The 215,203-nt window shown below is 48.5% G+C and overlaps 2 protein-coding genes across 4 annotated transcripts; both read left to right on the plus strand.

The window, feature by feature from the left end:
• Window positions 1-739: 739 nt before the first annotated feature.
• On the plus strand, window positions 740-42,325 carry Arhgap19 (Rho GTPase activating protein 19). Of its 2 annotated transcripts, XM_057778060.1 has the most exons (12): window positions 740-818; window positions 16,203-16,468; window positions 20,301-20,381; window positions 22,048-22,257; window positions 25,211-25,437; window positions 27,101-27,187; window positions 28,125-28,190; window positions 30,923-31,114; window positions 32,282-32,380; window positions 36,182-36,292; window positions 37,099-37,177; window positions 39,208-42,325. In XM_057778060.1, the coding sequence occupies exons 1-12, from the start codon at window positions 763-765 to the stop codon at window positions 39,216-39,218; spliced, it is 1,485 nt and encodes a 494-aa protein (XP_057634043.1). In that variant the 5' UTR covers window positions 740-762; the 3' UTR covers window positions 39,219-42,325. The 2 variants fall into 2 exon arrangements, with proteins under 2 accessions (XP_057634043.1, XP_057634044.1); XM_057778061.1 differs by lacking the exon at window positions 37,099-37,177 and having other exon boundaries at window positions 41,128-42,325.
• Window positions 42,326-66,711: 24,386 nt separating this feature from the next.
• Window positions 66,712-213,755, plus strand: Slit1 (slit guidance ligand 1). Of its 2 annotated transcripts, XM_057777103.1 has the most exons (37): window positions 66,712-67,165; window positions 83,930-84,001; window positions 85,765-85,836; window positions 91,141-91,212; window positions 159,103-159,174; window positions 160,159-160,230; window positions 160,640-160,711; window positions 161,071-161,234; window positions 162,553-162,700; window positions 163,175-163,246; window positions 163,671-163,742; window positions 165,250-165,321; window positions 166,170-166,313; window positions 173,148-173,311; window positions 173,860-173,883; window positions 174,011-174,155; window positions 175,061-175,135; window positions 175,326-175,469; window positions 178,248-178,391; window positions 178,688-178,854; window positions 181,963-182,095; window positions 182,587-182,655; window positions 184,893-184,964; window positions 185,716-185,787; window positions 186,584-186,655; window positions 195,278-195,441; window positions 197,091-197,215; window positions 197,489-197,586; window positions 201,023-201,162; window positions 201,272-201,365; window positions 202,940-203,077; window positions 205,769-205,997; window positions 207,386-207,516; window positions 207,919-208,073; window positions 209,019-209,307; window positions 209,649-209,860; window positions 210,673-213,755. In XM_057777103.1, the coding sequence occupies exons 1-37, from the start codon at window positions 66,969-66,971 to the stop codon at window positions 210,909-210,911; spliced, it is 4,596 nt and encodes a 1,531-aa protein (XP_057633086.1). In that variant the 5' UTR covers window positions 66,712-66,968; the 3' UTR covers window positions 210,912-213,755. The 2 variants fall into 2 exon arrangements, with proteins under 2 accessions (XP_057633086.1, XP_057633087.1); XM_057777104.1 differs by lacking the exon at window positions 202,940-203,077.
• Window positions 213,756-215,203: the final 1,448 nt, after the last annotated feature.

Consider the following 215,203-nt stretch of genomic DNA (forward strand, 5'->3'; position numbering starts at 1 on the left):
AATGAGCTTTAAAATGCATTGCTAAAGAAATAACAAGAAGAAAAAGGTGTGTATACGTTTGGTATAGACCCTTCTTAACTTCTCCCCTGGAAGCTTTAGACCTGCTCTGGGGGGCTCTGGATACAAAGTTGAAGATATGGGACCCACTGTTCTTGCCTGACATTCTTGACCTCAATCTTTCATTTAATAGAGTAACATTTGTGTGTGTGTGTCCCAATGAGTTTACTTAAGGTTGCTTGGAGAAACATGTGCAGTTTACCAGTGACTAAATACCATTGAAGAAAATGTCTTTCTCTCCCTCTTACAATCTATGGGGTCATGAGCCTTTCCCCCTACCAACCGTTAACTGCCTACAGAACTCAGGGATGGGCGGGGCCTCACAAGCCCATTCAAACGACTCCTAAAGTCACTTTCAAAATGGACAGTTTTGTATGTCTTAGATTTACTTATTCGGGTGTGTGTGAAAAGTGTAGACTGGGATTCCTGACTATATCCTAAAGTCATTGGTATTACACGGGTTAATCGAAACGAAAAACTACAGCTCCCGGCACGTCTCGGGACAGTGTTCCCACCCTTTCTTTTGCTACGCACCACCAATGACAGTTAGATATTTAAATAGACCAATAATAGAATGAAACTGCTCATTTGTAGGCGGGGCCATAGGTTCATCCAATCGTAGGGGGCTCACAGAAACATTTTAGCCAATCTAAGGTTTCGGGGGCGGAGCCTGAGGCGGGGCCGCGGACCGAAGTGCCGCGGAAGATGGCGGCTGAGGCGCTGAGTGGAGGGGAGGCACCGGCCTGCAGCTCCGGCCGGAGGTGAGCCAAGTTCTCAGTCCCGCTGCCTAGGAGACGGGGCTGTGGGCTGGCGATGTCGCCGCCCTGCCCTTGAGTCACCGTGGCCCACAGGGCCGGGCTTTGTTCCTCTCTCCCGTGGTGTCAGCCGTCGCGCCTGCGGGGGCTGAGGCGCGTCGCTGCGGTCTGTGCTCCCGGCCGCGCGTGGAGCCCGCCCGCCGCTCTGGCTGCAGACGCCCGGTCAGGACCGGTACCTGCCCTGGCGCCGAGCGCTTAAGTGGAAGCTGAAGCCCAGAGTGGGTCAGCGGACACCCCCGCCCCCCCCCCCCCCCAACGTCACTGGAGCTTTAAACGCCCTCCGGGGACATTTAAAGTCCCAGCGGGGACTTGAGTGACCGTGTCCCCAGGCTGGCTGACCTCTCTGGGCTTCAGTCTTCGTCTGTAAATGGACATAGCAGTGCCTATTTCAGAACCTGGACGGAACGAAACAGTTCCCAGCCTGGCAAATACTATTTGAAATGTGACAGATCTTGCGTTTCCTTGGAGAACAGCTAAGAACAACACATCGTGGGTTCTGCTGTCCATGAAATTGTGACTTCATTTCTTCTTTCAGGAAAGCCGAGTCTGTCCTCATTGATTACAGATATCGGGGACCGATTCGCTCCAACAGAATGAGGTTATTTATATTGTGTCAGCAATGATCAGTGCCATGCTTTGGTACCGATGGTAAGGAACGTAAGAGTCCAGGAATTTTGAGAATCTGGGTTTGTGAGCCTGGTTCTTCCTGAGCCCGCATGGGGCTTGGTTGGGTATCTGGAGGAGTTTCCTACTCTTTGACCTACCCATAAATGGTGGACACCCTCACCCTACCCCAAACTGTGCTGTGGGTTGATAAATGTCATTAGATCACTGTCACCCAACTCTGAAAGTCCTGAATTGTAATGGAAACGAGGACAAATGAAATACTGTTCTCCAGCCACAGGACTCTGAATTCCTCCGCAAGGCTACTGCCAACTGAATCAAAAATTTTAAACTGTTTACTACATGGTCAACGCAACACAGTTTTATCTGACTCTGAAACCTTCTATTGCTGTTGTTGAGACAGGTTCTTGCTAAGTAGCTAGGCTGGATTGGAACTCCTAATCCTGCTTCAGCTTCCCCTGTACCAGTTATTGCACATTGCATATTTGGGGTTCTTGTGAACTTATTTATTACTTTGTTTTGTGTGTGTGTGTGTGTGTGTGTGTGTGTGTGTTTGGTTGGTTTGTTTTTTGTTTTCCAAGACAGGGTTTCTCTGTGTAGCCCTGGCTGTTCGGGAACTTGCTTTGTAGACCAGTCTGGCCTTGAACTGAGAGATCCGCCTGCCTCTGCCTCTCTGCCTCTTGAGTGCTGGGATTAAAGGAATGTGCCACCACTGTCCTGCTTATTTATTTCTTTGAGAGAGAGTCTCATGTAACCCAGCTTGACCCCAATCTTAAACTAATGACTCTCTACCTCCCAAGTGCTGGGATTACAGGCATATGCCACCAAGCCCAGTTATATGTGGTGCTAGGAGTCAAACCCAGGACTTCATTCTGACTGAGCTATATTTCCAGCCCCATTTAATTAAGGGGGGCTTAATATTTTTTTAATCTATTATCTATCACGTGTGTGTTTGCGTGCGCGCACAGGTGCCACATTGCATGCCGAGGAAGTCAGAAGACAGCTCGCAGGAATTCTCTTCTTCCAGCAGGTGGACCTGAGGAGCAAACTTGGATTGTCAGACTTGGCAATGAGTGCCTTCTTGAGCCACCTCAATGGCTGACCGCCTGGGTTAGCACTCACAGCTATGGTGCATACCTCTTTCTTTCTGGTGTCTTAGCTAGATCCTGAGGAGGCATTTGCTGTATGAGAACAGCTCCGTGAGATCAACGTGTTGTAGCAGTGGGTACAGGAGCAGCTGTAGATTCAGTACTGGACAGTAATGTGTATAGTTAATGTCTGTGGGAACTAAAGGTGCTTGTTCTAGGAAGGAAAGCCTAGGAAAAGGAGAGAAAAGGGAGGGATGACAGCTGTTTGTTAGACACGGACATGTTCAGGATCGGTTAGCAGGATTTTCTCACATTGAGCCTCAGTAGTACTGGCTTGAGTTGGGCGTCCCCTGCATTTGGGTTGTCGTCACTGCTATAATCTGGAGAAGTTGAGCTTCGTGACATTTTACTGAGCAAACTCATTAAGAACATATGTCATGAATCTAAATTCTCCTTCAATCTGCATTTCTCTGTTTCAAATATCAATGACTTAACAGTCTGCTTAGTAAATACTAGCATAAAATTTTGAATTTGTAAAGTGCTCTTATTTAAAAACCTTTAAAATAGCTAGGTGTAAAATTATAGCTGTATTCTGGGATTAGGAGATTTAGAAAAGAGACAAGTTGATCTGGTGGGGGGGAGGTTGAATGTTCCTTTATTAACTGAAGTCCCCAAATGGGGTTTTGATGATTCCATTCAATTTAGAAGAGACTAGAGTTAAAAATCTCATCTTTGGAGTTTAGTTTGTTATTTGGTAGGGGCCATTTAAAGAAAATTGTTATTACATATTGTTTTTCTTTTTATAGAACCTAATACTGTATTTACATTTGTGACGTAGTCGATACTGTATATTACAGGTTCAGGTACTATGTGAGCTTGTTTCTGGGCTCTCTATTTTCCTTGTCCATTTTATTTTCTGTTTTTAGTCTATTTGGTAGATAAAAACATGCACAAAAACTCCTAGATATGAGCCCAGAAGTGTAAAGAGCACTGTGAGCCTTCCTCCCTCTGAAGGTCTGTGTCACCAGTAACTTGAGCCCCATTGTGTGCTTCTATCCTGTGCTCCTCCCATGCTTATTACCCCTACTTCTCCCTTTTGTGGTGCTGGGGAGGTATCTATTGCTGAACTATGTCCCTATCCCTCTCATTTTTTTTCTTTTTTTTATTTTCTTTTATATATATATATATATATATTTTTTTTTTTTTTTTTTTGGTTTTTCGAGACAGGGTTTCTCTGTGGTTTTGGAGCCTATCCTGGAACTAGCTCTGTAGACCAGGCTGGTCTCGAACTCACAGAGATCCGCCTGCCTCTGCCTCCCGAGTGCTGGGATTAAAGGCGTGCGCCACCATCGCCTGGCCTCATTTTTTGCTTTAAAATCAAAATAGTTTAGGTAGGAGTGGTGGTGAACACTTGTAACCCTAGCACTAGTGAGGTAGAGGTAGGAGAAGCAGGAGTTCAAGGTCAGCCTCAACTTAGGTAGAGAGTTTGAAGCCAGCCTGGGCTACATAAGACCCTGCCTCAAAAACAAAACAAAGAAACCAAAACCAAAGTCCATCATCTTGGACAATGAATATATGCTATATAATAATTTCTGTGTAATGACTATCTAACAATAATAAAATTAAAATTTTAAAGAATTGAAGACCAGGTATACACATACCTGTAAATCTCAGCACTAGGGCAGCTGAGGCAGGAGGATGGTGAGTTCAGGATCAACTTGGGCTAAAGTTAGTGAGACCTGTCTCAAAAAACAAGACAAAACATCAAAAAAAACCAACCAACCAAACAAACAAAAACCCAGAATAAAGCAAATAAAAAAATCTCTCCAAACTATAAATTTTCATTGAAATCCTCCAGAGCAAAAGCACTGACTGATCCTTGGACAATATTCATCACTCTGGGTTTTGGAACACACAGATGTAGCCATAGAATTGTTTCTAGCATTAATTGCCTGGAGCTCTTGCCATTTAAAGTCTATAGAAAATAAACTTGCACTGGGTAGTAGTCCCAGCTCTCAGGAGGCAGAGACAGGAGGGTCTCTGTGAGTTCAAGGCCAGTCTGGTCAACAGTATGAGTTCAAGGATAATCAGGGCTACACAGGAAGACCCTGTCTTGAAGAAACCACTCCCCCCCCCCCCCAAAAAAAAAGAAAACAATCTTGCAAAGCTTTGACTCTCCTTGTTTGAGGAGTGAGAGATTTAGATAGAATTGGATAGTGAGGGGAGCCTGTTAAAGAACTGTCCCATAGAACATTCCTCAAATAGAGAATTTTGATGTTACTTTAAAAAGATGAGTTTTATTTATGTGTACATGTGTATGCCTGTGTGAGTATATGCCACATGTATGCAGGTGCCCATAACAGGACAGAAGAGGGTATTGGGTCTTCAAGCTGTAGTTATAGGTAGTTTTAAGCTGTTTGATGTATGTGCTAAGAATTGCATTCCTGGTCCTCTGGAAGATCAGCAAGCACACTTAATCACTGAGCTGTCTTGCCAGTCCCTGATGTTACTTTAAAAGAACAACAACATCCACACCTCGTTATTATGTGTCTGTGCTGTGGCACACCGGTGGAGGCTGGAAGACAGCTTTCAGGAGTTGGTTCATTCTTGTCATCAGATGTGTCCAGAGGATCACAGGTTGTCGTGCTTGACAGCAAGCACCTTTACCCACTGGGCCATTCCACTGGCGTGTCAGTGTTATTTTTGTGATGCAATTAGCTTCCTTCTCATTTTACATTGTTTTGGGGAAGGAAATTATGAGAGATGTCAACCACAAGAGTAATGCCAATTCTTCTGACACTCAAAAATAATTACCGACAAGCCAATAAAGTGGTGGGATGCTCTGAGAAGTATAACTCAGTGTCTGAATTGAAAACATTACATTGTATTTGAAGAGAACACACTCTTCCATTAGATTCCAGTGGAGGGGTAAGAAGGTAAGCTTAGCCCTGAATTCTTTCACCTCTGGTTTGTCAATTTTTGTTAAGTTGTTCTTGTAGCTTCAAATTAGTTTATGCTGGGATCAAATATAGGGGCTAAATACATTTTGCAAATGATTGTAGCCTAGGAGATAGGTGTGAGTGTTGTGAATCAGATGGAAAGGTATCCTGGCAGTTGAGAGCCAAGGAACACCACAAAGTCACCACAAGCCTAACAGCTTACAGCACTGCTCTAGGGAAAGGTTTCCGCAATGTAACAACTCTGCTCTGACAGGAGAGGGTTTCCCCAGCGATGCAGAGAAGTGTGACAACTCTGCTCCACCAGGGCTAAGTTTCCCCAGAGAAAGTGTTACAGTTCTGCTCTGTCAAAGATGTCACACCTCACGACAGACTTCACTCCAGATTTATTGGGAAGAAAGAATCCAGGAGGTGGCTGCCTCTAGGATGAGGGAGTAGCAAGCAGAACAGTGTACAGAGTTTATAATATACAGGATTTCTTGAGGGGGAATCTTCCAGGGTGGTTTGGGATTAATGAATTTTTGTGGCCTGATTCTGGAGCAAAATCAGGGATTGTTGGGATTCTGCAGCCTGACTCTGGCAAGCTCAGGTGCGATTTCAAGCTCGGTCCTGGGGTCGTCAGGATCAGGGTGTTTTTCCTTGGCCTTTTCTTTCACCATACAATAAGAAGTTCACCTTGACAGGGCAGTGTCTCTTAAGGGCAGACTTTAGGGTTTACATGTTCTAATAGATTACTACTGTGCTGTGAAGCTGTGTGGTGCTGCTTATTGCTCTGGACTATTTCTTGTAGCTATAGTGTTATGATATGACAAGAAATTGGATCTTGGCAGGTGGGTCCAAACCATGGCGGGTAGAGACAGATGGTGCTTGAGGGACAAACACGCCATGCAGGCAGAGCTTAGTGGGGAATTTTATTGGGGGAAGTGAATGGAGAGGGGAGAGAGAGAAAGGGAGTACAGAGAGGCCTCGTGGGAAGAGAGAGAGGGAGGGGGGGAGGGAAGGAGAGACATGCAGAGAGAGGAAGAGGTAGGCAAAGTTTTGCCTATTAAAGGGACAGGGTGCTACCTGCCATGCATGCAGGGGTGTTGTGTGATATTTTACTCTTTTGACTGTTTGGAGGGTCCACCACCCAGCTCTCAAATAAATCATACATGGAGGCTTATTCTTAGTTAGAAATGCCCAGCCTTAGCTTAGCTTCTTTCTTGCCAGCTTTTCTTAAATTATCTTGACTACCACTTGCCTCTGGGCTTTTATCTTTCTCTATATATATCTTACTATCTATATATCTTACTTTACTTCTTTCTCTGTGGCTTGCTGGGTGGCTGACCCCTGATGTCTTTCTCCCCTTGTTCTCTCTTCCTTGGCTCTCCGTTTATTTATACTCTCTGCCTGCCAGCCCCACCTGTTCTTGCTCCTGCCTCATTATTGGCTGTTTAGCTCTTTCAACCATCAGGGGTTTTAGACAGGCACGGTAACACAGCTTCATAGAGTTAAACAAATGCAGCATAAACAAAAGCAACATATCTTTACATTATTAAACAAATGTTCCACAGCATAAACAAAAGTAGTACACCTTAAAATAATATTTCCTAACACAGGGGTAACACAGGGATGATGCACTCTGCCAGGCCCCCAAGGGCGGGGCCAGTGGGCCTGGATGCAAACATTCCCTTTTTACTTTATTAGAAAAGAATAAGAACTGGGTGGTGGTGGCGCTCGCCTTTAATCCCAGGACTCAGAAGGCAGAGGCAGGCAGATCTCTGTGAGTTCGAGGTCAGCCTGGTCTACAAGAGCTAGTTCCAGGACAGACACCAAAGCTACACAGAGAAACCCTATCTCAAAGAAAGAAAGAAAAAATAAAAAAGAGAGGACTTTGGTACTTTATTTCTTTTCTGATAGGTCCCAAATAAAGTGATATACTTAACACTACATTTCAGAGCCTCTTAAGGTTGAAAATGCATCAAGAGAGTATATACTTCTCACAGGTGGTAAGTTAGGCTTGGACAACTTTAAATACAGCTTGTATTTTGAGAAATGCTGCCAAGGTTGAACAAATCAAGTTAAGCAATTCGCCAGGGAGGAAACATTTAGTTTTGTGGGTTTACAGTTTCGACAGGAGTCAGCCAGAAGATCCAGCTACAGGATGCTGCAGTTTGTTCCCTGGAGCTGTGTGGGTTCATGGCTTCAGTGCCCTCACAAGTACTTGCATTTCATTTTTCTTTAATTGATTTTTCAAAGGTGGATCCTCTTTCCAGCCCATTCCAAGCGTATCGTTTTGCAGGCAGAGTACCATCTAGTGGTAAAAGAAATCACTATAGACTGCAACCAGGATGTAAAATGACTTTGGGCATTGCCATTCTTGGAGATAGCTGCTTATCTGTTTGTGTACACACCCAATTATTAATTTTCCTGCTTCTAACCATATTTGTGCTTTTTAATTCAGGTCCTCATGCTTGTGAGGCAAGCCACTGAGTTATCTTCTCGCCCTCTCCTTGCACAACTTGTTATAATGTTTTTATTTTTTGTTCTTTGTTTAGGCAAGACAAGGTTTCTCTGTGTAGCCTTGCCTGTCCTGGAACTCACAGAGATCCGCCTGCCTCTGCCTCTGCCTCCTGAGTGCTGGGATTAAAGGTGTGCACGCCACTGCCTGGATAATTTCCTTATTTTTACATTTTGTGGGGTGTTGGTGGTACACACTTCAGGCTTGGAGTTTATTCTAGCACTGAAGAAGGGATTTTTGAATTCTGATGTTCTACAGAGCCTGAAAACTAAGGCATGTTTTCAGAATACCAGAAAAGATTTGCAAGAGTGGTGGAAGGTCCGCCGTTTTTTTTTTTTTTTTTAAATATTTATTTATTATTTATTATGTATACAATAGTCTATCTGTGTGTATGCTGAAGGCCAGAAGAGGGCACCAGACTTTATTACAGATGGTTGTGAGCCACCATGTGGTTGCTGGGAATTGAACTCAGGACCTTTGGAAGAGCAGCCAGTGCTCTTAACCTCTGAGCCATCTCTCCAGCCCCAGGTCCGCCGTTTTTGTCATCTAAATCATTCAGGTTTAGGAAAACAATGGAGCCAGGCATAGTGGTGAATGCCTTTAATCCCAGCACTTGGGAAGCAGAGATAGACGGATCTCTGTGAGTTTGAAGCCAGCCTGGTCTACAGAGTAAGTTCTGGGACAGTCAGGGCTACACAGAGAAACCCTGTCTCCAAAACAAACAAAAACAAATAAAACAAAAACTTAACCTTGTGTCATGACCTGTAAACAAAGACTGTACCTTCGTTTCCTGGCCACCCAGACATGAATAATCACACAAAAACTATATTAATAATATATAAAACATAATTATATATTATTATATGATTTATAGTATATAATGATATACTACACTGTTTGGTCTATTAGCTCAGGCTTCTTATTGACTAACTCTTACATCTTAAATTAACCCATTTCTTTTTTTGTTTTCTCTTAATGTATTTTTTAAAATATTTATTGAGCTCTATATTTTTCTCTGCTTCCCTCCCTGCCTCTCCCCTCCCCCATTCAGCCCTCTCCCAAGGTCCCCATGCTCCCAATTTACTCAGGAGATCTTGTCTTTTTCTACTTTCTACTTCCCATATAGATTAGATCTATCTAAGTCTCTCTTAGTGTCCTCTTTGTTGTCTAAGTTCTCTGGGATTGTGGTCTGTTGGCTGGCTTTCTTTGCTTTATGTTTAAAAACCACCTATGAGTGAGTACATGCGATAATTGTCTGTGTCTGGGTTACCTCACTCAAAATAATGTTTTCTAGCTCCATCCATTTTCCTGCAAAATTCAAGCTGTCATTATTTTTTTCTGCTGTGTAGTACTCCATTGTATAAATGTACCACATTTTTCTTATCCATTATTCGGTTGAGGGGCATTTAGGTTGTTTCCAGGTTCTGGCTATGACAAGCAAAGCTGCTATGAACATTGTTGAGCACATGTCCTTGTGGCATGGTTGAGCATCCTTTGGATATATACCCAAAAGTGGTATTACTGGGTCTTGAGGAAGGTTGTTTCCCAATTTTCTGAGAAATCGCCATACTGATGTCCAAAGGGGTTGTACCAGCTTGCATTCCCACCAGCAATGCAGAAGTGTTCCCTTTTCCCCACAACCTCTTTAGCATAAGTTGTCATCAGTGTTTTTGATCTTGGCCATTCTTATTTATTTATTTATTTATTTATTTATTTATTTATTTATTTATTTATTATGCATACAATATTTTGTCTGTGTGTATGCCTGCAGGCCAGAAGAGGGCACCAGACCCCATTACAGATGGTTGTAAGCCACCACGTGGTTGCTGGGAATTGAATTCAGGACCTTTGGAAGAGCAGGCAATGCTCTTAACCTCTGAGCCATCTCTCCAGCCGTCAAGCTGGCCATTCTTACAGGTGTAAGATGGAATCTCAGAGTTGTTTTGATTTGCATTTCTCTGATGACTAAGGATGTTGAACATTTCCTTAAGTGTCTTTCAGCCATTTTAGATTCCTCTGTTGAGAGTTCTCTATTTAGGTCTGTACTCCATTTTTTTTAAAAATTGGATTATGTGTTCTTTTGGTGTCCAATTTCTTGAGTTCTTGTATATTTTGGAGGTCAGACCTCTGTCTGACATGGGGTTTTTCCCATTCTGTAGGCTGTCGTTTTGTCTTGTTGACCATGTCCTTTGCTTTAAAGAAGCTTTTCATTTTCAGGAGTTCCAAAATTAATCCGTTTCTATTAATCTATGTATCACCATGAAGCTGTAGCCTACTGGTAAGGTTCTGGCAGTATCTTTCTCCTTTGGCAGCTACATGGCATCTCCTTGACCTCGCCTTCTATTTCTCTACATCTTTTCCAGCCTGGCTATATTTCTGCTCTGCTATAGGCTAAAGCATCTTTATTTATTTACCAATAAGAGCAACACATATACAGAAGGACCTCTCACATCAATGACCCCTGAAGATGAACCGGGAAGGGGTATGTCACAGTACAGTACCCGTTTTTCTCTTTATTTTGGCCACATTCAATCAGTCTCTGTTCTTCACTATTTGTGTGTTTAGTTAGCCTGTTTGAAGACAGGGCTGCCAGGGCCCAGACTATGACCCTAACAACTAAGGTAACACCAACACTTCAATACAACAAGCAAATATATCACAGAACCTCACAAGTGGAAAGTGTTCCCATTCCTTCAGAGGCTTTGTGATTTTATTATGGAGAATACATATAATGTGTGTGTATATACGGCCACATGTGCCGTAGAGCCTATGAAGAGATCAAGAGGAGAACTTTTTGGAGTCAGTTCTCTCTTTCCACTCTTACATGGTTTCTAGGGATTACAACTTGAGTTGCCAGGCTTGCATAGCAATTTCCATTATCTGCTGAGCCATATCACTGACTGAAAATTTTTAATGTAGGTAAATATGCAACATTTTCTTTGTGGATTATCTTTTATATCTTACCACTTAGGCTAGATTGGCTAGTGAACCCCCAGGGACTCTCCTTTCTTCTTTACTTCTTCAGTACTGGGATTACAAGTGTGTGCAACCACACTGGTCACTTTTATAGTTTCCAAGGATCAAATTTATGTTATCTGGCTTGACAGCAGGTGCCTTTACCCAATGAGCTCTCATCTGCGTAAGAAATTAAACAACATCCACTTTTGATTTCTTCTTGTCCACCTCCATTAGTCACTGCTAGGCCTCATAGTAACTGGCTCTTAATGTGCTTGCAAGATTGAGTTTTCTTTACTTTGGTTAATTTCTTCTTAAATACTGTTTTCAGGGCTGGGGATATAGCTTGGTGGTAGAGTGCTCTCTTAGCATCCATGAAGCTCTGGATTCTATCTTCAGCACAGTGTAACACAAACCAAAAAAAACAATGAACACTTGCCCCACAGAAAATCCTATCCCCAAACAAAACACCTGGTTCCTAAAGTTTCTTTTTTTCTTTCTTTCTTTCTTTCTTTCTTTCTTTCTTTCTTTCTTTCTTTCTTTCTTTCTTTCTTTCTTTCTTTCTGCATTTTTTGCTTCATGTTTAGATCCATATTGTCTCGAATTAAAAATATTGTTTGTTAACTGCTTCATATATTTATATAATTTTGATCATATCTATCCTCATTACCCTCAATTTATCCCATTCCTCCTGAACCTCTTATTTCCCACCAAAATCCCCTCACTTTTCTACCCCTTTCTCTCTGTGACCTCCTGAGTTTAATTAGGGCTGTTAGTGTGAGCATGGGTGAGGATTTATTTACCAGAGCATGGGCCACTTGCATTGACTACAGCACTGAAGAACTGTCCACTGCAAAAAAGCTTCTCTGACCAAGGCTAGGAGCAGCACAATCTATGGGAATGGACATAAATAGTTAGAAGGCAACATGACAGCATGTTCATTTAGCAAAACAACAGCAGTAGGTTCTTCCTAGGGCCTGTGTCCTTCCTATGTGGAAAAGGGTTCAAATCAGAAGACAGTTGTCTACTTCCTTAAAGTCATGTTGCTGTGTTCCCAGGGTCATATCTTGCCTGGCATGTCAGCATTGGAGCATGCAGGGTCATAGGTTAAGATGCTGGTGATTTTTCTTCCCCATCAGCCTATATACACCTTCTGAGCAGTATGAAATCTAGCTGCAGGGAAGAAGCTTCCAGCCCAGTTCCAACCTAATGTCTCTTAAGTCTTACAACCAAAGTGTGTGGTGTTTAACAAAACAATCTATTAGCAATAGCTTTTATTGTTCTGTGGCCTCTGGTGTCTCTCTGACCAGTGGGAAGTATCCCACATTTGGCTCTGGGGTTTTCATTTAATAACCTGTGCTGAACTAGAGAGATAGTTAAGAAAGTTTGGTTCCCAGTACCCATGTCAGGTGACACACAACCACCTATAACTCCAGTTCCAGAGGATTCTATTGACTGTGGCCTCTGGGCAACTGCATGCATATAGAGTACAGACTCACACAAGCACACACACATACACACATGAAAAACAGTCTTTAAAAAATGTGGCTTCTGGAAGCTAGATTTTATTTTTTATGTATGTTGTAGAGATTACCCCTCCTCTGTATTATAAACACAGCATTCTATGCGCTTATATTATGTGCTATTTCATTCGCTGTGACCTGCAGTGTAGAAGGGAAGGGAAAGTGCTGTTGACTTCACCCATAGACTGGCAAGTACAATTAGCTAGTCTAGTTTTCAATTCTGGTTTGTTCCTCCTTACAGAACAGTGCTCAGAGTCTCAGTAAGTACTGCCTTTCAGGCCCCATAATATGTCCTTGTACCTCCTACATGCCTGGAATTTGTGTAGGCTGCACAGGGGTCAGAAAGGAGAGTTCTTTGTCACAGCAGGAGAAAGCTTTGTCCTCTCTCCTGCACTTAGCAATGCCTCATCAGAAGCTTTCGGCGTTTATGTAAGAAGTTTAATTTTTCTTGAACTTGGGTTTACTTAGTTTTACACTTTTGTCGACTAGGATGTTGTCTTTCTTAGTACTAGAAATATCTTATGATAAACACATTCTTTGATACTGTCAGCTTTGTGTTGTGGAAGAAGTGATTAGTGGGCTTTGTAATGTGGGGAACCTCTTACAACTATCTTCCATGTCTTCAACTTTCTTCCTTCTTAAATTATTTTTGTTTCCAAAGACCTTGTACCAGGTGCTCCATTCGGAAAAGGTGAGGAAGAAACTAAAAAATAATTTGCTTAAAGAAAAGTGTGGCATAGTGAGAGTGAATGAACATGGGAGGAGAGTGAGGTGGGCACAGAGGGTAAAGTGAGTGAGATGATTTATGCCTCACTTACACATTAGGACTTCCAGTGGATCTTTTTTCTAAGCCATTTTTTAAAAAATGTATACAATGTTCTCCTGCATACATGCCTGCCAGCAGAGGGTACCAGACCTCATTACAGATGGGTGTGAGCCATCATATGGTTGCTGGGAATTGAACTCAGGACCTCTGAATTAACCTCTGAACCTTCTCTCCAGCCAGTTTGTTTTTTCTTTAGGCAGCCTTGAACCTGCTCAAGGGTGTTTAGGGGGAAGCATTTTTTTCAGAGTGTTAAAAAGGAGGAGGGCCTTGCATTTCTAATCTTTTTTCAAGTGTGTATGTTTGATCCAATTTAGTGCTGGAAGGGTTAGCAGTGGAAGAAATCTCAGTCTTAACCAGTCCTGCTCTTGAATCTGTAAGCTTTTACATGTGTACATGTTTCTACTTAAGGACTATGATGTTATATGTTTTATATATATATTAATGCTAGAGATAATTTGGTCTGAAACCAGTTATTCCCTTTTAAAGGGATGTGAGTTACATTGATTAGACTATCATAAGGTTATTTTTCTTGTGCTTCTGCATTTCTTGATTTGTTGTTGCTGTGGTTACTTCTTATTGGCAGGGATTATAAACATTACTTCCATAGTGACTCTTGTTTCTTTCCTGTAATAATTGACACTGAAAAAAAGGAGCTGTTGACCAACAATTAAAATGAAGTTGCTTCTCCTGCCTTTACTGCTAAGCACGAGGGAGGCAGAGGCAAACAGGTCTCTGAGTTCAAGGTCAGCCTGGGCTATGTGTAGAGAGTGAGTTCCAGGACAGCCAGGGCTACCCAGAAAAAAACTCTTAAAACCAAAACCAAAAGAAACCGAACAAAAAAAAAAAAAAAAAAAAAAAAAAAAAGAAGTTGCTTCTGATTATAGTTGTACAGTTTTTGAGTGTCTGAATGTACACAGGAAAACAGTCAAAGCTAGTGTAAAGGCTGACGAGATGAGCTTCTAAGTGTTGTAGTCAGTCACTTGAGAACACAGAGATTTAAATTCTGATTTGATTTCCTTAAAAAATTTTTATTTTGTGTATGTGTATATGTGTATGTGTGTAGGTCAGAAGACAATTTGTGGGAGTTGATTCTTTCCTTTCTTGTAGTTCCTAGGGATCAAACTCAGGTTGTTAGGCATGGTGACAAATGCTTTTACTGGTTGAACCATCTTGCTGGCCCTAAATTCCTATGTGATATAGTAAAAGACATTTAGTAACTACCCACTGAAGATTGGGGCTGTTAAAATTACGCAATATTGTTTTTCAAGGAAGTACAGATGAACTTTGAAGTTTACTTATCTGCATCTTGTTTTCATTGTGCTGTTGTTAAAAATTATCAGCCAGGTTGCGGAGATGGCTCAGTAGTAGAGCATGTCTAGCATGACTCGGTTCTGGCTTTAATGCCCAGTACCACAAACAAAATTTATTACATGGGTATGATAGTTTACACCTGTAATCTCAGTATTTGGGAGGTTGAGGCAGTAGGGCTACAAAATGGGTTTCAGAGCAGCTTGGTCTAGAGAATGAGACTGTCTCAAAAATCAATACACCAAACCAAACCAAACCAAACCAACCAACCAACCAACCAACCAACCAACCAACCAACCAACCAACCAACCAACAAAAATTGGGGATGTTGCTGGAAAGAGTACTTATCTAGAATGCAAAATCCCAACACCAGAAAGGAAGATCATGTCAGTCATGTTAGAAAGATACGTTGTTGATCAGATCTGCTTAATATTTAGAGGCATTACTTTTCCTGGATCAGTACTTGATAACCTGGGTGTAGTGGACATTTTATTGTGGAAGTATTTGTATGAGTCAGGCGAACTTGACTTTACTGAAATATGATATATTGACCTATATATATCTGCTATATAATTGATGACTATGTATGTATATGATAAGAATTGAACGAGCTATTAGAAATAATAGATGGTAAGTACAATCAATGATATGTGTGCTATAGGAAGTGGATTAGTATAGTTCTTATTTTTATTACTTTACTAATAATAATTATAATTTTTTAGACGTCTTGTAAAAATTTGTTTCAGATCCCCCTGGAACTGCAGTTACAGGCATTTATGAGTTACCTGACATGGGTGCTGGTAACCAAACTCAGGTCTCTGGAAGAGTAGCAAATGCTTTTAAACTGCTGAGCCTCATGCATAGGCTGATCTTTAGCTCCCAGTCTTCCCACCTCAGCCTCATGGAGAATGCTGCGATTACAGTCATGTGCCACCATGCCCAGAAATAGTTATTTTTTTAATTTAACATTTAAAAACATTTTTGACACTTGTTTGTTTTGTGTGTGTTTGTTAGTGTGTGTACCAGAGCATGGATGTGGTGATCAGAGGACAACTGGTAGGAGTCAGGGGTTAAACTCAGGTTATCAGGCTTGGCTGTCTCACTGTCTCAACAATTGAGTTCTTAAATATGAGGAACAGGGCCTTGTAGAGAAAAACCTTCTGAGCAAGAGTTAGATAACTCATGAGTTAGAGGCCTCCCTGAACAGAAAGATTTAAAAGTAAAAGTGGGTTTGAGATATAGTAGTGCAGTGTGAGAGAGCACTTGACTAGCATGCACATAGAACCACTAGCTAAATGAATAAACAACTAAAACCTGTCCGTGGGCCTCGGTGACGGGGGACTAATGCATAGCTTTATGTAGCCATAAACCTCTTCCATTCTATGAATACTTTGGCTTTGAAGATCAGATTCCAAGGTCAGCTGCTTCTTTTGGAGGAAGCAGCCTGTTAGGAACCCTCTGCTGTGTTTAGACTCAGGAACTGTAGAACCCTTGGGGTAGGAAGTAAAAAACACAAAAAGCCTTCTGTTTGATTTTTTTTTTCTTCCAGTGATGCCATCTGCAATTTTGTCATTTGCAATGATTCTCCCCTTCGAGGTCAGCCTGTTATCTTCAATCCTGACTTTTTTGTGGAGAAACTCCGACATGAGAAACCAGAGATGTTCACCGAGTTGGTGGTCAGCAACATCACAAGACTTATTGATTTGCCTGGAACTGAGCTGGCTCAGCTGATGGGGGAAGTGGACCTTAAGTTGCCTGGTGGGGCTGGCTCAGCCGCAGGGTTCTTCAGATCTCTAATGTCGCTCAAACGGAAGGGTAGGTCTTATGTCTGTGAAGGGCACAGTTTTAGCTGCTGAGTGGGCTTTACTCTCATTTTAAATTTATGTTATCTATTTGTGCCTGTTTATTTGTATGTATGCCAGGTATATGCTGATGACCATGAAAGCCAGAGGATGGTGTCAGATACCCTGGAACTGGAGTTATAGGCAGTTGTGAGCTGCCATGCCAGGTCCTCTGCAAGAGTAACAGTGCTCTTAACTGCTGAAGAGAGCTTCTGCACTGCGCTTTATCCCTTTACATTTGCCCCCTTACTGGGAAGTTGTAATTATCCTAAAGCATTTGTTGGTCTTTTTCTCTCATTTCCATTGGAACTTTAAACAGTAATAATAAAAATTATAAAACTGTCTAGATGAAGAAATACTTAAACCTGGCATGGTGATGCAAATCTTGTAATTGCAACATTTGGGTGGTTGAGGCAAGAGGATCTGAAATTTGAGGGCAACTTGGCACATTGTGAAATGCTGTCAGAGAGAGAGGAAGAAGAGAGGAGAGAAGAGAAAGGGAGGGGAAGAAAAGGAGAGAGGGAGAGGAGGAGAGAAGATAGTAAATATATATATATATATATATATATATATATATATATTCAGTGTCTGAGAGAGAATATGATTAGTTTAGGTAGTTATCAAGGGCATCTTAGTTTTCTTGCCCTATGAATGTTGTACAAAAATTTTGTTTTTCAGTGATCTTCTGTTCTTCCATTCTCCCCCCCCCCCCTGTGTCCCTCTCTCTGAGTTGTTCTCTCATTCTGTTGCCTATGCAGAGCCCACGAGGCTCAAATGATCGTCTTGCCTTAGCCTTTAGAGTAGCTGGAACTACAGGAATGTACTGCTCTAGTAAGTTAAAATGATAGTAGAGAAAATAAAGTGACATAGCAGGATAGTACAGTCAAGGAAGCCTGAACATTTTTTTTTTTTTTTTTTTGTTCTACTGAAGATGAACTCAGGGCTACATCCATACGAGGCAATCTTTTTACCACTGAGTTACATAGTTAACCCCTACCGAAAAACAAAACAAAAAACAAAACAAAAAAATAAAACCAAAAACTATAGCTGGATATTGTGGCATATTGTGGCATGCATCTTTAGTCCCAGCACTCACGAGACAGAGCAGAATGATCTCTGTGAATTTGAGACCAGCCTGATCTACACAGCAAGCTCCAGGATAGCCAAAACCTCATAAAGAAACCCAGTCTCAAAAATCAAAATAAATAAATAAAATGAAAAAAAAAAACTACAGTAGTTCGCAAATGTTTTCATTTTATGAACTGCTTTGATAAAGTAGGGTCCTATAATCACCTTCCAAAAAAGCTTGTCTAGCAGTAAGTGGTAGCCCTGCTCTGTGTGTATGCATATGTATGTTTCTGAGAATTCCATACATGTATACAATTGTATTTTGATCCTGTCTGCCTCCATCCCTCCAACTTCCCCTGGCCTCCCTCATGTATATCCCCATCTGAGCTTCATGTTCTCTTTCCTTCTTTTCTTTTAGTTTGTTTATTTTTAGATGATCTCATGTGTAGCCCTGACTGGCCTGGAACATGCTACAATGACAAGGGTAGCTTTGAACTCACCAGAGATCTACCTGCCTCTGTTTCCCAGCATTGAGATTAAAGGTATGTGCCCAACTCACCCCCCAACCCCCCCAGAGTTTTTCTAGCTGTTTTGGAACTCATTCTGTAGATCTGGGTAGCCTGAACTCAAGAGCTCTGCCTTCCTCTACTTCATGAGTGCTGGGGTTAAAGGCATGCACCACCACTGCCTTGTTCTTTTTCCTTTTTTAATAACCCACAGAGACTAATTTGTGCTCCCTGCATGCGCACTGGTTTGGGAACATGAGGGATTTCCCAGTGGCTACGCAACAGCCATCAACTACAGTAGCTCCTCAGCTAGGGTGGAGCCTGTAAAGCTTGATTGGCTTGATCTCGTGCAGGTCTTCTGCAGGTAACCATACTTGCAGGGACTTCATAGGTACGATGGCTGTTTCATGTCTAGAATAGAGCATGTCACAACCTTCCTCTCCACCCCCTGATTCCTACTTTTTTTTTTTTTTAAATCCCCTTCTATTTCATGTTCTTTGAACTTTTGGGGGAAGAATTTTGATATTGACATCCCATTTAGGGTTGAGTACTCACAACCAACTCTTCAAAGCTTTGTGACCATTACGGGTCTTTACATTAACTGAGGCCTACTTGGAAAGGAAGGTGTTCTGACTGAAGTTGAGAGCAGCTCACATCTGTAGCATAAACATTTAAAGACAGTTTCGCAATTTAGCAAAACAATAGTAGGTTGCTCCTGAAGGCCTGTGGGCCTCCCCAGCCATGGGCTTTTGACCAGGCTTACAGTACCAGGTATAAATTCACTCCTGGAGAGCAGGCCTCAAAACCAACAAGAAGTGTAAAGTTCTGCTTTTTTACTCTTTTTAATGATTCATTTATTTTAATGTACATTGGTGTTTTGCCTGCATGTATGTCTGTGTGAGGGTGTTGGATCCCCTGGAATTGGAGTCACAGATAATAGTGAGCTGCCATTTGGGTGCTGGGAATTGAACCTGGATCCTCTGGAAGAACAGCCATCTTTCCAGCCCTGGAGCACTACTTTTGATAAGATATTAAAGAGGTCCTGTTTTATTTTATTAAGTATTAAGAAAATCATTAAGGCAGGATGAAACATTTAAATATTAAAAGATCATATCCTGTACCAACGCTATGAGCAATTGTCATGACTTCACAATCATGGTTCAGGTTCTTATTTTGTTAGTTTTTAAATATAATCTCAATGTGCTAGGTATTATTTTTTAAATAATGAAAAGTCTTGTTCTCCAGGAATTTATGATCTAATACTGAATTTAGAGAGAATTGACTTGACAGTTGCTCTGACAGCATTTTTGGGTATGTTTCTAGTTTTTATTTGTAAACGAGGACTGCACTTTGGTTTCTTGGCTGCCTACACCCAAAAAATTGCACAAAAACTATATTAATTACAACACTGTTTGGCCAATGGCTCAAATATTGCTAACTAGCTCTTATATCTTAAGTTAACCTATATCTATTAATGTTTTACCACGAGGCTCGCAGTTTGCTACCTCACATCTTGCTTCTTGGGCGGCTACATGCGTCTCCTGACTTCACCTTCTTCCTGTATTCAGTTTAGTTTTCTGGCCTAGCTCTATTCTGCACTGCCATAGGCCAAAGTAGCTTCTTTATTTCTTTCCTTTTTTTTTTTTTTTTTTTTTTTTGGTTTTTCGAGACAGGGTTTCTCTGTGGCTTTGGAGCCTGTCCTGGAACTAGCTCTGTAGACCAGGCTGGTCTCAAACTCACAGAGATCCGCCTGCCTCTGCCTCCCGAGTGCTGGGATTAAAGGTGTGCGCCACCATCGCCCGGCTAGTAGCTTCTTTATTAAACAATGGTAATAAAACATATTCACAGCATGAAGAGGGGAATCCTACATCATTTAGTCTTATTTTTTTTTAATTTTTGTTTACCAATCTTGTGAAAACATTGAATGAAAGTAGAATGCTTGAATGCTTTTAAAATCATGGTATTTGGGCTGGTGAGAAGGCTCAGCAGGTAAAGCCATCCACTGCCAGCCTGACGACCTTGAGTTTGAGCTCCAGGACCCACAGAGTGGAAGGGGAGAACCATCTTCCATAAGTTGTCCTCTGAACACCATGTTTGTCATGCTCCTGCCCCTGAATAAATACATATGCTTAAATATATTATACAATAAATAAATAAATAAATAAATACATTACATTGATGGCCTTGTACTCTTTATGTAATACAGCCCTGTCCTATGATATCTTTTTTTAGAAAAAGGAGTGGTATTTGGATCTCCACTGACAGAGGAAGGCATTGCCCAGATATACCAACTGATTGAATATCTGCACAAAAGTAAGACTACTCAAAGCTTCAATAGTCTGTGTTTAAGGAAGAATCGCCAGTTTTCCTTTGAGAGTTGACTGATGGGTTAGTAGATGCCAACTACTACTCAGCAACAAGAATTGAACCACTGATTTTCAGGTGGTAGATTTTAAAAATATACTTCCTTTTGAATTTCATGTCAATTATTGATTTGTTTTGCTTTCAAAGATGTAGATAAATTAGATAATGTCTATGAAACCATAAGTACCTCTTAGACAATTTTGAAGAATTCCTTGCGCCTAAAGAATTATGAGATTTATTCAAGAAGCATCATAGTTCCATCATCAGAATTCTGTGATTAACATATACTCGTCAGTTAATTCTCATTTATTTTATTTTATTTATTTATTTTTTTGAGACAGAGTTCATTGAGTTTTTAGTAGTTCTGCAAGTCATGTCATTGTTCTAAGAGCTCAGCATAGCCAAGAACATGTAAAATGTGGGGTTTTTTTTAAATTTATTTATTTATTTATTTATTTATTTATTTATTATGTATACAATATTCTGTCTGTGTGTATGCCTGCAGGCCAGAAGAGGGCACCAGACTTCATTCCAGATGGTTGTGAGCCACCATGTGGTTGCTGGGAATTGAACTCAGGACCTTTGGAAGAGCAGGCAATGCTCTTAACCACTGAGCCATCTCTCCAGCCCCAAAAATGTGGGGTTTTTGTATGACTTGATATGCCAGTTGTTTACCAATCAGGCATACCTTTTGACTTACTGGGTGTGAGACGCTGTGCAGGGGGAGCACAAAAGAGATTGTGAACTTACGTCTTGAAAGGTTTGGAGGCGTCTGGATTTGTGTGTATGTGTGTGTGTTTTAAGTTTTTAAGTGTTTTATTTTGGCAAGAGATGTGATTAAAAGCATAACCACCCATCAGGGTTTTAGAATGGGGAGATTGTAGGTTTTCAGCTTATTTGTATGATGAGAATTCCTGGCTTCCTTCAGCCCAGCTGTCGTGTGGATATGCCCTACTGGAGCACAGGGATGTGTTGTGCAGCTTGTTGTGGGTCCCATTTATTCCTTTGCCTGGCTCTGAAATGGGGATGCACAAAGATGGAGAAACATGGACAGGCTTCTTCCCGATCAAACAATGTGTCTGTCTACCTCTCTTTTGAAATCTCCTTATACAAGCTTAGAGCCTAGTTGGATGGGAACAGCTTATTTGGAATGACCTAAGCTTTCAGGAATCTCTTAGCTGCAGGGTGATCTGTTAGAATTCTGAGTCACACAATAATGCAGAGATTCTAGGTTTATTCTTGGCTGATAGGAGCCACAAACGCCCATAGATGAGCTCAACTCCTTGAGAGTCTGTGAGGAACAAGGATAAAGGGATCTTGAGATTTGCTTTTCTTTCATTTTACTTTTCAAGCTTTTTTTTTTTTTTTTTTGACTATTGATTGTGTTAAATTCAGTATCCAGTGGTACCTCAGGAGGATGAATGACCTTTGCAGGACCTCTTTTCAGTTTGAGTCATCTCCAGGTGCTCGGGGAATTTCAAGCTTCTCTAGAAATATTGACAAAATCTTGTTTAGCAGAGATGCTGTGGAAGGTCTTTAAAGGGAAGTCATGTTTATACTGTGCACACTAACCATGATTCTCCTCTGTTTCCTTTTGGACATCCATGCTAAGCAGACTTGCGAGTAGAAGGCTTGTTCAGAGTACCAGGCAACAGTGTCCGACAGCAGCTTTTGAGGGATGCTCTCAATAATGGAACCGATATTGACTTGGATTCAGGAGAGTTTCACTCAAATGATGTTGCCACGCTGCTGAAGATGTTTCTAGGAGAGTTACCAGAGCCTCTGCTGACCCATAAACATTTCCATGTACACCTCAAAATTGCTGGTGGGTATAAGAAGTAAAAAAGGTGAAAATAGTTTTTCAATTTAGTGAAGTCCTTTGTGATCTCCTATTGTTTGTTACTCACTGTGGTGCTGATGCTGCCTCAGACTTCTTGATCCTGATGTACTTATAAATCTTGGCTAGTTAAGTTTGATTTGATCAATTATCTTCTTCCTCTTCATTCTTCTCCTTTTAAAACATTGTTTTTTTAATTACAAGTATTCAGTGTGTTCATGTGTACATGGCATGACATGCATGTGGAGGTCAGAGGACAATTTTTGGGAATTAGTTCTCCCCTACCATGTGGTCTTGAAGATTCATCTCAGGTCACCAGACTTGGCAGCAAGTATCTTTACCTTCTGAGACATTTCACTGACTTTAAATATTTTCCTTTTAAAAAATATTTTTTAAAGTTTTATTTATTTTTATTTTAGATGTGTGGGTGTTTTGTCTGCAAGAGCAACAAAGTGCTCTTAACCTCTGAGCCATCTAAATTCCCTTAAATGTTTTTGATAAATTTCCTATTGATTTTCGTATCTCAGATGTAGTCCACCATAGTACTTAGAACATTTTAATTGCTCAGTAAAAGTGTGCCTTCCCATGGGGTTGGGTGTGTCACTGGGTTTATACCTTTCAGATGGTTGCTGGTTCTGTACTTTTGCCTTGGTTTGGAGGTTTTTCAGGTATTTCCATGCTTAAATTGAGGTCACCTCTGCCTTTGCAAGCTCTTCTTTTAAAAGCATTATTATTAGCCGGGCGGTGGTGGCGCACGCCTTTAATCCCAGCACTCGGGAGGCAGAGGCAGGTGAATCTCTGTGAGTTCGAGACCAGCCTGGTCTACAAGAGCTAGTTCCAGGACAGGCTCCAAAACCACAGAGAAACCCTGTCTCGAAAAACCAAAAAAAAAGAAAAAAAAAAAAAAAAAAAAAGCATTATTATTTGCTTATGGAGTAGGCGGTCTACCCTCATGATCAATATGGAAAAGCTTCTTTCTCACCCTGTTTCCTAGCACCAGTTCCTTCCAGAGGCAACCAGTGCTGTGATGTCTAATGTAGTCTTCCAGAAGTGTTTTGTGCACTATGTATATATGTTCTTTTCTTCCTCTGTTTATGTAAAGGCAGAATGTTATACACGTTATTCTGTGCTTTTTCACTTACTGTATCTTGGAGACTGTTCTATTCTTAGCTCATAGTTTTTTCTTTCTTTGTGTCTATGTGGTAGAGAATTCATTCTTAAATTGCACAGCTATTATGCCACAGTAGGCTCTAAGTGCACACAGTATCAAAATCCATGTGTAGTTTTCCACCCATGGCATTTCTTCTCTCACTTCCCACCCCTTTCCTCCACCCTTCACCTTCTCTGCCTCCGTCTCTCTTTCCTTTTCTTTCTCTCTTTCTCACTACCCCCCTCTGTGAGATAAGTGCTCTTAACCTCTGAACTCTCTCCAGCCCTTCAGCTGAGACTTTAAAAGTCACGTTCACTGGTGATTTTGATAATACAAATGAGGATACATTACTAATATGCATGGAATTTTGCAGTTACATTTCAGAGGAATAAAGTTTTAGATCCTTAAAAAAGATTGGAAAGTATAAATGTTATGTTATGTGTTTGTTTTATTTGCCTTTCTTTTGCGCTCTTCATTTGGTCCATTATCTGGCATCCTCCACTGTGCTGCCCAGTGACTCACTGCTCTTAAGAACATATGAAGGTGTGGCACAGTTGGAGAGTCATCCTGTGCATGATTCCCTCTGGCTTATCCTTTAGCCACAACCTATCTGACTAGGGAAGAGAAGGGCTGACATTGTCAGAGGTGTGTGTGGGTGGACCTCTTGATTTTAATTCTGTTGGGTATTGCTGAGACATAGCTATAACTAACTTTTTGAGGCACTGCCCAAATGTTTCCCAAAGTGGTTACACTGGGGTTGGAGAGATAGCTCAGTGGTCAGTGGTTGAGTACTGGCTGTTCTTCCAGAGGACCCTGGTTCGATTCCCAGCATCTACTTGGTGGCTTACACCTATCTGTAACTCCAGTTCCAGGGGATTTGATGTGCTCTTCTGACCTCAGTGGGCAGTACACACACAAGGTGCATAGACATACATGCAGGCAAAAGACCCATACAGATTAAAAAAAGACCCAAAGTTATTACATTCTTTAATTCTCCTGCCTGCAGTAGAAGGTTTATTGCTCGTGTCCCAGTATTTGTTTTGTCAGTACTTTTGTTCAGAGCATCCTAGTAGATGTGAAGTGGTATCTTGTGGTTTTACTGATAGACGATTCAAACACGCTCAGGCTTACTGACCTCTTGTATGACATCTCCCTTCTTTCCTTTCTCTTCTTCCCCCTCCTTTCTTTATTTTTAAATTGACACAGCCTGCTACATTGCCTCAAACAATCCTTCTACCTCAGCCTCCCAAGTAGCTAGAACTATAGGTGTGTGTCACTGTGCCTGTCTTGTGTATGCTATTTTCTTGGAAGGGATGTCTATTCAGTTTGTTTTTTTTCTTTTGAGATAAGGTGTCATTATATGATTTAGGCTGTCTCTCAGCCTCTTGAGTGCTAGGCACATGAGTATACATCATCACATCTAACCTTCTACTTAAATCTTTCCCACATTTTAAAATTGGATTGTCTTTAGTTATTGAATTAGAGTGACTTTATTTTTTGTGTTTTGTGTTTTCTTTCTTGTGGTGCCAGGGCTCATGCTCTGCCTGCTAATATGTTCATAGTCACACAGGAAACACTTTGCAAAGCCCATTGCCTATTTTCTTTTCTTTTTATAGTATTGGTATTTGAATCTAGGACCTTCCTAAGGTATTAGCAGTTTTTAATTTCCTTTATGATTGATTCTTTTATTCCTTCTCTTTCTTTAGTGGAACTTAGTGGGAAATAATAATCAATAATATCATTGATTTTTCTTGCTGGTCATTCCTTCCTTTTCAATAATTTTTTTTCAAGATTTGATGCAGTTTGATGATAAAGGAAATAAGACCAACATACCCGACAAGGAGCGGCAGATTGAGGCCCTGCAGCTGCTTTTCCTCATCCTTCCTCCAGCCAATCGTAACTTGCTCAAGTTACTGCTTGATCTCCTGTATCAAACAGCGAAGAAGCAAGACAAGAATAAGATGTCTGCCTATAACCTTGCCCTTATGTTTGCACCTCATGTCCTGTGGCCCAAAAATGTTAGTATTGAGGGAAAGATCTTCAGGGCTTGGTTTTCTCAGACTGGGCCCCTCCTGTGGTTGTACGTTGGTGAGATTATCAAGGATCCAAGGTCCAGCCTTCATATTTATGATGTTAGAAGCTTAGGAGTCATCAAAGCTGAGGGGCCTGGTTCCTGTAACCTCACTGATAAGTCAGTCTCTAGTAATCCTGCATGACCACTTCTTTCTGGAATATTCTAGCTGCTAAAGAAGCTAGAATTATTTTTGACTAGACAGTGTGAATCCCATCTTAATAGGGATGCTCCTTGGCAAATCATTGATTTCTAACGATTGAAGGATTAATACAAATTAATTTCTAAAGGTATAGAATAAAGTAGTGTGATTGTGTGAGATAATATTCTGAGCTGACAGAGCAGTCTAACCTGTCCCAGCAGTTTTACTCCCATATATTCAGTTTTCTTTTATAAAGCTAAATGTGCTTCTTACTGGGGCCATGGCTTCATTGGTGGCTTACATTTTAAAGAAGGTTGTTAAACAAAGGTTTGCCCTGGACACATGAAGCTCAGGTTCCCTTACCTTCACAAAATAGGCTTTGATGGGAGATGAGATTATGAGTAGGTTACCTGGGTTGGAAACCACAACCCAGATAGATTTGTTACCTGTATCTTTGTCCTTTCTGTGTAAAGTGGGCATGGAGTAGCTGTTACCAGTTACCTCATAAGTTGTTAGAAAAACAATAGCAATAGATTGTTATAGTGACTGTTGGGAGGGTTTGAGAGTAAAAGAAATAAGGAGTCCAGGTGGTGGGGTGGTGGTGGTGGAGTGATGTGGCATATGTCTGTGATCCCAGCATGTGGGTGTCAGAGGTTAGCAGGTCTCCATGAGTTTGAGGCCAGTCTGGTCTACAAAGCAAGTTCCAGGACAGCCAGAGCTATTACACAGAGAAACCCTGTCTTGAAAAATCAAAGCCAACCAACAACCAAACAAACAAAAATAAGGAAAGGAAAGTTAAGAGAGAGATTATGTGTAACATTTTATCTTAGTAAGTAACAAGTAAAAATGAATGAACTGCTCTGAGCTAGGAAAAGCCGGGAGTGGGTTAATGAGGAGCAGATGCACCGACATTTATCCACATTAGGGATCTTGAGTCTCATTGTGAAGGCTTTTGAATTAGCTAACCAAGTTCTAGAGGCCAGGGCCTGAGGCTTATCATCAGAGCAAGTGCTACAACCTGGGTCTGACCCCTCCCAAACAACCAACCAACCGAGACAAAACCTCCAATGCTATGGAAAAGAAACAAGCTGTGGTTAGAAAAAGAAGCATGTGAGGTGCCTTGGGAAGAGCAAACAGATAAAATAACAAGGGTGAAGGCATGGCATATACAGATGTTGTAGAAAGATGTCAGCTCTAGAAGTGTTAGTAGTAGTTCTCTGGATCTCTGCTGAGCCAGTGTCCTTGACGGCTGGAACAGACTCGCCTTTCTTCTGGGTGTGGTTTGAATCCTAGATTAGATTTTCTGCCTAGGTTATCTGTGAGCAGAGTAGGAAATGGAGAAAACTTAAAGATTTTCTGATCACTTTAGGGACACATGTCTATGCTATTATGTCATTTCAAGTGACATGTCCTGGTGAACACTTCCCAGTTCTTAATGCCCTTTGTTTGGTCTCTTCCCACTGACTAGGTCACTGCAAATGACCTTCAGGAGAATATCACCAAGTTAAATACTGGGATGGCTTTTATGATCAAACACTCCCAGAAGCTTTTTAAGGTAGGTAAGGGATGGCATTTGGCTGGTAACAGGACAAGGAAGGCGGCAGAGTGGGATCCTGGATGAGATCGTAAAGCAGAATGGATAGTGGGGAGGGCTAGAAATAGGAGCCAAGTCTTCTCTGTCCTCTGGCTAGCTGGCTTTCTTCACTGAAGGAAGCACAAGCTGGTGGTTGCCTAGTCTTACCTTGCCTGCCTACCCAAGTTCTGTGGGTTTGACAGCGCCTTTCTTGTCACACTGTCTCTTTCAGCACAAGCAGGCGGTGTTTCTGAGGGATAAGTTTCTCAAGAACTTATGTCTTTTGTAGATTTCATGGGTTTAGTTCATTACACAAAAGCCACATGTACTAAACTTTGAAAGTAAAGTCCTCTACTTTGGTCTCCTGCTGAGCATCTGAGCTGCAATGTCTGAGTTTCCTAAAGGCTCCCTACTTCAGGGAGAGGATCCCAACTGTCCTCAAGATAAGATCTTTGCTCACGCTGACCCACTGCTGTTGCTAAGCATTCAGGAATGTTCGTTAGAGTGTACCTCTTTTTTTCCTTTTTTTTTTTTTAATTGATTTTTATTGAGCTCTACATTTTTCTCTGCTCCCCTCCCTGCCTCTCCCCTCCCCATTCAGCCCTTTCCTAAGGTCCCTATGCTCCCAATTTACTCAGAAGATCTTGTCTTTTTTTACTTCCCACGTAGATTAGATCTATGTAAGTCTCTCTTAGTGTCCTCATTGTTGTCTAAGTTCTCTGGGATTGTGATTTGTAGGCTGGTTTTCTTTACTTTATGTTTAAAAACCACCTATGAGTGAGTACAAGTGTTTGACTTTGCACAGTACTCTACCCATTAGATAATGTTATGATTCTTTTTCTGTTGCCTAAAGAATTGTAGTCATATTAATCACTGAGCCCTGTTTTTTTTTTTTTTTTTTTTTAAATGTTCTTCTCAGGCTCCTGCTTATATTCGGGAATGTGCCAGACTGTACTATCTGGGCTCCAGAACTCAAGTGTCAAAGGTAAGAACAGGAAACTGGTCTTCAAACAAGGGAAGGATTTTTTTTTTTTTTTTTTTTTTGGTTTTTTGAGACAGGGTTTCTCTGTGGCTTTGGAGCCTGTCCTGGAACTAGCTCTGTAGACCAGGCTGGTCTCGAACTCAAAAACAAAGCATAACATCATCATTAAATCAGTGCTTTTATGTTACAGTTCAAACTTACCTAATCATTTGTTTTAGCAGGGGCCAAGACTAAGAAGACAGTTGTGGAATTAAAATGCCCCTATGTATAATATACTTGCTTGCTTGCTTGCTTTCAGAGGTCATCACTAGTGGATGATATTCTCACATAAATGTCACAGCATAGATCATAGGTTAAAGTTTTCTGTAAAATCCATTGTATTTTTATAACCTATGATCTAAGCAACCTGTAAATATCAAGTACCTTATAGTAACAAAGGTCCAGTATTATGTAATTCATTCTTTTTTAAAATTTTAATTTAATTAAAATATTTTTTTTTATGTGTGTGTAAGTTTACCACTTGTGTGCAGTAGCTTATGAAATTCAGAAGGTGATGTTGGATCCTCTGGAACTTGAGTTACAAGTGGTTGTAAGCTGCCATATGTGTTGTTCTGGGAATCAAATCTGGGTGCTCGGGAAGAGTAGACAGTGTTTTAAACTGCTAAACCATCTCAGCAACTCTGATTTAAATTTATTTATTTGTTTGTTTGTTTATTTCTTTGTGTGTGTGTGTATGTGTGTGTGGTGGTGGTGGTGGTGGTAGGTCTTGGTTTAAGCCCAGGGTTTCTCAGTGTGGCCTTGGCTGTCTTAGGACTGGCTATGTAGAACAAACTGGCCTTGAACTCAAAGAGATCTCCTTGCCTCTAACTCCTAAGTGCTGAGATTAAAGGCATGTGTCATCATGCCCAGCTTTTAATTTTTACTTATGCGTATGGGTATGTGCATGGGTGCCAACAGAGGCCAGATATCCAGCCCATATCTAGTTCTATATAATTCATTGTTATTCAAGTTCATTGGTATGGTTAAACTGTCAAGTAGTTAAAAGATCTGAGTAGTTAAAAGATTTGTCACTGGAGAGGTGACACATGTGCGCGCACACACATGCACACACACACGCATACACACACACAATTTTTCTCACTCTCAATAAAAGGGAGAAAAAATGTATTCTAGATTGCTTTATGTTGCTGTGATAAACACTATGATCAAGGCATCTTAGGGGAGAAAAGGGTTTATTTCATCTTATATTTCCAGGTCACAATCCATCATTGACAGAAGTCAGGCCAGTAGCTTAAACAGAAACCTGAAGTGGAACCCATGGATGAATGCTGCTTCCTGCCTAGCTAGCTTTCTTGGATAGTCTAGGCTCACCTGCCTAGAGATGCTGCCCCCTATAGTGGAGCTGGGCCTTCCCATATCAGTTATCAATTAGGATATGGCCACAGGCCAGTCTGATTAAGGAAATTGCTCAGTGGAGGTTTCCTCTTCCTAGGTGACTGTTGGTTGTGTCAAGTTGACAATGAAAGTTAGCCAGCAACATTTGAGAACAAATGAGCTTAGAGAAATATATTATGCTTATGACAGAAAGTTATGTAAGAGTATTGAGCTGTAGCAGTGAGAAGCTGAGAAAGGCCTGCCAGTACCTGATTGACTTGTATTTAGCCTGTGTTAGAGACTTGGAGACTGTGTTTTATGCTGTGTTTTCTACTCCTGATTCTCTCATCCAGCAAATATTTGGTGTGACTAAGAAACAGCATTTTTTGCCTTAAGAAAAAGATTTATTTATTTTATGGGCATTGATATTTTGCCAGTATGCATGTCTGTGTCAAGGTGTCAGATCCCCTGGAACTGGAGTTGCACACAGTTGTGAGTTGCCATGTGGGTGCTGGGAATTGAACCGGGGTCCTCTGAAAGAGCAGTCAGTACTCTTTTTTTTTTTTTTAAATATTTATTTATTTATTTATTTATTTATTATGTATACAATATTCTGTCTGTGTGTATGCCCGAAGGCCAGAAGAGGGCGCCAGACCTCTTTACAGATGGTTGTGAGCCACCATGTGGTTGCTGGGAATTGAACTCAGGACCTTTGGAAGAGCAGGCAATGCTCTTAACCACTGAGCCATCTCTCCAGCCCGAGCAGTCCGTATTCTTAACCTCTGAGCCATCTCTCCAGCCTCAGGAACATTTTAAAAACTAGTTTAACTAGAGTGTTGTTTTCCTTGGAGAACTGTAGCTTTTATTCTTTTACTACTTCCATGTAGTTTGTATGGAAAAGAGTTTGAGCAAAGGCACAGTAGCCATGGGCTCTAGGGTAGGTTTATCACTTAAATGTCTAGATGAAGTTAACTTTCACCTTAGGTTTTTGTTTGTTTGTTTGTATATTGTTACTGTTCTGTCTGCTGGGACTAATACTTTAGAGTTTACCTATTGGATAGCAACAAGGATTACTTGAGATTAAAAGGTGTTTTGAAAACTGAAATCAAACAGCTATAATTCTCTATGGCAATATTCTAAATGCACGTTGATTTTCTGGGCAGATAATGGAAGTAGATTATTCAGAGGCCTTTATTAATCGTTTTTCCTTTATCTGGTAATTGTTTTAGGATTTTCCTTGTTCCTGGATATAGTAGCATGTCATGTTTCCATTTCCACTTCTTTTGATCAAGGTTATTGTAAGAACCCAAAACAAAGCCAGTAGGATGTATTAATTTGTTTTTTTATAAATTTTTCTGTAGGATGATCTTGATTTGACAACCTCATGTCATGCCATGTCCTTCCAGCTGTCAAGATCTCAGAAACGGAATAGGGTAGATTCTTGTTCTCAGCAGGAGGAGACCCAGCAACATACAGAAGAGGCTCTGAAAGAACTCTTTCAACATGTTCATAACATGCCAGATTCAACAAAGAAGAAACAACTTATTCGACAGGTGCCTGGATGCAGGGAAATTGGGTGGGCTCTAGGAGTCACCAGAGAGCACAGCTAAGAATCTCACTGAGGTTTCACTCTCATGTGGAGCAAGCTGTGGTTCAGCTAAAATAGCTGAAATAGCAGGCTTGTCCATGGAATCACAGTGTACTCCTGTCCTGGAGGGAGGTGTGGAAGTACTTGACTTTCTGCAGCTAGCTGTGCTTAGAATATCTGTAATTTTGGTATGTACCAAATTTGCTTGGAGAGAACCAGCAGTTCCAATGGTCCAGAATTTAAATGTTTTGTGTTTTCTAAGTAAATAATTTCTGAATTTCAATTTTCAGGTTTGTAAAAACAGCAGTAGTAGCTAACATGCGTGTGTTACACTTGTAAAAGTGGAGAAGATGTGCATAATGGCATGTGCGTGCGCGCGCGCGCACACACACACACACACAAACACACACCCCAAATACTGAATGAGAGCTTTGGCTAAAGACTATACACTAACTTGACTCTTCCCCTTTTCTTCTGGAGATGCCTCTACACCAAGAGCTGACAGCATTGGAAGTCTGCATTCAGTCTTTTTCCCTTCACAGCAGCGCTAGCAGACAAGTGTGAACTCAAGTTAGAGAGCTTTAATACCTTTGGAACATTCTTAGGAATGTAGCTCATTGGTAGAGTGCTTGCTCTGCATTCACGAGGTCCTGGGATGGGTCCCTGACACCTCATAAACTGGGTATAGCCTTCTAGTTTTATAATGTTGTGACTTGGAAGATGGAGGTAGGAAGATTAGGAGTTGAAGGTTATTCTTGGCCATATAGAAAGTTGAGGCCACCTTTGCTACATGAGATTCTATCCTAAAGCTAAATCCTGACATACAGTTTGTTAAACTGAGAACTGTCATGGATTGTGCTAATAACTTTCTATTTCCAAGGTAATTGATGCAGAATAATTCTGATTTACTGTCAGATCTTAGACCAGTTTATAAATCTTCTGGATCTTGGTTTCCTATCTGTAAACAGAGATAGTGAATGTCACTTCTTCTTTTGTGATTGCTTATCAAACTGCTTTCTCCATCTACACAGACTCTTTGGCTCTGGGTTTCTACATTCAGCTGTTACTTGCCCTAGACTGTCATTTCTTGAAGGGACAATATTAATAAAATGTACTGTGTATTTTCTTGTAGTTCCATAAGCAGTCTTTGACTCAAACACCAGGGCGAGAGCCTTCTACTCCCAGAGTCCAGAAGAGAGCCCGTTCACGCTCCTTTAGTGGACTTATTAAGGTGAGCCTGCTGTGCTACTGCTATCCACATTGATTCTCAGGAAATTTATGTCTTATTTTCTTGTGCACAAAGTGCTTAATTCTATTCCTTGGAGTTCTATAAATGGTTAATTGGTGAGGGGACAGAGTTTGGGAAGGTTTTTTCCAAAGCATTTTACTGTGTCACCAATGAAAGGAATTCTGCAGGAACTCTGTAGAGAAAGCAGCAACAGCCTGCTCTTCCTCCCTGTGTCGAAGGATGGGAATCTGGCTTCCTGCTTCACACTTCACACCCCGCCCACCCCCCATAGGGGTTCTCTGTGTCACAGCCCTGGCCATCCTGGAATCCCTCTGTAGACCAGGCTGTCCTTGCTCCTGCCTCTACCTCGGGAGTGCTGGGATTAAAGGTGTGTGCCACCACCACTGCTCAGCCACACTATACACTTCTTCATGCAGTTTGCTGCATGTGTAGGGAAGTGAGCAAGCTGAGGACTAAGGAAATTGTTGGACAAATGGATTTTCTAATACCTCAGTGGATTTTGATATCTTTAATTTTGGTGAAATTAATGATTTCATTGCTGTTTTAGTCTCTTTCCATGTGTCAGAATTATTAGAAATCTTGTTTTTAGAACAAATAGAAAATATATTTCTGTGTTGTTTGCTGCTGTCCCCCTGTGCAGACGACTGAACATGAGTGCAGTTAGTGAATGTTGCCATCAGGTGGCAGTAGGTGATTTGGTCACAGAGCTCTATTTCCATGCCTAACTAAAGCTGCTAATCCAGAGGGACTAGCTCTATTCTTACTTCTACTTTTCTTGAAAAAATTGTTTTAACATTGTTAAAGTATATAATTCTACAAATATCAAGGAGCCTTTTGACTAAAACTTAACATTTTTTTCTCTAACAAATGTGTGCTTTTTAATTTTCTCCCCTTTTTGCTGGTCCTTAGCAGTTGCAATTTCATTTAGCCCTCCTTTTGATCCTTTTTATATTTTGCAGAGGTCTAGAATCCATTCTCCATCCTCAGGAATGGGCCAGTGGCCTGTGGGACGTGACACTTGCTGCTGGCCAGTTTCCTTTGCTTTCCGCAATGGAGTGAGAGGCAGCTTGTGGGACAGGAGACAGCGTTTGCATGTCACCTCTCTGCTCAGGAGATAATATCCAGAAAATAGAAGGAACTTGTATAGCTCAGGATTGCTGAAAATCTAAGCTCATTATAAAACAGGCAAATAACCTGAATAGACATTTCTCTCAAGACACAGACATGACCAAGGAAGACAGGAGAAGCTGCTCATCTTCATAATCATTAAGGGCATGTAAAGCAAACCCACAGTGCTGTTCACTTCACACCCTGGATGACTGCTGCCCTAAACAGAAAGTCAAAAATGTTGATGAGGATGTAGGGAAATAAAAACCCTGTACACTACTGCTAGGAATATAAAGCGGCAAAGCTGTTGGGGGAAACAGTACGACGGTCTCGGGAAATCAACAGCAGAATTACTTCTTGATCCAGCAATTTCAAATCTGTGTATATACCAATGAATTGAAAGCAGGGTCTGGGGAGTTATCTGTATGCCAGTGTTTGCGGAAGCATCATTTACAGTGGCCACAAGTGGAAGCAGGCTCACTGTCCATTGAAGGACTGAAGATGCAAAGTGTAGAGAGAGTGGAAGGTTGTTTATCCGTAGACTGGAAGGAGAGTCTGACGCACTCCTCACAGTGGTGGGCCCCGAATTACATAAGCCAGTCACTAAAGGCCGAATGCTGTACAGTTCTGCTTATTTGAGGTACTAAAGTGGTCAAAGTCATGGAGACAGGAAATGATTTGTGACTACCTGTGGCCAGAGGTAAAGAGGGAATGAGGCGTTATCTTTTGTCTAGGAGGAATAGTGTGCGAGTGGGTGAGCTGGCTGTGTTTTATGGCACTGTGACTGTAGTAATGCCACTGAAATGGGTAAGGTCGTAAACTTGATTGTAGTTCTTTTTGAGACAGAGTGTTGGTAGTTATTGCTTGAAATGTAGGTGTTGTTATTGGCTATTGCTTACCTCTTTACTAAGGGAGTACTTGAACTTCATAAGTTATTAAGATAAAACACTTTAGAACATTATTTTTTCTTTTTCTTTTTTTGGTGGCGTTATCAGCTGGATTCAGGGCCTCATACATGTGAGGAAGCTCTCTGTCATTGAACTACATTCCAAGCCCAGAACAACAGCTTTAAACACAGATGTTATACTAGCAAATTTTATAAAACAGAGGGGCAAGGTGTTTTCATTATAAATGAAGAGACTCAGTAGTTGCTCAGTAGCTCTGCAGTGAAGTTTATCTTCTAACCAGAGAGGTGACGTGCAAACGCTGTCTCCTGTCCCACAAGCTGCCTCTCACTCCATTGCGGAAAGCAAAGGAAACTGGCCAGCAGCAAGTGTCACGTCCCACAGGCCACTGGCCCATTCCTGAGGATGGAGAATGGATTCTAGAACTCTATACATTTTTATTTGTGAGTGATATTGGGGTGTTGCACATGGTAGATCCAACTCAGAGTGCCCTTTTGAAAATTCCCTGGAAGCTTTATAGCTAGTCTGTGGATCCTGGCATTCCCAGTTCAGCATCCTCAGGTGATTCCTTCCCTCTGAAGGCCTTATTTTTCTAGTGTGTGTGTGTGTGTATGTGTGCACGTGCGTGCACATACACACATGCACTTTAGCTATTTAGTTTCTTTTAAAAAGTAGATATTTAATATTTAATAATATTTTAAAAATTAAAACTTCGGAGGCTAGAGAGATGGCTCAGCAGATAAGAGAACTGCTGCACTTCCAGAGGACCAGAGCTCAGTTCCCAGCACCCACCTTGGGCAGTTTTCCACCGCCCACAATGCCAGCTTCAGGGCATCTGATGTTGCTGCCCTCTGCAGGCTGAGAGCTCACGTGTGTGTGCATGCATACACACCAATAAAAATAAAACAAAGTCTAAAAAAATTAAGACTTGTAGAAATTTGCTTTTCTTCTAGTTTTACAGAGGTGTGTCTGGTAGTGGGTTCTGCATTAGCCTTATTTTGGAAGAAGGTTTTCCTCTGGGGTATGTCATGTAAATAACCGATCACATCAGACTATTCTGAACCCCGCTGTTGATAGTTATAATGCTTTAGTGTTTTAGTTCTGTTTAGTATTTTTTTTCCTTTGGTGCTTTAGTTTTGATGATATTCTTGTTTTGAAATTTAGATTTCTTCTTCAGGCAAGAAGGGGGAATTCTCTAAGATAGAGTTGTTACCATGAGCTGCTGCAGCAGGTCACATCAGCTTCCAGGCTGCTCATAACACCTTATATTCTTACTGTGGGTCAGTGGTCATGTGACCTTCCCCCTCCCCCTGAGAAGGCCTGGGGCTTTTTATGGCTGTATTAGAAACTCTTAGATAATTTCTGGACATTTACTAGTCATGTGTGAGGAAGGACAGAGAAGCAGAATCCTAGAGGACCCAGTCTGTGGTTCCCTTAGTGGGGAGAGGAAGGGACCCTTAACAGCTGCCAGAGAGAACACATTTTCCACAAGCCCCACACCTCCAAAAAAGCTCAACCCTCAAGAGTGACTGGTAGTTCTTTCAAGCTCACAGGTATATTGCTCTTAGCTAATATTAGGTAGGTTAAATCACCCAGAGAAACAGTTCTTATTGTTTGCTATATGTCTTCCATTCCTTTGTATGACATGTCCTGGGTCTGTACTGAAGTTATCAGGATTTTTTTTAAATTGAGGAAGTTGTAGTTTTGAAGATCATTACAGCTACAAAAGAGTAAATGCTCATGAACAAAATATTTTCTGTTTCCAAATCAGCGCAAAGTCCTGGGCAATCAGATGATGTCGGAAAAGAAAAACAAGTCTCCTACTCCGGAGGCTGTGGCCATGGGTGAACTGAAGAGAGTCAGCAAAGAAAATATGAGCTTGGTAAGAACACATTCTTTCCCTGTCCTTTTGTGGAAAGGAGGAGGCTAGCAGGCTGGCGCTTGTTCTATTATGAGTCTCTGGCTCAGTCAGTGGTGTTTAGGGCCTTTTCTGTTGGTTTTCACCAAATTATTCGATATGTTTTTTTTGTGTGTGTGTGTTTTTCTTTTTTTTCTTTTTTCTCCTTCCTTTCTTCCTTCCTTCCTTCCTTTTTTTTTTTTTGAGACAAGGTTTCTCTGTAGCTTTGTGCCTGTCCTGGAACTAGCTCTTGTAGACCAGGTTGACCTCGAACTCACAGATATCCGCCTGCTGGGATTAAAGGTGTGTGCCACCACTGCCCAGCCATTTGATATGTTTTGAGTTCAAGAAAGATATAGCATGTGTATTATTAATGTGTGTTTTGATGCTATGATAAACACTGACCAAAACTCAGGAAACAAAGGGTTTATTTATGTAGCTTACAGCATACAGTCCATGATGGAGGGACGTCATTGCAGGAATGCAAGAGGCCATGGAGGAACACTGCACACTGGCTTGTTCCCATGGCTCTCTAAGCTTCTCTCTCTCTCTCTCTCTCTCTCTCTCTCTCTCTCTCTTCTTTTTTTTTGTAGAACCTAGGACTATCTGCTCAGGGAGACATCCCCACAGTGCCTGTAACCTTCTACATCAATCATTAATCAAGAAAATGCGCCTAGGCTATTTCATTAAGCTAAGAATAGCCAGTTAAGATTAGCGAGGTATACTTACGTCTCTGTAAAGAGGCACTGATATTTGATCATTTAAGCCACTGTACAGTTTTCTCATTACAGTTCTTTTCTGGCTCTCCAACTGTCACAATGACACCAACGAGATTGAAATGGTCTGAGGGGAAGAAAGAGGGGAGAAAAGGTAATTGTCGTGGTTGTCCTCTGCTCTTACTGAAAGCATTCTTGTCTGTTTTCTGTCAGCAGCGTTTCTTGTTTGAAATGGCCAAGGTGCTGTAACTGTAGTCAGAGGGAATTTGGATGGTTATTCTACTTAGCACTGCTCTTAGGTACTGAGGGACTGTTTCAAATACAGACCTACTGGACAGACAGGACCCACACATCAATATGTGTTAAACCGGGTGGGATTTACAATACAGTACAAATGCTGTGTGAGGCTGAGAACGGCCATGCTGAGAGTCCGCTCAAGTCACCTTGCTCTTACGTGCAGACTTTAGACCTGGTCACCAAAGTTTTTCTTTTCTTTCTTTCTTCAAGACAGGGTTTCCTTGTATTTCCTTGGCTGTCCTGGAACTCACTCTGTAGACCAGGCTGGCCTTGAACTCAGAGATCCATCTGCCTCTGCCTCCCAAGTGCTGGGATTAAAGGTGTGCGCCACCACCGCCCAGCTTTTCTTCCTTTTCTGAGACATGATTTCTTTCTTTCTTTTTTTAAAAATTTTATTGATTTTTATTGTGCTCTACATTTTTCTCTGCTCCCCTCCCTGGTTTTCCTCTCCCCTTCAACCCTCTCCCAAGGTCCCTATGCTCCCAATTTACTCAGGAGACCTGAGACATGATTTCTTTTAGGTTTTTCAGGTTGGTCTTAAGCTTATGATCTTCTTCTGCCCTCTGAGTAGCTGGGATTTTAGGCATTATATAGGATTGTATAGCACCACATCTGGCTTGTTTTTGGCTATTGAATTAAGTTCTTCACTCTTCTCTCTTGCATTTTGCATCTTTAGCTCCTTGATCTGCTTTCACAGCTCATTCCCAAAAAGCATCTTTAGGTCTGAACTCTCTAGTCTCCTCACTTGTAATTCAGGGCCTGTCTGCCATGTATCTCTCTTATAGGACAATGGATACAATCCTAGCTGTTCTTGATACTGATGCTGAAATCACCTCCAGAAGAAGATAGTGCAGTATCTTCTGTTTAGCAAAGGACTTCTTATTCTGGCCACTGTTGACACTTTGGGTCATAATTCCTTGTGTGGAGCTGCCTTGTGCATTGGTGCTATCTAGCAGCTTTGATTCAGCAGATGATCTGGCATCTGCCCTCAGTTATAACTGGAAATTCCTCCAGTCATTACCAGTGTCCCTTCGGGATATGGGGGCAAAATTATCCCAGATGAAAACACAGGATAGAGCCCCACTCTTCAAGGGGCATTATTTTTTGTAGTCAAATCTTTCTAATTCTTTAAAGACCAGCTGAACCTTCCCTCCCTGTCCTCTTTGAGGCCTTGTCTAGCTAACTGAGCCATTGAACACTTATCAGCACTTCTAAAGTATGGACACTGACTATGATTTATGGTATTTACTTCATCTGTATTGTCATCTCTGCATCTGGCCTGAGGAGGCAAGGGTCAGACTTAAGTACCTGCCTAGAATATCTGTGCCCTGGGTTCAGCCCTAGTCCTGCGAACACATGTGCAAGCACACCCGACTGCCCTCAGTCCTTTTGCTCTTCTCTTTGTCTCAGTAGTGTCAGTGGCTTGCTGCTCTTGGTTTTAGTAAACGTTCTCTGGTGAGCAGGGCCGTGCTGGTAATAACACAAGCTCCATGTTCACTTCGACTTGGGTCAGCTCTCCATGTTAGTGCTTGATAGCTTTCTATCCTGGGACAGGTTAGCTTCTGTGGGTTGCAGGTTCTGCATCTGTGAACAGGCAGCTGTTAGGACAGACGAGATAATGTACACAGGAACTGGGGGCAACAGCCGTCATCATACGTGCCCCTACTGAGTGATGACTGCTGCTGTCACTAAGAAGACGTAACAAACTGGGATTAGACCAAGCAGACTCGATGATGTTTACTTGGTGGAAGGTCACATTCTCACATATTTAATCCTAAATGTAGAGAAAATTCTAAGTGTAGATTCTGTAGCTTTTAAATGGGGTATTTTTTTTTTAAATGAACGTTTTAATTAATGTCTAATCCTCTTATTTCTGTTTTAACCTAGGATTCCTCTGAAGGGTCAGCTAGAGTTCCCCTGTTGTCCACAGTGAAGTTCTCTTCAGTGGGACAGGTGTTACTTTTGTTCCCAGTGAAGCTTGCAGCTTGCTCCCTGCATTTCAAATTGTGAAAGCCAATCAAACCATGACCGACTGATACCTCTAACCCACTCACTGGATGTCTTTGAAGCTGTGCCTCTGAGAGAATGCTCTGTTCTCTGTGTTTGTTTTTAATATGAGGAAGCCACTCGACACCTGCCAGCTTACACAGTGCAGTAGGTGGGCAGCTATGTTTAATCAGTGTGCTCGGGTCGGTTCTGTTTCTTCTTCTTAAGAAAAGGAAATTTTATGTTTAATAGCTAGTAATATGTTTTAAAAGCACTGTCAGTCTTAGTGGACTGTTATATATTAACTGTATTTGGGACTTTTTTCTGTGTTGTTAGTAGTGAGGAAGTGACTGTTTATATACTTGTTTTAAAAGCCATTGTTTAGATTCACAACCTACATGGATTTTAAGTTAAATGCCTTTGACCCCTTTTCATTTTGAGCTTGAGAAATCTCTGTATCTTATTATGTTCAAAGAATTTACAGCTTTCCTAGACATTCTATTATTTCTTATGTCTAATTTAGGGGATTTGACCTGGCAATGAAAAAGAATTCAGTACAGTATATTTTAACAGATTTCAGCTACTGTCTTCACCTCAGTGATCTGAGAATGGTTGTGTGGTTGTTAACTTGCTTTCTGCATTAGTATCCTCTCACCTGAACATCTCTGGTTCCACTGACACCTCTGTGGCAGACTCCTGGGCTTGAGAAGAGCCACGAACTGATCCATAGAGCTTGCTGCAATCTGCATGTGGTAGAGACTCTGAAGTCATGCCATGAGGGACTGGTTGGCCTTGGTAGGATCCTGTCACACATTCCTAGGTATCAAATATGCCACTCAACTATCTCCTGAGAGCAGCTTGGAACCAGGAAAGACATACATAGCAGTCTCTGCAGGGCCCATATGGAATAGAAGAGTCCCCACAGGAGCAGTTGTGGTGTTCCCCCAGTCATCTAGAACAGTTGCTCTCTGCCCCTCTGTCAGGATGGGCACAGGAGCCACTGCCCAGTGAGCATCAGGTGGCAGGTGAGGATGTTGAGGTACAGGCTGACTGCAGAACTGTGCAACCATCCTCACCCCACTGTGGGGATCCAGGTACACAGCAAAATACGGTTTGCCAACTTAGTGATAGACAATTGAAAATGCTGTGTTACTGTTGAAATGAGAGCCACCTTCAGGGTAGCAGAGGCCGACTTTGTGTCTGTCTGTCAGCCTCTTCCATCCTATTCTGTTTATTCTGTTGCTGTAGTAGCAATGGTAAAGGGAAATGTGGTAATTGGCTTTCCTGCTGGATAGTTTGGGGACAGTGGAGGTGTTTAAGTTTCTTTCTCGAAAAGAGTTTAGGTCATCCTTAAAGATTTCATTAACAAGTTCATTTGTCTAGGTTTCTGTTTGACTCTTTTTATTGTTACTAAGAAAAGGTTTATTTCTTTTTAAATAAATTTCTTGTGTTAGGTATATAGTGAGGTCAAACAGAAATCCTTTTGTATTACCGAATCAAAGAAGCTCTTCCCAGCATGAAGCTTCCTTTAAGTGTGTTCCACCGTGCTGTACTGTGGCACTGCGTGGAGAGCCGAGCAGTGCCTTGGTGCCTGCAGGAGTTTGGCTCTGTTAGAGAGCGAGCAGGACCAAGGAGTCGAGTGTGAGTGATTGGGGTGGTCTGGGTGAGGTGGTGAGAGAGTTTACCCCATGCACATGCTTTTCAATTGCTGGCCTCTTGGGCAGCTACCATGTGTATTTGGGAATGTGTATTTTATTTATTTATTGGCTTAGTTATTCTCTTGCTTTAAGGGTATTATAGGTCATTTTTTTTCTTTTGAAGCTGTGATCCAGTGCAGAATAAACTTGAGGAACAGCATAGCCTCCTGTGTGTCTTGTACTATGTGGCTGTTCTAATCCTGTGGTGTCTTCTGGGAACCTCAGACAAAAGCTCCATCATTGCTCCATAAGATTGCTGTTGCCCTTCTGACGGGGCATACACTTGCTGTTTTTGAGCCAGAATTTAACTAAGGTTTTTAACATATGTCTTTTTTTGTTGTTGTTGTTGTTTGTTTGTTTTTTTTTGTTTTGTTTTGTTTTGTTTTTAGGCAGGGTTTCTCTGTGTAGCCTTGACTGTCCTGGAACTCCTCTCTAGACCAGGCTGGCCTTGACCTCAGAGTTCTCCTGCCTCTGCTGGGATTAAAGAAAGGCACATGCCACTACTGCCCAGCTAACCTGTGTCTTAAAAGATGTTTGTTGTGTTTATTTTTTATTGTTGGAGCAATCTCTTTGGAAGTACTTTTCCTTTCTTTCTGGGGTTAATTTTACCACAGGCTTTGTTGTTGTGTCAACATAGGCTAGTATATTTGACAGAGGGCCGCAAGAATGAAGAGATAGATCATGTTGGATTTGGATCTGCACTGGGTGAATGAGTGGAGGCTGGGTCTTTTACCTAATCTTTCACAGAAGTGTATTTTCTCACTGAGATCAGTAATCAGGTTTGAACCTCCCCTTCCCCAACTCATACCCACTGTGAAGGAAACGAGAATTGGGAGACATTGGTTGTACCAAGCTCCAGAACATTTTAGAGGCATGACTGATGAGTTCTGAGGGAAGCCACAGTTGACTCTCCACACAGAACTTGCTTCACTTGGAAGGTCCTCCTAGAGCAGTCAGGATTGCTAAAGAAGCACCCATGGCAGACTCATTGTCAAAAGCAGGCTTTACTAACAGCTAATGCTGAGAGCAGTGTGCAGTTGATGGAGGTGAGCTAATAAGGAGATGGAGGATAAATAGCCTGAGTGCTTGTGTCACCATGGAAACTGGAGTACATGAGGCCATAGCCCAAGCTAAAGAGCCTCTGACATGCGTGGACCAGTGGGCTGTAGAGAAGGAATTCTCTCACCCAGGGCCTTTCAGCAAGGCTTGCCTGTGCTTGCCATGCGCTCGCTCACTCGACCCCCAAAAGGTTTCTTAAGAGAAGGTTGCACCTGTTTGTTACTTTTTGTTATTTTGCATATATATATGTAATTATAAAGAAACAGCCAGATATATTGTTTTTATATTCATGTAATATTCTGAAATTAAATTTCTGTTTCCTATCTGTGCGTTCTGACTGGTCTCTTGACTGACATTACTTTGAAGAGAGGTGGCTTCTTATTCTAAGGGACATGAAACCTCTGCAAAGTGCTCTTCTTTGGTGTGTTTCCCGGGGTGGGGGAGGGTTCAGGAGGAGTGGGTCCTTAGTGATGGAGATTTGACTAGATGAGGTGGCACACACCTCTAATCCTGGTATTTGGGAGGCAGAGGCAAGAGATTGTGCGTTGAGGCCAGTCTGGATTACATAAGCAAGGTCATTTAAACACAAAATAAAGCTGAGGCCAGGCATGGTGGCACCCACCTTTAATCCCAGCACTTGGGAAGCAGAGGCAGGTGGATCTATGTGAATCTGAGGCCAACCTGGTCCTGGAGGACAGCCAGGGCTACATAATAGAGAGACCTTGTCTCAAAAACCAAACCAAAACAAAAACAACAAAGCTTTGAGCCCTGGGGTAGGTGGCCTGTTCCTTGAGGAGAGCAAGGTTTCTAAATTACTGTCACAATATTCCATATTGTGGGAAACAATAGCTTTGAACTGTATATCCCAACAGATTCCGCTTTACAAAGTACACCCATCTTCCTTTTAAAATGTCTAGAAATAGATTGTTTTTACTCTTTGTGCTTGTTTTTAAGGAGTGGTTAATTCAGGCAAACCAAATCTGTGAGTAAAAGAGGGAAAGGAAACCATCATGGCCAGCGTGCTGAAAAGAGCTAGTTCAGACCAACTCGGAAGACATCGGTGCACACACTGACCCAGCTGGGGCTCTCTGGACATGATGGCTATGGCAGTTACAGACTTAAGTTTGTACTCTAGACAGTCGCAGTCATCGTGCTTATGACTAATATCTATGGCAGTGCCTCGGGGTAGAAATAGCCTGAAATAAAGTGTGATATGAAACGGGCACGCATTGTTTGTTGACAAGAATACATTCTGAAAAATGCATTATTACACAATTTTGCTGTTGTGTGACATCTTAGAGTGTACTTACATATGTGGCCCCAGGAGATACAGTAAACAGGATGTGAGGATGCCTTACAGAAAGTTTTTTTTTCTATAAATAGAGGAGTCCTCCCTAAAATAATGATAAAAAGTATAGCATAGTAAGTGGTAAAGCAGTAATGTGGCTGTTTACTGCCAGGGCCCAGTGTGTATTGTTCATAATTGTATGGGTTGCACTTGTAGAGGTGGCAGGGTCGGTCACTTTCCATAAGCACCATTGCAGATACGTAGCACACCGCTCTGTGGATGATGGGGGTTCAGCTCTGTGATACTCTTGTGGACCCCGCTTACATACAGTTTCTTGTTCATGTCACCCACGGCATGTGACTGCATATATTACAAGCATTACGTCTAGTGTTTAGAAGGGGGTCATAAATATAGATGCTTGGATGTAAGCGTCAGAAGAGCAGAAGCTGGGGAGAGGGCTCAGTGGGTGAGAGCGCTGGCTGTGCGAGCATGAGGAACTGAGTTCAGATCCCTGCACCTACATAAATTCAGTGTCGACTGGGCGGCTGCAGTCACAGTGCTGAGGCAGGGTGGACAAATGGTGAGGTCCAGGCTCAGTGAGAGCCTCTCCTCAAAAGCACAGAGTGAAGCGTTTTAGAGCAGGATGCCCGACGTCATCCTCTAACTCTGCATGTACACAGATGTGGGCACCTTCTGACTCGTGCACACACATGCACACACATGCAGCATACACAGGGAAGATGAGTCCAGACAGGAAGCTTCAGCCCTGCCAGATGGCATCACTGAGGACAGTAAGCAAGAGAAAAGCAGGGGCCATTCCTTCATTCCTGATGGGCTTTTGGAGTGCTTCACACCTATGGGTGCTGTGTGTGTGTGTGCGCGCTCGCGTGTATGTGTGTATGTGTGATGTGACCCGACCCATGGGTGACTGGGAAACTCCACTGACTCCACTGTGCAAATATCATGGCCTTCCCCTCCCCCCACAAAATGGGTTCTCTGTATAGCTTTGGAACTCACTCTGTAGACCAGTCTGGCCTTGAACTCACAGAGGTCCACCTGCCTTTGCCTCCTGAGCTCCTGAGTGCTGGGATTGAAGGCGCATGTGCTACCATTGCCTGGCTTTTTTTTTTTTTTTTTAGATCTATTCAGTTTCACCCCCACATTGTGCAGTACCCGTGAGCAGTGGCTGCTGTGGGGGAATGTCAACTTGGAGGTAAACGCCACTGTTCTATAAAGGGGTCCAGCACGAATGGAAAGGGGACTGCTTCATAGAATGTATAGTGGAAACTGGCCTTATGTATTATGTTTGAATTTATAGGTTGTTTAGGACCAGAATAAACTATTTTATATTAATGTCAAAATAATTGAGAGGCTGGAGAGATGGCTCATTAGTTTAGAGTATTGACTGCTCTTCTAGAGGACACTGATTTGAGCCCCAGCAGTTCACAACTGTCTGTAATTCCAGTCCCAGGTGCTCTGATGTCCTTCCTCTCTGGCCTCCACAGGCACCAGGCAGGCCCATGATGCACAAACGTGCATACAAGAGAAACACCCTACACTTAAAATGCATTGAAAAATGACTGGAGGGGCTGGTGAGATGGCTCAGAGGTTAAGAGCACTGGCTGATCTTCTAGATCAGTCCTGAGTTCAATTCCCAGCAACCACGTGGTGGCTCACAGCCATCTACAATGAAATCTGGTGCCAACACTGTATACACAATAAATAAGTTAAAAAAAAAAAGAAATGGATGGATAAACATGAGAAACAGTCAGTCTGCATTTGTGACGGAAACATGGGAAGTTAGCTCCTGACTAAGTTGGTGAGGGTTGCCATGGATGCGGAGGTGCAGGGGAATCAGGACAGTACAGTCTGCACAGTGGGTGGAGATGGGTGGAAGGGAATGGGAGCAGGCCCTCAGCACAGGAAGTGGTAGGGGTGGAGCTAGCATGCAGGGGTGCAGAGCAGCAGCTCTCAAGCTTGAAAGCAGCAGAAGCCAGCTGAAGCACTTCCTGAAACACGGTTGGGTGAAGCTCCAAAGGGCCATTTTTAACCAGTTCCCAGATGAACAGATTGTTCCAGGGACCACACTGAGAGGTGTGGATGTAGGGGTAGCAGTACCTGGGTCCAGTGGTGGGGTCTACTAAAGGAGACCGAGGGAGAGGAGGATCATGGGGAAGAGGGCAAGTGTGGGTAGGGTGACATGGGGACAGCAAAGGAAGAGCAGCTATGAGCCGGTGTCCTGTGCAGTAAGCAAAGTGGGCACAGGGCGGGGGTGGGCAGGGCCCGGATCGAGCTGCTCTCCAACTATGAGGGATGCTAATCAGTTGGAGACCCTGCTAGTCGTCAGTTCTGAGGGGAGGAATAGCACTTTTTTTTTTTTTTTAAATCTGAGTACCTGCTGCACCTCAGGCATTTGATATCCCGTGTCACGGGGGAGGTCCTACCCTGGGAGCTAGAGAACGCCCCCCCTCCCGGGAGCTAGAGACACCCCCCCCCAGGCAGACCTCTAGTGCAGTCAACTCTGGGCTAACAGGTCGTATTATGGCCCCGCCTCCTTCGTCCCCCTCAAAATGTCTAGAGTCAGTAAAAACAATTGTTAGATGTTTTAACTTTTCCCCTATACTTAGTCTTCAAGATCTAGCGTACATTTGCACAGGCATTATATCTCAATTCAGAAAGCCCACATTTAATTTCCAGCGTTCACTGAATAAGCTACATGGGTGCCTCCGGGATAAAGTTGTCTTGTGTGTCTGTAATCACCGTTTTAGCCACAAGATGGCAGAAGTGACCTTTCACTCAATGCATTAGGCAGTAAGCGGTGGAAAGGGGGGAGACGCCCCTTACATCTTCTTGTCTTTGGCTTATTTTAGACAGAAGTGACGTGGGTTAAAAAGATCCCAGAGCATTAAAAAATTAGTCTAGAGCAGATGAGCTGTCATTCCAGGATCCACATGGCAGAGGGAGTGAGCCAACTCCCACAAGCTGTCCTCTGGTCACATCAGTGTTGTGAGTGTGCACATGCACACACACACACACACACACACACACACACAGAGAGAGAGAAACCTTTAGTCTAGGAATAAAACACCTGTTTCTTCCTGTCTTACAGGCTAATATTCTCGCAGAAGACATTTTACTAAAAGGCAAAAAATTAAATGTGCAAATTTAAAGCTTACATATTAAGATGTAATAGTAGAAAACAGAAGAGGAATTGTTTTAGGGGAGCAAAGGAACCAGCTGAGGTCACCAATGGGGAGGGTGAACCCAAAAAAAGAACAGCAATGAAGCCTCGCTGGCCTCGGCTCCCCTTGCGTTTCTGTTCTGTATCAATAATGAGGAAACAGCCTGGAGAGGCAAAGTTCTCTCCTGTCCGAGGAGTCCAGTCCAGCAGTGGGGGCTGGAAGCCCGGTCTCGGTGTCTCTTGAGAGGTGGCAGCAGTTATAGCCAGCTCAGCATAGACTCAAACTTCTGAGCCTGGGCACTTGACTCTCGCTAAGCTGGTTCGAGACTGAAGACTTACCTATTGCTGCTGGACCCAGAGGAGGCCCTCAGAAAAGGAACTGCCTGCGTGGGAGAAGGCAGGAAAGTGTCTCGCAGGTGGTTTAGGAGTTCTGGTGGAGAGGGGCCAGGCAGCCAGCCCTCTGCTGGCAGGCTGGTCACACTGGCCCCTTCCGTCATGGAGGGAACATGATTTGTCCTAGTGAGAGAGGTGTTTATTTGCTATCCTGTCTGAAATACTTCTGCCAGCCCATCTGGGTACTCGCGGAGTGCCTCACCAGCATGCTGTTCCATACAACATGTTTCTGACCAGGGATCTCATTTCAGAGCCGCCCCCGTTCAGCAACAGATTGGTGCTTTTGCAGATTTACTGGCTTGACCACATGCCCCTATCCCAGAAGCAGCCCGAGGGTGCCGTGGAACCACTGACGGAAGAGTCGCTGCTGGTACCAGTTGGCCGGGAAAAGCCGGGTTGTGTTTCATAGGATGCAGTATGTGCTTGGAGACTCACTGTTCCCACCATGGGAAATCAAAGGGTGGGTTCAGAACGGCTCCCCTTGCTGTTAAGTTACTATCTCATTCTCTGGGTGGATTGCTTCTGCCTGAGAGCTTGTAGCTCTGCTGCCTTGCGGGTCTTGTTCTGATGGGGGAAGGTGTCTATCGGGGACACACACATTTCTGTGGAGGCTGTGCTTAGCCACGCAGACTCGTGCTGCCTCTGAGTCAAAGGCAGACTGCCCTGAACAGTCGGAAGAGAGAGCCCAGCAATGATGGGGTATTGCTCAGAGTTTCCACAACAGTGCCAGAAGGTAATGGAAGATTACCGCTGGCCAGGGTAGAGCTAGGGATCGAGGCCCGTCGGTGGTGTGCTGGAGGAGCAGGGGAGCCTGGAGCTGGGAAGGAAGACGGAAACTGGGGATTTGGGGCCAGGTTTGCAGACCTTTGCCCTCTGTTCTCTCTGTATGTTAACCTTACAGATGCCTTCAAGGCGGTCTGTGACAACTGAAGTCTCAGAGTTGGAGACGGCGACCATTGCCGGAGCGCGACACAGTGACTCTGGGGACTCTGCACATCGTCTGGTCCCTTCTGAGAAAGAGGAAGAAGATCATGCACAAGTGATAGCTGCACCGTGGGGTATATTGAGTGGAAGCCGGAGGATGGATGTGAAAGCCTGTGTATGTTGTATCATACACAGCCATGTTTGCGTGTCTACTTCTGAAGTCAGTACCAAAGAAACAGTTTTTTTTTTTTTTTTTTTTTTTTTTGGTTTTTCGAGACAGGGTTTCTCTGTAGCTTTGGTGCCCATCCCGGAACTAGCTCTTTGTAGACCAGGCTGGTCTCGAACTCCCAGAGATCCACCTGCCTCTGCCTCCCGAGTGCTGGGATTAAAGGCGTGCGCCACCACCGCCCGGCCCAAAGAAACAGTTTTAACTTTGACTACATGTTGCATGTTGAAAGAATAAAGTTTCAGATATATTAGGTCAAATGAAATACCTTCCTTAAAACAAATTTCACCTGTTCCTGTTTCTTTCTATGTGCGTGCACATGTGTTCATGTACGTGCAGCTGGTCCATGTTCACTGTCTTGTTGTGGCTATCGGCAAAATTTAAACATCAATACGTATACCAGATTGAAAAGATATAAAAGGATATGCAGACCCACAAAACAGACCAAGTGTTTGCAAGTCATATATCAAAGGAGAGCATCCTGAGTGGGCAAAGAACTCTTATAAATTTAATAATCACAGAAAATAATCTCCGTGAGTTCGAGACCAGCCTGGTCTACAAGAGCTAGTTCCAGGACAGGCTCCAAAGCTACAGAGAAACCCTGTCTCAAAAAAACAAACAAAAAAACAAAAAACAAAACAACAGAAAAAAAAACCCACAAAAAACCCAAATAAAATAAAATAAAATAAAAAATTAAATAAATATACAAAAATGGGCAAAGGATCTAAGCAGATGTTCCTTCAGGGAAGAGATACAAGTGGAAACAGCCAGGCTGGAGACTGAGGCAGGAGAGTCATGGGTTTGTAAACAGCCTGAGTCACATAGCAAGACCCTGTGATTCTTACTCTGTCAAAGAAAAGGCTAGAAGTGACCAAGGAGCATGTGGGAAGAGGCAGTACTGCTTGAGTCTGAAGAACGTGTCAGGTCCAGTTTCATCAAGACCTAGCTCAAAAGATCCCCCCAAGCAGGCCTCCCTCTTCCAGGCAGGGGTCTTGGCTCCACCAGGGGGATTCTACTGCAGCTTGGGCAAACCTGTCTTGGAGCCATGATCACCTTGCTCTGGCTTCTATGTATGTGTTTGCAGATGTGGGCTCCTTCCTGGCAGGATTAGAGTCTTCTTGCCTTGCCATCTCACAGGCCTGGCGCATGGAGGGCTCATGAAGGCCTTAGAAGGATGCTATCCCTGTTAAGCTGGGGTAGAAGGCTCTACTAGAAAGTCATACCTGAACAGATGAAGACTGGTTCAAGACCAGGCAGAAAGTTCTAGAACTGTGGATGCTTTCGGCTTACTAAGAGGAAGCTGCAGTCTGAACTCAGGAACCCATCTATTCAGTTTTTATATTTTTAACACTCTGGGGTCCTGACTGGGTGAGAGGGCAGCAAGTCATTGTAAGGACCATAACAGGTCTGAGGAAAGGCAAGTTAGTGAGGCTCACTGCCCAGGCTTCAGCTCAGTAGGAAACCCTGTAATCCCCAGAATGGCTTTCAAGATCTTCATTCTTTGCAAAGGGCTCCTGCCACGTTTGATTCCCTGCTCGCATGCTCTGGTCCCTTCCACACTTCTAAGCATGCCTGCTGGCTGACCCTACCAACTCACCTCCTTTCTCTATGACACCTTGCAGCCAGGCCTTCAGACCCTGGGTTCAGAGGCCCCTGTGGCCTCAGCATCTCTGTGTTCCCAAGCTCCACCCACTCATTCACCGAGGTCAGGCTTAGGCGGCCATCTGCCCTCTGCATCCCGTAGGTTTCCCTCACTGCGGTTGCTAATAGCAACTCCAGCGAATGGTTCCGTTTATTTACAGTTGCCTCCTAAGCCAGGACTTTCCTGAAGGCTGGAACCGCGTCTGCAGCTCGCTATTGCACCACAGAGCCCAGCGTAGGGAAATAAATGCACAGGAAGGGACATGCCTGCCAAAAGTGTATCACATTCTGGCAACCTTGCATCATAAACTTGGCTTGCTGAGAACACACGGTGGCAAATGGTAGGTGGGGGCGTGGTGGCAGCACCAGGGAACCGGTTTTGATTTTCCAGACGCAGGGAGTTTTTGATGTTCCTCACAAGAGGACATGAATGCATGTCGCCCCTCTGTGGGAAGGTAGGCATGGGGCTGTGGCAACCAGATGGGCGCCACTGGGTTCTGAGGGCTTGAGTGGAGATCCGCGTGGGGCCACAGGGTAAGATCAGAGTTGGTGGCAGTGGTCCAACACTGTGGCTCCTAGGCTCCTGTGCGGGGGTGCGGGGGATCCCCAGAGGGCTGGTGGGGATGGAGTATTCCACATCCTGGCATCTCAGTTTTGCCCGTGGTCCCTCCAGAGGCAGTCACTAGGAAGTGATGATACAGTCTGGTCACCTGGGGCCAATCTGGTACCAGGCCTGGTCTCTATGTTTGGGGACCTTTGCCAAGGAGAAGGGAGCTTGGCAAAGGCAGACAAAAGTACAGAAAGCTGTTTGGCACTGGATTTTTCCCAACGTGGGTGCTCTCTCTCCCCTCCCTCTCTTTTCCCCTCTCTCCCTCCCTCCCTCCTTTCCTCCTCTCTTTTCTCTTTAGTTTTTTGAGACAAGGTTTCTCTGTGTAGCTCTGGCTGCTCTGGAACTTGCTCAGTCCACCAGACTGGCCGCAAACTCGGAGATCTGCCTTCCTCTGCCTCCTGAATGCTGGGATTTAAAGCATACGCCACCACATCCAACATGGAGCCCTCTCCTTTTCTTTGATGGCTTGACTGTTGAGTCAGGGAAGGTTCTAGGGTCCATGCGGGCTAGATGCCTGCGTTCCTCACACATTTTCACCATCCCTAGGATGGAGGAGAGTCAACCTGTTCTCCTTTCTGAAAATCGCTCTCGGGGGTGGGGTAGATAATGGGGGAGACTGGGTAGTGGGGGGAGCAGATGGTGGGATTAGGGGCAGACGGTGGTGGGCAGGAGGTCGAGCATCAGTCTCTAGGACTGAATGCTGAATGCTGTTCGGGCGCAGAGCCCACTTAGGCTTTTAAATGTTTCCCATTGTAATCTGAACTGGTCTCCTTTTTTCATCTCCACTCAATACACCTTTCCTTCACAGCACTTATTGTGGCTTGACATATCTTTTTTGTTTTACACAAAGTCTCACATGTAGCCCAGGCTGGCCCTGAACTCTTGGACCCTCCTCAAGTATTGGGACTAATAGGCATAACCCACCATTACTAGCTGTTCTCTCTCTCTCTCTCTCTCTCTCTCTCTCTCTCTCTCTCTCTCTCTCTCTCTCCATATATGTTTTTGTGATGTCTGTCTGACTGTCTTGTTAGAGCCAGGGTGAACCTGCGTCAAGGTCAGGAACCGGGCCGCTTTGTTCTGTTCTGTAACTGATGCTCAGCATATTGCCCTGTACGTAGTAAGTCTGTACCCAGCGCCCTCTGGATAAAGGAATGAGCTCAAGGGACCGTGAAGTAGAAACATGGTCCCTATGGCTCATGTGGTTAGGCACGAGGGATCACAGGAAGCGGCACCCAGTTCAGACTCATAGCGGTTAGCTGGAGGAGGCAGAATAGAATCCAGGATTGGCCAGTGAACCACAAACTGGGGAAAGGGGCGGGGGGGGAGGGAATCCCTGTTCTTTTTGAGTCCTAGCTATTGGGTATGAAACCAGAGCTTCTGGTGGCCATGATTCTACCTTCGTGGGGTAGCTAGCCTGAAAACATAGTCACATTAGCGAGAAGAAAAGGGGCAAGAACAGGTGGACGTGGCGGATTGACTGAGCCTGAGTTCCTGGATATAGTCATTCCTTGACTTCTCGAGCTTTGAAGTGAGATCCCTGTCTGAGAAGCCATGAGCAGTTGGCACATTCACACACGGTGAAGGAGAAGGTGGGCCTGGAGCCACAGACCTGGGTTTTATCCCCTGCAGCACTGGCTTCTTGGTATGTGCGGGCAAGTCTTTTTTTCACCTGCAATCCTCACATCCTAGGCTGTACCTTGAGGGACTTCTCTCCAGGTTCCTGGGGTGGGGGATGGGGAGTAATGGGTGGGCACCAAAGGCTGTGACTGACAGGTGTCCGGCATCCCACAATGCTCAGTAAGTGTGAACTACCTCTCTTGGTTTTGTAGGTGGCTTTTGGTCACTCAGATCAGCTTAAAAAATGAAGCTTTTAACCACTGATTGTTCCAAGAAGGCCAGAGGTGGCACAAGTCCAGGACAGTGAATTCATTAAGCTCTGCAATGTCACTGGAGTCTTAGGTTTGTTTTTGTTTGTTTGTTTGGATTATTAGTCTGTGTGGGAGCCAGTGTGTGTCCATGCCACAACACGTGTGGAGGTTAGAGGACTACTTTGTCGAGCTGTTATTTGAGTTCCAGGCACAGAACTCAGGTTTTTGAATTTGGCAGCAAGTGTTTTTATTTCCTGAGCCACTCGCCAGCCCCTAGGTTCCTCCTGTCTTCAGCTCTGTGGCTCTCAGGATGTCATTCATTTTTTCAGGGTCATAAGAGGGCTGCCCCAGATCCAGGCATCATGTGACATGGCGTGAGCCCGAGGAGGGGTGTTTACTCCTGTGTCCCCCCCAAGAGTCTCCAGCAGTCACGGAGACCTGGTTCATTGTCCAGAACTGCACACACACACACCCCTTCCTATTTAGAGAATTGAGGGAGAATGAAGCAGCATCTTAAGATGGCTTAGAGCAATCAAAAAAGATGTTACAGGGTCGAGGGTAGAGCGATGGCTCAGCGGCTATGAGTGTTTGTTCTTACAGGGGACCCAGGTTCAATTCCCAGCACCCACGTGGTGGCTCACAACTGTCCATAACCCAGTTTGAGGGAAGCCAGCACTTGCTTCTGACCTCCAAGAGTACCAGACATGCACATGGTGCTCCGACATACACTGAATAAAACACTCATATGCATCAAAAATAATAATAAGATAAATCATTAAAAAATCGTGCCAGGGAGGGGAATTGAACAAAATTGGTTTGTTAGCAAGGGAAAAGGAGGACGGGGAAAGTGGCAGTTGGGCTGTGCTGGCCACATTTATTCACCAATGTCCCCAACCACTTCGCAGGGCTTGCCTTGTGAACCTTCGGCACCGTGTGGCCGGGGCAGTGAGCAAAGGAGGGAGGTGCTTCAGTTGATGGAAACTTGTGTCTTTAAGGATAATTTTAGGTCTTGGTCAAGTGTCCAGCCACTGACTTGACAGGGATGGGGGTGAGAGGGGGAGCTAAAGAGGGGCCCTGAGCCCTCAGTGGAGGACCAGGGAGCTAGCCTTAAATGATTGTCTTGAACATTCTGGTCTAGGTCCAACCCAGCTGGTTAGAGGTTTGGAGCAGTTCAAGATGTTCAGGATGAAGAGAGAGGGGGCAGGTAGAGTGGCGGGGCTCCAGAGACCCCCAAAGTAGTACATAGTAGGGTTAGGGTGGAGGGGTAAGGGGTGCAACGGAGGGATAATTGACTGCTTTTTACTGCGGTGTTTAGTCACTGGGTGACTCTCACCAGAGGGCCACCCACAGTATGAGACTGAAGTGTCTTTGAGCAATTCTGACCCTACATTCTTGGAGCTTGTCATCTGCTCCCCTGTCCTGTCTTGACTGAAGATAGAAGCCACTAGCCTGTGCCAGACAGGTTCTCTGCACCCTGAGCTCCCTGCTAGTGTCTGGTCAATGCCATAACAATTACTGGTGACTTACCCCGAACTAGGAGCTTTTCAAGACCCATGACATCTTCGAGAGAGTCCCACTTTACACTTGGGGAAACTGAGGCTCGGTATCTCACAGAGCATCTTCCCGAGGTCAGGGTGCAGCCCAGATTTGCATCTAGCGTCAACATTCACTGCTGGGCGCTTCTTTGTGTGGACGCCAGGGACTCTGTGCCTGTTGGGACATTCTTCCTCCCAGAAGGCTCTCCTAACCCTGACCTCGTGACAGTGTATTAGGGTAGCAGAAGGATGGTGGATGAGTTTCCATTAGAGAGTTTGGGGTTCAGAAAATGGGATTTGACAGCCTGCAGCAGGGCTTCCCAGTCATTCTTTGCTGTGTTCCTGTGGTGAGCCCCTAGATTGCCATGCTCTGGTGTGACCCCAGGCAGAGCTCAGTGGTGCTGGCTCTATGAGAATGTCCCTAGAGATGGAGGTGGGCTGTACAGGTACTCATGGCACCTGGGGTCCAGGCCCAAGGTGGAAAAGGATAGCAGCAGCTTTGTAAGAACCCAGAGGGAGAGGATGGGGCAGCTGACTCAGCCTCGGGTCCCCCACTCCTAATCCTTCTGTTAGTCCATATAAATGGCTTGTTTCCTCAGAATGTGGTTGTTGAGGGGATCACAGTAGCTCCCTCTATGCCCTCTTTAAGTCAAGATGGGAATCATCTAGCCCAGATTGGCACAAACTTCCTAAGTAGCCGAAGAGGACCTTGAACTCCTGATTCTCCTGCCTCTTCCTCCTGACTGCTGGGATTGCAGGCACAGGCCACTGTACCTGCCTATTGTGTTTTCTTTTCAGTTTTATTTTTTCTTACTTTTTAATTGCATTTGGGATGATACGAAAAATTGCTGAAGATTCATGCACAGCTACTGAGTACTGAAAGTGGCCGCTGTGACCAGGGAGCACCTTTGATCAGGAAATCATGGTAGTCAGTGAGCACCCTGATCAGGAAATCATGGTGGCCAGGGAGCACCCTGATTAGGAAATCACGGTGGTCAGGGAGCACCCTGATCAGGAAACGACAGCTAAGAAGCCTCCCTGGCCCTCTCCTTTTCCTCCACACCAACTAACTCCCCTCTGGGCTTTTATGGGAATCACTTCCCTGCATTTATTTATGATTTTATCACACACAAGTGCCTTCTCAAACTCATAGAGAGCCACCTCCCGAGTGCTGGGATTGCGGGTGGGAGCCAATATACACAGCTCTGTTTTTTTGTGTGGCTGACTTATTTCATGCGGTACCTTGTCCTTTAAGAGTCCATCCACAGTGTACCACGTGTCAGAATTCCCCGCTTTTGTGATGCTGGGATGACGTTAAGCTGTCTGTGCTTCCCAGACTTCGTTCTTCATCCCCCTGCTCCGGGACACGAGGCTTCTCTGGGCTCTTGTGAAGAATGTGTCTATGAACTCGGCTTGCATCCACATACGCTTTAGCTTGATGTATCTTTTGAGCCTCGCATTATGCAAAGCTCTGCTTTCCCACTTATAGCGTCTCTTGGAGAACGCGGGCCTTTCGGTTGGTAGCTGTCTCCAATCCTGGGTTTTATTAATGGCGAGCTCAGCATGTCCTCTGCCTGTATTTTTGGAGGCGTCATCAGAATCTGGTTTTGATTATTTTTTGCAACTTGAGGTGGTGGTGTTCTCTTTAATCAAAAGGGACATACTGTCTTGTTACTGTGCATGTGGAGGGTGGGGGAGGGAGGCTCACAGTTGCTGATGCTCAGGGCCTACAGCCATTAATTAACTAGTGTGTTCTAAACGGTGTTGTTCTAATTTGATCATTCCGCCTTTGTTAATTAGCTGTAAAAAGCTCTTTAACAGTTTGGCCACTGGAGAGAAGCCATGTTACAACCAATGCCCCCAGCTAATGTGTGGTAGGTGTACGCCAGTGTATACGTTTGTGTGTGTGTAAGTATATACCTGTGTATACGTGTGTGTGCATGGAGGTGTACGCCTGTGTATATGTTTCTGTGTGTGTAGGTATAGCCTGTGTATACATATGTGTGCATGTAGGTTTATGCCAGTATAAATGTATGTGTGCGTGTAAGTGTATGCCTGTGTATATGTGTGTGCACATGTAAGTATACGCCTGTGTATACATGTGTGCTTGTAGGTATATGCCTGTGTATACATGTGTGTGCGTGTAGGTGTACGCCAGTGTATATGTGTGTGCACGCGTGTACATATACAACTGTGTATATGTGTGTGTGCGCGCGCAGGTATACGCCTGTGTATATGTTTGCAAGCATGTAGGTATTAGCCTGTGTATACATATGTGTGCATGAGGTTTATGCCTATGTATATGTGTGCATGCGTGCAGGTGTACGCTTGTGTATACGCATGTGTGCATGCCGGTATATGCCTAAGAATATGTGTGTGTGCATGCAGGTATATGCCTGTGTATACATATGTGTGCATGAGGTTTATGCCTATGTATATGTGTGCATGCGTGCAGGTGTACGCTTGTGTATACGCATGTGTGCATGCCGGTATATGCCTAAGAATATGTGTGTGTGCATGCAGGTATATGCCTGTGTATACGTTTGTGAGTATGCTTGCCCATTCGTGTGCATGTGGAAGCAGGGGGGTGTTGGGCCATCTTCTTTAATCATGTTACCCATTTTTGCCAAAGTTTCTCACTGCACCTGGAGCTCATCACTTCATTTAGATTGGCAGACAGAGAGCTCCCAGGATACGCTTGTTTTTGTCCCCCAGGGCTGGGATTACAAATGTAGTCTCCATACCTGGGTCTTTATGTGGAGGCTAAAGATTTGAACTCATATCTTTATCTCATATCTGTACAGCAAACACTTTTATCCACTGAGCCATCTCCCTGCCTTGTATCTCAGAATATTTGATGTGTGTGTGTGTGTGTGTGTGTGTGTGTCTGTATGTGTTTTAAGTGAGGTCTCATTATGTAATCCACTCTAGCCTGGAACAACACTTGTCATCCTCCTGCCTCTGCCTCCCAAGTTCTGGGATTAAAGGTGTGCATCCCATACCTGGCCAACAAAAATAATTTTATGAAGGCAAAGGACTTGCAAAGACTGGCAAACAGCAGAGGGCTCGCGGGGACAATTTCCAGTATGTCTCAAAGGACTTGGGCACCCTCTAAGACAGTGGTTTTCAATCTTCCCAATGCTGAGACCCTTTAATATAGTTCCTCATGTTATGGTGACACCCAACCATAAGTCCTTACTACTTCATAACTATAACTTTGCTGTTTTGAATTGTAAATATCTGTGCTTTCTGATGGTCTTGGGTGACCCCTGAGAAAGAGTGGTTGGACCCCAAAGGGTCACAGGTTGAGAACTGCTGCTCTAACTACTTCTTGAGAAAGCAGAAGTCTGTTCATCAGGGGTCTTTTCCCAGACCCCTTGTTCTCGTGAATGGGAAGAGCTTGTGAACCTTGAAGCTTTAGCAGAAGGTGTGACCAGCACTGAGAAAAACACCAGAAGCTGGGAGCTGCAGCTCCCAGCTGTGACATCACCAGACCTTGGGCAAACCAAAGTGTCACACCCTGCCTGCAGGGGAGTGTTTCACCTCTTCCTTCTCCACTGTCGGGAGAGAAAACCTGGTTTGTTCCAGGGTAGCCTAGTCTAGCTTTACTCTGCTCTGGGCTCCCTGTGGGCTGAGGCACTCCCTGCTGAGGGTTCTTCTCAGTCAAGTGTCCCTTAGGCTGTTACTCTGCCTCTTCTCAATCTGCACTTGAGGGGCCATTCCCTCCTGGGGCCTGAGCCTGGGCTTCAGGGAAGCCGCCTGGAGCCAGGGAGTGGATTCTCTGCTTCCTCAAAGCACAGCTGCCTGAACAAGGCCAACCGCGCACCTCTGTTAAACCTCTTACTGAAGGAAGGCGCAGGCACTTGTTGCTTAATGACGAGCGTTGACAAGTGATCCTGCTGTGTGAAATCAGTTTGTACAAACTGGCGTGGCTATGCTATCGTCACCTGGTGTAATCTGATGCCGCCACTGCAGGTGCTGTCTGTGCACTGGAGCATTGCTATGCAGTGCACACGCTCGGTAGGCGGTAGGCATGAGGGACAGCCGACCGGCTCTGTAACAAAGCTCAACCGTTTGGAGCACTGATTGAATTGGTTCTGAAGCTGAGCGCCACAGTGGAAGTACGGTGATTAATTGGCGGCCCGTGGACTGGAGCTGTGGTACTTTGTTCTCTCTGTGTTTGTCATCACAGAAAAAAATTTCTTCTTACAACCCCATAAAGCCCACTAATTTAACTGTATAAGTTGATATATACTTCCACATGCATGTGTATTTGTACATATGTGAACATACATCTATATATTCATCATCCTGACTATTTGAGACCAAAGATGCTTTCTGTACCCGCTTTTAATCACACAATCTGAAACTTAATCTTTATTTCTGTTCTTATTTTATTTTATATTTTTGAGACAAGGACTTACTCTATATAGTTCAGGCTAACGTGGGACTCACTGTGTAGCCCAGGCTGTCACCCTCCCGCCCAAGTCTCTCCAGTCCTAGAGTTACTCGTATGACATTCATTTCTCTTGATCTTTATATCATAAATTTCTTTTGATCCTGTTTTACTTCATATAAATTGAACAAAGCAACATTTGCACATATTTCTGGCTTCTCATTCCCTGCTAATACCCGTGTAATTAACTCGCGTTTCTGGGTGGCTTGTTTTTGCTCGTTGCTCCACTGAGTGGTTAAAACACAGCTTACTTACATGGCATCCCGTGGGACATGTGGCTTGCTCCCAAGTTTGCACTAAATGAGTGAAACTTTTGTAAATAGTCTTTTACATAACTTTCGGTGGACTCACTCACACCTACCCATGCATCCTGGAGAGGAAGCTGCTGAGACCAAGAGTGGGTGAACTGGCTGGTGTGATAAGTACCCATAGGCATTGTACCCAGCACTGTCTAGATTTCTGGAGTACGTAATTCCTCAAAGGTTGGGGACTTACTTCTCGGTTTCCATCCCAGTTTATTTCAGCTTTACCCATGCCTTGAGCTCTTATTAGCTGGTCAGGAATAGCAAGTGGCAGGCAGACACAGAAAGATGAGGTTCCACAGGCAGGTACGGGAGCAGGTACTCCTCTGCCCTGTCACCTCTGTGCCTTTGGGGAAGTCACTACTCTAGGACTTATCTCTTTTCCTTAGCTGTAAAGTGATGCTTGGGATGACATGCCGTGAAGCATTCAGCTGTGCTGGACTGAAGTGTGTTCATCTGTCCCCAGCAAGGGAAACTGAGGACAGGGTGACTGGAAGCTGAATATGGGATACGGAGCTGGTCCATGCTTACCCCTTTGCAGATGGTGCCGGAACCCTCCCCAAGGGCCTTTCCTGCCCCGTGTCCTGTGTCCACAGGCAGTGTTCTGATGAACCCTTTGTGCTGAGCCCCCCTTAGCAAACACCCCCATCCACAGGCAGAGCCAAATGGCATCCTCAGCCCAGCTGAAATCACCTGCTCTCATCCTTCTCTCTCTGCAGGGAAAGCCCCTAGTGGTGTCGCCTCTGGTGTCCTATCCTATAGTCCTAGAGAGGAAGTGCTTGCTCTGGGTTCCCTGCCTGTCACCCCAGACCTTGGCTGCCTGGGGAAAGCATCTTCATCAGAAAGGATGGGCCTCCAAATGTTCCACAGTTCAGTGTGCTGCCTGTCAAAAACAAAAAAACAAAAAACTCTCAAAAATTTCCATTTCTTTTCAAGACGGGACAATGGGCCAGATTTGCCCTCTGCCTTAAATGACGAGAAAGCAGGGAATGTGGACTAGATAACTATTTTCAGACATGAACCATTTATAGGTGATGTGGGATGATAATTCCTTGTAGAAGGAAAACAAGTGTGGCGAGCCATGCCATGGCCAGGTCTGTAGCCTGGAGAGTTCCCAGGGAAAGGACAAGTCCAGGAAGCCAGCATCAGCCTGAGCAGAAGGGTGGAGCTGAGTGCAGGAGGTTCAACTGGTTGCAATCCTCAGGAAACTGAGGTGGAGGTTGCAAAGCAGGGAGAGACAGGAAAGGGTTTGCTGAGGACAACTGGAGCAGTGAGAGCTGCCCAAAGCCATAGGAAGTTCTGTCTTAACTGATCAGGCTGTAAGACCCTTGGAGCTCCAACATCCAACGGTGTCTTACCAGCCGGAAAAAGCAGGCTCTACCTTCACAGGACACTGGGAAAACCTGTGGAAGGTATCCTTCAGGGGCAAGTCATTTCTAGGTGAAGGCCGTTCTGGTCTTATGAAGGCTCCAAAGCATGCTTCAAAAGGATTAGTCTGTTTCCAAGTAACTTGACTTTATTCCAGAACAAAGCTCCAGAATATTCTTCAGTAATATCAGAATAAGTTGGGCACGGTGCACGCTTCTAGCCCTGTTATGGTTTGAATCTAAGGTGTCTCCTACAGGCTCGTGTGTTTGAACACCTGGCCCCCGGGATGGTGGTGACCACTTGGGAAGCTGTGGGGCCTGGCAGGGAGAGGCCCATCATATGGGCCTTTCAGTGGTGTAGCCTGGCTCAGTTCTGGCCTGTGTCCTGCTACCTGGTCTCCTAAGATATAAACAAGTTGTGCCACAAACTTCAGTCAGGACAGACTACAGCCTCTAAAAGTGAGCACCAATAAACCTCTCCCTGAAGAAGTTTCTTCTGTGGAGGTTTCATCACAGAGACAAGAAACGCAGCTAATCTGAGCCCCAGCCTCTCTGGAGGGTGAGAGAGCAGGATGCTTTCCTGCAGAAGTTTATAACCTGCTTTGGCATCAAAGGCAAAACAAGCAACAAAATTAAACAGTAGCAACAACACGACAACAAATCACACACACACAGACCCCCCCCACGTGCGCATGCAAGCACGCATGCACGCATGCACAGACACAAACTGTCTTATATCAATTAACAACTATTAGGATTGAAAATAATAGGAAAATCTGCCCATAATGAAGAGAAAAATCAATCAGTCAAAGCTGGCCTGGAAATAGCACAGATGACAAAAATCAATAGATTCGAACTATATTCCATGTGTACAAGAAGTAGAGGGAAGCAAGCCTATTAAGGCGTATGGGGGCAGGCCTGGAGAGATGACTCAGCGGCAAGAGTGCCTCCTGTGCTTGCAGAGGAATCCCCAGAACCCATGCGGTGCTTCACAGCCATCTGTAAGTCCAGTTTCAGGGGACCTGATATCCTCTTCAGGTCTTCCCAGGCCAGACATACATGTAGTGTACACACAAGCATACATGCAGACAAAATATCCATACACGTAAAATAAAAATAGAAATAAAGAAGCTATGTGAAATGGGAGCTGGTGGTGCAAGCATGTACCTTCAGGTGCTCAGGAGGGTGAGGCAGAAGATTCCAAGTTCAACGTCTACTCAAGCTACAGAACGAGTTCTAGGTCAGCATGGGTAACTTAGGGACACTAAGTCTCAAAAGCAAACAAAGGGGACCAAAGATGCGGTTCAGCAGTAGGGTGCTTGCCTGGGTATGGGGAAAGACCTAGGTTCAGTCCTAAGCATTGCAACTAGAGACCAAACCTGCAGTGTTTGGGATGTTGTGCAAGACACGCTTAACAGTAGGCGAGACACCGAAAGAGAAAAGACAATGAGCGGGAGGGTAGGAATAGAAACTCATCCAAGCCAAGCACGGAAACAGACTGAAGAGATCCTAACAGAACAGCAGTGGGCTGCGAGACATCAAGAGGCCTGGTGTTTATAGATGCGGGGTTCTGGATGGAGAGGGACTAGCGGATGGGACAAAAAAATGTAAGGGATTCATAGTGGAAACCTTTTCAAATTTGTTGAGCTCTATGATTGAGGTGAACAGCGCCTGAAGAGAGCCGAGCAGAAGCCTCAAGACTCTTGGCACTTGGCTCCGAGTTGGCGCACACTCATCACCTGGGTGGTGACAGAGCACACTGTGGCCCGCGGGGCTTGGTGCCCGGCTGTTACCTTTCTCCTCCCTCTCCCTTTTCTGGTTGCTTGGCTCTTGCTTCATCGGCCAGGGTTGTCCTGATACACAGGGTGACTCTGAGCTAGAAGATGCTTCATCTTAGGGCTAGGAAGCCTGTCATCACCCTAGATTTCGTCACTGCATGGCTCAGACACTTTAGCCTCTGTGATGCTGAGTTTATCTAGGGATTTAGGGACTTGAGTTGAAACACCCTAAGTTTAGCTGGTCCTGGCCTCCCAGGACTCCCGGCTGTGCCCTCCCCAGGTATGTGGCCTAGCAGAGGCAGATCCAGCATCACTCACAGCTCAGTCCTGCAATTCCTTTGACTCAAGAGGTCAGCTGGTTTCTTTGCTCCACTGGGCCACTAACTGTAAAATGAGAACTGGATTCAATACTTAACTTTTTTTACATGTATGTATTAGTTTTGTGTGAGCACCGGGATGAGAGCAAGGCCTGACAACGGTGTCTTGCCAGCCTAGGACGTAGTACATTTTAAATCCTCTTCCAGCTTCGACAGCCAGTTCCTGAACTTATTGTGGACTTTGTCTTCTGATACACCTCATGCTTGCTAATGGAGAGCAGAAGGTAGGTGGGCCTCGGACCCTTGGTCACAGCCGAGCTACTTCCTTCGGTGGCTCCCTAGAGTTCTCAGGTACAAGTTCAGACTCCTTACCTCAGCACACTAGACTCAATTCTTAGACCATGGTCTCTGGAAACCCACAGAGTAGAACTGTGTTGCTGTTCTCTGCTCCAAGCCAAAATTCTAAGTAGGAAGGCCTGGGGTGGGTCCCAGGAATCAGCATGGATAATAAGCACCCCAGGAAATTTTACAAAAAGCATCTGTGTGGTGGGAGTTAGATCAGACTACACAGAGAAAAATCTCCAAGGAATGGAATGTACGTGTGTGTGTGTGTGTGTGTGTGTGTGTGTGGACATTGTCCTTAGGCTGCCGCCTGGGACCCTTCCCTAAAAGGAACCAAGTTCCAGAGACAGTCTCAGAGTATGTCTAAGTAAGCACAAGCTTATCCAGATGTGTTTTGGGCAGAACACCAGTCCAGGTGACACAGAGAACTCCACAGAACTGGAGTCGGCTGCACCCTGGCCTCTGGGATGTCCTTCATGTCTTCAGGATCCCTGTGATGTCTGTCACACCAACCTGATAGGTTTAGACTTACCTTGAAGACAAACCTCGGCATGTCTGTGAAGGGGTTTCCAGAGAGTTCTGACTGAGGAGGGAAGAGTCACTCTGAGTATGAGCTGCACACCTGTGGTCCCAGACTGAAGAAAACGCAGAAAGAGAGCAGAGAACCAGCGTTCACCTCTCCTGCAGACAAAACAGAATGGGCTTGGTTCCTCACGCTCCTGCCACCATTCCTGACCTGTGACAGTCTGTTCCCTCAAACCGGGAGCCAACAGATCGCTGCTTTTCCTTTCCTTTCCTTCCCTTCCTTTTCGTCTCTTCTGATGGGGTCTTACTATGTAATGGGGCTGACTTGGAACTTGCAATGGAGACCAGGCCCTGAACTCAAAGGTTTGCCGGCCTTTGATTCTGGACAACCTAATGAAAACCATAAACCACCGTGTCTTGCCTACTTCCTTGTGTAAGCTGCCTTTGTCGGGTGTTCCCTCACAGCAAGAAGGAAAGTAACCACTGGATACTGCCGTGAAGGAGCTAGCCCCTGCTTACCGAGAGACTGGTCATCCTGTGTTGCTGTCCATCCAATGTCTCCTTGTTCTCTGAGACCTGAAGAACCTTGCCCTGCAGGGAGTCTCCAGGCTGGCCTCTCTGTGTACCCCCCTCCCAGCCTACGTTCCCCACCCCCAAGTTTACCACACTCAGACTTTACTGTCCCTTTGCTCCCTTCTGACTGTGGTTCATGCTATCCTCTGATGAACGATCCGGTTCCAGGGCTGTCTGGAGTCATCAATGTTCAGCAAACAGTGGCCGAGGAAGCCCGGACAGTGGACACGCTGTCACTCTCTGTTTTGTGGTTTGGGTTCTCCCCTCCCGGTGGCTGTGGGAGGAGAGAGCTGGAGGGACAACGCTGTCTCTAAAGCTCTCTGGAAGGCAATGAGCCTCAGCAGGCAAACACATGGCTGAGAGTGTCTCAGTACAGGCCTGACTCATCCCACTAGGATGGAGAGATGCTGCCCTATCTATGTCTTCCTATGGCAGTTGAGGACAGCAGACAGAGCTGGCTTGGTGGAGCATGCCTGCCAGAAGCAATGGGCCAGGCAGGCTCCTCCCCACCCGTGCAGAGGGAGCAGGTGGCCTGGGCTGCAGGGAGGGGGTAGGGAGACCCCCAGAGGGAGGGGCCTAGGAGAGGAAATTGAAAAAGCAAAGTGTGTGTGTGGGGGGAGCTTGGAGTGTGTGGCTGGCCAAGCGGTTGTTTAATGAGGAAATGTGCCGGGAGCACTAACGCGCTGTGTTCATTCATGGTAAACTGCCTCTGGGATGGGGAGGATGCGGTGGAGGAGGCAGGGATGGGAGCCAACTTGGGGAGCTGCCTGGCTGCTGGGGCAGGGCCTCCCATGATGGGCTGGTGGGGGAGTCTTTGTCCTGGGCCTGAGCTGCCCTCCTTCTTTCCCTCTCTTCAAAGGAGAGGCCAGGCCTTGCCAGGCGTTGATAACTTGGCTTAGGGCCTGCTTGGAACTTAGGGCCGGGTTAGCCTGGAAGCTTCTAGTGAAGAGACTAGCTCTCAAGAGCCATATACAAAGTTGTTCTTGCACCCCCTCCTACCTACTGAGGACCCCAGGGCGTGTCGCCCAGTTAATCAACACTCTCCCCTTCCCCACATGGGTCCTGGTTTCCAGGAGCTCCTGGGATGGTGGAATCGGGCAAGGGAACCATCACTGGAACAGAAGGTCAGAGGCTCCTTCAGCAGTTTGAGTGCTGCCTGTGATGGGCCTACTAAGTGCCAGATGCTGGGGCAGGTGCCAGAGGAGGAAGAGAGGAAGCCAGGGGGTAGCACTTTGCTCCTGGGGTGTCAGGGAAGGAACACAAGTGGGAACGATTCAGGCTCTTGTGTTGGAGGCTGGGGATCAGCTGGTTTTCAGGGAAGAAAGGACCATGGGTGGCCCTCTGTCCTCAGGCCTGGATGGTAGAAGTTTTTGATATCACACCACATAAGGACCCCCTGAGAAAGTTCCCTCCCCGAAATTACTGAACTCGTGGTCAGGAGCCCATAGCTGGGATGGAGACCATGTACTGTGATCAGAAGCATGATCCAGAGCCTGAAAAATCAGCCATTCAAGTGTGTCATTCTGGCCACAGTGCCCTATGCACTATGATAGAGGAGATACTGAAAATTTTTATTCAGATTGGAAAAAAAATAACCCAAGGTTCCAGGCAGGTCACACGTCTCTAATCTTGCGGGGACTTGGGTATCTTACCCTGTGATGGGGACAAACTGCTGCCATGCTGGTTTTAGTCTCTGATCTCAGGACCTGTCCCTTTCTGCTTTTCCCCCAAGGGGGTGGGGGTGGGAGGTGAGAGGTGGGGGTGGGAGGTGACCCTGTAGCAGCTCCACTAGGGGAGCATTTGAGTCCTGAGCGCTCCTGTGCCCAGTTGTGCTATCCTCACATGGGATGGGGCCCTGACTCCCGGGGCGGGGCGCAGCCCGCTAGGAGTTTCCAGAGCTTGTGTGCAGGTTCCGACAGAGGAGCGCTGGACAGAACCATTCACTATTGGGAAAAGTCATCCTCTTTGATGGAGGCAAAGTTTTGAAAGGGACACACATGAGCCGTGCAGGAGAACGGGAACACCCACATTGCCAATCAGATCACCCAATCAACCCTGATGATCAATGGGTGACAGATGTCGCAGCCAGATCTCCCTCGCGACTGGAGCTCAGCTCTTTAGAGCCCCCAGCAAGCCACAGCTGTCCTTAGTTTGGGGGAGGGGCTTTGCTTTTTCTAGGGTTAGAGGGAGTTCTGTCCCTTACTGGATTTCCTATTCACATCCACACCCCCAACTGTGTCAGAATAAGAAAAAACCCTTGCCCACGGACTGTGAAGCTCAGGGTCCTATACAGGTGGTGGATGACTGGGTGGCGTTTTTCTCCTCAACAGGCTGTGTGCTCTCTCTGCTCAGACTGTGGCCTTTTGATGATAGGAGCAAATATTCCTTTGCATCTGTTTCCACCTGTCAGATGTGGAGAAGGATGTTTGATGGATCTCCAAGACTCCCTGACAGGCCTGCTCCCCCATTGGTACACCAGTAAAGAGGCTTGGGTAGAACTCCCCGCCACCCCCACACAAAGCCCAGCCAGGACTCTTGTTACTCCAGCTGGCTGGTTTGCTTCTGTTCTCCAGAGAAAAAGAGCACTGCCATTTGGGGAGAGCTGGCGTTGAGGGAGGAAGACTAACCTGGCTTGGGGCTTTTGTGTTCTCTCAAGGTTCTGTCCTCAAGGTCCAAGGCTGAACAACTTGGAGAGGCAACCTGGGACCAAAAGCTCACAAACAATTGACAAAGAAAGTTATTGGGGTCTAGTGACCTCTTTAGCCACAGGGAAGGTTTGTGGTCCCAGGGAAGGTGTGGCGGTGTGTATGTGTGTGTGGGGGGGAAATAATCTCTTTGATCCTCTGGGCCAGCAGCTGCGGGTGCTAAAGTGACTGGTCTGAATGTTCATATCCTTGCACACAGAAACACACACAGAGAAACACACACACACACACACACACACAGAAAGAGAGGAGAGAGAGAGAGCATCTACAGATCTACAGAGCAGGTCCAGCCTGCAACCCCCCTTCCCCCAAGCCCCTGGCGCCTGGGAGGTTGCACCTTTGAAACTGTATGCCAGCGGCTGGGCCTCTGCTGCAGCAGAGGAGGCAGAGGAGTGGTGGGGAGGAAGCGGGCGGTGGTCCGTGCTGCTGGGGGGAGGGCGGGAAGGGGTCTGGCTCTGGATGTGTGCTTTTCGATTGATGGATGACTGCCGGGTGTGAGTGAGCGAGCGAGCGAACGAGCGTGCGGGTGTGTGTGTGTGTGTGTGCGCGCGCGCGGGCGCGGGCGGGCGCGCGCGGCCTGCCCATTTTCCTCCTCGCAGCAGTCAGTTGGGAGCTGGAGTGAGGGAGAGGGAGACGCTGGCAGCGAGCTCCGGGAGAGGAGTCGTGCGTCCTCCGCTTAAGGCGCCTTTTCTGGATCCGAGCACTGACCGGGTCTCTGGGAGCATCTAGGTGCCACCCGTACCGCTAGGGCGCATCGCACGATCCCTCCCGGTTCTTCGGTGGCTCGGCGGGGATAGCACCTGGGGACGGCCCCAGACGGGAATGGTCAGCGGCTGCAGCCGTCTGGCACGCGAGCGGGATACTGTGAGGGCACCATGGCGCTGACGCCCCAGCGCGGGTCCTCTTCGGGGTTGAGCAGACCGGAGCTGTGGTTGCTGCTGTGGGCAGTCGCGTGGCGCCTGGGGGCCAAGGCGTGCCCCGCCCTCTGCACCTGCACCGGCACCACCGTGGACTGCCATGGCACGGGGTTACAGGCCATACCCAAGAACATCCCACGGAACACCGAGCGCTTGTGAGTACGGCTCCACCCGTCCACTGGGACTCCTCCCCGCCCCAGGTTGCTCTTCCACCCTGACGCATCCGAGGGCCGGGGTTGAGGTGGGGGCGCAAGACTGTTGGGCTCCGTTGCCAGTAGAGGAGTCAGTGCCTTGGTAAGGTCTTTCGGGAGCCAGTAGCCAAGAGCGCTGCTGTCTCCAGCTGCCTGATTCAAAGGGCCCTGGACGTGTTGCCAGCCCATCTTCACACCTGCCCGTTGCGCTCTGCACGGTGGCAGTCCCTTTCCACAGCACAGCATTCTATTCTGCCAGGATACCTGCGAATCGGTGCCAGAGAGTCTTCCTGGCACTCAGGAGAAAACCTTCCCACACACGCCTAGCACAGTGTCTCCCTTTGGACATTTGGGGCTTGACTGGGTTCTGAGCGAGCAGGTGGGTTTGGGCTCCGAGGGCTGGCTGCTTGGTGCCACGGAGCAGAAGTTTCTGGGCTCTTATTCTACCCATTGTTTGTCCTCAAAGCCTTGCTAATTCTTCCCTTAAAGGTGTCAACAACCTACCCTCCCTCCTTCGGTCCCCATTCCCAGCCGGCAGACAGACAATGGAACCCGAGGGCCTTGGGTTTGGGGTTTGGGGCATGTGACATTCAGAACCCTGTAAGGGTTAGATGTGTCCTGGACTAGGAGCCCAGGAATGATAGTAGAGGCGAGAGGGGAGACACTTGGGCTCGAGGTTGAAGATATTGACGGTGACAAGTCACAAAAGCCACCATTTCTCTTCCCTTGTTCTCTTCTACTTCTGGATTCTTGAGGGAACTCCACCCTTTCTAGACCTGCTGAGCACGGTAGAGCCTGTGTTCACAGACCTGTGTGATATGTTTTCTTTTCCTGCAGAATACGGTCTGTGTGAAGTCCCAGCATCTAAAGACACCACAGTAGTGTGAGGACACGGGTCTGTGGGTCTTGCCAGTGGATTTCTAGTCATTTACAGGGCTTTTGTACAGCTCTCAGAGGTGACCACACTGGGAGATTTTCATTGCTACTTTGGAAAAGGCTGCTGCTGGTTTCTTTGAAGAGGGTTTCCCCTTTTCTTCCCAAACTTCTGGGTGACTGCAGTGAGCTTCAGAAATGGTATACATATTTTGCTAACTTTTGAGCATATTTTCATGAGTTCCAGCTGGTCAGAGGCACACCCTGGAGAGAACTGTTTGATACATCAAACTCTGAAGTACCAAGGCCAGCAATTAGTGAGAACGCTTGCCCCAGACTCTCTTTGGCTGGGTTTGAGACATTCCTGTGACAGTTTTAGAGACTTTGCAATCTGCATGCAATCTAGTTGGGAATTGGTATGTGTGTGTGTGTGTAGAAATTGGGGGTGGCACCATACTGAGTTTCCTCGAGGCAGCCTCATGGACTTGGAGAGGAGCTAATGACCAAAAAGTCTGGAGGATCGCTGAGGTCATCAGTCACCTGATTGGACTGTTCTTTCTGGACACAATTGCTGTCCCCTGCTTTACATAGTGGTGTGTTTCTCCTGCAGCTGCTATCCTGGTAGCAGCCCGCACATAAAACACATGAGCCCCTCTCCTTTGCTTTGAAGCTGACTCTTCGGCATTCTTGTTTCCTGCTACCTTGAATGTTTAGGATAGGGTCTGTTTGACTTTCACGAATCCTTTAGCCTTTCTTTAGGGGAGTTTTTTTTAGGGGAGTTTTTTTTTGTTTTTTTTTTTTTTGACAGGGTTTCTCTGTGTAGCCTTGGCTGTCCTAGAACTTGTTCTATAGACCAGGCTGGCCTTGAACTCAAAGAGATCCACCTGCCTCTGCCTCCCGAGTGCTGGGATTAAAGGGGTGCGCCACCACTGCCCGGCTCTTTAGTCTTTTATAATCAGTGAGATGAAGTGAATCTTGGGATAGAGCAGGGTTGGAGACAGCCCTGGTTTGAAACAGTAGTGTGAAGTATTGGCTGTGAGACTTTGGACAAATTACCAGACCCCTCTGAACCTTAGTTGTTTTCTATCCGGATAAAGGGTTTGGGTTAAAATGGGTTTCTGCCTCTTGGGAGGATGGAAGGCACTGTTTGGAAGAAGCTAGAGTTCTGATACTTGCTAAGTAAAAGACTGTCGGTAGCACAGGAAGAGACGGCTCATGCTCATCAAAACAGTGCCTACCCTGGGTGCAGAGATCCCAACAGAGAGTGAATCTGTCTCCGCCTTCAAAGGGCAGATGGTGTGAAGGACTGGACAGGGGATCATTAGCTAGAAGATGGAAGGAGAGGCCAGGCTAGCCCTGTGAGAACACTGGGTCAAGAAGCCCTTTTTGGGGAGTGAAGGGCCTTCTTAGAAGATTGGGGAGTATTGTTAGGGTTAGTGGGTTTTGTCAGCGGAACGCAGGCAGCACAGGTTGGAGTGGCTGCCTGAGCACAAAGCCTGCAGCCAGGAGTGGCTGGCCTGGCAGCGAGCAGTTCAGATTTTCTCTGAGGCTGAATCACAGTGTCCAGAGGAGGCAGAGGTTGTAAAGAAAGATTAGGAAGGGCCGGGAGAGCCTTTCCTCCAGCCTCACACTGTCTTGGGGATGTCTGGGTCTGAGCCCAGAGTGAGCATCTTAGGGGAGCTGGACATGTGTGCTGAGCAGGCACTAGCCAGCAGCTCCCCAGGCTGGGAAATTTCTGAAAGGCTGTGTGTTTGTCTGTAGTCCGCTGCACATCCTCGGCTGTAGCCCAGGTGCTCCAGCAACTTTATGACCATATATTCTATTACTCTGGGTTCAGACCTGTTCTCCCAAGTGGGAAAAAAGTGCCCTGGTTTTCTGTGGAGACTTCTGGGGAGAGCTTGTGGAAGGCCCAGTGCTGTTGAGGAAACTGGTCCAGTCACAGAGGCTGAAGGCTGGATGGATGGGAAGGAATGCTAAATAATTCACTGTAACAGAACAATTACAGCGAGGAGTAAAGGATTGGAGACCCTGCTGCCAAGACGCTGCAAGAGTCTCGTCTTTGCAGGACCCAGGCTAAGAGGGACTCAGCCACGCTGGCCAAATGTTAACTTTCCCGCTTCCTTCCACTCAAGGCTCTTGACTTTCAGGGGGATTTCTTTATTTTTTTTTCTAGTGGTTTGCACTAGAGTACCCAGGAGTATGACAAGCAGGTTTAGCTTGTATGGACACTGCTCTGCCTCACTGCCGTGGCCCCTGTAGTTTGGGCTTGCCACTGAGTCTCCTGTGGGAGCAGAGAGGGAAAGATGTCTGCTGAACATTCATGCAGTCATCCAAGGATGGACGCAGGGCCCCTGGAAGGCCAGGATACTGATTGCCAACCCCCCTCACACCTCCTCCTCCGGTCTACCATATTTGTCACTTGTCAGGCTGTGAGCCTTGCTCTCTTGCTGTGGTCTGTGTCCCGTGTCCTTTCTCTGGTTGGTCTATCTGGCTGTAGCTGCATACATGCTGCCAAAGTCTGTGACTAGCCTGGGCTCCTCTCCTTAAGCTGCTGGATAGTCAATGGACACATTCATGGTTTGGGGAGCCTATGTAGAATCTATATAATGCCGGGCAGTGGTGGCACACATCTTTAATTCCAGCACTTGGGAGGCAGAGGAAGGCAGATCTCAGTGAGTTCAAGGCCAGTCTGGTCTACAGAGTTGAGTTCCAGGACAGCCAGGACTGTTACACAGAGAAAACCTGTCTTGAAAAACAAAACAAAACAAAAAACAATCAAACAAACAAAAGAATCCATAAAATGTTGGAATTGAGGCCAGGGACTGAAACCACGTTTGCCATCAAGGCCTGATTGGGTGAGCCACTCTGGGGTCCTACAGTAGAGACTGCTCTAAGGAGGGAGGTGACCCTGGTGGGGGTGAGTCTTCTGCTCTCACAGGTACTGGTATGGTAGCCAGGGTGCTAAATTTAGTGCTAGACTCCGAGCAGCTGGCACAGAGACCCAGCGGTGGTCCTTAACCTGCATGCACCCCTTCTGCCCACATATGAAGGGGATAACGACACCTTTGCAGGAAACATGCTGCAGTCCGGTGGCCTGTGGGAATAATACTTCCTATCCCATAAGACCTTCCCAAGGATTTTCTCATAATGAGTTTATGAAACGCTTCATAATTCAAACGTTGGGTGCTAATACAGCGAGAAGCCAGTGCTGAAGGCTAGAAGGTTCGGGTGTGCTCGGGAGGTATTTGCTGAGGCTCCGCCATGCTTTTGGCTTCTCTCCTGGGCTCCCGCTTCTAAGAGCATGTGGTCGTCTTACTTGAGCAAATTTTCTTCTGCCCCTTGCAATTCGGATACAGGGAGAAGGGACTCTGCAGGGTGGAGGGTTGTGATGTAGCCCGCCTGGTATTTTGTTAGTCTTGCTCAGCCTCTTGGCAGCTGGGGCGTCCTGTGGGGTTGCATTCCCTCATTCAACAGATCGCTGCTGTCTACTGAGCCCCCTGCATTTTGCTGAGTGGAAGAAGAAACAGCCTCTCCCCAAGCTCCTGTCCAGCAGGGGACCGGGAAGAATAGTTGATAGGAGAATAAAGACATAACTGCAAATTGAGATAAGTGCTTAGGAGAGGCGCACCGCTCCGAGTCTCCGGTTTCTTGCCTATAAAGTGGAGGTAATGACAGGACCTGCTTCAAAGGCTGGGCCAGAGGACTGAACTCAATAATAGGCAGAGAGGTGCTGCGTGCCTCACAGAGCCTGGCAGAAAGCAAGTGCCCAATAAAAGGCATGATTATCATTGTTATTAATGTGACAGAGAGCTTCAGGGACATAAAAGGATTCTGAGACCACTCAGGGCAGGATCCCTGCAACAACTACCCTCTTCTCTCACCAGGCAGTGGCTGAGAGCCCTGGACCACACCAGAATGAGGATGCTGTCCTTCCTCAGTACCACTTCTCAGTGTGCGAGGAGCTGGCCCGTGCTGCTGGAGGCCGCGAGGCAGAGGCGTCCATGCTCTCTCGGGGCCTGTATGGGGCGGTGGGGACAGGCGGCCCCCGCGTTATCGGGAGCAGACGGCCAGGCGTTTGGCGGAGTTGCCGCCTCCAGTTCTGTGCCGGCATTAGCAGCTCGGCGGGGCTCTCGCTTAATGGGATTTTCTTCCCAAATGCTGTAATTATCGCCGTACAAATACTTATTACCCGGAGCAGATGACGGCCGGGCCTTGGGCAGTAGCCAGGGAGCTGGGCTGCGCTGGGGGTGGAGAATTGGCTCCTGTTTTTGATGGGGCTTGCCGCCCCCTCCTCTCCTTTCTGGAACCCAGCCCGTGGCCAACAAACAGCTGTTGGGCACCTGCCGTGTGTGCATCACATCAAGAGAGGTCTGGGTATGGGCTGGTTCCTCTGGGAGCTTGCAGGGGGTGGGAGAGAAAGAATAAGCATGCAGGGACATCTGTAGGGACCGGGAGCACAGCGGCTTCCAACACAGGCAGGCATCGCTGTGACAATGGCCTACTTTGCATCCTGGCTCCATCAGCTGCCACCTGGGAGACTTTGGGCAGCTCAGCGGTGCCGGTGCCTCGATTTCCTGGGACCAGTGGTGACATTTTGCTGGTAGGGCTGTAAAGTTGACGTGAAATATCTAGCTATGGGCTTAGACTACTGCGCAGCCTGTAGCCACGGTTCTGTCAGTGCAGAGATGAGGGAGATGGATGGGAGGCACTTGGCCATGACAGGGAGAGAGAGGTTGGGGCAGGGCTGGAGCCAACTGAGGGTTTGACTCTGGAAGGCAGGTGGAGTGGGGGAAGGGCGAGCACATTTGGGGAAACAGAGGTGAGTGACATAGATTTGGGGTCGGGGTGGGGGGGGAGGAGGAGGAGATCCACCCGAGGAGTGAAGAAGTTTGTGGGTGAATTCTAGGAAAGCATCGGGTCAGGGGGCTGAGAAAAAGGAGAAGCTGCCATGGTGTGTGCGTGTGTGCGCATGAGTGCGTGTACTTGTGTATAAAAGCATGTATTAAGTTTTTGAAAAGTCAGTGGTTTTAAAACAAATCAGCAGAGCTGAGCAAACACCTCCCGAGTCCAACTGTAGATGATTTTCTTCACTCACAAAGAGCCCTTGTGCTCGCTACAATTTTTTTGTTTTGTTAGAAAAGTTCCAACAGAAGGGTTAGGAACTCCTGCGTCTCTTTTAACCAGACTCGGTTGTTCATTTCGTTCTATGTCCTTTCTTAGATAACTCACCCTCACATTTAAGACACACAAGTTCAGATACAGTCTTTGAGGGAGGCTCTCACTTTGCAGCCCAGCCTGGCTTTGAACTTAGGATCCCAAGGACCGGACGGCAGGCATGTACCACCACATCTGGCCGCAAGATTTTTTCCCCATTTAAGAATAGGCTGAAGCCCAGCACTTGGGAGGCAGAGGCAGGCGGATCTCTGTGAGTTCGAGACCAGCCTGGTCTACAAGAGCTAGTTCCAGGACAGGCTCCAAAACCACAGAGAAACCCTGTCTCGAAAAACCAAAAAAAAAAAAAAGAATAGGCTGAAGGCCTGTAAAATTTTAAGTATTTGTATATTTTCTAAGAACAACAAATCTACCAAACTGAGAACATCAGACAACGCAATCCGGTAACTCACAGTCGGTTTTCACCAGCTGTTTGACCAACCCTTTTCCAAGGTTCAGACTCTGACCAGATAGCATTAGAAGTCATGGCTCTTCATCTTTAGTTGGGGTGTCTTCTCTGCCTTTGTTCTTTTTGACTTTGACATACTGAGGCCTATAGTCCAGCTATCAGGCAGTTTACCCTTCAGTTTGGCTTTATCCAACCGTTCCTTAGGGTTACATCCCATTTTAACTAAGAATTCTAAGTAAATCACCTTGTTCCCTTCTTTGCATCCTGTGAAGAGACACACAGTGTTAGTCTGTCCTGGCATTGTTGACTTTCGCTCTGATCCGTAGGCACATAGATGTCAACGTTGATCTGTTTTCTTCTGTGTTAAGTAGTCTCTGGGAGACATTTTGAGTGTGTATAACCTGCTCTTCAGAACTTTGTCTGGGGCTTCAGACCCAATGACTGACTCCTGGCTGCATCTTTTCCTCACTATTAGCTGGTAAGAAAGGATCTCCCCTTCTCCTCCATCTGTTTGTCTAGTTATAACAGACCTGTGTTATTATTTTATTTGTTGGAATCTAGTTTGTTAACGTTTCTATTCGATGTTGAGAGTAGCTCAGATTTGGCTGGTGGGAGTGGGGGCAAGCCCATCTGCCATCCTGTTCACAGCCCCTTTGAGCATCTGCCCCAGGGGTTTTGAGCTGGGAGGGGCACGTACGAGTGGTGTTTTCAGGAATTCTACTGCTTCACTTTGGTGTGCAGAATAACTGGAATGGTGTTGGAGGGCAGCAGCCGACTGTGCGGAGAAAGTCGATTATGTAATTTCTGTCACTGGAATTTGTCATTATTGCTACAGTTTTATTCTTCTTCTTTTTTTTTTTTTTTAAAAAAAAAGTCTTTTCTTTTTCTAAAGTGGTTTTAGGTGACTTAATTCATGAAGTAGTTGAATGAATTAGAAATTCAGATAGTTCCCACATATGCTTCAGCCAGCTTCCCCAGTGCTAGCTTTATAACCACAGAGCAGTTAGCCAATTGAGAACTTAACATAGTTATAATATTATTAACCAAGTAATGGGCTTTTCTTCTTCTTTTCACCCACAAATGGCCCCCTGAATCCCAGGGGTCTGCACTGTCTTTACTCACATCTCTCCTCAATCTCCTTCAGTCTAGGGCAGGCCTTTGTCCCTTCTGGCTCTTTATAACATTGACTCTTTGGAAAGATCATTAGCTAGTTATGTTGTGCAAAGTTCATTGGTTTGATTGTCTAGTTATCTGTCTGTCTGTCTGTCTAGTTTTTAAGACAGAGTTTTACCATGTTTTCCTGGCTGGCCTGGAACTCACTGTGTAGACCAGGCTGGCCTCAAACCCACAAAGATCACTTCCCTCTGTCTCCTGAGTGCTGGGATTAAATGTGTGCATCACCACGCCTGGCTTGTTCAGTATTTTTCGTAACTTGGTTGAGCCTGCACATTTTTAGCGAGAATGTCACAGGGGTGATGCATCCACGAGACTTGCTGGCTGACCTGCATCTTCTGGTAAAGATGATGTCTTGCTAGAGTCCTCGGCCGTAAAGTGACTTTCCATATTCAGGTGCAAAGTAGCTAGGGGACTATGCAGAGTCGTGTGCTTCTTCAAAATGTCAGCTATTAATTCAACACTGATTAATGAATCCTATCTTCAACAATTGGTGCCTAATTGTTATTTTCTTTTTCCCCAGTCCTTTATATATTTATTTTTAATTAACTTATTTTGAAAGACAGAGAAGTATAATAGGCTCCCCTATTTGGAGACAGGATCTCACCATGTAGTTTGTATCCTGAAACTTGCTATGTGGTCTAGGTTGCCTTCAGATTCGTCATGTTCCTACCTCAGGCTCCTGACGCTGGGATTACAGGCAAGCAGTGCCGTGACTGGCCACATCTCCTTAACAGGGTAACTTGCCTGGGGGTGAATTAGATTTGTACTTTCCTGAGGGCACAAGCTGTGTGCCATGTATCATTCTACCATTGTATCTGGAACATAGCACTCAAGAAACATGTGTTTAATGAGTTCTTTTTCTTTTGAAAATTCCACTCCTGATGGGACATTTCATGCATTCTGCTCTTTGCCTTAGACATAGTGGTCACAGTGGTCAACCGAGTAACAGCCCACAGAGACGCCCATATCCATTCCCCGGGGACTTGCAACCCCACTACCTTACAACTAAACTTTGTAGATGGGGTCAAACCAAAGATCATGAGGCAATGGGGGTGATCCTGGATCACCTGAGTGGGTTCAGCGTTATCCAAGGGGCCCTTTAAAGAGGAACGAAGGCCGGGACGAGACAGAAAATGTGGTGATGGAAGTAAGAAATTGGAGGTTGTTGAGGAGGAGTCCCCAAGCCAAGGTCCACAGCCAGTGAAATGTAAGGAAAGGGATAATGGCCTGGGGTGGCCAGAGGAAGCAGCTGAGTGCTTCCGCTTTCACCCAGTGAGACACACTGGACCCCAGAACTGTGAGGTGGTGGATTTGGGGTGGTTTGGGCTGCTAGGAATGTGGTCATTTTTACAGCCGTGACAGAGATCCTCAATCATCATAGAATTTCCACAGGGCTGAGGCCGCACACAGAGAAGCCCACAGGTCCAGCCTGGGATAGACCCGTGACTAAATACAGTCTAGCACAAATTGTACACTCCCAGGCTCATCCCAGACATATTGATTCTTCAGCAGAGGTGATTTCAGGAGATTCAGATTTGGGGTGCACAGAATAAGATCTGGAAGCGCTGCTTGCTTTTGGGGTCTCCTAAAGAAGAAAGTGTACCCTTCGAGGCCACAGAACTTCCTCTAATTCTAACCCACACAGAGAGGATTCAGAGGAAGAGCTGGCAGCGAGGAAAGGAAGGCTCGTGTGGGAGGAGCTATGCTCTCAGTGGGGAGCACTAGGTGGATCTGGAGAGGAAGATGAACAGGGTAGGACCAGCAACCCTCTGGGGATGAGGGCAAAGCCAGCTGCTGGCACATGAGGCCAGGATCACTGCAGCCTGGGACTAACAGCTTCCGGGAAGACAGGCAGGAGCAGATGGTGGGGGTGAGTGGGTGGGAAGTTTGGGGAGGAGAGGGCAGCACAGAGGAAACTCGGCCAAGCAGTCCCAGAGAGTTGCCTGCTTATGTTATAGCAATGGTGGGAGGTGGGCCCTTGAGGGATGGGGCGGGGGAGGGCAAGCAATAGGTCAGAGAAGGGTGGGTACAGAGATGTATCTTGATGGTGCTTGTGGTCACCCTTTACACCCCTCAGGGCAGACTCGGCAAAAATGCTTTCCAGTTTAATCTAGGCTCTCCTCTTACTCAGCAGTCCTGGGAGAAGATGCTACTCTAACCAGCTTCTCAGAGAGGTGGAACCATCTGCAGCGGGGACAGGACAGCTGGCTGCGCAGTGGTGGGCCGAGACTCCCTGAGTCAGGCTGTGAGATGTGTTTGTGGGTAGCTTTTAAATCTGACCGGAGCCTGCTGTTCTTCAGATGTTAATAAGGCCTGGCTCTCTTCACTCACTCAGCGGTACAAAGCACCTGTCAGTGCTCAGCACTGGGGCCTTGAGGCCACCTGGTTCCCCTGCTCCACCATTGATTCCTGCCTGTGCACATTTAGGGGAGACTCAAGTCTCTAAGCTGGCACAGGGAGGGGGCATCCCATCCAGAGGTGGAGGATGGAGAGAAGATGCTGGGGTGCAGAGAAGTAGGTTGCAGGTGGAGATCAGCCTCAGGGAGTCAGTGGCCGCTGGTGGGGGGAACTGGAAGGCCTGGCGGCTATTTGGGAGGGTCCTTGCTGCAGTGTGTGTGTGTGTGTTGTGTGTGTGTGTATGTACGTGTTGTGTGTGTGTATGTGTGTAAGGGGGGCAGCTCCCAGCTCAGAGGAGGGGATTGCCAAGCGTAAGGTACTGTCTCAGTAAAGAACCAGTTGAAGTGTGACTCTCAGGACAGAAAAGTATCCATGGGATTAGATTTGCATTGGAGCCAATTCCTTCACTCCTAATGGGATTGCTACCATTAAAAAAAAATTCCCAGACAGAAACTAACACCTGTTGGTGAGGACATCAAAGGAAGCAGCTGCTCTGCAAAACAGAATAGCAATGTCTCAAAAAATTAAAAATAGAATTATTGGCCGGGTGGTGGTGGCACATGCTTTTAATCCCAGCATTCAGGAGGCAGAGGCCAGCGGATCTCTGTGAGTTCAAGGCCAGCTTGGTCTATAGAACAAGTTCTAGGATAGCCAGAGCTACATAGTGAGACCCTGTCTTAGGGGAAAAAAAAGAACTATTGTATGCTGTGGTTTGAGTGAGGATGTTTCCTATGCAGCTCACATACCTCGACACTTGGTCCCCAACTGGTGGCACTGATTGAGGGAGAATCTTAAGAGGTGAAGCCATCTGGGAGGAATTATGTCCCTGGAGGTAGCCTTGGCGAGCTCAAAATCTCTTTCTGTGCACCTAGTTCCTGCTGCTATGCCCGTTGCTCATATGATGGAACTGTAAGACACGTAAGCCCTTCTATAAGTGGCCTTGATCACAGTGTTTCATCATTTCACAGAAAGCAAGCTAATGTACCGCGTGACCCAGCAGGATTGAGAGCAGAGCCTTGAAGAGAGCTACTTTGTACCCTTGCATCCATGTTCATAGCAGCACTATTCCCGACTGCCAAAGGCCAATGGGTGCGCGAGTGATGAATACGCCCAACAGACTGCCATCCAGCCTCCGACGGGATGCTCTTGGAGGACCTCTGTGCCTGGCTGCTTTCACCAGCAGTGTTCCCTGGTTCACCCTGGGCTCATCTGGGAGAAGGCCCTGGGAGAGAATAGGTTGCTGTCAAGACGCACACTCTGTACGTGAAATGCTCAGGATATGTCCATCTGAGAAACGCATATATCAAGTGGGGTGCGGGCAGGTTGGGGGGTTGGGGTGGGGAGGGAAACAGAGAACCTACTGAAGCCAGCACTGCCAGTACCAAGTCAAGGTCCACTACGCGCTTCCAGAAAGCCTATAGAAACAGGTGTCACGTGCCATGCTCGACCCTGGAAGAGGAGAGGAAAACAAACAAAAAAATTATCACCCCTTTGATCCCAGCACCCAGGAGACAGAGGCAGGTGCATCTCCGTGAGTTCAAGGCCAGCCTGGTCTAGTTACAGGATGGGCTCCAAAGCCTCAGAGAAACCCTGTCTCGGAATAAAAAATATTATCATACGAATAAAACAAACGTGTAGTCTTGTGTGGGGGCTGTGACATCAGTTCAGGACTCCTTCAAATTCCTGTAAAGCCACCCCTGATTTGAACTGTGGCGTAGGGGGTGACTCTGTGGCTCTGGGAGGGGAAGGTTTGCCACCGGGAAGGGAAGGACGAAACGAGGTAGGCCAAGGGGAGGGCAGGACTACCCCGGCCAAGGGGAGGGCAGGTTTAAAGACTTTGCTCAGGGGCTGGGAGGGGGTATTGTTCATCATTCTCATTTTACAGACAGGGAAACTGAGGCACAGAGGATTTGAGCTCCAGGCCCAAGACCACACAGCTAGTGTGGTGGTAGAACAGGGACTGTTCCCTGGCCCGAGTTTTTTCCTACTAAGACCATGTTTAGCTGGGTGGGCTGGGAGCCTGCGGATGCTGCTGATTGGGCTGCTGCTTGGGCAAAGCTCTGGGTCTTACTACAGGACCCTAGAGCTCTCAAGGGACCTTAGCTCTGTCTAAAGTCTTACTGTGCCTGAGGGCACAGGGTGATGAGGCAGGAGGAAGCCAAAAATGTCAGGCTTCGTGGTGTAGGGGAAGAAATCTGGCCCGGTTCCCTCATTTCCTCATCACCTATGGGCTGTGAACCACTGGGCAAGTGGCTTCTCTATTTTGTGCCCATTCTGCTCTGCTGCTGTGAACACCAGCAGGTTGGGAAGAGTGGACCTGCTGTGAGTGCGATGGGACCAAGTGCTGGCAGCAGGTACAGAATACGAACCTCACAGGACCCGGTAAGGAGCAGTGGCAGCTGTGGGCCTCAGCGGCAAAGCCTTGGGGAGCCCAGGTCAGCCTATATCTGGAACCCCTCCGAGCCCTGAGGCTGAAAACTGCCCTTGTGGGCACACTACCTGCTGCTCTGACTGCAGTGGTCACGGAGGGGTCCCAGCAGCATGTCTTCTGGGAGAGAGTTTCCATGGCAACACGCTGGGACTACCTGTTGGAGGACAGAGGCCCGGATGCTGTATTCTAGCAAGAGGCCATGGTTGCAGGGACGACCTTGGGAAGGTCACGTCTCTGCTAAGGCCTATACGATGTTTCTAGGTTGCAGCTGCCCTCAGACATGGGAAAGAAAGGGCTTCTCTATAGAGAGGGGGCACTTAGATCTGGTCAGTGAGAGTGAGGGTCCCTGGGGCAGACGGGCTGGGACAGTAGTCCGGGAAAGTACCATCAGGGAAAGAGGCTGTACTTGTGTTGTGTGAGCTGTAGTTCCAATCCTTGCCCCTCTGTCCCTTTCACATGGTGATGGAGTATTGGATAGGAAGTGAGGAGGAGGGGCTGGCTTGAGGTGTGTGTCCCAGTGTGCTCACTGGCTGGGTGAAAAGGGAGCCATGCATGAGTGTTGCCATGGAGACCCTCTCCCAGACATAGTCAGGAATTCCTGCCTGCCAGTCCACCTCCACACGACCTAGTGGGTATTCTGTGCTCTGGGCTTCCTGAGCTCCATGTTGGTCCTGTCTCAGGCAGACAAGTCCTAGCATTTGTCTTTTCTCGGTTTGGTCAGTGGCATGCTGGGAGTATGCGATAGCCAGCTGCCTTAAAAAACAAGGAACCCCAGTGTGAGCCCATTACCCATGGTGCAGCAGAAACCAGAGGCCTCGAACCCGACCAGTGACTCCAAACAGTGAAGTTACAAGCATAGATGTCTGGACTAAAGGGTAAACTGTGACTCCCTGTGCTGCCCTACAGCTTCACGACCAGATTCTTCTTCTTTCTTATTTTTTAATCTTTATTTTTGTTTTCTTTTTTCTTTCTTTCTTTTTTTTTTTTTTTTTAAATTTGGTTTTCTTTTGGGGAGGTTGCAAGGGCAGAGGGCAGATGCGAGGGGACAGGGAGACAAGTGGGATTGGGATGCGTGATGTGAAATCCACAAAGGATTGAAAAAAGTTTTAAAAAAATTGGTCTTAGCAAGTTTATCCGAAGCGCCTGTAAGGTTACCTCAGTTAGATAAGTGTTGTATCCAAAGAAAACAGACTCAAGAGAAAAATATTCTAGAATATCCGCGGAGATTATCCCTGTGATTATTCCCAGAGATACGTGGTTTTCATTTTTTTCTTTCTTTTCCAGAAACTTGAAAAAAATATTTACACATCACCAATTTTTAATTAAACATTTTTCCATTTAAAATTTTTATTTTATTATTTAAAAAATTTTAAATGAAATCAGTTGGATACTATGTTGGATTATGAAATCTAAAGTGCAGAAAAGCAAGCTGAAAAGATACTAAAGTCATCCTATTTCTAACCACTCAGCAGTTATAGCTATTACCGTGTGGCCCCAGGCTCAGTGCCCCTGTGCACAGATCTGTGTGTGTGTGAGTCTGCAGGGAGGACATATGTGGCTTTCATGGAACACAGGCTGCCTTGTGACCCGGCTAGGTTCCATGTGCCACTGTTCTAACGTTTTTGTTCCTATAATCCATCAAAGATGTACCTTTATTTTATTTTTTTAAGATTTATTATGTATACAACATTCCTTCCATGTATGCTTGCATGCCAAAATAGGCATCACAGATGGTTGTGAGCCACCATGTGGTTGCTGGAAATTGAACTCAGGACCTCTGGAAGAGCAGTCAGTGCTTTTAACCACTGAGCCATCTCTCCAGCCCAAAGACGTACCTTTATAATGAGAAAGACGAAACTACCAAAACGACCTGTGCTATGGCCCAGAGTTTCATCATGCTGGCTCCGAGGAAGGCTGCCATGCTGTCGTCAGTTAGCCGCCATCAGAGCCAGCTAGCAAGGGTTCCCGGAGACGGTTCCAGGGTTTGAAGAAAAGTTGTGTTGCAGAAGGCACAGATTGGTGGCCATTCCAGGAAAGAATGTTTAGATCAATAAGACAAAACCTTAGCATTGACGAGAACCCCTGTCACATGGAGACGATGCTTCTCACAACACTTAGAATGAGGAAGGGGCTTGGTCTGGGGCACATGTCGATGGTCTGGCAACTTGGAGCATCACCGAAGCCCCCTCTGATCCTACTATAAAAGGGACAGAAACAGAGAGTCCCAGGTACAGAGAATGGTGGGTCAAATGAATTACTGGCTTGTCACCTTTGATTGACAGCCGGGGCCCTAGGGTCAGAAGGTCATGGCTAAGGGTTCTGTCATCTCTCAGTTGTTGTCCTAGGGAGCACACCCAACACAGGGAACTGTCCTGCCCTCATCTTTCAGATGGTCATGATGGCAACTCAGGTGAGCACTGAAGTTCCTGGGACATTGTCTAGACCACATAGCTCTCAACACAATCCAGGACAAAGTGCCCTGGGCTTGGTTTGAGCTCACAGCCATACCTGGAACTTTTGGTCACTGTTTGGTTAAGTGAGAGTGATTTACAGGTGAACATGGAATGTGTGCGTGTGTGTGTGTGTGTGTGTGTGTGATGTGGGAGGTCCTTCTGTATATGTGTTGCTTTTATTGGTTAATGAATAAAGCGCTTTGGCCTATGGCAGGGCAGAATATAGCCAGGCTGGAAGAGATATATATAGAGAGAGTAGGTGGAGTCAAAGAGATGCCTAGTAGCTGCTGAAGGAATCAGATGCCAGAATTTTCCCCAGTAAGCTGCAGCCATGTGGCAATACACAGACTAATAGAAATGGGTTAATTTAAGACATAAGAGGTAGCAAGAAAGATGCCTAATTCGTTGGCCAAGCAGTGTTGTAGCTTATATAGTTTCTGTGTGGTTATTTGAGTCTGGGCGGCTGGGAAATGAATGGGCAGTCTCTATTTGCATGTGTGTGTGAGTGTGTGTGCGCGCGCGTATACATGTATGTATTGGTTGCGGCATTTAGGTTGATGAAAAGCATGCCGGTGATGATGGCAGTGGTGGGGAAGAAGAGTCGGTGTGGCTCCTGCCTCAGAGATGGATTAGATACTGGAGGGGACAGCTGGGGTCTGAGTGTGTGTTGTGGTGGCTCAGACAGTGCACGAACTTTCTGGTACTGAAGTTTTCAGAGAACTTTCCCATTGGCATGGCCTGGCTTCCTGAGGCTGAGCAGATGCTTTGGGAAGAGGAATTGCAGGATGGAATCTGAAAGAACACTAGGAGGCAGGGTGGAAAAGGGCCATACGGCATCTGACGTGGGGTCTGTGTCTAGCATGTCCATGAGGATGCAGGTCAGAATCTGTTCTCGTTTCTGTAGGAGGGCCAAGGACCTTCGAAGGGAGGACAAGGCAGACACCCAGGGTGATGGGCAAGGAGGAACCACAGCATCAGTAGGTCTGGCCTCTGGGATAGGATTTCAGGCTCCTTGGCCAGGTCCTACAGGTTCCTAACTGCCTCAGGAATGGCCTTATGGGCTCCTGTATAAACCCTTCATTTGCTCCTTGCTTTTTCTCTGCTTGCTTTCTCAGGCACTGTGTTTGCTTGGACCCACAGTCCCGAACTCTTTGTCTGTCTCCCACTCCCACTCAAACTCGGACTGACTGACTCAGTGGTTTTTCCTTGAGTTTACTCCACGCTTCCTCAGGCAGGCCTTTCTTGTCTTGTAGTACTCAGCTCAAGTCTCACTTCTTCAGTGTTCCTGAACTGCACGACCCTCCCGTGTTTCTCCTGCCAGCATAAGGCACTGCCACCCATGATGATACTGCAGTGTCCCCAAGGGCAGTCGTGGTCTTTACCTGTTTATGCTGCTGTGAACCCTATGAGGTTGTTACAATTGGTACCCTTCATTTTATGGGTGTGGAGTCTGAGGTTTGGTTAGGATGACCCAGAATGTCCCCCACACCCCACCAGATTCTCTCCTCTGGGACCTATCTCTCCATCTAGGTGAGTTCCCAGAGGTAGAGTCACGTTTGTGGGGTTTCTGCAACCCCCAGCCGTGTGCCATGTTCATGGTTCCTGCTGCAGGAATGTGAACTGCATAGAGGCTCAGGCCTGCTGGGCTTCTTGGCTTGGAGGGTGAGGGGGTGCTGAGGTAAACGGCTTGATCCGAGTCAGGTGGAGGGGAGTCTGAGCTGAGCCCTAGGGACCCAGACCACTCTGTTCACCCCTTCCTTTCCCCCTTTCTCTGCCAGGGAGCTCAATGGCAACAACATCACGCGGATCCATAAGAATGACTTCGCTGGGCTGAAGCAGCTTCGAGTGCTGTGAGTACGGGTTGCTGCCCCCCTCAGGGTCTGCCTCTCTCCTCACTCCCTGCCTTGGGTCTCTAGACAGAGTTCTGGAGGGGAGGTAGGGAGTCACAAGTTAGCCCAGGCCTTCTGTTGTGGAGTCAGGAGCCTCCTGAGTGGATGAGGGGGTGATGCTGAGCATCCTGACCCAGAGAGGCTACTGCCTTTCACATGGCTGAAAAGAATGGCGGAGGACTTGAATCTCTGGAACTGAAGGAAGAGCAGGCGGCATGGAAAATCCATAGGTCTCTGCTTAGCTCAGCTTGCTCTGGTGGAGCACCAATGGCTGGAACCTGAACTACAGACAGGCTTTGCTCAGGCTCTGGATGCTGAGGTGCTGGGACATCATGTGGTCTGGCTCCCTGAGCACACGGAGAGGACTCACTAATCCTTGGGTATCAGGGCTCACCCCGATTACCACATCACTTTCTCACTGTCCCTAAGAGCCTTGCCTCCAAAACATCATACAAGGCTGTAGATTCAATGCATTAGATGGTGGGGTGGGAAATGCAGCATAGCCATCATCTCCAGTGATCTCAGAAGGACTCCTCGGTGAGGCCGCAGGCCCTGTCCAAGAGGGTGCTGAGGGGGACAGAAGACAGGCATGACTTCACTCAGTTGTCTGAGTGGAGACCCTGGAAGTGGCTAGTACTGCCCGGCTAAGCAGTGGCCCATCCGTAGTGCCTGCCAGGCAGGGCAGAGGTGAGAGGCTCGTTTTGGGTCTCCACCCCTCTGTGCTCTGCTGATATTGGGGAGCAGAGGCAGCCTTGGAACACAGGGATCCAACCTCACCCCCTCAGTTAGCTTTGGAGGCCCTGCCCTACCTGCTCACCATCACACAACTCCTTAGCTCCCACTCAGGATAGTACAAGGGTTCAGAACTGCACACTTCACAGTTCTGGGGTCCTTGGGGTGAGTGGGGGGACCTTGTGGATGATCCACCTTGAGGTTGGGGGCGATGAGGTTCCTGGAGTCTTTGCTGCTCCAGAACTGACCCACATCGACCAAAACTTTCTTCTTCCCATCCTGGGAAGTCCTTCTCTCTTCCCGGAACCCCTCCCATCGGCCTCCAGCAGAGAGAAAAGTATACATTCAAACCCTGCAGGAGCATGCAACCCATCTGCTTGGGAGAGGAGAGGGGAGAGAACACAGGAGTAAAAGTACTTCAGCATCTCCAAAATGATCACGCAGCATCCCATGTCTTGGTGAAAAATGCTGCCCACCAGTCAGATGCTCCGAATCAGAGCATGCTGGTGGGGAAAGTTGCAGAATCCCATGGAGCCAGGTGGTTGCTTGGCCTGGGCACCCGCTCCTTTCGTCAGCAGATGGGCCTAGGCGGACTATGGTGCAGACAGTGGGGGTGTTGTCTGGCAACTAGCATTTTTGCTTATGTGTGTGGGCTCTGCCCAGTTGGGATAGCTTTCCTCCGCCGTGCTGGCCATGTCTCTTGGGTGCATGCTGTGGGCCAGAGCACAGCATGTGCCCCTGAAGCCTAGCACCTTCGTCGAGCATAGCATGAGCATTGGCACTGTGCCGCTCTGCCAGCCAGAGTTTGCTGTGGGACCTGAGCCGGGGAATGTGTGAAGCTGTGACCACTTCAATTGGAACTAGGATCTACCTGGGGCCTGGGAAAGGCTCGCGTCCCACTTCTGAGCCCACATTGCTCTAGTGAAGCTTGTTGGGGTTCCTAGGAACCCTTGCTTAGCATCCTATAGCTCTTTTGTCTCTTTTTCTCCCAGGCAGCTGATGGAGAACCAGATTGGAGCTGTGGAGCGCGGAGCTTTTGATGACATGAAGGAATTGGAGCGACTGTGAGTATAGGATGCAGGCTGGGCAGTGTGCTGGGGTTGCCTGAGAGGGTGTCAGCAGGCCTGAAGTGGGGGGGGTGTGTCCCAGCCTCACCCTGTGTCAGCAGGCCTATAGCCTATAGTAAGGACTGAGGTGGGGGGTCCCAGCCTCACCCTGCCTGATAGTGCCTTGTGAGATACTAATAGACAAAAAATAGAAACCAGCCCCATTCCCATCCATGGTGTAGCCCTGCTGTTAATCTCAGAACATGTGATGGCAAAAATTCATCCAACTGGAGTTCCTTCCACCCATCTTTCCTGAGGGGTGGCTGCCGTTCATTGATTTTGGATTCATAAAGGAAGTCACTGGTGTGCTGAGCAGAACTACCAGGGAAGCCCCCTGTAACTGGAGGTTTCTCTTCCGCCCACCAGTTCCCAAATAACCACTCTGAGACTTAATATTAATTACAAACTGTTTGGCCTAGTAGCTCAGGCTTGTTATTAACTAGCTCTTACAACTGAAAATAACCCATTTTTATTATTCTTTATTTTACCACGAGGCTCATGGCTTGTTACCTCTCACATCTTGCTTCCCTGGCAGCTGCTGGCATCTTCCGGATTCCACCCCCTTTTCCCCTTTATCTTTGCTTGGATTTCCTGCCTGGCTCTATTCTTCTTGGCTATTGGCCAAATCAGCTTCTTTATTAACCAACGTTAATAAGACATATTTAGGGCATATACAGAAGGGCATCCCACATCAGTCCCTGAACCTGAGGCATGCTGTCTTAGCTACAGGGCCACAGCACAGCAAGAGGAAGTAGAGACATTCTCAGGGTTTCATGGCTTGCTTCTGAGTGGGGCTTTCAATTTTGAAACTGGGTCTTGGTGAATTTTCTTCATTTTACATTGGTGATAAAGAAAAAGAAAAGAACCTGGTGGGTGAAGATGGGGGCAGACACTCGCCCCTATATTGTGGTCAACCATTTGGTCCTGCAAAATGGTTTGGATGCAGATGCTGGGTGGGAGAGCCCCAAAGGTCATGTTCTTGGACCAGAAAGTTCATTTTATATTAGGGAACTGACCAGAAAACTGGCTAGAAATGCATAATTCTGGGTATTCTTTGCAAATTACCAAAAATTAAAAAGAACCATTTGGGTGGAGGTCGGATACATCAAGACTGAAACACCATCAACATCCCTGGGATGTGCTCAGAACGTGAATTAGTCAGAAAGGCAGAAACTGATGTTTGTATAACTAAAATCAGAGAGCGCATGAGTGTGAGAGAGACAGAGACAGAGAGTGTCAAGAGTGTCGTAGAGGAGGGAAACAGTTGAGACCATTAGCTCTTAATACTGCCAAGAGAGGAGGCAATGGAATACTTCTCTTTTGTTCTTTGTGCTTCTTTTCTTTCTCTTTTCCCTGATTTTCTCACAACGACTTTCTATGGCAATTACAGCTAATTCTGAGTGCCTTCCGCTGCCAGGTGCAAGGTGAAGACCTTGACCCTGTAGCACGCCATCTAACCCCGAGATAATGCTCCTGCAAGTGGCATTCCACAGATGAGAGACCAAGGTGCCCAGAGGCTAAGCCGCATGTGTAGAAGAGGGGATTAAAACCAGATTGTTTTGCCTTCAAAGCTTAGACTCTTAATGAGTAAGACCTAATTAATCTCTCCCCTTTCATTTTTATGCCAAAGAAAACAAAACATTAAACAAAGAGAAAAGGCATGTTTGCTTCATTGTCTTCTTGCCGCCCAGAAGATCCCCCTCCCATACCTCCCTGCACCCTCTCTATTCCCCCCCCCCCCCCCCGCCTTAAACTGAGCAGTCAGCCATCCAGCGCTAGGCCAGATGTTCACTCTGTGTTTGCTTTCTTTAAAACCCTTACAGTAAAATACCTGGCTCTAAGAGCCTGGCTTGGCTCTTATCCGAGGGGACAAGAAGGTGGTAGGGGTCTAGACTTGACGAGGCCTGGCCCTGCTGCTGCCACCTGAGGTCATGATTGTCACTGCAGACCTTGTCCCTTCTGTCCGTTTCAGCTCTGTTTCTCCGGCTGGGTCACCAGTCACTCCACAGCGGGCAGTTACTCTGTCCCTAGGAGTGTCAGGTACGCACTGTGCACCCCTTCAGTGAGCAGCCAGTGCAATAGCCATCTGCTCTGATTTGTGGGAGACCATGGGGATTGGTTTGTGAAAGCTTGTGGAAGTGGGGGGCCAAAATAAAAACGCCCAGGCTGTGAACATAGCGTTTTCAATTAAAATGGAAATGTGAGTTTATTGGCCCCTTTCCCAGCCTCACCCCCTCCACCCCCATCCCGAGAATTTCTCTATTCCTTTCAGTATGAGACAGTATCTCGGGTACAGTATGGCTTTATTCACCCAAACCACACACCCAAACCGAGTATTATTTTTTTGTTTGGGTTTCTTGAAGGTAGAATGAGTTTTCTTTTCAGCACCTTGGAAGCAATTTAGGTTGAGAATTAATCTTTTTACTGAATTCAACAGTCCTTCAATTGGCAGCTTTTCTTTTTTTCTTCTAAGATCCTTCCAAAGCAGCCAATGTAATTTTCATATAGATGACTCTCCTCCCAGTGGCATTTCATTTATTTGTGAATGAATTTGATTGAATCGCATAATCCTACTTCTAAGTACCTGTAGTAGCATAAACAAATTTGAGAGCGGACATGGCTGGTTCTCCCAAGCAGCTGGGGAAAGTGTGTGCGGAAGTCGGAGTGTGAGGTCCTGGAAGTCATGAGGCCTGAGTCATGGCCAGAGCTGTCCTGTTGCATAGTAGCCACAGTCATGGAGCATGCCCAGTTGCCATGGATGGGAGCTGCAAAAAATGTCAGCTTCAGAGGCCTACATCATCCCAGAGATGCTTGCATGAATCGCTTTCCTCTTGACTCTCAAGAAGGCAACTCAACAAAGTCAGCACGTATCTATAAGAACCAAGCCATGTGGCAAGATGGCGGCATTAAACGTTTACTCCTGGTTCTGCAAGGAGGAGGGTATGTCCTTGAGTGAGAGCATTGTTATCATACCTGAGAGGAGAACCCACCTTTCCCTCTGTTTCTGTCCTACAAGGGGAAGGCGAGGAGCATCTGTCTTGGTGTCAGGAGTTCAGAAAGGCTGGCTAAGTGGCGGGAGCCCTCAGCTACTGTTATCCTGAGGTACCCATGTGCCTCCGACTGCGGTGACCACTCCTTCAGTGTCCTTTGATTTTCAGTATAAATTAGTCATTGAATTCCCTCCTCTTCCCTCCCCATTCTGAATGTTCTTAAAGACTGGAGCCAGAAAAATGAGAAAATTTGGAGGAAAACAAAACAAAACTAAACCTAGCAATTACCAGGCAGGGTAAATACAGGATTAATTTATTGGACTGGGGCTGAGGGACTGGGAGAGATCCCATGTCTGCTCTTGTTGTTTTAAGGCTTACACTGGTAGTCCCTTTTCTTCTGAGCCAATGATGTGTTTCCCTCGGAGCCTGCTCTTTAAAGTCAGTTTCTTCCAATCGGTCTCCTAAAGCTGTAAATCTGATGTCTGTCCTGTGCGGGAACATGGTGGTCCCCAATGTGGTGACAAGGGCTTTTCTCACGTATCAGATGAAAGACGACCTCAGAGGTGGTAACCGTAGATGAGTTCCTGCAGGCTGCGTGGAGCTCAGTCTCTTCCTGTGAGTCCTTTTGCTGAGCTGGCTCATGGTTAGTCAGTGAGAGAATCACTTGGGGACCTCTGGACGCCTTGCTGGAGATTGTGTTGCAAGAGTCATCTTTTTTTTTTTTTTTAATATTTATACTATCATCTGCTATAGTTTCTCAAAAGTTAGACATCATCCTTTGCTGCATTCTAGACCCCGGTGTTAAGGAATTAGCGGCTTTAGTTTGAAACAGCTACTCCTCAATGGCAGGTCTGGAGCCTTATAATGCTCTGTCTTTCCATAAGGCAGATTCCAGACCCAGACTTCTGGCTCCTGCCTGTGTGTATAGCACTGACCCTAGAACAGCAGTTCTTGACCTATGGGTCATGACCCCTTTGGGGGTCGAGTTACCCTTTCACAGGGGTGACATATCAGACATCCTACTTATCAGATAATTACATTACGATTCATAGCAGTAGCAAAATTGCAGTTAAGAAGTAGCAAGGAAATAATTTTATGTTTGGGGGTCGCCACAGCATGAGGAACTGTATTGAAGGCTTGCAGCATTAGGAAGGTTGCGAGCCACTACCTATAATATTGAAAACTACGAAAGCACTACCTGGGCATTAAAAATCAAAGCATGGCTGGGCACAGCTCAGTTCTAGCACTTTCCTGGCATCCATGAAGCTTGGGTTTACCCCTCAGCACTGAAATAAAACCTCTGCTGTCTGACAAGAAATAAACTGCCGAGTAAGGGGCACACCGGTATTTGAATATCTTTTTTACTGTAATTTGAGTTTTTTATTTTTATTTTTAAAATACATTTATTTGCTGTTTTGAGACAGGGTCTCTCTGTGTAGCCCTGGCTGGGTTCAAACTCACAGAGCTCCACCTGCTTCTGCCTCTGAAGTGCTGGGATTAGAGGTGTGTGCCACCATGCCTGGCACCTGAGTTTTTGTTGTTTTTGTTTGCTTTAAGCAAAAATTTCTCTGTCTCTGTTTGTCATTCTGTCTGTATCTATCTATCTATCATCTATCTAACTTTCCCCCCTTTTTAAAATATGGTCTCAGTCTGTCCCAGGTTGTTTTAGAACTCATTATATAGACCTGGCCATCCTCAAACTCACGGTGATCCTCCTGCTTCAGCATCCCAAGTGCTGGGATTAGAGGCATGCACTTCCATGCTCACTGATAGCATTCATTTTCAATAATTAATAATAATAATAATGTTATTTTCATTAAAAAAGAACCAGAGCAAACAATAAAATAAAAACAAAAGAAAAGCCCCACCAGCTAGACAAGCAGAAACCAGCACTGCCTAGCCAACCACGGACAAAGCACTCAAGCTCTGCAATGTCCTACCTCATTAGGATCTAGCGCACATTTCATAAGGTCAGGGATACAACACATAGCTGGGATTATCTGGGAATCAGGTCTTGGTGGATTGTGTGGGGGGGGCGGTGGAGTGGGGAGGGTGATAAAGAAGGAAGGCCACCACGCTTGCTGTTTAGTTGAAGGCTCATTCCCCTCTGGTGCTGTAGCTGAGTGGTCACTCACAGATGAGCTGTGTCTTAGGGAAGAAGTCTTGGGGGCTCTGCTCTGGTCCTAAAGACTTGGAATGCAGGGCTTTCTGGCCTGCGCGGCCATCTCCGAAACACTCACGTGACTCCTACCTCTCCTGTTACCTTTTCCAGACGACTGAACCGCAACCAGCTGCACGTGCTGCCTGAACTACTGTTCCAGAACAATCAAGCTCTATCCCGACTGTGAGTTATGAGTTATGTGCGTGGGTTGCTCCCCACCCTGTGGGGAGTGCAGGGTGGAACCAGTGGCCTTGATCTTGGGCTAATGTTTCGCGCTGGTAGGAAAGGCTCCAGATCGAAGGCCAGACCTTTCTATAGGAAGTCTGTGTGGAGCACTTTTCCAGGCAAGAGTTTGAAAGGATCCTAGTCCAGCTGCATATGCTGGTGGCAGGGTGTCACAGGGACGGGCATGTCTGCAACTGTGCCCACTGTCTGCCGTGGGCATTTTTGTTGTCATTGTTTTGTTTTGTTTTTTCGAGACAGGGTTTCTCTGTAGCTTTGGAAGTCTGTCCTGGAACTCGCTCTGTAGACCAGGAACTCACTCTGTAGACCAGGTTGGCTTCTAACTCACAGAGATCCACCTGCCTCTGCCTCCCGAGTGCTGGGATTAAACCACCGCCCGCTTGCTGTGGACATTCTTACGCCCTTGTCACTGCCTTGTGTGCCTGTCTTGGGTTGACCCTGTTTCTGTTTTCAGCTCTGTCTACCTTTAGGCTTATGCGCTCCGTGAGTGTGTTTATTTCCGATGCTGTAAAGCCGTAGCTTTGCTGGATGTCAGTGCACTTCTTCCAAGTATAAAGGATACTGCCTGATTGTTGCTCCACGAGTCTCCAGGATTTTGAGTCGTTCTACTGGCTATTCTGTTTTGTGGGATCCGGAGTTGGATGGGCCTTTGTGATTTACTAAGGGATCTCCGATGCAGGCCCCCACCCCACCAGCCTAGGCTCTATGTTTGGCTACTTCTATGATAGGGAGTTCATTATTGGACTGCTATCTTGCATATCAGAAAGTTCTTAACTTTGAACCTCTCATTTGTTCTCTAATAACATGTTTTTCTTAATTTTTATTTCTGTAACTGCTGAGAGCAACTATGTCCCGTTTTTTGTTTTCTAGAGGTTTTTTTTTTTTTCAAATTTTAAACTGGAAGATTTTTGAATCCTCTTCATGGTGGTTATTAGCAATCTTGATAACACTGGGGTGAGACCTCCACATGGGACAGGAGGCAGTCTGGGAAACGGTACAACAAGGGTCAGATGGTCCCGGGTTTTTCAGCGTGATTTTGCTGGGAGCCAGCATTTCTTCCTGAACATTGTAAGCTACCAGCTGAGCTGGGGTGGGCACCCATGCTGGAGGGTGACCTGCCATGAATGTCTGTTGTGTCTGTGATAATGCAGGTTCCCTTACAAGGAACTCCTGCACCTGGCACATGCGACCGCAAGGAAAGGCAGTATCCCCAGCTTTACCTCTGTAAGGACAAGGTTGGAGAGGCAAACTGATATCCTTGGAGTCGATGCGAAGCCCCTGTGACTCCTAGGCCAGCACTATTCATGTTTCATATTTCAATAGAAATTTTGGAGCAAAGGTCTTCCACACTTAGACAAATATTAAGTAACCAGACTTCATAACCAAACTGGCATATGGAAATCCACTCAAGGAGTGAGAAGCCGAAGAAGAGGACACCTGCCCTTGGCACTGCCCTGAACTGGCAGCCAGGAGAAGCAGAGGCCTCAAGGTCCTGTGTGTGCGTGTGGTGGGGCGTAAGGGTATTTTCAAGCTCTAAAGCCAGGACATCTGAATCTTTCCTGCCTTCCAGGCATCGGCTCCCTTGTACTTGCCAGGAAGACGTTTTTTATGTAGATCCATAGCTGGCCCCGGATGGAGGAGACTTTTCTCCAGCTCCTACCTTGTCCTCTTCCTCTGTTTTGGTTTTATATTGGAGATGGAACCCTGGGTTCCATCTGGAGTGTGCCGAGTACACGGTCTACCATGAAGCTATACCTTGGCTTCTCCATATTTCTGAATCTCCTTTGTAAGCAAGGCAGACAAGCCAGTAGGACTCAGCAGAGAATGCCTGTGTAGCTCGTTCCACCGACATCAGCCAGTGACTTGAAATCATGACAAGGCCTGTGCACCCTGTGTCCTTCCAGCGTGGGTCGTCTTGACAAAGGCACCTTCTGTAGGAGGCTGCTGAGCAAAGCTTTGTGGACTGAGTCTTTGCGCTTGGAGTCTGGGCTCACCCAGCGGCTGTGAGCCACTGTGGGACAGATAAGGAGGGTTGAAAGGTTTAGTTGCTGCTACTCTTTGCTTCATTATTCAGCTGACCTGAATATCTGCCTTCCAAAACCTCCCTGCTGAGTTCTCCAGTTGTTCTGGCCAGAGAGCTCTCAGGCATGCTACCCTGAGGACTGGCCAGGTGAAGGTGTCCTGGGTATAGTAAGCCATGACCACTAAATTCCTAGGCTTCCCCAGGGTAGGGACTAAGGTACAGCTGTCCCTCACAGCAACCGAGATGTGAGGATGTTTCTAGTTCCTTCCGGACATCCACCTTGTTGTCTTGCTGCTCCCTGTGCCGCCATCCTGGGCTCCTTGGCAACAACGGTATCACGACATCAACCATTTGCACTGGCCACAGTGTTGGCTCTCCTCCTACTTCTCGTAACTACATTTATCTAATCTCCGTAGGGTCTTGAGTCCTAACTCTAGAGTCTTGGAACTAGAAATCTGACGAGCCCATTTTAGGCCAGGTGGTGGCTGGAGGCTCGTGGGATCAGTTGGAGCGGTGGTAACTCTGGAGCTGCCTCCTCGGCTACAGGACTGCGGCATTCCTTAAGAAGGCGTGCCCAGACCAGAGCCTTGTTTCTGGTCCCTCCGCTGACTTTCCCTTTGCTTTGGAGGGATCTGTTACTAAGCCCTTCCATCTGGAGAAAATGAAAGACTTTCTTGTGGATGGTTTGCTGAGCGGCGTGACAGCGTGACGGTGGTTTCCAGGGACCTCATGTGCTGGGGAAGGTGTGGCCCGGGTGGCAGGTGGCACAGGCCACGTTCCAGTCTATCTGGTCTGCAGCTTCCAGAAGTTAAATCCATCCTGTTTGTTCTATACTGGCAGTTCCATTCCTCCCAAATGCACGATGGATGTCCTAGAGCGGCTTTGTCTTGGATCACAGAGCAGTTAGTTGGATGTAAGGCTGGAATTGGGCACTGGGACTCTGGGGGTTCCATTAATGAGCCCCTAAATGGGTTTAAATCAGGACTTGAAATCTCACTATTGGGGCTCTTCCCCAGGGAGATAAAACCCCACCATAAGTATGCACACTGCAGTGATATTTAAAATATTGAAGAGAACATGGAAATAACCTTAATGTCCCACAGCAGGGAAGTGGTTAGGCAAATTCCAGCTTATCTGCTTGATGGAATACTTAAGCAGTCATCAGAAATAGCCTTCATGGGAGATGTCAAATAATGCAGATGTTTGTGATATCAAAAGCCAGAGTTGTATTGATCCCTGAATTACTCTAAATAATGCATGGAAAAATGACTGCAGAATTCTAGCAGAGATTGACTGCGGGTAATTTTTTCTTTTGTGTTTCCCTGATGTTCTTTAAGAAGGACGCATTGTGTTTCTGGTAGGAAACCTGCCAGTTTTGAACAGTAATGGAAAGCCCCCGCGTCTGAGTTCAGACTAATGCTGGTGGCTGGGGAGGCAGCACAGCGGTAGAATGCTTGCCCAGCACTCGAGAAGGCCCTAGGCTCCAGGCCCAGTGCCATAAATCCCCACACAAACAACTAGTGTCAGAGACACGGTGTGGCTTTCTTTGGCCCCGTGGAGCCAGATGCTCTTTTGTGGGACCAAACTAATGTCTACCCCTGAGGGCTGCTGTGAGCTAAAGAGAGAGGAAAAGCTTTGTGCCTTGGCACCAGCCCTGTGGCGTGGGGCAGGTGTTGGGAAGCATGGGGCATCCGTGCTGGGATTGCTCTGGAGGGGCAAACCTGCCTCCTTCCTGCCTCCCAGCCTCAGAGTGCCTGACACCACACAAGCATTGCCTGCGGCAGTACCGGCTTCCTCTTCTCTGTGGAGACTCAGCCTGGTGTAGCCTTCTTAGTCTTAGCTCAGAGCCATCCCTTGCCATGCAGGGACCTGTCCTCAGCTTTTGTTTCACTAAGTTAAAAAAATTTTGAAAAATAGGTTCCTCTGCAGAATTACCCAGAAAGTCTGTGGAGGGAGGCTGGTCTGCTGGCCAGCGGAAGAGCTGGAGTTTGGCTTGGGACAATCCTGTTGGTCACATTCTTGAGCAGTGGAGGGGACGCCAGCCGAGGATGGTAGGCGATACTGCTCAGCTCTCAGCTCTTAGAGCCCTCAAATTATAGGTAAAGCCTTTGTTCTCCAGCTGAGGGGCCTGGACTTCTTACTGGGTGCTCCTCTCTTCATTTTGTTATTTTTTGGCGTATTTGCGTGTGTGTGCATATGAATGTGTGCTCACGTGTTGGGGTGCACATTTGTGTGTGAGTACATGTGCACACGTATGCACATGGGTGTGGGGCCCAGAAATCAATACTGAGCAATCTCCCTCACATAGTTTTTTATTTTTGTATTGAGACGGGGTCCCTTGCTGAACCCAGAGCTCATCAGCTGCCTTTGGTAAGTCTAGCTAGCCAGCTTGCTCTAGAGATCTCCTGTTTCTGCTGCCCAAGGGTTCATACGTGGGCACTACACATGAGCAGTATTTAAATGGGTGCTGAAGATCTGCACTGCGGTCCTCACGGTCGGATGGTAAGTCCGCTCCTTGTTGAGTCACCCCCATTGCTCCCGAGATCCCCTACAGAAAAAGCCCTCGCCCTGCCATGTGACTTAGGCTCTGCAGAAGTGAACCTGCAGCCTTTTACCCTCTCCATCTCCTGGGGGGGGGGACAAGAAACGTTCCAGGAACTCTAGCCATAGTAGCAACGATCAAAGAGAATGAATGGAAGGTTGCTCAATGCTGGGTTATGCTGGCATAGTTTAGCTGCACGCTCTGATTTCAGTAGTGGACTGTTTGTGGGAGGTCAGCAAGCTCCCCTTTTATAGATGAAAGGATGCAAGGTCAGAGGGTTTGTGGCATGTTCCAGGGCTGAACCTGCTGTCTGTAGCTAAAGCTCGTCTTATCTCATCTGTCCATTCGCGCTCGCCATTTATCCATACCACCTACATGAACCCGCCTAGATGCCCTCTGTCCCCCAGATCCTCACTATCTTCGACTCCACCTCTTTCACCCTATGTTCTCACCCACTCATTCATCCTGAAGTTCTTTGTGGGCCTCCTGCAGGCCTGCAGGGTCGGTCAAACTTGGGTAGATAGCTCTGTGGCTCCAATTTGCGTATCTACCTGTCCAGGAGATGACAGTCCACCATATATGTCTCTAAAGAGAGCTACCTGGCTCTCTTCTGCAGGTAGGAGGAGTGGAGGGCAGGCACCAGCTGCTGGATCCGAGTCTCCTATGGGGACAACTGCACTCTGATGGCAGCTTACATGGGTTTGGGACCAACTTTTCACTTGCTGCTCAATCCTCAGAGGATACAGAAATGTCATTTTCCGAGCTTTCACAGGTTTGGGACTAGAGGGACATGTTCGAGTTCCGATAACTTCTCCAGAGTGGCCAATCCCAGGCTTCACTTGGCTAGGTGGGGCCAAGTGCTTGTGTGCTTGTTCATCCTAGTCTCTGTCCCCTGAGGTCTGAGGACAAGATGTTCCTCTCTGGCTGGCTGCGTCCTTAACTCATCCACAAATTGCTTTGGACACTCAGGTCTTCTGGGCTTTCATTCAGCCTTGAAGTCCATATGCATCCGGACCAGACTAACTTCTTGATCTCTGTAGGTTTCGGTAGGCTTGGGAGGGGGCAGGCAGTTATTGGGGCAGCCCAGGGCATCTACTTCCCATGTGTGTATATATCCCTGTCATAAGGACCACGATAACTCATTAACAAGGCTCTAGTGGTAGGAGCCAGCCTGTGAGCCTGCGCAGCCCTGTGGAAGAATGCCTGACCCTTGTGACCCCATCTCAAGCTGGGTTTAATTAAACTGTCAGCACTGGTCAGAAGAACAAAGCATCCCTTCCCGCCAGGGCCCAGCCCCCATCAGAGACAGGAGGCTACGCCACTGAAACGAATAGCTGTACAGAATGGATCTGTCTCGCCTCTGAGGGAAATTACCCGAAGCAGAAGGTGACCTCGCTATTGCCACACGTCCAGGCCAGGAGGCAGAACTGCTAAGCTTGGTCAGCTTCTGGAAAGATGCGGATGGCCGTGTGGGAAGCAGGACTCCCGGGTGGCACCCAGCTCGGATGGAGCCTCCCCTCCCGTCTGCGCTGCCCACAAGGGTCCTTGCTCAGCGTCCACCACTCCTTAGTATCCCTCAGAAATTTCTTGAGTTTGTCCAGGGAGAAGAAGCCTCTGAGGAGCTCAGAATGTTAATGATAGCAGTAGCCTTGCTTAGATGCTTAGAGGAAAAGCTGGCCCAAGCAGGGTCATCTCTAGAGGACGTTTCTGCTTCTAGCACATTCTCACGTGTCATGAAGCTCTGGGGAGTGCTGGAGAGATAGCTCAGCAGGCCAAAGTGCTTGTCTGTACACACTGAACAATGAGCCTGACCTGCAAACCAGGGCAGGAGAGAACTGACTCCTGAAAGTGGTCCTCCGGCCTCCGCACACGTCATGAGCGTGTGCTCATCCATCCCACATACAGGCACAGTGATGAAACAGAATTAAAAAACTAAACAAAAAAGGCAGGAGCAGTGGCGCACGCCTTTAGTCCCCGTACTCGGGAGGCGGGTGGATCTCTGTGAGTTCAAGGCCAGCCTGATCTATAGAGCAAGTCCCAGGAAAGTCAGAGCTACATTGTATGATCCTGTCTCTAACAACAAAGAAATAAAAAAAAAAAAAAACCAAAAACCCCACCACCAACAAAAAACCTAAACCAGCTCCAGGGAGATATGGGTGGTCCCATCTCCCTAACTTGTTCGCCTGTTTGCAGATTTATTTTTTCTGGGGAATCCCCTTTAATACCTTCTGGGCTTAGTGTTAAGTGACTGACCCAGGTCTCAAACAAGAAGCATGAGAATCTAGGTTTGAACACCTGACTTCCAATCCATGCGCTTCACCGCTAGAGTGAGGTGTGTGTGTGTGTGTGTGTGTGTGTGTGTGTGTGTGTGTGTGTGTGTGTGTGTAAAAATGTAGGCTTTCAGGATCATCACAGGTCCTGAGATTGCTAATTAGGGGCCCTTCTGCCCTAACGGACTCTACCTAGATACAGTCTCCTCAAACCTCTGTTGCTCCATCTCCCTGACTGAACCTCTGTTCTGCTTTCTGTTTTTAAGGCTTTGTCTGTCCTATGTCACTTCAATGGACACAACAGTATTTGCGTCTGAATGGCTTATTTCCCTTAGCACAGATTCTTTCTGCCATCTCTCCGTATTGCTCTTTTTACCGACTAGGTAATATGCCACTGCTTGCATATTCCACCTTCTCTTTATCTGTCCAGCTGCAGATGGTCCTGGGTCACATTGCCGATCTGTGCTCTGTCAGCCGTCGCTGGAATCTCAGTTAGAGCCCGCATAATGTTCTTTATTATCCAGGACCCTCCTTCCCTCGCCTGTTGAGCAGAATCTCACACAGAATTTGCCTTGCTTTCTCTGACACAAATGGGTTCATCGGGCTGACTAGCCTCTCACCATGTTCCTGCTGGTCAACTATTGGGAGTCTGTGGGAGGAGAGGATCGGCTTTCCTGCCCTTCCTCACCGATCCGGGATGCACACTGTGAGTCTGGGTCGGGCCCTGGCTCCTATTTAGTGGGCTTGGTTTCATTTGGTTCCACTTGGTTTCAGCCTTAGCCTGTAGCCCACGGACATGGTGCTGGTTGTTCAGGCTAAGACCATCTATTGGTGGCACATGAAGCGGTAAGTGGTGTGTTGAAAGAGTTGTCTGGGCACCCTACAATAAGGGCAGTCACAGACACAGACAAGACCCCTTGCTTCCAGGAGCTGGGAAGTAGATCTGGAAGTGCCTGAGGAGTGGCTGAGGAGTGTGTGCCTTGTAGCTGGAGCAGGTGGGCAGGGGTTCTGATGAAGATGGGTTTGGGAGCCATGGTGAGCCCTGTCTCTCTCTGTGTGAGTGTGTGTGTGTGTGTGTGTGTGTGTGAGAGAGAGAGAGAGAGAGAGAGAGAGAGAGAGAGAGAGAGAGAGAGAGAGAGAGAGAGAGGCTGTCTGTGACAGAGTTAGGCTTTGTAGCCTGAACCATCCTGATGCCAATTTTGATGGTGACGGCCTGGAACCTGGTATCTCCATCAGTCCTTCTTTTAACCAAACACTGTAGCCTGGGTGATTCTATTTCTGCTTGGGCTTCCGGGGTCACATCAAGGCATCCCAAAGGTCTCAAAGCACAGCTGGTGGGGTTCCTAGGACACTCTGAGCCTGTGCTGCGATTCAGTGTGCTGCTGTAATGTGCTGCCTTTGGCTTGCTGGGTCTTGCAGCGTGGGCAGGCTCTGTAGTCTGTGAGTAAGAAGCCCTGCTGGGCAGCTGATTAATATGGGAATATACATTATTGATGCAGCTATTTTAACAGTCCTTTTTTTAAAACTGTTGGGTTTGGGTGTGGGGTGAGGAAAGTTAAAAAAAGTAGATACCTTTCTGGCCAGGAACCGACGTTTGTTGTGTTGGTTGTTCCTGCCCCAACCTTTGCATCCAATGTACTGTGTTGTGGTGGGGCCCCCCGGATACCCATCCACCAAGCCTGTGGGGCTCCATCCTCAGCATTAATGAGGACTGCAGAGTCCAGATATTGTCCCAGGGAGCTCAGAGCGTCCTCCTTCTTACACGTGGGCTTGTGAAGAGGCCATGAAAACCAGTCCAGTCACTCTCTCAAGTCTCTGCCAAGGTCCTGGTTCGTTTCCATCATCTTTGCAAGACCATGACGGACTGGGTTAGCTGGTGCCAGCCCTCATGTAGACCCAGCACACAAGAGTGGGCTTCGCTGCTCTGATTGGGTGTAGCGCCAGGGCTTGCGAAAGACATTGCTAGGCTAGAGCCACCTGAGCCTGTGAGGGGACAGCAACCTGCAGAGATGGCATGGCAACAGAACTCTTGGACTTTGATATGAGCTGTGAGTTTCCTTTATTTAAAAAAAAAATATCGATATGTGTGTGTGAGAGATGTGTGTGCGTGTGTGCATGTACATGCGTGTGCGTGCGTGATGTGGGTGCCCATGCTGCCATATGCATGTGGTGTTCAGGGACACCTAACGGATCAGTTTTCTCCTTCTGAATCATTCTGGGAATTAAACTTAGGTTCTGAGATTTACACAGTGCAGCTAGTGCTTTTAGCACTTTTACCGTGCAGCGTCTCGCTCACCCTAGATGTCCTTTTGAAACAGGGTCTTGCTGAGTAGCTGAGGCTAGCCTCAGACTCTTGATCCTTCTGAGCTGGCTTTTCTAGCACTGGGATCGTAGGTGGGTGACGCTATGTCTAGAGTTTTTCCTTCACATTCTAATGAGACAATTTGTAACTTGTTAGTATTCATGGCTCTTCTGAGCTGATGATGGCCGTGAGCCAGTTTTCCCATGATGCCTTGTCACAGTTTAATGGACCTGGAGCCATGGTTTTCTTCAAGGACGTCAGCTCAGTGTGTTTTCCTTCCCTGGTTAAGATCTGCCGGTGCTTTTAAAATGTTTTTATTAGCATACATCAATTATACATAATGATGGGTTTCATTATGACTTTTCATACATATACATAATGTATTTTGGTCATCTTCACCCCTCATTACCATTATCCTCTTTGCCCACTCCTACTCCTGCTGGTCCCGTACTCTGCTCAGCCAGGCCCCTCTTCTCTTTCTTTGTTTTTATAAAAATATGTTCTTGAATTTAGTTTTCAAATATTTGAATGCAAATTTCCACATATATGTTCATTAGATTGAGGACTGTATTGTTTTATTTTATTTTTGTTATGTCTATCTAGTTTATCAAGGTAATAGCCAGAGTCGTAAACTGAGTTTGGAATTATTTCTGCTGTGTCTAGTTTATGGAATAATTGGAAAAGGATTGGTGCTAGTTTTTTTTTTTTTTTTTTTAAATTTTAAGGCTTGATAAAATTCTGCATGAAGCTTTCTGTGCCTAAATTTAAGTTTTTTTAAATTTATTTTGCTTACAAAATTGTGCTGTGTGTGATATGTGTGTTCATACTTGTGAGTGCAGGCGTGCACACACAAATAATAAAAATGTTTTTATTAGTCTGTGGAGGTGAGGCCGACAACTGTGGGCATCAGTCCTTGCCTTCCACCTTGTTTGAGGATTCAGGCATCTGTGAGGCTTCATTTCCCATCACCCTGTAGGGGACCCTGGGGTTGCAGGCATGTGCTACTGTGGCTGGTCCTGGCATGTATTCTGGGGTCTGAACTCGGGAACCCATGCTTGTAGAACAGTGATTTATTTACAGAACCATCTCCTCAGCCCCATGGACTTTTTCAACTGGAAGATTTTTTAATTACGGTTTCAGTTTCAACGTCGTTGTCTGTTATGGATTTGTTTATATTTTTAAAACCCTCATCTTGGTTTGACTTCTATAGACTGGGAAAGTCTCCTTTTGTATTTTCCAAGTTACTGGTATATAATCTTAAGGCATGCCCTTATGATTTTCTGAATTGTTTTGGTATCTATTGTAATATCTCTATTTTCGTCTCTAATTTTATTCATGTTAGTGTTCTGTTCTCTCTTTTGGTCAATTTACCTAGCTTGATTCTTTGTGTTATTATTTTTTGGTTTTGTTTCAACAATTTCTGTTCTGCTTTTAATTATTTATGTCTGATGTTGCTGCCTTTAGCTTGTTCTTATTTTTCCAAAGCCATAAAGTCATTATTAAGTTGTTTTCAATTTTTCTGATTTAATACATTTAAAAAGTTTATTTTCGTTTTGTGTGTGCTTACATGCATGTGTATGTTAGTGCATGAATGCCATTGCACGTGTGTGGAGGTCAAAGGACCAACTTTGGGCAGATGTTTCAGGCAGCAAGCACCTTTGCCCACTGAACCATCTTTCTGACTCTAATCTTTTAATGTTGGCACTGATAGGTATGAACTTCCCTCAAGGGGCCGCTTTCACTGTATCCTACAGGTTTTGTTATGTTGTGTCTTTATTTTCTTTTAATTCTGGAATTTCTTCATTCAGTGGTGTATTGTTTGATCTTCATGAGTTTGTGGGTCTTTTTTTTCTCTAGTTTCACTTGCTGTAGATTTTGTGGTTAGTGGAATGCAAGAAGTGATTTTAACTTTCCTGTGCTTTGGAGACTTGTTTTGTGTCCCAAGGCATGATTTATTTTAGAGAAATGTGTATTTTAGAGAATGTGTATTCTGCAGTGTTGGGCTGGGATGCTCTGTGGGTGTCTGTTAAGTTCATTTGACCTAGGGTGTGTTAGTGCACTGTTTCTCTGGTTTTGTTGCTGTTGTTGAGGTATCTTGTCTGTTAGCACGTGAGTGTTGAAGTCTCCCACAATTATCACATTAGGACTGATCTGTTGCTTTCATCTTGTAGTGTTTGTTTTATGAAATAGGGTTCCCCCGTGTTTGGTGCCTCTGTTTGGAACTGTAATGTCCTCTTGATGGATCATTCCCTTCATCAGCATGAAATGGCTTCCTTTATCTCTCCCGAGTCCTTCCTTGAAGTCTGTTTTGTCAGACATTAAAGGAGCTGATGCAAATCCACCCACAGGACAGTGTCAGGCACCTGGATCTGGGTTCTGTTGTGAGAGTTTGAGTTCTTTCTGCAGGAGGGTGGCAAACACCGGGAGCCATCTGGAAAGCATTTTATGTGGGGTATAGTCACAGGCCTAGAGCTGTTTGGTGTGATGAAAAGAAAATACAGATGAACCTGAGAGCGATTTTTCAAAGCCAAATGAAGAGTTGTTTCCAGGATGAGGGAGCCGATTTGTTCCGGAAGCTGAGCACAGTGGGCAGGGGGCGGTTTGGGGGAGCGGTTTGTGTTCTGTTCCTAAAGCCTGAGGGTGACGTGGGGTGTTGAGCTGTCCCTCGTCCCTGGAGGAAATCAAGCAGCAGCTTCGTCCCGTGTGCAGAAGAGCTGGCCCGGGTATGATAGCTGTGGGGTGTTCACGGTCACAGTCATTTAGCAAGGGGAGCATCTGAAAGCAGAGTGTGGCTTCTCTCTGATCATGCTGTGAAACTGGCAGGAGTTTGGAGCATGAAATTCCCCTGAGCCAAGCCTCCGAGTTAGAAGCCCCCCTCCAGCAAAGTGGCTCTGGCTAACTGTTGAACCAAATGTTTGCCAGGCCCTGAATTGTGTCTCATGTTTGAGAGTCAAATTTGAGACAACAAAATAAACAAATCAATTTGGGAATAAACTCGGACAGAAGGTGTGGCTTTGCCACAGTGCTCCTCAGGGGGTGTGTCTGGCCCAGATGTGCTGGCTGAAGGCTCGGATGCCTGGTCCCTCCCACTAGTCCCCCTGCCCATTGACTCATTCCCCTTTTGAAGTTGATGCCCTTGTTTTAGGAGCCTGGTTTTTGCACCCCAGGTTCTTCCAACAAAGGCACTTCTGTGGGCAGACCTCAGCCGCCAAGCAGGAAAGGGTTAGAAAAGAAAGCTATTGACAGAATACCAATAAGGAAGGAAGTGTGTTCCTACTGAACCAGGGGCTCCAGGCAAATCTGGGTCCCACTTGTGCCGTCCAAACAGAGCAGGGAGTCCCTTCATGGGGTTGCTTCACCAAAGGCTCCCTGGCCTGCAGCAGGAGGGAGGATGGGAGAGAAGGAGGAAATACCTCACAATGAGAAGTTTAAGTTGCATCTCTTGTTGGGGAGGGGCTGGCCAGGCACTGCAGGGCCAACAAAGAGACAGTGTGGGCTGGCGACAGTCAGGGGGGACACATGGCAACTAATGGGGTAGTAATGGGCAGGGAGGTAACCTGGGAAAAGCGGGTACAAGGAAAACGGGTGCATAAATTTTGGTGGTGTGACATCCTCCTTGGCAAGGAGACAGGCACCACTGTTGCCCTCCCCAAGGCCGAAGCCGGAGATGTCACGGCTCCCGGAGATGTGACCAGGATGAGTGATGGCTGGAAGGGGAGAAGTCAGGCTGCTCTGCAGCGCCCAGGGAAGGAGCGAGCGTGAGCAGAAACTCAGGATAAGTGCCAGGCCTGGAGGTAAAGGCGCAGGGTAGAGCCTCACCTCTGAGAGGCTGTGCTAGTCTGGGGAGTCCTTGCGTACCCACTGGACTGGCACTATGCCTCCAGAATAGGAGCTCGAAGATGGGGAGACCCAGCAGCTTTGCACGCTGTTTCCACAAAGACCCTTTGAACATGTCACCTCCCAAAGGGGACAGTATTTATTGCCTGGGGGCTTTTGGAGGAAGCCATTTCACAGTTTGTATTTGGACTTTTATGGCTTCTGTGGGGTTCCCCAGACAACCCGGGGCGTCCTGGAGTCCAGAACAGGGGGCGTGCTTGTCAGTGAAGGTTTTGGTTCTGTCTGTAACACACCAACTGTTTTTGATCGAGTTAATAATACTCTTTAAAAAAAAAAAAAAAGCAACTTTTTATTTATTTGTCTTTGTGTGTGTGGTTGGCTCTGTTCTTCAGAACTCTTAGAAATGTTTAAGAAAAATATACAGATCCACCCCCACAACTGGTGGAGACACTGTGGGCCCCTCCCCCAAGGCTCTGGGCCATGGTGTGAATCCTTAATGCGACCCCCAGTTGATGTTTGCAAAGTAGCAGCTGGCCTTAGACCCCTGAGGACTTCCAGTTTCCCAGGGCGAGCGTCCCGCAGGAAGGCCATGGGAATTCTCTGCTTAATCTTCGCTGGAAGGCCGTGGCGATAGGAATTCTGGAGATGACCTCCAGTTTGCTGCTGCCTGAGAGACGGTCTACCCCAGTTGGAGGACCTAGGCCGGGCCTCTGCCTCTGGATGAATGGTGGATTCACTCACCCAGCTGATTAATTCGCAGCCTTCCGTGTGCAGTCTTTTGTTGGGCATGGGTATGAGGATGGATTAGGTATGGCCTGGGTTTGGCAGAGTTAGTGGTAGAGTCGCACCTAGTACTCATTTCTCTGGGGGTGGTGTAACCTGTGAGGATTTGATGACTGGTTTATAATACCCATGAAGCTGTGGAATATGGAAGAAAATGAGCAGACGTGAATAACCCCATTTCACAGGGACAGACAGCTGTGCCAGCGTACACCACTGCCATTCATCTCCTCTTGTCTCAGATATATTGAATTTTGGTTTCAGCACCTGGGGACTTTGGATGTCTTACTCCTTGAGAGGCGACTAGAAAACACAAGCCAATTTCCTACAAGTCACACCTTCGTTTACAGGAAGCCAAGGGCCAGGGATCATTTCGGGGCCGGTTCTTACGGTAAACGGTGTCAGCAGGAGCTTGGGCCCATTTATTGATGGGTTTTAATAGCGTCTTTCACAGTCAGCAGCCTCAGCGTGAAGCCAGCCTCCGTTGTTCCCTTAGGGAAGGCTGTGGAAGACTGGTCATTTGAACACTGACCGCAGACCTTAGTGACTGTCCCCTGGGCTCCCACCAATGTGTCCTTTGCAGGTCAGCACCATCTATTGGCAGGGGAGGCTCTCCAGCGCATATCTAAAGTGACCCTTTTACATGGTAAAGCCACAGTGTGGCTTCCTCCTGCTGAGGGCTCCTCCCGTGCTGAAATCACCTCAATCAGGGAACAAACCCAATATGGCATCTGAGACTCTGAGCCCCAGAATCAAGCTGCTCCTCTACTTACTGGCCTTACCTGGGAGCAAAATCCCAAACTCAGTCTTCTTTGTTTTTAAAAATCTTCATGTGTGTGGAAGTGGTGGTGGTGGTAGGGCTATGATGCGTGTGAGTACGTGTATGATATGTGTGTGTACGTGCAGGGATGTGAGCCATGGCTCAAGAATGGAGGCCAGAGGACCATTTCCAACCTTGGTCCTTGCCTTCTTCCTTTGTTTTTTCCTGTTTTTAAAATTTTTGCAAGGATGAAGGAGTTTTCATTACATTTCCATGTATATGTCTGTGTTTGTGTGTATGTGTGTGCATATATGTGTGCATATACTTGCACACACACGTACCCCTTTTTTCTTCTTTTATCCCTTTCTATATCCTTAATATTAGTTCCCTCTTTCCTTTCACACTTTTAATTTTTCACAGTGTTTGACATGGAGTCTCTTCTTCCCCTCTCAGCACATCAGGCTAGCTGGTCCTTGTGCCTCCAGGATCCTCCCACGTGTCTCCCATCCCACTGTAGAGTGCTGGGATTACAGGGTGCTCTAGCACAACCAGCTTTTACATGGGTTATGGGAACCCAAACTTAGGTCCTGATGCTTGCAAACCAATCACTTTATTCACTGAGCCATCTCCCCAGCCAGAGACCCAATTTTCCCATCTGGATAAAGGGTGTGATAAGCCTAGAGTTTGAGTATAGGTTACCTAAGGTGATGATGGCAGCAGGACCATTTGAGAAATACTAGGCTTATATTTTTCTTGATGTTTAGTTCAAGTTCTTTCACACACACACAAGGACACACACACACACACAAGGACACACACACACATATGGAAGGACATATATACACATACATGTACACATGCATGGAAGGACACACACACATATAAATATGTAAGCACATATATACACATGCATGCATACACACATACACCACACACATATGGGGAGAGAAAAAAAGTTAAATTTTCGTTATCCAATTACTAATGCTTTCATTTTCATCATATTCTTGACTATATTAGAACAAAACTTTCCAGAAGTATTTTTAAGATTTGCAAGGGTTTTTTGTTTGTTTGTTTGCCTTTTTTTCAAAAAAGCAGAATCAAGGCCCTTAAGCATGGCTGAGTCTGTGGGAATGCAATCTGGCTGTCAAGTGTGATGATTCTTTTCAACAAGAGAAAATTGAGCCACAAAATGTCCCTCTCCAAAGTGCTCCAGGTTGGATCTTCTGTTTCTGACTGGAGATCCCAGAAAGACCTGAATTTTCTTCAGTGTCAGGAAGGGGAAAGCATTATGTTATCATCATCATCATCACCACCACCATCACCATCATCATCATCATCACCATCATCACCACCATCACCATCATCATCATCACCATCATCATCATCACCATCATCACCATCATCATCATCACCATCATCATCACCATCACCATCATATCACCATCATCATCATTATCATCACCATCACCATCATCATCATCACCATCATCACCATCATCATCATTATCACCATCACCATCATCATCATCATCACCATCCGTTGGAGACAGTGTCCTGCAGCCCAGGCTAGCTTCGAACGGGATCACCTGGAACTTCGGGTCTTCCTGCTGTCTCCTCCACGGTGCTGGTGTGTGTGCTACCACAGTTGGTTTTACCCGGTGCTGAGGATGGAATCCAAAGCTTTGTGCATGTGAGTCAGGCATTCCACCAACCGAGCTACACCCCCGGTCCTGGAGAGCATTATTTTTAGGGAAATTAAAATTAAAAAGCAAGTCCTTTTTGTGCTGGCAAGAGGGCTGGACCTAAATCAGCAAAAACAGTTCTTTCCTCCATTTGACCACACTGCAGAGTTGAAGTTGGGTTGAAGTCCAAGTGGGAGGATGCCGGCCTGTCTGACTCGTTTACTCCACAGCGTCTGTCTTTGTTGAGGGGGAGGACTTGGCAGTTGTCGGCTTTGACACTAACACGGAAGATGTGTCCCAGCTCAATCTGTTCCTGCGGTTCCCTTTGTTACCATCATCTTCCACCCAGAAGGGACAGAGATTGAGGAGTGTCCCCTGTGCCCTAGCCCATGCCACACAGTCTTTCTTATTGTGTGTTGGGGGTATGGTGTTATAGTTTATACACCAAAATATGTCTTTAAATTTAGTGAACTTTGAAGTTAGGGACTCATCAGATGGAAAGATTTCTCTGATTTTGCAGCCTTGAAGTGGGGGTTAAATCACACTGTGCTCTTTCAAAAGCCCAGCGGGGGTTGTTTGTTTTTATTTTTATTTAAAGTGTTTTACACACACACACACACACACACACACACACACACACACACACACCAAGAGAGTCTAAAGCTGTTTTTTCAGTTTTACCTTGTTTTGGATGAAAACATTGTTTCCTTGTAGGCATCAGCCACCTCTTGTTCGTATACTCGTTCTGTCCCCTCTTCTGTGATTCCTGCTCCTTGTGGGGAGGTGGTTTGATACAGATGTTCCATTTAGGGCCGAGCATTTCCAAGTCTCTTCTCTGCACTTTTACCAGTTGCGGGTCTCTGTGTTTATCATCATCTACTGCAGACAGAAGCTTCTCTGATGAGCATGAGAGACACATTTATCTGTAGTTTTAATGGCAAGTTGTCAGGAGTTGGTTTACTACCACGTTTATTATGCAGAATCATAGCAGAAGGTTCTGCCCTGGCCCTCATGACCTGTCTAAACATAGTTCTTTGCCTGACAATGGTGCCAGGTATGGATTTCATCTAGTGGAGCAAGACTTCAATACAATCAGAGAGATCTTTAAGGTAAGGATAAAGCATTATTCTATTGAGCTTTATAGGGGGGCTCACACTTGTAATTTCAGTACTCATGCGACCAAGAGAAGGATTATAAGAAGTTCAAGACCAGCCTGGGCTATATAGTGAGTCCCAGGCTGGTCCACCCCAGGATCAGCTCACCATTACTTCAAGACTTTCTGGAATTCAGGAGTTGTGCCGTGGTACTCCTGGAGCCTGCCCAACTGCTCTGTCTTCTAGGTATAGGAAAGCTTCTAGAATGTTCTGCTTCTGCCTGGGGCAAATGCTCCACCCACCCCAGGACTGGGCTCAGTGATTGCTTTGGGAGGCAGGAGGTGGATGGTTTAGTGCCCTTCTGTGGGGACATAGGCTGCCAGCTGCAGCCCCCTTGCTCTCTCTGTTTAGGGTACAGGTTTGGGGCCTTTAGTGCTCACTCTACCTCAGTTTCTGAGGCTGCAGATCACATCCCTCCACCTCGATAGGTCCCACGGTATTCGACTTCCTCAGGATGCTCTGGCCTGTGAGAGGTGGCTGTTGTGTTCAAGCCTCGCGGCTGCTTTGTTTAGTCATACGACTTTGGATCAGGTCATACGCCTCCAGAACTATTTCCTTGAGTGTAAAATGAGGGGAGTGCAAACCGGAAGGAGAGGACTAGCAGAACCGCACGTGGACGGCTGACCTTCTCTGAAGCAGATGAAGACAGGCCGAGGGCAGGGTCGGGGCAAGTGAGCCAGGCCGCAGTGGTACTGGCTCTTCCTGAAGTCCAAGCCTTCCACCCCAGGGCAGAGTGCCTCAGCCTTGACTCTCTCTCTCTCTCTCTCTCTCTCTCTCTCTCTCTCTCTCTCTCTCTCTCTCTCTCTGCCCCTCCTTCCTCTTTCCCTCTCTCCCTCCCCACTCCCAGGTCTGACTTGTCCTCCTCTTCTCTACCTTCTCCTCTCCCCTATGTATCTCAGTGCTGGGGATCAAACTCAATGTCTTGTGCGTGCTAAACAAGGGCTCCATCCGTCCCTACATCCCCAGCCCTTGCCCTTCATTCGTTTTGGTGCTGTGTCTGCATGTCCAACACTGGAAAGTCAGATTGCTGACAGTTGAGTTTTGTTCTCTGATTTGCAACACCCAGGGTTTGTCAGCAATACCCTTCATGGGCAGCACCTTGGTCAGCCTGACTTTGCCACACCCTTGGCATTCTGGCGTCTTCTGACTGGGATCTATGTGTATGATTTTGAGTTTGTCTTGTTCCTCTGGTCTAGGTACGATCATCTCTCTCAGCCTCTGCTCACGGTACCCTTCTCAGCAGGGAGACGTTATCGTTCTATGACCTTGACCTTGGGAGACTTAGGTGACCCAGCATCTCATCTTTAAAATACCAGCAACAACCCCTCTTTCCTTTCTCCCTGGTTGGTGATGGAGAGGAACACAGAGTTCCAGCCTAAAGTAAACAAACAAACACTGCTCAAAAACTCACTGAACCAGTGTTATAGAAATTACCTTATGAATTTCAATCAGAATGGATTTTTTAGAGATGAATAGGACTTGGGTAAATTTATAAAAGCAGAAGGCAGGAGGTATGAGTGAGGCTCACTGGTAGAGTAAGTGCTGAGTGTGTTTGGGGTGCCTGGAGTCAGACCCCAGCACCAAACAGCCACACAGAATTCTGCATGCAGCTGGAGTCAATCCACCAATGACTCTACATTCCACGCCTTTGTGGTGTGTTCGTGTTTCACCACCTCTGCTGAGCCCTATCCAGGGGTCCTTTTTGGGGACCTGGGAGATGGGACTCACCCCCATGAAGTTCAGCCTTCATGGCCTCCATAGGGTGAAGACATATGATGAGGGGCACAGCCAGTCTGGGAGCCGCCTGCTTTGCCAAAGGATGAGGGTTGCTCCAGTGTAGAGTCGTGCTCTGTGCATTGAGGTCTGGTGTGCACACGGCTTCTGTCAATCTTCTCCCTAGCAGGTTCGGAGAGGGCTGTTATCTCCATTTCTAGGTGGGGAAGTGGAGACTTTCAGAATGGTGGCTCGTCTCGAGCACACAGCGAGAGGACTGGAGGTAAGAGAGTGGCCGAAACCTGAGTCCTCTCCTTTACTCCAGGACCTATCAACAAACTGAGAAGCCTGCCCCGAAAATCAAAGACAATGATGCCATTACTGTGGTCAAAGGTACCCCTGGAAGAGTGGATACCTTGAATCAGCTCTAGGGGAGCACGCACTGACTTGAGCCATGGTGGAGGGATGCCTGCTAGGGGCAGAAGGAGTTGTGAGTCAGCCCAAGGGTGAGGGCTTCCTTCAAAAAGAGGTACCTGGTGTATCCTCAGGTGCAGAGTCCTGCAGCTCAGGGCTAGGACGAAGCAATGGTGAGGAAGTGGCTGGGCTCCTGTGCCTGGCTGGCTTGCATGCTACCCTAAACCCTGTCTGCATGGTGGAAAGCCCCTCATCCTACCCAGGGCACAGAGAAAAGGCTGCCCTTTCCCAAACTCTGTGTGCTTTTCCCAGGGGCCATTGTTCCTGGTTGCCAGGAAACCAGGGCCTTCAGGTGTCACCCTGGAGACAGGGGCCTGGGTATTTGGGTTTGGGTCAGGCACAATAATGCCTGTAGAATGAGATGGCATCCCCAGGACCTCCTCAGCCATTTGTCACACAATTGTGGTTCCAATGACTGTGTGGACCCAGGGAATGGAGGGGGGCTGGTGGGCCGAGGGACACGAGATAGGGCTGGCTAATGGTCCTCCCCCTGGAGTAGAGCAAACATACCTCTTAGGAAACAGGAAGTGAGGCCGCCCCAGTGTCTGGGCATCAGATGCCTGGATCTGACCAAGATTTCAGAATGGTCAACTGGAGATTAGGGCCGCAGGTTTTCTGTCCAAGGCAATGAGGTTCCAGGAAGAATCCAGCCACTCCCTGAGATTCTTCACAGCTGGCCAGGCAGTCCAAGGGCATAGTCAGAGTCAAAAACCATTAATTTGACTATAACAAGGATGATGGCAAGTCAGAGTCACCAGAGGACTGAGCAATGAGGAAGGGGTTCAGGAAACCTGGGCTGGTGCTGTGGCCCAGAACACACCCGGAGCCTTCCTTCTCGGCTTCCAGAGCAGTGCCGTACATGTAAGACTCTGAGCTTGTAGACCCATGTCATCCGTTTGTAAGATAGCTCCCCCTCTCACTTTGTTTTAGAATTTTTAGATCATGATAACATATGCATAACATAAAGTAAAATCCACCAGCTTAGCCCCCGATCTCCAGGATTTTTTCACTTCATAAAACTGGAACTTCACACCCATCAAGCGGCAACTCCCCACCCTCCCTCCCTCCATCCGCGACAACAGCTGCCTGTAAGCTGACTACTTTGGGATCACAGATGAATGGAATCAAGTAGTGTCCCTCCCTCCATCCATCTCCCTCCCATCCCTCCCTCCCTTTCTCCTTCTATCCATCCCTCCTTCCCTCCTTTTCTCCCTCCCTCCACCCATCCCTTCTCCCCTCCCTCCTTCCATTCCTCCTTCCCTCCTTCTCTCCTTCTTCCCCTCTCTCCCTCCCTAACTTCTTCCCTCCCTCCGACCCTCCATCCATCCCTCCTTCCCTTCTCTCCTTCCTTTCCTCTGTTCCTTCTTCTTTCCCTCCCTCCGACCCTCCATCCATCCCTCCTTACCTCTCCCCTCCTTTTCCTCCCTACCGACTCTCTGCCCAGAAGATACGTGGAGTGCTATGGATGGAACCCAGAACCTTGCACTTTAAACTGTCCCACTAAGTTATATCCTCACCCTCTAAGCCTGTGTTTTGTTTTTTTTTTTTTTTTGGTGACTATCTTATTTTGTTTTGCATAACTCACTCCCTTCTGATCCATTGTAACATGTATCAAAGCTTTGTTCCTTTTCAAGTGCTGAGCAATGTCCCTTAATTGGCTCTGTGTATCAGTTGATGTGTGTTGGGTGTGAGGGTGGCTTCTGCCCTTTGGCTCTGGGGGTAGTGGTGCTTCTCGGCCCATTTCCAGAATTACTGTGACTTACTTTTTGACACCAGACATGAGTTGTGTGGCTATCTTTGCTCCTCATCTGAACCCTCGAGGGGCTTGGGCTGGAGGTGGACAGCGAGGGGCTCGCTTTGTGCCTACCAAAGATGTTCTTTTCTGCCGTTTCTTCTGCAAGGCAGCTGGCTGTTCTCTGGAGATCTTAATTTAGGCCGGGAAGGGGGTGGGTGAGGAACTGAGTGTGCTGGTCCAGCTGGCGCTGAAGGTTTGGGCAGTGTGAAGGCTCAGCATCTTAGAGGTCCGGGCATCCCAGTGTGCTCAGGCAGATGGTGCTGGCAGGCTTAGTGGCAAGCTGCACCTGGGAGGTGCGATGCACCAAATGGGGGTTGGTAGCTTTGGAAGTGCAATGGGGGGCGTTGGCATTTTAGAGTCTGTCCGGTCATAGTTTAGGCTTTAGGGATGAAGCAAGGAGCAGGAAGGAATGTTGGGAATGGCTGCCTGCCAGGTTTGTAAGCTACAGAGTCTACATGGAGCTTGACTAGACAGGAGACACAGGCCTTAGCTGGGAGATGACGGCAGGTGTACCTGTCATGTGAGGACAGCTCTGGAGGTAGCCTGAAGCTCAGGAAACCTTCAGGACTCACAGCGGCGGGAGTGGGCTGGTGTCTGGGGAAGCAGTGTCTCCTGCAAGTGAAACGCTTTTACCACAGGGGTAAGGGAAGGATGGCAGGAACTAAGCTGCTAGGGACCCTCAAGCCAGTTATGCACAGAAACTGGGGTCACCTGCATTTGTAGGGTTCAGGGTCTGGGTGTGGAGGCCAACAGAGAAACACCACAGTGGCTAGTGCTAGGAACCTGACCTTTGAGGGAAAGTTGAGGTTGAGAGTGTAAGGCCAGAGAAAACAACCTGCAGCCAAGGAACTTGCCGAAGCCAAGCTCTGGGGCATCACTGAGACATGGTTCAGAACAGCTCCATATACTCTGTGTATGGGGCAGTTAAAGGTGTGTGCAGGAGGCCATTCTGGTTCCTGGTCCCAGTTCTGCCTCTTGCACTCTTGAGCACATTTCCTACCCTCTCTTTGCCTCAGTGTCCTGACCCAGAATACAAAGGTACGAGTGGTTCTCTGTTTAGACACTGCTCTTACGGCTGTTGGTAAGACACGGCCTAGGGTGTGATGGCAAATTGGCCAGGATGTTTTAGATGAAACAGAAGAGACCTACATGAAGCTCTGTGCTTAGGGAGGCTGCTCCTTTCTGGCCCCTACCCCTTGGAGGATTTTTGGGACTTGGGAAAAATCACATCACTCAGAGGGCAGACTCTCAATAGCACCAGGTTTCTTGGTAGGGTGGTAACAGTGCTGGTCCCTACAGCATTGACTGCCCACCGTGGTTGGCGGAAACATGGCTGGTATGTCCTAGAACTGCTGGTCTGTGTTAAGGTGGTAGAGCCTTCTACAAGGCCTCGGTTGCATCCCCACAGGCCCCCGAGGCTGCCGGTGCCCTGTGGAATTGGTTTGAATTAGCTTCTCTAGACAGCCTATTTGGGATGAAAGCTGTTAGTGGGGTTGGTACAGGGCATGGGGTGGCTACATAACAGTAAAAGTCTGTCTCTAGCTGGAGGGCCCGCAGGTACAGATGGAAACACTGACTAGGAAGGAAAGAATTTCAGTGGTCCTTGCCCTGGTTCTTGCTCAGCAACCCACTTGAGTGTCTTGGCCACCCACAGTGTCTTATCCAAGAATGAGTCTATCTAAAGAGCTGAGCCTCCACATACTCAGGGGACCTAGGGCAGCTTGGGTGTCCAGCTGGTGGGACATGCTTCCTGAGCAAGTGCAGGTCATATGATGGGGAGGCACCTTAGAACATTAGCTTCAGGGCTGCAGAATTGGCTCAGTGGTTAAGAGCACTCACTGTTCTTCCAGGAGACTTGGGTTCAATTCCCAGCACCCGCACAGCAGCTCATACTGTCTGTAACTCCAGTTCCAGGGGCTGACACTGTCACGCAGACATACAGGCAGACAAAATACCAATGCACATGAAATAAAAATAGATAAATACATAAAAAAAAGCATTAGCTTCTGGGAGGGGTGCACAGCGATACTGCAAGACCGTACTAGCCATTCTGCATCCTGAGCATTCCACATAACCTGGTGTGTGTTAGTTAACTCAGACCTGCCAATATGCTTGTAAAGTGAGCTCAGCTGTCCTCACTTTATAACTGGGGAAACCGAGTCACAGAGATCTCACAGCTTGTCACTATCACAAAACTGGAAAGGAAGAGCCAGCACTTGGGCTCAGGCAGCCAAGCTCAAATTCTGGGCTCTTTTTCTTGTCATAAGCATCTCAGTACTTCTGTTGGGATGGATGGGGTCATGTTCTAATGGGTACCCTCAGCCCAGGGGTTGATCTCTGAGGCTGCCTGGCCAGTGGCGGGTGGAATCCAGCATGGTTTCCCATCTCTCTTCTGAGATAAGGTTTTAGACAGCCCAGTTCCCAGGTACCACATTCCTAAGAGACGAAATCTTCAGAAGACATCTGAGAGACGCTCCCCGAGCATCCAGTCACACCAGTCTTATTCCTGAGTGCCCGGGGGCCAAAAAACCAGTGCAGGAGGAGGCAGGATGAGACGGCAGATGGCTCTTCAGTGAGTGGCCTGGGTAGTGCATAGGGATAAATGCAGATGTTTTCTGGAAGTTTCTATCTCTTAGGTCCTATCCGCATTCACCCTTCAGGATGTCTTGTGCTGGTCCCAATAGCCATTAATTTAGCTTTTTCAAGATGCAAGTATATGTATATGGTGTATATGTTCATGCCATGCAAATGCTGTGCCCCTGAGCTGTCCCCAGCGCCACCATCTGAAGCCTTTCTATGCAGCTAGTGGCTCAGGCAGCTTCCCACTGCTGCGCAACCACACCCTGCCTGTCCGGAGAACGCGCATCTCCCCAGCACCGTGTCTCCCTTCACTGGCCCCTGCTAACCACACCATCTCCATGAATTTGACAGCTTTAGGTACTGTGAGTGAGTGCAGTCCTACACTGTGTGTCTCTTGGTTATTGGCTAATTGGCTCCGATGTCTTCTAGGTTCGTTCTTGTTGCTGCAACCATCAGAATGTTTTCCTTTTAAAGGCTGAGTAATATTCCATCCAGGCATGGGTGAACTCTGACTTTTGTCCATCTGGGACTGGTGTGAGCCATTGCTCTGAACATGGGTGTGTGCATGGCTCCTGGAGTCTGTTTCCTTTCTTCTGAATGTATCCCCAGAAGAGTAATTGCTGGATCATATGGCAATTCTATGTTTAAGTTCTGAAGAACTAACTGCCAGACTGTGCCAGACGTTTTTTTCTTTGTGTGCCAGACTTTTTATACAAATAAATCCGTGCCTATTTTAGGGTTTAGAAATTTCCCTTCTCTGCCCACTCAGATCCCTATCCCCAGGGTTTCCTTTCTCTGACCCTGGCTCCTGTCTGTCAGCTGACGCATGGCCCCGTGAAGAAAGTCCCTTACCTATCTCTGTCTACATCGCCTTTGCCTGGAGAGTAGGGTGAAGAAGAGTTCTGTGATTCTGGGGACAAAGGTACCTTGTTCCTGATAAGGGACTTGTCAGGGTACAGGCAGAGCTGGTCTTTGTCTGCCATGAGGATTTTATCTGTTGTAAGCTCAGAGTGGGAAGCAGGACTGTGGCCTCGTACCTGACAAGGCGTGGGTAGATAATGTCACTTAGGCCATGAGGGCTTGCAAGAAGGTGAAGGCAGACGAGCATGCTGTGATAACGGAGATCTTGGGACAAGGGAGACGGAGGTGTGGTGGGTGGTCTCCCTGGGACCCTCTTCTCCCTCGCCAAGTGTCAGCCACTCACAGAACAATGGACATGACCACGGTGCTGACCTTTCTACTCATTTTGTTTCAGGACAAACCACACGGTCACCTGGTCTCACTGCCGCTGTCCACAGCCAGGGAACATGGACATTTGCGGGTACTGACTGAGAACGAGGTGCTATGCTTAGTACATTAGGGGATTACTAACCTCAGTCCTAACCTCAGTCCTCACGGTACCCTGTAAGGGACCTGAATCAGTTTCACTGTCTCCCCCAGGGCATCAGCGGTCAGCAGAGAAGACAGGATTGAGTGGGGATGGCTGCAGCCCAGGCCTCAGACTACCCTGCCCACAGTAGTGTATCTTACCAAATAAGAGGTTCATCCTCTCCTGGGATTTTTTTCTTCTTTTTAGTTTCGGGGCGTATATTTAAGGGGTAGGGAAGAAATGTGTCTTATAGCTCTTCCTGCTGGTAGAAGGCTGGAGAGACTAGCCACCCCTGGGTATAATCGCAAGCAAGTGCCTTTCTCCCTCAGGCAGGAGCTGGTGGGGCTGAAATTTATCACTAAATGTGTCCTCGCCTTTCCTCGCCATCCTGTTCCCATACAAAGAGAAGCCTCCCTCCAGATTCCAGCTGGGCATCTCTGTCTCTTAGCAACTGCCGCCAGCCAGGGCTTGCTCTGGGCTCTGGGCTCTGGGTGTGCCTTTCTGTGGATTCTATACATACGATGTATGTTGTGAACATGAGAGAGGAGGGCGTATTAGCCTTGGACCTGGGGGAAGGAGGAGCAGGCAGAAGAGAATTAGCGGGGTGTCCTCTGGTGGGCATATGCCCAACTCTTGGCTGAAGAAAGAAGACTGAGGGAGGGTGGCGGGGACCAGGGCCACATGCCAGGTGAGCGATGAACACTTCTGCTTTTCCCGCTGGGCCCATCTTCATGATTACACACATTTGCTCAAAAGGTTTGTTTCTCCAATATGATGAAGAGCCCCCTGGGTCTCTCTGGCAAGGCTTTACTTTGGCGGGGGGAGAACCTGGTAGAGGGGTAATATGGGCCAGGGATGAAGGGGAGGGCCAGGCTCAGCTGTTGTACCTGAGAGAGCTGGAGGGAAGAGAGCCCGAGCACATGAAAGTGGGGAAGGAGACGCCAACAGGGAGACCAAAGGAAGTTAGTTCACTGTGTGTGGCTCTGAGGGTCTCCTTGGTTTGCCTGCTGTCTCGGGCTACTGCTTTTGCATGACTTTGTGCCTCTCATTCTCAGGGATCACTCTTTCTACCCAAAGCGAACTAGAAAGTTCCTGAGGTCCAAGTCCTGAATTTGCTGATGGAGACACCGAGGCCAACCCAAGTGACAGGAACTTGAAACCACAGCAGGGAGGGAGCAGAGCTGAGAGGACCTAGACACCTAGACACCCAGTTCCCACGACCATGCTCCCTCACTTAGCTGGGGTCCTTCCTGCTCACTGCTGACATCAGTAATGAGACACACACGCATGATCCACAGAGTTCTAGGGTGTGGTCACACACTCCACAGAGCAGGGCTTCCACAGGGAGGATAAGCTAAGAGAACCCGCTGGGCTCAGCTCTGTACCCAAGGATGGGGCTTCTGAGGGGACCCTGGCTGGCCAGGTGGCTTCTCTGCAGATCACAGGAAGATCCAAGTCTGCCTCATACAGAGACTGTGTGCTGAATCTCCAGGCATCTTGCCTTGTTGGGGTATCCTCACTCACAGTGTATGTCAGGTAGCCCTTTCCCCATCTCTCTTCTAAACTACAACTTTATATCGATGTCAAATTGGTGATCAATTTAAGAAATCTTTAAAGCCTCGAGAAGGCACTAATGAGCCGGTGCTAGGCAGGAAGTTGGATACGCAACAGTGTGAATGTCCCTTTGCTGAGCTTTGGAGAATACGTGTTTCCTTGTTTGCTCCTCTGTCCAGTTGGGCACTCATCTTTTCTTATTTTGGTTTTTTGAGACAGGGTTTCTCTGTATAACAATCCAGGCTGTCCTGGAACTTGTTTTATAGACCAGACTGGCCTCGAACTACAGAGATCAGCCTGCCTCTGCTTCCCAAGTGCTGGGATTAAATGTGTGTCCCGTTAGTACCTGGCTAATGGATACTCACTTTTCTATGCATCTCTTTCTGAAGCTCAGAGAGGGTGAGCCATTGACTTTAGACCACACAGCAGGTAAGCGGCAGAGTTGAGACTAGAACCCATCTCTGCCACTCCTCTAGTGATCTTCCAGTATGCTTACTCCCCAGGATAGAAGGCGCAGACCTAGTGCTCCTGAGAGGTGAAGGGCCTTGTGCTGGGAATAGCAGCGCCCCTGAGTAGAAGGAGGGAGAGGCCTTTTAAAATGTCTCCAGAGCTCAGTCCTCTTGGGCTGTAGTTTGATAGTGAAAGTACTTCCTGGTCACAGGACTGGAGACTTAGCTCAGTTCGTTAGCGAGGTTAGCCATATTGGTAAACTTGAAGATGCCTAGCATCAACCCCAGCCCTCAACATGTGTCCCCTCGTGTGTGCCCAAACACATGCAAACATGGGCACACACAAGGAAGGGATATGAAACTAAAAAGTGCTTCCAGGTCTTCTTGTTTCCTTCTGGGAGGTTGTGTGGTGTAAACATAGGTTTTCCATGGTCATGATTTGATTTGTCCCCTTCCAAGCCCTGCCCACCCAAGAATATCCAGTTGACATAGTCTTTGCCTGGGCACTAACTACTAAGAAGACTCAGAAAGTCCCTGACCTGGGAACAGCAAGGCTCAAGGAAGTCAGCTGTCATGTAGGGCCCAGACAGACAAACCATTCTCAAAGCCCAATTTTCTAAAACTGTGAACCCCCAGGATGTCCACAGATGTCCGAGACTTTGCCTCCCTGCCGTTCCTGCTCATAACTGGGCACTGAGCCTGTAACATTTAAGATCTACAGGGACAAAAGCTTCCATGAATGTCATGCCTTTTTGTTTAGATTATTTAAAAATTGATAAAGGTTATGTGTACTCATTAGGGAGCCAACTGTGCCAGAGGGCAGTAGTGGGAAGGCAGGCCCCGTGGCTGCCTGCCGAGGTCTGCTGAGATAGAACTTTGCTGGGAGTCAGCTTGTGTGAGAGGCTCTCTGTTGACTTAGGCGGCAACAGCAGCCAAAGCCGGCAGAGGCCCTGAGACCCTTTGGGTTGGGTCCGGCCCTGGCACAACCTGACTGGGAGCTGTTCTGGCTTAGGAGGTCGGTCCTAGAGCAGCCTCAACTCTGCTTCCTCGGACCATCTCTGAATCTATGCTGGCTGCTCCCTGGCTCTCCTGGAGTCTAAGTCACCCATCTCTGCCTCAAGGAATTGCCCTCCGTCATCTCCTGGAACTTCTCCTCTGTCCTTGAGGTACACGCAACAGCCATTAGTTCAGGAAGGAGATAGAGCTTTTGCTTAGACCAGTCCTGCACCACTGCCTTGCCTGCCCTTTGAAGAATTTAGCAGCTCTGTGATGTAAATGCTCTGTCCTCAGTTCACAAATGAAGAAATGGAGGTGCAGGGAACTGCAGACTCCCACATGGCAGAGCTGTTGTGTTCTTCCCAGCATCCTTTGCTTCTTCCTTCCCAAAGAACCAAGCCCAGAAGCCAAGGCCCACTGATGCTGAAAGGGACAGGGGGCAGCTTCTCCCACCACCTGCCACAACTAGCCACAACAGGTCTCTCCAAAGTGCCGTGGGGTGAAGAGTTCAGAGTCCCATCCACAGAGGGGAAGGGCAGTCACCACTATCATTTGTCACTTGGCAGTATGGTCCAGGACACCATGAGGTCACTGTTGACCCTTAGCAAATGGTGGAAGTGATGAATAGGTGGCCCTGAGACTTTCCAGAGACATTGATGTCTCTGAGTTTCTCATAAGTGTCTTTGTGCCCAGTTCTGGGTTTGTATAAGCTCTTCTCTCCTAGTCAGATGCACATATACATGTACATGCAAAACACACACACACACAGGCATACACACACACAGAGGCATACATACAGGCACTCACACACATACAGGTACACACACATACACACAGGTGCATGTATGTTTGCATGCACACACACACAGGCATACACACAGAGAGGCATACATACAGGCACTCACACGCATACAGGTGCATACACATACATACAGGTGCATGTATGTTTGTGCATACACACACACAGACATACACACCTGCATGCTATCCTTGTGATGGTCCTCTGGGCCACTTCCTCCTGTAGTCTCAGCCTAAGCACAAAGCCTTTTTCCATCCTCGTGTGGGTTATACGGGTTCCTCTACTACACTCCTCTTGATGCCCCTGACCTGGATTTCAAGGGCCAGATAGGAATGGGATAACAAGTGGAACTTGCGTAAGACCCACACTTGGAGTGGTCCACCATGGAGGGTGAAGGATATTGATCACCACAGACTGGCGTGAATATGGCCTTGCTAGAGCACACTGTACTCAGCCCGAGAATTTACTGATGTGTACTCAGGACTTGGGTACAAATCTTCCCGTCTTCCTTAAAGTTGTTTCCTGATGTTAGATAAGTTGCTTGCCTGTGAGAGCCGCAGTTTCTGCCTCTGCAAGCTGGGTTGACAATAGTGACCTCACAGAGTAGCTGGAGGTTTCAATAAGCGGTGGGTGTGAGCAGCATCCACCTGAGATTCAGCTCTCAGGAGCTGTGTAAGCCCCAGGGAAGGGAAAGCCAGTGGAATTTGCATGTGATTGAAGCATGACAGCCCAGAGACCCCTGGGACAAACCCACACATGCTGCTGGGGGGACTTCAGGTCTAAAGGGAGGAGGGATGAGCCGAGTGTCTTTGGCATGGCTTTGCAGGGCCACGGCGCTTACCGTATAATTACAAAACAGCACACATGGAGACGAAAACGCACGTCCAGATGGCAGGCCTTCCGTGCCATTGGGAGGCAGAACTAATGAACTTAACAAATCACTGATAATTAATTTTCAGAAGCCAAAGGAAACCAGGAGTGATGAATAGGTCCACAGAAGGTGGGAGGAAAGCCAGGCCAACTGCCAGCCAGAGCGAGGTGTGTGCGGGTACCATTTCCAGGCCGGAGCCAAGCTGATGTGGCCAGCGAGGCTGCGAGGAAGAGCACACAGTGCTGACCGTGCTGCTCAAACCATCTGAGCCCTCCTGGAGAAGGAATCGGAGGTGGTATTGCTCAAGTCAGACAGCATCCCCGAACGGTTGACAGGCATGGGATGAGGGCCTGAGCCCAATGGTTGATGAAACCTTTGTCTCAGTCTGATGGAGATCTGAACCAGTTGATGCTTCCGTTAGCACTGGTTCAGCACCTCCTGCCCAGAGTTGTGTAGAATGCCTCTCTAGTGGTACTCGCTCACCGTGGCAAACACCGAGGCTGAGGCACAGAAGCCGAGGGATGCTGGCTCTGTGATAAAGCAGCGTGCTCAGAGCTGCCTGCTGGACCTCTGGTGAGCACAGGACCTGGATGTCAGCCCCAGTGCTCTGGGGTGTGTCCTTGCATCTGACTGGAGCCAGGTGAATTTCCAGGCTTCCTGCAAACACATTGCCTGGCAACAGATGTTGAAGGGGCAGTGACCCTTCTGTGCTCCACACCAGCCCCTCCCCCAAAGCCTGCCTCCTTTTTCACTGGACCCCAGAACCCTGTGTGACACACTGGGTAGCAGGGAACCCAAGCCTTTGTGATTGGAGATTCTACAACCCATATCCTCCCCTCAAGGTCACATTGAAGTGATGGTTGGGAGGGATAGGGAGTTTATGGAGGGCTATGGATGCTTGGTGGGGGATGGGCTGGCATACCATTCTCTTGTTCAGTTCTGTGTAGAGTCTGGTCCTATGCTTACTATTTAGCTGTGCAATTTTAGGCAATTAGCTTAACCCCTCTGAACCTGTATTCTCAACTGTAAATGGAGCAAGCATGTCATTGGTTGGTATAAGGATTAACTATGTCCATGTGGTTCTGGATGTGAGGGCCCTGTAGGGCAGTTCTCAACCTGTGGGTCACAATCCCTTTGGGGTGTTGACTCTTTCACAGGGATCATCTAAGACCATTGGAAAACACAGATATTTACATTACAATTCATAACAGTAGTAAAATCACAGTTATGAAGTAGCAATGAAAATAACTTTATGGTTAGGGGTCCTCACAACATGAGGAACTGTATTAAAGGGTCACAGCACTAGGAAGGCTGAGAGCCACTGCTGTAACTGAGTTAAGAGCTGGCTGCCTAATAGATGCTGATTGGAAGACTCAGTACTTTAAAATACACACATGTCACTTTGAAGCTATGTATGTTGTCATTTAAAAGCTTCCACAGCTTGCCAGGCGGTGGTGGCACACCTTTAATCCCAACACTTGAGAGGCAGAGGCAGGTGGATCTCTGTGAGTATGAGGCCAGCCTGGTCTACAGAGTGAGTTCCAGGACAGGCTCCAAACAACCCCCTCCCCCCCAAAAAAAAACCCCAAAAACCTTTCACAGTTTTGAGGAGGACTCCTAAGACCCAGAAGTCGAGGGCTACACATAGGGCCTCAGGTCAGAAGGGGCTGACTGGATAAAGCTGAAGTGTGTGGGCCTTTTGTTTCCTTACTGCCTGTGGACACAGAGCTGGTGTCAGCTGGGCCCTCCCAGCTGCTGCTGGGCCACCCCCTGCTGGCCTCTGGGGCTCCGATGACAAAGCCAGGAGGATGGAGAGGCCTAGCCATCTCCGCAGTCTTGTCCTGCTCTCCTGGACTCTCTCGGTCATTCCTGTGACCTTGGCATCCCTTCCTGCCCTGCCACGCACCACCTTCTGTTCTAGGCTGCCAGCCACTTTCTCCCTGACTGCGCCGGGATCGGAGCCATTGTCAACTCGTGCTTCCAGATTAATTAGCAAGCCCCATGTCAGCTGCTAACTGAGACCCAGATGTCGGCTTGGTTCCCGCATCAAACCATTTTGTCACTGTAATTGAAGAACACAGGAGTAGCAGCGAGGCTGGCGGGACAGCTCAGAGCCCTTCCCTTGCCGGAAAGAGAGGAGAGGCCAAATTGCCTGGGAAGATACACAAAGGGGGTCTTGCCTGCTGTGTGTGGCTATGCAGCTTGGGGAGCCTCCCTTAGCCACACTGGAGGATGACCAGGGTCATTGGACTTAAGACAGAGAGCCCCCGCCCCTGCCCAGTCTAGACGGCTGCCCCTCAGGACAGCTGAAGTAAGCTAAGCACAGAGTCGGCCCAAACCGGTCCAGTGAGCATTGTAGGGCCTGTGGGACCTCCTAGCTTTCAGCCATGCTCTGCAGGCTTGGATGAAGCAGCCAGAGCAGTCTGGGAGCCTCGTTTCCGCTCTCCTCAAGCCAGGCGTCGTAAACACGTTCCCGTAGTTTTAATGGAAATATCAGGGGCAGGAGGCCGATGTCTACCTTCATCACAGGTCTCCTCCGGGGCAGAAGGCGCGAGGGTCGGTTTGGGTCATAACTACACCTGTCTCATTCCAATATCAGAACCCATGTTGAGCATTTGGAGCCAGAGGAGCAGGCTGAGAGGTGGCTATGTTAGCCGGGCTTTCAGTGACCACAACAAGCACGTGAGGGGAAGAATGAGCAGGAAGAAGGACTCCCCTCTGTTTCATGGCTTCACAGGTCCCCTGGCTCCATGAATGGGGGGCAGAAGCTGCCCACATCACAGCAGCCTGGATGCAGGATGGCCGGTGGTGGTGGGATCTGGGCAAGAGGCCAAGACAAGGCTGCCTCCCTTGAAATAAAGGCCCCAGAGAACGCCACCAGCTGGGGCTCAAGTGTTCAAAGTGGGAGGCTATGGAGGGAATTTTAGTATCAAAATGTAGCCGCGGCATAGGAGACACAAAGTGGTGTTGACCTGCCGGGAGCAGCTTGGGGTCTGAGACTTAGAGCCCAGCCCCCTGCACCGGAGGTGGGAAGGCTCTACTTCCTCCAGGAAGTGGGGGGGCACTCCAAAGTCAAGGGCTCAACCTCACTCCTGGTGGTCTTGGGTTTCTCCAGTTACCTTGCTCAGCTTTCCTATTAGATAAAATAGGTAACTCTTCCTAAACCTGGGGTTCTGGAGGCACTGACTTTAACCTTCTGGAAGGGTGGAGTATATGACAGAGCCAGATTCCTTGAAACTTCTATATTCATCACCGAGGAAAAGCATCTCACTATGCTGGCCTAAACTGGTCCAAGCTGGCTCCAGAATTTTCCATCCTCCTGCCTCCACCTCCCAGAGCTTTGAAATTACAGTTGTGTTATCAGCACATCTTGAACTGTAAACACATGGACTTGAGGACACAGGCTTCATAGCATCCCTTGACATTCTGACTTAGACTCTGAGGAAGGAGCCAGAAGCCTGGGCTTTGGGAGATTCCTAGAGATTCCCATACATTCACTTAGCTCTCATGGTGAGATGCCTTCCTACAGCTTTGGAAAGTCTCAGAGCTCTTTAGGTCCCTCCCTGACTGTAGACAAAGAGCGAGGCTCAGATTACAACTCAGGGATGTGTTGTCCCAGTTCCCCCTTCTCCCATAGTTCACTGGTGTTTCAAAAAAGTATGCATTTTTGGATCGAAGTGGAAGCACGACCTTCATGTGGTCATGTGAAGGTCAAAGCTGGAACAGACCAACCGCCTTTCCAGAGGTCTGCCCCTCAGTGCTTGGGCCTCTAGGCAGCACATTGCCACCAGGGGGCAGTGTTTCAGGCTGGGCATCTACACTGTGCATTTATAACTTGAATACTCATACCCTTTCAAAAAGGGAAGATAAATTCCTTTATCAAACCAGCCAGCTGCAAGCATGTGTTGTATACTGAGGATATACTGGAAGTGTGGTGTGAATGAGTTACCGGTGACAAGATGCTCCCTTTCCGCGCTAGTTTTAATCCTGTGACTCCTCGCCTGTTCGCCCGCCTCACTTTTGTGGCCCTGCTTCCTGTGCTCTCTGCTCGCCCAGGGGAGGCTTCTCCACATCGCGGTCTTCTCCTCCCCACCAAGTGCCCTTTATGTTCCCATCTCTCAGAAGCACAGACGTGAACTCTCTGCTTTCGTCTTCTCGCTCCAACAGAGGAAGGTCCAGCCACTTGTGTAGGGGTGGGAGGCAGAGAGAGAAAACCAGGAAATTACTGGCTATACCCTACTGGGACCAAGTCCCAGGCCACGCACTCTCCTGCAGCCTAGCAACCGTGTAAAGTAGAGTCCACCAGCAACTTGCAGATGGGTACTAAGCTGGGACCAGGCACTAATCAGGCTTTTCCAGTCTATATGGTGTGCGGGCATGGAAGGGTAGGCTGCCCCTCTACCCTCCAGGAAGCTCAGATGTCCCAGGATGAGGGCCAGGCCTTGGCAGGTCCTCGTCGTTTCTGCCCCCAGCCTGCCAGAAGAGGAGGCAAGAACACCTGGGCCCCTCTCCCTAGGGAGCCTGGCTTCCGAGGCAGCTGCTTACTGGCAACCTCTAGGGTGTTAATTGGGCAGGGTGCCCAGACCCTGACACCCCCTGTTACAGAAAGAGCTAGATCAGGGAGGAGCCTTGTGGCCGTGAGGTTTAGAAGGCGGGCCAGGTTATCAGCCGGGAGTGCTGGGGTGTGAGGCAGATGGACCATGATGGACAGTGGGTACTTCTTGTCTGGGAACGCTGAGGAAGGCTGTACCGATCACATGACCCCAGGACAGATGAGGAGGAGGAGGCCTGGGATCCCTCCAGGAAGTGGGGAAGGCATTCTCTCTAGCCAGGCTGATGGGACTGGGAAAGCAGTGGCAGGGATGTGATGATTTAATGCTACTCTTCCTTCTCCTCCTCTTCTGCAGCTTTGCTCCCCTTCATGACTGAATTCTGCTCTTCAGTACTGGTCGTAACCCAGACCAGTTAAGGACTCCTATGCCTTACTTCACTGTAATCTCCCAGCGGCCCATTGAAGGCTTGATTCTTCTTTCACAGTAAACCTCAGAGGCAGGTCAACCCACCCGAGGGCACACAGCAGGGCAACTGGAACACACATGGCTTTAATGCAAGTTTGACTCCAGGATCTGTGCCCTGTCCATTAGTCCCACACATCCTGCCCCCCACCTGACAAGGTGTTATGGGAAGGCCGCCTTTATGCCATTTGTCCCTGGTCCTCACAGGGAGAGTGTTTTTTCATTTATGGAAACCTTGGCATGTGACCAGGCTTCTGATTGGGCTTCAACACCTCAGAAAGGGGGAGCACGGATGATTTTCCCATAAGGCGATGGGGAGGTCAGGAGGTTCACGGGTGGAGGCTGAACTTTAGGTAAGGACCCAGTAGACCCAGGTGCCTGACGACAGGCTTATTTATAGGCCCTTCAGCAATGACCTGAGTGACAGTGGACCTCACACATGCAGAGACGTGATTCCCAGGGAAAAGAATGCCCGAGCATTTTCCAAACCTGAGATGGGGTCCCTCAGGGGCAGCGGGAGCCAGGTCGGCCACATTACCTACTTCTGAAGTATGTCTGCCAAGCCCAGGAGCCCCAGAATCTACCTACAACTGTAAGGGCTTCTGGAGAAACAGGGAAGGGTAGGTTTCAGCAGAGGAAGGACATGAACCTTAGAGGGTGGATGTGGACATGGGAGCACAGGACTCAAACCGTATACTTCACAGGAAGCAGAGAGAGATTTTCATCAGGGGACCCTGAGGGCCACTCTCAGACGGAGTTGCTAAGTGTGACCCAGCCCCTAGCAGCAGTAAGAGATGTAGGTAGAGCCAGGGATGGAGATGAAAGCTACACCCTAGCCGGCCAGCCAGCCAAGGAGGCTGGGCCCAGGGCCCTTGGTTCCTCATTCCTCTGCGGCTTACTGATCCCCTTCTCCGTGACTAGGCTCTGTGATAAGCAGATGCCATCTCTGTCCTTGGGCAGCCAAGAATCTCGAAAGCATTTAGCCAGAGCTAAAGGGACAGCACAAGGTGCTATCTGTCAGATAGTTCTTCCTGTTGCTGAGGAGTCGCACTATTGATTAATTGATTGATTGATTGATTCATTTATTCATTCATTTGAGGCGAAGTCTTGCTATGAATCTCAGGTTGGCAAAGAAGTCACCATTCTCCTGCCTTAGCCTCGAGTGCTTAGGTTATATTTTGCCACCATACTGAACCACTACCTCTAATTGGTAGAATAGAAAACTTAGGTTCAGACTGGCCAAGGATTTGCCTGAGATCACACAGCTGAAAAGGGCTCAGATGTTTTTAAATGTGCTTTGGTTCAAGGAGCCTGGGACACTAATTCTTTCTGGGACTCAGGACCCTTCCTGAACTGAGCAAGCCTCCAGGAACACAGAAATACAGGGACATAGGGACACAGAGACACAGACAGGAACACAGAGGTGCAGGGACACAGGGACACGGAGGCACAGGGACAGAGAGACAAGGGGACACAGGGACATGGAGGCACAGGTGATATGGCACAGAAACTAGTATAGTGGCATTTCATCTATATACAGGAATTGGGGCCTTCACTCTAGTTCTGCTTGTGCTGATCTCAGCAGAAGATCTAAGTGTGTGTAAGAGTGATTTCTCCAGCTGCCTAGTGTCCCATGGCCCTGCTGGCATCCCTTGGCAATTCTGAGGGCCTCTTGAGTGCCCCATGTTGACTATGAGGGTTGGGGGAGCTCTTGTTACCGGTGTCTTTGGTTGCTGGCATGTAACATGGTCATCATGGGTGGTCATATTGTGAAGCAGCCACAAACCTAAGAGTCCCTCATCCCTACTACCTGACTGGTTCCTAGGTACCTGTGCCTGGGAGAGGCAGGCGTGGCTTTAGGCTGTGCTGGGTGGGTTGGGGCTGTTCCTCTCCCCCTCAGCCCTGCCTGGGGTCTAGTGAAACCCTTCTCAGGTTGTGGGATTTCCCTTTGTAGGAGAAGGGAGTCATAGGCCACCTTTGGGGCACCATAGCATAAAACCTAAGTCCTAAAGGGAAAAGTTCAGAAGAGTTCATTGGGATAGAAAACTTTGACCTTTTCTGGGGCTCTAGACAATCCAAGGTATTGTCATTAATATGTATTTGTAGATAATCAAAAAACAATTATGGCCAGAAGTGACTGAAAGTATTCCTTCCTAAGATGCTCTTTGGGTCTGTTGTCACTTCTGATGTTGCTCATGTGTTGACTCCAAAGTTAGTAGGAGGTGGAGCTGGAGATGAACTCAGCTTATACAGTGCTCACCCTAGCATCCGTGAAGTCCTGTGCTTGACCCTGATACTGCAAAAACCAGAAACATGCTAAGACTGCCTGCAATTCCAGAAACATGCTAAGACTGCCTGCAATTCCAGAAACATGCTAAGACTGCCTGCAATTCCAGAAACATGCTAAGACTGCCTGCAATTCCAGAAACATGCTAAGACTGCCTGCAATTCCAGAAACATGCTAAGACTGCCTGCAATTCCAGAAACATGCTAAGACTGCCCGCAATTCCAGAAACATGCTAAGACTGCCTGCAATTCCAGCACCTGGAAGGGGGAGGCAGGAGGCTCAGGAGTGCAAGGTCATTTTCTGTTACATAATGAGTTTGAGGCCAGCTGGGCTACATGATGTCCTGTCTCAAAACAAAACAATTAGTAGCCAATCATAAGCCTTGAAATCGAGTATAGGGCCCTGGCTATGTGAACCAGACCCTTCTAAGACCCATCGTCTTCACCTGTGAGATGGGAACAGCAATGGCACCTGGTGTGCTCAGGAAGTACCGTGAGATAGCATCGGCCCTGGGCCTGCGTTATCCGTAGCTCTTCTTTTCAGTCCATCACTGTTTGATGTGGCCCTGGGTCACGAGGCTCTGGGGTGTGTACCTTTGTATACTGCAAGCTCTGAATCCCGTCTCTCAGCTTGCTGCCTGTGAATGCAGAAAGAGGGCTTGTAGGAGGATGGAGGAGGCTGGGCTCTAGGGTGAGCATTGAGGGCTGAGGGATGGTTTCTGGTGATGAGGTTTTCTATGGGAAGAGGCATCTCCGCTGGATTCTTGAAAGTCCAGCGGCACTGCCTAGGGCAAAAGAAAAGTGGAGGGGGAAGGAAGAACTAGCCGATGCATAGGTTGGGTGATGGGCAGGACCATGGTGTCCCAGAGAACATGCACAGGGTAGGTTGTGAGCAATGGAGAAGAGTAACATTGGGAGTCACTCTACTCAAAGCCCTGGGTTCCTTTTTAAGCGCACTGGGGCCTCTGCAGATCAGAGCCTGTGGAGAAGCTGATCCCCTCACAAGCAGCATCCTGTGGTTCCCAAGCAGCCCAGTCTCATTTTCACAGTGTGTTAAAGTGCTATTGGTGGGTACGGGGTGGTGGGCCACGTGGGTCCAGATGTATTTGCAGACAGAAGTGTGTGTAAAGGAAAATTCCCAGGTGAGCCACAGCCTGTTCTGGCAGAAATGGCCCAGTTTGTCTGATGCCAGGCACTTCAGAGAATAGGCTTTATCAAAGCCAAACATTTGGTTATAAATATTTATAAATATGTGTTGGATTGAATTGCGCTTTGGTTCATTCACCATCTATGTCTATAAATATTTGAGAGACCGCTTAGCTGCTTTGCATTCGTGGACAGACGGGATGTGATTGATTTCTCGTCCTCAGTGGGATCAGCTTGGTGACCCGGGCTTTATCATGTCCCGCAACCCCAGTGATGTCGCTTCCATGGCCATAATGACACTCATCTTGCACGGTAGAGTTTAGAGTTGCCTGTGTAGAGAGCTGGCGTGTGCCAAAGGCATGATGGGCACTCAGCGATGCCTCTATTATTGTTGCTCATTTGTCTCTGGTTTTCAATAACCCAGACTCTCAGCTGCAGAACCATTTGGCTTCAGCCGTCCCCAGAGTGCCAGCCCCTTTCTGCCTTCAAATGTCCTCACCGATATTAGGATCAACTTTCTTGAAAATAATTTTTTCTTTTTTTTCTTTTTTGGTGATGTGAGTGATTGATCCCTGGGTCTTGCATGTGCTAGGCAACCTCTTGACTAGTGAGTTTTCTTCCTAGCCCCAAGATAAGATATTTGATAATGTATATTGAGGCTTATGTTAATGGAAAAGGATAATAATAAAGCGAACAGCTGTGAGTCGACCACCGAATGTGTTATGATTCTGTGGGAAGGTCCGGTCCTCTTCTGCCTATGCCCTAGCTTCAGCAGCGAGAGGCTATGAGGGCTGGAACTGCAAAGTCCTTCATCTCTGCAATATTATTACATATGTGCACAGTAAGCTTTAGTTGAAGTTGTCTTTTTCTCTTTAGTTTTTTTCCTTACATTTTAGCGTATTTGTTCTGTGAGTATTTGTGTGAAGGGTCTTTCCTTCACTATGCAGGTTCTGAGATTAAATTCAAATAGATTTGGTTCAGGCAGGCTTATTCTCAAACGTTGTAATAAAAGAAACCAAATGAGGCACATTTCTTTGTAGCTCTATTTCTTTTTTCTTTTTGGAATTCAACATCATTTTGTTGTTGTTGTTGTTGTTTTCTTATAACATATTTGTCGTAGGGTTTCTGTTACTGTGAAGAGACATGATGATTACGGCAACTCTTACAAAGGAAAACATTTAGTTGGGGTTGACTTACCTTGTAGAGGTTTAGCCCGTTATTGTAACGGAGAGGAGAGCATGGCAGCACGCAGGCAGATGTGGTGCTGGAAAGGTAACCCAGGATTTTACATGTGGATCGGCAGGCCGTGAGGAGAGAGAATGACACTGAGCAAATCCTTTCCCAGAGTGTTGGGGCTGAGCAGAGCATTTGTCACGGTCCCTGTTTGCACTGGGCATCTTGTACCAAGGCTGGCCTCTCTAGGTGGCCCCTGGCTCTGGAATTCTCTGTGCACACCCACTCAGGAGTGAATCCTGACAGGCAGAAAGGGAGCCAACAAATGCAAATATTTTAAAAGTGAAACCTAACTCTGTGGCATCTGGCAGAGGGACTAGGTGAGAATATGGGCAGGTTATGGGCACAGAGAGGCAATGAACACTTCATACGCACTTTCCGTCTTCTATTGAGATGTCTAGGAGGCTACAGTCTGTCCTTCGTCCTGCTTGGGTGGGGAAGGTGAGCAGACATCCTGCTTTATTCTCTTTATTCAGATCGGAGGGAGCTGAAGCTTTCCTTGATGCCTGTTAGGCAAGAAGCACAAAACAGTGCTTGCTTCTGGCTTGGCTAATACCACGAAGCCAGACTGGGGAAGCAGAGGGGCTTGTCAGCGATGTTTCTCTTTAACGTGTGGCAGAAGGGAACTCAGAGTTGATTGATCAGGCACAAAAGCCTCAGGGTGGCACAAGCTGCTCCACCCTCCTCCCTCCTCTGCGCTCTGCACGGGCTCCACACACGCCAGCCTGGAAGCACAGGGCTGCGGGCATCCAATATTCACTTTGAAATGTTAATTCCCCGGCTCTAGCCTTTCATCACTCCCTCTCTGCTCGACAGGGTGAGCAGGACAGAGTTAGAGAGGGAGTCGCAGAAGAGCGGAGAACATGCCCTCCCTGGAAGGTTTCCTGCAAGGATGTTTCTAGAACTTCCTTTTGTAGAGCCAAGTGGGAGGGAGGCCCTTCTGCCCTCTGTCCCGCTTTCTCCTTTCTACCCCCAGGAAAGAGCTGAGGCTACAAGTGGCTTCGAAGTACACTGCCTGTGACTGACAGCTAAACCAATTTCTGTGCCCCAAAACGGGGTAGCAGACTTCTGTAGATGTATAGTGTGTTGGCTCCTTAAAGATCCCCCCAAGACCTACTGTGTTTTGGCTTTTTAAAGACACTCCCCGCTTCACCTGTTCCTTGAAGTATGCCTATGAAGTTACTTTTTTTTTTTTTTTTTTTGAGACAGGGTTTCTCTGTAGACCAGGTTGGCCTCGAACTCACAGAGATCCGCCTGCCTCTGCTCCTGAGTGCTGGGATTAAAGGCATGTGCCATCACTGCCTGGTGAAGTCAACGTTTTTAACTCCAGTTTTTAGATGGTGAGGCTCAGGCAGATAGAGGAACTTGGTCCTGGTCCTGTACTTGATTCTGGACCACACTGTAATTGAATCCAGGACCTGAGCTCAGTATGCACATCCCTGGAACACCCAAGGCTGCCCCATACCTTTTAAGATAACCTAGTAGGGTAACTGTCCCTTGTGGCTACTGAGAGGATGGTTTTGAGTCTCAGGCTGGGACATAATCAGGGCTGAGACTGAGCCTGGATTTGTCGGTGCTTTTGATTCAGTGGCAGAAAATGGATTAAAAACATGAGAACTGTGCTGGGCAGTGGCGGCACATGCCTTTAATCCCAGCACTCAGGAGGTGGATCTCTGTGAGTTCAAGGTCAGCTTGGTCTACAGAGAAAGTTCTAGGACAGCCAGAGCTGTCACTCAGAGAAACCCTGTCTTGAAAAATCAAACAAAACAAAGCAAAAATAAAAACAACAAAAAACCCAACAATGAAAACAAAAACAAATAAACAAAAAACAACACCCCCCCCCAAAAAATACCAAAATGGAAGCTGTCTGGGTGTGGTGGCACACATCTAATCTCAGCACACACCTGGTGTGTGGCCAGTTCTAAGCTTAGCCAGGGTTATGGCACGAAACCTTGTCTGAAAAACACAAACCGTAACCATGAAAACTCAGGTTTGTTACTGTAGCTAGGAGCTGTCCGGAAAAGGTATTTCATTAGTCCTTAGTTCTGCTGCTTCCCCATTTTACAGATGAGAAAACTGAGATGTGAAGGCGTAGAAAGGCTGGTTTGGCAGAGTGAGGAAGAAAACCCCGGCGGGCTGGGCGGGCAGGTCTGCGCTCTTACCCTCACTGCCCTTGCTTTAGTTTATTTTAATCAATTTTTTTTTGAGACAGGGTTTCACTGTGTAACAGTTCTGGCTATCCTGGAACTCTCTTTGTAGACCAGGCTGGCCTTGAACTCACAGAGATCCACTTGCCTCTGCCGCCTGAGTGTTGGGACCAAAGCTGTGCACCGTCTCATCAGGCTGCCCCTACCTGTTCTCTTTTGGGAGTATAATTCCAGTCAGGAATTTGCAGTCATAGCCCTGGGAGGGAAGGGAGGTTCATAAGGGGCAGCAAGGGGCGGAGCAGGGGCAGGGATGAAGGCCCGAAGCAGAAAAAGACCCTGCACAGCTTCCTCCATTAGCTTCCTGCTTCCTTCCCCTCCATCTCTCTCCCTGCGGTGCTCCTGGCCCTGCCAGCATGTTGCAAGCCTTCAGGCTCTTTCTCTTCCTCTTCCTTGGGGCAAGTGAGCATCTAGTGAGGGTGGCCTCTGTGTGATGGCACTCCCTATCCCAGGCCAGTTCCTGCCTCACTTTGCTGCCTCCCGTTCACCAGGATGGCAGCAGGAGCGTGGGTACTCACTCTCACCTAAGTCCTTGAGGGAGTACCTAGCTTTTTCTTACTGCTTTCTGTGTTGCCTTCTCAGGGTCTCCCAGGACTGGAGAGTAAGGTCTCTGAGAGCAGGAAGTGGCCCCACCCAAGTGAGCCCTAATGCCAAGGGAAAACCAGCAGACAGGTTGGGGACTTTGTGTGGTGCAATTGGACCACAGGTGACAGAGAGCTGAGACCAAGTCATAGAAGTGGCATCCCTGAGACAGGGCTGCTCCGCCTGGGGAGAGGCAGCCCTTTCTTCACTCTGGTTCATTGACCTCAACAACAGAGTGAGCTGGATAGCTAAGAGACCAGACCCAGATGACCTGGCTATAGTGAGCACCTGCCTGCCTGCCTGCTTTTATTGCCCACACCTTCCTTACAGGGTCCCTATTTGACGCCCTTCTAGGCTTTGATTCTGTGTCTTTGGACTTCCAGGGCACCTTCCCATTGGAACCGGTACCTTAGCATTGAAAACCATGTGAAAAGTTTAGGTTTACCATCCACTGCATAGATTACCCAGGATCACCCTGTACTCTGTCATTTCTCGATGTTCTTCCCAGCTCTGAGTTCTGAAACACATCCCTGAAGATGTGGCATTTCTATCCCAAAGAGCCTCATGTCCCATCAGCCCATGGGCAGAATTCTTCCTGCAGCTCTGCTCTCGGGCAGTTATCAGGGGGTGGAGCAAACACCCTAGGGTTCTTCTAGGAGTCTAGAGGGTAGAGTGTGGGTCCATCACAGACTGGGGCATGCTGCCATTTGTGCTTCTTGAGGACTGAGCAGGTTGAAAGATGAAAAATGAGAAGAGAAACCCAGGCCACTGGGCTGCGGCTAAGAACAAATGCAGGGACATTTGCCTTGTAACTAGCAATAAACACACAGAGCTGCAGAGGAGGCCTGAACAGGGCCCAGGTAATGATGTTGGGGTCTGGATTCATTCAGTTGTTTCTTCATAATTTATTCACCTATCTGTTGTGTCTCTCCTCCACCCTCCCAGTCTCCTTTGCACTGGTCAATTTTCTGTGCTTTGTCCCTTCATGTTCCAGATGGTCACAGCAACTGGAGCTGACATGGCCTCAGCTGGAGTCCCCAGGAATGAACACAGCTTCTGTCTTAAAGGCTTTGTGCCTTCATATCAGGTTGGGGGTGGGTGGGAAATCCTGCACCCTCCTGAGACTAGCTGATTAAGAAGATGGTCTTAGAAGGAGAGGCACCCTTCCACTTAGCCAAGACAACAGTAAGGAGGAATCCCCAAACAAAAAAACAAATCCAGGGGTATCCTTGGGCCATGACATCAGTGACACCTGTCTCCCTGTGGGTCTGCTTTGTGTGCTGGCTTTCTTCTCTCCACCCTGGTCACCCAGATGGCCCTGCTCTTGGCAAAAGCCTCTAGATCAGCACCCCTCTGGCCAGATTGTTAGATGCTGGAGTCCTGGTACTGGGCACAGACTGTCCTGGGGGTAACCTGATGAAATGGAGAGAGAGAGAGAGAGAGAGAGAGAGAGAGAGAGAGAGGGAGGGAGGGAGGGAGGGAGGGAGGGAGGGAGGGAGAGAGAGAGAGAGAGAGAGAGAGAGAGGACAGAACCTCCAAAGGGGAACTTCGGTTCCTGTGTCTTTGTCTGGTTCACCCAGAGCTTAATCAAGACCGTCTGCAGACGCTCCCTGTCCTGTGATTTATCTGCCTCTGATTGGGCAGTCAACTGAAAGATTCTGACCCCTATTCAGTCTTGTCTCTTCTGCCTCCTCCAGGAAATTGGTTGGGAGTGAGTGAGCACTCAGCCGTGTTTTCTCTGCAGACGGGCAATGTACACGCCTGCGCTCACCATGCCACAGCCTGTGGACAGCTGAGTTTACTCCAGCACTGGTTATGCAGAGAGGACCTCGGAGTCTATATCATCTCAGCCCTGAGTCCCCTCTGTGTGTAACAGGCACCCTTTCCCCACAGGCAAAAGCTTGAACATGACCAGAAGATGAGATGCCACATGTGGCTCCAGATGCCTGGCTAACAGCTGGGGCAGCACGCACATCTGGAGAGTGGAGAGACATCTCTAGATGGGCTGTGACATTGGATAGGACCTTAGAAGGCACCCGAGGGACTGCATAGGTGAACGCAGAGGATGAAGTGTGTGTTTGGGAAGAGCTGAGTTGAAGTGGGCCCTGTGCTGGTGGTAACTGGAAGGTGGCTGGGGCTTTGCTCTTTATAGAGGAGTTTGAACCCAAGACCGAAGGGTTATCTCAGCAGGTAGACGCATTTCACTGAGGACTTTGAGTAAGAATGCATATTCATGCTTGAACATGCACATTTGCATATGCACGTAAGAGCATGAATCTCTTTACATGTGTATATGAGCATCGATATTTGACTGAGTGTAAGTTAGTATGTATATTCCCGCAAAAGTATGAATTAACCTGTACATTCACATGGGTGTGTGGATGAGCCTATATATTCACATGTATGTGAGTGAGCATGTACACTCCTGTGCACATATGGGTGTGTGAATGAACACAATCATGTTTATGTGAACACATTTGAATGTGTGTATGAGTATGTACGCTCATGCATGTGTGTCAGTGAGCATGCACACTCACTTGTCTGGGTTGACTTGCCTCCAAGGTCACCCTTTGGCTGGTGCCCTAGAACTGCCCTGGGCATTTTGTCCCTGGGATTCTTGGACTGCAGGCTCAGGGCTCAGGTTCTGCTGTCCAGCAAACTCTGAGGTCCTGGCCTTTTGGTATAGTCCCCTGAGCGACAGCAGTTGAGCAGGGGGGCTGGGAGGTGCTTGAGCACAGGATCTTGTCGCAGTCCCTTGCAGAGTGTGTGTTCCCAGCCCTGACATCGTCTTAACTAGATGCTGGTTGGGCTACTTTGCACTGTGATCAGCTAGGAGGGGAGACACTTTGTGTGACTCAACACCCCAGAAATGCAAACTCATACCCATCCCAAAGCAAGGCTGGTGCTTTCTGGAACATCATTCCTCGCTGTTAACTTAGCCATCAGTTCTGTTGGAATCTGAGGACAGAGTGTACTACAGGGTATAGTGGTTCCTGAGGGAGGGGCAGGAGCTGAACCCCTAACTTTCCAGCTGTGCTGCCCCCAGGCACCCTACTGTTTCTGGAGAAATGTTTGCTGGGGCATAGAAAGAACTCTGGAGGAGACCAGGAAAGTCACTTGACGACTCCAAGTTCTGCGCATTTTCCAAGAGAGAAAGGTGAACGAAGCCATATTTAAACTCCCTTCTGGGCCTTATATCCTTGGAGTACGCTTTTCATTTCTGAGGTGCCAGTAACTCCTCTGGGTAGCAAGAGAGGAGCTCAGCATTTAGAGAGGGAGGTGAAGCAGCCTTTCTGTCCATGAGGAGACTTGGGCTCCAGGGAGAAACGCCCTGTGCTGCCCCAGAAGACAAGCCTGAAGGACTCTAGGGCCTGAGAAATGGATTCTTACGGACATTTCCCAGCCTGACCCTCCCTGGAGCCCTGCTTCACTGTTGGGGATACTGTAGCCAGTGGGAGCTGGTATAGCCCCATCTGGGGCACACAGAGACCCTGTCTCTTACTGTGTTCTGCTCCCACTGATAGATACATTGTGTACCTGGCACCAATAGATGACACCTACCCATTTCTTAAACACACACAAGCCCCCTCCACCCCTGCTGAGCTAATCTTTCCTCTCTAGCATGTCATAGACCCTCTTCCAGGCCATGTTCTCTGGGGTTTACCTGAGCTTAGGAGGCAATGCACAGAGGTGGTGCGCTGGCAAGGCCCTCCTTAGTGGGAACAATACTTTAATGGCTGGAGTTCTCTAAACTTGCCAGTACACAGTAGTAGTGAGAAGCAGGTTAATTTTTTATTATTGCTTGTATCACCTTATTGCTATTAGTTTAATGGCTGAATGAACATATCATTTATTACTCTACAGACAACACACTTATCAGTTGTACCCAGGAGAACTGTCCCCTGCACCCCACTTCCCCGCTGGGGCTCCACTGGCTCCCGGGTTACTTGATCCCAGCCAGTGACTTGTAAAGGGGGCACATTGTGTCAAGCATGTCTGTGAGTTGGGGGGGGGTGTCTCTGTTCTGCCTCAATCTAAGAGCTAAGAAGGGTCCCCTGATGCTGGAACACTTCCCAGTTCAAATCGCACGACACAGTGTCATTTACTGTCAGTGTAGGGAGATGCCTAGATTCAAATATTGTGTCTTTTAAGGTGATGGAAGTGAGAAAATTGGTTCTCCGGCCACACTCTAAATATACATTGTCAGAGGATTTTAAATACAGATAAGACATTTAATTATTAAATGGCTTTCAATGTGAGGCTCAAGCAGAGCTTTCTAATTAGCTGTCAGTCTGTCAGAGCTGTGGCTGGGGTGCCCGGGGCTGGCTTCTCCTGATTTTCATGTATAAATTCTACTTCTCAGCCAGCAGGCTCTGCAGAGCCCTGCTGGGCCTCCTGCTTCCCCAAGGCGAGAGGTTGCATGGGTCTTAGTCTTCTTAGGGAACTATTCTTGCATAACTACGAAGGGTTCCTCCCCTCCCTGTGCCCCTCATACGTGTGTGTGCACGAGGAGGAAGTGGGCCAGCTGTGGACCACAGACAGGGATGGGAATAGAGGTCCAGCAGCTGCCAAAGATAGACAGACACCATGCTAGACATAAGACATCTCTAGTAACTTCTCCCCAAAGGGCAATGCTCTGCTTTGCAGTTTTGGCTTTTGTAAATTCCCAGGATGCAGCAGCCAGTTGAGTTCAGCTGTTCTTGGCCATGCTGTTCCAAGGGACCCAGTAGGGTGGTAGCCTTGCAGGGACACAGCTGCAAGCTCCACCAATCCACAGCCTCGGGATCCTCCCTGAGGTCTCAGCCCCTCCCTCGCCCTGCCCCTCCTCTTCACCGCAGTCTCTCCTTCTGGAAATGGTTTGTGACCACAGTACTGGCTCCTCCCCTGGCCTCTGACTCCCAGTCAGTCCCAAGGCCTGATGGAAGGGAGGTCACAGTGACTCCTATCCTCAACACTTGCCAGGACAAGGTGGCCACACCGGACTCCCTGTTTGAGATCACAATTATGGCATTTAGTGGTGGCCAGGGGCTACAGAGAGCCAGGCGGGGGCTGAACACTTTGCACAGGTCAGCTTGGCCTTTGGAGACCCTGTGCTGAGGACCTGGCATTGTCCAGCTTCACTGCTCGGCAAACAAGGGGCTATCTTATTAAGGTCACCCCAGATAGGCTCCAGAGCCTGGTTGCCCCTTGGATATGCCACCCTACCTCCCCCAACACTGCTTACTTCTGGGGGCATTGGGAACCCTGCCACTCTCTAAGCTGGAAGCCCCACCCTGGGTTCTCCGAGTTTACTGTGGTTTCCTAGGTGGCCACATCCTTTCCTCCCCTCTACCCTTTCAGCCTTGGTGACATGGCACCAAGTGTCATCTCCCTAAGATGGCACTTCCATTTGGTGGACCACAACTGTTGCTCAACATTACTGGCTCTAACGGGCCCTGAAAGCACCTCCCACCCCTGCTGGGTGCCTAGTGTGTTTCTGCGTGTTCTCTGTATAGACCGTGTGGGTGGCAGGCTGCCATCACTGCCCCAGCCTCACCGCAGCCTTCCCTTCTTCGCCAGCTAGGCCTCCCTGACACCAGCTCTGGCTTCTGGAGGCTCCAGCTCTCTCTAGCCTGGATGCAACTATTTCTCTCATAGCCAGCAGGGTCAGGGGGTGGGGACCTGTCCTGTTCACACAGTCTGCAGTGCTGGGGACCTAAGGGCCTACGTTTTTCCTCTGTTCTCTGCAGGGCTTCTATGAAGAGAGGGCATGATGATGTAGTACATAGAGAGAGTACATTCCAGAACACACAGCCTTTGGGATCTGCTCTGTGTCCCCAGGATTGGACTGGGACCTCCACTGTATACAAACCTGCGCCTCTGTGTGTTTGTACCCCACGCCCATACACCCTGACTGCTCCTCGTTTTGTGGAAGGTTCCAAGGCTGGCTGCTCCAGCTGTGGTGGTCCAGCTGCTCCAGCTGTTGGCTTCTGGCTGAGGGATGCGTGAGATGGGAGTGGAGAAGCAACCTCTGTGACTCCGGGGAGGGTCTGATGGAGCAGATTGGCAGGCTCTCGGGCGGTACTCTGAGTGAAGTAGATTCGCTTCTCCCTATAGGGAGTGGATGGGAAGGAAAAGACCCCATGGCTGCCCTGCAGTGTGTCCTGGCAACCCTGGAGTGCAGTGGACTTAGAGCAGGCAGGGTGCCAACAAGCCAGTGGTGAAGGTTGGGTGGATCCGCAGACTTCCCGGATAGGTCTCTTTGAGATGGATAAGATGTGTTGTTTTGTTTTGGGGTCCTTTGTTTCTGTGTTCATGGCTGTTTAAGGAATGCAAGTCATTTTGACAAGCTAGGAGAAAAGAAATCCAAATAATGGGTGACCTTTCTGAGCTTCTAAAAGCAAATGTCCCCTTCCACGAAGAATTTTTCTCACCTTTAACCGCCCCTGCTTCATGAACAGACCCTGCCATTTGTCGGGTTGGCGGGGCTTTCTCTGGGCTAATCATTGCCCGCGTGACCGAGAAGTGAATTATTTAGTGCCGTCCGAGACCTTTGCAACTGGGGTTTCAGAATGTGCCAGATGTATTCCCATGACCTCTGGCCTTGTTGGACAGACATGAAACACCACTAGGAATTTCTATGGAAACAGCACAGTGTCCAGGCTGCTCTTCTTCAGGCCCAGGGATGCAGGGGTGTGAAGGAGGGGCCATGGTCATGACGGTCATGGCCTTTGATGCCTGGGTGGGTGTAGGACATACTGGTCCTGTGGGAAGAGGCTAGCCTGGGCCTGGCAGCCTCTATGGGGATTCCTCTGCAGCTCCATGGCAGGGGAGGGGGGTATGTGGCTGCATCTTGTTGGCGCTCCCCCGTATCCCTGGGAACAAATGCGCAGGTGCTTTGGGTGGGGCTGGTCCCAATGAGGAGCAATGAAGGCTGCGAGGTCGGTTGATGAGTGGTTGTGTGGTTCGAATTTATCCAAGTGAAGATAAAAGGATTGATGGGCGGCTCGTGTTCAGTACAAAAGCAAATGGGATCAAATTCTTCTGCTTCTCTGGCTCCGTTCACATCTGTGCTTTTCTGAACCAACACCACATTTCTGGTTCTTGGGACAGAAGCTGTGGTCTTGAGAGGCAGTTAACAGCTGAGGCCCGGGGCTTCTGGGTGGGTCAAGCTGGGGCCATGCTCAGTGCAGACATCCCTGGAGGTAAGAGTCAGCAATGACTTTCCTGGCCCCTCCTGCTCTGCTCCCTCAGCCTTTTCAGCTTGGCTGCTGGAAGCTCCGGACTGATGATGAGGGAGTGTAGGTGTCAGCGGGATCCCAGTTCAATCAGAGCTGTGGAAAATAAGTGGCAAGGCGGGCTGCACAAGGTGAGCTTAGATAGCAGCAGGGGCAGGGAGAGCTAGAGGATGTTAGGGACCAGGCTGTGGTGGGGTAGAGGCACCACAGGGAACATGAGCCTGGCAGGTCACAAGTGTGGGGGTAGGCAGAGGGCAATGGGAAGGGAATACTTGTTTATTTTTCTCAGGTTTTCTGTGACTTAAAAAAAAATGTATCTCAGTTTTTGTTTGGAAAGGAAAGAGCAGGAGGAGGCAGCTGGCTGGGGTCTTGATCCACAAGGCAGGTTGCTTTTCTCCTGGGCTGAAAGTTTAACGGAGCCTGACGTTAGGGAGGTTCAGCGAGGCTGAGGAGAACAGTGTTGGTCTAGCAACTCAGGGTGGTGTGCATGTGTGTGTGCGTGTGTGTGCACGTGTATGTGTGTGTGCATGCGTTTGGTATATTTGTGTGCTGTGTGTGTATCCTACTGACCGCTGCAGCGGGAGTCAAGCAGCAGAGTCCTCACGACTCTGGTTGACTAAGTCCCTCTCTGCTTCCCTCAGGACACCATCTCAGAGTTGGTGCCTGAAGATGTGAGATGAAGCGAGGCGTGGACCACACAAGCAGGTGGCAGTGTTGGGGAGGACCCATGGCTGCAAAGTAAGGGTGCCCTGAGCTAGCCTTCTCTCTCCTTTGTCTCTGTCTGTCTCAGACAGGTTCTGTAGTGCAGACTGCCTTTAAACTCACACTAGTTAGCTAAGGATATCCTTGAATGTCTGGTGTCTTGCCCCCACCACCCGAGTGCTGGGAATCTAGGTGTGTGCCGCCATGTCTGGTTGATGAAGTGTTGAGAATTAAGCCCAGCCCCTCACACACGCTAGGCAAACACTCTATAAAGTGAACTTGATCCCCTCAACCATTTCTCTTCTAGGCTTAGCACAGGGGTAGGAGATTCTAACTGGAGCAGTTTATTTAATAAGATACGTTCATTTGCATTTATGTATTTAAAATAATTCCATCAATTTAAAAGTTTTTCCTTCTGCCTAAGGGAAAAAAATAAACAATAAAACGACACAAAGTAGTTTAATTATTATAATAAAATTCAAAGATATTCATGCCTCACGCATTTTGCCACATGGGTCTTTCCTGGGTGCCGCGCTTGGCTTGTCACATCAGCTCATCTCTGGCGCAGGTGCTGCTGTCCCAGGCCCACAGCTGTGCGTCTCTGTAAATGACATGTGAGCCAGGAGACCAAACTGTACATTGCAGGCTCTGGTACGGTGGAAATGCCCCTGCCGTAGCCGTGGCACACAGCCTCAAATCGTGATTTCATGATGCCCTCAGGAGCATGGCATGAAGCTAGCCTGGGAGCCATCTGTTCAGGGCAAGTGTTCTGTGGGGGCAGGTAGCAATGCAGGGTCCCATGTATAGTTTCACAGACTATAAACTGACCGGAAGGGTCCCCTCTTGTGGACATCACTCTTGCCAGAGATGTGGGTTTTGCATACTGAGGAAGGCTACCTTTCTCTGACTCTCACAAGTCCCATGTATCCTGGGAGTGGCCCTGGAGATGCTGACCCCAGCAGTTCTCCCAGAACTTGACACTTGAATCCACTCACAGGGCAGCATGCTTCTGGGGTCCTGGCCTTTCTCTGGATAGATGACACAGGACCTCTGGGCACCGCAGCTGTCCTGTGAGAGAAGGACACTCAGTGTAAACTGGCCTTGCCCAGGTAGCTTTGGTCACATCTGTAAATCCCTGCTATATAACCACCATCTTCTCAGTGTGTGGCCAATCTTAGCGTACTCTGATCTCCCCTCTCCTGCCGCCCAGCCTGAGAGAGAGTGTGGATCTACATCTCTGTCACAGTCTCGGGAGGTCAAAGCTGTATCCTGGCTGGCAGGATAACTCTGTAGATGTCCTGCATGCTGTGTCCCCTATTGTGGTCCTTAAGGCTCATTTCTAGGCCAACTTGTTTGTGTTTGACTCTGTATAAACAACAGCAACAAAACGTTTTTAAAAGCTACTTTCAGTTTAGATATGGGAGTTTGCTTCTCATACTGAAGTTTGGTAGCTCCAGTCAGTTGAGAGTCAAGGGCCAGCATCCTTGGTCTTTTTTTGCTCGAGTGCTATTTTGTTTTACCCTGCATCCTTTGGCTTCAGGAGCTCCATCCATCTCTTATGAATGGCAAGAAGAGAAGGGAGAGAGAGAGGGCGGTTCCTCTCCCAATGGAATCGTCTCTTTATAGAGATTTTTCTGAACTTACATTCAGCATTGTCTGCTAGACACAAGGGAAGTGGGAAATGCTACCGTCTCTGGCATGTTGCTGGCCAAATAACAGCTCAGTTCTCAGAGGAAGGAAAAGGAAGAGGATGGACTTTGAGGGGAGACACCTGATGTCCTTTGTCACATGGTGCTGTTTCTCCCCTCCCCCTTCCATTGCCTTCCCGGGGTCATCTGATCACTGGCCCAGCTCAGTGTGCCCGCCGCAGTGCCTGCTCAGCTACTCCCAAGGTTCTCTTTGGTTCCTCCCTCTGCCACCTCTCCCAGAAATCCCAGGAGGGCAGGATTTGGTACGCTGGTTAAGATGGGAATGGAACAGACCCGGTTCATATGGTAAACTCGACTCTTCATCTGTGTGGTACTAAGCCAATCACTCAATCTCTCTGAGACCTGATTACTTCCTATGTGAGATGGAGCTCCCAGTGGTGCCACTGTGGGGAGTGGAGGCATGGAGCATGCTCATCTCAGAGCCTGGCACACAGCGAGGACATTCGTGTGTTAGGTACTGCTGTTATTATTTTGTAAGGGGTCTTATTGGCATTGTTTACACAGGGACCATCAGCCAGTGACCTGTTTCTTTCTAAACAACTCTTAATCTGTCAACAAATATTTGTTGAGCATCTGCTATCTACCAGACTCTCCCCTGTCTCCTAATGGTCCACTCTGGGAGTGACCTTCTAAGGGGAGAGTATCCTTGTCTGAGTTGGACTCCTGGCTTTTCTACAGAAATACATCCATAGAGTGAGAAGTCTGTAGCCCAAGCCCCTCACACACACTTGGGGCACCCAAGCCTTTCAGGTGCTTGGAATCGTGCCCCGGGGCAGACTTAGGAGCTACATCGCTCTGGCATCCAGTCCTTAGGCCTGAGCTGCATCTGTTGCAGGGCTTGGAGAGAGAAGTGTGCTCTCCCAGGTAGGACCTCTCCTCTACAGGGTGTGTAGAGCCGAGAGCACAAAGTCGGGGGCATCTGCTTTGTGGAACCACAGGTTCTTTCCAGAGTCAGGGCTGCCATGTATGTGAACAGAGCATGCACACAGCTTTAGGGGTGCACAGACCCCAGTAAACAGACCTTAGGCCTCTGGGAGCTGTTTGGCATTGTCCAGAGTGGCCCAAGCAGAGATGCCTATGTTTTCCAACAAGCAGGGAGAAAGCCTTGCGTCCCTGGTACCACTGTATGGCAGCCGGGCTTTCTTCTTCTTTCTGGGTGGCCTGGGTGATGCACAGACCTGACATAAATATAAAAAATCAAAGCAATAGTTCCCAGCATCCTCCAGGACAGGGTCTGACACTATCCTCTTGGAGTGAGTGGTCATGAGTGACACTGTCCATCAGCCTTCGTTTAGACACCTGCTCTCCTGTGACATGTGATGGCTTCTGAGATGGACCAAAGGCTTCTTTCAGCCTGGTGAACACAAGGAGTGTTAGGCTGTGGCCTTGGGATGGAGCGGAGTCTGCTGAGATGCAGTCGGCTCTGTGCCCAGGCTCCGCCGTGGCTCCTTCTGCCCTACTTTCTCCCACCTGTAAAGGGAGGGCAAGGCACCGTCAGTGTGCCTTTGCCAAAAAGTCAAACACCAAAGGCTGGCCTAACCCATTCTGAGGGAGCCAGGGGAGAGGAAAAAGGTTCAAGCAGAATGTGGGGAGCTGGAGCTCTCACCTGGGACCAGTCAAGAGCCCAGAAAAAAAATGTCACAAAAGTGAATATGAAGCCGGTTCAACGGAGAAAAACTCACCCGGAAGTTGTTTCCAGCTGACACCACCTGCATGTAGGTCTGATATACAAACCCTGTGTAACTTCCATGGCGCTCTGGCCCTGCTGGCAGTAGAGAAAGGGGCCCCATGAGGGTTGCTGTCTTTGTGGAGGGACATCTCTTCTATCCAGAGGGGGAGGTAGCAGAAAGGACACACAGGGCGTGTCTGAGCAGGCCCTCACAGGGTGGTTTCTGAGGCAATTTCAAGGTCAGAGAAGTAGGAAAGGAATAATAAATCCTTGTTCTGAAGCCCTAGTTCATCTCTCTGCAAGGAATGTGTCAGCAGTGTGGGGGAGGGGATGCTGCCTCAAGACACAACCAGCTCTGGGGAGACACACGGGTGTCCTCGGGATGTGTGGAGGGAAGGATCCCGAAGGCCAACAGGTTGCTTTCCCCAGTACCTCTTTGGACTCGAAGGGATCCCCTCCTTTCCAAGGTGTTTTTATCTGAGAAACCCATCCCTGTGGTTGGGCCTGGAGTAGAGCATCTCTGCAGTCATGGTCGGTCAGTGCCAGGGGTGCCCAGGTACCTGCTGGTGCCCTGGTGGACAGGAAGTGGGGTTGGGGGTTAGCTTCATCCCAACACTCCCTAGATGGCCTGGGTTTGCCCTTTAGCCTCTGTAGAAAGATCCCAGAGCAAGCACAGAGGCTGGGCTTGAGGTGTTAGCCTCCATGGGTGCCGTTGGCATGGCTCCCTTGCGGTCAGCCATCCTATAACAGCTCTGTGCCTCAGTCTCCCCACCTGAAACACATATTTCCTGGTTAAGAGGGTGTGATTCGCCATACCACAGGGCAACCGCCTGCCAGTACCCAGTTCTGAGTCAGATAGTCCCTGCCACATGGATGCCAGACACTCCAACTCATCTAGTATTTTCCCCGGGTTCCGAGACCCTGAACCAGGCTCCTGCCCCCTCTTTTGTTGCTCAGTTCTACTTTCTCCCCTACCCGCCCATGCACACACACACGTACCCACCCACCTATGCATGCACGCACGCACCCACCCACGCATGTACTCACCCACGCATACACGCATGTATGCACCCACCCACGCATGCACCCACCCACACATACATGCATGTATGCACCCACCATTGCATGCACCAATGCACCCACCCACGCATACACGCATGTATGCACCCACCCACGCATGCATCCATGCACCCACCCACCCAGGCATACACGTACGCATGCATGCACCCACCCACGCACGCACACATTCCCCCAGCAGTTTGCTCTGCTGGGTTGGGCTCTCCTGGCACTCTGTGAGGCTCTTCCCCACTGACATTTGGTCCCTCCTCACACGGGTCTCTCACCCTTTCTCAAGTGGCCCTGGTGACAGTAACCTGTTCTTCCCTGTCTCTCTGTACCTATACCTGGCTCTATACCTTACCTAATTGGTGTACATTCATTTCTGACATCTTGATGACTTTTGGTTTCCCACCAGACCAGTTCACCATTACCCTTGCCTTGGTTACCGCTTGCCCTGGCCTGACCATGCCCAGCAGTTGGGCTAGATCAGCAACAATGGCAAGGACTGCCCTGGTGAGCTGGCAGGCTGTGTGAAGATGCCTTCACATGCTCACTCACCACATCTGCTTAGAGGTCCTGGGTTGTTTGTTATTCCCATTTTACAGGAGAAAGGGAGGCACGGAAAGCTTAGGTAACACGTGCAGTTAGGATCTACCCAAGACCAGGCTCTTAGACGTAAACTTTCTGGGTTAAGGGCATGCCAGGAGATCAGGAGCCTGGTCCCCAGAGACTCCCTTGCCACGAGGATGGGCTGTCCCTATCTGTCTCAATCCCCCACACTGCCTACAGTCCCTCAGGCCACCACTCCTTGTTCTAGAGGTCTCCCTTACCAGTGAGTGAGTACAAGATGACCCTACCCTTGTGGAGAGCTGATTCTGAGAGGTGCCAGCACTCATTCCCACCTCTGCCTGGTGCTTGTCAAGAAAGAAGCCGATCACCCGCAGGCTTCACACTCTGACACCTTTGGCCCTGGGCAAATTATCCCTCCTGCCCAGCAGGCCCAGGAGAGGCTGGGACACAGCCCTCCCGCCTGCTGGGGAAGAGACAGAGGGCTCAAGGGCTGGCTGCATGCTGTGTTTTTCATTTGCACATCTGTGGCTCTTCATCTCCAGTGCCATGGGTGGGTGGGTGGGGGCTTTTGGGGCTCTCTCTGAGACGTCTCATCTAGCTTTCTTTTCTTCCCCGTTTCTTTTTCTTTTGTCCAGTTTTCTGTGTCAGTCAGCTTTCCATCACTGCGGCAAGCTATCTTAAGACATTAAAAAGGATTTTTAATTTGGGGTCTTGGGTATAGTAGATGGTCACCTGATCCTATGACTCTGGGCCTGTGACAGGCATAGCATGGCTGAGCAGCCATAAGGAGCAGCATCCATTCCCAGCAAGTTCCAGCGGTAACTTGGGGTTCTGGCCTAGGACTCTGGATTCTGTCTGGGGTTTACTTACTGATCACGTGATAAACTTTTCTTTGGCCTCTGGCTACTCCCAGGGATCAGTCATAAGGCTAAGTGAATAATTTTACCTGGCCTTGGCTGCTTCTTTGTCTAATTGAACTGTCAATCAAAACTAACCGTCTCTAGAAGGTCAGGGCCCTCTGTGTTTAGCTTTCCCAGAAGTAACCATCATCTGAATGACTCACAGGGACTGCGCACAGGAGCCCTGGTGCCACTCATTTTGCTGGGCCTCTGAGGTAGTGGCCTTGGGGTGAGGCAGGGTCTCAGAGACTGAGGAACTCTTGACTAGCAGCCATGAACCACCCTGCACACTTCCCCAGCACAACTTGTTCGTGCTCAGAGGCTGCGTGAAGCAAGCTTAAGTGTGGCTGTGTGTCTGAAGCCGGCTTTCAGCTGAAGCCCTTTGCCATGGAAACCCACAGCTTACCTTTTGTCTTTCAGATCCACAGGGCTTTAGGAGTGACAGAAGTCCCTAGACGATGCTCGGTCCAGAGAGGGACTAGCATTCTGCTCTTCCTTGACGTAGCTGCGCAGTGATTCTCACGCCAGTTTTGATAAGTCTGTGTCTAAAGTGTATTATCTAATTGCTCGGGTTATAAAGCAGAGGGTCTTGAGCACAACATGACCTTGTGCTGATGGCTCAGTTGTGACGGCTTATCAACACAGTGCTGCTTGGGCCTCCACCTCCTGCCTCCAAGTTCGTCTGTCACCACTGACGGGTGTGTGCTTCTGAGGCTTCCCCACCCACCTGTCCATCACTTCGATGGTTCTGGTGTGCCGAGTCAGTGTTGCAGAGTGGGTTAGCGTGTGGACTCCACAGTCAGACGGCCCGGGAAGGTAACTGTGCCTCTATTACGGCATCTGGAAAATAAACACAGTGCCAACACTCTTTAAAAAAAAAAATCAACTTTAAAGCCTGCAGTGGTGGTACCTGGGAGGCAGAGGCAGGAGGATCTCTGTGAGTTTGAGGTCATCCTGATCTACTTAGTCATCTTCAGGACAGCCATGGATACATAAAGAGACACTATCTCAGACAGACAGACACCTTCCCAAAATAAAGTATCGGACTTTAAGGCGCTGGGGTGGAGCCCCCCTGTAGACTGCTCGCCTAGCGTTCACAGTGCCCTGAGTTGATTCACAGCACCACATAAACCAAGCTGAGAGTACATGCCTGTGATGTTGGCTCTCAGGGGGATCAGAAGCTCAAGACCAAACTGAACGTCTGTATTTCTAGCCCTCGGGAAGTCCAAGCTGAGGGTCATTTAGGGACAGCTTAAGACACTCTGAGAAAGACTCTGTCTTAGAACACAAACAAATCAAACCAAAAAATCCCAAAATAAATGAATTTTTAAAAACCATCCCTGTAAAGATTGTGTGTTTATCTCAATATCAAAATACTGGCTTTGTACGCTTATGATTTGATTTCCAAACCACAAAAGCAAAGTAAAATGCAGCCTGCCTGAGCCCCTAGGTCCAATCCCCAGTGGGGGGGAATTAAGCAAGTCTTTAGTTTTTATGAGTTTCAGATTCCCAGCAAAATTGGGAGGGAAGGAGAGGAGAGGCTCCCCACAGCCTGTCGCCCCACTCACCCCTACTCACATCCCACAGAGCCCTGAGAGGGACGCTCTTGTAAGATGTGTCAAGGGTGAAATAGGGTGTGCCCATAGAACATACAGAACACTCGGCACAGTGCCAGACAATAGATGTCACAGGTAGCAGTAGCATGCTTGTCACCGGCGACACTGGCAATGGTAATGACAACTGTGACCATGAACAAGGTCCTCAGCGTTAGGGGAGTGCTGGGTACCATCTCAGCACCACATTGGCTATATCTGGACAAGGGGGAAGCTCTAACCTCAATGGAGGAGGTCCGGGTCCTAGCTGTACCCCACTTAGAAGCTCCGTGCTCAGCCCATGCCTGCGCTGAGACTCAGGGCCTCATTGTGCTCCCCTAATCTCTTGTGTATCTTATGAGCCGGAATCTCTGTGGGTCTGGGGAAAGTAAAAGGGAGCTGATTAAACTGGGACCGGGCTAGATGGGGAAGTCTGGGCTGACTGAAATCCAAGGTGTGGCTTTAACCCTGAGCAGAGGCAGCAGGGCCCGGGGAGGTTCAGGACTAGGGACAGCTCCCCGCCCTGCCAATTCGGGGAGGGAGGGTTCCTCTGGGCTTTGGAGGAAGGCAGATATTCATTTGCCTCAGTGGCAGGAAGATTGTGTGCCACCTGGAGATGGCTAGGTGTCTTCTTTTTTTCTAAGGGTCCCCTTGTGTGTTGTGGTGAGGGGACCAAAGTTGCACCTGCAGACCCCATTTTCTGCCCAAGATGCTTCTGAGGTCAAAGCTCTCATGGGGATTTGGCTCTTCTACAGGAAGACATGACTTTTAGTAACAACACAATAGTAATAAGGGTAGGCAGGATGAGAGGAAACACGGCAGGGCTCAGTGATGCTCGCTGGCCTCTCTAGTAGGGTGCTCCTTCCATGACATCTGTCTTGACATTGGCTGCCTTGCCACACTGGCCAGAGTCCCAACTTCTTCCAGAAGAAGCCCAGACTGGCAGCTGCTGTGGCTTGGCCACTTGCCTTGAGCAGAGACTCCTCCCTTAGCACAGTGTAGCTTCCATAAGCCAAGCCCTGTTGCTCCTTCCCTTGGCTTCATTTCTTCACCAAGTGCATTAACCCTTGCTTCCCTGCCTCAATGCCATCCACAGAATCTTCCCTCTATGTGCAGATGGGCTGGGCAGAGGAAGAGGCAGCAGGAAGGGTTCCCCATGCTGGGCACTGTGTGCATTTCCCAGTTCTCTGACCCCACACCCAAGCACGGTGCAGTATGTGAGCTGGGTGGGTCGGACCATCTGCAGAATTGTTGCTGTGCCCCGGTGCCAGGCTGGGAGTGTGTGCATAATTGCCCTGTAAAAGCATCTCTGTGTCAGAAACAGAACAATCTACCAAATGCCATTTTGCTAAAAGGCAATTTGCTGAAGGCAATTCGTGGATTTGTCCAAAGATCGATTCATCAAACTGACTGGCTTCTTTAACTCTCTAGTGGGAGAATCCTGGATTTTTTTTCTCTTTCTTTTTTCTTTCTTTCTTTCTTTCTTTCTTTCTTTTCTTTTCTTTTCTTTTCTTTTCTTTTCTTTTCTTTTCTTTTTAAATCACAACATTGAAGACTTGTTCCCATTTGCTTCTGCCCAGCTCCTGATATTTGGTCTGAGGTGAACCTGACCCCAGCTTTCCACTGTAGCTTCAGGGAGCCAGAGTAGGCAACCAGGAGTCCTTAGGTCACATGACAAGGGAAACAGCTCCACTGAGGCCAAAGTCTTTTTTTTTTTTTGCATTATTTCTTTTTTTTTATTTATTTTTATTTTTTTTATTCTTTTTTAATTAAAATTTCCAACTGCTCCCCGTTTCCCATTTCCCTCCCCCTCCTCCCACATATTGTCCCCTCCCCCACTCCCCTCCCCCATCCCCACTCCTCTTCTCCTCCCCCCCAGTCCATTCCCCCTCCCTCTCGATACTGAAGAGCAGTCCAAATTCCCTGCCCTACAGGAAGACCAAGGTCCTCCCACTTCCATCCAGGCCCAGGAAGGTGAGCATCCAAACAGGCTAAGCTCCCACAAAGCCAGTTCATGTATTAGGATCGAAACCTAGTGCCATTGTCCTTGGCTTCTCATCAGCCTTCATTGTCCGCCATGTTCAGAGAGTCCAGTTTCAACCCATGCTTATTCAGTCCCAGTCCAGCTGGCCTTGGAGAGCTCCCAATAGATCAGTTCCACTGTCACAGTGGGTGGATGCACGCCTCGTGGTCCTGATTTCCTTGCTCATGTTTTCCCTCCTTCTGCTCCTCATTTGGACCTTAAGAGCTCAGACTGTTGCTCCAAATTGGGTCTCTGTCTCTCTCTTGATCTATCGCCAGATGAAAGTTCCTGTGCCATTCTCCTTGGCCTCTCGTCAGCTCTCATTGTCTGCCACATTCAGAGAGTCCGGTTTTATCCCATGTTTTTTCAGTAGCAGTCCAGCTGAGGCCAAAGTCTTAAAGACAACAAAGAAAGGTGTTGATTCCTTGGCTAGCTGACCTATAACTTGGCCTGTATCCTCTAACCTCCTTTGGGGATACTGGTGAGGGCCTTGTGCTTAGACTGCCGGGGTGAGGTGGGGCACCAAGCTCAGTCTCAGAACCAGCGATGGTTGGCCTCACTCGGGATACTCACTATGAGAAGCCCAGGGCTCATTCAGAGCAGGCGGTCCCCTGCCACCTTTTTGTGAGATGTGAGACAGGGTCTTACTATGTAGCCTTGGCTGTCCTGTATCTCACTATATAGACCAGGCTAGCCTCTAGCTCATAGAGATCCAACTCCCAAGTGTTGGGGTCAAAGGTGTGAGCTACCATGCGGGCCTGTGTCCCCTTATTTGATAGCTTTACCCTTTCTTCATTTTTAAAACTTTCCCTCTTGTTGCTGTTATCTTCCTGTATGACAGAACCCAGGAGCCACCTTCATTCCTTCCTGAAACATGGCGAGAAAGTCTCTCAGGCGTCTGCCAGCTGCTCCCATCCCCACTCCCACCCTCCCTTCCCTTGTCCTTGTTTTCCTGAGGTCTGTGTCCTCCAGTGCCATGTTCCCATCCTGTGTGACCTGGAGGTCACATCCCTGGAGCCCAGTGCAGTGCCTGTTCTTAGGGAAGTTGCGGAACCCGGCTGTGGAGTTTCATAGTAGAGACCGTGGGAAGCGCAGCGTCTTCACCCTGAGTCCAGTGCTGCTGTCCATGGTGCCCACCTCCTAATTCAGCCTCTGTGTGGACCACTGTCCAAGTCCCTTGTGTCTCTTGGTCATGGACTGTTCCTGCTGTGGATAGCTTTCCTCCAGCCGGAGACCATGCCCAATCCTTATGATTGTGAATACAGAGTCCCCCAATGTGTCACCTTAAAAGGCTTGCCTGTGACTTCTCTCTAGGAGATGGAGGAGGGTGACAGCCAGTGCCTGTTCGTGGCCTGCAAGCAGTGGACACCAAATCAGCATTTCCATTGCTGCTTTGAAAACTCTGTATTGAAGTGTCACATGCGCAGAGAGAGAGGTCCCTGCCATGGACATCTTGGTGAACAAACCTTCCAAACAAACACTCCGGTCAGTAGACCCAGAGCATCCAGCAGCCCCTTGTACCTCCCTCTAGTAACTCATTTATATTAGCCAATGCTAGCCTAGCCACAGTCCTGGTTCCTAACAGCAAGGACCAGCTTTGCCTCCCTTTGTCGTTATATAAGAAGCACATGAGACCTCCTAGGCCTCCTCTGTGAAGAGGGCTCTTGATAAACAAACAGCCTTTCCCCATCCTGGTGCACAGGCAGGCTTGCCCTGTTCCGACAGAGATGTCTCACCTTTCCCCACCATCTCATCATCCCCTCATCACCCAGCTCTGCATTCTCGTTGGATGGTTGGGACTCAAGCCTGCCACTTTTTGACTGTCAACAGAATAAAAGGACGGGACAGTTCAGTGTCGTCCCTAGGTGTCCTTCACTTGAGTGGGGCTCTAACATCAGAGCCTCCTTGTCTTGGAGGTAAGTCAGCTCATGAGAGAAGGCTGCTTTGTTGTGGGGACCTCTTCTGGGATGTTAGTTTTGTGGGTCAATGTTCGCAGCTGCCTAGCAACCAATTCAGTGTCAAGCCAGCATCACAGAGTGATTTATAGTGTAGCTAGCCAGACCACTTAGTGCCTTTGTCTGGTGAGGTTTTTGTACAGTTTTAATGGTGGTAGTGGTCATGGTGGTGGTGGTGGTGGTAGTGATTGTGGTGGTCGTGGTTGTGGTGGTAGTGGTCGTGGTAGTGGTCATGGTTGTGATCATGGTTGTGGTGGTGGTGGGTATGGTGGTGGTCATGGTGGTGGTGGTGGTTGTGGTTGTGGTGGTGGTGGTCGTTGTCGTGGCAGTGGTGGTGGTGGTAGTGGTTGTGGTAGTGGTGGTGGTGGTGGTATGGGAAGGTTACACATGAAGCTGGTAACCTCATGGTGGCAGGAAGGGAGGTTTCTGCTGATGCCAATGCCTGTGCCCATTGGGCACCCCGAAAACAGGGAAAACAGAAGACTCAAACCTGATATTCTATGATGGTGATGTCCAAACTACCCCCAGGAGCTTGGCATCAGGAATTGCCTGTGACAACATACTCTGTTCCATAAGCTGGGGCTCTTTCCCCCTGTGAGAACACGACTCAGTTCCTTGGTGAACAGTGAGCGGGCGGCCTGCTCCTCCGGACCCACTCTAGTGCTAAGCAAAGGTAGACAGTGTCTCCCCTGCCCCCTGCCCCCAGCCATAATGCAGAAAGGGCCTGATGAGTAAACAAAGTGATTACTCCCACTTCCTGAACCCCTCCCGTTCCCTCATGCAGCCTATGCCCCCAGGAGAGAGACCAGCTCCTTTCCTTTCTCCCCCACTAAAGCAGAGGTGTCAGACCCCTGATGCTTTGAAGCGATGTCTGGATACAGAGGCCGTAGTGGCTTCAGCACTGGCTAGGGACATCAAAGCGTTCAATCCTTCTCTCGCCAGATGTAGCCCTCCAGCTTGAATATGTTCCAGTTTGCTGTAGCCCTTGCTAAATGCAAAAAAACCCATACCAGTCCACTGAAACGAAGGTGCTGGCCCAGATAGCAGGGCTGGCCTGTTAAGCACATTGCTCTGGGTGCCTGGTAGTCGGTCTCCTCCTTGTATGAGATGTTGTGTGCAGGACACTAGCCACCTGTGGCGGGATGAGTGAATGGCACACACCACAGACACTGGGAACTTCCTGTTTGGAGTCCAGCCCCACCTGGAGCCCCTGGTGATTGCCAAACCCCAGACTCCATATTCCTTTCACAGAGCCCCAAAGACAGTGACCTCACGGTAGCTTTGACTGAGCTCTCCCATGCCTCACCATGACAACCGCTTGTGCTTTCAGCAGAGGAGGCCAAGCCACGCCCCTTACACACTCCTGGAGTCAAAGACTTGGACAAGGTGCTCAGTGCACACGTGGCTGGCTTTGCTATGCTCCAAGCTCAGGTCTTGCAGTCTGCTGATAAGGAAGCTATGGATAAGGCGCCCGGCACACCAGGTTGTGCTGAACCTCTCTGTGGCTTGCAGAGACACAAAATAAGAAGCTTTGCTGGGGGCAGCAGATCCACGGCAGAGCCTAGAGCCCGATGCGTCCTTGGCTGGTGCCCAATGCCCTGCCCCAACTGGGCCCCACTAATCCCCTCAGAGGCCGTGTGACTGCTGAGACCGGTTAGAGGTTAGAGCCTATAGGAGATTAGTAGTGGGGACATGGGGTCCTGACCTTGATTCCCTGCTTGTCAGAGTGTGGAAGGGGGCTGGAACGGGCACTTGGAGAGAATGCCTAAGTCAGGGAGAGGAAGGAAGGAGTTGGGCGCCCATACCCAATGAGGGTGACTGGAGGTAGACACTTGCCTTCGGAGTCCTTGGCCCTTGGGAATGGGATACAGGCTAGACTGGGGGAAGATCTGCCTACAGGACCCTTGCTATATTCCATAGAACAGAATTAGTTCTCTGGAGGTTCCCAGGAGAGACCCTTACCTTCCTCCATGACTGCCCAGATCCCTTGCTGGAAGCACAATGTTCCATCTGGATGTGAGAAGGGAAGCTGAGTCACGATGACATCATCTATAATACCAGCTTCTTGGCTGGCACTGCTTTGCCTTTTAGAGGCCATCTGTATAACAGAGCGGGTACAAGAAACCCCAAAGCACAGAGTGGGCACTGGGGGCTCCAGGAGTGCAGAGACTCCTGGCCCCAGTCTTTGCCTTCCTGGGGTGGCATCCTGTCCCAGTCCCTTGCTCTGGCCAGGACATCAGAGTGTCAGAACGGGAGGGTCATTGAGTATCTTCATTAGCTCAGGTCAGCTAAGGTTATGGAGCCTTTGCAAGGCACCAGATCCAGGATACGCTGGAAGCAAGAGCCAATGGGTGGTAATTAAACATCCATATGTCAATCCAATACACTGTATTTGCTGAAAAAGGAAACTGGTGTGTGTGTGTGTGTGTGTGTGTGTGTGTGTGTGTGTGTGTAGGAGAGGGAACAGTTGGGAGCTAGGGAAAGGGAACGCTAAAGGGCTTTCTAGGTGCAGGGCTGCCTGATACCTCATAGTGCAGGTGGCCTAGTCAGGGCTTGCTGAACCCTTTCACCTTGGCATTCAGCTGAGGGTGTTCTCCACTATACCTGGCTTCCTAGCATTTTCCACCCCCCCCCCCCCCGCCCACCTCCTTATCAGTAGCTTCTTCCTGATCTCCAAACAGGCTCCGCTCTCCACTTCCCAGCCTGCTCACGTGTTTGTGAAGCCCGAGTTCTCGGCTCTCAGAGCACACATGTGGTCTCTGCTGGTTGGGATTTTCACATCACCAGGACGGGGCCACGCATGCTCTCCCCAGGGTCCCTTTATTCTCAGACACACATCTGGCCATTCTCCTAATATTGAGGGTCTTGCAACCACCAGGGTTGGGTAACTGAGTTTGAGAGTGACAGGAGGCTGGGGGCTGGGGCAAAGTCCAGGCTGTGCTGTGGGGATTTCCACACTGGCCACGTGCAAGCAGAAGAGCAGCTTTAGCGTGTGTGTGTGTGTGTGTGTGAGAGAGAGAGAGAGAGAGAGAGAGAGAGAGAGAGAGAGAGAGAGAGAGAGAGAGAGAGAGAGAGAGAGAGAGAGAGAAGAAATGTGTCCTCCGGCAAGTTGAGTGCAGCAAAAAGTGAGACATGTCATGTCTTGCTAGACCGTTGTACCTGTATGACAAATCCAGGGAAGGCTTCTGGCGCACCCTAGTGGCCATTCTGGAAACAACTGTGAATCAGCCTTGGGGAAAGGAGGGACAAAAGCCCCATTTTCTGAGTACCAATAAATGGAAATGAGGTTTAAGTGTTGAACTGTGCATGCACAGGATCTTCATCAGTTTCTGCATGGCAGAAAATGTCCATCTACAAAACTCTGGGTTCTACGGCCCATGGCTGGTGCCGGCAGGAGCAGCTGAACCCCTAAATCTTCCTACTATCTCCTTTGCTGTCATCTCCCTTCATATTCTTGAGACTGCCAAGGCTTGCCTGATCCTGCTGGCCTTCATGTTGCCTCTCTGGGTTTACAAACTGTTCTGTTTGGTCTCTTATATAGGACAGAGGCTTCCCGCTGTGCACTGACTGGCCACGACTGGCCTGGGCTTCTCCAGTGGGTAATTCCCCATCCACCCCAAAGCTCTCAGAATCCCATTCTATCTGCTCTGTGCTCTGGGAGCTTTAGTCCCAGGCAATGTCCACAAAGCTCGGACCATCATCCTCTCTGGCCCACCTTAGCAGGCTCTGTCTTGACCCAATTGTTCCAGGCTGTGCTAGGCCTTCCGGCTGCTCCTTGCCCTCATTCCTTGATTAGTTCCTGGTCTGCATGCTTGCAGAATTGATTTCCCGAGACACATCTTGACGCAAGGCTGTGATAAGAAACACTCAAAACCCGTTTATTGTAAGGACCCACTCTCACTGCCGAAGCTAGGCCACCATTTTTTCATAGAGACCTCTGGGAGAATTCAGTCTCAGCTGAGTGCCCAGCCAGCTGCACCCCTGACATCCAGATCCACTTAGGCTCCACGTAGATCATATGTCCTGCTGATCCCCTTCCCTGGCTCTTGGAAAGCACGGAGCCCTACTCTGCCTTAGTTCGTAGGCCTGAGAATCACGTGGCATATTTGGAGCACCGGCCATTGATTTTCCTTCTCTTTGCTGCATCCTCCTGCCTGCTCTCTTGCTGGTTTCTAAATCCCTGCAAGCAACTGGAAAGCCTGTGTGGAACAAGCTTGGACTCAATTGATCAGTTAATCAATACGGTAACAAAGCTCCTGGCAGGGCAGAGGGGAGGATTAAGAGGATAATGAACAGGAGGAACAGTCCAGGTTCTCTCTCAGGCTCTGCCTGGGGGTGAGCTGCCGGCTGCTGCGCTGTGCTGAGGGCCTTCCTGGAGTTGCTGCCTCCCTGTGTACCCCCAGATTCTCTAGGACACCACCTCCCTGCCTTTACCCTTTCTAAACAACAGGCCTTCTTAGCTCCCTGCTTCCCTGGGGGTCCGAGATAGCTGGCAGTTCTACTTTTTCTTCTCCCCACCTCCTAAATACCTCTGTTAGCCGTGGCCGCTCACTTCAGGGATGCCCCACCAGCCCTTCACTGATCATGTGTCTGAGTCTATTCACACCACTGTAAAGAAATACCACAGGATGGGTGGCTTGTAAAAACAGCCCAAGTTGATTTCTCATGGTTCTGGGTGGCAAGGCTCAAAGTTTGGTGTGTGAGGAGGGCCCGCTCTCTGATTCACAGAAATCAGGTATCATTGCGCCCTCTTTCAGTGGTGGGACAGACAGCTGTTTGAGGCGCCTTTTGTTCTTGCCATTTCTACATTGCATTAATTTATTTGCTGTGTGTGAGGGGGTTGGGGGTGAGGTACACGTGCCACAGAACGCAATATGGAGGTCAGAAGACAACTTGCAGGAATCAGTTCCCTCCATCCGCCATGGGAGTCCCGATGATCAGGTTTCAGCGGCCAGCGTCCTTAGGTGCTTAGGCATCACACTGGCCCTCTGAGGCCTCTTTCTGTTAGGTACCAGTTCCTAAGAGGCTGACTCTGTGTAGTCCCCCTCTGCAGGCTCCACCTCCTGGCGTCACCATTTCTGTCATAGGCTCCAACCCAGGGATGGATGGGGGCTTGCAGCACTCAGACCACAACCCATGTCTCTGAGCCCTCACATGTGGGGGACCCATTTCTGGGGTGCTTAGAGAGCATTTGCTCCAGTCCATGCATTTTACACATGAGAAGAAGAGAAGTCGTGTTACGGAGTGTCTAACACTATGTGATACAGGAACATCTAGTGCTGGCCCAGCCTGTCCTTCCTTTCCCTAAAGCTCTCAGTGCCCCTCACGGCCTGCAGGCATCCTCTTGAGCATCTTTCAGCTGCCCACTGATGGCTGTATCACCAGTTGCCTCAAAAACAAACAAACAAGACAGAAAAGAGAGCTAGTGGTCTGGGTTCTGCAGTAGCTGGGGGTCTAGCTTAAGGTTCTCCTACAGTTGCTGGGTTGACGGATGAGGGCAGGAAGCCACATAGAGCTGCACGGTGCCCTGGGCTGTGACCTGTTCCCCAAGGGATCCAGGCTCTCCTGTGCTCTGCTGTCTGTAATCCCCCAGGGTAGACTCAGGGTCAGACCCAGCCTAGTTCCTGACTGGGTGGGCCACTTGCGGCCCTCTCCTCCAGCAATCACAGCTTCCTCGACAGCAGAGCAGAGAGGAGGCTAAGAGCAGTTGAGAGCCATACAGAGCTCCCTCCCATGCAGCTGGGGTTCAACCAATCATGGGGGGGGGAGGCTGATCCAGCTACTGGGAGCTTCTCTGTAACCATCCTCTGCCCAGAGGGTAGTTGACTGGGGACAGAGTGTCTGTGTTATCTGTTAGGACAGAAGCTCATCTCTCACTCCACAGTTTGTTCATTCTGCCACAGTTTCCGGAGCAACAGGAGCCCATCCAGATGTTGGAATGTCATCACCAGGAGGCCGTAGCCTCACTTCTCACCATGGCTTCCCTGACTGATACCTTCTATCCCCGTTTGTCCCCCAGGGACCTGAGTGAGAACGCCCTCCAGGCTGTGCCCAGGAAGGCTTTCCGGGGAGCTACAGACCTCAAAAATCTGTGAGTAGGGGCCTGGGATGGCTTCCCTGGCATTATCCTCATCTCTACCATATGTTCTAAGCCACCTTAAAGGGAATGGGCGCTGCCAACACTTGCCTGTGATTCTGTTTGACAGCCAAGCATGAGCTTAGGAGGTATGCTCTGGGGACTGGGTTGAGGAAAGTAGGAGCCATGGATGCCAGACCATGTTCCCAGCCTCTGGTTTGCCATGCACCCTGGCTCTTTGGGTTAAGAGCTGGGTTTAGTCTCTTCCTATTTTACTGCCTAAGTTTGCTGAAAATCAGTTACTGTCACTGAGCCTCCTACATTGTTCAGGAAAACAATGTGCTCTCCACACGCTGGTTCTGGGGATGAAATGAGATGTGGAAATTGCATACACTCCGTGGAGCACTATTTAAAGGCAATGCTTTATTAGTATTCAAATTTATTCTGGTCCAGGCTTCCCACCTCCTGAGGTCTGGCTACAGACAGGAATGGCAAATGCCTGGCATGCTTGTCACACACTCCCTCCCATGCCTGGAGCAGACATTGGTAATCGATCACCACATTCTTTCCCACTGAACTCAGATCGCAGCTTCCGTTCGCTCTGAAAGCAGCACTCCAGGTAGCCTGTGTTAGCCTATCTCTCTTGGCATTCAGCAGAACTCTGGCTGCCAGCCCCTGCTGCCACTTCTCCCCGGTGACTTCCATTTGTCAGCTGCCAACGCACTCTAGGTGGTCTCCTAAATGTTAGGGAAGGATGCCCACTTCCCAAGGGGCATACAGGGCTGGGTAGAGGAATGTAATAGGACTTTTATTTCCATTTATTGTTTTAACTGAAATAAGAAGAAATCAGCTTTTATTAATAGTTCTACTTTGGTCTGACACACACATAACACATGACTGAACTCTCTTCTTTTAAAAGAATGGAGTGTTCTGTCAAAAAATGTTCAGCCCCTGCTCTGGGCGATGCTTCTCGTCCTTACTGCTCTCTCTGCTTTATAGACAACTGGACAAGAACCAGATCACCTGCATCGAGGAAGGGGCCTTCCGTGCCCTGCGGGGCCTAGAGGTTCTGTAAGTAAAGCCCAGGGCAGGCTGTGACTGGGGAGTGGGTGCAGGGGGTCACACCTTAGCTGCAGCATAGGTCCACTGCCCAAAGTCCTCCCAGACAGGGGTGTTTGGCCATTTCCCACCAAGGACACTGAGAAGTGCTCTTCTCTGCTTTGAGAGCAAGCTGCCCTTTCTTCTGTGGCCCTTCCAGATCTGTCTCCCTGTCCTTCCAGACTTAGAGTCTACGGGATGGTAAGATCTCAGGCACCTGCCTAGATCTCTGTTGTCCCCTCCACCTTCACACCCGGAGCAGAGCTGGTTCCCCGCTAGGTAAAATGCACACCTGGCATGAGAGCCTCTATATGAGCAGAGGGTCCTGTCTCTGGTAAATCCTTGCTGGGAAGGTGCTAAATGGTCTGTCTGTCCCTTTCAGGACCCTGAACAACAACAACATCACCACCATCCCCGTGTCCAGTTTCAACCACATGCCCAAGCTTCGGACCTTGTGAGTCACCTGGGCAGTAGGAAGAGGGTATGGGTGGGACGGCTGTCCACAGCCCCGGAGCCAGCCAGGGTAGCTGGGGTCTGAAATTGAATGGCACCCAATGCCTCCTGTGCTCGGTTTTGCCTTAGACAACAAATGGCTTGGTTTTGTCCTTGAAGTTGAGGTGGGTGATCTGGGCAAGGGACACTGTGAACTCTGAGAGATAAAGTCAGGCCACAGAGCAGGCTGGGAGAGATGGGAGCAAGGAATAGTTTCCCGCAGCAGGGGACAGCCCTGGGTTGAGACTGAGTGAAGGAGCCAAAGCCCCCTGCCTGGGGAAGGGGGAGGCGGCTGCTGATGGAGCTGCTGTCCTCCTGTAGCCGCCTGCACTCCAACCATCTGTTCTGTGACTGTCACCTGGCCTGGCTCTCGCAGTGGCTGCGGCAGAGGCCCACCATCGGGCTCTTCACCCAGTGCTCCGGGCCCGCCAGCCTCCGGGGCCTCAACGTGGCAGAGGTGCAAAAGAGCGAGTTCAGCTGCTCAGGTGGGTGCCACGCCCATGGCCTTCACCTGCCATCACCGCCTGTCCTGACCGCCGCTTCCTTCTGCCCATCCCTCGTTTGTGATGAGCATCCGCATCGGCTCACTGAAATCTACTCACCTCCTGCCTCACCCCCTCTCTGCCCATCACCTCTGGTCGGTGACGTCATCCCCTCCCGCCTGTCTTTTCCTTCCTGCTCTCACCGTCTCTTTGGTCTGTGTGTTTTCTTTCTTGCCTCCTCTCCTCCCGCCAGCCCACCCTCACGCCCTCTGTTCTTCCTCTCTGTCCTCTGCTCTCCCACGCTCTACTCCCCTAGCTTCCACTGCATGCCTTCCCTGTTCTTTATGCCACCCACTCCCTCCTCTCCTCCCTCTTCCCCCTTCCCAGTGCCACTGCTCTCACCCATAGCTTCACTGCAGCCACATTAGCAGACGCTGCCCTTGGCTTCCAGTGAGGGAACACCGGAACCCTGCTCCCTTTCTGGGCTCTATGCATTTGCTCCACAGAAAATCGTGCCCGATGTTAGATTTACTAATGATGGTTTTGTCATAAAGTGGAATACTACTCAGCAATTAAAAGGGCTTAATAAGTACTTAAGAGCTCAACAAGGTGACTCTTGGAGGTTTTATAAATGGAAGAGATCCTCCCTTGTGATTGCAATTATGTGATTTTTAAAAACAAGAGCCACAGGTCTTTGGTGCTGCATCTCAGAATGGCGATATCCTTAAGGAAGGGGCCAAAGGGACCTTCTTGGGGACAGAAGTGCACCCTGTCTGGGTAGCGTTTTAACCAGCTGTGCATTTCAAATGGCGAGCTTCATGTAAGTTATGCCACAGTACTTAACAGGGTGCACTCTGACCTCACCCAGTGGGTGTGGCACCGGCTGTGGCACTTGTCATTGAGCCATGGGAATTTCCACCATTTCAGGAGTGTTACAAGCACAGGACTTGATGGAATGCTTCTCAAAGGGTGGTGCAGGAGGGTTGAGGTGCCTCTGCACAACTGTGCTAACCATGGTGTAGGCACAGAGCCAGTGCTCGGTGACCCCAGCTCCTGTGGATATGGGGGTTCTGGCTCAGGAGGCTGAGTGGTTCAGAGTTTCAGAATTTTAGGATGGAATTTTCTAACCTAGGAATCACCTTTGGGAGCAGTCAATTCTGTTCAGCTTGAGTTCAGAGACTGCCAGTGTGTACTCTTATTCTTGGGGAGCTCTTGTGTGGACACCCCCTCCACAGACTGTGTCCCAGTCCTTGCCCAGCTGCAGATCTGAGAAGCAGTGGTCCTGTGAGATTCTCTGATGTCACACCCACTGTCTCTGCAGGCCAGGGAGAGGCCGCGCGAGTACCCACCTGCACCCTCTCTTCCGGGTCCTGCCCGGCCATGTGTGCCTGTAGCAGTGGCATCGTGGATTGCCGTGGCAAAGGCCTCACTGCCATTCCTGCTAACCTGCCTGAGACCATGACGGAGATGTGAGTGCGGGGCTGAGCAGGCTTCAGGGCAAGGCTTTTGCTGTTCAACCAAACTCTGTCCACCAATGGAGGGCTGGTGCGGGTGCCACCCTGGCTTCCCCCGGTTTCTCAATGACAAACGGTGAAAGTGGTGGCTTGACTCAGCTGAGTTCTCTGAACAAGGCTGGGAAGTTCCCCAATGCTGGGGAGAGGGTATCCCTTTGAGGTCCAATCTGGCCCAGTTGGGTGGAGCTGCCAGTGTGGGTTTCTCAGTATAGCATCACCCTGGGGTGATCACCCATTCAGTCACAGAAGGCGAGGATTCTGGGGCTCAGATCACAATATATATATATATATATATATATATATATATATATATATATATATATTCATATGCCTGCCAGACTTCAGCCCCACAGGTGAAGGGGCTGCAGGGCCCAAGAGCTTGTTACTAAGAGCGACCCTCAGCTTTCTCACACTTCCCTCTCCCTGCAGCCGCCTGGAACTGAATGGGATCAAATCCATCCCCCCAGGAGCCTTCTCTCCCTACAGAAAGCTGCGCAGGATGTGAGTGAAGTCTTTCTGGCAATTTCCAGCAGGCAAAAGGAAGAGTCTGGGCCAGTCCCGTCTCACAGCCTTGGGACAAACCTTGCCCCACCCGCAGCTGACCTTCCGGTGTTAGGGCTATGTTTGGGTGTGGGGTGACATGGTGACCATGAGGCCTGGGTGGGGGCACCGAGTCCAAGCCTGGCCAATGCCTGCAGCTGCTTCCAGTCAGGAAGCCATTAGGGTAGTGAGAAGGCCATTGGGCCCAGGCAGAATGTTTCTTCCTGAGCGGGAGGGACAGAAAAAGAGTAACCTGTGGGTGTCACGGGTGGGCAACTGGCCTTTCTGTTTTCAAAGAATCCCTGTGCCCTGTGTGGTTGGGAGGTAGAAGAAACCAAGCCTGCAGCCTCAGGATGCAGCCACCTTCTTCTTTCTCCCTTTGCAGAGACCTGAGCAACAACCAGATTGCTGAGATTGCACCTGATGCCTTCCAAGGCCTCCGTTCCTTGAATTCCCTGTAAGTAGGGCTCTGAGGTCTGCTGTACTTTGTAGCTGACCAAGTTCCTCGTGGCTCAGAGTCCTATCTTGGGCACAGGGCAGCACTGACACATGACTGCATGGCCTAGCGGCCCAACCAGTGACATGGATGGACATCTCACTGCCAGGGAAGAAAGGAGACTGTCAGCTTGCTGCTTCCATGCATGCCTTCTTTTGAAGTAGAGCCCAAGATGATAAGGTCAACTGTGATCAGTGCCCATGAAGCTGGCACTACACAACCCACACAACTGTGCACCGCACAACCCACACAGCTGTGCCCTACACAACCCACACGGCTGTGCATGACAGTGTGAGTGTGAGTCACTGTCACTGGCTGAAATGATCAGACTTTGTGTGGCCTGTTCTGAGGGGCTTTTTGGTTTTTGGCTTTTTGTTTTTTAGTGGTTTTTTTTTTTCCTTTAAACATGAGTATAGTTACCTTACATTGGGCCCATACAGTTTAGAGGTGATAATAACCCATTTCAATGAATTCCTGTCACTCCTGGGGTCAAGGCCACTTTTCTGCTCTCTGTATGCTGGGATCAAATACATGAGCCTGTTGTCTGTGCCCCGGCCTTGTCTCTCTGCCCAGTTTCTCCCTCTGGTCCCTCTTTGCCCTGCAGTTCCTGGCATAGTTCAGCTCAGCTCAGGTCAGCATAGGTCAGGCCAGGTCAGACATCTGACCAAGTCTTGAGTCTGGTGGCCATCCTCCCCCATTCAAGTCACCTTCACTGTGCTCCACATGGACCCTCATGGTCGTCACCGTGGGGCCTGTACCCTTGCCATGGCCTCCTCTGGGAAGGATCTCCAAGACATATTTGAGGAGCAACATGCAGGCTTTTCACTCTGACTGCCACACTGAGGACAAAATGCACGCTCCTCGCTCCTCCACACACCCCCCATACACACACAGTGCTTCACTGTCTGCCTGAGTACACTCCTGTCTGCATGGTTTTTTTCTACCGTGTTCCCCCTCCCTCTCATTATACATAGGATTCATTCATGCTCAGTGTGGGAAACTTTGCAAATATCAAAGTATAAAAATACACCACTTGCAATCCCACCACCTACCACATGTGCTGTCTGCCGGTCTATTTTTCCCCCATGTCTCTCTCAAAATGTGTTCATCCTTTCTGCCGGAGACTGTCTCTCCTTTAAATCTGAGGCTGAATGACTTCATGTGAGGCCGCCTGGAAGGGCACCTCTGCAGACTTCCATGGAGTTCACTGGGGTGGAAGTGGGCAGAGGGATAGGCATAGTAACATTACAGCTGCCGAATCTAGCCCTCTGGAGAGGGTATCTTCCTGTCCCCTGGAGACAGGCCTCTTAAAGATTCATTACTGCTACCTGCTGGCAAGCTGCTATAGTAACCATATTGGTGGAGAGCCTTCCTGTGAAAGGCCTGTGCCCCCCCCCGCCCCACAGAGCCCTGCTGAGGCTTGGCTAAGCTGCCCTCTGACCTTCCCTCTCTGTTGCCTTTTCTTCAGGGTCCTCTATGGCAACAAGATCACGGACCTGCCGCGCGGTGTGTTTGGAGGCCTATACACCCTCCAGCTGCTGTAAGAACAGTTCTGGGAGGCCCTCCAGCTTCCCAGAGACACAAACCCCAGCTCTCTGTTCTCTGAGATAGGTTGCAGATGCTGTCTGATGATATTCTTAGCTTTGGCGTTGGTTGAAGTTAGGGTCTGTTAATACAGCCCCAATGTTTGTCCTGGTAGTATCCAGGGGCATCAGGTCAGGTACCAAGGTGGGAAGCGGATGGCTCTTCAGGAAACAGTCCAAGAGAATTTGTCCCTGGGTCTTCACTATTGTGGCTCTCCTCAGTCATCAAGTTCTAGTCAGCAAATAGCCCTGCAGCATCTTTAACCCTGTGGCTTTTTCTGGAAGCTTCAGTTCATACCACACTTGGGGACAAGACTCATCTGAGCTGGGACATGAAGACAGTCTGCCCCAGTGAGGCTATGGGGTCAGATGTCGAAACAGAGGTGGGCTCAGTGCTGCTTGTTAAGTCTCAGGCTCCAGAGGCTTGTGAGATGTGACTGTGCTCCTGGGCTCTTGGGGACAGGGCTGCTTCTCGTAGGGGTCCCCAGGTCAGCTCTGCCTCCTGGAATCAAGAGAATTCAGGTCAGGAATCTAGACCTAGTTGATACTATATCAAAACACCCCTGTGTACGCATGGGGACCCCACAGGATCATGGGAAGGAGGAATCCATCTGCCCCTGTGTTCTCCTGCATCAATTCAGATACATAGCGTGCAGACAGAGAAGTAGCATGCAGACAGAGAACCTGAAAGCAGTATGGGGTGGCCTGAGGCCACCAGTGTCCAGGGCCAGGATGGTGATGGTGCAGGCTGTGTGAGGGTCAGACCTTGCCACTCTCTTACCTCCCAGCTTGTCTCTGTCCCCAGGCTTTTGAACGCCAACAAGATCAACTGCATCCGGCCCGACGCCTTCCAAGACCTGCAGAACCTCTCTCTGCTCTCCCTGTATGACAACAAGATCCAGAGTCTCGCCAAGGGCACCTTCACCTCGCTGCGGGCCATCCAGACGCTGTGAGCACCCCTTTCCCTCTTTCTCGCTCCCCCAGTAGGGGAGCCTATGGTGGTTACAACCCTGGAGTCCACATAGCTGCCTCCCCTGGGCTACTGTGCACCCTGAGGTGGCTTCCCACTGAGGACAGACATCTGCAGACTAGATGGACAGATGATCTGGGTCACATGACCCTGGGTCACATCCCAGTGAGGGATCTTATTGACCGGGTGACTCTGGGACAAATTCATTACCTCTCCGGTCCTTCCTTTTATCTCTCCATAAAATGAGGGCATCTTCATAGAGTTAAGAGATTCACGGATCTTTACATATTGATAAGCTCACGGAAAGGCTGGCTAAATGCCAGCTGGAGTTTACTAATAGCAACGATGATAGTGTCTGTGGATTCTAAACCATGTTTCCATGTTGACAGCTCTATGTTCTCAGGGATGGCATGCCGTTTAATCGGCAATATCTTCTTTTCTTGGTCGTTCATTCAGTAATAGCGCATCTGGAGAGTCAGCAGGAAAACAGGGAAGCAGAGAGCACTGAATCTAGTCAATGGTTGTACTCCCTTGCTGTGGAGAGCTGTGCTCCCTCCCTGTGGAGAACTGTGTTCCCTTCTCTGTGGAGAGCTGTGCTCCTGCACTCCCTTCTTTATGGAGAGCTGTGTTCCCTCACTGTGGAGAGCTGTGCTCCTTCCCTGTGGAGAGCTGTGCTCTCTCCCTGTGGAGAGCTGTGCTCCCTCCCTGTGGAAAACTGTGTTCCCTTCTCAGTGGAGAGCTGTACTCCCTTCTCTGTGAAGAGCTCTGCTTCCTCACTGTAGAGAGCTGTGTTCCCTCCCTGTGGAGAGTTGCACTCCCTTCTCTGTGGAGAACTGTGCTCCCTCTCTGTGGAGATCTGTGCTCCCTCCCTGTGGAGATCTGTGCTCCCTCCCTGTGGAGAGTTACAAGCATAGCAGAAGCAGACAGTGAAGCCCCAAGTGGCTCATCACCAGCTTTAACTCCTCCCCAGTCTTGCTTGTCTCCACATCCCCTTTTCCATGCCACCCAAACTGTTTGGAAGCAAATGCCAGTCATCATCTGTCCTCTATTCCTGGCCTCTGAATCTCTGAAAGACAGAGATCCTTAAACAATGTGTCTACAAGGGTTGGGGGTTATAGTTCAGGGCCAAAGCGCATGCCTCACATGCATGGAGCCCAGGTTCTACCTTCAGCGCCACAAAATGAACAAAACCTGCAAGACTGTTAGTGTGTCTAAAAAGTTAATAACTAATTCTTTTATATCATCAAGTATTTAAATCAGTGTTTGAATTCTGCCTGACTCATATATGTTAGACAATTTTTCATTCTCTGTTGGAATCAGGATTTGATGTGACCTGTACAATGGACTGGTGTGTTTAAGGCATCTTTGTCTCTACCTGTGCATTGGTCTCTCCTGATGTGACAGATGCCTCTAATGAGGGAAGACTTACTTTGGCTCATACAGAGGCTCTAAAAAGCTTATTTTGTTTGAGAGTTCACTGTTCAGTCCATGGCCACTTGGTCCTTGTGTGTAACTTCATTGGAGATGGGAAGGTACAGCAGAGGAACTTCTTCAGGATGGAGAAAGAGGGAGGAAGAGGAGGAGCAGGAAGAGGAGAAGGACGAGAAGAGGGAGAGACAGACACACACACACACACACACACACACACAGAGAGAGAGAGAGAGAGAGAGAGAGAGAGAGAGAGAGGTGTTTAACTTGTCCTATTACCAATAAAGATGTGGGAGTCAAATATTGGGGTAAAACCTGATAGATCAGAGAAGCGGCAGAGAGGCAACCAGTTGACCTCTCCACGCCTTCCAGAAAGACGAGAATGGTGAAATCTCTAAGTCCCTCCCTACTCCTTCCTGTGCATCTTTTCTACCCATATTCCTGTCTTCTCTATAGCCAATGCCGGCTCTGCCCCAGCTCAAGGTTGACTTTATGAATACAGTCTCTGGGTGTTATATTGTGATCCGCTATCCCTCAGCAAGAGAGAGAATGCCGTAGGAAGCAAGTGAAATGGTTCGGCAGGTAAAAGCACTGTCACCAAAACCGGTCTAGAGTTCAGTCCCTGGGACCCACCTGGTAAGAGAGAACTGAGTCCTACAAGTTGTCCTTTGACCTCCACAAACATGTTATGACATATGTGCCCCTCCAAATAAATAAGTTTAGTTTTAAAATAAGCAGATACCCTCAGGAGACACTCCCCAGTGACTCTTCCAGCTGGCATTGTCTCTTGCAGTTTTCAGCTCTCCCCCAAAAAAGTGGGGACCAACACTTCAGCACACAAGCCTGGGAACATTTCCCATGGAAGTAAGGTGTCCTCCATTGCCTTTATTCCCTGTCATTCCTTCACTGGTGACACTCCAGCATTTGCTCTGTCACGTCGGAAAACAGCATCTCTGTAGGACCAAGTCACAAATCCCCTGGTCTCTCTATGTCCTTCTAGACCAGTGGTTCTCAACCTTCCTAATGCTGCGACCCTTTAATACAGTTCCCTATGCTGTGGTGACCCCCGGCCATAACCGTTTTCACTGCTACTTCATAACTGTAATTTTGCTACTGCTATGAATCGTAATGTAAATATCTGATATGCAATCTCTGTGCAAGGGTCGGTTTGACCTCCTAAAGGAGTTGTGACCACAGGTTGGGAATAAATGTTCTAGACTGAACATTGGCTCTAGGAGCTTGTCCAGGTTCAGGTTTGATTAGCTGACTGACAGGTGGTTTCTTGGCAAGAGGATTTGGGAAGCATTAGGAATCTGTGTAGTTGCCTCTTTTTTTTTTTTTTTTTTTTTTTTTATGAAGCAACCATTGACCTCCTCCATGGTGATTAACTTCATCGTCTACCTGACCCATGGAAACACACCGCTAGATTTGTCTTTGAAGGTGTTTCCAGAAAGGTTTAACTGAGATGGGAAGCCCCACCCTGACTGTGGCTGATGCTCATCTTTGCTTCTTTACTTCCAGTGACTCCGACTCTCTTTTGATCTTTCCACTGCCATACTGCCCCACCAGTATGGACGCTGTCCTTTCTTAGACCCGTGGGTAGCAAGATGCCGGCTACTTTGTCACAGCAGGGAGAAGAGCCACTAAATACAGCCTCTGTGCCCGTTAGAGAATCCGGGTCCTGAAGGGGTGGTGCTGGGACTCAGTCTTCCACATTCCCTGCTGCTGCTGCTGCTGCTGCTGTTGCTGCTGCTGCTGCTGTGTTCTACCATTAATCAAGAGAACTCCCCACACAGAGGGGTCTACCTACTACCTGCTTAAATTCAGCTTCTCTGCCCCCTCCTCCCTATTCACTGGGGTCTGGCTTCTGCGGTCAGGGCAGTCCCTGCTGGGGCTGCCTCTGTGTTAGGCAACATCTGCGTGAGTCTGAGCAGGTGGAGTTACAGATATGACACCCACTCTCTGGGGACTCCGCTCAGCAAGTTGATGTTGGCTACAAGGACAAACTCGTTAGGCTCACACATACACCTGCAGCCTGGCGCCTGTTAGTTTACTTACCGGCAGTGAGAGGAATAACCCATGGGGGAACTTCACTGAGCATGTGCAATTAGAGGTTACGGGGAGAGGTGGGTAAGATGGTTGTTTCCGGTGACTGGCAGCGTCTCTGGCAGAAGCCTGCTAAGGAGATGGGGATGGAATGGAGGGACTCAAGTTCTTTGTATGCCGTATCTTACTCCCTGTGGAAGCATGGCCTATCGACTGTATTTTTATTCATAAGGAACTTGAGATGGAGGCGGTCCTGAAACCCCCACAAGGTTGAACAATAACAAGCCCTATCATTTAAAAACCAGGTAATTTCCTCAATTGTACTTCAGCAGAACTGGCTCCAGGAATAGCTGCAAAGCAAAGCCAGACTGCCTTAAACACCTGCTCATATGAACAGAATCATGATTTGGAACAAGAGCAAAAGGCGTGAGAACCTAAGTTACGGTCATCTCCTCTTCCTAGAGCCAGGGACCAGTCCACTACCCTGGCTGAGTGCAGAAGTAAATCCACTGTCCTGTGGGTTGCTTGATTGATCCACAGTACCCACGTGTGAGCTGCAGAGCTGCACTTCTGGGTTTGCTGCAGTTTTGCTCCCCCTTCAATACCCCCCCCTCCATACAACAGCAAACAAAACACTGCAGGCCAAGTGTCCAGACTGCTCACGAGGCTGGAGACCAAGAGTCAGACTCAGCCTGAGCAACAAATAGAGATGCTGACTCAAAATTCAAACTAAATAAACCAATGTAGCTTCACGGAGGTGTGACTTTACATGCCTAAAGCCTCTAAGTGAGCAGTTCAGTGACTGAGTAAATGCACAAAGCTGCTCACAGTCCAGGGCTGGAAGGTCTTCACCAGGCTCCCTGGTCCCTTGTACCCATTCCCAGCCCCGCCCCAGGCAATCCCTGGGCTGTTTTCCAATCTGAGGACTGCCTGTTTCTGACCATGGCATACAGTGGGCCGCCATTCCTAACTGACCTCTTTCACGTAGCGTAATATTTTGGGTTTTTTGCATCTTGTTGGGTATTTCATCCTTGACCTGACTGACAAGAAAACAGAGGCAGAGGAGTAGCTTTTGTTATTGACAGTAATGCTCCAGGGTATCAGAGTCGCTGTGTCTTGTTCACCCCACCTGGCTGAAGTAAGTACATTTGGGTCCTTTCCCGGAAGTTGACTTACAGCTCCCCATCAGTGCTTTCATTTCTCTCGTCACTGGGGCACAGAGTGAGTTCACTGTTAGTCAAGAAGCTGAGCTGCCAGGAGGCCTCACAGTGGCCGTAGCATCAAACCCTCCCTCCGCCACAGTGTCATGTGACAAGGCTCCTATCCAGAGCCCTTACAACCTCGCCAACACTCTGCCTTGTCTTTTGCTTGAAATTATCTGATTATGATTATGCTGTGGGTATGCAGTGAGGCCTCACTGTGGCTTTAAACCCAGAATTTCCTTAATGGTAAATGTGGTAGACCAGCATCTGTCCCCAGAGACTCTCCCAGCCACTTCTTACATGTGAAGACCTGTCTGCCTTTCCACGGTCAGAGTGTTTGCTGCAGTTAGGTGTAGCCACAGGGACACGTGTGTCTGGGTACGCCTTTAATACTGGAGAATGTCCTGTCTGCTCCAACTGCCTGCCCCTTGAAATCGTTAGAGACATCCATCTGAGGCTGGGGCATTGCTCAGCGGTGGAGTACTCAGCTAGCTTTGTTCAAAGCCCCGGACGAGTTCTCCAGCACAGCACGCACACATACTCTCAAATCCAACTGATGTCAAAACTTAAGTTTGTATCAAAACCACTTCTCCCGTGTTCTAGGTTGTTTTATACTCAAAAACCTTGCATGCTGCCGCACCACCTAACCGGTCTCACTGATTGGAAAGGGGAGTCTGCCCAGGTCATGTACAGGGGAACATCAATCCAGCAGAGGCACAGCGCTAGGGTGCAGGTGGGGGTGAAGGGAAGCCGGGAGGCCCCTGAGCAGCCCCTAAATCCTGCCTTGTTTCAAGTGGTCCAGGCTACCTGGCAAGCCAAGATCACATCCTCTTGCTCACTGAGTGGGACGCAGAGGCAGGGAAGGGACCTGGAGATAAGAAGAGCCAGGACTCAAAAAAAAGGCAAGGGAGAGAAAGCTGGACCTGGTCAGCATCCCAAACCAGGGCTAAAGACTGGACATAGGAGGTAATGGACAGGAGAAAGGTTGTCCAAAGTATGGATTGAGCTGGGCACAGACCCTGGACCAGGGTCTAACTTAGGTTTTGAGAGCTATGCAGTTCTTAGAATGGGCTAGGCTGCGCTAATAAGCAACATAGCTTGGATGATGGCACTCAGATGGAGATGTGGCCCTGCCCTGACCCCATGGCCCTCCACCCCTAATTCTACATCGTGTATACAAGTCCTAGCTCAAGGGTGACAGCTAGGACAGGGACAGGGAATGCTCTTCTCTGGCTGTTTTCATCCTGACAGCCCTCTGTAGACACGCCCAGTGGGGTGGTACCCAGACGGGTAAGCAGGCCTGCTGATGGCGCGGTTCAGGAGTGGTGGAGCTGGACAGGAGGGTGACCAGTAGCTGCTCATACTGCTCTCGCAGAGGACTGGAGTTCAGTTTCCATCACCCCACCCCAGGCAACACACACCACCTCTGACCCCCTCTGGTACCAGCACTCATGCGCATATACCCGCAGACACACACATGCATATCATTAAAAGACCAGATCTTTAAAACAAGAGCTGGCAGCCGGCTTGCTGGGGTAATATGAATGGCAGCAGCCATCACTGTGAGCTGCCCCCCACACTTTCACGTCACCTGCTGGTGACACAGGCAGCTGGCAGGGAGCTGAATGAATCTCTAGAGTAGCTAGCAGGCTATTTGCTGTTCTTTCTTGGGGTGAGAGACTGCTAGAACCCTGACAAGGAAAGGCAATACTGTTGCTTGGGTTGGCGTGGTGACTCCAGGTCCAGCTGCCATGCAGACAGACCCAGCCTCACCACCCTGGCCCTATTGCTCTTGAGGATGGTGGCTGTAGGCATTGGGCCGCCTGAGGCTGCAGGAGAGAAAGAGACCCAGACGGTGGCCATGGGGAGGCTCAGAGGCCAAGTTTGGCTTGGCCTTTTGTTGCCTCAGCTTCTTCATCAGGAAGGAGCAGGTTGGCCTGTCAGTCTCTCCATCCCTTCTCTGATGGGCTGGCAGAGGGACGCGCACTGACAATTCTCTATGCCACATTTCTCTCATGGCCGGCTCTGTCCTACTTGAGGCCACCAGCACTGATTCAGCCCCAGGTGGTTACAAAGCCTTGCCTACATATAGGTCAGCGGCCCTGGTCTCTGACAGCCCATGTGTCCCTTTGGACAGGCATCTGGCTCAGAACCCTTTCATCTGTGACTGTAACCTCAAGTGGCTGGCAGACTTCTTACGGATCAACCCCATTGAGACAAGCGGGGCCCGCTGTGCCAGCCCCCGGCGCCTGGCCAACAAGCGCATTGGGCAGATCAAAAGCAAGAAGTTCCGCTGCTCAGGTAAGGGCCACCTGCATGTCTCCAGTAGGCTTGGGGACCAGCAATGTGTCCTGGTGGCCTTAATGAAGAAGTCCTCAGGCACTTTTGAGCTGGCTGGTTGGAGCTTGGATGGGATGGTTCCTCTGCCTTGCCCCTCACTTAGCTACAGCCTGGGGGAAGTAGGCTTGCTGAAGCCGTGGAGGGAGACCACTGCTCCCAGGTCAGCTCTAATGTGACACTGTGTCCAAGGCCTAGGAAGCATCTCAGTGAGGCAGGCGACTCCTCCAGACCTGAGATGCGGCCCACTTGGCATCTGTCAGTGGGCTTTGGTTCAGGAGCCTAGAGCCACCCAGGCTCAATCCTATCCACCAGTTCAGCACAGTGACCACCTGCGTTGTGCAAGCAGAAGGTTTAGGGGTGCTGCTCAGCACTGGCCTGGGGATATGTGTGCTCTGGAGTAAGGCCTTCTACACATGGAGGTGGGCTAGGCAAAGGCAGTTGTATTCCTGGGGTGCCTTCCATGGGAAATGACTGATTCTATATTGTGGTGCATTTGCTTCTTTCCCCAGCCAAAGAGCAGTACTTCATTCCAGGTAGGAGAGTGGGAGACGACCAGCCGGCGGTAGGGGCGGGGATGGTGGCTGTGGAGGTGGGGGCTTGGGGACCCTCAAATGCTTGGAGCCCACTCAGACCCTCAGCCCTGCCACCCTCTCACTCTAGGGACGGAGGATTACCACCTGAACAGCGAGTGTACCAGCGATGTGGCCTGTCCCCACAAGTGCCGCTGTGAGGCCAGCGTGGTGGAGTGTTCCAGCCTGAAGCTCTCCAAGATACCCGAGCGCATCCCCCAGTCCACGGCTGAGCTGTGAGCGCCTAAGCTGCCCACCCTCCCCTCAACCCGGCACCCACTGACCCACCTGGGTCTACTTAGGGCTCCTCTCCAAACCAGCTCTGTGTGGGGGATCATGGGAGACACCGGCTGGAGCATGCCGGCTGACAGCTTTGGCAAGATGTGACCCTCATCCATGACCTCTACTCCTGCTTCCCCGCCTCCTTGACGGGTCTTTGACATCCAGGGTCGGTCACCAGCCTGAGCCATGAGTGACTTTCCTTAGGGATGATTCTTTAGGGAGACGTGAATCACTGTCTCAACCTGAGGTTGAAGTCATTCCTCAACCACTGTTTTCCTTTAGCTAAACGTATGAATGTGTGTGTCTGTTTCTACACGCATTTGTCTTTTATGTAAGCAAATCTTCATTACTTTTGTTCCGTTTGTCCGGTAGCGTGCGTGTGTGTTCATGCCACCGAGTCTGTGTGATCAGAAGCCAGCTTTTGGGGGACAGTTCTCTCCTATCATGTAGAAGAGGACAGGACTCAAACATTCCGTGCTGGTGGCAGGTACCTCTGCCACTAAAACACTGTGCTGTGCTTTCATTGCATTTTGTTTAAGACAGGGTTTCTCTGTGTAGCTCTGGCTGTCCTGGAACTCACTCTGTAAACCAGGTTGGCCTCAAACTCAGAGATTTGCCTGCCTTTGCCTCCTAAGTACTGGGATTACAGGAGTGCACCACCACCACCTGGTTCCTTCATGACATTTTTAATGTTAAAAATATACCTTATTTGCCGCCCCTCTTTTGCCCAGTGCCAGGTCCAGCTTTCTTTTTGAAACGATTTCAATCAGCCTACTTTGCACCCCATAATCTCAAAGTGAAAGGCATAGTTAGGTCGACCCTATATGTGTGTGTTTGTTCCATTGCTTGTCTTCTACAGACGACTGAACAACAATGAGATCTCTATCCTAGAGGCCACGGGGCTGTTTAAGAAACTCTCACACCTGAAGAAAATGTGAGTTTCCCGTTGGTGGGACTGTGCCCATCAAGATGCTGGCATGGGATAGGAAGGAAAAGGCTAGGGTGCAGAGCGCCCCCTGGGGGAAGGGGTAGGGTTCCTATGTCTGGAGTTGATGGTTACAGTAAGAGAGGGAGGGGCGCCTGGGTGCAGGGGACCCACCGTTCTCCCCTCTTTCCTCTCTCAGTAACCTGAGCAACAACAAGGTGTCAGAAATCGAAGATGGGACGTTCGAGGGTGCTTCCTCTGTCAGTGAGCTGCACTTGACCGCCAACCAGCTGGAGTCCATCAGGAGTGGCATGTTCCGTGGTCTAGATGGCTTAAGAACCCTGTGAGTGGGTGGAGCTAGAGGCACCAAGACAAGGCACAGCACGGGCCTCTGCACTAAAGAGAAATAGCCTACTCCTAGTCCCATTGGCAGGAGAGTGGGACCCCTGATGAACCTGTCTGATAGGACAGATGCTCTCATGGCTGTAACTGTCATGAGGCCCATCCTCTTGTTCTTGGGATGAGGAAGTAAAGGGATTGGAACCCCCACCATCAGTGCCCTGTGGTCAAGGCTTCTGGGATACAGGTGGCACATGCTTAGACGTGACCAGAACAACCACAAGAGGGGTGGCTAGCTGTGAGGGGACCCTGCCGAGGTGACTTGGTATGTAGATGTCAGAGCAGAGATGTCCACCATCCCTCGAAATTCTGGACTGTGACTTGGAGCCGGACAGAGCACTCCGGGCCTTGGGAACCCACTAGGATCTCATGGTCATCACCCTCCATGACCACTGCAGGGAGCTCCCTCCAGGTAGCGCTGGCTCATCAGTGTCCAGGAGAGAGGCCACATTCCTGTTGGTCTCCACAGATGTCCCTGTGTATGCTGTCCATCTCAGAGCCACCTGAGGCTGTGGGACACACTCCATTCCAACTCATCTTAGCTGCCGATGGGTAGTGGCTGCCGCTCTGGAGATGCAGCTCTCAGAGCCACCTGCCTGGGTTGAAGTCCCTGTCATGCATGCAGCATAGTTAGCTCTGTCTTCTGGTGCTGGAGACTTGTCAATGCACGTGGGACACCTGGGCAGTTTTGGGAACGCGGGGCCAGTCGAGCGCTCTTTCTCAGCTCAGTCTTTCCCTGTGAGCCGAGCGTGGCTGTATTTCCAGTCTGCTCCTGTTTGGCTAGTCCCCTCCCTCTTACATCTGCCCCCTCTCGGGTCCTGGGAGAGACTGAACCAGTCACTTGTGTTCTTTCTGAGGGAGGATCAGTGTGGGGACGGGGCAACAAAAACCCAGGAGGGTCTGTGAAGTGCCTAGACCCTCAGTACCACCCACAAATGACAAGCATCACAGGTGTGGGTAGCTGCCCTTCTCATGCTTTATCTACATATATTTTTATACTTACAAACATATATGTGCACATACACAGAGGTCACTACAGATAGACCATCATGATGGTCTATGCCACACACATAGCCAGTTTCTCCAAAAATCATCCATCACCATTATCTCTATTATTAATATTATTAGCATAATAAGGACATCTAATCAGCAGAGGGGAGTGGCATACACCTTTATCCCAGCACTCTTGAAGCAGAGACAGGTGGGTCTCTCTGAGTTCAAGGCCAGCCTGGTCTACAGAATGAGTTCCAGTATAACCAGGGCTAGGCGAACAAACTCTGTCTCAAAGCAAAGCAAAACAAAACAAAAACATCTATCTAATCACGGGACGAGAGAGAGAGAGAGAGAGAGAGAGAGAGAGAGAGAGAGAGAGAGAGCGCTCAGTGGTGAAAAGCATGCATTGCTCTTGCAGAGGACCAGAGTTTGATTCCCAGTATCCATAACAATACTCACAACCACCTGTAACTCCAGTTCTGGGGGATCCAGTGACCTCTTTTGGCCTCTGTGAGCAGTTAATACACGTGGTGCAAATAAATTCATACAGGCAAATACACATAAACACATTTCTTAAAAAAGATTATCTAACATAAGATACAACTCCTTAGCAAAATTTTAAGTACATATATGGTATTGTTTGCTAATGGCACTGCTCTGCACTGAAATTTTATAACTGAAATTATATACATCACAATTTATAATATATAAACACATATGTATGTTTATACACTGGGATTTTTAGGCACTATTTATTCTGTATAACTGAAATTATACATATATATCACAATGAATAATATATAAACACATATGTATGTTTATATGTAAGATATATATATATATTTTTTTTTCTCTCTCCTCTTCCTCAGCAGGGTCTTCCCTGTATAACAAGTTAATCTTGAATTTGTAATCCTCTTGCCTAGGTCCCCCAAGTTCTGTGATTATAAGCTTATGCCACCATACCCAGCTCCCAGATATGCTTTAATAGAAACCTGCAATAAATTTTGTTTAGTAACCTGCCTTTCCCTCCAATATGGACCCTTTCATATATCACAGAATTTCTCTAAAATATAATTCTCTGTAATTACTGCTCAGGCTGCTTTGCATTCTGTATTCTGAGAAAAGCTGTGATTACCCGCTTTGTCCCGAATCTGGTCACCTCCCTGAGTATTCAGGCGATGAAGTCCTGGAAGTGGACCAGCCGACGGCAGCAGAAAGGCCTTGTAGACAGCCTGGGACAGCTCAGCAGACACACTTCCTGAGAGGCCCACTGTGGTCTTACCAGCGTGTGTGGAAGTGCCCATTTTCCTGCTCTCGCCTATGCTGGCCATATTACGATCACATTATGACCATGATGTTTTGATTTCTTCTCCAATCCGATAGGCAGAAACTTGGTGTTATTTAGGTGTCCTTGATTCCTGGTTAATCAGTCGGACCTGCTCCAAGGGTGTTTACAGTCCCTTGAAATGTCCCTTGCAATCACCTGTCCTGTGCTGGCTTGCTTTCTGCTTTCATTTTTGGTTGGGAATTAAAGGGGTCTTAGACAGTGAGTAATGGGGACGGGGCATTGTTGCAGAGAGCAATGAGGAAGACAGATGCCCTAGAATGACATCCTAGCAGGGCCAGGTATGGCTGTCCATAGGCCACAGGGGTCCCTGAGGAGATGGCCTGGGGTTAGGGGACACCCTCTGAGGGGTTCTCCATCTTCTCCCGTCACCCCTCCTTCCAGGATGCTCAGGAACAACCGCATCAGCTGCATCCACAATGACAGCTTCACAGGACTGCGCAACGTGCGGCTCCTGTCACTGTACGACAATCACATCACCACCATCTCCCCTGGAGCCTTCGACACCCTTCAGGCCCTGTCCACACTGTAAGTCTCAGCCTTGGAGGACAGGCAGGTTGGTGGCTCTGGCCGGGGGAGCCTACCTACCGTCCTAGGTGGGGATCTTCTTGGGTCTTACACTTGAAGACTCCTTTAGAGGGGGCATGGGTCCTTCTTGTTCCTTCCACTGCTCGTTCTGTCTCTGGTCCTAGAAGTTGGTCACCTAGCAGGTTATTAGCTGTCTGTGCAGGAGCATAGATCGCTGTGTGGCCAGGAGAGAACCCCACCAGGTTCACTGAGATTGGCATAAGTGCCCTCATGACCACATTCCCCACCTCTTCCAGAAACCTCCTGGCCAACCCATTCAACTGTAACTGCCAGTTAGCCTGGCTGGGTGACTGGCTTCGGAAGAGAAAGATTGTGACGGGAAACCCACGCTGCCAGAACCCCGACTTCCTGCGGCAAATTCCCCTGCAGGATGTGGCCTTCCCTGACTTCAGGTGTGAAGAAGGTAATGTGTGGGTCATCCAGCAGGGAGAGAATGGGGCTGACCAAAGAAGCTGGGCAGGCAGCACCCTACTGGCCCCTGGGGTGGGAATAGGAGACGCTGACCCTGGAGCTGCTTCTATGTAGTCAACAAAGGGGAGGGGTGATAGAAGAAGGAAATAAGCATGACTTATCCCATCACACAAAGAGAAACACAGTAACTCCTCAGTATTTTTTTCCTTGTGGAAATGTGTTTAGCCCAGACACCAGCTCCAGGGGCCTGGGGCCAACATGTCTTTCAGAGCAGGAATCGCCTGAGTCTGATTCCTCGCTAGCCAAAGACTTGGTCATCCTGTTTCCCTGAGCTTCTCTTCTCTCTGTGTCCACAGCCGTCTTGCTCTTCCAGCAGATGTAGCTTTTCCTTCAGTTCTTTCTAGGCACCACACACCGAAGTTCCTGCTGGAAGCAGATTTTTCCTGGGGTAACCAGCAACTATGCCAGCAACTATGCCCCTCCGTTGCCCGTTCTTTGGTGTATCAGCATGTCCTGCCATGGGGGCTTTTCTCAGGCTGGTATAAGCTCTCAGACCCCTCTGCTGCTGGACGCTGGATACAGGTCCCTGGTCTCCATACCTTCGCCCTCGTGCCGTTCAGATTGGACCTCTGCTCTGGAGTCACCCCAAGCAGGCCGTGTAGATATGAGGGAAAGACAAAGGAATACCCCAATTTTCACAGCAAGAAAGACAACTCAGGTGTTTTTCTAAAGAAAATCAGTAGATTTTTCTAAGAATAATTTTGTTTTCTTTTAAAATTTAAAATTAAAAAAAAAAAAAACTCAAGCCAGACACAGGACCACGTAGGCCAAGGCAGGAGAATGGAGAGTTCAAGGCCAACCGGGGCTCCATAGCAAGACCCTGGCAAAAAAGAGAGGAAGGCAGGAAGTCATCATATGATTTATACCCTCGTCACTTGCTCACACATGCATTTTATGGCTTAAATATTTTTGTTTGCTTGTTTGTTATTTTTTTAAATCCAACCCTGTATCTTGATTATAATCTCTTGCCACTGACTGGCCTTGAAAACTTTGTGGTTTTTATTTGTTTGTTTGATTGGTTGGTTTTAATTTTTGAAGACAGGATTTCTCTGGGTTGCTCTGGCTGTCCTGGAACTCACTCTGGAGACCAGGCTGGCCTTGAACTCACAGAGATCCACCTGCCTTTGCCTCAGGAGTGCTGGGATAAAGGGTGTGAGCCACCACCACCCATAGAAAACATTGTTTTACTTAGGAAACAGTCTGTTTGGGGCTGGGGATGTGGATGACTTGCCTTGCCCCAGAACCCATGTTTAAAAAAAAAAAAAAAAAGCCATATATGGAGGTGTGGGAGGCTAGTGCTAGGAAGACAGAGATGGGAGGACCTCTGGGGCTCCCTGTCTAGCCAGCCTAGCCCTCCCGAAAGTCACTGGAATGATATCCAAGGTCATTCTCTGGCCTCCACATGCATGCCCGCCCCTGGTCTTACTTTTGAAGACTCCTTCAGGGGAGGCATGGGTCCTTCTTGTTCTTCCATTGCTAGCTCTGTGTCTGGTCCTAGAAGTTGGTTATTAGCTGTTCAGGAGCGTCAGATCGCTGTGTGCCCGGGAGAGAACCCCTCCAGATTCACTGAGACTAGCAAAGTACCTTCATGACCACATTCCATATCTCTTCCAGAAAACTCCTGGCCAAACCATTCAGACGCATGTTTGTACACACACACACACACACACACACACACACACACACACACTTACACAGATAATACATGTCTTATATAAATAATGCACCATTAAAAACAAGAATTAACAATCCAAGGATAGAAAAATCACCCCTATACCACCATTCCCCCCATCTCCAGCGTGGGACAGCCTCTGTGGGCATTCTGCAGTGCTGTTTTTCAGACCCCTACTGTGTGCCTGTGAGGACACACTCAGGATTTTCAGGTCCCCTGCAAAAGCCTTTCACCACAAACCATCCTGCCCTAGATGGGCACTGAGCCAGCCCCTTGTCATTTAACAGACTTCCTCAGTGGCAATTTCACACTGTGCTCCTGGGAACACCATCATAGGTAACTCCTTCTGTTCAAATGTGATGGTCCCAGGCCGGGCGGTGGTGGCGCATTACTTTAATCTCAGCACTTAGGAGACAGAGACAGGCAGATCTCTTTGAGTTTGAGGCCAACCTGGTCTACAAGAGCTAGTTCCAGGACAGGCTCCAAAGCTACAGAGAAACCCTGTCTCGGAAAACAAAACAAAACAAAGCAAATGTGATGGTCCCTTTAGGACAACTTCCTAGGAGGGGAAAACGTGTGAACATTTTTTTGAGTGTTTGCTGCTTTTAGGCAGTGGGGCCCAGCGGCCAGGAGAGCAACTTCCAGAGGCTGCTAGGGGACTTTGCAGAGTTACGTGACCACTCTGGATTGAGTTCCACCATGTCTGAAAGGTTTCCACTCTAGTGCATCTGCTTGAGGGTGTTTTGAGAACTCTGTGAGTTCTTTGCAATGCCATGTCTGAACGGGGTCATCCCCTATAACCGAGTCACTCTCGGCAGAGGGTACATGCTGTTGTTTCATGGTCTCAACAACTCTGACCACAACCATTGGCTCTCCTGCACCCCATTATAAGAAGGGAAGACACACAGAGGGCTCTTTGCTGGAGAAATGAATGATGGATGAAGGGCTTGCTGCTCTGCATCTGCTAGGCTTGGGCCTCACCCTAAGAGGCCTCATCAGCTTGAGGACAAGTCATTCATCCTGCCCAGATCTCAGTGAAACAGAGAACTATTCACCCTCTGCACCCACTGGATGCCCGAGTGGGCCGGCTGCTGCACTGAGTGCTGGGTCTGACCAGTGCATCCTGAGGGGTGACAGGGGCACCCTTTGCAGTGTCACCAAGGGGAGCATGCTCCACACAGTGCCAGGGAGTGTCCGGTGCTCAGAGGTAGTAGTCGTGTTCCCTCCTCTGGGACCACCTTCGGTCTGAGGTGGAAGTGATTACCTGGATCTGTTTTAACCTGGAAACTTTCCCAGAAGGGGGTCTCAGGGACTTTCCCAATGAGACCAGGCCCCTGACTGACCAGGATGTCACACCTTCCTTCCCAGGTCAGGAGGAGGTGGGGTGCCTGCCCCGCCCACAGTGCCCCCAGGAGTGCGCCTGCCTGGACACCGTGGTAAGATGCAGCAACAAGCACCTCCAGGCACTGCCCAAGGGCATCCCCAAGAACGTCACAGAACTGTGAGTAGCCCCAGACTTGCAATCTCTTGGCCTGTGAAACAGGACCCGTGGGACCTGGCGGTGGGAAGAGAAGCTGCAGTGTAGGTGCTGGCCTACCAGAAGGGGGGGTTAGCCCAGAAAGGCTCCAGCATGGCTTCCACCTTTCCCGGTCCCTTCTCTATAGTTACCTCATGACAAATGCATGGTAAGGGCTCTGCTTTCAAAAAATAACATTGCTTTCCCCACTTCACAATGTTTATGGGGAAGACATTGTTAAGGTCTATAGATGCAGTGTTCCTTACATGGGTCAAGTCTGGTCTCCACAACACATCCCCTTTTAGCTGGAGATGTTTCCTCTTTGAACCATCGGCGTGGAAAGGTGGCCTGGCCCTCACGTCCCCTGCGCCAACATTCAGCATGGCGCTGCCCAGTTTCACAGCTCACGGTGTCGCAGCTCCTAGGTGGATGGAAATGCCTGCAACAGGTGCTCATGCGCTGTCTTCTCTCCTTAGATATTTGGATGGCAACCAGTTCACACTGGTTCCCGGACAGCTGGCTACCTTCAAGTACCTGCAGCTTGTGTGAGTATCCAGGTGCCTTGAGGACCCCAGGCCTGCCTCCGTGGTCAGGAGGACCATTGGTATCTAACCACCACAGTTCCTCCTTTCCAGGCATCTCCCGTTTGTGGGCAGATGCTGCTAAGGAATTCCGCCTGCTCCCACATTCGTTCTTCAGGGAACAACCATTCCCGGGAGCTGTTTTGCCATCTGGTGGCCAAATCTAGGAATTGCATCCTTTCTGGCCTCCATGAGCTGGGCCTACTGCATTGGCCATCTCCCCAAACTTCCCTGTAGGCTGGTGATTATTATTGCTCTGAGTGATCTCTGCAAGGAGCCAGGGACAAACAGAGGATGATAAAGAGTCTTTCAGTTCAATCCCTATCCCCAAACCAAATATGAAACAAGGCAGTTATCAGTCCACATACTATTTATTCTTAACCTGCTTCGTTATCACTGCCTTCCACCCTATAAGAGTACTCAGAATAAACCCCTGGATAATAAGATCAACTCCTCTTATCTTTCCAGTGTAATTAGTACCTCACCTCCATCATTTTGATCTATGTATTAGGCAAAGATTATCCAAAAAGTCCAGAGAACAGTCCATCGCAGTGTGGCTTGGCTCAGAGCTCTGTACGAGTGCAGTCCGCGGGTCAGTGTCAGCCTGAGGGCCGCCTTTAATGAATTTGCTCTCAGGGCCAACTGAGAACTGTTGTTAGTGGGTTTGTCTTAGGCAGGGAGTAAGAGTATAAGTCAACAGACTGCTCCCTTCGCCGGGAAAGCTTGGCTATGGAAACAGCGTAGCCACGGGCTGGTGACGTTCAGTTCAAGGCCTGGCTGCTCTGAACAGCACCGGCTAACATCACCGTGATGCTCCAGTTAGTCTGTCTTTGCTCAATGACCAATGTGTTTGAACCTTTCAGGGAAATGGGGGTGAAACAGTGGCTGGTGTCAGACAAAGAGACTCCATTCTGCAAGCTCCCCAGGCTTTCTGTGGCCTGACCTCTGCCAGTGGTCCAGATGTACATGAAGAAAGAAGGACAGACAGCAAGAATGTCGAGCGAGCTCTTTCTGTTAGACTGCCCCTCCCACATTAAAAGGCCCCACCTCCCCATCACAAGAAAAGAAGTGGGCCTGTCACAATAGGGAGGAGAGTTGGGATTACAGCAGAGGCAGGCTTTCTGGGTACGGAAGGAAGGGTACACAGTTAATGATTGTCAGAACTGTATACAGTAGGTAATAGGCAGACCAGGAGGCCCCAGTGGATCTCTTAGACGTCTAGGGAGGATGTAGGAGGGGGGCAAGGGCTCCCTAAGTTGCAGGGAGCAGCAGAGCAGCTGTAGATCAGGGCTTGACTGGAAGGAGGGTGTGACAAACCCACAGTGGAAGATGCCGAGAGGAGGTCTCAGGAAACCTCGGGTGGACACTGGCTTAACACAGGCAGGAACTTAGGAAGGGGACAGATGTGGACAGTGACCAGAGGCGGGACCATGGTACCAAGGGTGGAAGGCAGAAGCAGTCGCAGAACCAGGTTGAGGGCTGAGGAAGCACCAGGCCAAGCCCCACTGAGGGTCTGTAGGGCACTATGGAGTGGTGTTCTGGAAAAGGGCAGGCTGTGGCTGTGGGGGTGGTGCCATCAGCTCTAGACAGCGAGAGGAGCCAGGGACAGCACTGGGGGCACCTAGAATGGACTGAAGGGGTGCAAGGCTGGGACCTTCCCATCCTGACACCAGGGATTAGAAGCTGGGACCACAGGGGAGGACACAGACACAGTCAGGGTAGGTGGAGGGGTGTGTGAGGATGTTCTCCACCTAACATGGCCAGAGGGTGGACTATAGGAGACACTGCAGTGACGGGCTGGTTTGGCCCTCCTCTGGCCAGCTGGGTGGCTCCCTGTGAGTTAATTACTGAGAGACTGAAGACTCCAGCTCTTGATGTGTGAAATGGGATTTCACTCTGCCTCATAATTGGGGGTTGTAGTGTTCCAACTATGCTTCCTAAAGAAGGGGCTGCTAGACCTGCCAGGTAGAAGTTGGCCAGTGCCAGCTCTACCTGCAGAAGGCATGCAGGAGGCAGATTAGGGACAGAGGGAGCTCAGTGGTCAGTTGCAAGTTAATTGCCCCCACATCCTCTCCAGTTAGGGAGTGGCTCTCCCTGCTGCGGAAGGGCCAAGAGTGCATGGGAGAGGGGAGAGGCTCTGGAATTCATCCAGGGGCAAGGTCTTCTTTCTTTCCAGTCACTGATGCTCTTGCTTTTTCCAGGGACCTGAGCAACAACAAGATCAGCTCCTTAGGCAATTCTTCCTTCACCAACATGAGCCAGCTGACCACACTGTGAGTCCCAGCAGGGCTGGGTGGGCACACGGGATGTCATCAGGCTATGCTGGTATCGCTCTTGTCATTGTGACCGCATGCAGACCCCTTTCCCACCTGCAGACTAAATAACACCCCATCCATCACTTCTTGGATATTTTGGCCATGAGCAAATTAAAAAAGAAAACAACTTTTACTCTGAAATACAATGGGAAAGTACAAAAAATTGAGATATCTTATCTATCACATTTTTATAAAGCTAGCACATGTTTTGAGGCAGGAGGATGGTCACAAGCTTCAGGCTAACCAGTACTAGGTCCCAGATTAGGCTGTATGTTGAAAATTTTATTTAAATAGATTCATGGTCCAGTTTGGTTTCCCCACTCAGCACAGTTACTCCGACATCCTTCCATACGTTGGTGTTCCTTCCCCGGGGCTGCCCATGGCTCTCTATCCCGTAACCACGTCTACCACAGAATCAGTTCTCTTGCTAATCTGCCTGTCTACTGGTGGGTTCATTTATTTGGAATCTTTTGAGTTAGTGGGTTAGCTGTGGGCTCTAAAAACACAGTCCTAGCACAAATACTATTTGCTAACTTAATGACATGACCCTGGGGTGGGGAGTGGCCTCAAAGCCTTAACTCGCTCACCTATAAGATGGGGTGGGAATGGTCCTTCATCTCTGGTTCATCATAGCGTCTCCCTCCCTCCCTCCCTCCCTCCCTCCCTCCCTCCCTCCCTCCCTCCCTCCCTCCCTTCCTTCCTTCCACAGGATCCTCAGCTACAATGCCCTCCAGTGCATCCCTCCTCTGGCCTTCCAGGGGCTCCGTTCCCTGCGCCTGCTGTAAGTCTCTCTCAACGCATTCTTCTAGAAGTCTACCCCATTACCCGAGTCCTACCCCTTACCCCTAGTGGGCAGAAATATTCCCAGGTTTGGAGCCCCAGCAGGGACAATGCTCTATCCAATTATGGGAGCCCAGAATGCTCTCGTTTAACCCCTTAGAGAAGCCAAGTTTTAAGTGGGAAATGATCCAAGAGAAGAGGTGGCCGTCATCCTAAGTTTAGTTTGTGCACATGTGTGTGACAGGGAAGGGGTGGGGTGTCTAAGATAAAGGAGTCCTTTGTTTGCACAAGAGACTTCTGTTTAGATTGACAGGGTATGCTTCCAGAAATCAGCGAACTTTTTCTACAAGTTCTCAAAGTGACTCTTCCCAAAATGTTCAGCTGTGTCTGTTATGGTGGCTCCTGACCCCATCAGAACCAAGATGATAATCCTGCAGTCCTAACTTGTGACTGCCTATGTTAATCTCCTTACAAATAGCCCACTCTGTCTCTGTCCCCTGGCCAAGAGGGAGTGCCTGTGTGTTTACTTATCTTATTTATGATTAAACTCAACTCGAATTCTTTAGATGGCAAAGTCAGAGCTTCCCCCACAGTCTGGGGGCACAGGATGGCCTTCCTGGACTCTGAGGGCTCCCTTTTCCTTCCTGGGGCTACCAGGTCAGGGTTGCTGGGCTGGGGACTGTCTCCCTGCCAGCAGACACGCAGGGTGTGTCCATTCAGCAAGGGCTAGGAAGCCCTTCCCCTAGGCATCCTGCCCTATCCCTGGCCTGTGCTCCCGCAGCCTCTTCTTTCCTCAGGTCTTTGCACGGCAATGATGTCTCCACCCTCCAAGAGGGCATCTTTGCAGACGTGACGTCTCTGTCTCACTTGTGAGTAATGCCAGCCCAGTTCTCTGGGCCTCCTTGAATTTAAGCAGAACTTGGAGTCTGAGAGAGCCCCAACCCCTCAGCTCATCGGAACATGTTGCCTTTATCCTGAGTTGGGGAATGTTCCATAGTCGCCTTCTTGGCCTCTTACACACTCAGTGTAGGAGAGCAGGCCATTAGTAGGTGGGAGCAAACATTTGTTGATCTCTGGACCTGTCCCCTGCCGGTGTGACCCCCTCATAACGATCCCACAACAGGGGTAGTGTTTCCTCATTTTACACAAAAGGAACGAGAGTTAGAGAAGGGAAGATATGTGCCCAGCTGCCCAGCTGGTGGGGTGGCAGCTCCTGCCCCAGTGCCCACGCTCTTAGACTATCCCATAATACAGTCCCTGCTTCACCCATGGGCATAAGATCCTGAGATCTATTTCCCAAAGAAGTAGAATAGCATAGAGTTGCTTCCCAGGCTCTACAGCCAGCAGTGCCGTGATGATTCTTTAAAGGCAGTAGGTGAGGACTCGGGAGATGGCTCAGTCAGTAAAGCGCTTGCCATACAAGTATGAGGACCTCGACTTGACCCCCAGAACCCACATAAAAAGTTGGGGATGGTAACATGTACTAATCCTAGAGCCGGGAGGCAGAGACAGGCAGATCCCTGGGGGCTCACTGACTAGCTGGCTGACCTTACCTAGTTGATGAATTCCAGGCCAGTGAGAAACCCTGCCTCAAAGAAAAAGTGTGTGAGACCTGAAAAATAACACCCAAGGGTGTCATCTGGCCTCACATGCCTGCGTGTGTGTGTATGCACGCACACATACACACATACACACACAAATAAATAAATAAATAAATAAATAAATAAATAAATAAATAAACTAACAAACAAATGGGGCTTAATATCTCAGAGCACAGAGTTTCTGTTCAGGGTGATGCGAATGCTTTGGAAGTGAGTAGTGGAGCCTAGGGCTGGGAATACAGTCAGCATTTCTGATTTGTGCCCTGACTATGAGACAAATGATCAGCTGTTTATGATGTATCGTATATAAGACAATGAGGAGATAGGTAAGCCCAGGGCTGAGGCAGGGTTGTCCTCACCCTAGAGGTTGGGATGGTGCAGAACAGACACCTTCCTGGCATTTCTGGGTACCCTTGGCTGTGGTGTGCCTGTAGACTGTGGCCACATGGACTGCATCTGGAAGGCTTTGATCTTCTCTGACTCCCTACACACCCAGGGCCCGGGTAGGCAGGCATCCTTAGATCAGAAAGCCTTGGTGTCGGTGGTGTTTCTCTTGAAGTTCAGTCAGCCATCTTAGACGCCCCCGGTTCTGAGAATCATCTTTCCCATATTTTAATCTGCAAAGTCAGAGTGATCATAAAATAGGTAGTGCATTCACATAGGTATATGTTTTAGGGAGTTTATACTATGTTAGGTTTCCTTACGACCCCTCAAACGGCTCTTAATTTTAACTGTCTCTCCCCATATTCCCTCCCTTGTCCCCTTTTTTCCTCCTCACCCCGACTTGAATCTCCCATTCCAGTCTCTCTTCTCCGTCCACAACTATCTGTTCTAGTTCTATTTCCTAGGGAGATCTAGCTGTGCCCGCCCCCTACACATATCTTATTCTATAGCTAATCTCTGTGGGCGGGTCTATGGATTGTAGCTTGATTATCAATTAACAGCTAATATCCTCTTATAAGAGGATACATACCATATTTGTCTTTCTAGGTCTGGGTTACCTCATTCATGATGATTTTTTTCTTTCTGGTTCCACCCATTTACCTACAGATTTCATGATCTTTAAACGGTTGAGTAGTGTGTCATTGTGTAAATGTACCACATTTTGTTTATCCATTCTTCTGTTGAGGGACATCTAGGTTGTTTCCAGTTTCTGGCTATTATGAGTAGAGCAGCAATGAACATGTTTGAGCAAGTGTCTCTGTGGTAGGATGAAGCATCCTTTGGGTATGTAGAATAGCTGGATCTTGAAGTAGGTTGATTCCCATCTTCTTGAGGAACTGCCATATCGATTTCCATAGTGGCTGTATAACTTTACCCTCCCAGCAGCAATGGAGGAGTGTTTCCCTTACTCCACACCCTTGCCAGCATGAGCTGTCACTTGTTTTCATTGATTTTAGTCATTCTGACAGGTGTAAGACAGAATCTCAGAGTTGTTTTGATTTGCATTTCCCTGATGACTAAGGATATTTAGCATTTAAGTGTTTCTCAGCCATCTGAATTTCCTTTACCGAAAATTCTGCTTTATGTATTTTGGATATTAGCCTTCTATTAGATGTGTAGTTGGTACAAATTTTTTCCCATTCTGTAGGCTGTTGCTTTGTCTGAATGACAGTGTCCTTTGCCTTACAGAAGCTTTTCAGTTTCATTAGGTCTCATTTATTAATTGTTGTTCTTAGTGTCTGGGCTAACGGTATTCTGTTTTGAAAGTCTTTTCCTGTGCCAATGAATTCAAGGCTATTCCTCACTTTCTCTTCCAGATTCAGACAACATATGTTCTAAACAAACAAACCCAAAGCTGTAAAAACCAAGTTTGATTCTATAGCTGTCTTTGGGAAAATGGTGATATCAAACCTGAAGCCATACATTACATAAGATATCAATCAGTTAAGATCATTCGCTAGCCACCCATCCACTAATATTAGTCAGTTTTCTGCTATCATAGCAAAATATTGCAGATGTAGTTAGAATTTTCTTTGGGTCGCCAACCAGCTCCCAAATAAAGATACAAAAACTTATTATTAATTATGAAAGCTCAGCCTTAGCTTAGGCTTGTCCCACTAGCTCTTTTAACTTAATTTAACCTGTTTCTATTAATCTACATTTTGCCACAGGGCTTTTTACCTTCCTTTCATTCTGTAGGTCCTACTTCCCTGCTTCCTCCATGTCTGTCTGTCTGTCTGGCCCTGGTATCTCCTTGGCATCTCTTTTTCTTTCTCCCCATCCCCAGTCTAAATTCCTCCTTCTACTCACTGTCCTTGCCCAGAAGTCCTGCCAATACCTCCTCATTCGCTATTGGCCACTCAGCTTTTTATTAGACCAATCAGGTGCCTTAGGCAGGCAAGGTAAAACAGCAACACATCTTTACATCATTAAACAAATATTCCGCAACACTCAGATGATCAACTTCAAGAGAAGAAATGTTTGTTTTACCTCACAAGTTCAGAGGCTTCAGTCACTATGCTGCTTTGGGATCTATGGTATGGTGAAGGGAACATGTGGCTGAGGAAGTTATCTACCTCATAACAGTAGGGAAGAAAGGAAGAGGAGAGGCCAGGGTCCTAATATTCCCTTGCAAGGCACATCCTCAATGGTCTAATGCCTTTCATCAGATCCCACTGCTTAAAGGTCCTACTGTCAGCAGTGCCAAAGGCTGGAGTCTAAGAGTTTAACACGTGGCTTTTATGAGGGTGTTCAAGATTCAAACTCTAGCATCTACCATTTATCCATCAGCAGATATGTACCAGCTCAGGTGTGTCTAACCTGCATCCCAATACCAGAAGGTTGCATGCCCATCAGAGCTCATGGCAACAGTTCTCAGTGTTGCCCTTCACTGTTAGAACCCTGCAATTTGCTGCCTTTACCCTGCTATAGGCTAGAAAGCCAAATTTCACTGTTCATTGGGAAGTAGGTGTGAAAATTCGGTAGAAATGATTAATTACATCATGCCATGCCCATGTGGCCAAAAAGTAAGTAGTTAATGACAATTATGGCACTGTAATTTATTATTTGATGGCATGCAGAATAATTAATGTGATACAGATATGAACATAAGGACTGGTGGTGCCATGCATAATAGTGTACACTTACAATCCCAGCATAGGGGAGATCGCAAGTTCCAGGCCAGCCTGGGCTACCTAGTGGGTCCTTGTCTCAGTGAAAGGAGGAAGGAAAACAGACAGACTGGAAGGGGTCTACTAAAATGAAGTTAATTCTATTTTAGGATGGATGATCCTTTTCTTCCTGCATTCCTCTGCACTGAGGATCTGTGGGGATTTGTGTTTGGCAGGCTTCACTCCGTTCCTACTGACTGACCCAGCTAGTGTGTTCGGTGTTAGCTAGCGTCTGGTCCAGCTCTGGAGTCAGTGGCTCCTGTCCTCAAGGAACCACTTTTGCAGCCTCTGGGACCAGGGGGATGAAGACAGCACACGCATAAATTTTACCCATGAGTGGGCAGGGGGCCGGGATTCAGGTGGAGGGGTTTACAGTTTGAAACCAGGAGGGGCTGTTTCGGGCTAGGCTCCATTAATAGGAGCTGGCACGGCTTGGCATGAGCAGAGGAGACAGCTTCGGTTTCAGCATGCCCAAGTTACACCGAAGACCAACAACATGGAGTTATTTATAATCTCAGTGGGGTGTGTTCCCAAGCCACAGCCCTTTGGGATCGAGGGGCGCCTGGCTGCTGCCCTACCCACCAGTCTCCCTTAGGCCGACCTGTTCTCCACTCCCCACTGGGTCCTCAGTTGTCTTTAATTTTTAAAAATTTTAACTAACTAGTTAATATTTTGAGACAGAATCACACTACATAGCCCAACTGACCTGAAATTCGTGATCTTCCTAACTCAGACTCCTGAACCTTTTTTAAAAAAAGCTTTTGATTGAAATGTGTAAATTGCGTTGGGGTGTAGAGGCACACACCTTTAATCTCGGCACTCAGGCAGAAACAGGGGGATCTCTGAGTTTGAGGCTAGCCTGGTCTACAGAGAGAGTTCCAGGACAACTGGGGCTACACAGAGAAACCCTGTCTCAAATAACCAAAAAAAGAGTGTAAGCTGTCGTTTCGATCGGCTTCCACTGGGCAAACCGATCCCCAGGAGGAAGGGAGCTGTGACAACAGGGGCCAGTGGTCCTCAGCTGGGAAAACCCAGCCATGGGCAAGCAGGCTGATGTCTGCCCAGGACAGGAACAAGCAGCCACACGTGCAGGACAAACCAGGATGGCTTTGAGCAGCTTTAGGAGGCTGTGGCCCTGCAGTTTTCAGTAATGGAAGGGAAGGGACATTTACATCTGAGGTACGGCGTTGCTGGTGTTGGTGGTGGACATCTGTGCCAGGATGGCAGTTTGTGAAGCTCTCGGTCACGCCAAGGGCCCCACACTCAGGGCGACATCCGAGTCTTTGAGGGATTTTTCTCTAACCATCCTCTTCATGACTGGCCTATACTCCTTGTAGTTCACTATAAATTCTATACTAAGTTATTAAATGCCATAATTGTGCTGCTTTTTGATAATTTGAAAATAATATATTTTTTTGATTTTTCGAGACAGGGTTTCTCTGTAGTTTTTGGTTCCTGTCCTGGAACTAGCTCTTGTAGACCAGGCTGGCCTCGAACTCACGGAGATCCGCCTGCCTCTGCCTCCCAAGTGCTGGGATTAAAGGCATGCGCCACCACCACCCGGCTGAAAATAATATTTTAAAATAATGTTTTAAAGTAAGTATATTTTTATATTTATTTCATATAAAAATATATTTAAAAATAAGTATATTATATACCATAATATCTGTCTTCCTGTCATCTTTGGAGTCTGCCTCCGACCTTCCTCTGTGTCTGAGAGGCTCTGGTGCTGATGGGGGAAGACAATGGTGTCTTGCTCATCCCATTAGCCAGGATGGATGCTGTCAGCACACGAGGACAGAAAATTAAATACACATCAAGGTTGCACCTGCCCTCCTTCCTGAGCTGCGTGAGTCCCTCGGCGCCCATTCTAGGTTATGCGTGCTTGTCTCTCTTCCCCTCTTGATCGCAGGCTCTTTATTGAATCATAAAGTGAGCCCCAGAGATGTTAAGGGAACAGCCCAAGGTCACGGGCAGGGAGCAGCTGTGGTAGGCTGCAATCCAAGTCTTGCTCAGCTTGTTTTTTAAGATTGCACAGCGTCAGCTGTGCTATTCTGGGAGATTCCTGTTCAGAGCCACAGCCGCTTCTATCAGGCTGTACCTACCTTGGGGTGTGGGGGGGTCACTCCCTCTGCAGGCCAGAACAGGTGGGAAGTGGCTGGGTATCCAGTGACCTGATGAATGCGCCCCTTCTCGTTAACCTCACACAACCTTGAGGTTTTTGAATCGGTTGATACAGATGAGTTTCAGGTGCTGATCTGTTTACTGAAAGGAAGAACTCTGACCACTCCATTTTGTTCCATGCCCATCCTGTCTTTATGCCTCTCACTGGGTGTGGGGAAAGACTCGGAGCTTGCCATAGGGTTGGTACAGGGCTGGGCAGCTGGTGGTACTTAGGCGGGTGCAGATGTGAGGGCACAGGCGTGGTCCACGGAAGCTGATACAGCCTGCTGGGGGCAGCTCCATCATTTGACATCCACTTCTATCAGCTGGATTTCAGAGGCATCTGTTCTAGAGGAAAGCTCACACCTCATGAAGCCATGTGCAAAAGAATGTTCGCAGTCTTCTTAACTGCCAGAAAGCCCCGCAATAGGGAAACTGCTCACTAAACCACAGGGAACCTATTCTCTCCAAAGCACTTTGGCAAAATGAAGCGGATTCCTATACGCCGACCTGGACGGTTTCCAAGACCCGCTGGCTAGTGACAAGAAACACGCTGTTGGGATGTGACACACAGCAGATAGGAACCATATGCGTCCATGTGGGAAAGGGCTGGAAGGCCACACACCCACGAGCTTGGTAACTGTGCCACCTGTGTCCCTCTGTGGAGAACAGTGGCATACTGTGAGCATAGCATGGTTTATTTAACCAGTTACCGGCCGGTGAACAGTGGCAGTTTCCAGGTCCTGGGTCATTTTCTGCAGCTACAGACTGGACAAAGGATGACTTGAAAAGTTTATTCTGGTCCTGTTTCTGCAGCCTGGAAGTGCAGGAGCACAGTAATGACATGGCAGAAACACGATCAGACACTCACATGACAGAGTAGCAGTGAGGTCAGACAGATCCTTTGTAGCCAGCATCCACTCCTATGACAGCTGGCTCAGTTCTGGGGGAATGACAGTGTCCTCCTGGACTGTTACCTGTTTTATTTATTTTTATTTATTTTTTTTCTATTTTCGAGACAGGGTTTCTCTGTAGCTTTTGGTTCCTGTCCTGGAACTAGCTCTTGTAGACCAGGCCAGCCTCGAACTCACAAAGATCCGCCTGCCTCTGCCTCCCGAGTGCTGGGATTAAAGGCGTGCGCCACCACCTCCCGGCCCTGTTACCTGTTTTAAAGAGCCATCTTCCAACACCGGACCAATGAAACGCAGTCTCAGCATGCATTTGGAAGGGGCTCTGGGACCATCACAGCAGCCTGCCATACAGGTGTCTGTAGGAGAAACTGTGACAAAGCAATTGCATCTGGGACTGGAGTTATACCATTCCACACTCCCATCAGCAACACTTCAGTTGGGACTGGAGAGATGGCTTAGAGGTTAAGAGCACTGGCTGTTCTTCCAGAGGACCTGGGTTCGATTCCCAGTACCCACATGGCAGCTCACAACTGTCTGTAACTTTGTTCCAGCTTGATCCAGTTCCCTCACGCGGACATACCTGCAGGCAAAACACCAATACATGTAAAATGAAAATAAATAAATATTTCTTTTAGAAAAAGTTTAGTTGCTGGGCACGGTGGTACATCTTTAATTTCTGAACTCAGGAGGCAGAGACAGGCAGATTTTTATGAGTCCATGGCCAGCCTATTCTACATAGTGAGTTCCAGGCTAGCCAGGGCTACACAGTGAGACCCATATGAATAAATAAAAAAATAAATAAAATAATAATAATAATAAAAATAATAAAAAAAATAAAAATAAAAAAAAGGAAAGAAAAAAGAAAAACAAAAAACAGTGTGTGTGTGTGTATGTATGGTATGTGCCCATGTACTTAGCACATTGTTCTGCAGCATTTGAAAAAGACTCGCAAGTAAGAATGCGTGTATGTGCTCTTTGCTTAATTAAAAATTAAAAAACAAAAGAAACCAAACTAAAACAAACAAAACAAAAGTGACTGGGCTTCCCAGACAGGCAGTTCAGAGTTTAGAGCCAGAGGCTGCCCTTAGCTACAGTGTGGCCCCAGGGAAATTACTTATTCCATGCAATGCTCAGGTTCACGTTGTGCAGATGCAGGGAGCTTGTGTGTGGATTTTTTTAAAACATTGTTGTTGTTGTTTTATTTATTATGTGTACAACATTCTGCTTCCCACACACCAGAAGAGGGCACCAGATCTCATTACAGATGGTTGTGAGCCATCATGTGGTTGCTGGGAATTGAACTCAGGACCTCTGGAAGAGCAGTCAATGCTCTTAACCTCTGAGCCATCTCTCCAGCTCCTTGTGTGTGGGGTTAATGAGAGCACTGGATGCATGAAGGCAGGAGCAGCAGCCATTTCTTTGCAGGGGTAAATGCTGGCTGCTTTCTCCCTCAAGCCTGTGGAGGCTCTGAGAACAGAGCCTCTGTTCCTGGCAGCCTGGGTTCCAAATCCAGATCCCCCTTCATTGGTCTAGGGCAATTACTCAATCTTTCTAAGTCTGTCTCTGTACACAGAAATCATCTAAGTAAGATGATGCGTATGGAGTGTTTAAAGCAGAGCTATGGGTGACCTGCATCTCTATGTGCTCAATGGGTCAAGGCTTCTGAAACTGGAATGCCTGCTTTTCTCTGCTGCCTGTCCCAGGGCCATTGGTGCCAACCCCCTGTACTGCGACTGCCACCTCCGATGGCTCTCCAGCTGGGTGAAGACTGGCTACAAGGAACCTGGCATTGCCCGCTGTGCTGGACCCCCAGACATGGAAGGCAAACTTCTGCTTACAACACCTGCCAAGAAATTTGAATGCCAAGGTGAGCCCAGGAGCATGAGAGAAGGGGTGGTGGGTGTCAGGGACCAGAGGACTTGCTGGGTCCTGGTAGGGTCTTCCAGATACTCCTGGGTCCCTGGGTCCCACTAATGGTAGAATTGAAGAATAGAAATGATTTTCTGCTTGTTAGCACGGCTGCTTCCAGTCTTGATATCCAATAAGCGAAAAGGCCAGGCAGAAAAATCCCAGTCTATTAAGGCTTTGATTCTTGCCCATGGTTACGTAAGAAAAACTAAAATAGCATTTCGAAGCTCCCAGGCTCCTTGTAATTCAGGCACTCAGACGTCCCTTAGATAAAGTCCTGGACAATTAGCTGAAACCCTACTCTGGCTCTGGTGGGCCCAGAGGACCAGCTGATGCTTTCTTGACATTTGCAGAACACAGAGTCACGTCGTGACTGGCGGTCTGTGCTGAGGGTCCTTACCTGCAGCAGCTACAAATCCTAGTTCAGGGGGTCTGCAAAACCTTGCGGAGCAAAGACAGGTGGCCGAGCGGCTGCCTGGGCTCAGCTCTGTGTGCAGGGGGAACTGGGGGAGGACCCTAGGGACCCTGGGGCATGGCTCTTGCCCTCTGCAAGCTCAGAGGCCACCATAGGAAATGAAGCTGATAGCTGTAGGTTAATAGGAGGCCCAGGCCACCCTGTGTGCAGGAAGCTGTCACAGTTCAAAGCGCCACTCTGTAGCGGCTGCTAGGACCAAGCTGATCTATGCTAATACATGCTTGGCATTTACTAGCTGGCAAAGCGGTGCTAAGTACTTTTTTCAAGGTATTCTTTTTTAGCCGGATATGACAACATCTGGAAAAGTACCAACATGAGAAAAGAGCCCAATGCGTGTTTACTACCGAGTTCACTCAGACACCAATACTAGGTCAAGAAACAACATCTTTGTCTGTGTCTGGAAGTCCCTCCAGCAGGCTTTTGTCCTGCGGAAAGGTCTTTTCCTTTTTTTAATTTCTGTTCAAGTGCATACCTCTTCATCAGAACTAATACGTCACCTCTTCCGGAAGGAACCTCCTGGGGGAGCCTGAGTTGAGTGACCAGATTTCCTTATTCCCTCTTGGGAAATTTTGGTGTCCCTCAGGGTTGGTACCCAGGTACCCTTGCTGCCAGGCTCCTTATTCTCCCAGTGAAGGAGGTCTGGAGAGGGGCCTGTGTAGCCTGGGAGGTACCAGGGAAGGTTCTCCCTGCTGCTGATGTGGAGAGGAAGAACCTCAAGGCATGTGGACTTTCCCCATGTGGCCTCCCTGCAGAGCCAAGCTCAGGCACATGGCTCCCCCTCTGCTGAGTAGGCTGTAGGCTGAGGTGATTGCCTCTGAGAGCGTGAGGGGCAGAGTCAGGCGAAGTCAGCGATCACAGTTTTGCTACTCTCTTACTCTTCGAGTAGCCCTAGCCACTCTGAACACAGTTTCCACCTGCTGGGAACGGTAGACTTCTCACAGCTACGTGTCAATCAGGGGCTGCCAGGGACCCTGTGGGAAGTGGGTTCTACAGCTGGAAAGCTGGACTGAGCTGAGGGGTGCAGCATGACCCTCAACACTCATGATGAAGGCATGTCTCCTGGGAGGAGGGTATTTTTTAGGACGGAGCCCCAAGCTCCCACATGCCCGCTAATGCTCTCCCTCTTACCACAGGTCCCCCCAGTCTGGCAGTTCAGGCCAAGTGTGATCCCTGCTTGTCCAGCCCATGCCAGAACCAGGGCACCTGCCACAATGACCCCCTTGAGGTATACAGGTGTACCTGTCCCAGTGGCTACAAGGTGAGTGGAGGCTGGAGCTGGAGGAACAGGGTTCTATCTGCTGCAAGGCAGGCCCTGCACAGCGGGCTATGTCGTTGGCTGGTCTAGCCCAGAACATGTGACGCTGTTACCAGTGACTTAACCTTTGGGCGGATGGACATGCTGATGATCAGTAAATGAAGGAAGGAAGAGGCAACCCTGTGGTAGACAAGCAGAGCTGCTGAGGGCTGTTTCTTAGCTCATACCAACGCCCTTGGCTCTCCCTGGAGTCCTCATTGCTGGCTTCTCCTCCAGGGCCGAGACTGTGAAGTGTCCCTGGACAGCTGTTCCAGCAACCCATGTGCAAATGGCGGAACCTGCCATCCCCACGAGGGCAAGGATGCTGGCTTCACGTGAGTGTCCATGGGGTGTGAGGTGGGGTTGGGGAGGGCTGACAGGCCCAGCATCGAAGTCTCGACCTGTGCTGGAGATGAGGGTGGGCAGGGAGAACAGACCTGTACTCCAGATTATAGTCACGTGTTCTTTGAGCTCCTTCTCACCTGGAAGAGTATGGGCAGAGCACCTGTGAGGCAGCAGGCGCTGGACAGCACAGGCTCACAGGGGAGCGCCTGGGCTTCGGCTGGCTTCCACTGCTCTAGGAAGGGGCCAGGAGTGTTTCCCACACACTGGGAACCTACAGCCCAGAGTAAATACTATGGCAGTGCTGGAGAGTGGTTGGGGGCATATAAGACTTTTTAAAAACTTTTCTATATAATTTATTTATTTTTATTTAATGTGCATTGGTGTTTTGCCTGTCTGCATGTCTGTGTGAGGGTACTAGGTCCCCTGGAACTGGAGTTAGACAGCTGTGAGCTGTCATGCGGGTGCTAGGAATTGAACCCGGGTCCTCTTAAAGAGCAGCCAGTACTCTTAACCGCTGAGCAATCTCTCCAGCCCCCCTAAGAATCTTTTAAATCTCCACGGGCCCTCTGAGCCCCCATTTTAAGCTGAACAAGTCTCTAGAAGCTGTGGCTAGCCTTGTGTTCGCTGAACAGACAAAGGTGGAGCCACATCCTGGTCACTCCTTTTGGTGCCCTACCTTTGAGTGACTCTCCCTGGCTCCCACCCTGAACGGCAGGCATTTCCCATGCTCTGGATGCAGCTGCCCTCACCACTTAGCATATTCGAGCCCATCCAGAGCAGATGTTGTATCTTCACCCCTGCACTAGCCTGCTTTCCCCAGGAAGCCCCCCCCCCCCCCATTCCGCCCTCCCAGAGCTTTTCTGAGGAACACAGTACTTAGCTGCTGGCGATAAATTGCCTACTGAACAAATTGGCTCCTCAGAAAATGATGTTGAATTTATGGGCGGAAATGGCCAAACCTGCCTCTACAGACCCAAATTACCAGATGTAAAAAATAAAGTGCTAAGTGCCTCTCTTCTAGTGTTGCCTTGGAAACACATCCTTACAATAGGCAGGCGCACCTCAGGGGCAAGCAGCAGCTCCAGTCAAGCTTCCTCCCCGTTCTGGTCCTCGGCTCCTGCACAGGGCTGGGATGCCCCTTCTGGGATGGGGGCAAGCGGGTTGGCCCTACGTCCTGCAGCCAGGCAGCCTATAGCACCAGGTAGGAGGGGAGACGTCCTTTCCACCTGCCTTATGCCCTGAGATTTTGCCAGAAGACTTTCTGCGCAAATGTCCTGTCATCCTAGCTTAAAACTGAACTCCAGAAGATGCCTGTGGCACAACCTCCGGAGCAGATGTAGACCACCACCCCACACAAAGGTTCTTAGACCAACAGCTACATTTTTTCCATTGTAAGTTTGTTTCTTCATGCAAAGGAGACAGTGATATGGATATCATAGATATTCTTGCCGTTTTAAAATAAAACAAGTAGGTTAAGTATGCTATCCCCATCCCCAGTGGTATCTGTTGTGCATAGCAATTGGGTACTATTTTTAACTTATTATTTATTCATTACGTTTTTTTTTTTTTCTAGACAGGGTGTATTGGAGAGCCAAGGCTGCCCCGTAATACGCATCTATCCTTTTGCTTTGGCCCCCTGAGTTCTAGATCACAGCTTCTGGTACCCCACGTAACTTTGGGTACCTTTCTGAAATGCTACCAGCAAGCTTCTCCATAGCAACGAAAACCATCTTTCCCTTTCCGGCTGCGGCTAGTATTTCCATTGTGTTCCACCCTTCAGGTCTCTGTTGTGATATGATTGTGTGCCAGGAGCAACTGCCCCCAATGAGGGCACAAGAGCTGAAGTTTAAAGCCCTCCCCGTTTCTTGTTACCATAAACTTCTGATTAGAAGTTTCTTTTGCCTGGGTCTGGTGATAAACATAGGCAATCTTAGGCTGGGTCTGGTGGTACATATAGGTAATCCTATGGCTGGGTCTGGTGATATACATAGGTAATCCTACAGCTGGGTCTGGTAGTACACATAGGTAATCCTAGCATGCAGGAGACTGAGGTAGGAGGATTATGAGTATGAAGCCAGCTTGAGGTACATAAATGAGACCCTATCTCAAAAAAAGTTCTTAAAGTTTCTTTGGGGCGTGGACAGGCTGCTCTTCCAGGGGACCCAGGTTTGAGCCAGCTCCTGCATGGTGGCTCATAGCCATCGATAACTCCAGCCTCAGTGGACCTGATGCGTTTTTCTGGTCTCTAAGGCCGCCACACATGTAGGTGGTGTGCATACATACATGTAGACAGAACACCCTTATTCATAAAAATAAATGAGATTAGAAAACATTTCTGTGTCTGAGTTAATGATGACTAATAACATACAAACCAACACAACTATTATAAAATTTAACATTGCTACCCACAAGGTAATGTGTCTGAGACTGACCTCCTTCATGGGTGGACGGCTATATTCTGTGTCATCTGGTCCATGTGTCCATAGATGGTCCGTGCATGATGGGAGAGAGCAGCTGCCCTGATGTTTGGTTTGAATGTATGTTACAGACTTCCTGGGAAGGTCTGTTCACATAAACCCACTGTCAGAATTAGGATTCATCCTAGACCTGCCACGCAGTTTCTGGAAACCCTTCCGGTTTATATGCCCAAATACTGAGCAGGTGGCGACAGTATTTCAGGTCTGTCAGATGACAGCTCCATGAGTCCCCTGTCAGTTAATTTTAATGGTTGACTTGCTATTTTTCTTGACACTTGGAGGCACAGCCTACCTACCTCCTGCTTGGGCAGAGAGTGGCGCCTTCGCTGAGGCCTGGGAAAGATGAAGGAGCTCTATGGACATTTGAAGAGCTGGATGTGAATTCCTCAGTCCACACTCTCTGGCCCTTATATCCCTTGGGAAACCTCACATGCCTGAGGCTAAGGAGTCCCATGGTTTTTAATCAACAACTTCTAGAACCTTCTACAGCCCAGCTACTGCTCGGCCCAGTCCTATCAATACTCTCTTCCTGAAGTCTGTGCCCTGGAAGACTTGAGCAGTGTAGACGGGCAGGTCCTGCCTTCTCACTTAGGGCTTTGCTAGTCCCTCTGTACCTGCTGCCTCACCTCCTGTGTTGGAATTCTTGTCGAGGCTAGACCCTCACCTCTTCCAGGAAGTCTGCCTGACCATGCCCTGCTCTCTGCCCACGCCTGGCTTTGGAGCCTCCACCATTCTGATAGTGCATCTCTTTGGGCTACTATCTCCTGTTTGTCTCCCCCACCACACTGCAAGCCAGAGGATTCCTTGAAGTCGGAGCCAGGCTTGTTACTTTCTAATCTGTTCACCTTCTGATCTAAAGTAGAAGCCCCGAACATATGGACTAAGGATTCTGACCAGTGGCCAGACTTTCCCTGTCCCTCTTCAACCACCCCCGTCCCCTCCACCACAGGTGCTCCTGTCCCTCCGGTTTCGAAGGGCCGACCTGTGGAGTGAACACGGATGATTGTGTGAAGGACGCCTGTGTCAACGGGGGTGTCTGTGTGGACGGTGTGGGCAATTACACCTGCCGGTGCCCTCTGCAGTACACAGGTAAGCACTGCAGGGTCAAGGCATCCCCCATCCTTTGGGGACGCCAGTGTCTGCATGGGCTCTAGAGAGGATTGCGGCATCTGTTGCCTCTTGCTTCTTCTTCCCCTAGGAAGGGCCTGCGAGCAGCTGGTGGACTTCTGCTCCCCGGATCTGAACCCGTGTCAGCATGAGGCCCAGTGTGTGGGCACCCCGGGTGGGCCCAGGTCAGTGTCCCTCACTGCCAGTGACCCCAGCCTAGGCTTGGCTTCGTCCCTCCCTCCCTTCCTCGTTTGTTGGTCTGGGTTCCTGAGAACCGTCATATGGGCACAGCTTTGGCCACACAGCCCGGGGGTGTGACTTGCTGCAGCTTGGCCCTGAGTAGGTGCTGGCTGGACCGAGCCCATTGACCTCATTGGGAACTGGGAGCAGCAGTAGAAAGTCCTCTTGAGGTGCTGGCGAAGGGACGTGAGAAGGCACTCCTTTGGAAGGTACTTACTGAGCCTGACAGCCACGCTCCAATCACAGCCATTTATGCCAGGTCCATGACCTCTCACCCCAATCACAAAAGTCACAAAGCTCACAAAATTAAAGAAACCCCCAGAACAAAGCCTTACCTGAAAGGAAGGGCTTGTGGAAGGCTGTTCACACCGCTCCTCCGTGGAGGGTGAATATGCGTAGGTTCTGTGGGAGTCTAGACTTAGCTATTTACTGGACAGCCTCAGATGCCCCTGGCAACTTCCGTATATGCTCATTTATATGCGGTCTATGACCTAAGTGTGGCCCCAAAGCTCAGAATTCCAAAACCTGTCCAGCCCCAGAGCAAGGAGTCACTGCACTAACTGGATTATGTAGAAGGGCTTGTCACCTGGAGGCTGCTGGATAAAGGTCATATGGGATTTTGAAAATGTCACCCCCTTATACACAGTTCCATTTCTGGAATGCCCCTCCTCCCCTCTATGAAGTCAGCAAAGAGTTGTTAGGCTAGGACTTCCTGTGGTCTATGGCGGAGTGACCCCAGCCCAGGAATTGGGACTAAGGCTAGGGGTAGAGACCTGAAGAAGCCTGCTATGTAGGCAGTAGTGTCCGGGGACTGTTGGGGACCAGCTAAACATGCACAGTGGACTGCAGCAAGACCTCTGTGGAAATGAGAAAGACATTGCACTCCTTTGTAAGGTACAGGAATGGGAGCGGAGATGGCAAAGCCAACCAGGGAGCAGTGTGCCATTTTATGTGGTTGGGATAAACACTGTAATAGGAGACGGGTTTTGTACTTGTGCATATATATGTGTACCAGACTGAACGATAGTCTTTCCAGCCTGAGAAGCACTGGGTTTGAAATGAGAAACAACGCCAGGCAAGAATGCAGTCTGCTTACGTGGGAGTTGATAGTTCAGACAGGGAGCTGGAGAGATGACTCAGAGGTTAAGAGCACTGCCTGTTCTTTCAAAGGTCCTGAGTTCAATTTCCAGCAACCGCATGGTGGCTCACAACCATCTGTAATGAGATCTGATGCCCTCTTGAGTCATCCTCATCAACTTAGACCATGAGACCCAATATGGACAAGTTCAACAGAACCGCCATAAACGGGCTGCCCATGTATGCTTCAGCATTGCCAGGGCAAAAATTAATTAATTATTAGGGGTTCAGACAGGGGTTGCTTGGACTCTTCCAGCCCAGATTCCCCCACATCCATACAGCTCTGTCCTTAGTAAAAGAGACTCTGCAGAGGCAGAGATTCTCTGTCTGACGACACAGGCCACAGATGAATGTCGGCTGACCCTCTCCCTGTCCACCACAGGTGTGAGTGTGTGCCAGGTTACACGGGTGATAACTGCAGCGAAAATCAGGATGACTGCAGGGGTCACCGCTGTCAGAACGGGGCTCAATGTGTGGATGAGGTCGACAGCTACACCTGCCTCTGTGCCGAGGGCTACAGGTGAGCCTCTGGGGCCACACTGTGAGCAATTCCCCTGCCTCAGGTGGGACTGGCTCAGGAGAGTAACAGTCCCATTCTGGGAGCTGAGTGCTGGAGGTTTGGGTGTGACTCCACTGGTCCCAGCTATGCAAACTTGGAAGGGCCAAACAATCACTTAGAACTTGAGCATAGACTTCCAAACCTGTTTGTTGAAGGGCTGAAGATGGGAACAGTAAAGAAGGAGTTTAAAAGTAATGTAACGTCATGCTTCTGAATTTGGGCATCCAGCTGTCCCAGCACTATTGGTTGAAAAGACTTTTTTTCCCTTCACCTCCTTCAATTGTCTTGGCTTTCTTGTGAAAGCGCTGCGGCCTGAAGGTTTAGGGATGCTTCTGTTTGCTGTTCTTATGCCAGCAGCATGCTGTCTTTATTATTGCAGCTTCGTGCTGAGTTTTTAAATTGGAAAGTTTAAGTCCTCCTGTTTTTTTTTTTTTTTTCGAGGTTTTTTTGGCTATCCTGGGTTTGTTGAATTTCCAGGTTAGCTAGTCAAATTTTGCAAAAAAAAAAAAAAAAAAAAAGTAATTTGGGATTTGGTAGGAGTGTTATTAACCCGTGGAGCAGTGTAGGGAGCAGTGGTATTTTAATAAAACAATATTGGATTTTCCCATTCTTGAGCGTGAATTGCCTTTCGGCATATGTAGGTCTACTTTAGCTTCGTTCAACAACTGTTTTGTCATTTTTAAAGTACATGCTTCACACTTATTTTGAAACATTTTTAAATTATTATTTTATGTGTATGGTGTTTTGCCTGCAGGGATGTCTATGCACCAAGTCTGTGCCTGGTGATTTCAGAGGCCAAATGAGGGTGCCAGATCCCCTGGGACTGAAATTACAGATGGTTGTGAGCTGCTTTGTGGGTGCTGAGAATCCAACCTGAGTTATCTGGAAGAGAAGCCAGTGCTCTTCACCACTGAGCTATCTTATCTCTCTAGCTCCTCATACATAATTTTGGAATTATTTCCTAATTTTAATTCTTCTAGAGGATATTATAAATAGAATTGATTTTAAAAAGATTCATTTATTTTACTTATGTGTGCAAGTGTTTGCCTGCACGTATATATGTGCACCAGGTGCATGAAGTGGCCAAAGAAGTCAGAAGTGGGCATCGGATCTGATGGAACTTAGGTACAAGTGGTTGTGAGCCACCATGTAGGTGGTGGGAATTGAACTCAGGTCCCCTGCAAGAGCAGCCAGTGCTCTTAACTGCTGAGCCATCTCTCCAGCCCCCTGGAATTGATTTCTTAATTTGTTGCATGTGCACTGATTTTGTAAATCAGGCTGAATTCTTCAATTAGTTCTAAGAGCGTTAGTAGATTCCTTAGGATTTTCTTCTACAGGATAATAATATCTACAAATAGATAATTTCCTTCCTCTTTTTCAGTGTAGATGCGTGTTTTCTCCCTAACTGCTCTGCCCGTACCCTGCAGTGTCCAGCTGCATGACGCTTGTGGGAGCAGGCGCTCTTGGCTTCTTTCTGCGTCTACAGGGCAATATTAACCTCTGTCCATCGAGTGTGATGCAGGCTGTGCGTGTTTGGGCTGTAGATTTCCCTTCTACTTCTAACTTGTTGACGTTTCTTTGATTTTTTTAATATGTTACTATGATGTTCAACAATGATTGATTTCAGATGTTAAATCAACTTTGAGCTCCTGGGGTAAAACTTAAATGGTCATGATATATAATAATGTTTATGCTCCATTTGATTTGCTGATATCTTGTTGAGGACTTTTTGCCTATGTCCCTTAGTGACATTGCCTGTATTTGTTTCTTTCAGTGTCTTTGTCTCGCTTAGGTACCAGCGTCTCAGAATCAGGAAGTGTCCCTTTATTATCTACTTCTTAGAAGAATTTATGGAAAAATGAGGATTAATTATTTTTTAAATCTTTAATAGGATTCATCAGTGAAACAAACCCTTTGGGCCTGGGGAATTTTCTGGTCACTAGTTCAATTTCCTCACTTGTTTGTTAGCATGGATTGCTTAGAGTCTTGAGTCAATGTGGGGAGTTTTTGTGTTTCTAAAAATTGACCGATTTCATCTATGCTATCCAATTAGCTGGCACACAGTTGGCTATATGTGCCCTTCTAAGTCTCCCTACCTCTTGTGTTGGGGGTTATTAGAAACCAGGGCCTTGTGCCCGCTAAGCAAATGCTCTATCTCTGCCACCTCCCCAAGTAATTGCTATATTTCTGTAAGTCTGCCAGCAATGTGCCCGCTTTTATTTCTGCTTTCTGTAATTCGGGGCCTCCTCACCTCACCACCTCCATCACCACTGCTTGTGTCTTAAGTCAGAGTTGTAAAACCTGCCCTGCAGAGTTACTGGCATGGGGGGAGGGATCTTCAGCTTCCATGTGCATGCCAATCACCTGAGACCTGTTAGGAAGTGACGGCCGGGGGGGGGGGGGGGGGGAGTGTTCTTTTCTGGGAAGGGCCAAATGATGCTGCAGGAACTGCTCCAGGGTGTCCCTCCTGGAGCTCAGCTCCCTTGGAAGGCAACACTCACAAAGGACATCTTCTGGGTGTCCTTTAAAGTGGACTTTAAGGGTCCATTTTCTTGGGGTGGTTAGTGAATTTCTGACTAGCACAGTGGGAGAGACTCTCTCCCTCCGCTTCATTTGGCCCCACCGTCTCTGACCTATGTCTTTTCCTCTCAGCGGACAGCTCTGTGAGATCCCACCTGCCCCCAGGAGCCCCTGTGAGGGGACTGAGTGCCAGAATGGGGCCAACTGTGTCGACCAGGGCAGCAGGCCTGTATGCCAGTGCCTGCCAGGCTTCGGCGGCCCCGAGTGTGAGAAACTGCTCAGTGTCAACTTTGTGGACCGTGACACTTACCTGCAGTTCACGGACCTACAGAACTGGCCTCGGGCCAACATCACTCTTCAGGTGTGTGTCTGGGGACCTGGTCACTCAAAGGGAGTCAGGGAGCAGGGTATCCCCACTCCTCAGAATGTCAGGCTACACCCCTGTCCACAGAAACGGAAAGGAACCTGTGTGGGCCGCTGTTGTCCTCGAGTTAGGATGAGTCATCTCGGGGACAGCTGTGACAGGATCCAGACGAAGCTTGCCAGAGGCCTTGCCCACAGGCCTCAGTCACACCTCTGCTCAGCTCTGGCCTGCTCCATGAGCCTGGAGTGATTTCTGGGCTTGTCTTTAACCAACAGTTTTGGGGCCCCCTAAATGGCCATTTTGTGCCTTCAGTGTCATTGCAGAACATCATCATGTTGAGGGGGAAAAACCAGCTTCTACTTCAACAAATGATGAAAAATCTGGCCGTTTTGCCGAATATGTCCCAGAGGAAGAGAGGGAGGCAGATTTGACTGCATTTTCCCCAGTAGACAATGTAAACTCTTGAACCCCTCTGCCTCAAATTCCATTCTTGGTCACAAGCGCCTTTGTTCTTTCTCTTCCTCAGCCCCTCAGACAGGCTCAGCTCTGTCCTCTCCAATTGCCCTCAGTAAGCTAGCAGGCAGCTTATCCACTCTAGGCAAAACTCACCCTATCCAGACCCAATCCTGTCCCCAGCCCAGCCCCAGCCATAGCGCAAGCTCTTCTGACATCTCCGGGAGGTCTCACTGTCACACATTAAGGGATTCTTCTTTGCCTGCACTCTAATTCAACAACCAATGGTCTCAGCGGAAGCTCTCTGATTGGCCAGGCTTTTGTTACATACATATTCCTGGGCCTAAGGAAATGAACCAGTGTGGTTTATCCAGCCTTGGTCCATGTGCCCGCTCTGTAGGCATCAGGATATTTACCAGAAGAATGCAGGGAGGGAGGGGAACCAGACAGAAGGAAGTAATCGTGCTTCCTACAGCCATGGGGACCGCCTTCCCTAATCTCCAACCACAGACCCTGTTTTCCAAGCATCTCCTTCCAGTATTAAAGGGCTCTGGCAGGGGGAACCTTCCAGAACTAGAGCGTGTCTCCTCTCTAGTCCCCTCCCTTTGTAGCCAGTTCCTTGAGGCTCCCCAGAGGCCCCCACACCACACTGTGGTGGCAGCGTACTGCCTATTTCTCACGGGGCAACTGGTCTTTAACCTGTTCTTGGGCGGATGCTATTCAGGCCGCAGCCATCCTTTTGCTGGCAGTGAATGACAAGTGAGCCTGAGACTGCTGGCCTAGGCCAGCCTCCCTGAAGAGGGGTGTCTGGTCAGGAGAGGGGAGAGAACGGTTTTCACACCCTTCCAACCTTGAGTCCCCTCTGTTCATTTACCCACCCGTGCTGCTTCTGTGAGGGGTGGCATGGGAGAGAAAGTGCCTTTGCCTCTCAGGTGTCTACAGCAGAGGACAATGGGATCCTCCTGTACAATGGGGACAATGACCACATCGCAGTTGAGCTGTACCAGGGCCATGTCCGTGTTAGCTATGACCCAGGCAGCTACCCCAGCTCTGCTATCTACAGGTAGGAATTCCTCAGGCTGTCAGCCTTCCTTGGGTGGGCATGCCAGGATGTGGGGCTCCTGGACCAAGAACTACACAGACTTGACTGACCAAGAAAAAAGGCCATCTGGTCTCCTGAGTCCAGCTCACTTGGATCTGAGGCTCCATGGCACCCATATTTCCCCATCCCACCTCACCTCAGAGGCATCCTCTAACTGGGGAAGAAACTCTCTCAAAAAGTCCCAGCCTCTTCTGGGCCTCAGAAAGGGGGAATAGCAGGCATCAGGCCAAAGTCCGCATAGTCCCCTTGAGAGATTTGTCTCCTTGGGGAGCAGCGGCTGGGTTGATGGCCTTCTGGGATGTGCCTAGCTCGGATCTTTCTGAGGCCCACTCCCTGAGTGGGGGTACCCCCATCTCTTTCCAGTGCAGAGACGATCAACGATGGGCAGTTCCACACTGTTGAGCTGGTCACCTTTGACCAGATGGTGAACCTCTCCATCGACGGCGGCAGCCCCATGACCATGGACAACTTTGGCAAGCACTACACGCTCAACAGTGAAGCCCCCCTCTATGTGGGAGGTGAGGACCTTTCAGACAGAAAAAGCCTGTCACCTAGTCATAGGGATGGCGTCCCCAAGCAGGGGCCTCCTGTGTTTTCTGGTCTGAGGCTGGCCAGGAGAGCTTGTGCTACGGTTGAGGAGGTGCCAAAGGATGAGGTGGTCGTACTGAACGGTTAATCTGGTGGATTATGCTGTCCTGCCTGGGGTCTAGCTGCATTCTGGCCAACCTAGACTAACCAAGAAGGGGCTGGCCAACAGGTCTGGGTTTTTCCCAGATGTCTTCCACACCACGGGCACCCTTCCTGGCTCTGGACCAGTCTGGGTTTCATTTCTAGTCTTGGACTCTCAGAGGCCAGAAACACTGCGAGAGGCTCAGCACAGAGTCCTGCATCAGCTGGAGGCTCCCCAGTGGACCCGCGGATGCTACAGTCCAGGAAGGCCTGTCCACCACCCTCAAGCATCCACAAGCTGTCTCAGCCTGGGGAGTGCCTGGCCCGTTATGTGATCCCAGCTCTGCCCCTACTAGTTGAGGCTTTCAGATGAGCTTCTGAGTGTGCTAGACAGGGGCGGGCAGCCTCTGCCTTGGGGTGCCTGCGAAGCCACTAGCACAAAAGCAGATGGCAAAGTGCCCTCTACACGAGTTCTTTGCTTCGACTGGAATCTCCAGAAATGAAAGCAGATATCCCAGAGAGAAGGAAGGAGTCCCAGAGGGAGATAGCCAGACTTAGGGAACAGGCATTTTGGAATCCAGCTGGCCAACTGGCCATGCCTAGCCTGACCTAGCTCCAGTCCCAGAGGGAGTAGACTTTCCACATATTTCTGGAAAGGAGTCTGATCCTCTGAGGTGACAAAGGGCCTCTGCAGAGACAGGACAGAGCCCAAGGGCACGAGGAGACATCGCAGAGCCGCCCAACAGGCACGGTTCAATCCCAACACAGTCTAGTGTTTCTTCCTGTCACTTCAGGTATGCCTGTAGACGTGAACTCAGCTGCCTTCCGCCTCTGGCAGATCCTCAACGGCACCAGCTTCCACGGCTGCATCCGGAATCTGTACATCAACAACGAGCTGCAGGACTTCACCAAGACGCAGATGAAGCCGGGAGTAGTGCCGGGCTGTGAGCCCTGTCGAAAGCTCTACTGCCTGCATGGCATCTGCCAGCCCAATGCCACCCCAGGGCCCGTGTGTCACTGTGAGGCTGGCTGGGGGGGCCTGCACTGTGACCAGCCAGTGGATGGCCCCTGCCATGGCCACAAGTAAGCCTGGGAAGGACCAAGAGAGTCACCACCCTTACTCATCGGTCCTTTTCCTGCAAGCCCATTTGCTTATGGCAAGCACAGCGTCACCAGCTGTATTTTTAAGTCTTTAGATTGGAGCATATGGCCTGACACAAGATTACTATTTTTTATTATTATTATTATTATTATTTGGCTTTAAGCTCTTATTAACTGGAAAAGCATAAGCATAGACTCGGATTTTTCTCCCTGCCTCTTTAAATCTTGGGAACAGAACCAAGTGCAAGGCTAGGAGGGGTGGGACCCCCTCTGGCTGGCCCACGGTCTAGCCTGTTCTCACAGTCCTCTTCCCTCTCTTCCAGGTGTGTCCACGGGAAATGCGTGCCCCTTGATGCTCTTGCCTACAGCTGCCAGTGCCAGGATGGGTACTCAGGGGCTCTGTGCAACCAGGTCGGGGCTGTGGCAGAGCCCTGTGGGGGCTTGCAGTGCCTGCATGGCCACTGCCAGGCCTCAGCCACCAAAGGGGCACACTGTGTGTGCAACCCTGGCTTTTCAGGCGAGCTGTGTGAGCAAGGTCAGGGGGCCCCCTCCTGACTGCCCTCTGCAGGGTCCCTCCCCGCCATTCTGCCGTAGGAGCTTCATGTCATCATCCTCAAACCCCAGCAAGCCATTCATCCTTGTCCTCCTCTTCCCCTCCCCTCTGGTACACAGGGGACTGCTGGGCTTCTGTGCTCTTGTCCTCTAGTCAGAGTTCCACCTTTTCCATCTCCTGGACTCCGCCTGCCCTGCAGCTCCCTTGACCAGAACCCTGCCCTTCTTGGCTGAGGTCTCTCCATGAAAAGACCATCCAGCCACATCCAGTAACAGCCCCTAGCCAGGCTTGAGCACCTCGGTCTGTCAGCTTTGGACCTAGGTGTGGCAGGATGTCTGAAGGTTAGGGGATTTCCTCCCAGGCTTTCCCTGGGCCTCTTCACCAAGATACTTTGGCTAGACTCCAGACTGCAGAAGCTGGGGAGAGGGAAGCTGGAAAAATTCAGCCTTGGGCACTGTAGGGTCAGTGGGTCATCCTCTCCATCGAGGAATGCTTCCCTAATGCCACTGCCTCCAGGTCTCAGCTGTTCTTGCACACCTGCACAGTGGGAACCACCTCAACTGGCAGCCACTCTGGCCTGGAGGGCCTGGGCAGCTAGCTGCTTCCTCTTCCCCCATCACACATTGTGGGCCCAGGAGGAAGTCGAGCATAGGTGCATGCAGAGCCGGGGAGGATGTTCAGGACAGAGGGGTGAGAGGGCTCTCCCAGTGGAGCCCTCCTAGGATGCTGCCCAGTGCCCCTCCTGCTTCCCACGGTGTGCTCTGAGGCTCTCTCTTGGTATCTGTCCCATCCAGAGTCCGAGTGCCGGGGGGACCCTGTTCGGGACTTTCACCGGGTCCAGAGGGGCTATACCATCTGCCAGACTACGCGCCCGCTGTCGTGGGTGGAATGCCGGGGCGCGTGCCCAGGCCAGGGCTGCTGCCAGGGCCTACGGCTGAAGCGGAGGAAGCTCACCTTCGAGTGCAGCGACGGGACTTCATTTGCTGAGGAGGTGGAGAAGCCCACAAAGTGCGGCTGTGCCCAGTGTGTGTAATGCGCAGGTGGCACACTACCAGCTGGGCTGAGGTGCGGGCATCACCAGGATGGCACCTGGGTCCTGGTGGGCGCGGGGGCACCGAGCTGCCTTTCCAGCAGACTGCACTGCCGGGGCAGAGGACCAAGCAAGGCCTGGACTGCCATGCCCTCTCCCAAAGTGCCTTGCACAGATAGGCGCTTAATAAATATTTGTTGAATGAATGTGTGTGTGAGGTCAGGCCACAAACAGTGGCAGAATGGTGGCACACCTCTGCCTGCTACCCGGGACTGAAAAAGGGGGCTAAACCCTGTCTCCACTTGCTTCTCCCCTGGCCTGTGACCCTGGCTGGTCTGAAACAGAGTTAATAATGTCCCAGTAGCCTTTGGCCCCTCTGAGGACAACCACCTCCCGGGGTACTGGCCTAGTCTCTGCAGCCACATTTACTGGCTGCAGGCCACTCTCCAGAAGAGCTCCTGTCATGCGGAAGTAACTGACCCTTCTTCCTTGAGTCACATGACCCATTGCCTCCACAGCTTGGGAAAGAGGTAGGGGTAGGGTTGGGTTTGAGTAGGACCAGGCTCTGAATCATGAAGTATAGGATGACCATGGAGGCTTCTATGAGGGGGGTTCTTATGCTTGGGGTGATAGACCCCACCAAAGAGAGCAAGGAGTTCTTGGCTCCAGCAGAACAGACATTACTGGCTACAAAAGGGACACTGGGCCCAGGTTTCCCTAGCCAAAAGCTGCTGGTGCCTCTAGCAGAGGAAGGATTGGGTGTGAGGAGCAGCTGGGTGAGGCCAGGAGCTTCTCCATCGGAGGTCTTGTACAGAGGCCATGTGCAACAGGAGGAAGTCAGATGACCCAGATACTAAAAGTCTCTGCCCTGTGGCTCAGAGCAGACTTCTGCCCATTCTGGGCCTTAGGCCTGCGGCTGTGAAGCAGGGAGGTAGACAGAAACTAAGTAGATAACTGCCTTTCTGGTCTCAGGAAGGAGGCCTGAGGAGTTAGAAAATTCAGTTCCATTAACTTCATTAGCAGGTATTTATGTACCCAATGTGGAGTGGGTGAGGGTATGCAGCCTTGATGTGGACTAATTCCTAAGCACCATGGAGTTCCCAGAGCGGCTCAAGCTGTGGCTCCTCACTCTGGGGGTTTGCAGTGGCAGCTGTTTGAAGTCACCAGATACACAGTGGGCTGACACCAAGGCTTCTCTTTCATGCAGAGTAAAATGTATAAAGATGAGGTCTGAGCCTAGCAGGGGCTGCTGAAGGGACGAAGGGTTATATGAGGTCTCACTTCTCCTGAGAGGGTGGAGCCCTGGATCGTGGTGGGGGAGGGGAGAGAGGAAGGAGAGCATCTCCCTCTCTTGGCTGCTTCCATCTGGAAATGTAGGTAAAGCACATGGAAAGACTTTATACCTGTGTCCTGGCCCATGTGGACACCAAGAGGAGCATTCAGTGCTGTTGAGGACACAAACCTCCTGTGACTTTAGGACTTGGCACCTCCTATCATAATAGCTCTGAGACCAGGGAGACTCTGGATGGAAAGAAAGCCCTGCCCTGCCCAACAGGTCAATGTCCTCATGGCTGGGGCAGGGGGACAGGCTCCATTTTCTTCAGGCCCTGAACAAGGCCACAATGCAGACCAGCAAATCCCCAAGAGGGCAGAGGCCCAGGCCTCTAAGAGGCTTTACCCAACTCTGCAGTGTCTTTCTCTTACTCCAAGCTTTCAGGCCACTGTGGGACCCTGACAAGCAGCAACACCAGGTTGTACATGGAAGAAAAGCTTAGGCATGTAGCATCATGTCCCTGTCTAGAAATAGAGATGTTCTGGCTTCCTCTGCCCTGTGAAGTTACTGTCCCCAGCCATCACTGGAAAAGCCAATTCCTGGGCTGGCATGGACTGGCAGGTTTGCTCACACTGCCGAAGGTCAAACACCTGCAGTCAGGTGGCACCTTTCCCCAAGGCCTTGGGATGGGAAGTGAGAAGCTAACACAATGGTTCCCAGAGATCCGCCCCGCCCTCCTGAAAGTCTTCTACTGAATCTGAGGATCAAGACTCATGGCACCCAGCACTCGGGAGGCAGAGGCAGGCGGATCTCTGTGAGTTCGAGACCAGCCTGGTCTACGAAGCTAGTTCCAGGACAGGCTCCAAAGCCACAGAGAAACCCTGTCTCGAAAAACCAAAAAAAAAAAAAAAAAAAAAAAAAGACTCATGGCAAAGTGAGGGTAACAAGGGTGAACGAGCCATGAGCCCCACGCTCAACCTTTGACTCAGTGACTTCCTTGCCAGCCAAGGGCCTGGTTTATCATTTGTTCACAATTGGGCTTGTAAGGTTGGGTAAGAAAGGCAACTATGAGACCAGCCCTTTGAGAGATCATCTCCACATTGTGTCCCTTGGCAAAGACCTTCGGTTAGCTCTGTGGTCAGCACTGGCTATTTCTATTAGACGTGCACAGAAGACACAGAAGAGACCCAGCAGGGCAAGGCCTCTAGGACTTGGTACTTGGGCAGCACTGCTCAAGGCCCTGTGACAATGTTAAGAAATGGGAAAGACCGGCTCTGTTTCCCCTTTGCCTGCTGTTAGCCTAACCATGAAAGTATCTCTTTATACAGAATACTTACAGATTCTAATATATATTTGTATTTCATTTTGTTATAGTATTTTTATATGTTAAAGTCAACCTCCAGTGTCTTTTGATTTTCAGATGCTATGTGGTTGTAACCTTTTGTTTGGGGTTTCCTGGAGTCTTGTTTGGGTCAACTCTTAGAAACTGGCTTAAAATAGTCCCTGCGGGAGCTGTGTCTATCCTTTCCCCAGAAGTATTGTTTTAGAATATGTCAGTATTGTCCATTGTCTTCCACGTGAATATGACATTGATCCACTGACTTTCTGCCTGCCTGGTCTCTTTCTTCGCCAAAATGAGTCTGCAACTACCAGGGCAACAAGGTTCTGGGCTAGCACACTGGCTGGTTACCACGAGCAGGCAGTCTAATCCTGATGTGGAGGAAAGGGTGCGTGACAATCTGGGGAGCCTGCTTACTCTCATCTCCCACCAAGTGTTTACAGTGATGCTAATGTTTTGAGCATTTGTCTACAGTCACTCACACATTTTACCAGATTCTGAGGGGCTTGGAGCATCCAGGCAACAGATTAGAAAGTAGCATATATTCCTGGACATCCTAGAAGGCCAGTGGAGTAAGGAGGAAACAAACATTACACCAGAAACCCTTCATTTGGGAGGGGAGATAAGGATCTGAGCAACTGTGAGGCTGGGTCCCCCAGACAGGTCCTCCAAGCTAAAAGGCCTTGCAAGTCCTCTGTTGATGCCAGGGCTATGAACTGACTCACACGTGAGCACTGTGAAAGCACAGAGGGATAACAACTTTGGTGCTGTTCCAACAGTGAGGGATTTGGAGATGGAATAATAGAGAGCTGGATAGAGAAGGGAAAGTGAAACCAAGTGGGATGAAAGGCTTGCCTGTCTGGGAATAAGTAAACCAAGCAGGCAATGCTCCCTGGATGAGCGTTTCTATGACTTCTATTAAAGCGGGTACCAACAGGGGCAAATGGAAACTCACTGCCAGAGCATTTTTCCAGTCTATTTGTACCAGCTGGTTCTTATCATGGCTAAATTTGCTAGGTTAAAACAAAACAAACAACACCCACTCCCAAACAAACAAAACAACCAAACCCCACAAAACTAGAAACCCCAATATTTGAAATGAAAAACTTATGTTTATAAACTTCCATTTTTTAAAATCCTGGGCTAAATAAACACATCTGTGGGTTGAAAATTTGCAACTTCTGTGTTAAAGCAAAACCAGGGGCTGCTAGATAGTCACTCCGTGTATTCACTGAGGCTAGCTGTGGGATGGACTGGTTCACACTGTGACTGAGTGTAGCTGTGAGATGGACTGGTTCACACCGTGACTGAGTGTAACTGTGGGATGGACTGGTTCACACCGTGACTGAGTGTAGCTGTGGGATGGACTGGTTCACACCGTGACTGAGTGTAACTGTGGGATGGACTGGTTCCGTGACGACTGAGTGTAGCTGTGGGATGAATAGACCCACTTCCAGCAGAGACAAAAGAATCCAACAAAGCAGATTACAGCTGAAACTCTGGCAAAGGCAAAGTTTGTGTTCTGCCATATTCCAACAGGGTCGCAGGACTGGACAGCACTGGATGGCCTGTTCCCTCCCTGTCCTGTCACCTGGGATCCCACATTGTTTCCACTCTATTTTCTCCCCTGAAGTCAGTCGTGATGGTTTAGGGCAGTGCATACAATGCTTCCTTATCCCCAAT

Source organism: Chionomys nivalis, chromosome 8 (assembly GCF_950005125.1).
Source record: "Chionomys nivalis chromosome 8, mChiNiv1.1, whole genome shotgun sequence".
NCBI classification, from domain to species: domain Eukaryota; kingdom Metazoa; phylum Chordata; class Mammalia; order Rodentia; family Cricetidae; genus Chionomys; species Chionomys nivalis.

Excerpts from the sequence above, each read along its gene's own strand:
- Slit1 (XM_057777103.1), top strand. The coding sequence starts at position 66,969 with ATGGCGCTGACGCCCCAGCGCGGGTCCTCTTCGGGGTTGAGCAGACCG. Across the intron at positions 178,392-178,687 it reads CTTCAGGCCCTGTCCACACT|AAACCTCCTGGCCAACCCAT; the intron begins GTAAGTCTCAGC and ends CACCTCTTCCAG. Across the intron at positions 185,788-186,583 it reads CTCCGTTCCCTGCGCCTGCT|GTCTTTGCACGGCAATGATG; the intron begins GTAAGTCTCTCT and ends TTCTTTCCTCAG.
- Arhgap19 (XM_057778060.1), top strand. The coding sequence starts at position 763 with ATGGCGGCTGAGGCGCTGAGTGGAGGGGAGGCACCGGCCTGCAGCTCC. Across the intron at positions 16,469-20,300 it reads AATGTCGCTCAAACGGAAGG|AAAAAGGAGTGGTATTTGGA; the intron begins GTAGGTCTTATG and ends ATCTTTTTTTAG. Across the intron at positions 22,258-25,210 it reads TGTACACCTCAAAATTGCTG|ATTTGATGCAGTTTGATGAT; the intron begins GTGGGTATAAGA and ends TTTTTTTTCAAG.